Source organism: Scyliorhinus torazame, chromosome 13, assembly GCF_047496885.1.
Source record: "Scyliorhinus torazame isolate Kashiwa2021f chromosome 13, sScyTor2.1, whole genome shotgun sequence".
Classification (NCBI taxonomy): domain Eukaryota; kingdom Metazoa; phylum Chordata; class Chondrichthyes; order Carcharhiniformes; family Scyliorhinidae; genus Scyliorhinus; species Scyliorhinus torazame.
The window spans coordinates 54,828,848-55,117,205 of record NC_092719.1 but is presented as its reverse complement, the minus strand read 5'-3'; the positions used below and the strand labels follow the sequence as shown (position 1 = coordinate 55,117,205).

Sequence of the window (288,358 nt, the reverse complement as noted above, 5' to 3'; positions counted from 1 at the left end):
AAGTTCATGCATTATAAAACCAAAACATGCACACTGCGTGGTCTTTTAAAAAACAAATTACCTGGAACAAGTAAGACTTTTGCAGTTTTAATTGTTTTCATAATATATGGAGCACTAGTCGTTTAGTTGAGGACTTTACTAGCTATCAAGTTTCCTCTCTGAATAATACTTAATGCATCTTGATTCAAACTGGTGTTAGGAATTTATCATTTAGTACTTGATGGTCACCAGCTTTTGATCAAGGTCAGATGGAATTACAATAACGTCTGCTATTGCTTTGTATTTTCCAAACCATTATCAAAGTGCATATTAATGCTCGAACTTCACAAATAAACTAAATCATATTCCAAGAATTACAAAGTATTGCAGTGATAAAACTTACACTTGCTTCACACCACCTCAGTTTTCTTTACAATACTTTGGTCTTCTAGCTTGTATCTGATTTAGAGATCATTGTTGGTCTCTATTGTTTCCGAAATGTCTTCTACCAAAAAGCATAATTTGCATGTTTTTTTTATAAACTTCTGTAAGATGAAAATATCTCTGCTGTCATTTCAGGTCAATTGTTGTAGTTTTACTTACAGTTCAGTAAGTCTGAAGTCTTGGTAGTCATGTGTAGGTGAACAAAGTTTTTTTTACTGAATCTTAAAACTATTTACAATTATTTCCAGTAATGGGGTACAAGCCAGAAACTATCTTCATGTTTTCTGGTACACACTGCTCAATCTAACACTAAAATGATCCTGAGTGCAGATCATGTGTTCTCTTACATCAATGTGTGGGCAGTATTGTACTGCATCCCACATTAACCCTATACTACATCATCCTCCACCACCACCCCACCCCCCCCCCCCCCCACCCCAGTCTTTATCCAATATATTTTAAGTTATTATAGTCTACTTTATACTCAGTTGGCTGGTTTAGCTCAGTTGGCTAGACAGCTAGTTTGTGATGCAGAGTAGGGCCAAAAGCGTGGGTTCAATTCCCGTACCGGCTAAGGTTATTCATGAAGGCTCCCACCTTCTCAACCTTGCTCCTCGCTTGAATTGTGGTGATCCTCAGCTTAAATCACCACGAGTCAGCTCTCCCCCCTCAACAGGGGAAAGCAGCCCATTGTCATCTGGAACTATGGCGACTTTACTTTATGTCTTACATTTACATCATTACTACATTATCACTACCCCCATCTCCCCCTTCAAGTCCTTGAATTGAAAGGTTCAGACAGTCTGGTTGCCTCACAGCCCTTCCATTTCTTGTTTGCACTACTGACGGAGGACTGGTAGACTCTATCACTGCTGGCTCTTCTGGCATCTGAATATGTTCTCATTCTTTTCTTCCACTCTTTTGAGTTGAGTCGCACTTGGTCAGCTCCGCTGTTGTGCTGGTTGGTGGTTGCTACCCAAACCCATTTCTTGCAGAGTGGACAAACGCTATGCTAATCTCCTGGTGATTCCTTTTGCTTCTTCTGTTGTCAGGTGGGTCGTGGCAATGTCCTCTACATGTTTCTACATGAGGATAAGCATTCCTGTGACGAGAATGGTGTTTACAGAAATGCTCACCTTTGCCTTTCACTGTCAGCAATGGAAGGCTGCTGTCATGTTCCGGATAGCTGGCATGCTGGCTGGGTGTTGCAGTGTATGTTTGGTGGTTGCAGTGTTGACCTGATGTACCATCGTCAGAGCTGGAGCTCAAGACTAATCAGACGGCAGTTCGCTCACTTTTACATCCTCCAGTAGAGGCCTCTTGGGTGGGTGGCTGATCTGTCTATGGAAAGTGTTCCAGCACCTGCAACGAGAATGACAAACCTGCTCCACAAAGAGAGAAGACAGTTCAGAGCTGAAGTCCCAGACAAGATACTCTTTTTTTGTTGTTGTTGGAGTACTCAGGAACTTGTAGTTCTGTGTGAATAACAACACCATTGACACCATGTCATAGGATGTCGGTTATACTCCAATAGGTCTGAAGAAGTCTTTGTAGGTCAACTGTAGGTTTTTTGAACTACAAATATACAGTACAGGGTGCAAGCTGGTGCTCTCTCCATGCTTGCTGCTACACACAGCTCTGCGCAAAACTTGACTGAGTCTGCAAGTCATGTGCTCCCCTACATCACTGTGTGCCCGTTACTGTTCTCAGTCCCACATTCGCCCTCTACTCCTTATACTACAGCAATGTTGAAATTCTTGCATTGCAGCTGAAAGCAAAGGTCAGGTTTATCAAACCAGCAGATGAAGAAATGTTAATAGTTTCATCTTCAAAAAAAAAAAGATGTAAGCACTCAAACATGGACTTCAAATAAAGTAAGAAAGAGGGATCAGTGCAAAACAAAAGAAAAGTAGGTATTTGGTCATAATGGTCAAAGATATTTACACATAGCAGCAGCAACAGATTTTCAAACCAAGTGCACATACAAAGGAGTTTCTGTCCTGCTTGATAGTTCTTCAGTTAGTCCCCTCATCGCTGGAGAGTCACTTTATCTAATCAGGATGACGAATAACTGGTGCTGATGTCAAGGCTGTGCTGTCATTCTGGGACAAGGCACTTGCTATGAAGTTCTGAAGTATTGTTTGTCATGCCATCTCCATGGTCCTGGATAAGGTTACTGATTTACTACTACTTCTGGGTAAATATTATCCTCCCATGTAATTATTGCAAGGAGCAAGGATGATGTGCACACAAGTTGATTTTATTCCCCAGGTGATCAAGACAACGGTTTACTGAAAACTATTAGTATTAGCAACCCAGTATTTATAATCGAAACCTTCACATGAGTTCATGCGCCCAATCCAAAATAGTTCAGCACGTCAGTAATGGAATCATTTCTCCTTTTAGAAGCACTAAACATTTATAGATGTCAACCCATAGATCTATATATTTCTCCAATAGTTACCCTGCAGTTTGAGGACTGCTTTGTCGCTATATCTATGTAAAATCATAGCATAAACATCTTAATTTGTAGATATATAAAAGATACACACATATATAAATACACAAATATACGATGTATATATATATGTATATACACACGGATGTGTGTGTACATTTATATATCATTAGCTTCTCTGAATTTAGAGGTGTAACAATTATCCATGAAATTAAAGGTTATCAGTCAGCAGCAGCCAGGTGCTGTGGGAAATGACCCCTGTTGCACTGGGATGATGTAGCCTACATGTTATGTGTCTAATGTTCATCCATAAACCACCCACCCACCATCCCGGCTGAACTATCCCAGCTATTCCAAACATCCAGCAGTAATGTCGCTGAACCAACGCCATGTTATGCAAATAAGAGGACTTTCTCTACCTAAAGAAAGGAATCTGTCGCTTTGGATTTCAAAAATAAAAGTTATCGCATGGCTTGAGATGAGGGGGTTTCAACGAGACCGGCGCTGTCCAGCTGAAAGGTTGAGTTAAACTTCAGCCGTGACACACACTCACACATACTCCATTCGGTCCCCGTTCATGTGGCTCCATCGCCCTCTCCATCCATCAAGAGCCATTTACCACATCGGAAAAAGGATGAACAAGGTTGTTGGGGGGGGGGGGGGGGGGGGGTGACCGGGATTCAGAATAAACAGTTGAGGGGAGATCTCCGGTGAACCTGCACAGCCCGGGAAGGGGTGTGAACGCTGCTTTCCATCTGGGGAATCCCATCCCATCCCTCCCGATTGTCGAACACAAATGAAGGGCTGGGCACGGCGGCGAGGAGGAGGAATTACCTCCTCGTGTCGGCTTTGTCCTCTTCCCTCTCATCCCAAACACAAAAGTCGCCTTTCAAAATACCCCCCACCCCCACACACAACAGAGACTGATAGCAGGAGCGAATGTGAACACGACGGGGTCGGTCGTTCATTGCTGTGTTATTTTCTTTTTGATACATGTATCAAAATGGGAAACATTGTATTTTTCGATGATGTTGGGAGTGTGTAACCGCCAGCCTTCCGCAGCTTTAACATTTCCCTCATGATGTTCCCATTCCAGAGCCTGGTCCTAGTGCCCATCCGCCCCACACACACACACTCCCTCTCTAGTATTTCAAATTCCTTCCTCCTCGAGTGTGTTTACCTATTTGGGATACGATTGTAGATCAATATTCAGTTCCAGGAACATCAGGCGTCCGAATAGTTATTTTTGTGGGGGTGGGGAAGAGATCGTATTTAACCAAATAGTCTGTAAAGTAACTATCACTTAAACGTACTGACAAAATAAACTCTGCACATGATTCTGCCAACTTTTCTGCAAACACGTTATGTCGCGGTTCACATCACGGCACGTTAACCTTTAATCACTTGTGTACCTGTACAAACTCTTAGCCCGGCCAATAGGGCCACACCGTCCCAAGAGTCACGTCAAATGTCCCAAGCTTGCTGAGGAATTGTTTTTTTTTTGTGGGGAGGGTGGAGCAGATTGGGATTAAAGGAAATTGCCTTTCAAACAACCAACCCATAATAATCCACACAGTTACAACCCCAACACCAATAAGGCACACACTCCAGCATTTGAAAGACTAGTGGTGCCTCGCCACTGCACATTCCTCTGAAATGTGCATATTCCTTCAAATCAACCCCGAGTAGGAAATTCACAGAAGGTTCACACACAATCCTCTCACTTCCCCAATTCTGAAGTCTGGGGCAAGTGTTCCCGCTGGTTCTGGTTTGTCACGCCAGCCTGCACTAAAATACACATTTTCCACGCTGTTCAATGAAACGGAAGAGAAGAAAGAGGCTGGGAATCTCCCTCACTCACTCACCTCAGCAGGCTGGAGAGTGGGATGGAGCTCGGACCACTGCCCAATAATCCCCTTTTGCCAGTTAGCAGCTTTTCCACCACGGCTACATTCCCAATCCGAGCGGCTTCCAGAAGTTCCTGCTCTTTCCCCATAATACAGAAAGGGGGGGGGAGGAGGGAGAGGGGCTGTAGAGAAATATAGTACAAATTTCCAGTCGGCAAACGCGTGCTCAGAGGCGTAAAGAGCCGAGTCTCATCTTCAGAGCGGGGCTGTGTGAAATCCAGAAGCGAAACTCCAGGAGGGCGAGAGCAGCCGCCAAGGCAGATTCTAGGCAGCACACATAGGGGGAGAGAGGTGTGAGCGCTGGGCTAACGGAGCCCCGGCTTATAGAGGGACAGCTCCCTCCCGCTATCCGCGCTCGACTCTCTCTCTGCTTGTGAAAGCCGGATTGCTGCTCTCCCCCCGCTATCTGTCACACATTGGGGGGGGGCAGAGCCAGCGAGCGAGCAGTCCCACCCCCTCCTCACAGAGAGCCAGCCCCGCCGCCCTGTCAATCACATCAGGGCGTGAACTGCGGTTTCGCCAACCCCGAGCCTAATGTGCAGCAGCAGTGACTGACTGACAACTGAGCAATGCCTGAGACCCTCTCTCCCTCACACATACAAAAGGCCAAGTTGTGTGGGTCACTAGGCTAATGGTCTCAGCCAGGTACCCGACAGTTGTGCCTTGCTTCACGCTACCGTGGCTGCAAGACAATTTAACCACCACTTAATATGCATTGTGCGTGTGTACCAGCAGTTTAAAAATAATTGCACGACGTTAAGTTGGGGTGATTATTTTTAATGTACAGTGAATCCGGCGTAAGTAGGAGGGTTGTACAGAAGAGACAAACGCGCCGGCACACCAACGATCACGAAACACTCCCTGTGTCGGGGGGGGGGGGGGGGTGCAGCAGAGTTCTGCTCTTCCCAACTCCTTCCAATTCCTTTGTGTTCAAATAGTTTGATGCCTTCAAGTTATTGTTTGCTCTTAGAAAAGAACAGCGGACACTCTCTCCACCTTGTACCTTTATTGCCAAGTGATATTTGTGTTAGCTATTGTACATATTCTGGTGACAACAATGTTGGAGTCATTTATGGGTGATATTTCTGTGTTGTCTATACAGGTTGTCTTCACTTTATTGCATGTGTTTATGGCTGTATTGAACTATCGGTATCTGGATAAATGAACGTGTGAACCATTAGATTTGTTTTAAACTGATCATCAGCGTTCCGCCCTCTGTCAACGTTTTGCAATAAAATAAAGCAAGCTTTGTTTCTTGGTTGACATCCTTCAACCCCAATCGGATCAGTTGGAGGGCAGCACTCTAACACAGCCAATCAGATCAGTTGAGGGGCAGCACCAATACGAACACAGCCAGTCAGATCAGCCATTTATTTTAATTGCATTATTGGCGCCATTAAAAGGTGGGGTGAAATACCTCACATGAACACTAAACGTTCCCAGCAGTAAGTCGCAGCCACATGTGTGTTCTTTAAACTAAAAAAATGTTGGGATCCCACAGCAGGTAGATCAGCATCTAAAAGAGCACAACGCGGAATAATGTTTTGAATGTGATCTTTCATTGGACCTCATTCCTGTAGTTCTGTTTTGACGATGTAAATTCACTTCCTATACTCTCAAAATTATAACCGGCTTTGGGTTTTTTTTTCCGGTAGATCCTCAATTCAGACAAATCTCCCACCCGCCCGCCTCTGCTCAGCTCAGCAGTCTATTATAAAAGGGGGATAGACACGCGTGAGCCAGTTTTGTGCTGTGAATGCAGGAAACGCAGCCATTCAACCATTGTAGATGTGAGTGATGATAGCGACGGAGCACTGGACTGAACTCAGCTAGCTAGTTTTGTTTTACGGGTATTATAACAGGGACTCCGCCTGCAGGAAAATGCAGCAAATAAAAACATCTCCAAAGCCAATTTTTTTTTTCCTGAGAGAAATATGTTAAATATCCACTGGAAAAATCTATCCGTCCTTCCGCACTCTCATACCTTTCATTAGTGTTTAAAGTGGTGTACGTCTTGTTTTGTATACTTAACATTTTTCTCTTATTTAAAGGATGCTGCAATGACGGAATAAATAATTTCCCTTGTCAGTCTCGCCCTAATTACCTGATCTGTTATAGATCCTAATTTTAATCCTACCTGCTTGTTTTTGAGACTTCTGTCTCACATTGTGAGTAACTTCCCCTGAGGCGTATTTTGAGTCTTAATCTGATCACGAGTGGTACAAGGGCATATTGGGACAATCACCATCTCATCACCTCCTGACCATTACTGAAATTGAGAACTAATCACGTGGAAAATTACAAATCCAATCCCCTACATTGATATTCTAAACTACTGTACCTGTGCATCACCTCAGCAGGGGGCTTCTGCTTTGTCTCCCTGTCGCTACATTATGGTTTTAGAAGCCCTGAACCAACATTAGTATGTCTAATATCACAAGATATCATATGGAATTGATTTTTTAAATCTCATCAGCTGGTTTCACGTTAAACTTTAAGGGACATTTCATTGAAATACAGATGCTTCATGGCTGCCAATTTGCATCTGTGCAGCCGCATTCCATTTCATGGGGAAGTAGGGTCTATGGAGGCCCCATCCTATCTCATCAAAATGGTAAAGTGAACCATTCAGGAGTTGATTGCTGGAACATCAAAAAATAATCAGCTTGGCTATCACAATGGCCAACAGGAACTATTTAGGGAGGCTTTGATTGTCCTTGTAGCATTTCCTCTGCCCTCCTAGTGATTGCTTGCCATTGTGGAGCTTGGAGTAAAGCACTTGTTTTGGGAGTCATGTGGGCAATGTGGCCTGCCCATCGCAGCTGGTCATAGAATCCCTACAGTGCAGAAGGAGGCCATTCGGCTCATCAAGTCTACACCACCCTCTCGACGAGCACCCTACCGAGGTCCACTTGCCCACCCAATATCCCCATCAGCTTTTATGGACACTACGGCCAATTTAGCATAACCAATCCACCTAACTTGCACATCTTTGGACAGTGGGAGGAAACCGGAGCACCCGAAGGAAGTCCATGCAGACACGGGGAGAATGTGCAAATTCCCCACATCACCCAAGACTGGAATCGAACCCGGGTCCCTGGTGCTGTGATGCAGCAGTGTTAACCACTGTACCGTCCTGGTCGAGCATAACCGATGCCTCAATACTGGGGATAGGGGCCTGGGAGAGGACTTTCACATTGGTACCCCTATCCTGCCAGTGGATTTTGCGGAACCAACGTTGGTGATAGCTCCAGAAATTTGAGGTGTTTGCTGTACGTTGTCCCTGTTTCTGATGCATTCAGGAGGGCGGGGAACACGACTGCTCTGTAGACCATGAGCTTGATAGCTGGATTTGAGGTCTTGGTCTTCGAACATTCTGTTCCTCAGGCATCCGAAGACTGCACTGGTTTAAGTGCACTAAAATTAACTCCTATTGTGTGTAAATCATCCTTGCAAATTGCACACAGTCAAATACATACTGAATTGACCATGCAGTATCCTTTTTAATTCAAAACCTCTGCCGTAACTAAGCAAGGAATGGGAAAAGAAGAAACCATATTATATCTATCCCTCCTCACCTGGTCATAGCAGAAAGTTGAGATTATTTTTCTCTCAAACAAATGTTGCTTTAATAATCATTTTAAGGTCATTCGAGGTTTACAGTGCAGAAAAGGCCCTGCGGCCCATCACATCTACACTGGTCAAAAACAACCACAAGTATTCTAACCCTATTTTCCAGCTCTTAGCCCATAGCTTTGTATGCCTCGGCATCGCAAATGCACATCGAAATACTTTGTAAATGTTATATGAGGGTCTGTGCCACCACCACCACCCTTTCAGACAGTGAGCTCCAGAATCCCACCACTCTCTGGGTGAAAAAGCTTTTCCTCACATCCCCCGTAAACCCCCTGCCTCTTACCTTAAATCTATGCCCCCTGGTCAATTGGTCCCTCACTGCAGGGAAAAGTTTCTCCCTGTCTACTCTTATCTATACCCCTCATAATTTTTTACATCTCAATCATGTCCCCTCCCCTGCTCCAAGGGAAAGAACCCCAATCTACCCAATCTCTCTTCATAGCTAAACCTCAAATGCTACTAAGATTTTCAGTGACGAGTAATGGGCACAGTGACAACCTTGGCTTGATGTCCTTCCTGATTGTAAGGCAGGAACACAATGCCAGTCAAAGTAAGAGGAATCAATTATATGGCCTTTTATGAAAGTTAGGACTAAAACCTGTTAATTTTATGGGATAGGTATTTGCGCCAGCATTATCCCTTATCTAAGTCTGAATCCAAAATACACTGACGCTGAGTTGTCTCATAGCTATATAAGCATCTGGGAGTTGGGCAGCGGCAGTCCACAATCCACAGCAGGATAGTTTTTACATTGGTATGGTCTATGCTGTAATTGATTCAGATAACCAACTTCATCTTGCTTCTGAAAAGAAAGCCACCTTAACGACAGTAAAAATGAATAGCATTGTTGTGGCACGATCCTGCTCACAAGTGTAATTGGATGAAAATGGACAGAAGTGGGCAGCATGGTGGCATAGTGGGTTAGCCCTGCTGCCTCACGGCGCCGAGGTCTCAGGTTCGATTCCGGCTCTGGGTCACTGTCCGTGTGGAGTTTGCACATTCTCCCCGTGTTTGCGTGAGTTTCGCCCCCACAACCCAAAGATGTGCAGGCTAGGTGGATTGGGTACACTAAATTGCCCCTTAATTGGAAAAAAATGAATTGGGTACTCTAAATTTATAAGAGAAAAAACAAATGGACAGAATACTGTCACTTCTGGTAGGTTTTATATAAAGGATATGCCTAGCATGCTGAGATACCGCTAATGATATAATTTTCAAACTTAAATTCAGCTCATGAAGGACTGGTTACAAAAACAGTACCCTAATTCTAGAATTCTTTCCTGGGAAAAATGGGATCAGTTCATCACAATCAGAAGTTTGGAAAGTGGCATAATGTTATTGCAGGTCAACCAGTGTACTGGGAGCAGGAATACTGACCACTGCAAAGCCATTAACTAAGAAAACAGATTGGTTTGTTGAGCAGTGTGTGAGAGAGCACCATCTGCCATTACTAACCTGTCCAGAGCAAATATACATTCCTTTTTGTTATTTTCCCATTTTGTTTAGTCTAACGAGGCAGTTACTTTACCACCTACTTCCAACTTTCTGCCAGTGTCACTCTCTTGAGATGGGATGAACTGGTCGTCATATACTTTTCCCTCCTCTTCTCTTTCTGGTACTCTCGACTTAGCATCAGAATTTTTTTTTAAAATTTGGCTCTAGAACATTAGACTCAGTGTCCCTGGTGTAATGAAACCCAAAATAAATATGTTCTTGGTAAATGTACTTATTCTTTTACCTGCTGAGGAACTTGTCCCTTTATTGTAAGCAGATCACCAGAGCCAAACATTCTCAATCTTAAAAGTTTGCATCCTTGTTTGTTCATGACTTAATTAATATCACTCTGTTGAAATGTTCATTAGAAATACTAATTTGAGAGTGAAAGCGGATCTGACAAGGTGAGATGGTCTCCCTCTGTCACTGGCGGGTCAGGTACAGGCGGTTAAAATGAACGTGTTGCCACGATTTCTGTTTATTTTTCAATGCCTGCCGATTTTCCTGCCAAAGGCTATTTTCAGAGAGATTGAGGGAAGGATTACGTCGTTCATATGGGGAGGGAAGGTAGCCAGAGTTAGAAAGGTGCTACTACAGAGGGGAAGGCAGGCAGGGGGTTTGGGTCTTCGGAACCTGATGTATTACTACTGGGCGGCGAATGTGGAGATGGTGCGGAGCTGGGTAAGAGGGGTTGATTCCCAGTGGGTCAGAATGGAGGAAAGTTTGTGCAGGGGGTCGGGATTGAAAGCACTAGCAACTCCCGATAGCCCCGGGGAAGTACTCAGGGAGTCCGGTAATAATAGCTTCATTGAAAATTTGGAGGCAGTTCCGCCAACACTTCGCGTTGGGGGCAGGGTCAGGGGAAATGCCGATTCGGGGGAACCACAGATTTGAGCCAGGGAGGTGGGATGGAAATTTTCGGAAATGGGAGAAGAAGGGGATTAAGACACCAAAAGATTTGTTTCTTAGGGGCCGTTTGCAGGATTGAAGGAGCTGGAAGCGAAGTATGGGCTGGAGCAGGGGGAAATGTTTAGATATATGCAGGTTCGAGATTTTGCTAGAAAGGAGATACAGAACTTCCCGGAGGAGCCGGCCTCCACATTGCTGGGGGAGGTGCTGACAACAGGGGGACTAGAGAAAGGGGTTGTGTCAGCGGTCTACGGAGCTATTTTGGAGGAGGAGAAGGCACCGCTGGAAGGGATCAAAGCAAAGTGGGAGGAAGAGTTGGGAGAGGATATGGAGGAGGGGTTCTGGTGTGAGGTGCTCCGGAGAGTGAATGCCTCCACCTCGTGCGCGAGGTTGGGCTGATACAGCTGAAGGTGGTATACAGAGCACACCTCACGAGGGCGAAGATGAGCCGATTCTTTGAAGGAGTAGAAGATGTGTGTGAACGTTGCATATGAACCATGTTCATATGTTTTGGTCCTGTCCCAAGCTAGAGGATTACTGGAAGGAGGTTTTTAGGATAATTTCTAAAGTGGTGCATGTGAAACTGGACCAGGGCCCCCGGGAGGCCATATCCGGGGTGTCGGACCAGCCAGGGTTGGAAACGGGTGCGGAGGCAGATGTTGTAGCCTTCGCCCGAAGGCGGATCCTGATAGGTTGTCGGGCAGCCTCTCCACCCTGTGCCCTGGTGTGGCGTGGTGATTGTTGGAATTCTTGACTCTTGAGAAGGTTAAGTTTGAACTGAGGGGAAGGACAGAGGGGTTCTACAATTCATGGGCATTATTCATTATGCACTTTCAAGAACTGGATAACATCGAACATTAGTTGGGGCATGTGGGTGGGAGGGTTGGGGGGGGACTGGGGTCTGTGCGTGTTAATGGCGACTATGGGTGATCCCTGATTCCTTTTTGTCATTTGTTTATGTGAACATGTGGGTGAATGTTTGGGGTTTGGTGGGAGGATGGGATCGTTGTTATTGATATGGGGATTGACATATTTGTTACTGATTATTGTTTATTGTTGGTGGGTGTAAATTGGGGAGAAAATGCAAAAGAGGAGAAGAATAAATAAATATATTTTTTTAAAAAATACTAATTTGAGCTTTGGAAAAGATTTTTAGCATTGATTTCAAAGATTTTATGGGTAGAGGTAATGAGTGTCGTAGACTACAGGATTACAGGTGGAGAGAGAGGCCAACATTTTGGCCTTTGCCTCCCTGATAGTCCGGAGACAAATTTTGTTGGTTGGCAGGACTCCGCGCCATAGCGGGCAGGGATATGGGTGAGTGATTTGGCAGAGTTCCTGCATTTGGAAAATATCAATTTTGCCATTCGAGGGGCGGAGGAGGGGCTTACCTTGAGGTGGATGCTGTTTATCAACTTCTTTAAGGAGTATTGAGTCATCTTGGGTTTGTTTTTTTTGTTGGGGGGGGGTGTACAGGGAGTTGAAAAAGGGTGGCGGGTGCCGGGGGTGGCAGTGGGCTGAGTGGAGGGTGCGGGTTGGCGCTGTTGGAGGTGGGGTTTGTTACCTGTTGCCTTTTGGCTTTTGTATTTTTTTTGTGATTATGTATACATTTAAAATGCCTTCAATAAAATTTTGGTTTTTTTTAAAGCACTAATTGCACTTGACAGTTCAAATGGTGATAAAGTGTTACTCTGAGGGTAATGGATTGATTTCAGTAAACTCAGATTCTGCTCAAGACCTGGAGTCATGTTTCTGCATGCTGATGAACAAATGAATATACTTTAAATCCCAATAACATTGCTGCTGCTGCTGCTGGATACAGCAGGGGTATGTGGCAAACACTTGCAGGTGGCTTTGTGACCTCCAGCCTTGCTTTGGTTCAATTTTGTTTAAAATAGTTAGGCATCATTGAGATACCTAAGTTTGTTGCTGAAAAAATAGTATTTCATTGACTTTAATTTCATGACTATATTTATGTTTTTGGTACGTACAGATTTAAATGTGTCTGTTTAATAAATGCATTGATAATATTATTTTCTATTGTAATCACACATAGATGAAGTGCTTTGGGTTTTTTTACATTACTGATCCTGTATAATTGCAAGTTGGTTTTGAATGTTACAGTTGATTTTGAATATTAGTGGACAATAAGGTGAACTCTGATGTACAACAGAGAGAAAACTACAGACCATTTTCATTGCAAGAATGTGCTAATTATGATTATTGAAATTAATACATGGATTTTTAACAAAATTCAAAAATGATTTTGATGCATTTAAAATTGAAATAATCATGCTACACAAGCCTGTTTCCAAGGGTAAACAATCTTTAATGTTTTCAACTATCATTTTGAGTTGGTTCTCAATATTTTACTCGGAGTCCCTCCCTGACCCCAATAGGTGGAATTGGAAAATCAAAGCTACAAACAATTGTTTTAACTCCTGGTACTATCTGCTGGAGAACCAATGCACTGCACCACATTCCCAGTAAAGACATGGATGTAGTCTGTTTTGATCAGGTCCTAGTTGGATTCTGCTCCACTCCAAAAGTCATGTTCAAGCCTCATCCACGATTTGAGGTGTAAGTGACAGCATTTGACATCAAGGCAACATTTGACCTATTCTGGCATCTTGGAAGCCGATGAAAAACTGTGGTCAAAGAAAACCCGGTTACAACCGTATCTACTACAAAGGAAGTCTGTTTTGGTTATTGGAGACCAATCATCTCAGCCCCAGGACATCACAGCAGGAATTCCTCAGGGTGATGTCCTAGGTCCAGCCATCGTCAGCTGCTTCATCATTGACCTTCCCTCCAGCATCAAGTCAGAAATGGGAATGTCTTGGGTTCATAAGTGGCAAATAACATTCATGCTACACAAGTCCCAGGCAATGACCATCTCCAAGAGAATCTAACCATCTCTCCTTCATATTCAATGGTATTACCATCACTGAACCCAGCACCATCAACATCCTAGAATTGCAATTGACCAGAACCCTAACTGGGCAAGCCTTTAGATACTTAATCCAAGAGAGGTCAGAAGTTGGGAATTCCGTTGTGAGTAACTTGCCTGATTCCTCAAAGTCAGTCCTTGATCTACGAGGTTTACACTCGCCTGGATGACTGCAGTGCCAATGACACTCCGGAAGCTCAATACCATGCACCACATAGCAACCTTCTTGAACGGTATCCTTTTCACTCCCTCTACCACTGGTCACGGGGCAACAGTACATGATGTACTGCAGGGACTCGTGTCCCTGTACAAGGGAGAAAAAAAACATTTTGTACATCACTTGCAGTGGGGGCCTTACACAGTAACCAAATCCAAGAAATAAATTTGTGGCCAAAACCAAACCACACAAGAATCTCAAATAGATAGAACATAGAACATAGAAAAATACAGCACAGAACAGGCCCTTCGGCCCACGATGTTGTGCCGAACCTTTGTCCTAGATTAATCATAGATTAACATTGAATCTACAGTGCAGAAGGAGGCCACTCGGCCCCCCGAGTCCGCACCGGCCCCCGGAAAGAGCACCCCACCCAAACTCAACACTTCCACCCAACACCAAGGGCAATTTGGACATTAAGGGCAATTTATCATTGGCCAATTCACCTAACCCGCACATCTTTGGACTGTGGGAGGAAACCGGAGCACCCGGAGGAAACCCACGCAGACACGGGGAGGACGTGCAGACTCCGCACAGACAGTGACCCAAGCCGGAATCGAACCTGGGACCCTGGAGCTGTGAAGCAATTGTGCTATCCACAATGCTACCGTGCTGCCCTTGAGAACAAATAAATCTACACTATCATTTTACTGTAATCCATATACCTATCCAATAGCTGCTTGAAGGTCCCTAATGTTTCCGACTCAACTACTTCCACAGGCAGTGCATTCCATGCCCCCACTACTCTCTGGGTAAAGAACCTACCTCTGATATCCCTCCTATATCTTCCACCTTTCACCTTAAATTTATGTCCCCTTGTAATGGTTTGTTCCACCCGGGGAAAAAGTCTCTGACTGTCTACTCTATCTATTCCCCTGATCATCTTATAAACCTCTATCAAGTCGCCCCTCATCCTTCTCCGTTCTAATGAGAAAAGGCCTAGCACCCTCAACCTTTCCTCGTAAGACCTACTCTCCATTCCAGGCAACATCCTGGTAAATCTTCTTTGCACCTTTTCCAAAGCTTCCGCATCCTTCCTAAAATGAGGCGACCAGAACTGTACACAGTACTCCAAATGTGGCCTTACCAAAGTTTTGTACAGCTGCATCATCACCTCACGGCTCTTAAATTCAATCCCTCTGTTAATGAACGCGAGCACACCATAGGCCTTCTTCACAGCTCTATCCACTTGAGTGGCAACTTTCAAAGATGTATGAACATTGACCCCAAGATCTCTCTGCTCCTCCACATTGCCAAGAACTCTACCGTTAACCCTGTATTCCGCATTCATATTTGTCCTTCCAAAATGGACAACCTCACACTTTTCAGGGTTAAACTCCATCTGCCACTTCTCAGCCCAGCTCTGCATCCTATCTATGTCTCTTTGCAGCCGACAACAGCCCTCCTTACTATCCACAACTCCACCAATCTTCGTATCATCTGCAAATTTACTGACCCACCCTTCAACTCCCTCATCCAAGTCATTAATGAAAATCACAAACAGCAGAGGACCCAGAACTGATCCCTGCGGTACGCCACTGGTAACTGGGATCCAGGCTGAATATTTGCCATCCACCACCACTCTCTGACTTCTATCGGTTAGCCAGTTCGTTATCCAACTGGCCAAATTTCCCACTTTACTCTAACAAACTTTTCCCATACTCCCACTTTACTCTAACAAATGCCTTTTCGTCATCCAGAAACAACTTCCAGTTCGGGCACAGAGAGGGGAATAGAACAACACTTAACCAGGTGACGTATATTAGCCAACATTGCTGACCCATTCATAAAGTCTGTATGGCTCTCTTAAGATTACATTTGGGAGGCAGGGCTCCAGCTGAAGTGCCAATGCCTTGACAAGTAACTTAACGTCCGTGTTCAACAGTGAAGTAGGTCGATACGGGCCTTTGTCCTTTTTAAGAATCAGGGGTCGAGGGCAATGAACACAGGGATAGGGAGTCATTGAACATGTCCAAAATTAAAGGCCCAACTTGCTCTGAGTGAGCCACCTGGACCAAGGGTTTTGCAAGATTGCATCAATCCAATGCACGTTAAAATTTCATTAGGGTTTAACAAGGATTCCAACTCTCTGCTCCTTTCCACCTCAATGGTCGTCCAAAAGTCCGACATGATCACTCCATCTGCTGGAGGCTCAATCTATAAAGATCCTGGTGGAATGATTCAAAAGCCAGAATAACTTGAGGAGGGGAGGAAACGCGATTGCCGCTCGAATTGCACACCTGTGCGATTTCCAGGAGACCGGCTGCTGTTTCAGCTGCTGAGTGAAAAGACAACTGGCCTTCTCCCCGTATTCGTAAAACATGCTTAAGCGTCACAACTGGCTTACCGACCTGCCAGCCGACAAAAGTTGAAACAGTACAGCTTGTGCAGCTTTTTCCCACGTGCCAGCAACTCCGGGGTAGGGTCCAGTGAGTACTATTGTTCACCTCAGAATGGAGTCCACCGGTTTCTGCTCCTTTCCACCTCACCTCTACCACTGGTCACGGGGCAACAGTGTCTTCACTGTCTTCACCAAAAGCACCTTGTAGGAAATAATTTACCCAAAGACCACCTTAAGGGGCCTCCTACAGCGTGGAAAGAGAGATTGATTGGGTTTTTATTAAATTTTACATAGTCCTCTATGGAGGTGAACATGTGCTTACAAAATTTCTTATCTGCTAATAGTACTTTATCTAACCTCCATGGCAGACATTGTGTGGAGCCAGATTCTAATGCCAAATCAACAAAGTGTAGGCATGGTCCGAAATAACAATCGCTGAGTACACGGCCGTCACCGCTGAAAGGTCACTGAGTACACGGCCGTCACCGCTGAAAGGTCACTGAGTACACGGCCGTCACCGCTGAAAGGTCGCTGAGTACACGGCCGTCACCACTGAAAGGTCACTGAGTACACGGCCGTCACCACTGAAAGGTCGCTGAGTACACGGCCGTCACCGCTGAAAGGTCGCTGAGTACACGGCCATCACCACTGAAAGGTCACTGAGTACACGGCCGTCACCACTGAAAGGTCGCTGAGTACACGGCCGTCACCACTGAAAGGTCACTGAGTACACGGCCGTCACCACTGAAAGGTCGATGAGTACACGGCCGTCACCACTGAAAGGTCGCTGAGTACACGGCCGTCACCACTGAAAGGTCGCTGAGTACACGGCCGCCACCACTGAAAGGTCACTGAGTTCACGGCCGTCACCACTGAAAGGTCACTGAGTACACGGCCGACACCACTGAAAGGTCACTGAGTACACGGCCGTCACCACTGAAAGGTCGCTGAGTACACGGCCGTCATCACTGAAAGGTCGCTGAGTACACGGCCATCACCACTGAAAGGTCGCTGAGTACACGGCCGTCACCACTGAAAGATCACTGAGTACACGGCCGTCACCATTGAAAGGTCTCTGAGTACACGGCCATCACCACTGAAAGGTCGCTGAGTACACGGCCATCACCACTGAAAGGTCGCTGAGTACACGGCCGCCACCACTGAAAGGTCACTGAGTACACGGCCATCACCATTGAAAGGTCGCTGAGTACACGGCCGTCACCACTGAAAGATCACTGAGTACACGGCCGTCACCACTGAAAGGTCGCTGAGTACACGGCCGTCACCACTGAAAGGTCGCTGAGTACACGGCCGTCACCACTGAAAGGTCACTGAGTACACGGCCGTCACCACTGAAAGGTCGCTGAGTACACGGCCGTCACCACTGAAAGGTCGCTGAGTACACGGCCGTCACCACTGAAAGGTCACTGAGTACACGGCCGCCACCACTGAAAGGTCGCTGAGTACACGGCCGTCACCACTGAAAGATCACTGAGTACACGGCCGTCACCACTGAAAGGTCACTGAGTACACGGCCATCACCATTGAAAGGTCGCTGAGTACACGGCCACCACCACTGAAAGGTCACTGAGTACACGGCCGTCACCACTGAAAGGTCGCTGAGTACACGGCCGCCACCACTGAAAGGTCACTGAGTACACGGCCGTCACCACTGAAAGGTCGCTGAGTACACGGCCATCACCATTGAAAGGTCGCTGAGTACACGGCCATCACCATTGAAAGGTCGCTGAGTACACGGCCACCACCACTGAAAGGTCGCTGAGTACACGGCCGTCACCATTGAAAGATCACTGAGTACACGGCCGTCACCACTGAAAGGTCACTGAGTACACGGCCATCACCACTGAAAGGTCGCTGAGTACACGGCCGTCACCACTGAAAGGTCGCTGAGTACACGGCCGTCACCACTGAAAGGTCACTGAGTACACGGCCGTCACCACTGAAAGGTCTCTGAGTACACGGCCGTCACCACTGAAAGGTCACTGAGTACACGGCCATCACCACTGAAAGGTCACTGAGTACACGGCCATCACCATTGAAAGGTCGCTGAGTACACGGCCGTCACCACTGAAAGGTCACTGAGTACACGGCCGCCACCACTGAAAGGTCGCTGAGTACACGGCCGTCACCACTGAAAGGTCACTGAGTACACGGCCGTCACCACTGACAGGTCACTGAGTACATGGCCATCACCACTGAAAGGTCGCTGAGTACACGGCCGCCACCACTGAAAGGTCACTGAGTACACAGCCGCCACCACTGAAAGGTCGCTGAGTACACGGCCGTCACCACTGAAAGGTCACTGAGTACACGGCCGTCACCACTGTAAGGTCACTGAGTACACTGCCATCACCATTGAAAGGTCGCTGAGTACACGGCCGTCACCACTGAAAGGTCACTGAGTACACGGCCGTCACCACTGAAAGGTCTCTGAGTACACGGCCGTCACCACTGAAAGGTCACTGAGTACACGGCCACCACCACTGAAAGATCACTGAGTACACGGCCGTCACCACTGAAAGGTCGCTGAGTACACGGCCGTCACCACTGAAAGGTCGCTGAGTACACGGCCGTCACCACTGAAAGGTCGCTGAGTACACGGCCACCACCACTGAAAGGTCTCTGAGTACACGGCCGTCACCGCTGAAAGGTCGCTGAGTACACGGCCATCAGCACTGAAAGGTCGCTGAGTACACGGCCGTCACCACTGAAAGGTCGCTGAGTACACGGCCGTCACCACTGAAAGGTCGCTGAGTACACGGCCGTCACCACTGAAAGGTCGCTGAGTACACGGCCATCACCACTGAAAGGTCACTGAGTACACGGCCATCACCATTGAAAGGTCACTGAGTACACGGCCGCCACCACTGAAAGGTCACTGAGTACACGGCCGTCACCACTGAAAGGTCGCTGAGTACACGGCCGTCACCACTGAAAGGTCACTGAGTACACAGCCATCACCACTGAAAGGTCACTGAGTACACGGCCGCCACCACTGAAAGGTCGCTGAGTACACGGCCATCACCATTGAAAGGTCGCTGAGTACACTGCCGTCACCACTGAAAGGTCGCTGAGTACACGGCCATCACCATTGAAAGGTCACTGAGTACACGGCCATCACCATTGAAAGGTCGCTGAATACACGGCCATCACCATTGAAAGGTCACTGAGTACACGGCCATCACCATTGAAAGGTCGCTGAATACACGGCCGTCACCACTGAAAGGTCGCTGAGTACACGGCCGTCACCATTGAAAGGTCGCTGAATACACGGCCGTCACCACTGAAAGGTCGCTGAGTACACGGCCGCCACCACTGAAAGGTCACTGAGTACATGGCCATCACCACTGAAAGGTCACTGAGTACACGGCCATCACCATTGAAAGGTCGCTGAATACACGGCCGTCACCACTGAAAGGTCGCTGAGTACACGGCCGCCACCACTGAAAGGTCACTGAGTACATGGCCATCACCACTGAAAGGTCACTGAGTACACGGCCGCCACCACTGTAAGGTCACTCTGTACACGGCCATCACCACTGAAAGGTCGCTGAGTACACGGCCATCACCACTGAAAGGTCGCTGAGTGCACGGCCGCCACCACTGAAAGGTCACTGAGTACACGGCCGTCACCACTGAAAGGTCACTGAGTACACGGCCATCACCATTGAAAGGTCGCTGAGTACACGGCCGCCACCACTGAAAGGTCGCTGAGTACACGGCCGTCACCACTGAAAGGTCGCTGAGTACACGGCCGTCACCACTGAAAGGTCACTGAGTACACGGCCACCACCACTGAAAGGTCACTGAGTACACGGCCGTCACCACTGAAAGGTCACTGAGTACACGGCCATCACCATTGAAAGGTCACTGAGTACACGGCCATCACCATTGAAAGGTCGCTGAGTACACGGCCGTCACCACTGAAAGGTCGCTGAGTACACGGCCATCACCACTGAAAGGTCACTGAGTACACGGCCGTCACCACAGAAAGGTCACTGAGTACACGGCCACCACCACTGAAAGGTCGCTGAGTACACGGCCGTCACCACTGAAAGGTCACTGAGTACACGGCCATCACCATTGAAAGGTCACTGAGTACACGGCCGTCACCACTGAAAGGTCGCTGAGTACACGGCCGTCACCACTGAAAGGTCACTGAGTACACGGCCATCACCACTGAAAGGTCACGGAGTACACGGCCATCACCACTGAAAGGTCACTGAGTACACGGCCATCACCACTGAAAGGTCACGGAGTACACGGCCACCACCACTGAAAGGTCGCTGAGTACACGGCCGCCACCACTGAAAGGTCACTCTGTACACGGCCGTCACCACTGAAAGGTCACGGAGTACACGGCCGTCACCACTGAAAGATCACTGAGTACACGGCCGTCACCACTGAAAGATCACTGAGTACACGGCCGTCACCACTGAAAGGTCACGGAGTACACGGCCACCACCACTGAAAGGTCGCTGAGTACACGGCCGCCACCACTGAAAGGTCACTGAGTACACGGCCGTCACCACTGAAAGGTCACGGAGTACACGGCCGTCACCACTGAAAGGTCACTGAGTACACGGCCGCCACCATTGAAAGGTCACTGAGTACACGGCCGTCACCATTGAAAGGTCGCTGAGTACACGGCCGTCACCATTGAAAGGTCACTGAGTACACGGCCGTCACCACTGAAAGGTCACGGAGTACACGGCCATCACCACTGAAAGGTCACGGAGTACACGTCCATCACCATTGAAAGGTCACTGAGTACACGGCCGTCCCCACTGAAAGGTCGCTGAGTACACGGCCGTCACCACTGAAAGGTCGCTGAGTACACGGCCGTCACCACTGAAAGGTCGCTGAGTACACGGCCGTCACCACTGAAAGGTCGCTGAGTACACGGCCGTCACCACTGAAAGGTCGCTGAGTACACGGCCATCACCACTGAAAGGTCACTGAGTACACGGCCATCACCATTGAAAGGTCGCTGAGTACACGGCCATCACCACTGAAAGGTCGCTGAGTACACGGCCGTCACCACTGAAAGGTCGCTGAGTACACGGCCATCACCACTGAAAGGTCGCTGAGTACACGGCCGTCACCACTGAAAGGTCGCTGAGTACACGGCCGTCACCACTGAAAGGTCGCTGAGTACACGGCCATCACCACTGAAAGGTCACTGAGTACACGGCCGTCACCGCTGAAAGGTCGCTGAGTACACGGCCGTCACCACTGAAAGGTCGCTGAGTACACGGCCATCACCACTGAAAGGTCGCTGAGTACACGGCCGTCACCACTGAAAGGTCGCTGAGTACACGGCCGTCACCACTGAAAGGTCGCTGAGTACACGGCCGTCACCACTGAAAGGTCGCTGAGTACACGGCCGTCACCACTGAAAGGTCGCTGAGTACACGGCCGTCACCACTGAAAGGTCGCTGAGTACACGGCCGTCACCACTGAAAGGTCACTGAGTACACGGCCGTCACCACTGAAAGGTCACTGAGTACACGGCCGTCACCACTGAAAGGTCACTGAGTACACGGCCGTCACCACTGAAAGGTCGCTGAGTACACGGCCGTCACCACTGAAAGGTCACTGAGTACACAGCCATCACCACTGAAAGGTCACTGAGTACACGGCCGTCACCACTCAAAGGTCACGGATTACACGGCCATCACCACTGAACGGTCACTGAGTACACGGCCACTACCATTGAAAGGTCACTGAGTACACGGCCGTCACCACTGAAAGGTCACGGAGTACACGGCCATCACCATTGAAAGGTCGCTGAGTACACGGCCGTCACCACTGAAAGGTCACGGAGTACACGGCCATCACCATTGAAAGGTCGCTGAGTACACGGCCATCACCATTGAAAGGTCACTGAGTACACGGCCGTCACCACTGAAAGGTCGCTGAGTACACGGCCGTCACCACTGAAAGGTCGCTGAGTACACGGCCGCCACCACTGAAAGGTCGCTGAGTACACGGCCGTCACCACTGAAAGGTCGCTGAGTACACGGCCGTCACCACTGAAAGGTCGCTGAGTACACGGCCGTCACCACTGAAAGGTCGCTGAGTACACGGCCATCACCACTGAAAGGTCACTGAGTACACGGCCATCACCATTGAAAGGTCGCTGAGTACACGGCCATCACCACTGAAAGGTCGCTGAGTACACGGCCGTCCCCACTGAAAGGTCGCTGAGTACACGGCCGTCACCACTGAAAGGTCGCTGAGTACACGGCCGACACCACTGAAAGGTCACTGAGTACACGGCCGTCACCACTGAAAGGTCGCTGAGTACACGGCCGTCATCACTGAAAGGTCGCTGAGTACACGGCCATCACCACTGAAAGGTCGCTGAGTACACGGCCGTCACCACTGAAAGATCACTGAGTACACGGCCGTCACCATTGAAAGGTCTCTGAGTACACGGCCATCACCACTGAAAGGTCGCTGAGTACACGGCCATCACCACTGAAAGGTCGCTGAGTACACGGCCGCCACCACTGAAAGGTCACTGAGTACACGGCCATCACCATTGAAAGGTCGCTGAGTACACGGCCGTCACCACTGAAAGATCACTGAGTACACGGCCGTCACCACTGAAAGGTCGCTGAGTACACGGCCGTCACCACTGAAAGGTCGCTGAGTACACGGCCGTCACCACTGAAAGGTCACTGAGTACACGGCCGTCACCACTGAAAGGTCGCTGAGTACACGGCCGTCACCACTGAAAGGTCGCTGAGTACACGGCCGTCACCACTGAAAGGTCACTGAGTACACGGCCGCCACCACTGAAAGGTCGCTGAGTACACGGCCGTCACCACTGAAAGATCACTGAGTACACGGCCGTCACCACTGAAAGGTCACTGAGTACACGGCCATCACCATTGAAAGGTCGCTGAGTACACGGCCACCACCACTGAAAGGTCACTGAGTACACGGCCGTCACCACTGAAAGGTCGCTGAGTACACGGCCGCCACCACTGAAAGGTCACTGAGTACACGGCCGTCACCACTGAAAGGTCGCTGAGTACACGGCCATCACCATTGAAAGGTCGCTGAGTACACGGCCATCACCATTGAAAGGTCGCTGAGTACACGGCCACCACCACTGAAAGGTCGCTGAGTACACGGCCGTCACCATTGAAAGATCACTGAGTACACGGCCGTCACCACTGAAAGGTCACTGAGTACACGGCCATCACCACTGAAAGGTCGCTGAGTACACGGCCGTCACCACTGAAAGGTCGCTGAGTACACGGCCGTCACCACTGAAAGGTCACTGAGTACACGGCCGTCACCACTGAAAGGTCTCTGAGTACACGGCCGTCACCACTGAAAGGTCACTGAGTACACGGCCATCACCACTGAAAGGTCACTGAGTACACGGCCATCACCATTGAAAGGTCGCTGAGTACACGGCCGTCACCACTGAAAGGTCACTGAGTACACGGCCGCCACCACTGAAAGGTCGCTGAGTACACGGCCGTCACCACTGAAAGGTCACTGAGTACACGGCCGTCACCACTGACAGGTCACTGAGTACATGGCCATCACCACTGAAAGGTCGCTGAGTACACGGCCGCCACCACTGAAAGGTCACTGAGTACACAGCCGCCACCACTGAAAGGTCGCTGAGTACACGGCCGTCACCACTGAAAGGTCACTGAGTACACGGCCGTCACCACTGAAAGGTCTCTGAGTACACGGCCATCACCACTGAAAGGTCGCTGAGTACACGGCCATCACCACTGAAAGGTCACGGAGTACACGGCCGTCACCACTGAAAGGTCACTGAGTACACGGCCGTCACCACTGTAAGGTCACTGAGTACACTGCCATCACCATTGAAAGGTCGCTGAGTACACGGCCGTCACCACTGAAAGGTCACTGAGTACACGGCCGTCACCACTGAAAGGTCTCTGAGTACACGGCCGTCACCACTGAAAGGTCACTGAGTACACGGCCACCACCACTGAAAGATCACTGAGTACACGGCCGTCACCACTGAAAGGTCGCTGAGTACACGGCCGTCACCACTGAAAGGTCGCTGAGTACACGGCCGTCACCACTGAAAGGTCGCTGAGTACACGGCCACCACCACTGAAAGGTCTCTGAGTACACGGCCGTCACCGCTGAAAGGTCGCTGAGTACACGGCCATCAGCACTGAAAGGTCGCTGAGTACACGGCCGTCACCACTGAAAGGTCGCTGAGTACACGGCCGTCACCACTGAAAGGTCGCTGAGTACACGGCCGTCACCACTGAAAGGTCGCTGAGTACACGGCCATCACCACTGAAAGGTCACTGAGTACACGGCCATCACCATTGAAAGGTCACTGAGTACACGGCCGCCACCACTGAAAGGTCACTGAGTACACGGCCGTCACCACTGAAAGGTCGCTGAGTACACGGCCGTCACCACTGAAAGGTCACTGAGTACACGGCCATCACCACTGAAAGGTCACTGAGTACACGGCCGCCACCACTGAAAGGTCGCTGAGTACACGGCCATCACCATTGAAAGGTCGCTGAGTACACTGCCGTCACCACTGAAAGGTCGCTGAGTACACGGCCATCACCATTGAAAGGTCACTGAGTACACGGCCATCACCATTGAAAGGTCGCTGAATACACGGCCATCACCATTGAAAGGTCACTGAGTACACGGCCATCACCATTGAAAGGTCGCTGAATACACGGCCGTCACCACTGAAAGGTCGCTGAGTACACGGCCGTCACCATTGAAAGGTCGCTGAATACACGGCCGTCACCACTGAAAGGTCGCTGAGTACACGGCCGCCACCACTGAAAGGTCACTGAGTACATGGCCATCACCACTGAAAGGTCACTGAGTACACGGCCATCACCATTGAAAGGTCGCTGAATACACGGCCGTCACCACTGAAAGGTCGCTGAGTACACGGCCGCCACCACTGAAAGGTCACTGAGTACATGGCCATCACCACTGAAAGGTCACTGAGTACACGGCCGCCACCACTGTAAGGTCACTCTGTACACGGCCATCACCACTGAAAGGTCGCTGAGTACACGGCCATCACCACTGAAAGGTCGCTGAGTGCACGGCCGCCACCACTGAAAGGTCACTGAGTACACGGCCGTCACCACTGAAAGGTCACTGAGTACACGGCCATCACCATTGAAAGGTCGCTGAGTACACGGCCGCCACCACTGAAAGGTCGCTGAGTACACGGCCGTCACCACTGAAAGGTCGCTGAGTACACGGCCGTCACCACTGAAAGGTCACTGAGTACACGGCCACCACCACTGAAAGGTCACTGAGTACACGGCCGTCACCACTGAAAGGTCACTGAGTACACGGCCATCACCATTGAAAGGTCACTGAGTACACGGCCATCACCATTGAAAGGTCGCTGAGTACACGGCCGTCACCACTGAAAGGTCGCTGAGTACACGGCCATCACCACTGAAAGGTCACTGAGTACACGGCCGTCACCACAGAAAGGTCACTGAGTACACGGCCACCACCACTGAAAGGTCGCTGAGTACACGGCCGTCACCACTGAAAGGTCACTGAGTACACGGCCATCACCATTGAAAGGTCACTGAGTACACGGCCGTCACCACTGAAAGGTCGCTGAGTACACGGCCGTCACCACTGAAAGGTCACTGAGTACACGGCCATCACCACTGAAAGGTCACGGAGTACACGGCCATCACCACTGAAAGGTCACTGAGTACACGGCCATCACCACTGAAAGGTCACGGAGTACACGGCCACCACCACTGAAAGGTCGCTGAGTACACGGCCGCCACCACTGAAAGGTCACTCTGTACACGGCCGTCACCACTGAAAGGTCACGGAGTACACGGCCGTCACCACTGAAAGATCACTGAGTACACGGCCGTCACCACTGAAAGATCACTGAGTACACGGCCGTCACCACTGAAAGGTCACGGAGTACACGGCCACCACCACTGAAAGGTCGCTGAGTACACGGCCGCCACCACTGAAAGGTCACTGAGTACACGGCCGTCACCACTGAAAGGTCACGGAGTACACGGCCGTCACCACTGAAAGGTCACTGAGTACACGGCCGCCACCATTGAAAGGTCACTGAGTACACGGCCGTCACCATTGAAAGGTCGCTGAGTACACGGCCGTCACCATTGAAAGGTCACTGAGTACACGGCCGTCACCACTGAAAGGTCACGGAGTACACGGCCATCACCACTGAAAGGTCACGGAGTACACGTCCATCACCATTGAAAGGTCACTGAGTACACGGCCGTCCCCACTGAAAGGTCGCTGAGTACACGGCCGTCACCACTGAAAGGTCGCTGAGTACACGGCCGTCACCACTGAAAGGTCGCTGAGTACACGGCCGTCACCACTGAAAGGTCGCTGAGTACACGGCCGTCACCACTGAAAGGTCGCTGAGTACACGGCCATCACCACTGAAAGGTCACTGAGTACACGGCCATCACCATTGAAAGGTCGCTGAGTACACGGCCATCACCACTGAAAGGTCGCTGAGTACACGGCCGTCACCACTGAAAGGTCGCTGAGTACACGGCCATCACCACTGAAAGGTCGCTGAGTACACGGCCGTCACCACTGAAAGGTCGCTGAGTACACGGCCGTCACCACTGAAAGGTCGCTGAGTACACGGCCATCACCACTGAAAGGTCACTGAGTACACGGCCGTCACCGCTGAAAGGTCGCTGAGTACACGGCCGTCACCACTGAAAGGTCGCTGAGTACACGGCCATCACCACTGAAAGGTCGCTGAGTACACGGCCGTCACCACTGAAAGGTCGCTGAGTACACGGCCGTCACCACTGAAAGGTCGCTGAGTACACGGCCGTCACCACTGAAAGGTCGCTGAGTACACGGCCGTCACCACTGAAAGGTCGCTGAGTACACGGCCGTCACCACTGAAAGGTCGCTGAGTACACGGCCGTCACCACTGAAAGGTCACTGAGTACACGGCCGTCACCACTGAAAGGTCACTGAGTACACGGCCGTCACCACTGAAAGGTCACTGAGTACACGGCCGTCACCACTGAAAGGTCGCTGAGTACACGGCCGTCACCACTGAAAGGTCACTGAGTACACAGCCATCACCACTGAAAGGTCACTGAGTACACGGCCGTCACCACTCAAAGGTCACGGATTACACGGCCATCACCACTGAACGGTCACTGAGTACACGGCCACCACCATTGAAAGGTCACTGAGTACACGGCCGTCACCACTGAAAGGTCACGGAGTACACGGCCATCACCATTGAAAGGTCGCTGAGTACACGGCCGTCACCACTGAAAGGTCACGGAGTACACGGCCATCACCATTGAAAGGTCGCTGAGTACACGGCCATCACCATTGAAAGGTCACTGAGTACACGGCCTCACCACTGAAAGGTCACGGAGTACACGGCCATCACCACTGAAAGGTCACTGAGTACACGGCCACCACCATTGAAAGGTCACTGAGTACACGGTCGTCACCACTGAAAGGTCACGGAGTACACGGCCATCACCATTGAAAGGTCACTGAGTACACGGCCGTCACCACTGAAAGATCACTGAGTACACGGCCGTCACCACTGAAAGGTCGCTGAGTACACGGCCATCACCACTGAAAGGTCACGGAGTACACGGCCGTCACCACTGAAAGGTCGCTGAGTACACGGCCATCACCACTGGAAGGTCACGGAGTACACGGCCATCACCACTGAAAGGTCGCTGAGTACACGGCCATCACCACTGAAAGGTCGCTGAGTACACGGCCGTCACCACTGAAAGGTCACTGAGTACACGGCCATCACCACTGAAAGATCGCTGAGTACACGGCCGTCACCATTGAAAGGTCACTGAGTACACGGCCGTCACCACTGAAAGGTCACTGAGTACACGGCCGTCACCACTGCAAGGTCGCTGAGTACACGGCCGCCACCACTGAAAGGTCGCTGAGTACACGGCCGTCACCACTGAAAGGTCACTGAGTACACGGCCGTCACCACTGAATGGTCGCTGAGTACACGGCCGCCACCACTGAAAGGTCGCTGAGTACACAGCCGCCACCACTGAAAGGTCACTAAGTACACGGCCGTCACCATTGAAAGGTCGCTGAGTACACGGCCGTCACCACTGAAAGGTCGCTGAGTACACGGCCATCACCACTGAAAGGTCACTGAGTACACGGCCATCACCACTGAAAGGTCGCTGAGTACACGGCCGTCACCACTGAAAGGTCACTGAGTACACGGCCGTCACCACTGAAAGGTCGCTGAGTACACGGCCATCACCACTGAAAGGTCACTGAGTACACGGCCGTCACCACTGAAAGGTCGCTGAGTACACGGCCGTCACCACTGAAAGGTCACTGAGTACACGGCCGTCACCAGTGAAAGGTCGCTGAGTACACGGCCGTCACCGCTGAAAGGTCGCTGAGTACACGGCCGTCACCACTGAAAGGTCGCTGAGTACACGGCCATCACCACTGAAAGGTCGCTGAGTACACGGCCATCACCACTGAAAGGTCGCTGAGTACACGGCCATCACCACTGAAAGGTCGCTGAGTACACGGCCATCACCACTGGCTGGTCGCTGAGTACACGGCCATCACCACTGAAAGGTCGCTGAGTACACGGCCATCACCACTGAAAGGTCACGGAGTACACGGCCGTCACCACTGAAAGGTCGCTGAGTACACGGCCGTCACCACTGAAAGGTCACGGAGTACACGGCCATCACCACTGAAAGGTCACTGAGTACACGGCCGTCACCACTGAAAGGTCACTGAGTACTCGGCCGTCACCACTGAAAGGTCTCTGAGTACACGGCCGTCACCACTGAAAGGTCACTGAGTACACGGCCGTCACCACTGAAAGGTCGCTGAGTACACGGCCGTCACCACTGAAAGATCACTGAGTACACGGCCATCACCACTGAAAGGTCACTGAGTACACGGCCATCACCACTGAAAGGTCACGGAGTACACGGCCGTCACCACTGAAAGGTCACTGAGTACACGGCCATCACCACTGAAAGGTCGCTGAGTACACGGCCGTCACCACTGAAAGGTCGCTGAGTACACGGCCGCCACCACTGAAAGGTCGCTGAGTACACGGCCATCACCACTGAAAGTTCGCTGAGTACACGGCCGTCACCACTGAAAGGTCACTGAGTACACGGCCGTCACCACTGAAAGGTCACTGAGTACACGGCCGTCACCACTGAAAGGTCGCTGAGTACACGGCCGTCACCACTGAAAGGTCGCTGAGTACACGGCCGTCACCATTGAAAGGTCACTGAGTACACGGCCGTCACCACTGAAAGGTCGCTGAGTACACGGCCACCACCACTGAAAGGTCACTGAGTACACGGCCACCACCATTGAAAGGTCACTGAGTACACGGCCGTCACCACTGAAAGGTCGCTGAGTACACGGCCACCACCACTGAAAGGTCGCTGAGTACACGGCCATCACCACTGAAAGGTCACTGAGTACACGGCCGTCACCACTGAAAGGTCGCTGAGTACACGGCCATCACCGCTGAAAGGTCGCTGAGTACACGGCCATCACCCCTGAAAGGTCGCTGAGTACACGGCCGTCACCACTGAAAGGTCACTGAGTACACGGCCGCCACCACTGAAAGGTCGCTGAGTACACGGCCGTCACCACTGAAAGGTCGCTGAGTACACGGCCATCACCACTGAAAGGTCGCTGAGTACACGGCCGTCACCACTGAAAGGTCACTGAGTACACGGCCGTCACCACTGAAAGGTCGCTGAGTACACGGCCATCACCGCTGAAAGGTCGCTGAGTACACGGCCATCACCGCTGAAAGGTCGCTGAGTACACGGCCGTCACCACTGAAAGGTCGCTGAGTACACGGCCATCACCACTGAAAGGTCGCTGAGTACACGGCCATCACCACTGAAAGGTCACTGAGTACACGGCCGTCACCACTGAAAGGTCGCTGAGTACACGGCCGCCACCACTGAAAGTTCGCTGAGTACACGGCCGTCACCACTGAAAGGTCACTGAGTACACGGCCGTCACCACTGAAAGGTCACTGAGTACACGGCCGTCACCACTGAAAGGTCGCTGAGTACACGGCCGCCACCACTGAAAGGTCGCTGAGTACACGGCCGTCACCACTGAAAGGTCGCTGAGTACACGGCCATCACCGCTGAAAGGTCGCTGAGTACACGGCCATCACCCCTGAAAGGTCGCTGAGTACACGGCCGTCACCACTGAAAGGTCACTGAGTACACGGCCGCCACCACTGAAAGGTCGCTGAGTACACGGCCGTCACCACTGAAAGGTCGCTGAGTACACGGCCATCACCACTGAAAGGTCGCTGAGTACACGGCCGTCACCACTGAAAGGTCACTGAGTACACGGCCGTCACCACTGAAAGGTCGCTGAGTACACGGCCATCACCGCTGAAAGGTCGCTGAGTACACGGCCATCACCGCTGAAAGGTCGCTGAGTACACGGCCGTCACCACTGAAAGGTCGCTGAGTACACGGCCATCACCACTGAAAGGTCGCTGAGTACACGGCCATCACCACTGAAAGGTCACTGAGTACACGGCCGTCACCACTGAAAGGTCGCTGAGTACACGGCCGCCACCACTGAAAGTTCGCTGAGTACACGGCCGTCACCACTGAAAGGTCACTGAGTACACGGCCGTCACCACTGAAAGGTCACTGAGTACACGGCCGTCACCACTGAAAGGTCGCTGAGTACACGGCCGCCACCACTGAAAGGTCGCTGAGTACACGGCCGTCACCACTGAAAGGTCGCTGAGTACACGGCCGTCACCATTGAAAGGTCACTGAGTACACGGCCGTCACCACTGAAAGGTCGCTGAGTACACGGCCGTCACCACTGAAAGGTCACTGAGTACACGGCCATCACCACTGAAAGGTCGCTGAGTACACGGCCGTCACCACTGAAAGGTCACTGAGTACACGGCCGTCACCACTGAAAGGTCGCTGAGTACACGGCCATCACCACTGAAAGGTCGCTGAGTACACGGCCGTCACCACTGAAAGGTCACTGAGTACACGGCCGTCACCACTGAAAGGTCGCTGAGTACACGGCCATCACCGCTGAAAGGTCGCTGAGTACACGGCCATCACCGCTGAAAGGTCGCTGAGTACACGGCCGTCACCACTGAAAGGTCGCTGAGTACACGGCCATCACCACTGAAAGGTCGCTGAGTACACGGCCATCACCACTGAAAGGTCACTGAGTACACGGCCGTCACCACTGAAAGGTCGCTGAGTACACGGCCGTCACCACTGAAAGGTCACGGAGTACACGGCCATCACCGCTGAAAGGTCACGGAGTACACGGCCATCACCACTGAAAGGTCACTGAGTACACGGCCATCACCACTGAAAGGTCACGGAGTACACGGCCATCTCCATTGAAAGGTCACTGAGTACACGGCCATCACCACTGAAAGGTCACGGAGTACACGGCCATCACCACTGAAAGGTCACGGAGTACACGGCCGTCACCACTGAAAGGTCACTGAGTACACGGCCGTCACCACTGAAAGGTCACTGAGTACACGGCCGTCACCACTGAAAGGTCACTGAGTACACGGCCGTCACCACTGAAAGGTAACTGAGTACACGGCCGTCACCGCTGAAAGGTCGCTGAGTACACGGCCATCACCACTGAAAGGTCACTGAGTACACGGCCGTCACCACTGAAAGGTCACTGAGTACACGGCCGTCACCACTGAAAGGTCACTGAGTACACGGCCGTCACCACTGAAAGGTCACTGAGTACACGGCCGTCACCACTGAAAGGTCACTGAGTACACGGCCGTCACCACTGAAAGGTCGCTGAGTACACGGCCATCACCACTGAAAGGTCACTGAGTACACGGCCACCACCACTGAAAGGTCACTGAGTACACGGCCATCACCACTGAAAGGTCACTGAGTACACGGCCGCCACCACTGAAAGGTCGCTGAGTACACGGCCGTCACCACTGAAAGGTCGCTGAGTACACGGCCATCACCACTGACTGGTCGCTGAGTACACGGCCGCCACCACTGAAAGGTCGCTGAGTACACGGCCATCACCACTGAAAGGTCGCTGAGTACACGGCCGTCACCACTGAAAGGTCGCTGAGTACACGGCCGTCACCACTGAAAGGTCACTGAGTACACGGCCGTCACCACTGAAAGGTCGCTGAGTACACGGCCGCCACCACTGAAAGGTCGCTGAGTACACGGCCGCCACCACTGAAAGGTCGCTGAGTACACGGCCGTCACCACTGAAAGGTCGCTGAGTACACGGCCGTCACCATTGAAAGGTCACTGAGTACACGGCCGTCACCACTGAAAGGTCGCTGAGTACATGGCCGTCACCACTGAAAGGTCACTGAGTACATGGCCGTCACCACTGAAAGGTCACTGAGTACACGGCCGTCACCACTGAAAGGTCGCTGAGTACACGGCCATCACCGCTGAAAGGTCGCTGAGTACACGGCCGTCACCACTGAAAGGTCGCTGAGTACACGGCCATCACCACTGAAAGGTCGCTGAGTACACGGCCGTCACCACTGAAAGGTCACTGAGTACACGGCCGTCACCACTGAAAGGTCGCTGAGTACACGGCCATCACCGCTGAAAGGTCGCTGAGTACACGGCCATCACCGCTGAAAGGTCGCTGAGTACACGGCCGTCACCACTGAAAGGTCGCTGAGTACACGGCCATCACCACTGAAAGGTCGCTGAGTACACGGCCGTCACCACTGAAAGGTCACTGAGTACACGGCCGTCACCACTGAAAGGTCGCTGAGTACACGGCCATCACCGCTGAAAGGTCGCTGAGTACACGGCCGTCACCACTGAAAGGTCGCTGAGTACACGGCCATCACCACTGAAAGGTCGCTGAGTACACGGCCATCACCACTGAAAGGTCGCTGAGTACACGGCCGTCACCACTGAAAGGTCACAGAGTACACGGCCATCACCACTGAAAGGTCGCTGAGTACACGGCCGTCACCACTGAAAGGTCACTGAGTACACGGCCGTCACCACTGAAAGGTCACTGAGTACACGGCCGTCACCACTGCAAGGTCGCTGAGTACACGGCCGCCACCACTGAAAGGTCGCTGAGTACACGGCCGTCACCACTGAAAGGTCACTGAGTACACGGCCGTCACCACTGAAAGGTCGCTGAGTACACGGCCGCCACCACTGAAAGGTCGCTGAGTACACAGCCGCCACCACTGAAAGGTCACTGAGTACACGGCCGTCACCATTGAAAGGTCGCTGAGTACACGGCCGTCACCACTGAAAGGTCGCTGAGTACACGGCCATCACCACTGAAAGGTCACTGAGTACACGGCCATCACCACTGAAAGGTCGCTGAGTACACGGCCGTCACCACTGAAAGGTCACTGAGTACACGGCCGTCACCACTGAAAGGTCGCTGAGTACACGGCCATCACCACTGAAAGGTCACTGAGTACACGGCCGTCACCACTGAAAGGTCGCTGAGTACACGGCCGTCACCACTGAAAGGTCACTGAGTACACGGGCGTCACCAGTGAAAGGTCGCTGAGTACACGGCCGTCACCGCTGAAAGGTCGCTGAGTACACGGCCGTCACCACTGAAAGGTCGCTGAGTACACGGCCATCACCACTGAAAGGTCGCTGAGTACACGGCCATCACCACTGAAAGGTCGCTGAGTACACGGCCATCACCACTGAAAGGTCGCTGAGTACACGGCCATCACCACTGACTGGTCGCTGAGTACACGGCCATCACCACTGAAAGGTCGCTGAGTACACGGCCATCACCACTGAAAGGTCACGGAGTACACGGCCGTCACCACTGAAAGGTCGCTGAGTACACGGCCGTCACCACTGAAAGGTCACGGAGTACACGGCCATCACCACTGAAAGGTCACTGAGTACACGGCCGTCACCACTGAAAGGTCACTGAGTACTCGGCCGTCACCACTGAAAGGTCTCTGAGTACACGGCCGTCACCACTGAAAGGTCACTGAGTACACGGCCGTCACCACTGAAAGGTCGCTGAGTACACGGCCGTCACCACTGAAAGATCACTGAGTACACGGCCATCACCACTGAAAGGTCACTGAGTACACGGCCATCACCACTGAAAGGTCACGGAGTACACGGCCGTCACCACTGAAAGGTCACTGAGTACACGGCCATCACCACTGAAAGGTCGCTGAGTACACGGCCGTCACCACTGAAAGGTCGCTGAGTACACGGCCGCCACCACTGAAAGGTCGCTGAGTACACGGCCATCACCACTGAAAGTTCGCTGAGTACACGGCCGTCACCACTGAAAGGTCACTGAGTACACGGCCGTCACCACTGAAAGGTCACTGAGTACACGGCCGTCACCACTGAAAGGTCGCTGAGTACACGGCCGTCACCACTGAAAGGTCGCTGAGTACACGGCCGTCACCATTGAAAGGTCACTGAGTACACGGCCGTCACCACTGAAAGGTCGCTGAGTACACGGCCACCACCACTGAAAGGTCACTGAGTACACGGCCACCACCATTGAAAGGTCACTGAGTACACGGCCGTCACCACTGAAAGGTCGCTGAGTACACGGCCACCACCACTGAAAGGTCGCTGAGTACACGGCCATCACCACTGAAAGGTCACTGAGTACACGGCCGTCACCACTGAAAGGTCGCTGAGTACACGGCCATCACCGCTGAAAGGTCGCTGAGTACACGGCCATCACCCCTGAAAGGTCGCTGAGTACACGGCCGTCACCACTGAAAGGTCACTGAGTACACGGCCGCCACCACTGAAAGGTCGCTGAGTACACGGCCGTCACCACTGAAAGGTCGCTGAGTACACGGCCATCACCACTGAAAGGTCGCTGAGTACACGGCCGTCACCACTGAAAGGTCACTGAGTACACGGCCGTCACCACTGAAAGGTCGCTGAGTACACGGCCATCACCGCTGAAAGGTCGCTGAGTACACGGCCATCACCGCTGAAAGGTCGCTGAGTACACGGCCGTCACCACTGAAAGGTCGCTGAGTACACGGCCATCACCACTGAAAGGTCGCTGAGTACACGGCCATCACCACTGAAAGGTCACTGAGTACACGGCCGTCACCACTGAAAGGTCGCTGAGTACACGGCCGTCACCACTGAAAGGTCACGGAGTACACGGCCATCACCACTGAAAGGTCACGGAGTACACGGCCATCACCACTGAAAGGTCACTGAGTACACGGCCATCACCACTGAAAGGTCACGGAGTACACGGCCATCACCACTGAAAGGTCACTGAGTACACGGCCATCACCACTGAAAGGTCACGGAGTACACGGCCATCACCACTGAAAGGTAACTGAGTACACGGCCGTCACCGCTGAAAGTTCGCTGAGTACACGGCCATCACCACTGAAAGGTCACTGAGTACACGGCCATCACCACTGAAAGGTCACTGAGTACACGGCCGTCACCACTGAAAGGTCACTGAGTACACGGCCGTCACCACTGAAAGGTCACTGAGTACACGGCCGTCACCACTGAAAGGTCACTGAGTACACGGCCATCACCACTGAAAGGTCACTGAGTACACGGCCGTCACCACTGAAAGGTCACTGAGTACACGGCCGTCACCACTGAAAGGTCGCTGAGTACACGGCCACCACCACTGAAAGGTCACTGAGTACACGGCCATCACCACTGAAAGGTCACTGAGTACACGGCCGCCACCACTGAAAGGTCGCTGAGTACACGGCCGCCACCACTGAAAGGTCGCTGAGTACACGGCCGTCACCACTGAAAGGTCGCTGAGTACACGGCCGTCACCATTGAAAGGTCGCTGAGTACACGGCCACCACCACTGAAAGGTCGCTGAGTACACGGCCGTCACCACTGAAAGGTCGCTGAGTACACGGCCGTCACCACTGAAAGATCACTGAGTACACGGCCGTCACCACTGAAAGGTCACTGAGTACACGGCCATCACCACTGAAAGGTCGCTGAGTACACGGCCGTCACCATTGAAAGGTCGCTGAGTACACAGCCATCACCATTGAAAGATCACTGAGAACACGGCCATCACCATTGAAAGGTCACTGAGTACACGGCCGTCACCACTGAAAGGTCACTGAGTACACGGCCGTCACCAGTGAAAGGTCGCTGAGTACACGGCCGCCACCACTGAAAGGTCACTGAGTACACGGCCGTCACCACTGAAAGGTCGCTGAGTACACGGCCGTCACCACTGAAAGGTCACTGAGTACACGGCCGTCACCACTGAAAGGTCACTGAGTACACGGCCATCACCATTGAAAGGTCTCTGAGTACACGGCCATCACCACTGAAAGGTCACTGAGTACACGGCCATCACCACTGAAAGGTCGCTGAGTACACGGCCATCACCATTGAAAGGTCGCTGAGTACACGGCCGTCACCACTGAAAGGTCGCTGAGTACACGGCCGTCACCACTGAAAGGTCGCTGAGTACACGGCCATCACCACTGAAAGGTCACTGAGTACACGGCCATCACCACTGAAAGGTCGCTGAGTACACGGCCGTCACCACTGAAAGGTCGCTGAGTACACGGCCATCACCACTGAAAGGTCGCTGAGTACACGGCCGTCACCACTGAAAGGTCGCTGAGTACACGGCCATCACCATTGAAAGGTCGCTGAGTACACGGCCGTCACCACTGAAAGGTCGCTGAGTACACGGCCGCCACCACTGAAAGGTCACTGAGTACACGGCCGTCACCACTGAAAGGAGAAGATACCTATCTACAACAAAAAACGATCAATCCTTGAATATACCTGATGAGTATGTGAAAAAAACAAAAATCTTTCTCACTTGGGTGCAAGAATCGCCAAGAATCTACCCTTATCACCCCCCGGTGGAGTAAGAGATCTGGACTTAGAATTATCCAATCTAGGGTCCAGGATACATTTCAGGACCCCACCCAAAATGAGCTAATGTGAGTTCAAATCAGGGGAGGGAGCCCAGCAGGGTATTAATAAAATTTGTATCGTCCCAGTTCGCGGTGTAAATATTAACCATAATCACCGGGGTTCCCACAAGGAGCCACAGACCACAACGTGTCTGCCGTTGGGGTTGGCCAAAATCCAGAGGCAGAAAACTGAACCCTTTCAATTGCCCTTTACCTGCCAGTAGGGAAGTAGCCGCAGCACCAGAGATTGACTCCGCCATTTCACCTGATGGGCTTTGAGAGGCCTCACTCCATCGATGAACCTCGACTTTCCACCTTCTTTCCCGCTGACTTTATTGCGCATTTCAGTCTTACAAGATCTTTATTACAACAACTTTGTGGGTTTTCAAGATACTAACAAAAGGAGCAAAAAGTAGAGTATGCTTGGGGGAGTCACCTTGTCACTTTACACCACTGGATGCCCTCCAATGATCTAGGCTTACATTTCAGTGTGGTGATGTGTTCTGTGAAAGTGCTATCATTTGATGGCTATGTCTAGCTAACTGGGGAGATGTTAAAGACTCTGGGTGGGATTCTCTGACCCCCGCTGGGTCGGAGAATCCCCGGCGGGGGGGGAGAGGGGGGGGCCGTGAATCCCGCTCCGACGCCGGCTGCCGTATTCTCCGGCCGGTTTCCGGGCGGGGGCGGGTATCACGCCAAGCCGGTCGGGGGCCGAGCCGCCGTCGGTTTCTGGCCAGTCCCGTCGGCGTGCATTGGACATGGTCCCACACGGCAGAACCTGGCAGGTGCGGTCCTCCGGGGGGGGGCCCCGACCTCGGGGGAGGGGGCCCACGGTGACCTGGCCCACGGTCAGGGCCCACCGATCTGCGGGCGGGCCTGTGTCGTGGGGGCACTTCTTCCTTCCGTGCCGGCTCCTGTACGGCTCCGCCATGTCCGGCACGGAGAAGACCCCCCCCCGCGCATGCGGCAGAATACGTCGGCCGGTCTGCACATGCGCTGAACCACGCCGGCGCTTCTGCACATGCACTAACTCGCGCAGTCCCTTCGCCGTCGGCTGGCGCGGCGCCAAACCCCTCCGGCTCTAGCCTAGCCCCCAAAAGTGCGGAGAATTCCACAACTTCCGGTCAGCCCGATGCCGGAGTGGTTCGTGCCGTTTTTACGCCAGCGTCGGGCCATCGTGCCGATTCAGGAGAATCCCGCTGCCTATTTCACTTGAAATTATGCTGACCTAACCCACACCATTAAAACTGTTTAAACTAGATTCCTTTCATTTTGATTTATGGAATCTTACTTTGTACGAAATTGACTGCTCCATTTACCTACGTAACAGTAGCTTCACTTCAAAAGTAATTAATTGAGTGTGAAACACATTGGGACATCTTTGAAGATGCTGTATAATAAAGGCATTGGACGCGATTCTCCCTAAACATTTTTATGTTGATTTGCGGTGGGTTTTTCAGGGAGTTTCCGATGAGTTCCCCACCACAATTCAATGACACTTTAAAAAAAATAATCTTTATTGTAAGTAGGTTTACATTAACACTGCAATGACGTTACTATGAAAAGCCCCGAGTCGCCACACTCTGGTGCCTGTTCGGGTAAACTGAGGGAGAATTCAGAATGTCCAAATTACCTAGCAGCACGTCTTTCAGGAATAGTGAGGAAACCGGAGCAGCTGGAGGAAACCCACGCAGACACGGGGAGAACGTACAGCCTCCATGCAGACAGTGACCCAAGCTGGGAATTGAACCTGGGACCCTGGCTCTGTGAAGCCACAGTGCTAACCACTGTGCTACCCTGTCACTTTTCTGGCCCCGGGGGACTTCCTCACCGGTTTAGCCCTCACATAGAATTGGGGAGCTGTACTCTAGATCGGGCGTCATTTTGAAAGGGTGCCCCAATCTCAGTGAGTTTGTGGGTCCCCCACACTCCCACCCATAGGCAATGACACCCCTCACACACATGGACACTACCCCATACCTGCAAAGTGAAGACACCCTGCTATGGGGTCCCTGGGGGACCCCCCCACTTCAGGCTTACCCAAGCCCCTTGCAGCACTTCCCCCTCCATTCCATGACCTCCACCCATCACCCTCAACCTCCCAGAGACCCGTACTTACCTGCCCTGCCCACCCATCCTTCAAAAATGCCCCCACCCTAATTTCATGGGCATGCCCCCCCCCCCCCCCCCGACGCTTGGCAGTGTCAACCTCGCACTCAGGCACTCTTCCACTGCCACCCTCAAACCCAGGCAGTGTTCCTGCCAGTTTGGCAGTGCCACCTGGGCACCTTGGCAGTGCCAGGGTAGCAATGCAAAGGTGCCAAATGGGCAGTACCAAGGTACCCACGTTCCAGGGGGAAGACCAGAGTGCCACCCTGCACTGATCATGACCGCCCTGGGGTCTCGGGTGGCCCAAAGGGACCAGTTTCTTCTGGTCCACATTCATGTGGACCAGCACTGATCGGCTCCCGGCTGCGGCCTCCCTGGGGAGGCCAGTTGATCCAGGGCAGGTAGGTCGTAAGTAGGTTTACGTAGGCTGTAGGCACGGAGGCTGTCGGAAAACTCGCTGGAGGCCTCTCCCGAGATTCCCCAGCTGTGTTGTGCTCTCACCTGAGTGCAACGCGGCTGGAAAATCGCGTCCACTGTCTTTTTTTCCTTTCCAATGATCGACTTGTGTACAAAACACATTCTTCATGACCCCAAGTACAGCTACTAAACTCTTTCAATTGAATCTTATAAACAAGATGGCAGGTGAAAAATTGACATGGGTGCATTTTAAAATATTTTCCTCAACTGGAAATGTAGTCCCAGGTGTAACAAGATTGCCAACCCATGCTTCATAAACCTGGAGAGTGGATGTGTGTTTACCAGAAATTCCAATACTGTCTGCCAATGGGTGAGGCTCCTAATCAGTTGGCTGAATTTGGAACGTCAGCCTTTATGCAAAAATCAAACATGAACAAAGCCTTTCACCTGCACCTCCATCTCCAAATATTCACCATAATAGACCTGCAAGTGAGAAGGTGTAGGATTTGAAGACCATCAATAGAGAGCACAGGTTCCTCAGCGCGCATGTTGGATGACGAAAGGAAATCTTTGAAAGGTATATAGCCACAATAAGACGATACCAGCCACAGTAGGAGAACACCGGCTCCCAAGATAATGGAGACATGCTGCTCCTCCCTTATGTCCCTCACAGAAATAATTGCTTCATCATATCATAAGTCAACACCCAGGAGTTCAGGAAGAGGGAGAAAAGTTGAGAGGTAGAAAACTTAGAGGTTTGCTTGTTGTTAAAAAGTGGGGAAAACGAAGATTTTGTAACACCCTAAGAAAAACAGCGAGTTAGTAGAGGCAGACGTCTGGAGAACTGATGAGATGCGTTATCAGTTCAAAACAAGTATTTTACATATGTGACTAGAGAAACAATGGGGGTATAGTGGTGGTAACTTCAAAATGGAGAGATAAGGAACTGGACACGTACCTACCAAAAGCCACAGGGTGAATAATGTCAAAGAAAAGTAAATTGTATAACTGCAGAACATTAACTAGAGAAAGAGAGAGAGGGACAGAGACAGCTAACCGCAGAACGGCAGTAGTTTGCAGATATAGTTTCCTGAAGGAAGCGGCCATTTTCTGCATTCATTGAACCTGATGACTATTTTCCAGATGTGGCCACCTTAACCTGGTTGTGGTAATTATATGCTGGATTTAGCTCATACAGTTACTTTTTTTAGATGTTGTTTGGGAAAAGGATGTGTCAGGCGTTCGGTAACTTGGGTATTTGGGGACCAAGGGATACTTTCATGTAAAAGTATGTGTGTATAGTCATCAGTATACTTAAGTGTCATAGTGTTATAGTCCTCCTTGTGTATGTTTTTGTCTTTTTAAGTTAATAAATATTCTTTGTTCACATAAAGACTGGATGATTCCTTACTGAGTTGCAAATCGGTCCTCACATAATTCAAAAAAACACAAGCACCACTATGAACTGATGTTCCAAGTTCCCCTTCTGGGATTTGAGGGTACCCTCTCATTTAACATCAGCGTGATATGTAACATTGTTTTTGAAACAGATTAAATCCATGGAAAAGTAAATGTAAAAAGTATTTTGCTACTTAGACATCTGCAGATATAGCCCATGTGGAGCCAAACATTGCCTTAAGCACTGTCCATATGTCCTGGTCTCTTTGTAATGAAGTGATGCATTCTTGCAGCCAACACTGTCAAAACCCTAATTTCTTCAGCAGATGCACAGCTTGGGTGAACCATGATAACATTTGCTGCACTAAACTCCCTCTGTATCTTGATATCACTACTGGGCAGGCCAGTCGATTTCGGCGGGAGAACAGCTGGTGAGTCAGTTTCAGCGGGAGCAGTGCGGAAGTGGCTGCTGGGAGGTAAGTCTGTCCTTTAAAAGCACTTGTCTTTGCAGGGGCAGGCCAGTCGATTTCGGCGGGAGAACAGCTGGTGAGTCAGTTTCAGCGGGAGCAGTGCGGAAGTGGCTGCTGGGAGGTAAGTCTGTCCTTTAAAAGCACTTGTCTTTGCAGGGGCAGGCCAGTCGATTTCGGCGGGAGAACAGCTGGTGAGTCAGTTTCAGCGGGAGCAGTGCGGAAGTGGCTGCTGGGAGGTACGTCTGTCCTTTAAAAGCACTTGTCTTTGCAGGGGCAGGCCAGTCGATTTCAGCGGGAGAACAGCTGGTGAGTCAGTTTCAGCGGGAGCAGTGTGGAAGTGGCTGCTGGGAGGTAAGTCTGTCCTTTAAAAGCACTTGTCTTTGCAGGGGCAGGCCAGTCGATTTCGGCGGGAGAACAACTGGTGAGTCAGTTTCAGCGGGAGCAGTGCAGAAGAGGCTGCTGGGAGGTAAGTCTGTCCTTTAAAAGTACTTGTCTTTGCAGGGGCAGGCCAGTCGAGTTCGGCGGGAGTAGAGCTGGCTGGTTAGTCAATTTCAGCAGGAGCTGAGAATTTTTCTTTTTTTAAATTAGTGTTTTAGGCGGGAACAGGAAGTCGACCCGCGGACGTCTGGGAAGACCCTCACCAATAAATTCTGGTGGAGAGGAACCCCGAGACACTACACGTGTAGTGTCTCCCACCCGCCCTCCTCCTCTAACCTAATAATAAAACCCATTGGTCTGAGGTAAGTACCATATTTTATTATATTATTATTATTTTTTTATAAAAAGTTTAATTTAGCTGTTAGCCAGATCTTGGTAGAAAGTTAGAGGAATGGCAGGGAAGGGAGTGCAATGTTCCTCCTGCAGGATGTTTGAGGTGAGGGATGCAGTTAGTGTCCCTGCTGATTTTACCTGCAGGAAGTGCTGCCATCTCCAGCTCCTCCAAGACCGAGTTAGGGAACTGGAGCTGGAGTTGGAAGAACTTCGGATCATTCGGGAGGCAGAAGGGGTCATAGATAGCAGCTTCAGGGAATTAGTTACACCAAAGATTGGAGATAGGTGGGTAACTGTAAGAGGGACTGGGAAAAAGCAGTCAGTGCAGGGATCCCCTGCGGTCGTTCCCCTGAGAAACAAGTATACCGCTTTGGATACTTGTGGGGGGGGGGGGGACTTACCAGGGGTAAGCCATGGGGTATGGGCCTCTGGCACGGAGTCTGTCCCTGTTGCTCAGAAGGGAAGGGGGGAGAGGAGCAGAGCATTAGTAATTGGGGACTCTATAGTCAGGGGCACAGATAGGAGATTTTGTGGGAGCGTGAGAGACTCACGTTTGGTATGTTGCCTCCCAGGTGCAAGGGTACGTGATGTCTCGGATCGTGTTTTCCGGGTCCTTAGGGGGGAGGGGGAGCAGCCCCAAGTCGTGGTCCACATTGGCACTAACGACATAGGTAGGAAAGGGGACAAGGATGTCAGGCAGGCTTTCAGGGAGCTAGGATGGAAGCTCAGAACTAGAACAAACAGAGTTGTTATCTCTGGGTTGTTGCCCGTGCCACGTGATAGTGAGATGAGGAATAGGGAGAGAGAGCATTTAAACACGTGGCTACAGGGATGGTGCAGGCGGGAGGGATTCAGATTTCTGGATAACTGGGGCTCTTTCTGGGGAAGGTGGGACCTCTACAGACAGGATGGTCTACATCTGAACCTGAGGGGCACAAATATCCTGGGGGGGAGATTTGTTAGTGCTCTTTGGGGGGGTTTAAACTAATGCAGCAGGGGCATGGGAACCTGGATTGTAGTTTTAGGGTAAGGGAGAATGAGAGTAGAGAGGTCAGGAGCACAGATTTGACGTCGCAGGAGGGGGCCAGTGTTCAGGTAGGTGGTTTGAAGTGTGTCTACTTCAATGCCAGGAGTATACGAAACAAGGTAGGGGAACTGGCAGCATGGGTTGGTACCTGGGACTTCGATGTTGTGGCCATTTCGGAGACATGGATAGAGCAGGGACAGGAATGGATGTTGCAGGTTCCGGGGTTTAGGTGTTTTAGTAAGCTCAGAGAAGGAGGCAAAAGAGGGGGAGGTGTGGCGCTGCTAGTCAAGAGCAGTATTACGGTGGCGGAGAGGATGCTAGATGGGGACTCTTCTTCCGAGGTAGTATGGGCTGAAGTTAGAAACAGGAAAGGAGAGGTCACCCTGTTGGGAGTTTTTTATAGGCCTCCTAATAGTTCTAGGGATGTAGAGGAAAGGATGGCGAAGATGATTCTGGATAAGAGCGAAAGTAACAGGGTAGTTATTATGGGAGACTTTAACTTTCCAAATATTGACTGGAAAAGATATAGTTCGAGTACAATAGATGGGTCGTTTTTTTTACAGTGTGTGCAGGAGGGTTTCCTGAAACAATATGTTGACAGGCCAACAAGAGGCGAGGCCACGTTGGATTTGGTTTTGGGTAATGAACCAGGCCAGGTGTTGGATTTGGAGGTAGGAGAGCACTTTGGGGACAGTGACCACAATTCGGTGACGTTTACGTTAATGATGGAAAGGGATAAGTATACACTGCAGGGCAAGAGTTATAGCTGGGGGAAGGGCAATTATGATGCCATTAGACGTGATTTGGGGGGGGATAAGGTGGAGAAGTAGGCTGCAAGTGTTGGGCACACTGGACAAGTGGGGCTTGTTCAAGGATCAGCTACTGCGTGTTCTTGATAAGTATGTACCGGTCAGGCAGGGAGGAAGGCGTCGAGCGAGGGAACCGTGGTTTACCAAGGAAGTGCAATCTCTTGTTAAGAGGAAGAAGGAGGCCTATGTGAAGATGAGGTGTGAAGTTTCGGTTGGGGCGATGGAGAGTTACAAGGTAGCGAGGAAGGATCTAAAGAGAGAGCTAAGACGAGCAAGGAGGGGACATGAGAAGTATTTGGCAGGAAGGATCAAGGAAAACCCAAAAGCTTTCTACAGGTATGTCAGGAATAAGCGAATGACTAGGGAAAGAGTAGGACCAGTCAAGGACAGGGATGGGAAATTGTGTGTGGAGTCTGAAGAGATAGGCGAGATACTAAATGAATATTTTTCGTCAGTATTCACTCAGGAAAAAGATAATGTTGTGGAGGAGAATGCTGAGCCCCAGGCTAATAGAATAGATGGCATTGAGGTACGTAGGGAAGAGGTGTTGGCAATTCTGGACAGGCTGAAAATAGATAAGTCCCCGGGACCTGATGGGATTTATCCTAGGATTCTCTGGGAGGCCAGGGAAGAGATTGCTGGACCTTTGGCTTTGATTTTTATGTCATCATTGGCTACAGGAATAGTGCCAGAGGACTGGAGGACAGCAAATGTGGTCCCTTTGTTCAAAAAGGGGAGCAGAGACAACCCCGGCAACTATAGACCGGTGAGCCTCACGTCTGTAGTGGGTAAAGTCTTGGAGGGGATTATAAGAGACAAGATTTATAATCATCTAGATAGGAATAATATGATCAGGGATAGTCAGCATGGCTTTGTGAAGGGTAGGTCATGCCTCACAAACCTTATTGAGTTCTTTGAGAAGGTGACTGAACAGGTAGATGAGGGTAGAGCAGTTGATGTGTATATGGATTTCAGCAAAGCGTTTGATAAGGTTCCCCACGGTAGGCTATTGCAGAAAATACGGAGGCTGGGGATTGAGGGTGATTTAGAGATGTGGATCAGAAATTGGCTAGCTGAAAGAAGACAGAGGGTGGTGGTTGATGGGAAATGTTCAGAATGGAGTACAGTCACAAGTGGAGTACCACAAGGATCTGTTCTGGGGCCGTTGCTGTTTGTCATTTTTATCAATGACCTAGAGGAAGGCGCAGAAGGGTGGGTGAGTAAATTTGCAGACGATACTAAAGTCGGTGGTGTTGTCGATAGTGTGGAAGGATGTAGCAGGTTACAGAGGGATATAGATAAGCTGCAGAGCTGGGCTGAGAGGTGGCAAATGGAGTTTAATGTAGAGAAGTGTGAGGTGATTCACTTTGGAAGGAATAACAGGAATGCGGAATATTTGGCTAATGGTAAAGTTCTTGAAAGTGTGGATGAGCAGAGGGATCTAGGTGTCCATGTACATAGATCCCTGAAAGTTGCCACCCAGATTGATAGGGTTGTGAAGAAGGCCTATGGAGTGTTGGCCTTTATTGGTAGAGGGATTGAGTTCCGGAGTCGGGAGGTCATGTTGCAGCTGTACAGAACTCTGGTACGGCCGCATTTGGAGTATTGCGTACAGTTCTGGTCACCGCATTACAGGAAGGATGTGGAGGCTTTGGAGCGGGTGCAGAGGAGATTTACCAGGATGTTGCCTGGTATGGAGGGAAAATCTTATGAGGAAAGGCTGATGGACTTGAGGTTGTTTTCGTTGGAGAGAAGAAGGTTAAGAGGAGACTTAATAGAGGCATACAAAATGATCAGGGGCTTGGATAGGGTGGACAGTGAGAGCCTTCTCCCGCGGATGGAAATGGCTGGCACGAGGGGACATAACTTTAAACTGAGGGGTAATAGATATAGGACAGAGGTCAGAGGTAGGTTCTTTACGCAAAGAGTAGTGAGGCCGTGGAATGCCCTACCTGCTACAGTAGTGAACTCGCCAACATTGAGGGCATTTAAAAGTTTATTGGATAAACATATGGATGATAATGGCATAGTGTAGGTTAGATGGCTTTTGTTTCGGTGCAACATCGTGGGCCGAAGGGCCTGTACTGCGCTGTACTGTTCTATGTTCTATGTTCTATGAATGCTAGCTAACCTACTAATGAGTTTTACAACTAATTTCACAGGAACAGAGACAAAATATTTAGGAAGCCATTTTCAGTAATTAATGAAGGATAATATATTTGATGTCCAACATTATCATGGGCGTTTTGGTAGTTGGGGGGGAAAAAAAGCTATAAGATTCCCTTAATGCAATTATCATGTCATCTTCATTTTTATCTCAGAAAGTGTGTATGGATCTATTTCTACTGCTGACTGTAATTGGCAAGAATTGGCTACATTTTCCCATCTACATTTGCCAGAAAAAGTTTCCTATAGAAATTCATTGATGCAATTTAAAGTAAGATTAGATGAGCAAATACATTATATATCTGACCTTTTGAGACATTGACAGGACTGAAGAGAGAAAGAAAATCTTAACAATGGAAATGTAGCCTGAGTGTTTCTGTGCGGCAGGGGTATGTGCCTCATTATATCTGCGCTGTGTGAGAATGTCTACTTGGCATCATCAACCATGGCTGCAAAACGATAACTTTGGTCTCCCAGTGGCCATGTCTCCATTCTCACAGGACCATCATACATAGATGTGGACTACTGCAGCATGAAAGTATCATGGCTGCTTTCCAGGAAATGCATATTAACATGTGCAAGATCTTTCTGTAATCTGACATGACTTACACTCTCATGGATTTAAAACATTAATGAGTTCTGACCATCACTGGCTAGGCCCGCGTCTATTGCCCATACCTAATTGCCTGTGAGAAGATGGCGGCGAGCCACTGCAGTCCATTGAGTGCAGGTACATCCACTGTGCTGTTAAGATGGAAATCCCAGTGTTTTGGCCCAGTGACCGGGAAGGAACAGTACTATCGTTCCAAGTCAGCACGGTGTGTGGCTTGGAGGGAAATTTGTATTTGGTGATTTTCCCATGTGTCTGCTGCTCTTATCTTACAAGGTGGTAGGGGGTCACTGTGTTGGAAAGTGCTGTCAATGCAGGCATGGTCCGTTGCTTCAGTGCATCTTGTAGGTGGTACACACTGCTACCACTGTGTCGGTGGTGGAGTGAGGGAACGTTTAAGGCCGTAGATGAGGTTTTGATCAAGTGGGCTGCTACATCCTGATTGGTGTCAAGCTTCTTGTGTGTTGTTGGAGCTGCACTCATCCAAGCAAAGGGAGAGTGTTCCATCACACTCCTGACTTAGAGTCACAGAGTTTTACAGCATGGAAAAAGGCCCTTCGGCCTATCATGTCTATGCTGACCATCAAGCATCTACCTATTCTAATTCCATTTTCCAGCACTTAGTCCATAGCCTTGTATGCAATGGCATTTCAAGTGTTCATCAAAAGTTGAGGATTCCTGCTTCTGATTCAAACCACCCTCTGGGTGAAAAAGTTTTCCTCACGTCTCCTCTAAACCTTGTGCCAATTTTTGAAAATCCCCCTAGTTATTGACCCCTCCCTACTAAGGGGAAAAGTAGCTTCCTATCTATGACCCTCAATTTTATACCCCCCCCGCCCCCCCCAGCCTTTACTGCTCCAGGGAAAATAATCCCAATCTATCCAGTCTCTCTTGATAGCTGAAACAATCCAGTCCAGGCAACATTCTTGTGAATCTCCTCTGCACTCTCTCCAGTGCATTCACTTCCTTTCATTAGTGTGGTTACCAGTACTGCACACAGTACTCCAGCTGGGGCCTAACTAGCGTTTTATACAGCTCCAGCGTAACCTCCCTGCTTTTATGTTCAATGCCTCGGTTAATAAAGGCAGGAATCCCAGAGGCTGCCTTACTACCTTGACAATCTGTCCTGCTGTCTTCAGAGATCTGTGAACCTGCACACCAAGGTCCCTTTGATACTCTGTACTTCCTAGGGTCCGGCCATTCATTGTATATTCCCTTGTCTTGTTAATCCTCCCAAAATGCATTACCTCACCCTTGGTTAAATTCCATTTGCCACTCTTCTGCCCATCTAACCAGCCCGTCCATATCGCCCTGTAATCTCAGGCCTTGCTCCTCACTATTTGCCATACCACCAATTTTTGTGTCATCTGCGAACTTACTTATCACACCTCCTACATTCACAGCCAGATCATTCATGTAAACTACAAACAACAAGGGCCACAGCACCGAACCCTGTGGAACATCACTGGACACAGGCTCCCAGTCAGAGAAACAGAAACAGCCTGCAGCCATTACCCTCTGCCTCCTACCACTAAGCTGGTTTTGGATCCAGTTTGCCAAATTGTCCTGAATCCCATGGGCTCTTGCCTTCTTCATCATCCTCCCATGTGGGACCTTGCCAAAAGCCTTACTAAAGTCCATGTAGAATATATCAACTGCCCTACCCTCATCTACACACCTAGTTACCATCCACAAAATGTTTTTGGGGTGGCATTGGTCAGCATCATTGTCATCCACCATTGAAGCGTTTTTTAGGAAAAGCTGCTTGTAGGTTTAAAATACCCTTTTATAAAAGTCACTTGAGACTTTGGAATTTTAAACGCTTCCAACATTATTATTTTTTTAAAAATAAATTTAGAGTACCCAATTAATTTTTTCCAATTAAAGGGCAATTTTGCGTGGCCAATCTACCTAGCCTGCACATCTTTGGGTTGTGGGGGCGAAACCCACGCAAACACGGGGAGAATGTGCAAACTCCACACGGACAGTGACCCAGAGCCGGGATCGAACCTGGGACCTCGGCGCCGTGAGGCATCAGGGCTAACCCACTGCGCCACCGTGCTGCCCTACGCTTCCAACATTTTACGTATAATAAAAAGAGAAAATGCTGGAAATACTCAGCAGCTCTGGCAACCTGTGAGAGGAGAGTGAAACATAGTTAAAGTTTGAGGCCCGTGCCATCTTCAGAATCCACATTTAATGTATTTGCTGTTAGCTAGGCAACTTTGAAAGAAAATAAAAGAAATGCGTGCATTTATGTAATGTCTTTTACGACTCAAGACATCTCATAATGCCTTACAGCCAAGGAGATAGAGGGCTGTTGAAATGCAGCCACTGCTGCAGCCAATTTGTACACAGCAATCTCCGACAGGCCGCAATGAAATAATTTCCCATATAATCTGACATAGTGATGTTGATTAATGGACAAATATTGACCAGTATACTGGGACAACTCCCCTGCTCCTCTTTGAATTGTGCCACAGAATAATTTATTTGCACTGAAGAGGAAATTTAACTTGTCATCTCATCTGAAAGATGGCATCTCCAACAATGCAGCACTCCCTCAGGATCGGTCTGAAGTGTCAGCAGAGATGATGTGCTCCTGTTGAAATGGGGTTTAAAGTCACGAGTCCAACACTAAGGTGGGTGCTACCACTGAACCAAGGCTGACAAAAATGTGGTCTTTCCTTCAGTTCCAAGCTGCTTCTTCCCTTTTAAGATGCAGTTGCAGGCCCTCTGGTTTGATCATCCCTGCCTAATTTCCTGCTTCCAAATTACTTACTGGGAATGTGTGTCAATCTACATCCCACATGAAAGAAAGCCCTGTGCGTCTTTGAGTCTTCATGAAATCATCTTCCCTTTCATGAAGCGCCTGGAACATTAGACAAATGTACAGCATGTGATGAGTTAATGTTATGTTAAGCCTAACCACTAGAGGGAGCTAAGGGACAATACTATATATTGCACCGGCTCTTGGACTTCTGGGGGAGAGTGGATTGGAGCTGAAGAAGACAAGATTCGAAGTGTATTACAGAGCTAGTTAAGATATAGTCATAGTTAGTAGATAAATAGTGTTAATGAGTGTAGTTTAATTCTTATATATATAATGTGTTTGCTATTTGGAATAAGTGTCAAACACTAATTTAGTAGTGTAAATGGTTAGTTCTTAAAAGGAACTTCTTTGTGATCACTACTCCTTCCGTCCTGGAAACCCCTCGCAAGGATCACCACAGCGCTTAGTGGGGCTTTTCTCATCCTCACAGCAAGTATAGAATTAACATGTGCTGCTGCAGCAATTGTCAAGACTCCATCAATTGAAAGTTTGGTCAAAATGGCAACAACGTAGTGTCAAAAATGCAAGATTTGTTTTCGAAGTGTCCAAGCAGAGAAATGCTGTGTGGGAAAAAAAAACACACTTCCATATTCAATGAAGCAACAACAAACTATCCTTAAGATACACTCCAAAGGAAGCCATGTTCAAGGGCCTTTCATGTGTTAATTTAAATGATGAGCAGTGGATAAGGGTTAGAACCTTTCTTGAATTCATTGAGTTCACTCTGCAAACCAATTTGCACGGTTAACGTATGGTAATAGAGGCTCTGCTTGTTGGTTCCATTGCCTCCTTGTTAATATCAAAAACACCTTTTGGAAAATTGGGTGTGTGAGCAACGCGCTGGCGCAGTGGTTAGCACTGCTGCCTCGCAGTTCAATCCCGGCTCTGAATCACTGTCCGTGTGGAGCTTGCACATTCTTCCCGTGTTTGCATGGGTTTCGCCCCCACAACTCAAAGATGTGAAGGCTAGGTGGATTGGCTACGCTAAATTGCCCCTTAATTGGAAAAAATTGAATTGGGTACTCGTGAGGTAAAGGGCCAAATTTCCAAGTTCATCCTGATGATTCAAAAGCCACACATCATTGGCTGGGCCTTGCAAAATCACGCACTATAAAGCAAGCATGTGCGATTTATATTTGATTAATTGAACCTTATTTCAAAAGGTAGACAAATTCTGGGCTTCTGAAAAATGGATTTTTCCAAGTTAATACAGTGTATTATTTCTATGCATCTTGTGATTGCATTTTTTTGGTTATGAAACAAGTGCCAAATCCACAATCTTTGCACATCCAGGAGGGAGCCACACTTGCAGTTGCCCAGTCCACGATTTTCTGTGCATTCATTTTGAATGGGCAGTGTCATAACTACCCACGAGGACAAGGGGGAAGCCTTCATTGATCTCCCCATGGGACTCGTGGCGTAAAAGTTCACCAGGTAAGAGCAAAGGTTAAAAGCAGACCTAGATCAGGGCCTGGTGTGATAAGTCCTCCCAGCTAGGATTGCACTGGGAGTGAGATGCTGGGTTATATACTTGTAAATAAATCTATATTACGATTATCGTCAGCCTCCTCTGCGTCATTCTAGACCGAAAACCAACCACACGTGTTTCTTGTGAACACCACATGTGTCTGGGAGCACAGGATAATTTCTTAAATGTCAAGTGTTTACTAAGTAAAATCTGCAGATTGCTATCAGGCAATCCTCTCCTATAGATTAACAACTTCAGATTTTTGCTTAATTAGATAGTCCTGATCAAAATAGATTTTGTCTGGAGAAATGTTAAACATTTCAGAAAATGGTCATAAATGTTGAGAAATTTCAAGTGCCTTTACTATCTATACCCTCTGATGAACTGAGGGGGAATGATTAGCTTGTTTTATATTTGAAACGCTTCATTAACTTAAATTTAGACATGCACATTTATGTGATCGTTCCCTTTTTTATTTGCCTATATTTGTCTCACTATTTGTGGACACAGCATACCCAGTTATTTACCTTTTGCTTGGCTATGGAGTTGAGGCATTGTAAGTGCATTGTGTTTCCCAAAATGATATTAAAGAGAGAAAGCTTCTGCCTTTATTCATAGAGCACTGGGAATAAAAAAAGGTATAGTACAACATTGAAATAAATTGATTTGTTTCCCATGGGAAATCTTTTTGGAATTAGTGAACTTTTTCTTATTTTTGAGTTCATAGTTTGATTTTACATCTCACTTGAAAGTTAAAATTAGTGATGGCAATCTCATATGTTGGAACTTTTGTGGCAACCTATCTTCTTCAATCAGAATTTACAAAAATAACTATGAGTTTTCATTCCTGGTGCCAATCTAGTGAACGTCCCCTATAGGAAGGATAACTGAGCCATTCCTGACTCAAATATTCTTTCTATAATAAATTGCAGGCAATAGTTTATATTATTTTTTTCATGGAATGTGAACATCGCTGGCAAGGCCAGCATTTTTTATCCATCCCTAATTGTCCTTTAGAAGGTGATGGTGAGCTGCCACCTTGAACCCCTGCAGTCCATCTGGTGTAGTTACACCCAAAGTATTATCAGGAAGCGAATTCCAGGTTTTTGACCCAGAGACAGTGAAGGAATGGTGATGGAGCTCCAAATCAGGATTGTGTGTAGCTTGGAGGGAAACTTAACAAGTGGTGGCCTTTCCACGTATCTCATAGATTATCATAGAATTTACAGTGCAGAAGGAGGCCATTCGGCCCATCGAGTCTGCACCGGCTCTTGGAAAGAGCACCCTACCAAGGTCAACACCTTCACCCTATCCCCATAACCCAGTAAACCCACCCAACACTAAGGGCAATTTTTGGACACTAAGGGCAATTTATCATGGCCAATCCACCTAACCTGCACATCTTTGGACTGTGGGAGGAAACCGGAGCACCCGGAGGAAACCCACGCACACACGGGGAGGATGTGCAGACTCCGCACAGGCAGTGACCCAAGCCGGAATTCGAACCTGGGACCCTGGAGCTGTAAAGCAATTGTGCTATCCACAATGCTACTGTGCTGCCCACGTATCTGCTGTCCTTGTTCTTCTGGGTGATAGAGGTTGTGGATTTGGTAGTCGCTGTTCAAAGAGACTTGGTGAGTTGCTGCAGTGCATCTTTTATATGATACTCACCGTAGCCAGTATGCATGAGTGACCGAGCAAATGAATGTTTCAGGTTGTTGTTTGGATGCCCATTAATTGAGCTGCTTTGTCTTTGAAGGTGTCAAGCTTCTTGAGTTTTGTTGGAGCTGCACTCATCCAGGCAAGTGGAAACTGCCCCATCACACTCCTGACTTGTGCCTCGTAAATTATGAACAGACTTTGCGGGGGTAATGAGATGAATTACTCCTCAGAAGATTCCCAGCCTCTGACCTGCTCTTGTAACCACAATATTTATATGACTGGTAGACACATAAATAGGTAGATAAATAATAGTGGACAGGCTGTAATATAAAGTAAATACAATGTGGACTCCTCATCTAGCTTTGATTGCCAAAAGTGTTGGAGAGGACTTTTATTCAGATTCTCCCCCTTATTTGACCTGCTTTACAAATTTGCTTATTTTGTTTACATCGCCCAAAAGATACATGACTTCAAGTGGGTAGCGAGTCTATCTCCGGACCAATGTGTCTTTTATTGTAGTGTCTTGGTATGACAGAACTTGAGTATTGCTGAAAAAAGAGACATGCTGTCAAAGCTTTTTATTTCAAACTCATCAAGACAAGGGCAAAGGCAAAAATGCTGGGAACAGCAATTTAACAGAATCTCTACAGTGCAAAAGGAGGGCATTTGGACCATCTAGTCTGTACCAACCCTCTGAAAAAGCACCCGTAACACTACCTAACCTGCACATCATTGGACTGTGGGAGAATGCATGAGGGAATTATTGTCCTCCATACTTTTTTTAATTTAAAAAAGGCACAATGCTGGACATATTCCCTTTGCCTGCAGAGTGCTGTCCCCTGCGTATGAATATATGGAGCTTCCAACAAGTTTAAGTGAGCCACATTGTAAGCTCAACTGATGATCTTGAATTAGTTGTTCGACCATTGCTCTTATGTATGATGCATACTCGGAAGTGGGCTTGGGCTGCCAATTTTGGACCTGAAAAGTCTACCTCCAATTTATCCTGAAAGGGTAAGGCATCTCAACTTTCAGCAACAGGTGAAGCTAGTCATTTCACATTGTTACTATACAATAGCAAGATGAGTGGTGTTTGTCACTAACGGGATGCTGTAATCAAGGCAAAAAGATGTTCTGCCTACCATACAAATGAGTAATATGGTACATTAATTTTGGTGCCAATGCAATGCCAGTTACTTGGGAGCCACATACCAACAACTGCCAGATTGTATCAAATGGTATGTCTCTTCAGCTGTTTGCAATAGGCAAATGTACTCATCAGCCTGTGCTTGCAAAACTCCGAACATGGCATCTAACGTTAAATGTGATTCTGTGATTAGACAGCACTTGCAGAGTAATCCTGAGTGTGTGAAGAACCATACCAACAATCGATATATTGTCTGTCATTTTCATATAGTCCAACAGTTAAAGTACAAATTCAACATCGCTTCTTTCTTTTCCTGCAGAATGCCTCTTAATATAAAACCCAGAATCCAATTTATTATTTTGATCACTTTCTCCTTGTATTTACACTTTAATGATCTTGTACTGAGTAGATTTCCAGTTGTGGCATTTAAGCAGCAGCAAAGGAAAGTCATGAGCAGGACATAAGCACCTAATAAGAAAGACAAATTAAAACTGATTTCCTAGAATTGCACTAATTAACAATTCAGGATAAACTTGCAGCATGAATTTGGTCTGCTCTTGAAAGGCCACTGAAATTGGGACATCTGATGTTATGGGCTGGAGGTCAGAATCAAAGGGATGCAACTGCTTCAAGGTTACCCTTCCACAACGAAGCCATGCCTTCAGTTGTCTAGACCCAAAGCTGTGGAATTTGCCCCCAACACCTCACTTTCCTCCTTTAAGACCTTAAAACCTAACTCTCTGCTTTTGATCACCTGGCCTAATGATCTCCCAATGCAGCCATGTCATTCTTTATTTTTATAATGCTTCCTGTAAAGTTTGGTTTCATTATAATGAAGGCTCAATATACAAGTTATTATTCTTATTGCTGAATAGGCACTTGGAATTTACATGGGAATAGTCAATGCAGCAACTTCAATGGCAGCAACCCGAGGCAAATGGTTTAATCAGCTGTAAATAGCCATTTACAGGGTGGGATTTGGAGATCCCCTTAGAAATTCTTCTCAGAACAAATTCTACCTACTTCACTCAATCTATTTCCCTCCTCAAAAGATGAGGAAAGACAACAAGCCCACACATCATTCTCTGAGTGCGTCGATCACAAAACTGAAGAAACTACTGAAGCTGTTTGGCCCAATGAACAAACAAGCACCATTGCTCTGTTTGGTACATCTCAGTTTGAACTCAGTTCAGATGCTGTCTGTGGTAGCCTGGAACGAGCCAGATTCATAAAGGTGGAGGGTAATGATCTTACTCTATGATAGAGATTCAGCTTTTTAAAAAAAAAGTATTTTTATTCAACTTTTTAACATTAATATTTTACAAAACAAAATAAAAGCATGACACCCAGAAATAAAATAAATCTCCCCCCCCACCCCCCAGAAGTTAACGGTAACTAGCTCTCTGGAATGCAAAATAAACAAACCCCATCTCTTGTGGAAGCCCTCATTTGCCCCCCTTAGGGCAAATTTGACCTTCTCAAGGTTTAAGAACTCCATTAGATCTTCCCGCCATGCCGAGGCACAGGGTGGAGAAGTTGGCCTCCACCCCAACAGAACCCGCCTGCGAGCGATCAATAGGATGAAGGCTAAAACATCTGCCCCCGGCTCCCATCTGCATCTCTGGCAGGTCTGACATCTGGAATATGGCCCCCCTGGGCACCCGGCTCAAATTCCACATGCGGGACCACTGACATGGTGCTGAAAATTGACCCTCAAAATTTCGCCAAATTCGAGTGGCATGGTGGCACAGTGGTTAGCACTGCTGTCTCACAACTCCAGGGTCCGGAGTTCAATTCCGACCTCGGGTGACTGTCTGTCTGGATTTTGCACGTTATCCTGTCTGTGTGGGTTTCCTCCGGGTGCTCTGGTTTCTTCCAAAGATGTGCAGGTTAGGTGGATTGGCCATGACAAATTGCCATTGATAAAGTGTCCAAAAAGGTTGGGAGGGGTTACTGCGATAGGGGTGGAGGTGTAGGCTTAAATAGGGTGCTCTTTCCAAGGGCTAGTGCAGGCTCTTTTAAAAAAATTTTATTAACGCGTTTATGGTTTTATAACAAGATAGAAATACAAATGTAAACATAATTCAATGCGTAACCCCCCCCCCCCCAACCAACAACCATACCCCACCAACATAGCTTATACACACAATCCCCAAGACCCTCCATCTCCTCTCGCTGATCATGCCTAAATTGAACTAAACTACCTCCCTCTGCCCCTCCTTATTCCCTAAGCCCCCCCTTATCGTATCTGCTAACAGTTTAGTTTTCCCTGAAGAAATCAATAAACGGCTGTCCCCTCCGGACGAACCCTAACACTGATCCTCTCGGGGCGAACTTCATTTTCTCCAGCCTGAGAAACCTAGCCATGTCGCTAACCCATACCCCCGATTTCGGGGGCTTCGAGTCCTTCCACACTACTGGGATCCGTCTCCTGGCTACCAAGGAGGCAAAGGGCAAAACGCCAGCCTCTCTCGCCCCCTGGACTCCTGGGTCTTCCGACACTCCAAAGATAGCCACCTCGGGACTTGGCGCCACCCTCTTTTTTTATAGCACCGTGGACATGTCATTGGCAAATCCCTGTGAGAATCCCCGAAGCTTCGGACATGCCCAAAACATATGGACTTGATTTGCGGGCCCTCCTGCACACCTCACACACCTGTCCTCCACCCCAAACAACCTGCTCATTCGGGCCACCGTCATGTGTGCCCAGTGAATTGTATCAGGCTGAGCCTGGCACATGAGGAGGACGTGTTGACTCTACTCAGTGCATCCTCCCACCTTAAGGAGCCTTTAGACCATCTTCCCACTTTAACTCCCCTATCTGGGGTCCCTCCCACTCCATGAGCTCTTTATGAATTTCCGAGACCTTCCCTTCCCCCGCTCTCGTTTCTGAAACTATCTTGTCCTGTATCCCCTGTGGCGGTAGAAGCGGAAAGGTTGAAACCTGGCTTTGCACAAAGTCCTTCACCTGCAGATAACGAAACCCATCCCCACCCGGCAATTCAAACTCCTCCTCCAGATCTTCCAAACAAGGAAAGCTCCCATCAATAAACAAATCACCAAGTCTCTCAATACCTGCTCTCTGCCACCTCCGAAAACCCCCCATCCAACCTCTCTGGGACAAACCGGTGATTGCCACAAATTGGAGCCCACATTGATGCTCCCTCCACTCCCATATGCTTCTGCCACTGTCCCCAAACTCTCAGAGCCACCACTACCACCAGGCTTGAGGAGTACTGGGCCGGCGAAAACGGCAGTGGTGCAGTTACCAGTGCTGGGCCGTGCAGACTCAATGGGCCGAATGGCCTCCTTCTGCATTGTAAATTATATGGTGACAGTACATGTGCTCATGATTAGCTGGGCCCCGCCCACACCGTTCGCAAGTAACCTCTACATCCTCAGACAGCTGGTTCATCCTTGACTTCTGGTAACAATGATCCCGTTGTGCATTCCTTCATCCTTTTATATGCCTTCAAAAATCTCAAGCCCAGCAAATGTGCAGAAGGATGTACACAAGGATATCTTCAGTGCGATAAATTGTGTGGCGGCCCTAAATTGTAGCAATTCACCTTTGCTTCATCAAAAAAAAACAGACCAGGAGACATAGTAGGGCAATGGAAAATTGCAGGAAACTTTGATCTCCTTTTCTTGTTCTTCTACTCATTCTTCCTCCATCTTGCTCTTCCCTTTCCTTCTATTCCTTCAGTAGCTGAGGAACTAAATAATTACTTTGCGTCAGTCTTCACAGTGGAAGACATGAGTAATATCCCAACAATTCAGGAGAGTCAGGGGGCAGAGTTGAATATGGTAGCCATCACAAAGGAGAAAGTGCTAGAGAAACTAAGAGGTCTAAAAATTGATAAATCTCCAGGCCCAGATGGGCTACATCCTAGAGTTCTAAAGGAAATAGCTGAAGAAATAGTGAAGGCGTTAGTTATGATCTTTCAAAAGTCACTGGAGTCAGGGAAAGTCCCAGAGGATTGGAAAATCGCTGTTGTAACCCCCCCGTTCAAGAAGGGAATAAGGAAAAAGATGGAAAATTATAGGCCAATTAGCCTAACCTCGGTTGTTGGCAAGATTCTAGAATCCATTGTTAAGGATGAGATTTCTAAATTCTTGGAAGTGCAGGGTCGGATTAGGACAAGTCAGCATGGATTTAGTAAGGGGAGGTCGTGCCTGACAAACCTGTTAGAGTTCTTTGAAGAGATAACAAATAGGTTAGACCAAGGAGAGCCAACGGATGTTATCTATCTTGACTTCCAAAAGGCCTTTGATAAGGTGCCTCACAGGAGACTGCTGAGTAAAATAAGGGCCCATGGTATACGAGGCAAGGTACTAACATGGATTGACGATTGGCTGTCAGGCAGAAGGCAGAGAGTGGGGATAAAAGGTTATTTTTCGGAATGGCAACCGGTGACGAGTGGTGTCCCGCAGGGTTCAGTGTTGGGGCCACAGCTGTTCTCTTTATATATTAACGATCTAGATGACAGGACTGGGGGCATTCTGGCTAAGTTTGCCGATGATACAAAGATAGGTGGAGGGGCAGGTAGTATTGAGGAGGTGGGGAGGCTGCAGAAAGAATTAGACAGTTTAGGAGAGTGGTCCAAGAAATGGCTGATGAAATTCAACGTGGGCAAGTGCGAGGTCTTGCACTTTGGAAAAAAGAATAGAGGCGTGGACTATTTTCTAAACGGTGACAAAATTCATAATGCTGAAGTGCAAAGGGACTTGGGAGTCCTAGTCCAGGATTCTCTAAAGGTAAACTTGCAGGTTGAGTCTGTAATTAAGAAAGCAAATGCAATGTTGTCATTCATCTCAAGAGGCTTGGAATATAAAAGCAGGGATGTACTTCTGAAGCTTTATAAAGCATTAGTTAGGCCCCATTTAGAATACTGTGAGCAATTTTGGGCCCCACACCTCAGGAAGGACATACTGGCACTGGAGCGGGTCCAGCGGAGATTCACACGGATGATCCCAGGAATGGTAGGCCTAACATACGATGAACGTCTGAGGATCCTGGGATTATATTCATTGGAGTTTAGGAGGTTGAGGGGAGATCTAATAGAAACTTACAAGATAATGAATGGCTTAGATAGGGTGGACGTGGGGAAGTTGTTTCCATTAGCAGGGGAGACTAAGACCCGGGGGCACAGCCTTAGAATAAAAGGGAGTCACTTTAGAACAGAGATGAGGAGAAATTTCTTCAGCCAGAGAGTGGTGGGTCTGTGGAATTCATTGCCACAGAGGGCGGTGGAGGCCGGGACATTGAGTGTCTTTAAGACAGAAGTTGCTAAATTCTTGATTTCTTGAGGAATTAAGTGCTATGGAGAGAGAGCGGGTAAATGGAGTTGAAATCAGCCATGATTGAATGGTGGAGTGGACTCGATGGGCCGAATGGCCTTACTTCCGCTCCTCTGTCTTATGGTCCTATCTCTCATCTCTTCTTCCCTCACAAGCCAATCACTTATTCCTTTCTCCCTTGCTCTGCTTTTTCAACCACGTCTTCTGGCCTCTATTTCTGACCATTCCCCTTTGCTCTCTTCCCCTCTTGGCTTCTTAATCCAGAACTGTCAACCTTTCCCAACAGAAATCAGCATTACAGACACCAAAAATCTGTATTTTGGCAGTAAAATCCGGATTTTCATTTCAAAGGAAAAATGCTCACCAATCTGAAGTATAGCTTTACACCTTTATTGCAGAAATATAAAACACAAATGGAAAATGCAAATCCAATGCTTCATACATGTACATCATCATGAGTGGGTGTTTTCAAATTAAATTTCAAACATTCAGTAAATCTAAGAATGAGAAATGTGAACAAAACATTCGCCTTTTTACAATGAAGTTCACAATTGTCACTGAGGATCCTGGGATTATAGTCATTGGAGTTTATGAGGTTGAGGGGAGATCTAATAGAAACTTACAAGAAAATGAATGGCTTAGATAGGGTGGACGGAGGGAAGTTGTTTCCATTAGCAGGGGAGACTAGGACCCGGGGGCACAGCCTTAGAATAAAAGGGAGTCACTTTAGAACAGAGATGAGGAGAAATTTCTTCAGCCAGAGAGTGGTGGGTCTGTGGAATTCATTGCCACAGAGGGCGGTGGAGGCCGGGACGTTGAATGTCTTTAAAAAATGGTGTTAAACCTAATCAGGGCACTTTGCAAGAATACCGATACTAAGGCAAAACAATTTATACTGTATGGGAAGAAGGTGTTGAATGGTTGCCAAGTAGATTCTGATTGGTAGGGCATTTCCATGGAGAATGCATTAGGTGATGGACAGTTTTTAAAAAAATACATTTTATTAAGGTATTTATGGTTTTATAATAACAAAAGACACAAGTACAGACATAAACATAGTTCACCGCGTAACACACTCCTCCATCTCCCACAGTCCCACCTCCCCCCCCCCCCCCCCCACTAACAAAACAACAATCTCAACCCCCCATAACAAACAAATCACCTGCTCGCCCCCCCCCCCCACTGCGCTTCCATGAGCTAGCCTGCCCATCTAGCCTGGTAGGCACCGCCCATGGCGCCAAGCATTCTACCCCCCACTGATCTCCCTCCCCCAGCTCGAACATACATATGCAAATTACAATCCCCGGCAATCACAAAGATGAAAATTCCACTCACCATCTCCCAATTAGAACAAAGTTAACCCACATGCAACACTGAGCCACGGCCCAAAACTTGGTACGAAGCCAATATATACAAAACCCAAAAAGAAAAGAAATTAAGCAGCACAAGTACAGAATTACCCATCCCCAAGTTCAATGTCCTCCATCGCCTGCCAGTCCCCTGTCTTTCACAAAGTTCATCACCTCCTCCGACGATGCGAAATAGAGTTCACGACCGCCATATGTGACCCACAAATAAGCTGGTACAGCATGCCGAACTTCGAACTTTTAAACGAATGCGGCCCTTCCTAAAGAGGGCCGATTTTACTTTGTTGAAGCTCGCCCTTCTCTTAGCCAGTTCCGCACCCAAGTCCTGGTAAATGCGCAGCTCATTGCCTTCCCATTTGTAGTTCGTCTGCCTGACCCACCTCAAGATCTGCTCCGTGGCCAGGAACCGGTGCAATCACACCACCATCGCCCTCGATGACTCATTCATCCGCGGCTTCCTCACAAGCGCTCTGTGCACCCTGTCCACCTCCAAGGGCCGAGTAAACACACCTTCTCCCATCAGCTTCTCGAGCATATGTGCCACGTATGCCCCTGTGTCCGATCCCTCAATACCCTCCGGGAGACCAACGATCCTCAGGTTCTGCCTGCACGACCTGTTCTCCAAATCCTCCACCTTCTCTTGCATCCTTTTCTGGTGCCCCATCTCTGCCTCCATCGCGGCTAGCTGGACCTCGTGCTCAGTCACCACCTCTTCCACCTTCTTGATCGCCTGTCCCTGGGATTCAAATCTTTGCTCCATCCAGTTAATCCCTGTCATAATCGCGTCAAGGCATTCTTGTCTTTGCTTGGCAAAGCTCTCCTGGAGGAAGTTCACCAGCTGCTCCGTTGACCACTGGCAATCCCAGTCCCTGAGCCTCTGCTATGCTTTCTGTGCCGTTGACTCCACTCCCTTGTTTGTTGAACAATCTTTGCAGACCACTTCTGGTCCACGACTCCATAAACTGGTGGGAAATTCTTCTCTTCTTCGGCAGCCTCCAATTTTACCACTCAAATCCCCCATACATTGGGGAAAAAGGTTCCAAAAGTCCACCACGAGCGGGAGCTACCAAATAAGCGACCTCTCACTCCATGGCCGCCACCGGAAGTCCAGGTGACTGACAGTTAACTGTCAAGCATTGTTCAAAATTTAAATTTAAACCAGTTTGACCCTGATTGATCAAGGTTTTGACCTGAGGAATGAGTCAGCGAATGACAGTCTTTAATTTTGTTTAGTTGAAACAGTTACAATGTGTGTCCACATTCTCCCATCTGTAAAAAGCAGGCCCCTGCGTATTAATCTATGGAGCTTCCAGTACATAATGTGCCACACATTGGTTGTCAGCTTAAGTTTTAGCCCAGAATTATTCAGCAAATATTGCTCAATCACAGAATAATTTCTAATGTTGGACATGGTGTTTCGAGTTTTGCAAGCGTGGGCTGGTTGGGTACGGTCTGACCTTGTTCATCACATATAGTAGCTGGGACATCTGCCAGTCTTTGCAATACACAGCCTACATAGAATTTACAATGCAGGTCATTCGGCCCATCTGCACTGGCCCTTTGGAAAGAGCACCCTACCCAATTTGTGTAATAGGCAGCATTCTGTTAGTGAATACCACTTGTGTTGCTGCTGCATGGTAGCAGCGTGAAAGAGCTAGCTTTACCTATTACTCAAATGTCTGCTGTACCTTGCCCTTCCAGGGTAGTCCAATGTAGACTGGGAACATTTCGGGGCTGATAGTGACAACCGTCAGCCCATCCAAGGATTTGAGAGATACACGTGAAATAACTTGATCAAGGTATCCATTATCCTGCAGGATATCTTTGATGTGGACTATTTCAACAAGCTTGTATGATGAGCAACGTTGCCTATACGAGCAATTTTCTTGCAAGTGGAACGAAGAATCCCAACATGTATATTGACCATTGAAGGTAGGCTTGCAAGATTGTGCTAGTGAACTCCCTGGCAGATTTCTCAACTAGTTTGTTAAGATTGCTCCATTGCAAAGGTGAATGAGTGCAGGACATACTATTTAAGATTTACAAGGAAATTATTACATGCAGCTGTGAATTTAAGTATAGAAAGAACAATGTTGTATTTACATAATCCATATTACCTTAAGCCATCTCAAATTGCTTCACAACCCAATTAAGAGCTTTGAAGTGTTTTGACTGTTGTAATGCAGTGAAGACAATTAACATGCAATCAAGTCCCACAAACAAAGGACCAGATAATGTTTAGGGAAGTGACAAATCTTGGTTAGCACACTGGGAGATCTTGTATGCCCTTCTTCAAATAGGATCTTATAAGTCCACTTGAGAGAGCAGATGAGTCCACAGTTTAACATCTCATCGAAAAGGCAGCACATTCTCAGTACTGTACTTAAAACATCAAATGGATTGTGCGCTAAAATCACGAGAACAAGAATTGGAAACCACAACTTTCTTCCATCATTTAATGAATCTGGATTTCAAGTCCCTTGAACATTAGATGGTGCATGAAAAAATGTTTAATATTCCAACATTTAATCAGTTAATTTAAAAAGCATAAATTTTATATTCTCAAAATTTCAGACTGAACCCACTTGCTACCCTTCATTTCGTAAGACACCATCTCGGCAAAACAATAAAATTCAACACCATCTATGGCTGACTGATAAACGTAAAGCCAAAATAATTAAATAAAGTTTGGATGGTGCCATGGGGTAGTGACAGATCAGTCTGGAGTGGCACTAAGCAGTGTGATACTGGTTCATTCCCTACTGATGCTGTGAAGCTGCAGATATGTACCAACTTGATATTAGGAGTAATTTTGCTGCAAGGAAACATAGTTTAAGAAAAGCCTATTAGGTGGCTCGCACATCTCCAAATACCTAGCCAAATCCAGATGATGGCCTGACATCAATTTAATAACTTATCTAGCCTGCAATGAATGGAAGTTAGATAATCTCATTGAAAACAAAATCAAAAGCACAGCAACAAAAAGAGTGCATGCTAATGATGCTATATCAACTTAATGTTATCTCAAATGGGTGAGACAAAATATAGACTATAATTCAAATGGTGGCTACAATTAGGATCTCATTTTGACATTTTTCTGCAGACTATTACGGTTAGCTTTACACAGCAATACATTATATAGTCAATCTGTTAATCATCAAATCGTCATTAGCAGTTAAAGTTTCTTGCATTTATTTGGGTTATGGACCTTATTTGAAACTGCAATCAGTAACTAGTTATATTTGTCAGAGAGGAACTAAATAAGTTACTTCGCTCGGAAAACTAATTAGATTAATATGTTCATAATTCCAAACTCAGCTGGTTTTATTTTTTAAATTTAAAGTACCCAATGAATTTTTTTCCAATTAAGGGGCAATTTAGCATGTTCAATCCACCTGCCCTACACATCTTTGGGTTGTGGGGGCGAAACCCACGCAAACACGGGGAGAATGTGCAAACTCCACACGGACAGTGACCCAGAGCCGGGATCGAACCTGGGACCTTGGCGCCGTGAGACTGCAGTGCTACCACTGCACCACCGTGCTGCCCTCTCAGCTGATTTTATAATCTATGTATCATAAATGACCAATCCTCGATGTTATATACATAGTTGGTCAGAGCTCATTGCTGTGTGCAGTAATAACATACCACACAAACAATATTTTTTTACTTTAGCACCTTGCTCTCAAGCCCACAAGTCCATCCTTGGTCTGCTGTAATGCACCAGTGAAGCCCGGCACAAGCTGGAGGAGCAGCATCTCATCTTCTGGTTGGGCATGTTGCAGCCCTCGGGATTCAAAGTTGAGTTTGGCAACTTTAAATATTGACCTTTCTCCTCCATCTTAAACTTCCCCCAGCTTAAAAAAAAAAATCCCATGTATTGTCCCAATGCAACCCCCCCCCCCCCCACCCCAGGCAATGTTTTTGATCTTAAAGTTGCTACTTTTACAGCTCTAACACATTTTCCCTCCATTTAGTTCTGACGAAGAGTCAATGGACTCAAAACATGAATTCTGTTTCTCCCCTAATAGTTGCTGGCAGACCTGCTGAATTTTCCAGCCTTCACTGAACTTGTATCATAGTTTATTTTAATTTGGCCGCGAGATGAATTCCCGGTACCATTTGATCAACTGGAAAAGATACCATGCAAGGTTCTAAAGATCGATGTGAGGTTAAAATGTACTGCCTGGTGTGACACCTAGCTATGTAAACTAGGAAGGTGACCAGTTCCATTTCCACTAAACTGAGTTAGCATTAATAACAATACTTGGCCTCAACATCCACAGGCAAAGGTTACAATTTCTCATGTTCTATACAGACCCCTGCTGGCATCACAAATTTTGATATTGGGGAGCACAGGATTGAGCTTGATTGTGATTAATGTCTCTCCCTCTTTGTATAGTCTTCCAACACTTCTCAACTAGGTTCATACTTAAAGACAACATGGGATATGAGTGTTGTTGGCTAAGCTGGCATTTGTTGCTCATCTCCATTTGTCCTCGAGATGATGATAAGCTACTCTTGAATCACTGCAGATATAGTGGTGTGGGTAAACCAAAAGTGCTGTTTGGAACGTAGTTCCAGGATTTAACCCAGTAAAAGTGAAGGAATGGCAATAGTTCCAATTCAGGATGGTGTGTGGTGTGGAAGGGAACTTGTAAATGGTGGTGTTCTGAAGCTTATGGTGCCCTGATCCTTCTAGGTTGTAGAGATTGTGGGTTTGGAAGGTGTTGTTGAAAGAATCTTGGAGTTGTTGCAGCGCATCTTGTCTGTGGCACCTACTGCGGCTACAATGCACCTGTAGTAAATGTTTGGGTGGAAGATGAAGTGCCCATAAAGCAGGCTGCTTTGTCCTCGATGGTGTTGAGCTTCGAGTGCTTTTGGAGCTGAACTCATACAGGCAAGTGGAGAGTATTCCATCACACACTCCTGACTTGTACTCTGCAGATCATGGATAGGCTTTGAAGAGTCCGGAGGTGAGTTTCTGCAGAATTCACAGCCTATGACCTGCTCTTGAAGTCACAATATTTGTGTGGCTGGTCCAGTTCAGTTTCTGGTCAATGGTAATCCTCAGGATGTTGATTGTAGACTTCAGAGAGGTATAATCAAAGTGGAATCATACATTTTTTTCTAAAGTGTCCAAATAACAGACAGGATGTTCGAAAAATGATGCAAAAACAGACAGGATGCTTTCCCAAAAAGGAAAAGCCAGTAAATTAATTAATTATGCTCTTCCATATTTCTTAGTCAGCATTTCAAGAGGAGTGAAAAAGAATGGTCTGACATGGATGAATGAGGGTAAAGTAAACAAGAAATAGTGTTCATTTATTCTCTCAATGAAAGCAACATTATACTGAAGAAATTACAAGAAACCAGCTTCACTTAAATGACAAATATATTTGCTGAAACCTTTTTCTGTGTTCTGATGTTTATTTAGAATACAATCTTTAATACAATTATTTCTGGAAGAATGTTACAATGCTGTGCAATGGTTGATTGCATTAGATATGCATCATTTTAACTTCAGTCCATCCTTATTGGTATTCAACTATACAGATGGATCTTGCACTCAACATGAAGTCAAGCAACAATGGTGTCTGCCATAATTACACAAAGCACATACGCACTTTAAATGTTACGCTGTACATATTCTATATCACAGATTTTACACAGAAAAACTGTTAGATTCATGATTAAGTTAATTACAGTGCAAATTCAGACTCCTTAAAAAAAGACTTGTTCTGGAATATTTTAAAAAACAATTCTTGATGGCATACCAAAACACAGCTCGGTTGTATGAAATAAATTGCTTTCCTAGTTTTTTAAATTTCAAACCATATTTCAAGTCCCTTTTTTGACAATTCATTCTAGATTGAAGTGAAAATCAGCACCATCAATATATGGAGCAAAGTCTAATGAGCTCAACAATCATTTTTAGTTGCATTTACTGCTTTAAGTAGATCAAACAGAGATCTGATGTTCATTCTTCACATTCAAAAATATCGTTTGCAACAGACAAATAAAGTTTCTCTACATATTGTTTGTTCAATGCTCAGCAAATTATCAAGATAATTAGCATTTTTTAAACCAATAGCAGCTGGTGATATCTATGTCCCGGTCAGGAAACTCCTCCTATTTCACTGCAGTCTTCAAAGCGAGGTACATTTAGCTATGACTGGAGTTCAAAGTTAACACTCTTGATTTGATGTACCAAGCGATCTTTTTCCATCTGAGCCTCAGCAAGAGCCAGTTTAACTTTGGCCAACTCCTGCTTTAGACATTCATTTTCTTCCAAAAGTAACTACAAAAAATGAGAGAAAATTTATACACCACATTTTTGTTTAATGGCAGGCTACTCTATAATTATTCTCCTTTTTCTAATGCCAGGTAAATGCACTTTCAGTGGTCAAAGTGAGCAAATGACCAGCTAATATTGCCCTGTAGTTGGCAATAGAAAGCATGTGACTATTTGCCTGCTGACTACTTTCATTGAGCATACCGTCAAAGATGCAGCTAAGATTGGAGTGAAACTGCACCCTAAATAGTTCATCACCATTCACTGGTATTCCAAAACAGCATGTCACTATGTCCAATTTGAGCAAATATCTAAACATCAGGAAGTACAGCTGATGTATATAACCACCCGAGTTAACTACCTAATGGGTGAAGAGAACATGGTTGGCTTGTCTGTACTTTTGGGACAATATGGGTCATTCAAGATGCTTATTTCATGTTGACTGACCAAAAAACAATTTATCGCCATTCAGAAAATAGCTGGTTTAATTCAACATGATTGTTGTTCAGGTTACTTTCTTGTCAGACTTATATAAAAAGTGATCAATCTCTAATTTGTAGTACAAGTATATCAACTACATGCTACAAAATGCAAACCATTTGTGCCTCGTAAAAAAATCTAATATAGTGAATTATCAATGAATATGGCAGGACCTTAGCTGGAAAAGCTATATATCTGAAAGAGAGAGAAAATATTGCAAATGCAGTGTTTAAAAATGAGAAAGTTAAAATTTGGATATAGATACTTTGTCAGAATTTAAACTAAAAGGTAAGTGAGTCACTTCATAGCACAATTGAAATCCAGAGAACAAAAGATTGAGTTAGGTATGTCAGCAATAAGGAAGTAGTTAATATGTCGTATGTCCTATGATATGTCCTATGAACGGATATATCTAAAGACTGGAAGATATGGACAAAGTATTGGATGTTATCCAGTCCCTCTATACATCTGCCTCTTCTCGAGCAGCAATCCCCACACCCCCCTCCTCCACCGCATCAATAGCATCCTACTGCATTTAATTGAAGTTGTTCTCACTCTCAAATTTCCTCCAATCATTTCACCAGACATGGAAACCTGCAAGGGTCCCCCAGGAATACCTAAAGTAAAGTCAATGACTGTGAACTATACACAATATTCAAAAGAGCTGGTTTCATCGTTTGAAAAACTTAGATTTCTTTTGTTCATTTCCTATTGTGTGCTTAAAAAAAGTCATGTTTTGGTGTTCATTGAAGAAATGCAGATTGAATTTTTGAAGACAGGAAATTGTAAGCTTCGGTAAATACGAAGGATACTTTGGCACAATTAATATTGTACTCTAGATATGCATGGATTGAAACAATAGTGACAACTGCTTTATTAAGGTAAATAACAGCTTTTTCAACAGTATTTATTCCTTATTGTTAAGTCACCTTGTCGATCACAGAGAAGCTTGAAATATTTTTTAAAGTTTGATTTTTTTTTCAGGTTTTGCAACAGCAAAATAGTAAAAAAATTGGACTGATCATTTGAAAGGTATTTTGCTCATCTGGGTGCAGGGGTATTTAGATCCACTAATGTCTGCATGTCTGATCAACTCTCATCCATTTGGTTTAATGAATTAAATCAAATTTCAAAGAACTTTTGTCCTTTTAATTTTATCCACCTTTCACGTCTTTTACTGGTCTCCAATAATTCTCTATACTTAGCCATTAAAAGTATGTAATAATAGCCCAGGTCGCTGTTCATAAGGCCTAACAATAGAAGCACGCAGCTTCTATCTATTTACTCAACAGATTAAAACTTTTTATATGAAGAATTGAAGCTGCTAACCTCCATCCTATCTATTTTATGATATAGTATACTAATGATTTTTTTCCTCTGTATTTAAACTGTTTTCCCCAATGGATTAACTTCTAGTTCTTTAATAAAGAAAATGCCCTTAATTATATATACCTTCTGAAATGGTGTCTGCCAGGCATATTAAAGGGATACCATTTTCTGATTAAATTATTAGGGAGCCATTTACTTCGTATAGATGAGTTAAAAGTTCAAAGTATTCTGATTTAGTAAAGGAGATTAGAATCCCATTCACATGTCTATGTGGGTGACTGTTGAAATTATCGCCGTTGAACAGAATATCAAAAATAATTCTCAGTGACAGGTTGTTCTCAGAAGTGTCATTTTGGTTACTGAGTTTATAATTGATTTTCACTGACATTTTTTGGCATCATTTTATTTTGTGTCATTTCATTTAATTCCCTTTCTTAAACTCCAATCCACATGGGAGAAATTTAAAAGCTATATAAGCATCTCATTCATTATTACCTAACTATTAACAAGATTTGTCTACAAAGAATGAATCCGAGTTGCTGAAGGGAGCAAAGGTGGAGATTGCAGAGCCCAGATCACAATTTTTCAATCTTCCTTGGATACCCAAGGGATATCTGAGGACTGGAGGATTGCAAATGTCATACCCAATTCAAAAGAGGGGAGAGAGATAAATCTGGTAACTATGGATCAGTCTAAAATCAGTGTGAGAACTAGAAAACATGGAGGACAAAATTAATTTTCACTAGAAACAGCATGGATTTGTTAAAGGTCAATGAAGTCTGACGAATTGGGGTTTTTGATGAAGTAACAGAGGGTTGAAAAAGATAATGGAGTTTCAAAGACATTTGATAAAGTATCACAAAACAGACCAATATTAGGACTTGTATTTCTTGATCTATATAAATCTGGACTTTTGAATCCCAAAGACTGAACATTAAAAGTGTAACACAATGGCATTGTCTTTCATGCGCAACTCTCTCTGATATCCCCTTCATCAATTTAGATGATGCTGTTGAGATTGCACAACAAGAGTGTATTAAACTATTAGGGATCAACATTCAAAGTGATCGGAAATGGGATTACAAAGCCCGTGAAATGATTGAGAGCAAATGGAAGCCATGCTGTGGCTTCTCAAGAACCACGAGGTATCCCAAAGACTGACCTATTGGCTGTGTTTAAGAATTATGCAAGGCCCATGGCTCAAGCACTTGTTTGGAATGCTGGACTTACTAAACAGCATGTGAACAAGCTTGAAAGCATTCAGAAACAAGCATTCAAACTGCTGCCGGGTTATTAGTAGCAAAGTGACTCTGACACAAACAACTATGTTCCTTTGCTGAAAGGCGGAAAATCTTTGAATCCCAGCTCCCATTGCTACTATCGCTTGCCACAATCACACATAAGTAAATGCGCAATGGAATTATAATCTTTATTATAATCCTTATTATTGTCACAAGTAGGCTCACATTAACACTGCAATGAAGTTACTGTGAAAATCCGTTAGTTGTAACACTCTGGCACCTGTTTGGCTAAACATAGGGAGAATTCAGAATGTCCAATTCACCTAACAAGCGTGTCTTTCGGGACTTGTGGGAGGAAACCAGAGCATCCAGAGAAAACCCACGCAGACACGGGGAGAATGTACAGACTCCACACAAACAGAGAGCCAAGCCGCGAATCGAACCTGGGACCCTGGCTCTGTGAAGCAACAGTGCTAACCACTGTGCTACCATGCCGCCCATTAAGGAGAAGACTCCATTCTGCGAACAAGATATAGAAGAATTAGACTACGAGAGAATCCTCCAAAATTTATAAATAGTATGCAAATGATAGATAATTTAAAGAATTCAATCTGACAACGTGATCTATGGCCTTTAATACAAAATGCAGAGTGCGGTAGCAATTTAATTTTTATTCTGTAAATTAAAGAGACTTGCATTTCGCCAAGTATTGCAATTCTTTTATGCTGAAATTAGTGTAATTGTACAATCCTCATTCTTTTGTACATTATTTTTGTTTGAATGATTGTCTATAGAGATATCTTGAATTAGGATAATTTGTTTCAATTGTATTGTCATTATAATGCAGTACCTGCTGCCATGATGATTTTTCAGTAAACCATATCTATCCATAGGAGTACAACTTTAAAGTTTGTGGATGATTCAAAATCTGACAATACAGTAAATGGTGAAGTCAAAGACTTCAGGAGAACATCATAGACAGGTGAAATGGGCAGACACAAAGCAGATGTAATTTAATGCCTCAAAGTATGAATTTATGCACTTTTGGAGGAATAACCTGAAAGATCAGTGGGATCATATTCACTATCTTTTAGTAGTCGAGAAAGGTGGTTAAACAAACATGTGATACTTGGCTTTGTAAACAGTTGCTTTTGTACTCCATGCTCCTAGTCATGGTAAACCTTTACAAATCACAGGTGAGACCTCAGCTGGACTACCACGTACAATTCGGGCATGAAACTTTTACAAAAAATATCGCTGCATTGGTGAGTACAGAGGAGGTTTATCAGAATGATTCCAAAGATAAGAAGTTATGAAGACGGATTAGCGAAACTGGGATTGTTCAGCTTCAAACAAAGAAAGCTAAGGGGGAAACCTAAAGCGAGGTATTTCAAATTCTATCAGGTTTTGAGAAAACAAGCAGCGAGAAACTCTGGCAAGTGGGTCAGTAACCAGAGGTTAAAGATTTAAATAATTGGCTAAAGTACTGGAGGGGAAAATAAAATCCTTTTCACAAAAAGGGCTATTAGGGTCGTGAGTGATGACCCTAAAGTGTGGTGGAAGCTGATACTACAAACTTTCAAAACTTAATTGGACATGTGCTTGAAGATAACTTATTTTCAGGGTTTCGAAGAGCCAGCGGAGACAGGACAGGTTGAATGACCTATAAGATTTTATGATTCTCAGGTTCTAATATCTTTACTTTGTTAGGTTGTTGCCCTTATGTTATATAAAATATAAATGGGTGCAATGCAGCATGTTGAAAATGAGTATTTTGCACACAAAATCTTGCATTCCCAAACTCAGTATACAACCCTCCAGGCAACTTGCCTCAACGACTATCGCCCGATGGCCTTGACATTTATCATTATGAAGTACTTTGAAGTTGGTCATGAGACACATCAACTCCATACTCCCAGAATGCCTTGATCCACTGCAATTCGCATCCCGCCACAACCGGTCTACAGCAGACGCCATATTCCTGGCCCTACACTCATCCCTGGAGCATCTCGACAACAACGACTCCTACATCAGACTACTATTCGTTGACTACAGCCCCGCCTTCAACACCATAATCGCAGCCAAGCTCATATCCAAACTCCAAAACCTAGGACTTGGCTTTTCCCTCTGCAACTGGATCCTCGACTTCCTGACCCATAGGCCACAATCAGTAAGGATAAACAACACCTCCTCCATTTTAAAATAAATAAATTAGAGTACCCAATTCATTTTTCCAATTAAGGGGCAATTTAGCGTGGCCAATTCACCTACCGTGCATTTTTTGGGTTGTGGGGCCGAAACCCACGCAAACACGGGAAGAATGTGCAACCTCCACATGGACAGTGACCCAGAGCTGGGATCGAACCTGGGATCTTGCTTCCGTGAGGCAGCAGCACTAACCACTGCGCCACCGTGCTGCACTTCAACACCTCCTCCGTGATAGTCCTCAATACCGGGGCCCCGGAAGGCAGCGTACTTAGCCCCCTACTATACGCCCTATACACACACGACTGTGGAGAAAGATTTGGCACCAACTCAATCTACAAGTTTGCTGATGAAACGACCATAGTGGGTCGGATCGCGAACAACGATGAGTCAGAATACAGGCGGGAGATAGAGAATCTAGTGGCATGGTGCAACAACAACAATTTCTCCCGCAACATCAGCAAAACTAAAGAGCTGGTATTGACTTCAGTATCGTACACATCCCTGTCTGCATCAATGGTACAGAGTTAGAGATGGTTGACATCAAATTCCTGGGTGTGCACATAACCAACAATCTGTCATGGTCCACCCACTGCGATGCTACAACCAAGAAAGCACAACAGTGTCTATACTTCCTCAGGAAACTAAGGAAATTTGGCATTTCCTTACCAGTTTTTCAGAGGCACCATAGAAAGCATCCTACCTGGTTGCATAACAGCCTGGTATGGCAACTGCTTCGCCCAAGACCGGAAGAAACTGCAGGAAGTCCTGAACACAGCCCAGTCGATCATGCGTAACCTCCTACCATCCATCGACTCTGTCTACATCACCTGTTGCCTTGGGAAAGCGGGCAGCATAATCAAAGACCCCTCCCACCTGGTTATTCTCTCTTTTATCTCCTGCCCGATGGAAGAGGTTGGATAAGTCTGAGAATACGCACCAACAGATTCAAAAACAGCTTCTTCCCCGCTGTTACCAGATTCCTGAATGACCCTCTTATAGACTGAACTGATCGTTCCACACATCTTCTCGACTGAGTAGTACTACACACCGATGTCTGTTTCTATGTATTTACATTGGGGTATCAATCATAGGGCCTATGTTTTTCATGTATGGAACGATCTGCCTGAACTGTACACAGAATAATACATTTTCACTGTACCTTAGTACACATGACAATAAATCCAATCCAATCCAATTCAGTTCTCTTGCACTTGCCAGATTTCCATTGGTGCAGGATTGGAAGCTGTGCAGTCAGTTGCCTAAGCTCTTAGCTTTGGAATTCCCTCTAAAACCTCTCTGCCTTTGTCTCTCTCTTTCTTTAACTGCTCCTTAACACCTCCTTGGCCAAACTTTTGTCACATGTCCTAATATCCCCTTATGTGGCTCAATGTCAAGTTTTATCTGATAGTCCTCCAATGGAGGGTCTTGGAGAGTGGGGCTTACTACATTAAGGGCACTATATTAATGCAAGTTACTGTTGTAGTTTTAATGTCTTATCCTCTTCCAGCAGGATTGACAAATTAATTAAGTCGAAACATTGTTCTGGAGCAGAGGGGAATGTATATTTGTGTTGTTTTGTATTTCTCTTTACTCCTTACCTTTCCCCTATCCACTGAATATCCAGCAATTGACTCGACTCCAAGATCTGACTGCCCAGGTACCTGAGGCTCCTCTGGAACTGTTTGTGTGGACTGTGACACACATCTGACCTCCTTCGATTCATCACATTTTAAGCAGGAACATTCTGTTTGTTTTGTGGAATTACTGTTTGTTGAATCCTGACTAGATAACTGTGCACCTAGATGACAGAGACACAGGTAAGCAAGTTATCATGAGACTTAATATGAACAGGTGCTAGTAATCTATTAGAAAGCAATAAAGGTACTAAATTACTATTCCTATAATCCATTTTATAATGTACAGGTTGCAGATAAGAACAATGATACAAAATATACTTTTAGTGAATAAAATATGGACCAATCATTATCAACAGATCATCTTTAACTCACAAGCAATGTCAACTGAGCCTGATTTAAAGATTCAGACTGTGCTACATCGAGAATACTGGTCCAGTCATAAAGAGAACTTGGACAAAATACCCAAGACAAACTGGGAATTAAAGGCTTCAACTCAAAAATCTCATGAGAAGTTGAAAGAGATTCCAAAATGAGTTTTGTCATTTGGAATTTGCTGCAAATGGCAAATTATTTTTTGGTCATCATTTTGTGCCAGATGCTTGTAATGTTTATTTTGCAGATGAGATCTATTTGTTTAAAGTAAATAAACTAAAATCTTAGTTATTCATAGATTAATAGTAAAACAAAATGTTATCAACCTTGAAAGCTGTATGCACCAGAATACAATAAAAAGCAGCATTACAAATGTTTAATTCCTGATTTGAAAACAAGGTAAGAATGTATCTCTGAATATGAACGTGGGCAGTGGGTTGACAAACAATGTTTATCTACAGCATTGATGAGACATACGAACATTCGAAGTAGGAGCTGAAGTAGGCCATTGAGACTGCTCTGCCATTCAATAAGATCACGGCTGCTGTTTGTTTTGAGTTCCACATTCCCCATCTACCCCCAATAATCTGTGATTCCCTTGCCTAATAAGAATCTATCTACCTCTGCCTTAAAAATATTCAGTGATCCCGTTTCCACTGTCATCAGAGACAAGTTCCAAAGTAGCACAACCCTCAGAAAAGATTTCTCCTCATTTCGGTCCAAGAAAGGCAACCCCCAATTTAAAAACAGTACCCCCTAGTTTTGGACTCACCCACAAGAGGAAACATCCTTTCAACATCAGCCTTGTCTCTACCATTAGGATCTTATATACTTCAATCAAGTCATCCCTCACTCTTCTAAACTTTAGTGGAAACAAGCCCAGCCTTTCCAACCTATCCTCATAAGCAACCCGCTCATTCCAGGTATCAATCCAGTAAACCACCTCTGAACTGCCTCCAACACATTTACATCTTTCTTTAAATAAGGCGATCAAAACTGTACACAGGATTTGAGATGTGGTCCCAGCAATGCCCTGTATAACTGAAGCATAAAATACTTCCTTTATTTTTATTTTCAATTCCTCTCGTAATAAAGGATAGCATTCCATTGGCCTTCCAGATTACATGCGTACTAACTTTGTGACTCAAGCGCAAGAACACCTAAGTCCCTCTGCACCTCGCCATTCTGCAGTCATTCTCCATTTAAGGCATCGAGCGAGGGAACCGTGGTTTACCAAGGAAGTGGAATCTCTTGTTAAGAGGAAGAAGGAGGCCTATGTGAAGATGAGGTGTGAAGTTTCAGTTGGGGCGATGGATAGTTACAAGGTAGCGAGGAAGGATCTAAAGAGAGAGCTAAGACGAGCAAGGAGGGGACATGAGAAGTATTTGGCAGGAAGGATCAAGGAACACCCAAAAGCTTTCTATAGGTATGTCAGGAATAAGCGAATGACTAGGGAAAGAGTAGGACCAGTCAAGGACAGGGATGGGAAATTGTGTGTGGAGTCTGAAGAGATAGACGAGATACTAAATGAATATTTTTCGTCAGTATTCACTCAGGAAAAAGATAATGTTGTGGAGGAGAATGCTGAGCCCCAGGCTAATAGAATAGATGGCATTGAGGTACGTAGGGAAGAGGTGTTAGCAATTCTGGACAGGCTTAAAATAGATAAGTCCCCGGGACCTGATGGGATTTATCCTAGGATTCTCTGGGAGGCCAGGGAAGAGATTGCTGGACCTTTGGCTTTGATTTTTATGTCATCATTGGCTACAGGAATAGTGCCAGAGGACAGCAAATGTGGTCCCTTTGTTCAAAAAGGGGAGCAGAGACAACCCCGGCAACTATAGACCGGTGAGCCTCACGTCTGTAGTGGGTAGTCTTGGAGGGGATTATAAGAGACAAGATTTATAATCATCTAGATAGGAATAATATGATCAGGGACAGTCAGCATGGCTTTGTGAAGGGTAGGTCATGCCTCACAAACCTTATTGAGTTCTTTGAGAAGGTGACTGAACAGGTAGATGAGGGTAGAGCAGTTGATGTGGTGTATATGGATTTCAGCAAAGCGTTTGATAAGGTTCCCCACAGTAGGCTATTGCAGAAAATACGGAGGCTGGGGATTGAGGGTAATTTAGAGATGTGGATCAGAAATTGGCTAGCTGAAAGAAGACAGAGGGTGGTGGTTGATGGGAAATGTTCAGAATGGAGTACAGTCACAAGTGGAGTACCACAAGGATCTGTTCTGGGGCCGTTGCTGTTTGTCATTTTTATCAATGACCTAGAGGAAGGCGCAGAAGGGTGGGTGAGTAAATTTGCAGACGATACTAAAGTCGGTGGTGTTGTCGATAGTGTGGAAGGATGTAGCAGGTTACAGAGGGATATAGATAAGCTGCAGAGCTGGGCTGGGAGGTGGCAAATGGAGTTTAATGTAGAGAAGTGTGAGGTGATTCACTTTGGAAGGAATAACAGGAATGTGGAATATTTGGCTAATGGTAAAGTTCTTGAAAGTGTGGATGAGCAGAGGGATCTAGGTGTCCATGTACATAGATCCCTGAAAGTTGCCACCCAGGTTGATAGGGTTGTGAAGAAGGCCTATGGAGTGTTGGCCTTTATTGGTAGAGGGATTGAGTTCCGGAGTCGGGAGGTCATGTTGCAGCTGTACAGAACTCTGGTACGGCCGCATTTGGAGTATTGCGTACAGTTCTGGTCACCGCATTATAGGAAGGACGTGGAGGCTTTGGAGCGGGTGCAGAGGAGATTTACCAGGATGTTGCCTGGTATGGAGGGAAAATCTTATGAGGAAAGGCTGATGGACTTGAGGTTGTTTTCGTTGGAGAGAAGAAGGTTAAGAGGAGACTTAATAGAGGCATACAAAATGATCAGGGGGTTGGATAGGGTGGACAGTGAGAGCCTTCTCCCACGGATGGAAATGGCTGGCACGAGGGGACATAACTTTAAACTGAGGGGTAATAGATATAGGACAGAGGTCAGAGGTAGGTTCTTTACGCAAAGAGTAGTGAGGCCGTGGAATGCCCTACCTGCTACAGTAGTGAACTCGCCAACATTGAGGGCATTTTAAGGTTTATTGGATAAACATATGGATGATAATGGCATAGTGTAGGTTAGATGGCTTTTGTTTCGGTGCAACATCGTGGGTCGAAGGGCCTGTACTGCGCTGTATTGTTCTATGTTCTATGTTCTAAGTGATACTCTGTTTTTTTATTCTTCCTGTCAAAGTGAACAACTACATACTTTCCCACATTATACTCTGAGTCCTTCCTGTTTATTTCCTTCGTGCCCATTTGTTTTATTTTTGCCTGTGGATCCATATAATCAGGATCTGTCTTTGAGCAGAAGATTCAACGTTGAAAGTCTGCTTGCCAGGACACTGTGTTCTCAGGTTTTGTATTTTGGAAAGGAGAAGCCCATCTTTGCATGCACTTATTCAAATTACTTACTTTTTCCAATCAAAGACATGGGACCATAAGATATAGGAACAGAGGCAGGTCACTTGGCCCATCGAGTCTGCTCCGCCATTCAATGAGATAATGGTTGATCTGCTATAATCCTCAACTCCACTTTCCCACCATATCCCCATAACCCTTGATTCCTTTACTGAATAAAAATCTATCTCAGCCTTGAGCATACTTAATGATGCAACCTCTACAGCTCTCTGTGTCAAAGAATTTCACAGATTCACCACCCTCAAAAAAGAAATTCCTCCTTATCCCCGTCTTAAATAGGTGATCCCGTACCCTGAGATTATTCTCTCTGGTAAACTCTCCAACAAGAGGAAACATCCTGTCAGCAGCAACCTGTCAAGTTCCCTTGGAATCATATCTGTCTCAATAAGGTCGCGACTCGGTCTCCTAAATTCCTTTGAGTACAGATCCAACCTATTTAACCTGTCCTCATAAGAAAATCCCTCCGTACCCTGGATAAACCAAGTGAACCTTCTTTGGACTGCCTTCAATGTCAATGGCTCTTTCCTTAGATAAGGGGGCCAAAACTGTTCAGTGTTCCAGGTGTGGTCCAACTAGTGCAATGTATAGTTTTAGCAGGACTTCCCTATTTTTATACTGTTCCCTTTGAAATAAAGGCTGAGATTCCATTTTCCTTCACAATTACCTGAACTTCAATGCTAGCTTTTTGCGATTTATGCACAAGGACCCCCAAATCCTTCTGTGTTGCAGTTTTCTGCAGTCTTTCTCCATTTAAATAATATTCAGCTCCTTTATTCTACTAAAGTGCATAACTTCACATTTTCCTTCATTATATTCCATCTGCCAAGTTCCCTCTGTAAACGTTATTCTTACCAATTGCCTCGCACCGACGTTTGTGTCATCGGTAAATGTTTTTTTTTTTTTTTTAATTTTTAATTAAGGTTTTCATAAAATATCAATAACAACATGAAAAATGAACCCAACAGGGTAAAATACAAAACACAGTCTAGAAAAGCAACCCTCCATACCCCCCTCCCCCCTGTACATAAATAATAAATTAACATCCCGACATAACACAAGAGGTAAATACACCCCCTCAGACCCTTCAGTGTAAATAACAAAAACTAAAATAAAGTAAACCCCCCCGCCCCCCCCCGAGTTGCTCCTGCCATTGACCAATGTCTATCGTTCTACCAGGAAGTCTAAGAACGGTTGCCACCACCTAAAGAACCCTTGTACCGACCCTCTCAAGGCGAATTTCACCCTCTCCAATTTAATGAACCCTGCCATATCGCTGATCCAGGATTCCACGCTTGGGGGCCTCGCATCCTTCCACTGAAGAAGAATCCTTCGCCGGGCTACCAGGGACGCAAAGGCCAGAATACCGGCCTCTTTCGCCTCCTGCACTCCCGGCTCCTCTGCCACACCAAATATTGCGAGCCCCCAGCCCGGTTTGACCCTGGATCCTACCACCCTCGACACCGTCCTCGCTACGCCCTTCCAAACTTCCTCCAGCGCTGGGCATGCCTAGAACATATGGGTGCGATTTGCTGGGCTCCCTGAGCACCTAACACACCTGTCCTCACCCCCCAAAAACCGGCTCATCCTTGTCCCGGTCATGTGTGCCCTGTGCAGCACCTTAAACTGTACGAGGCTGAGCCTCGCGCGCGATGAGGAAGAGTTCACCCTCCCTAGGGCATCTGCCCATGTCCCTTCCTCAATCTCCTCTCCCAACTCCTCCTCCCACTTACCTTTCACCTCCACCACCTAGGCCTCCTCCTGCATCACCTGGTAAGTTTCCGAGTTCTTCCCCAGTCCAACCGCCACCCCCCACCTCCACCCCCACCCCCCGAGAGCACCCTGTCCTGTACTGTGTGTGGCAGAAGCCGCGGGAATTCCACCACCTGCCGTCTGGCAAACGCCCTTATCTATAAGTACCTGAAGGTGTTCCCCGGGGGGGAGCCCGTACTTCTCCTCCAGCTCACCCAGGCTCGCGAACTTCCCGTCCACAAACAGGTCCCCCAACTTTCGTATCCCTGCCCTGTGCCACCCCAAAAACCCTCCACCTGTTCTCCCTGGGGCGAACCAGTGGTTCCCCCGTATTGGGGTCATAGATTATCATAGAATTTACAGTGCAGAAGGAGGCCATTCGGCCCATCGAGTCTGCACCGGCTCTTGGGAAGAGCACCCCACCCAAGGTCAACACTTCCACCCCATCCCCACAACCCAGCAACCCCACCCAACACCAAGGGCAATTTTGGACACTAAGGGCAATTTATCATGGCCAATCCACCTAACCTGCACATCTTTGGACTGTGGGAGGAAACCGGAGCACCCGGAGGAAACCCACGCACACACGGGATGTGCAGACTCCGCACAGACAGTGACCAAAGCCGGAATCGAACCTGGGACCCTGGAGCTGTGAAGCAATTGTGCTAACCACAATGCTACCGTTCACGCAGAGGCCCCAACTTCCCCACCAATGCAGCCTCCACTGCCCCCACATTTTGAGGGCAGCCGCCACCACCGGGCTCGTGGTATACCTTCTTGGAGGGAGCGGCAGCGGCGCCGTTGCCAGCGCCCCCAGACTTGTACCCACACAAGACGCCGTCTCCAGCCTCTTCCATGCAGCCCCCTCCCCCTCCATCACCCACTTGCGCACCATCGTCGCATTGGCGGCCCAGTATTACCCAGAGGTTGGGCAGCGCCAGTACCCCCCTATCTCTACTCCGCTCCAGGAACACCCTTCTCACCCTCGGAGTCCCTCGCGCCCACAAACCCCATTATACTCCTGTTAACACGCCTAAAAAAAGCCTTCGGGATAAACACGGGAAGGCACTGGATCAGGAACAAAAACCTTGGGAGCACCGTCATTTTGATTGACTGCACCCTACCCGCCAAGGACAGCGGCACCGCGTCCCACCTCTTGAACTCCTCCTCCATTTGCTCCACCAGCCTTGTAAAGTTAAGCCTATGCAGGGCCCCACAGCCCCTGGCCACCTGGACCCCCAAGTACCTGAAGCTCCTCTCCGCCCTTTTTAGTGGGAGCTCACCAATCCCCCTCTCCTGGTCCCCCTCTCCTGGTCCCCTGGATAAATCACGAACAGCTTGCTCTTCCCCATGTTGAGCTTGTACCCCGAAAAGCCCCCGAATTCCCTAAGAATCCTCATTACCTCCGGCATTCCCCCCACCGGGTCCGCCACATACAGCAGCAGGTCGTCCGCATAGAGCGACACCCTATGCTCCTCCCCACCCCGCACCAACCCCCTCCAGTTCCTTGACTCCCTCAGTGCCATAGCCAGGGGTTCAATCGCCAGTGCGAAGGGCAGGGGGGACATGGGACACCCGTCTTGTCCCTCAGTGCAACCGAAAGTATTCGGACCCCCTCCTGTTTGTGGCCACACTCGCCATCGGGATCTCATACAACAGCCTAACCCACCTGACAAACCCCTCCCCAAACCCGAACCTCTTCAGCACCTCCCACAGGTACCCCCACTCTACCCTATCGAAGGCTTTCTCTGCGTCCATCGCCACCATTATCTCTGCCTCCCTCGCCGGCATCATGATAACGTTCAAAAGCCTCCGCACATTCGCGTTCAACTGCCTCCCCTTCACAAACCCCGTCTGGTCTTCATGGATGATCTGCGGCACACAATCCTCAATCCTCGTGGCTAAGACCTTCGCCAGCACCTTGGCATCAACATTTAGCAAGGAAATCGGTTTTTAAGACCCACACTGCAGGGGATCCTTGTCCCACTTCATGATCAAGGTCAGTGCCCGGGACATCGTCGGGGGAAATTACCCCCCCCCCCCCTTCCCATGCCTCATTGAAGGTCCTGACCAGCAACGGGCCCAACAGGTCCATATATTTTTTATAGAATTCGACCGGGAAACCGTCCGGCCCCAGATCCTTCCCCGCCTGCATGCTTCCTATCCCTTTGATCAGCTCCTCCAGCCCAATCGGGGCCCCCAATCCCACCACCAGTCCCTCATCCACCTTTGGAAACCTCAATTGGTCCAGGAAGCGGCCCATCCCTCCCTCCCTCCCGTGGGGCACGGATCGGTACAATTCCTCGTAAAAGTCCCTGAAGACCCCATTGATGCCAACCCTACTCCGCACCACACTCCCTCCCCCGTCCTTAACTCCCCCGATCTCCCTGCTGCGTCCCGCTTCCGAAGCTGATGCGCCAGCATCCGGCTTGCCTTTTCCCCATACTCGGAAATCGCCCCCTGGGCCTTCCTCCACTGCACCTCCGCCTTCCTGGTGGTCACCAGGTTGAATTCGGCCTGGAGGCTGTGCCTCTTCCTCAACAATCCTTCCTCGGGCACCTCCGCATACCTCCCGTCTACCCTCACCATCTCCCCCACCAGCCTCTCTCTCTCTCCCCGCTCCCTGTGGGCCCTAATGGAGGTCAGCTCTCCCCTCACTACCGCCTTCAGCGCCTCCCATACCATCCCCACTCGGACCTCCCCGTTGTCGTTGGTCTCCAAGTACCTCCCTATACTTCCTCGGACCCGCTCGCTCACCAACAGCCCCACCTCCAAGCGCCACAGCGGGTGCTGGCCCCTCGCCTCCCCCATCTCCAAGTCCGCCGCCCAATGCGGGGCGTGGTCCGAAATGGCTATTGCCGAATACTCAGTATCCTCTACTCTCGCTATCAGCGCCCTACTCAAAATGAAAAAGTCGATTCGGGAATAAGCCTTATGGACATGTGAGAAGAATGAAAATTCCCTAGCCCCCGGCCTTGCAAATCTCCAAGGGTCCACCCCTCCCATTTGGTCCATAAATCCCCTCAACACTCTAGCCGCCGCCGGCTTCCTACCCGTCCTAGACCTGGAGCGATCCAGTGCAGGATCCAACACCGTGTTAAAGTCTCCCCCCATTATCAGGCCCCCCACTTCCAAGTCTGGGATCCGACCCAACATACGCCGCATAAAACCCGCATCGTCCCAATTCGGGGCATACACATTGACCAGTACCACCCTCTCTCCCTGCAAATTACCACTTACCATTACGTACCTACCACCATTACCTGCCACAATGCTCGACGCCTCGAATGACACCTTCTTTCCTACCAAGATCGCCACCCCTTGATTTTTGGCATCCAGCCCCGCGTGAAACACCTGACCTACCCACCCTTTCCTCAATCTTACCTGGTCTGCCACCTTCAGGTGTGTCTCCTGGAGTATACCCACATCCGCCTTGAGCTCCTTCAGGTGCGCAAACACGCAAGCCCGCTTAACCGGCCCATTCAGTCCCCTTACATTCCAGGTTATCAGCCGGATCAGGGGGCTACCCGCCCCCCTCCCCCGCCGACTAGCCATGACACATCCTCCGCCAGTCACGCGCCCGCACCCCATACCCGGCCCGTTCCCCACAGCAGCATACCCTCGTCTCGACCCCCCCCCCCCCCCACTTGCTCCAGCTCCCCCTTGACCATAGCAGCAGCAACTCGATCCCCCCACCCCCAACTAGGACCCATCCTGGCTGATTTACTCCCCCCATTGCACGTCCGCAAGTCAGCTGACTCCTGCTGACCCCGGCCACTCCCACCTCTCCTTCGACTCTTCCCATTGTGTGACACACCCTCCTCTCCCGTTCCCCATCCATAGGCTCTCCCCCTCCCCCTTCCATTCTAAGCGCGGGAAACAACCCTCGCTTCCCCGCCCCCTCCAGTCTTCAGCACGGGAAAAAGCCAGCGCTTTCCACCTACCCGGCCCCGCCACCTCTGACGCAGCTCCTTTTACAGGCCGAGTCCCCTCACCCCGACTCGGGCCTCACCCTCCCCCGCGGGGCCCCATCTCACCGCCATCCACCACCCCTGTTCCATTTACCTACCAGCCCTCCAAGAGCCCCCCAACCCAACCAAAATAGTGCCCAACCCGCCCCAACCACCCTCACCGACCCGAAAGAGAAAAACACAGAGAAAAAGAAACCAGCAGCAATACAAAGGCCCCCCCCCCCTCGAAAAAAGTAAAATAAAAACATATCAACCGCAGTCCCCAATTGCCCATCCCGACCCTCAATCTGTGTCCAACATCTCGGCCTGAACAAAGGCCCATGCCTCCTCCGGAGACTCAAAATAATGGTGCCGGTCCTTGTAGGTGTCCCACAGTCGCGCCGGCTGCAACATGCCAAACTTCACCCCCTTCCTGTGCAGCACCGCCTTCGCTCGATTATACCCGGCCCTCCTCTTCGCCACCTCCACACTCCAGTCCTGGTATATTCGAACCTCCGCGTTCTCCCATCTGCTGCTCCTCTCCTTCTTGGCCCACCTGAGCACACACTCCCGATCGGCGAACCGATGGAACCTCAGCAGCACCGCCCGCGGAGGCTCGTTAGCCTTGGGCCTCCTTGCCAGCACTCTATGGGCCCCTTCCAGCTCCAGGGGCCCCTGGAAGGACCCCGCTCCCATCAGCGAGTTCAACATGGTGACCACATAGGCCCCCAAGTCCGGCCCCTCCGGGAGGCCCAGAATCCGCAGATTCTTCCGCCTCGACCGATTCTCCATCTCCTCGAACCGCTTCTGCCATTTCTTGTGGAGCGCCTCGTGCGCCTCCACCTTTACCGCCAGGCCTAAGATTTCATCCTCGTTGTCGGAGATCTTTTGTCGAGCCTCGTGGATCGCCACCCCCTGGGCCGTCTGTGTCTCCAGCAGCTTATCAATAGAAGCCTTCATCGGCTCTAGCAGGTCCGCTTTAATCTCTGTGAAGCAGCGCTGGATACCCTCCTGCTGCTCCTCCACCCACTGCATCCACGCTGCCTGGTCTCTGCCCGCCGCCATTTTGTTCTTCTTCCCTCGCACTTTCTTCGGGTCCACCACCACCTTTTTAGTCGCCCCGCTCCTTGTAGGAGCCATATACTATCGGGGAGCTGTTATAATCTCCTTCCCACACAGGGAAACGTCGAAAAAATGCTGTTGGGAGCCCTGAAGAGCCCAAAAGTCCGTTTTTGCGGGAGCCGCCGAATGTGCAACTTAGCTCCACATAGCCGCAACCGGACGTCCTCATCCGTAAACTTGTCAACAGTTCATTCACTTCCCTCGTCCAAGTCATATGTGCGTATATAAATATATATCTATTACAGTGAATAATTGTGGCCCCAACACGGATCCCTGTGGCACTCCATTAGTTACAGGTTGCCATCCTGAAAATGCGTTGTTTCTCCCAACTCTGACTAACTTCTACCAGTTAGCCAATCGTCTATCCATGCTAATATACTACCCCAACACCATAGGCACTTATCTTATTAAGTAGCCTTTTGTGTGGTATCGCGCCGGACCTGTTTTGAGAGCGTAGATACAATCCCACTTTAATCTTTACAACCCAGCACAAATGCCACCTTTGTTGTGGCTTCAAGATTGGACATATCAACAGCTGCTGTAGGTTAACACTCCATTTAGTCTGACCCAGTGTCGTGCCTTAAGGTAATGTTAGAAGTGCACTCTGAACTACACAGTATGAATTATTTTATTTCTCACACCAATCACTCATTTGCAGAGCTTTCTTTGGTATGAATGAGAGACTTTACTGATTTATGAGCAATTTTTCATCTGCATTTGTTAGAAACGGAATTGCGGCACATAAGGACCTTACAGCTTTAGAAAGAAGACTCTCATGTCTTTATGGTAGATTCAACCCAAAACTCCAATGAGAAAGGACAACACTCACAACAATTTATTTTGTTAATCCTACTCGTGAGCCAGATGTGACATACCATTATGATCTAAATCATATTCGACTCTTCTGTTGCCACAGAAAACCTGGTTGAGAATACATTTACTAAAATTTAGAATATGCTTAGACTGCAATAAACCAGTGGCCAGACCATTACATTTGTGGACTGACTCCTGATATCCGGTCTATCACGAAAGTCACTGCAGTGTTTTGAGACCACGATGTACAACGTCTTCACACCAAATATTTGAACATTTGTGACAATAGAATTCTTCTGACTTGAGATACTTGATAAACTGCAAGAGCTCTGATGCGTGAGAGAATGGAATTTGCACTCTGATTTAATCCAATAAAAAAATGAAAAGCAAAGCAATCTTTTTCAACAACTGTTTCAGATTCATGGTAGCAAAAACCTGGGAAGTTCAGAGACTTGAGATGAGTTTGATGCACAGGGAGCAAGTATAATTCCATTTATAAGCTGAGGAAATGCTTCCTCTTGGGAATGCCATAAACAGGAAAATAGAAAGTAAAATTAGGAGCCAAATGTACACCTTTGGGCTTAAGAGGTGTTTCATCGGTTACAAGTTTTTCCTGGAGATTAAGGCGTGCTGTTAGGTAATTTGGACATTCTGAATTCTCCCTCCATGTACCCGTACTGGTGCGGAATGTGGTGACTAAGGGCTTTTCACAGTAACTTCATTGCAGTGTTAATGTAAGCCTACTTGTGGCAATAAAAATTATTTTTTTTAAAAGTGATTCTTTCTTACATGTAGGGGAGAATGAAAAGAATTCCTCCATGCATGGAGATTTTACAAATAATCAAAACTAAATATTACAAGGCTCTGCTGATTTCTTACAAATGAGAAGGGATGCTTTATTGGTTATTGTAGTCCTAACACAGTTATAACTTTAACAAACAGTATTGGGCATGCCCTTAGATATTTGCATATTACACTCAGGCTTGCGAATCCTAGAATGTGTTGCAAGGATAAGGGTGGGTGGTTATGTACATTAGTTAAAAGGTTACCAAATATAATTATAGTGCACCAGAAATTAATCATATAAAATAACATTCAAACATAATTACATCCTTTCACAAGTAAAATACATATGTTTTATGAGATTTATCCAAGCTGAGGATGTATACCCTCAGTAGGTTTCATCAATAAGAATTAAAGTATATTTATACAAATCAAACCACAAAACTATCTTTCCAGTCTTCTTTTTGATCTCACCATGTCTGCAGCAGTAAACTAAGCCATTTCTCACCTCCAATGCAAAATGTCCCATCATCATTTCTGCGCACGATTAGATCATCAATAAACAGTTCCACTGGAGGTGGTTCATAAGCTGACTGATCGCGGCGTGGATTGTCATCCTTTGAATAAAATTATAATAAGTTATTTTTATATGCATTAACCAAAGAGATGCAACATTTAGTGCAAACATTGCTTTTGTAATGACCACGGGAGTGATTACACAAAATATCTCTGCAAATAGCGGCGGGCTATTGGTTCTAATGCCAGTTATTTTTGTTGATCATGAGAAAGGGTAGGCAATTACCTCCACTGTAATGATCTACTGTAGTTAGACTCATCAAACCAAATTTTAGTTACTATTTGAAATTACAATAAAAATGTTGTTTTACATGGAAGGGTGATCATCCCCAAAGCAGTGTAGTAACTAGACCACAAAGTAGGTAGTCAAATGCATTGTCTAAATGAAGGAACTTCTTTATATAAATAAATAACGCAGTCTTGCTTACAGATCACTTCTTGCAGACTGCCAAAGCTCGCACATGCTCAGACCCTCAACAGATGCCAGTGAAACAAATACATAGGAGAAGGAACACTGTACTCAACCCGCACATCTGGAAACACAGGAACCAGTTGCTGATGAACAGACAGCAGCATTACCTTCTGGCATGTTATCTGTTACAGTTGCTGACTGAGCCATAACATAAACAAATATGTATCTGTGAACAACTCTTTGTGTTACAGTCTCACGACCCAAGAAACAGGACCACTCTGGTACAAAATTATTCCCATAACCACCTCTGGTTACTACCAAAGTTATGAATGTAAACCTGATCATCCAGGTTGAACTGCCTCTCTTTTGTGTGGTAGTCGTGCCCCTCCTTTTGCTTCCCTTGTCACCTGCTCACTTTTGGTCTCAAATCTGGATAAAGCATATCCAGGTGAGATTCTGGCCTTCTATCTAATAACAATTCCTCTGGAGAGATCCCATTTGTGGATTGAGGTGTGATGTGGTGCTGGAATGAAAATCTTGCCATTCTCTTCAATCCTTCCTTCAGAGTTTGAACAGTTCACTCTGCCAAACCATTCAAAGCCGGATGAAACTGTGCAGTACTTATAGGGCATTCTTTTGCAGGATTTCTTGAAATAATTCACTTGTAAACGTAGTGCCATCATCCGACACAAGCGAATCTGTTGACCACGAGTTGAAAAAATTTGACGTAGCTTCTTAATTGTCACAGGAGCTGCAATATTACTCATGATTCGTGCTTCCAACCACTTCAAATGCGCATCTACGACAACCAAAAACATGTGGTTCATGAAAGATACTGCTGTTTGGATCACAGCCTACCAGGCCACTCCCAAGGATGAAGTGATGTTGGTAGCACCATTTTCTGGTTCACCTGTCATACTGTACAGGATTTCTCCAAGTTTTCCAAGTCCAGATCCATATTAGGCCACCAAATATACGACCTGGCTGGACTTAACATTCTAGAAGCACCAGTATGAGCCTCATGAATTTCCTCCATGACTTGTGAACGACTAGGGAGCGGAACAGCCACTCGATTCCCACAGTATGCATCCATCCTACACACATAACTCTATGCTTAAGGTTTCAACTCATCACCTTCTATGATAGTTGGCCATCCATGCATCAGAAATCTTTTAATTTGTGACAGAATAGGATCTCTGCCTGTCAACTGCTTAATTTGCTTCACACTGCCTGGAGAATGTCTCAGTCTCTCACAAAAATTGTCTCAGGAGGCCACAATACCTTGGATGGCAAATCTGGTAACTGGAGGAGCCGCTTTGCATTTGCTCGTCTTTCCCTGCTCTGTACACAATATTGTCCTGAAAAGTTGACCATTTAAGCACCCAGCGCCGAATTCTTGCTGAAGCCATGGGAGGAATATATTTTGACTCATTGAAAAGTCTCATCAACGGCTTGTAGTCGGGTACATATAGTGAATGAATGTCCATTGAGGTATTGATGGAATCTTTTCACTACAAAAACAATAGATAGACCCTCATTGACCAACTGTGAATATCCCTTTTCAGCTTCTTTCAGTGACCTAGATGCAAATCTGATGGATTTTTCTGATCCATCTTCACCGCCCCCACACCGTATGGCAAGGCATTGCACGCCAGTATAAGTTCCCTGTCTGGATCAAAATGGACGAGCAGAAGCATTTTCAAATCTTTGAAAGCCTTCTTCTGTGTGGACTCTCACTTCCATTTGGTTTTGTTGTGCAGTGGAGCCAATACTGTTATCACGTCCGGCAAGGACTTTTCACAATAGCTTATTAAGCCCAAAAATGATCTGATCTCTGACACATTCTGGGCTCCGGAGTTTCCTTAATCGTTCAAACGTTCCCTTCCACAGAAGATATGCCTTTTGCAGTGATTCTCTGGCCTAGAGACTTCATGCGGTGTGCTCTGTTTCAGACACAGTTCCACCTCTAAAAACCTTTTTAAAAGTTGATCCAGATTGCTGAGGTGCTCCTCCTCAGTCTTCACCGTAATGAAGATGTCATCCAAATAGGCTGCCACTTGAGGAATGCCTTGTAGCAGGCTGTCCATCGTCCTCTGAAAGATTGCCGGAGAATATGCCAAAAAACAAACAATTGTCCTTGAACAACCCTTTGTGTATGGATGGTCACGTAATGCTTTGAATCTTCTCCTCGCAAGAGTTGTTGATATGCCTGGCTCATGTCCATGTTTGAAAATGTCTTGCCTCCCACATGAATTCAAAACAAGGAAGTATCTAACTAGGAAAAATGGTTAATGGTGAGCTTGCAATCACCACATACGTGCACTGTACCATCATTCTTAAGGACAGGAATGATTGGAGCTGCCCAATTGGAAAGTTGAACAGGCTTAACGATTCTCAGCCTTTGTAGCTGTTCTAACTCCTCCTCCACTTTCCTCCGCATGGCATAGGGCACTGTCCTGTGTTTGAAAAAGTGAGGTGCAGCCAGAGGATCTATGTCCAATTTCACGGTAGTACCACGCATTGTACCCAGTTCATCCTTGAACATGATCGGATACTTCTCAACATCCTCGGTCGGTGCTTCCGGTGGCACGATGTGAGGGGAAGACGGGCACAAGGCGGCTCCTGCTGGAAATCTGACCTTTTGGTACCCTTTTTCCTGGCGGCACGGGTCTTTAACTTCTCGGGAAAATCCTAGAATTTGGCTGGGTAGATTTCTCTCATCTCTGTGATGCCCAAAGGAGGAAGAGCCAAGATGAACGACCTGGAAAACAGATCCAGAAGACAGAATGCTCGTATTGAGGGGTTACCAGAGAGGGATCAAAGGCCGCAACCTTACTCAATACTACTCGGACGTCTTCCACAAGATAGTGGGTGAAGGTGTACTTCAATCCCCCAGAATTAGACTGGGCACATCGTTTGCTTCAACCTGAGCCTTGCCCTGGAGATCCTCCTTGTGCAGTGATTGCAAGATTTCACAATTTTAAAGAGGAGCTGGGGCTTTGATGGGCAAGACAGCACCGTGATTTTAAGTGGGAAGGCCACTCTATTAGGCTGTACCGGGTGATGAGTATAGACCTAGCGAAGAAGCGAGCTGCTTTTAATAGAGTGAAATTTGCCTTCAACAAGAGTAGAGTCAAGTTCGGAATGATTTATCCAGCTTGCCTTTGAATAATATTCCAAGAAAAAAAACAATTTTTTGACTAACTGGGGGATGCTGACTCCTTTGTCAAGAAGCACAATTTGTGCTCTGTTTAATAGAAACATCAAAAAAATAGGAGCGGGGGAGGCCATTCGGCCCTTCAAGCCTGCTCCACCATTCATATTGATCATGACTGATCCTCCAATTCAATAGCCCAATCCCGCTTTCCCCCATATCCTTTAATCCCCTTCACCCTAAGTGCTATATCTAACTGCTTCTTGAAACCATACAATGTTTTGGACTCAACTACTTCCTGTGGTAATGAATTCCACAGGCTCCCCATTCTCTGCGTGAAGAGATTTCTCCTCATCTCGGTCCTAAATGGTCTGCCCCGTATCCTCAGACGGTGACCCCTGGTTCAGAACACACTCACCATCGAGAACATCCTTGCTGCATCAACCTGGTCCAGTCCTGTCAGAATTTTATCGATTTCTATGAGATCCCCCTTCATTCTTCTGAACTAATCTGCTTTATGGCTTGGTGTACGGGCACTTTGCATTTTGTTTCTTTTCATGTCTGTTGTTTGGGTATATTCTTGATGTCCTTAATTATATATGAGAGATTTCTGCAGTTTGTTCCTTACATTAACCTCTTTTTTCCTTTCTCTTTTCTTTTCATTTGGCGGAACCGTTAGTCACCAGTGTGGTGTAAGTTAAATAAGTTATTACTCTTCAGTTGGGAGTCTACTCTGCTAACAAGGTGCGTTAGTTAACAGGGTGGTATTAGAGGGTCTTCAATACAGTAGTTTTTAAAATAAGTTTAGAGTTTGTGTTTAGTTATATATTGTTATTTCTAAGTTTTAGGTTGTTATTGTTTGCCATCATTCCATTTGCCTTTGGGTGCAGTTATGCTCCACTGTGATGGAGATTTGGGTTGGGCAGAGTGGTGTTGGATGAGCTTTAGTTCTTTGGTTTGCTGACTGTGTCTGCTGGGCTCTCTTTGTCAAGTCATCTGGCTTGGCTCGGTGGCCATTTTGGGTCTCTCCAGGTATTTTGCCCCGTCCTCACTTCAATCATTAAACTTTCCAACTGCTCCGAACATAGACGTGGTACTGCTAATTTGAAAGTCTGCAGAATAAACCCAAGATGAAAACTAGCCTCTCACTGAATGCAATCTTGTGTTGCCCCACTGAACATTGAAAAAGTAGTTTATTTTCTTGCCGTTTTATCTTCCCTGCCACAAATGTGGTAACTTGAGACCACAAAATAGGTAGTCGAATGTGTTATTTAAAAGAAGGAACTTCTTTATACAAGTTGAAAATCCGAAATGCTTGGGGCTGAGTATGTATCGGATTTCAGAATGTTTTTGATTTTGGAATATACTGCGCAGGTGCGGCGCACGTTGGGAATTGCGCATGTGCGTTTGGAACTGTGAATGTGCAGCGCACGTTGGGAAGTGTGCATGTGCAGAACGCGTTGGGAAGTATGCATGAGCGGAACACTGAACTGCTCATCGGCTAGGAGCCGTGTGGGATTTCCCATTCATGATGTCATGTAGGCGCTCGAAAAAAAGTGCGGATTTCGTAATTTTGGATAAGAGATGCCCAAACTGTATAAATAAATAACGCAGTTTAACAATAACAGTAATAACTATGAAAACGAGAGCTCTAGTAAAACAGGTTTTGCTTGCAGGTCACTTCTTGCAGACTATCAAACCCCACCCAAAGCACGCACATGCTCAGACCCTCAACAGATGCCAGTAAAACAATAACACAGACGAGCACACTGTAACACAGTGGCATAGTACATAGAAAGCAATAATGTACACAAATTCAATTTTTATATTCTTTAAATTGCTTGTCAATTTGAATATTTCACGCAAAATTGCATATTAAAGAACAATATACAAATCACTTTGCCATAGTTTTGGTCATGGTATAGCATAGGGCATGATTTTTCTGATGGCGGGGTTTCCCGCCTTATCATCCAAAGGATCAGCAGGGAATACATCCGTGCCAATAATGCTTTATGAAGCCTTAATTGGCTGGTGACAAGACTTGCATCCCTCACTTCGAAAGAAGTCCCACTTTAGAGAGCTACTGGCCCATCTAAATAGCTGGAAGCTCTGAAGTATAGCAGGAGGGCAGGATAAGGCACCCAGGTGACTGTGAATTGGGCATTTAGAAGCCTTAGTAGGCTCAAGCCGAGGCTCTATCCAGTCTCTGTCATGAATAAAAGCCATTGAATATTTAATACAATGCTAAACACAGGTACAGATAATGCTATAAGGAGAAGAAAGATGGGGTTGCTAGAGATACAATGGAAAAGTTTTTAAAAATTTAAATATTCTCCATTCTCCAATGATAATTAAAATCTGAAGGAATGAGACACCACATTTTAAAATATTATTTTTCAGTGTCAGAGAGGTTACTGGTAGTAACTAAAGACTTAATCACCCTGATGAAAGGGTACTAGCACTGGAATGGACAGCCCCAACATTTCCTGGTGTGTTTAGATCCTGTGAACGAAATACAGCAAATTCATTAAATGTTTTTTTAAATGATAAACAGATGGTGAGATATGGTACGAATGAGAAAATGCTGGAAAACCTCAGCAGGTCTGGCAGCATGTAGGGAGAGAAAAGAGCTAACCTTTCAAGTCCGATGATTCTTTGTCAAAGCTAACAGACAGAGAAAGTGGGAAATATTTATGCTGTGGAGTGAGAATGAAAGATGAGTCATAGCCACAGAAACCCAGGGAAACCGGGTGCTAATGGCCACAGAAACCAAGGGGAAAGAGTGCTAATGGCAGTCCCCAGAGTGAACAAAAGATGTGAAAAGCCAAACAGCAGAGAAACTGACATCAGAGGGTGAACTGTAGATGTGGGGAGAGGGGAACGGGGAAGCAAAGAGGAGAAAGGGTAAGGAAAGGTGGATAAGATTGGGGGGGGGAGGAGCGGTTTAAATGTATATTAAGAAAGATAAGAAATGGTAAAAGACAGTTAAAATGAAATGGGATGAAAACAAATGGGTTGAGGTGGGGTAGAGCTAATCATCTGAAGTTGTTGAATTTGATGTTGAGACCGGAAGGCTGTAGCGTGCCTAACCGGAAGATGAGATGTTGTTCCTTCAGTTTGCGTTGAGCTTCACTGGAGCATTGCAGGAGGCCAAGGACAGACATGTGGGCATGGGAGCAGGGTCTTTTGTTAAAATGGCAAGCAACGGGAAGGTCAGGGTCCTGAATGCGCACAGACCGAAGATGCTCAGCAAAGCGATCACCCAGTCTATGTTTGGTCTCTCCGATATTGAGGAGACCACATTGGGAGTTGCAAATGCAATAGACCAAATTGGAAGAGATGCAAGTGAAACGCTGCTTAACTGGAATGAGTGTTTTGGGCCTGGGATGTTAAGCATGGAAGAGGTAACGGGGCAGGTGTTACACCTTCTGCGATTGCATGGGAAGGTGCTGGGAGAGGTATTCGGTATGGTGGAGGAGTGGACTCGACTATCTCGGTGGGAACGGTCTCTGCGGAATGCTGACAGAGGGAGTAAAGGGAAGATGTGTTTGGTGGTGGCATCACGCTGGAGTTGGCGAAAATGGCGGATGATTATGCTTTGCATACGGAGGCTGGTGGGATGAAATGTGAGAATGAGGGGGACTCTATTATTGTTCTGGGAGGGAGGGGAGGGGGTAAGGGCAGTGGTGCGGAGATGGACCGCACACTGTTGAGGGCCCTGTCAACAACTGTAGGTGGGAAATCAGAGTTGAGGAAGATGGAACACATTTTCGAAGCACCATTTTGGAAAGTGGCATCATCGGAACAAATGAGACGGAGGCGAAGGAGTTGAGAGAAAGGGATGGAGTCCTTACAGGGTGTAAGGTGCAAAGAGCTATCGTCCAGATAGCTGTGGGAGTCACTGGGCTTGTAATGGATATAAGTAGATAGTCTATTGCCGGAAATGGAGACAGAAAGATCAAGGAAGGGAAGTGTCCGAGATGGACCAGGTGAAAGTGATGGAGGGCTGGAAACTGGAAGCGAAGTTGATGAATTTTTCCAGGTCCGGACGAGAACATGAAGCGGCACCAAAATATTCATCAGCGTATCGGTAAAGGAGTTGTGGAAGGGGATCCGGGTTGGCTTGGAACAAGGAATGTTCCACATACCCCAGTGAGATATGGTACCTTCCATTGCATAGCTTCTGGGGGAGCATGGGATCTCAAAAAGCAACTTCTGGATTTCCACATTTAGCTGCTCGCAGAGCCATCAGAAGTTGCTGTTCCATGTAAATAATAGTGTTAGCCACACTGTTATTTCTCCAACAAAATTCAACAACTCACGAGGACATTCCCATTCCACGTGCTAGCTTCTCAGAACAGAATCACCCTTCGCTGGTCTTAGAGAGACTATCCCAGTGCCGAGTTTCTATTTTTCATGAATTTGCCAAAGTGCTGGTCTGTAATTGACTGATTGCCAACAGCGATGAGGGTGGACACTAAACTGTCACTGGTAGTAAAGCAAAAGAGGAGGACTCTTGGTGACAATCACACGTTCCACTGTTATGGGGAAAATTGTTTCACAGAAAAAGTAGCCATCATACCTTCAGGTTAATTCTTGTATCAGTTACTTCAATTTTCATAGGGATTATGTCAGCAGGTACTTCACCTTCTAGAAATGTTCCTAGATTTGTGAGGGAAGACATCAGAAACTCTGAAGTGAAATTCTTAATCATGAATTGCAAGAAACCATTCTTGGCTGCAAGTGATGAATGGACAGCCGCACTAGGCCCACTTTCCAGCCGTAGACTCACTTCAGGCAATTCCTTCCGTTTTTCCTGTGTCAGCGAGGAACGGTGTCGATCTGACCATAACAAAAGAAAAATTGGTGATTTTTAAAAAGGGTAAACATTATCGCTTTGCTGCTAAATAAAGCATTTCAACAGGGACAGTTGTTCCTTGAATTTCATCTTTGAGGTTATATGCCTATCACTGACCAATTACTAACCAATTGGTTATATTACTTGGGGCTGCATTTTGCACTAGTTTAATTTAAGGTCTATGTTTCCCTTGCTTAAGTGTAAAGAATGAAGGGAATATAGAACAGTATATAGAGTCATAGAATTTTACAGCACAGAAAGAGGCCCTTCAGCCCATTTTGTCTGTGCCGGCCAAACGCCAATTTATTTGAATCCCATTTTTCAGCACTTGGTCCGTAGCCTTGCATGTTATGGCATTTCAAGAGCTCATCTGTATAGTTTGTCTGGAATTAGACTTTAACCAACCTGAAAATAATTTGCTTTGAGCAACTATGGCCATCGACTGCACTTTCTCTCCTTCGAGGGGATGCCAAGATTCACTCAGTAGACAGTACAATAGGACTGGTGGCCACCAGGAAACTGGCAGTATCTCATTACAATTGCTAGTCCCTGAACAAATCCAGTGGTGGAGAACCGAGTAATCATTGAAATTTTGAATGATTTGTACCTCCCTATTAAAAAATTTTCATATCAACATAACTCACCAGTAACAAACCCTGTAAATAAAATCGGAGCTCAAGCTAAGTAATTTGCAGTTTCCGCCAAAAGTATTCCACTGTATTCACTGTTGACAAGAAACCAATTTTTTCTTTTAAATCTTTGTTTTCTGCTTCAAAATGGCAAAATGTTTGAAACATATACATGCTCCCTCACCAGTTATCCAAAGCATTTCACATGCCATGGAAAGACAGGTTCACTATATCATTCTGTACATATTCAGAACTTTAATTTCAATGTGTAGTTAGTGCCCCCTAGTGCATGTATAAGGAAAGCAAGTTCAGTAATTCATTATTTTTTTTTAAATGATCATTATGAAGGCATGTGCAGATACTTCCCCAAAGAGCTCAATTGCTGATCTCAGCTGCTTTGCAAGTGGGACACAGAGGGTAAGTGCTCAATCCTATTCTACAAGGATAACAAGCCACCCTGTTTACTGACAGGGAACTTCTGGCAGACAGCTTAAAAGCTGCAGAGGCAGAGTTTTAGGAAGATGTCACATATTAACTCTTAGCCAATGAAAGGCAAATGGTATGCATCAAGGCTGAAAGAAAGCCAAGTAAAACTAAATAACACAAATGAAAAAAAAAAAATCCTCCTCATAAGGTTTCGCGAAAAATTATTGGGTATCTGCAAATTGAACTTTTCTTGCCCCGTACTGATTGACCATGTTGCTCTGCAGATTCAAAGATGTCACAGCCCAGCTTCACCAGAACACTGCCTTCCTTCCGCCTGTGTTCAGCACAAGGTATTTATGTACAAAGATTAACTACCACCGCCATTATTCTCTTGACAGCATATTCCCCTACACATCAGGATATTAATCTGTACTTATAAAATTTAGCACAAAGTAAAACACAAACTGAAGAAAAGCAATTAATTTGCACCATACTCTGTTACGCAAGGTGTTTCCAAATCGGAATTAGAACCATAGAATCTCCACAGTGCAGAAGGAGGCCATTTGGCCCATCGAGACTGCACCGACCCTCTGAAAGTGCGTCCTATCCCGTAAACCTACTCTCCTGCCTTATTCTCACCTAAACTGTACATCCCTGGAGGCAAAGGGGAAATTTTATCATGGTCAATCCACCTAACCTGCACATCTTTGAACTGTGGGAGGAAACCGGAGCACCTGGAGGAAACCCACGCAGATACGGGGAGAAAGTACAAACTCCACACAGGCAGTCGCCCAAGGACAGAATTGAACTCCGGTCCCTGGTGCTGTGCAGCAGCAGTACTAACCAGTGCCACTGTACAGCCCTCAAAGAATCATATAATTCCTCCAGTGCAGAAGGAGGCCATTCGCCCAATGAGCCTGCACCGCTCTCCAAACGACCACTCCACCCAGGCTCCATTCCCTGCCCCATCCCAGTAACCCCACCCAACCTGCACACCGTTGGACATCAAGGGGCACTTTAAAAAAAAACATTTTATGGAGGTATTTTCTTGGCGTTGCATCAGCAGCAATATAAACAATGTACATGAAAATATAAACATAGTGCAAATACCACCTCCTGGCGAACCCTAACAGTGAACCTCTCAGGGCGAACTTAATTTTCTCCAGACAGAGAAAGCTAGCCATGTCCGATAGCCTGGTCTCTGGCTTTGGGGGCTTGGAGTTCCTCCATGCTAGTAATATCCGCCTCCGGGCTACCAGGGAAGCAAAGGCTCTGTCTGCCTCTTTCTCCTCCTGGATTCCCGGATCCTGCGACACCCCTCAAATCGCCACCTCTGGACTCAATGCCACCCTTGTTTTTAATACCTTGGACATGACGTCAGCAAACCCCTGCCAAAATCCCCTCAGCTTTGGACCAAGGGGCAATTTAGCATGGCCAAGTCACCTAACCTCCACATCTTTGGATTGTGGGAGGAAACCCTGTGCAAGCATATTGTCTTAAAAGGGACTGACTTGCAAGTAGCCTCACTGGTAGCCGACATGTGCAGCCATGCAACTTAGAGGAATCAAGGACCCAGAGGCTCTCCAGTCTTTTAAAAAAATTCATGGTTTTTCAATGACCTCCACTTCATTAAAGCAGGGCATCTCACTGCATGAACTATTAATTAGATTTGTTTGAGCGCGTTTTGTTCTTAAAATGTCCGTGAGCTGATAACCACATAGCAAAGAGAACAGGGTATCTGGGACTTTGGTGAACAACAGAATTTTAAAATGCATTTCCGTAACCAATAATATTTAAGGATTGGAAAATTAATGAAGGACTGAGAAGGAGGATGAATACTGGGTAATTAAAATGACAAATCAGGTACATCAAGGGAAAGAAAAATAAGACTGAGGGGGATGAAAGACAAAGAAGGCCAAGGGGAAGCAAAACCATCGGAACAGGCTTTAATGCTTGTGGTGGATTGAAGAAACTCTGAAATTTTTGGAAAATACCTGGTCACTTGAATAAAATAGTGATACAGAAACCTATTGGAAACGGGGAGCAACTGTGGAGTGTTTGCTAAAAGGCCTGTAATTCCATTGAGAGTGTGATGGGTGAGAAGTATTCAAGGGGAATGTCACTTTCTGTAGTTTAATTGCCAGCAAATATAAATTGTCAGCAAAAAGAAAATAGTGTTAAGTTAATCATGCTTTTTAGTTATGGTAAAAGTTTCAAAATGTGAAATCTTGCTGTGATATTTTTTCCAGCTAGTAACTGGAAGTTAGAATTTCTTTTGAAAAGTCATTGGTTTCTATGGAAATTGTAACATAATTCACAACCTGAAGGATGAGACAGTTTATTGTGTGGGCGAGAGGTTCATTGACAGTCACTAAACATTATCGCCTTGTGAAGGGTACTTTAATTCTTTGCAGTGAGTTTTATCAGCAATTAAGGTGCAAATGCAGCAACCTCATGAAAATCATTGGCTGGTCAATGGTGAGAAGCTATTATCGCTGAGCTAACAACAGAGCTCAACCACAACTGGTGGTAATTTGCAATCCAAGGGGTCTATTCCTCAATACAAGTTGTGGTCCAATTTGTGCATTGATTGTGTGTGTCAGTCACATCTCGTTTCTTTTCAACACAATTTGGGTCAATACGTTTTGAGTTTTGACCTGCACCTTTGACCGCCTGAGGCCCACTGAAATCTGGCCCGGCCAGATCAGACCCGGTCCACTGTGGCTACTCCGTGGTGTAATTACCAGCCTCCCATCCATGCTGAAACAGAGAATTAAAACTTACCTGGCAACTAACTGCATGTTGTCCGTCCAATCAGAGGCTGGTTCTTCCCTGCATTGGCTGCTGACGGGCTTACCAGTTAAGGCTGCATGGTAGCACAGTGGTTAGCACAGTTGCTTCACAGCTCCAGGGTCCCAGGTTCGATTCCCGGCTTGGGTCATTGCCTGTGAGGAGTCTGCACATTCACCCCGTGTCTGCGTGGGTTTCCTTCGGGTGCTCCGGTTTCCTCCCACAGTCCAAAGATGTGCGGATTAGGTAGATTGGCCATGATAAATTACCCTTAGTGTCCAAAAAAGTTGAGGTGAGGTTACTGGGTTACGGGGATAGGAGGAGGCGTGGGCATAAGTGGGGTGCTCTTTCCATGAGCCGGTGCAGTCTCGATGGGCCGAATGGCCTCCTTCTGCACTGTAAATTGTATGAAATTCTATGATAAGGCATGGGGAAACCAGTCTGTCATTGAAGGATCATGCTTGTAGCATTTTTCAAAATTCAGTCCGTGCAGATTTCAATGGCTCAGTCCACCAATGTGGCGGGCCAGATCCAACGTGTGGCGGGCCAGATCCAGCTGCTATGGGGACCGCATCTGGCCCACAGGTCTGAGGTTCGACTAGCCTGATTTCATTCCATTGGGTTTCTCATTGGCGCCACCTATCTAATTGATAGAGCCACCTAACTTAAGAAGAAAAAAAAGAAATCACAGGACGGATTTTGCTCTGAGCGCCGTTCAATATATTTCAATAGGAGTAGGTTCTTTGGGGTAGAGGATAGATGTGAAAGATGTTCAGGGAGCCCGGCGAACCATGTCCATATGTTTTGGTCATGCCCGGCATTGGAGGGGTTCTGGAGAGGTGTGGCGGGAGTAATATCCCAGGTGGTGAAAGTCCGGGTCAAGCCAAGCTGGGGACTAGCAATATTTGGAGTAGTGGACGAGCCGGGAGTGCAGGAGGCGAAAGAGGCCGGAATTCTGGCCTTTGCGTCCTAGTAGCCCGGCGAAGGGTCTTGCTATTGTGGAAGGAGGCGAAGTCCCCTAGCCTGGAGGCCTGGATTAACGATATGGCGGGGTTCATAAAATTGGAGAGAATTAAGTTTGCTTTGAGAGGGTCTGCGCAGGGGTTTTACAGGCGGTGGCAACCGTTCCTAGAATATCTCGCGGAGTGTTAGAAGAAGGTTGATCAGTAGCAGCAGCAACCCGGATGGGGGGGGGGTAACGCGAGATTGTTCGAGGGGATGGACGAGCGGGAGATAGCATGGAGGGTGGGGGGAAACGGTACGTGCGGCCAAGAGCCAGTGTATAAAGCTATGTAAATATACCATCTTGCCATGTATATATCTTGCTCAGGGAGATTTTGCGTTATTTTGTTACCCGCGGGGGGGGGGGGGTACTGTTTGTAAGGGGAAAAATTGTGTTGTTAAAAAACCTTAATAAAAAAAATAGTAATAATATATTTCAATAGGGAGCCAGTCGATGATTTGGCAATTTTGGAAAGCTTACACAGAATTGTCACATCCCAACAGGAGCTGCGCCATCGGGGGCGGGGCAGGCTCTGGAAAGCGCGGGGGGGGGGGGGGGGGGGGGGGGGGTCCCGCGTGCGGCAAAAAAGGCGGGAAGGGGAACGAAGGAATGTACATTGATTGGGAGACTCCCACACGGGGGGGTCAAAGGGTTGGCGGGGGAAGCCGGGGTCAGCAGGTGTCAGCTGACTTACGGGAGGGATATGGGGGGGGAGCAAAAAAGCTAGACGGGGATCTAGCGGGGGGAGGGGAGGGGGGGGAAAGAGGAGGGAGGGGGAGGGGGAAGAAAAAGGGTTGCTGCTGCACTGGCCGAAAGAGAATGGAACACAGAAGAGGTGGTTGGGACGAGGGTCCCCCGGTTGGGGGACAGGAGAGTGAGGGAGACGCGGACAAGGGACTGGCCCAGAAAAGGAGATGGCTAGTCGGCGGGGGGGGGGGGGGCTGATAACGTGGAACGTGAGGGGCCTGAACGGGCCGGTGAAGAGGGCTCGAGTGTTCGCACACTTGAAGGGACTGAAGGCAGACGTGGCAATGCTCCAAGAGACACACCTGAAGGTGGCAGACCAGGTCAGGTTAAGAAAGGGATGGGTAGGACAGGTATTTCACTCGGGATTGGACACGAAAAATAGAGGGGTGGCAATTTTGGTGGGAAAGCATGTGTCATTTGAGGCCAAGACTATCGTAGCGGATAATGGAGGGAGATATGTGATGGTGAGTGGGAGGTTGCAAGGGACATGGGTGGTGTTGGTAAATGTATATGCCCCGAACTGGGATGATGCTGGATTTATGAAGCACATGTTGGGGCGCATTCCGGACCTGGAGGTAGGAGGACTGATAATGGGAGGGGACTTCAATACAGTGATGGACCCAGCACTGGACCGCTCCAGATCAAGGACGGGAAAGAGGCCGGCGGCGGCCAAGGTGCTCAGGGGTTTTATGGACCAGATGGGGGGAGTGGACCCATGGAGGTTTGCAAGGCCGCAGGCCAGGGAATTTTCTTTCTTCTCCCATGTACACAAAGCCTACTCCCGGATAGATTTCTTTGTTCTGGGTAGGGCGCTCATCCCGAGGGTGGAGGGGACGGAGTATTCGGCTATAGCCGTTTCGGACCATGCCCGGACTGGGTGGAACTGGAGCTGGGAGAGGAGAGGGACCAACACCCACTGTGGCGGCTGGATGTGGGACTGCTGGCTGATGAGGGGGTGTGTGGGAAGGTGAGGGGGTGTATTGAAAGGTACTTGGAGGCCAACGACAACGGGGAGGTGCAAGTGGGGGTGGTATGGGAGGCGTTGAAGGCGGTGATCAGTGGAGAGCTGATCTCCATCAGGGCTCATAGGGAGAAAACAGAGGGCATGGAAAGGGAGAGATTAGTGGGGGAGATCTTGCGAGTGGACAGGAGATACGCAGAGGCCCCGGAGGAAAGATTACTTGGGGAAAGGCGACGGCTCCAGACGGAGTTTGACCTGCTGACCACGGGCAAGGCAGAGGCACAGTGGAAGGCGCAGGGGGCGACCTACGAGTACGGGGAAAAGGCTAGTCGGATGCTGGCGCACCAGCTCCGTAAGAGGGCGGCAGCAAGGGAAATAGGGGGAAATCAAAGATGGAAGGGGAGCCACGGTTCGAAGTGCAACAAAAATAAATAAAGTATTCAAGGCCTTCTATGAAGAGCCGTATAGATCCCAGCCCCGGGGGGGGGGGGGGGGGGGGGGGGGGGGGGGGGGGAAGAGAGAGAGAGGAGAAGGCGGGATGAGACGATTCCTGGACCAACTGAGGTTCCCGAGGGTGGAGGAGCAAGAGGCGGTTGGTTTGGGGGCACCAATTGGGTTGGAGGAGTTGAGTAAGGGTTTGGGGAGCATGCAGGCGGGGAAGGCCCCGGGGCCGGACGGGTTCCCGGTGGAGTTCTATAGAAAATATGTGGACCTGCTGGCCCCGCTACTAGTGAGGACCTTTAACGAGGAAAGAGAGGAGGGGTCCCTGCCCCCGACAATGTCGGAGGCGACAATTTCCTTGATCCTGAAGCGAGACAAGGACCCACTGCAATGTGGATCGTACAGGCCGATCTCGCTCCTCAATGTGGACGCTAAGCTATTGGCAAAAGTGCTGACCACGAGGATTGAGGACTGTGTCCCGGGGGTGATACATGAGGACCAGACGGGATTTGTAAAGGGCAGGCAATTAAATACGAATGTGCGGCGGCTCTTAAACGTGATAATGATGCCATCGGAGGAGGGAGAGGCGGAGATAGTGGCAGCCATGGACACGGACAAGGCCTTTGACCGAGTTGAGTGTGAGTACCTCTGGGAGCTGTTGCGTAGGTTTGGGTTCAGGGGAGGGTTTGTTAGCTGGGTTAAGCTCCTCTACAGCGCCCTGGTGGCGGGTGTGGTGACGAACCGGCGGAGGTCGGAGTACTTTCGGCTGTACCGAGGAACGAGGCAGGGGTGCCCCCTGTCCCCCCTGTTGTTTGCATTGGCGATCGAACCGTTGGCCATATCACTTAGGGAGTCTAATAAATGGAGGGGGATAGTCCGCGGGGGAGAAGAGCATCGGGTATCGCTCTACGCGGATGTCCTGCTGCTATACGTGGCGGACCCAATGGAGGGGATGGTGGAGGTCATGCAGACTCTGAAGGAGTTTGGGGAGTTCTCGGGCTACAAGCTTAATGTAGGGAAGAGTGAGCTTTTTGTATTACAGGCAGGGGACCAAGAAAGAGAGATAGGGGACCTATCGCTGAGGAGGGCGGAGAAGAGTTTTCGGTATCTGGGGATCCAGATAGCCAGGAGTTGGGGGGCCCTACATAAACAGAATTTGACGAGGTTGGTGGAGCAAATGGAGGAGGATTTTAAAAGATGGGACATGCTCCCGCTCTCGCTGGCGGGTAGGGTGCAGTCGGTCAAAATGGTGGTCTTTCCGAGGTTTTTGTTTGTGTTTCAGTGCCTCCCCATCGTGATCACCAAGGGCTTTTTCAAGAGAGTAGGTAGGAGTATTATGGGGTTTGTGTGGGCAAATAAGACCTCGAGGGTTAGGAGAGGGTTCCTGGAACGCAATAGGGACCGAGGAGGGTTGGCTTTGCCAAACCTAGGGAGCTACTACTGGGCAGCAAACGTGGCGATGATCCGCAAGTGGGTCATGGAGGGAGAGGGGGCGGCATGGAAGAGGATGGAGATGGCGTCCTGTAAAGGAACGAGCCTGGGGGCGTTGGTAACGGCACCGCTGCCGCTCTCGCCGACAAAATACACCACAAGCCCGGTGGTGGCGGCAACACTAAGGATCTGGGGCCAGTGGAGAAGGCACAGGGGTGCAACGGGAGCATCGGTGTGGTCCCCGATCAGGGGTAACCACCGGTTTGTCCCAGGAAAGATGGACGGGGGGGTTCCAAGGCTGGCATCGGGCGGGGATTAGAAGAATGGGGGACCTGTTCATTGACGGGACATTTGCGAGCCTAGGGGCACTGGAGGAGAAGTTTGAGTTACCCCTGGGAAATGCCTTTAGATATATGCAGGTGAGGGCTTTTGTGAGGCGACAGGTGAGGGAATTTCCATTGCTCCCGGCACAAGAAGTTCAAGATAGGGTGATCTCGGTGGTATGGGTCGGGAAGGGCAAGATGTCGGAAATACACCAAGAGATGAAAGAAGAGGGGGAAGCGCTAGTAGAAGAGTTGAAAGGTAAATGGGAGGAGGAGATTAAGGAAGGGCTATGGGCTGACGCCCTGGGTAGGGTTAATACCTCCTCCTCGTGTGCCAGGCTCAGTCTGATACAATTTAAGGTGGTTCACAGAGCGCATTTGACGAGGGCGAGGCTGAGTAGGTTCTTTGGGGTAGAGGACAGATGTGAAAGATGTTCAGGGAGCCTGGCGAACCATGTCCATATGTTTTGGTCATGCTCGGCATTGGAGGGGTACTGGAGAGGAGTGGCGGGAGTAATATCCCAGGTGGTGAAAGTCCGGGTCAAGTCAAGCTGGGGGCTAGCAATATGTGGAGTAGTGGATGAGCCGGGAGTACAGGAGGTGAAAGAGGCCGGCATTCTGGCCTTTGCGTCCCTAGTAGCCCGGCGAAGGGTCTTGCTATTGTGGAAGGAGGCGAAGCCCCCTAGCCTGGAGGCCTGGATAAACGACATGGCGGGGTTCATAAAATTGGAGGATTAAGTTTGCTTTGAGAGGGTCTGCGCAGGGGTTCTACAGGAGGTGGCAACCGTTCCTAGAATATCTCGCGGAGCGTTAGAGGAAGGTCGGTCAGCAGCAGCAGCAACCCTTGGGGGGGGGGAAACGAGAGATTGTTTGAGGGGATGGACGAGCGGGAGATGGCATGGAGGGTGGGGAGAAATGGCACGTGCGGCCAAGAGCCAGTGTATACAGCTATGTAAATATACCATCTTGCCATGTATATATCTTGCTCAGGGTGATTTTGCATTATTTTGTTACGGGCGGGGGGGGGGGGGGAGGAAAGAAGAGTTATTGGTTGTAAGGGGGAAAAATTGTGTTGTTAAAAACCTTTAATAAAAATATTTTTTTAAAAAAGAATTGTCACATCCCAGATAGCAACTTCCAGATTTTCACAGCAATCCGCCCATCTGCCCTTGTCTGAATTTGCTATCCGATTTTCACAAGGAATTATTGTTCCGTTGCTGTTTTTAATAATCACCACCATAATAAACGTGGAACTGTTGTGGACTACAGATAAATCCCTCAGATTCCTTTTGCCTTTGATGCATCATACAAATTCTGAGCTTCCAGAACCATGTTCTGAAATTGTTTTTTGTAGAAACGTGTGAACTGTTTTAATAATCAGAGTAGCCCCCCCCCCCCCCCCCCCCCCCGCCCCCCCCTCCCCCCGTACATTGGTACCGAGAGGGGGTTATCCTGTTTCTCCAACACAAAATTAGTGCTTGTACCGTTTGGCCTTGTATATATTTTTTCCTGTTTTAATAAAAAGATATGGCCAATCCACCTACCCTGCACATCATCGGGTTGTGGGGGTGAGACCCATGCAGTCACGGGAGAATGTGCAAACTCCACACGGACAGTGTCTCGGGGCCAGGATTGAACCCTATCTAACCTTTGTAACCACAACTAGGAACATGGAACTCTGGAGCTGGAGTGGGCTATTCGGCCCATCAAACCTGCTCCAGCATTCCATAAGATCACGGCAAATCTGGTTGTAGTCTCAACTCCAATTTCCTGTCTGCCCCTCATAACCCTCAGCTCCCTTCTTGGTCGATTAAACTCAGCTTTGAATGAATTGAATGACCCAGCGGCCACTGCTTTCTGGGGGAAGAGGATTCTACAGACTAATGCCTCTCATCTCAATTTCTGCTCATCTCCATCTTAAAAGGGAGACCTTTCATCTTAAGCTGTATCTCCTAATTCTAGTCTCCCCAACAAGAAACATTCTCCAGTTTGCACTCTATCAAGTCCCCACAGGATTATTTTTTTCTAAGCTCAAATGGGGATAGGCCCAAATGCTTTAATATTCTCTTTGGAGGGGCGGCGCGGCAGTGCAGTGGTTAGTGCTGCTGCCTCACGGAGCCGAGACCAGGGTTCAATCCTGGCCCCGGGACACTGTCCGTGTGGAGTTTGCACATTCTCCCGTGACTGCGTGAGTCTCACCCCCACAACCCGATGATGTGCAGGGTAGGCGGATTGGCCATATCTTTTTATTAAAACAGTAAAAAATATATACAAGGCCAAACGGTACAAGCACTAATTTTGTGTTGGAGAAACAGGATCCCCCCCCCCCCCTCAGTACCAATGTACGGGGGGGGCTACTCTGATTATTAAAACAGTTCACACGTTTCTACAAAAAACAAATGGTACAAGCACTAAACTTTGCGCTGGAGAGACATGGTGGATTGGCCCTGCTAAATTGCCCCTTAATTGGGAAAAAACTACATTTTGTGGAATGCTGGCGTGTACAGCATTTATTGCTCATTTCTAACTGCTCTTGAGAAGGCGATAGTGGCCTTCTTGATGCAATCCAGGTGGTGGAAATACATCCAGTGCCTTGAGAAAAGAAATCACAGAAGTTTGACTCATCAAGTGAAGGAAGGAACAATGAAATAGTTCCAAGCCAGGATGGTGTGTGATTTGGAGGGGTGGTGTTCCCATGTATCTGCTGCCCTAGTTTATCCAAGTGGTACTGGTCACTGGTTTGGAAAATGCTGTTGAAGCTGCGTTGGTGAGTTGCTGCAGTGTAAAGGGAAGATGGTTGGATTCTCTCTTGTTGGAGATGGACATCACCTGGCACTTGTGTGGCCCAAATGTTACTTGCCACGTAATAGGCAAAGACTGATGTTGCTCAGGACATGCTGCATATGGGCACTGACTACTGCAATATTTGAGGGGCAATGAATGGTGAACATCCCCAATTCTGACCTTATGATGGAGGGAAAGTCATTGATGAAGCAGCTACAGATGGTAGGGTCTAGAGCACAGCCCTGAGGAACTCCTGCAGTGATGTGCTGGTATGAGCTTTTTGGCCTTCAACAACTGCATCCATCTTCCCTTGTGCTCGGTATGACTTTAACCAGTGGAGAGTTTCCCCCTCCCCTCGGACTAAATAAGGTTCATATTATTTGGAGCACAGTACACTTAATCTTTACCACCCAAATAGAAGACACAGAAAATGCTTGTTTTGAAAAGATTAGAGAAAATGTTAATCATTTGTTCCCAGAGTATTTTGTAAATAACAAAGTACTTTATTGTACTATTCAGAAATGCAGAGATACCAAGGTAACAGCCAACTTGGCACTTGTCAAAGTCAACTCCCTCTGTCCACAATAATCTGATCTTTTTATTCGTCTAGATATAAATATCACAAAATAATACAACACTTTCAAAAGATCAAGGCTAATCAGACAGAGAGCAGTGTACTATTTCTAGTGGAAGACATGTGTTATGTCTCTCGAGTCCAACACTGTTGGTAATACATTCCAAAAGAAAATTGGCATGTCAAAATGTTTTAGAATCTTTCCATCAGGCTATTGAGTTCATCTTGCTTCAACATTTATATTCATGCTGGTTGTTTCTTTCCTCAAACTTGTGTTCTAGTTGCTCCTGCCACCTTTATCCTAGTGTTCTGCACTTATAGTTCAAACACTACTGTTCCATGACTTCATTCTTTATTTTTTAAGATGTGATTTTGTCTCCTCCTTAACTAATGATTTTGCTCTCCCACCGCCCCTTTCTTTATTTAATCCGATCTACCATTTTGAGAGATTTCATTGCTATAAAAGGAAAAGAGTGAGAGAGGAACTTTTTAACATCAATGGCAGCTGAGGAAGTATCTAAAAGGATAAAAAGGTACTACAATCAGAAAATGTAAATTTGAAATAAATCTGGAACAGATATAAAAACTGAAGAGATCAGAAAATATGTAAATTCTGGAATAAGATTTTTTTAAAAACCTAGTAATAAAACAGCTGTGTGGCATAGCATAATGATGTAATACTTTGTTTTACCTCTCAATCATCATAAACGCAAGTTCATCTAAAACTCTGTGCCTATACCCTAATTCACACCAAGTCCCATTCACCCATCAGTCCAGTGCACACTGACCTACACTGGCTTCTGATTGAGCAATGTTTTGATTTTAAAATTCTTGTTTTCAAATACCTCAATGGCCCTCACCCCTCTGTATCTCGGCAATCTCCTCCTGCTCAAGCCATCCGCTATCTGCAGACCTCCAATTCTGCCCTCTTAACCACCATCATCGCTTCATAATTGACAGCTGTGCCTTCACCTCTGAGGCCCAAGAATTTCTTCCTTCAACCTCCATCTCTCCACTACACTTTCCTCCAATAAGACACTCATTAAATGCTACCCCTTTGACAAGCTTTTGGTCAGCTACCTTTCTCTGTGGCTTCATTCCAGCCCACAATTTAACATGAATTAAATGCCTCACCATTAATGTCTGTTTCCTGTGTGACCCGATTGGTGCTATGTTGGTGTGGCCTCTCCCACCGTTGTGGCCATTCCTTACTCCGGTTTTTACCAAGATATTTGGTCTCAGGGAATTATGGGATATGGGAAAATGGACTTGAAGCCCAAGATCAGCCATGCTCCTATTGAATGGTGGAGAACTGGCTCAATGGGCCACGTGGCTCTCTCCAGCTCCAATTTATTTTGTTCTAGTGTTCTCAGACCTCCCAATTGTGACCTCGCCGAGTTGCCCGACCTCAGAGTTCTGGCCTCTCCCCCTCCAACCCACCCTCTTGCTAAACTTCCCACTCGCTGACACCTTTATTCCTCTTCCTTCTCCTGGACCTGCTGAAGGTCTGATCCAAAGTTGGTGCTCTAATGTCGATGGTGCATCCCAATAGTCCAGTTAATAAAAAAATGCTCATGCCTTGCTGCTATTCTCCCGAGCCGTCACTCATAACAAGGGCTCGACAGAAGAAAGCGGTGAGCAGGAGCATTTAAACATGGTTCGTAGCAGCCCCAGTTCAGCACTTTCCCACCATCAGAACTCACCCTTGCACAACATCAGAGCTCTGGCTTCAGGTCAGATTTTCAGCTGGAATGCAGATCCAGGAGAGGGAAGCAGATATAGGGCGAGTCAGGGACTGGGAGCTGAGTGAGGGTCTCGGAAGTCAGGGAAAGGAGGCCACAACTTGGAGGTTGGGATGGGAAGGATCTGCAGTGACCAGGAGGATCATCGAGCAGGAGGTATTGCCAGTAGAAAGTTACATTCTCCTTTTATATTTTTAAACTTATTTTAAAGAACCGATGTAGGAGTTTAAGCGATGTAAAATATTTCAACTTAAGAGGGTATGTTTAAAAAAAAAATTCTGATAAAGGAGGTCATACCCAACCCAACTATAATTTTAACATTGATTCCTATGAGAACCAATGTTTCATTTAAACTTGTAATTTGCAGGAAGGCAACCACAACTCTTTCACTGTATTCTAGACTGCTCCATCCACCTATTATTTACTTGACTGGGAGAGTTGATGCCTGTAATCAGATTGCTTACTCACTTTTATGATTTAGAAAATCATTAATGGCAGAGACAAAAAGAAAGCATAGTTTAAAAATAGAAACATTTAAATTTTAAAGGAGAAGAAGTGTACAAAATAGAATAGAATTATCGGGGGAAAAAAAAAAATCACAATGCATCACCATAACAATGAAAAACTATAATATTCTGCTTTTGGATTTTCATGTTCAACTGACAGAACTGAAAGCATAGAGTCAATTTTAAAAAAACTCCGATGTGGCAGTATTTATTCATTGGGTAGATTGAACAATGTCAAAAGAGATTTGTTTTGTTACTTTAACTTTGGTGGTGCATGTGGTGATGTGCATCAATGTAAATGCATGTAGGCTAGCTAGACACTAGAGGGAGCACAAGAGACATCACACACACTCAACCAATAGAGCAGTTAGATAGGACATGACCAATGGACATTCATGATACACACGGAGGTGACATGACCACAGGGGGGCATTAGACCAACCCATATATAAAAGACACCACACACATGATCTGCCTCTTTCCAGTGGAGACAGTCAGTGATAGAGACACAGGGTTGATTCAATATTACACCCACCACGTGGATTGCAGCAACTGGTTAGTCAGTCTGGGTAGCTATAGTAGGGCTAGCAGGAGTGTCGAACCCGAGTAATAGAGGTGTAAATAGTTTAATAAACGTGTTAAGTTATCTCCACGTCTGAACCTTCCTTTGTCAAGTGCACCACAAGGAAGCCGCTTATATGTTACACCTAGAACATAACAAATCAGTGCATACTTGACAAGTAGCAGGACATGACAAATATTTTAAGTTCATTTTATTTACTGTAGCCATGTGCTGCAGACAGGTTTGCATATTCAGCTCTGGGAACGTAGCCCAGATCGATACTCAGGGCTATCAACAGCCCATCAACCCAGGTATCCACAGTTGCATTCAGGACTGTTTACACCTAATCTACTCAGACATCCACAGCTAAATCGGCTATCCCCGGGAACAATTGCAACATATTAGCAATTGAATACCGGGCCAGACCTGTCGGCGCCTGCAGTGGCCGAAACAAAGACAGGTGAGCGACCACCCCCCGATCGAGGAATCGCCTCACCATTGGACACATCGACCCAAGAGACTGGGGACAGAATCCAATCACTTGGGACTCAGGGTCAAGGGCCGCCCCGGGAGGCGGGAAGCCCCATGGCCCTATAAAAGTAAAGGTCCAAGTTCAGATTGCGCTCTCTCATCTTCACCTGCTCGAGACCTTCGCAAGACCAGCCACCGGCCACCGTAAGTTTGAATCCAACGATCGCTATCCGGTAGAGACACCTAGCCACCGACCTGTAGCAGCCTTTTGAATCCCGCGGGCCAGATTTGATTGGACAAGCCATTCGTTTCCCTGACCTGGTGGGCTCTTCCTAAGTTAAGTATTGGCCAGTAGTGATAGGTTTATTATATAAATAGTAGTATTAGGGTATTAATATTGCTTGTTGTATATAATAAATGACCGTTGTTTTAATCCTTACTAAGCGGTGTGCTGTGTTATTAATCATAACCTGAACTTGAACCACGTGGCGGTATCATAAAGATACCTGGCGACTCATGAGCAAAGGTGACCTAAACAGAGCAAATAGACTAAAGCTAGAAAGAGCAACATTACTATTTAGTTCAGACATCATCTGTCACAAAACGGTGGCTTAAAAGGAGACCTTGGGTCAAAAAATGTTTTAATATCCCACGTCCACTGACTTAAATTGCTAAAGTGCTCCTCTGCTCTGACTGTGCTTAAGCTAGCTTGTTTTTGAAATTAGGGCAACAGAAAGAATATACCTAAAATTTCATTACCAAAGTAAGAATAAGAGGAAATAAAATAAAATTTAGGTTAAGCTTGAGGGGTCCCAACTACAATCCTTGAAAACCCTCATATGGGTAGTTGTCAAATTATAAAAGATACAGAGGCTTTATTCTTCCGGTATTGTGACATAAAAAATGTAACTTTTCCTCCTCACTGTCGTCCTAATTCCTGTATCCGATTTTAATTTCAAACAGGTAAGCCCAGTCACATACAAATGGAAGTGTTGCTCTGCAGCTGGACGATTAATGGAGACTTATGTACACCTGGAGTTTTGCGTTCAGTTTTGGTGTCCTTACCTGAGAAAGGATGTACTGGTGCTGGAGGGTGTACAGAGGAGATTAACTAGGTTTATCGCAGAGTTGAGGGGGTTGGATTACGAGGAGAGGTTGAGTAGACTGGGACTATACTCGCTGGAATTTAGAAGGATGCGGGGGGTTCTTACAGAAACATATTAAAATTATGAAAGGAATAGATAGGATAGATGCGGGTAGGTTGTTTCCACTGGCGGGTAAAAGCAGAACTAGGGGGCATAGCCTCAAAATAAGGGGAAGTAGATTTAGGACTGAGTTTAGGAGGAACGTCTTCATCCAAAGGGTTGTGAATCTATGGAATTCCCTGCCCAGCGAAGCAGTTGAGGCTCCTTCATTAATATTTTCAAGATTAAGATAGATAGGTTTTTTGAAGAATAAAGGAATAAAGGGTCATGGTATTCGGACAGGAAAGTGGAGCTGAGTCCACAAAAGATCAGCCATGATCTCATTGAAAGACGGAGCAGGCTCGAAGAGCCAGATGGCCTACTCCTATTCCTAGTTCTTATGTACCACCTTGGACCTGATTTTTAGTCTGCCTCAGTCCAGAGACTCCATATCCAAGACCAGAATCTCAAATCTTTGTCTAACTTGCCCTCAACTCTTCTGTAAGTGGTGTCACAAGTTTCCATGTATTTATTCTGCTTACCCAAAAGTAGAAATTGCCAAAATGTAGGGCTTATATTACAATTAGCACACCCTCCACTTCTTGAGCCAATACCAGTAGGGGTTGCTAGAATATCTAGTTTACAGGAGGAGAAAACTATGTAGAATATTTCAAACTTCAATTCTAGTTAAACCTCCAATGTATACCAGTTTTCAGTAACAAAAGAAAATGAAACCCGTGAAACTATTTCAATTTACAATTATGAATCAATTTTGTCCTCAAGGTAAAATACAGCAGGATTCAAGAAAACACTTTACTCTGAGTGGCTAGAATATGAAACTTGCCTTCACATGAGGTGGTTAAAGCAAATAGTATAAAGGCATTTAAGGGATAACTGGCGAATATATGAGTGAGAAAAGATAGGGCGATTGGGCAAAATGGGTGAAGGCTCACGAGGGGCGTAAACAGCAACATAGTCTTGTTGGGCTGAATGGCCTGTTTCTTTGTTGCATGTTCTCCGTAATTCCATAAATACTTTCCATTTTTGGTACCAAATGTCAAAGCCTTAAAATTTCCAGATCAAATATAGTACAGGATAAGTTAAGTTCCCCTTATTATCTCAATGTGTCTAACTCAATTGTGATAAGGCATTTTGTGCACCAGCTATTTCTGTGGTTTCTCCGAATTAAGCTGTCAATTCACAACCTGCAAGAAATTTGGGTTGAGTTAAAACATATTTCATATTTTCCCTACATTACAACTGTGATCAAACTTCAAAAACACTTCAGTAGGAGAAAAGCACTTTAAAACGCAAGGTAGCAATGCAAACCACTATATAAATTCAAAGTCTTTCTTTTTCTTCATGTAATAGCTTTAAGATTAGCAGAACTAATTTTATATCTTTTAGTCAGTACCATGTTGAAGAGGTCAACTTCGTATCTTATCCTTATTTCTAATGCTCTTGCAAATAATTTCTTAAATAAACTTAGTTAGGAAAATCTGTACAATATAAATTCTTCAGATTTTATATACTTGAGCAGTTATACAATTTTACGCCAATATACCAGAAAACAAACAGGGTGAACAAATTGAAGCAAAATTCTCTGGATGCTGGAAATCTTAAATAGAAATAAGAACATAAGTGCTGGAAATGCTCAACAGGTCTGGTAGCATCTTTGGAGAGAGAAACAAATGTTAACGCTTTAAGTCGAGTGTGACTCTTCTTCAGTTTTGAAGAGGAATCATATTCAATTGAAAATGTTTACTCTTTTTCTCTCTCCACAAATTCTGCCAGTATTTTCAGCGCTTACTGTTTTTATTGACTAAATTAAATGCCAGAATTACAGAGGAAAACTCTATTTCAACAAATATTAGATGAATCTCTAGCACAACCACCACACTCCTCCAACTGGTTGAACTTATTCTCTCATTGAGCAACTTCTTCATTGACTCTACTCACTTCCTCTAAATAAAAGGTGCCGCTCTGGAACCTGTATGGATTCTAGTTTTGCCTGTCTGACTCTGAGACACATGGATCATTCTTTGTTTCAATCTTACTCCAATCCTCACTCATCTCCTTTTTGATACATTCATGACTTCTGTGCTGCTTCCTGCTCTTGTTCCAACTGGAAAATGTCATTTGTTTTACTTCTAGTTTCCATCCTTGCATTCACATGGGCCATTTTGCAATCTTCTTCAGCTGAGGTGCCGAGCAGCTGATCTACCCTGATATGGAAATATATTACCGTTTACACATAGCCACTGGATCAAAACTCTGGAACTCCCTACCTAACTGCACTGTGGGGGTACCTTCGACATATGGATTGCAAGGGTTCAAGGCGGTGCCACATTGCCACCATCATTTCAAGGGCAATTAGAAATTGGAAATAAATTTTAGCCTTGCTCACAACACCTATATCCTTGGAATTATTACTAATTTTTTTAAAGGTGGAAAAGCTGGGAGAATGCAATAGACCCCTTAGGAGAAGCAAGGTAGGAGGAAACATAATCAAGATAACTATGTGAGTAAGTCGATAGGGATAATCACAAAGCCTCCTTCTCCTATTTGTTGCTCATTATTAACATTTACGGTTGGATGTGTCGGATCTGCAGAGCTGTGAGTTTGTTAGTTGTGAGCTTGGTTCGGTGCAGAACATGCTTCTTCCAATCCTGTATTGTGGCTTCAGCAGATTGGTACCTTACTTTCAGGTATGACTGGCACTGTTTTTGGCATGCTCTTCTTGACTCCTCATTGCACCAGGGCTGATTCCGGCACTTGTAGGCAATGGGAGAGTGAAGCATAAGCCAGTTCAATGAGGGGATAGAATACACTGATGGCTCACAGCACCTCATTGATAGTTTTGGCCTGCTAAATCTGTTCGGAATCTATCCCCCTTAGAATGGTAGTAGTACAATAAAATGAAGAATGTTTACAGTGTAAAGCCAGGGGGCGCGATCGAAAGGCCACACCGCGCCTGACTCGGGACGTGATGCAGCCGATAAATCTCACGAGAGGATCTCCCCAGCTCGGTACGCCTTGCAAGACCTAACAGGATCTCACGAGATGTTGCGATCTGGATCCCGACCACAATAGACTAGGCTTAAATTTGCATATTAAGTTAAGGCACACTTGGGAGTTACCCAAGGCGCAGGATCTAACCCCCACACCTTGGAGACCACGAGCAAGCGCCGGTTAGCACTGGTCTCCACAAATGGCATTTTGGAGAGGGGGGGGGGGGGGGTCTCCCAGGCAATCGGGGTCCCCTGGGTTTTCGGGCTCTGGATTGCATGGTACCCTGGCACCCCCAATGACACCCAGCCATTTCCGGCCTGGCAGTGCCACAAAGCTAAGTGCTTTTCGACTTGGTCAGCTCAGTGAGTAGTGGTGCCACCAAGCCACTCTTGGTGATGGATACTGAAATTCCCCGACTTCGAATACATGCTGCGCTCTTTGAGGTTTGTGCTTCCTCAAGGGATGTTCAACATGGAAGCGCATTGACTCATCAGCTGAGTGAGGGTGTTGCTAACTTTTGGTTGGTTAATTTGGCTCAGACACAGCAGTAAATGTTGCTCATTGTGTCTTTACTTAATTTGCTCTGTTTCTATAACCTTTGCTCTAGAGTCGCCAGGTATCTTTATGATACCTCCACGAGGTTCAAGTTCAAGTACTGATCAAGAACTCAATACACCAGTTAGTAAGTTTCAAATCAAAACACATTTATTATACACAGTCAATCACTACTCATGCATAAACTCTACTTACTAGACTATCTCTAACACTAAAAGGCCTATACTTACCTATGGAACTAGCCCACCAGATCAGGGGAACAAATGGCCTTTTGTTCAGGTTCTGAGTCTGCTGGCTTCAAAGTTGGTATGGACTGGTAGCCATGAGCGCCTATCTCGTAGCGTGTGTTGACTGGAGACTTACTTGGTTGATGCAGCTACTAGGCAGGTCACGTTCGAGCTGCTGAGAGACCCTGCCAAGAAGGGCGAATTTAACTTGGGGACTCTATTTTATAGTCCCCAGGGGCTCCGCGCCCTTTTGGGCGGACCCCGTACCTGGTTCCAAGCGATTGGACTACGTTCTGATCACTTGGATCGATTTCTCCACTACTGGAGCTGTTCCCTGATCACTGGGCGGTCCCCAAGTGTCCGTTGGCCTTCCTTTGTCTTGGCTCCTAATGGTGCCGAGGAGTCTGGCTTGGCCTTGTTTTACTAAATGTTTCCAATTGTTCCCGGGGATCGCTCATTAATATGTAGATGGTTGTCAGTTTCAGTGCTGTCTGGGTTCCTGCAAGTTCTGATACACAGGAAACTTTGCACCTGCCTGTTTTTCCTGCGTTGACTGAATTTCCCTGCATTCTTTGCAGATCTCCATTTTAAAGTCGGGAAGTGGCCAACCCAGATGGCTACAAGGGCAGCTGGTGGTAACCAACAGGATGTTTGCTTTTCCATGTTTGATCTGATACCATGAGAATTCAAGGGGTCTGGAGTAAATGCTGAGCACTCGTAGAGCTACTCCCATCCAACTGTAAACCATTGAACCACAACCTCTCGTTGGTGGGGACAGGACAATTTTATTTTTCCAATTTATTTATTCACTGGGTTTGGACATTGTTGATACAGCAAGCTTTTATTGCCCTTGGGAAGCTGATGGTGAGTTGCCTTCCTGAATACAATTGAGTACCTTGTTAAGTCATTGCAGAGCACAGTAAAGAGCCAACCACATACAAAAGGAAGGTAGAGGAGCTGTATGGGATGGTGAAAAAGAATTATGGAATATTGACAATGCCACGTTACACATCAATGCTTCCAAAATGTCTTCCTTTTTCCTCAGTTGAAGATTGATTAACAGGGCCTCTGACGGTGCCTGTGCCATTTCTTCCAATTTTGTATACTCTACATTGGGCAGACCAAATTCAGATTGGTCGATTGCTTTGTTGAACACCTCCAGCTGATATCAAAATTTGAGTAATTTGTCACTTGAATCTTTGCCCAACTCTCATTCTGACTCCTGCCTGTTGCACTGTTCCAACGATTTTGAACACAAGAAGAAGCACCTCAACTTTTTATTAGATGTTTTACAACCTGCCGGCCTCATCAAGTTTAATAACTTTAACTCTTAACCACCATTGCCATTTTCTCAGACAGCAGATGCTGATAATGGAGGATGGCTGCATCAAAGCAACAGGGAGGGGAGGAGGATTATGATGGTACTTTGAGTGGGGATTCCCTATTGGTATACGTCGGGCAGTGTGGCCTACACCATTGTGGTCTACACAATCATGTATAATAAGACAAAATAAATCTGTGGGTCATCTTGCCTGACCTAAAAAATAATTTCAGCTACCCATCTTCAGTCTGACCATCAGAACCGTAGCAACTTCTATTTAAATGGCTGTGAGAGAGTGTTCCTGTTCCTCTTTTTTCTCACTCCTTTAACAGGCAGAGGAGAGATAATGCCAGACATCCAACACGAGTGTGAGATGTTTATCAATTACCCTCACAGGCCATCCCACTCTGACCCCTGTGTCCTTGGCATGGTGTTTCCAAGGAATATGCTAACAGTGGAATAGGGTATGAAGCTCCAACTGATGATGCAGACTGAGAATTGACAAATCTTAGCAGAAGTAATTCGAGCAGACTTGAACATAAGGCAAGAATAGGACAGAAATCTGATTGCAATGCATGCTCTCATTGTTCCAGTACCCAAATAAAAAAGGCATGCCCACGTAAATCTCAATATTGAATTATTACAGCATTCAGGATGTAAGAATGCTGAAAAGAAATGTTCAAACACTTCTTCCAAATTCACCGTTGATTGTATACTTTGTGCAAGTTATTTTTAATCATTTTGAGCATTTTAAAATATTACATATTTCAATTCAATGTTTCCTGAAATAGGAGATCAATTTAAGTTTAAGATTTGAATCAGAAAGAAATCTGGGTACATACCCATGCTATGGTTGCTAATGTACTGCCGAAAACTGACATTTCCAAGCTGCTTTGGTATGACTTGATTTACTTGGAGACATACTGCTGTATCCTCACCCTTCACATCAATTGCACAATTAATACGGAACACGTTGAAAATCATCACTGACACCTGTCAAAAGAAAAATGTTATAAAGCTTAGAATAATGCACAGAACCCCTCTCACTGGCATCCAAACACCAATTAAGTTTTTGACAGAATGTCCAATGATTTTGCAGCGATTGGATATGTAGCTGGATGGGTGTTAATAATGTTATTGCAGTTTAGGAAGTATTATGGAAGGAAATTGATGCACTTTGTGGGAGAATCATTTTGCTAAACTGTTCCCGTTTAAAAAGTGCACAATCCAATTGGTTTAAAATATCTTGATTTTCCCCAGCGCTGTACTTGTATGTGATTCTAGTTTGGTTTGCTTTATTGCAAAATATAATAAAAAGCATTTAATCAGAAGTCGTCAGTTGAAGTTAATCATAGAGAAGTTCAGCTACAATCATCAAGTTCGGATTGCAAATAAATATCTGAATATATTCAAATTGTTATTTGGAACTTGCTGATTTTATACTGCAACAACTGTGGTGTCTCCATGATATTTTAATTAAGCTACATGGCTTGAATTCCAGATCTTCAGAATTGAAAATAGCAATAAAATATAAAACAAAGACATGATCATCCAGAGCGTTCTTATAAATACACTAGGGGTCAGTTGAAGTGCTGCATATGTAGATGACCAGGATTAGACTGCCTGCAAAAATTCCTGGCTGGGAAATATGTGTTTGGGCAGGGGGTGGGGAGATTTTTACTGTTCATAGAGAAGAGAGAAGAGAGAGAGTGTGAGTACATGATAAACTTGCTTGAGCAGAGCGAGACATGACTACAGAAGAGGTATGTGTAAAGTGATTTTATGAAGAGGCTAGTTCAGGGTTACACTCAATTAATTTGGCATATGTTTGGGCACAGATGGATTGATGAGGCAAGCTGAAAAAGGCAAACATAGGAAAGGAAGAGGAGAGGCAAGTTATAAAATAGAAAGTCACAGTGAAATGGAGGCCATGGTTCAGAAAGTACAAGATGACATGACAGGCCAGTTAAAAATACTTCCAGCTGTGTTGCATCTCAGAGAAAAATAAACCACTTAAATACCCACAAGAATGATAGAAAGTTTATTTTGACTCGCTTGTATTTGTTCCTGACATCTTAACATTTAACTGCTAACAAAACTATCTACAATAAAAATGTGGCAAAATCAGAAGGTTGCCCATGTTTACCAAATCTCCAGGGGACTCTTCCACACTTTGAGATCCAGCGCTGTAGACATCTGGTGACACTCTCCCACAATCCTCAGTCCCAAATGCCCGATTAGCACTTTCTGCTGGACTCTGATCAATAGAAGCTTCTTTAAGACTAATGACTGAGGCATCATCAATGTAAGCATCTGAGAAGATGTAAACATAGTCTTTGTTTCAATTAAACTGAAATACCTTCAAACAAGTAGGCACATATTCACTGAAAGTTTTGATATGCAAAAAGAAAGTTTTAACTTGACAAGATTTACGGCTACTCTAAGTGTATGTAAACATTTATTTAAACATTCACTTTTTAACGTTAAGATCCATTTACAAAATTACATCAAATTACATCACAGCCATGATTTGTTTTTTTTAATAATGCCTGTTATGTATCGTTGTATAACTAAGCACATTGCATAAGTTAATTGACCTTAATTCTTCAAAATTGTGCTGTTGTCTAATGAAGGCAGCTAAAGTGAACAGTAAAAATCAAGCAGCATACAGAAACATGAGAACGAAGCCCCTGAACATTACAGTTTATTTAAACATCAGAATCAGGTTGATTTTTCTCATTGGCAGATATATGTTTGCAAATCTCCCCTGGCATTGCTCATAGTGAATCTGAGGTTTAAAAGTAACAGGGTATTATGCCAAGAGTTACCAGAAATTCAGACTACAGTTGAGAGGCCCAGGTATTATGGGGAAAGGGTGTGGCGCCTGAAAGTAGTAGAACAGGAGTTTGGGGTTCAGCAGATCAGGAATCATTGCGAGTTCTAGAAACACAGGCCCTGGGATTCAGTATCACTATATTGCAATAATTGAAGAAGAAAGTCATAGGATCTAGGTATAATGCTGGGACAGTAAACCCTGGAGTGCAGTCTCAGGGTTTGTTGCAATAAGGAGGGGATTCAGCTCGACTTGCGAACAGGTTTTGTAGTTTATGTAAGGATGGGGGTTTGGGGGCAGTGGCCTTGCCACGTGAGACGTTTCTGGGATGTGGTAGGACATTGTTGTTGGGAAAGAGGGCCTCAGAGGCCCAAGTAAAGGGGACTGAAACTAGCCTCTTTATCTGCTCCCCACAACCATCTTGGCCAATCTGCAATCCTTTTGCATTTCCAGTTACCAACCCTGTTCATCAGCCAATACCTACATGTTCCTTTATGTAAAATTGTTTTAAAGCATCAGAGAAAATGTTTTGTTTCTTAAAATCAATGGATGGAAAATCACATATTGGGAGTTTTCTGAAATTCTCTTGTCAGGAAGTGCAGTTGCAGGTAAATTGCACTTTTTTCAGTCAGCAGAGATCTCCATAAAGAAACAAGAGAAACCACAAAAATTAAGAGGAGGTTTCTAAGGAGGATGAAAACGAAGCAGAAGTAAAGTGATTTAGAGAGGAATCTCCTATTTAGGGCCTAAGTGACTGAATGCGTATTTGCCAATGGTGAGCTAAAAGGCAGGAAGATGCCCAACAGACCAAAGTCAGAGGGACAGATTGGGAGGAAATTACAGGGATTGGGTGGGACAAGGCCAAAACGAGATTTAAAATAAGAATGACAATTTTAAAATCTGAGATCATGAGAACTGGAAGCCAGTCTATGAGCACAGGGCGATAGATGAAGCAGGCATGATATGGGCAACAAAGTTCAAGTTTTCATCCCAGCCACAGTCCCAAATATCCCTTAGCAAAGTCACAGATTATAGCCTATGTAACTGACTAAACGATCCTTCCTCAACCTTCTGGCTTTGGCATTGCTGACTATCTCATTCTCCAACCATCTCCACCGTCATCCAGCTGGGTGGAACTGTACTCGCATTATTTACCTATCTAATCATAGCCAGATAATCAGCTTCTATCACCATCCCAACACGGTTACCATGCTGTCCCGCAAGGATTTATCCTTATCCTGTCCTATTTCTCATCCATCTTCTGCTACATCATCTAAAAATACAGTGTCAATCTTCACATGTATGCTGACGACACCCAGTTCTCCTTCACCAACAGCTGTCCGAACTTGTCCATGGTCACAGAGTGATAAAACTGCTTGCCCAACACCTAATAATAGATGGGGATAAAATTCTTCCAACTAAATATTAGAAATACAAGCCATTGCCTTTGGTCCCCTCTATAAACTCTGTTCACTAGTCACCACCTCCATCCTTCTCAAACCAGACTGTTTACAAACTTGTTGGCATGTTTAGCCCTGAGATAAGTTTCCAACCAAATATTGTTTCACCATTGAGATCAATGTTCCATCTGTGTTTTGTGTCAAGTTCATAGGCCATTGAAATTATTTTGTGCAGTAACCCAAGGGGCTAACTTATGCTAGCCCTTATGCTATAACTTATGCTAGCACGATATTTCCTCGGTTGATGCACAACCATGTCACTGAAATCAGTGCTTTCCAAACTTTTTCCTGATGTTATCCCATCTGAATTTTGCAAGTATGAATGTTGGGACACACACACACACACACACACACACAATGCACAAATGAAATGTAACAGCAGATGGGGGCGGCACGGTGGTGCAGTGGTTGCCGCTGCTGCCTCACAGCACCGGGGACCTGGGTTCGGTCCCAGCCCCGGGTCGCTATCCGTGTGGAGTTTGCGCATTCTTCCAGTGAGGAAATCGGGTATTATGAAGCCTGAGAGTTGGTTCCAGGACTTTCCCAAAAATCTCATCCTGCGCCATTGGGGGCCGTGAACCATGGCTGGACTGAACATACACGGAGACAATTTATTTTCACCTCCATATCACCCCTGCCTCAGCTTATCCGCTGATGAAACCCTCATCCAACCTTTTGTGGCTTCTCACCTGGAGTATTCCAATGCACTCCTAGTTGGCCTCTTGTTATCTACCTTCCGTAACCTTCAGACCATCCAAATCTCTGCTGTTGTGTTACGCCAAATCCCGATCACTGACATTCAGTGTGTTCACTGGCCCACACTGGCTCCCGGTTAAGCAATGCCTTGATTTTGTTCCGGTTGCGGCTATGCCTAGGTAGGTCGCACGTTCGGCAGCTCCCGCTGGGAACGGACTTTTGGGCTCTCTAGAGGGGCCCCCAACGGCAATTGTTCGACAGCTTCCAGTGTGGGAAGGTGACAGCAAGGTCCCCCCGACATTATATGGATTGGACCAGGAGTGGAGCGGTGAAAAAAGTGATCTTGGAGCAGCGTAAAGTGCGAGGGAGGAAAAACAAGATGGCGGCGGGTGGAGACCAAGCAGCATGGGCGCAGTGGTCGCAGGAGCTGCAGGGGTTTCTTAAACGCTGCTTTGAGGAGCTGAAAACCGAAATGCTGGCGCCAATGAAGGCGGCGATTGAGAAGCTAGTGGAGACCCAGAAGGCCCAAGGGGCGGCGATCCGGGAGGTGCGGCAAAAAGCCTCGGAGAATGAGGACGAGATCTTGGGCCTGGCGGTGAAGGTGGAGGCACACGAGGCGCTGTACAAGAGGTGGGCGGAGGGATTTGAGGACCTGGAGAATAGGTCGAGGAGGAAGAAGCTTTGGATTCTGGGTCTCCCTGAAGGAGTGGAGGGGCCCGATGCTGGGGCACATGTGAGCACGATGGTCAATTCGCTGATGGGCGCGGGAGCCTTCCCGAGGCCCCTGGAGTTAGATGGGGCTCACCGGGTCCTAGCGAGGAGACCCAAGGCCAACGAGCCGCCAAGGGCTGTAGTGGTGAGGTTTCACCGCTTTATGGAGAGAGTGTGTCCTGAGATGGGCCAAGAAAGAGCGGAGCAGCAGGTGGGAGAACACGGAGATTCAAATCTACCAGGATTGGAGTGCAGAGGTGGCTAAGAAGAGAGCTGGGTTCAATCGGGCCAAGGCGGTGCTCCATTGGAAGAGGGTGAAGTTCGGTATACTGCAGCCAGCGTGATTGTGGGTCACATTCCAGGATCGGCACCACTATTTCGAAACGCCTGATGAGGCATGGAGTTTTATACGGACTGAAAAGTTGGACTCAAATTGAGGGTTTGTTGTGGGGGGGATGTTCACTGTGTATATGGTGTTTATTACGTTTAGGGATGGTTCCTCTGGTTTGGGCGCTGGATGGGGATGGGTGAAGGGATTTGATGGGGAGACTGTGGGAGAGTGTGGGCGTCGGTGTTGGAGGGCAGACCCCCACGAAGGAAGAGGGCGAGTGGAAGCCCGGGGTTGGGGAATTGGAGTAAGGCCGCAAAAAGAGCTGCGCCAGAGGGGGCGGGGCCGGCTCAGGAAAGCGCGGGCTTTTTCCCGCGCTAGGGAAGGACGGGGATGGGCGGTGCTGGAGAGGAGTGCACACTGAATGCCGGGGGGGGGGGATTCTCACACTGGGGGAGGGGGGGTCGATGGAATTGCAGGAGGCGCCGGGGTCAGCAGGAGTCAGCTGACTTACGGGAGTGTTATGGGGTGAGCAAAAGGGCTAGATGTGGATCTGGCGGGGGAAGAGTGGGGGGGGGTATAGGGTTGCTGCTGCATTGACCAAAGGGGAGCTGGAAGTAGGAGAGGTGGTCGGGGCGGGGGTCCACCGTCTGGGGGACTGGAGGGTGCGGGAGGCGCGGGCACATGGCTGGCCTAGAAAAGGAGATGGCTAGTCGGCAGGGAGTGGGGGGGGGGGGCAGCCCCCAATCTGGCTGATAACTTGGAATGTGAGGGGCCTGAACAGGCCGGTCAAGAGGGCCCGGGTGTTCGCGCACTTAAAGGGACTGAAGGCAGACGTGGTTATGCTCCAGGAGACACATTTGAAGGTCGCAGATCAGATCAGGCTGAGAAAGGGATGGGTAGGACAGGTATTCCATTCAGGGCTGGATGCGATGAACAGAGGGGTTGCAATACTGGTGGGGAAGCACGTGTCGTTTGAGGCAATGAATATTGTAGTGGATAATGGAGGTTGATTATGTGATGGTGAGCGGTAGGTTGCAGGGGGCGCGGGTGGTACTGGTAAATGTATATGCCCCGAACTGGGATGATGCCGGATTTATGAAACGCATGTTGGGTCGGATTCCGGACCTGGAGATCGGAAGCTTGATGATGGGGGGGGATTTCAACACGGTGCTGGACCCAGCACTGGATCGCTCTAGGTCCAAGACGGGTAAGAGGCCGGCTGCGGCCAAGGTGCTTAGGGGGTTTATGGACCAGATGGGGGAGTGGATCCATGAAGGTTTGTCAGGCTTTTGGCCAGAGAATTTTCATCCTTTTCCCACGTACATAGAGCCCACTCCCGGATAGATTTTTTTATTTTGAGTAGGGCGCTAGTCCCGAAAGTGGAGGGAACGGAGTATTCGGCCATAGCCATCTCAGACCACGCCCCGCACTGGGTGGAGCTGGAGTGAGGAGAGGAGAGGGAGCAGCGCCCGCTGTGGCGTCTTGTTGTGGGATTATTGGCGGATGAGGTGGTGTGCGGGTGGGTGCGGGGGTGCATTGAAAGATATTTGGAGGCCAACGATAACGGGGTGGTGCAGGTAGGGGTGGTCTGGGAGGCCCTGAAGGCGGTGGTCAGGGGAGAGTTAATCTCCATCAGGGCCCACAGGGAGAAGAGAGAGGGCCGGGAGAGGGAGAGGTTGGTGGGGGAGATCTTAAGGGTGGACAGGAGATATGCAGAGGCCCCCAAGGAGGGACTACTCAGGGAGCGGCGGAACCTCCAGACGGAGTTTGACCTGTTGACCACAGGGAAAGCAGAGGCACAGTGGAGGAGAGCGCAGGGGGCGACGTATGAGTATGGGGAGAAGGCAAGCCGGATGCTGGCACACCAGCTTAAGAGGGAGGCAGTGAGGGAGATAGGTGGAGTTAAGGACAGCGGGGGGAACACAGTGCGGAGAGAATAAACAAGATATTTAGGGACTTCTATGGGGATCTGTACAGATCTCAGCCCCCAACGGGGGAAGAGGGAATGCAACGATTTTTGGATCAGCTGAGCTTCCCGAGGGTGGAGGAGCAGGAGGTGGCTGGTTTAGGGGCGCCAATTGGGCTGGAGGAGCTGGTTAAAGGATTGGGGAGCATGCAGGCGGGGAAGGCCCCGGGGCCAGATGGGTTCCCGGTCGAGTTTTACAGGAAATACTTGGACCTGCTAGGCCCCTTGCTAGTGAGGACTTTCAATCAGGCAAGGGAGGGGGGGGACCTTGCTCCCGACAATGTCCGGGGCGCTGATCTCTCTGATCCTGAAGCGGGACAAGGACCCACTGCAATGTGGGTCGCATAGACCGATCTCGCTCCTCAATGTGGATGCTAAGTTGCTGGCAAAAGTGCTGGCTACGAGAATTGAGGACTGTGTCCCGGGGGTGATTCATGAGGACCAGACGGGATTTGTAAAGGGCAGGCAGCTAAACACTAATGTGCGGAGGCTCCTCAATGTGATTATGATGCCCTCGGTGGACGGAGAAGCGGAGGTAGTGGCAGCTATGGACGCGGAGAAGGCCTTCGACCGGGTGGAGTGGGTGTATCTTTGGGAAGTGCTGCAGAGGTTTGGGTTCGGAGAGGAGTTCATCAGCTGGGTCAGGTTGCTATATAGAACCCCGGTGGCGAGTGTGGCTACGAATCGGCGGAGGTTGGAGTACTTTCGGCTGTACCGAGGGACGAGGCAGGGATGCCCCCTGTCCCCCTTGTTGTTTGCATTTGCAATTGAGCCTCTGGCCATGGCACTAAAGGAGTCCAGGAAATGGAGGGGACTGGTCCGAGGGGGAGAGGAACATCGGGTGTCGCTGTATGCGGACGACCTGTTGCTGTATGTGGCAGATCCAGTGGAGGGGATGGTGGAGGTCATGCGGATCCTACGGGAGTTTGGGGACTTCTCGGGGTATAAGCTCAATGTAGGGAAAAGTCAGCTCTTTGTGGTGCATCCAGGGGACCAGGGAAAGGGGATAGACGACCTACCGTTGAAGAGGGCGGAAAGGAGCTTTCGGTACATAGGGATCGAAGTGGCTGGGAGTTGGGGGGCCCTGCACAAGCTCAATTTGACACGGTTGGTGGAGCAGATGGAGGAGGATTTCAAAAGATGGGATGTGCTGCCACTCTCGCTAGCGGGCAGGGAACAGTCGGTTAAAATGACGGTCCTCCCGAGGTTTCTCTTTGTGTTCCAGTGCCTTCCCATTATGATTCCCAAGGCCTTTTTCAAATGGGTAGGTAGGAGCATCATAGGTTTCGTGTGGGCAAGTAAGACCCAGAGGGTAAAGAGGGTGTTTCTGGAGCATAGTAGGGACAGGGAGGGCTGGCGCTGCCAAATTTGTGCGGCTATTATTGGGCTGCCAACGTGGCGATGATCCGTAAGTGGGTAATGGAGGGACAGGGGGCGGCGTGGAAGGGGTTAGAGATGGCGTCCTGTGTGGGCACGAGCCTGAGGGCGCTGGCGACGGCACCGCTGCCGCTCTCGCCGACAAGGTACACCACGAGTCCGGTGGTGGCGGCGACGTTGAAGATCTGGGGGCGGTGAAGACGACACATGGGCGAGGTGGGAGCCTCGGTTTGGTCCCCGATTAGGGAGAACCATCGGTTCGGCCTGGGAAGGATGGATGGGGGGTTTCAGAGCTGGCATCGGGCAGGGATTAGAAGAATGGGGGACCTGTTTATAGATGGGACGTTTGCGAGCCTAGGGGCGCTGGAGGGGAAGTTTGGGTTACCCCCGGGAAATGCTTTCAGGTATATGCAAGTGTGAGGGCGTTTGTGAGACGGCAGGTGAGGGAATTCCCTCTGCTCCTGGCACAGGGGATTCAGGACAGGGTGATTTCGGGTGTATGGGTTGGGGAAGGCAGGGTCTCGGCGATCTACCAGGAGCTGAAAGACGAGGAGGCCTCGGTAGAGGAGTTAAAGGGCAAGTGGGAGGAGGAGCTTGGGGAGGAGATAGATGAGGGTCTGTGGACTGATGCCCTGAGTCGGGTTAATTCTTCCTCCTCTTGCGCCAGGCTCAGCCTAATACAATTCAAGGTTACTCACAGAGCGCATATGACAGGGGCGAGGTTGAGTAGGTTCTTTGGGGTGGAGGACAGATGTGGGAGGTGCTCAGGAAGCCCGGCGAATCACGTCCACATGTTCTGGTCGTGCCCGGCACTGGATGGGTTCTGGAGGGGTTTCGCGAGGACTATGTCCAAGGTGGTGAAAGTCCAGGTCAAGCCGAGTTGGGGGTTGGCACTATTTGGGGTAACGGACGAGCCGGGAGTGCAGGAGGCGAAAGAGGCCGGTATCCTGCCCTTTGCGTCCCTGGTAGCCCGGCGGAGGATCTTGCTATTATGGAAGGACGCGAAGCCCCCCAATGTGGAAGCCTGGATAAATGACATGGCAGGGTTCATTAAGCTGGAGAGGATAAAGTCTGCCTTACGAGGGTCTGTGCAGGGGTTCCTCAGGCAGTGGCAACCATTCCTAGACTATCTCGCGGAGCGTTAGGAGGAGGTCAGCAGCAGCAACCCAAGGGTGGGGGAGGGTCTCTCATTCGGGGGGGGGGGGGGCTTCCCTATGAGTACCTTTAAATGTCATATGGGGGGGGGGGGTTACTGTATATGGGGAAACCCAATGTATAAGTTTTGTATAATTTTTGACTGTTGGGTTTGTGTTTCTTTCTTTTTGTTATTGGGGGGGGGGGTTTTGCTAAAAATTCTGTTGGAAAATTTGAATAAACATTTTTTTAAAAAAGCAATGCCTTGATTTTAAAATTCTTGTCTTTGCTTTGAACTCCCTCTCTGGCCTCAGCTCTCCCTATCTTTAATCTAATTCAACCCCACAACCCTCCAAGATATCTGCGCAGCTCAAATTCTGATCTCTTGAGCATCACAGAGTTCAATTGTTCCACCAATGGTGACTGTGCCACGATCCAAGCTCTGGAATCCAAATCTCTCTGCTGCTCTACCTCGCTTTCTTCCTTTAAGATGCTCCTTAAAACTTACCCTTTCAACCAAGCTTTTGGTCATCTACCCTAATATCTTATGTGTAACCTTGTCAAATTTTGATTTAGATTGCTGCTGAGAAGTGCCTTGTGAAATTGTTAAAGGCACCATATTAATACAAGTGGCTGCTGTTGAATTTATATTCATGGAGCATATGGGAGGGTGTCCAGGACAACATTTGAACAGTTAAGTCTAGAAATGATGAAGACATGAATGAGTGTTTCACCAACAGATGGGCTGACACAGGGTGGAAAGAGGCAATGTTAAGATTAAGGAGTCTCTGGAATGGATGGGATACAGAGTTGGAGGTTGAATCAAGGTTGAAAAGGATGGAGAGTTTGCAAACCAGTATGGAGAGCAATAGCTTTGGTATTATCCATGCTAAGTTCGAAGATTTTATGGTGCATCCAAACCTACATGCACTCTGACAACTCAAAAGGCAGTAGAGGAATTGAAAGAGGTGGAAGAGAGTTCCAAATTTCTACTGCTGTGAAACATAATTCCTGTTATAGCTTCTGTCTGGCTTGGCTCTTATGTTCCCTTGTTGTCAATTCCCCCACCAAAGGAACAATTTCTCTGTACTTATACAAATTAAAACCTTTTCACATTTAAAAATCCTTGAACCAACCACCCAATCCCATGTACTTAAAGAAATAAAAGTAAAGGTCCTCATAACTTGACACGAAAAGCTCCTTGTCATTGTTATGAATCTGTACTACACCCCCTCAACAAGGTCAAGATATCTTTTTTGAGATGTAATATTAATAAAATGTATGCAGTGCCCAGATGGGTCTGACCAAGGCACAGCTTACTCCCCTCTGTATTCCAGCCACCAGATAAAGGCCAAAAGTTCCATGTGCTTTTCAAATGACTTTCTGCATCTGTTTACTGGCTTTTCATGGTGTGCACTTGAACTCCCAAATCTCTTTACTGCTCTACAGTCCTTAGTTTCTTACTGTTTGGAAAATAATCTGATTTGTGTCTGAAAGCTTGCCCACAGTGAACTCCACTTGCCATAACATTTTCCCACCAACTTAATCTGTCATATGCCCAAAATTCAGTAGCCCATATCTTAGCTCACACAAAATCCTATTCCTCTATCAGCCATGTGCTGGCTGCCTTACCATTAGCTCCCAATCAAAAAAAGTCTCAATTTAAAAATTATCATCCTCGTTTTCAAATCGCTTTTTGGCCTTACACCTCCCTATTGCAGTAATCTTTTCCATTGCCAGAACCCTCCGATATATGCCCTCCTCTAATTTTGGGCTTGAGCACCCACAATTTTAAATCACTCCATCATTGATGGTCATGCCTTCAGTCACCTGGGCCCCCCAAGCTCTGGTCTATCCTCCCAACACCTATCTGCTTATCTACATTGTTTCAGAGAATTATTATAACCTACCTCTTTGGCCAAACCTTTAGTCATCTGAGCAAATACCTTATGTGGCTCGGTTTAATATTTTTTTAATAAAGTCCCTGTGAAACATCATGGGACCTTTTTAGTTAAAGGCGTTATATAAATACAAATTGATATTGTCCCTTTGCAACTTCCTGATGCTGCACTACTTACTGTCCCTCCTAACTTAGCATCATCTGCAAACTTAGGAAAGAACTCTCCATTCCTTCATCCAAGTCGTTAATATATATATATATATATATATATATATATATATAGTGAAAAGCAGAGGTTCCATTAGATTCTTGGGCAAAATCATTTGTCTCATTTCACCATTCAGAGTACCTAACCTTTATCCCCACTCTCTGCCTCCAAAACAATTTGTAACCATGTCATAAGCCTCCTCCTAACTTAGTCCATTACTGTCCTATAATATAGGTTGACTGCATTCATGAATAATCTAAGAGTGAAGTTTTTTAAAAAAGGAACTTAAAATATACTTGTTCAACAAGATTGGGATAATGGTTACAATAGCTTGAAAAACCACATTAACGTCCCAATTGGGAACTAGTGACAGCCTAACTGGGCATAATTTGCCCAGCTTGCATAAAATAGAACACCAAGTGAGAAGTTGCTAACAAGCTAAATGCAAATAGGTCATCAAAGCCTAAAATAGCAATGTGACCTGAATTTGTCAGTGTTACAGCCTCCTGTTCCAACAATTGCTAGTGATATGCAGATTTGACAAGATAGTACTAAGCCAATTAGTAGAACACTGCTGTATAAACATTTCTCTTTTTGTGTTCACAGCACTATTAATGGATACTTTGGGAATGAAACGTTATTTCAACCACCTGAAAACTGCCTTTACCTTTGAACAAACAAATCATCAGCCAGAACATCAGGATTTGGATGCCACATGTACCCCCTTCTTCTATGCAAGTTGATCCCCCTTGCAATGCGATGGATCCAATGCAATGCTTCTTACCAAAATTTCAGAGAATCAGAGTATGGGGAGGGCAGTGTAGTATTTGCTCTATAAACTCATGCCTCGTCAGCGAAGTATGGGCTGGAGCAGGGAGAAATGTTTAAATACATGCAGGTTTGAAATTTTGCCAGAAAGGAGATATAGAGCTTCCCGGTGGAGCCGGCCTCCACATTGCTGGAGGAGGTGCTGACGACAGCGGGACTGGAGAAGGGGGGGTAGTGTCAGCGGTATACGGAGCTATTTTGGAAGAGGAGAAGGCACAACTGGAAGGGATCAAAGCAAAGTGGGAGGAAGAGTTGGGAGAGGATATGGAGGAGGGGTTCTGGTGTGAGGTGTCCGGAGAGTGAATGCCTCTACCTCGCGCGCGAGGTTGGGGCTGATACAGCTGAAGGTGGTATACAGAGCACACCTCACGAGGGCGAGGATGAGCCGATTCTTGAAGGAGTAGAAGATGTGTGTGAACGTTGCCGGGGAGGGGGGGGGCGCAAATCACGTTCATATGTTTTGGTCCTGTCCAAAGCTAGAGGATTACTGGAAGGAGGTTTTTAAGGGTAATTTCTAAAGTGGCGCACGTGAAACTGGACCCAGGCCCCCGGGAGGCCATATTCGGGGTGTCGGACCAGCCAGGGTTGGAAACGGGTGCGGAGGCAGATGTTGTAGCCTTCGCCTCGTTGATCGCCAGAAGTCGGATCCTGATAGGTTGGAGAGCAACCTCTCCACCCTGTGCCCTGGCGTGGCAATTCTTGACTTTTGAGAAGGTTAAGTTTGAATTGAGGGGGAAGGATGGAGGGGTTCTACAATTCATGGGCATTATTCATTATGCACTTTCAAGAACTAGATAACATGGAACATTAGTTGGGGCGTGTGGGTGGGAGGGTTGGGGGGTGGGGGACTGTGTGTGTTAATGACGACTATGGGTGATCCCGAATTTCTTTTTGTCATTTGTTTGTGTGAACATGCAAGCTAATGTTTGGGGTTTGGTGGGAGGATGGGATCGTTGTTATTGATATGGGGATTGACATATTTGTTACTGATTATTGTTTCTTGTTGGTGGGTGTAAATTTGGGAGAAAATGTGAAAAAGGAGAATAAAAAATATATTTTTTAAAACTCATGCCTCTTCATCTATCCATGGGATCATGCAGAGGAATTACATGCAGGAAAAGGAAACAACATCCAAAACGCACCCTCTGCCTTAGAGCAGAAACATGGAAGCTGATGGCTGTCCAGTTGAAGCAAATTGGTCTATCTGCCTTCAAGTCCAGTAAACGTCCTAACCTTCCACTTGAACTATGAAATAATCTGTCCTTTGTTTACCATAGCTACATGTTGCATTGCAAGTGAACTAATCCATATACTGATATGGGTGGAGATGTGCATGCGGAAATATCCTCTAACAATGACCAGGCACTGAATAAAACTGCTGGAGTCAGAGTGCTTGCTGCAACTTTGTCTCTTTAACCCAAGAAATTTCTGATGGTATTCCAATACTGCAATTTGGAAGTGTGCATCGCCTGAAAACATGATATTGATTAGCTGTAGTGGTGTGATCAACTTGAATATTTTCTTGTTTAGGTATCAGTTGGCAATTAAGGGCCATTTGATGAAGCCCCTGCCTTTTGCAAGTCTAAACATGCAAGGAAAAGATAGTGATACCACTGTGTCAAATAAACTCTCATCACTCGTGTACTATTGTTCTTTCTATTTTAGTTGAAAATGTTGTCTGTGATATAAAGATTAAATCATAGACCTCAAGAATCAGTCGTGTTATTTTCTTCTTCACTGAAATGATTTGGAAATTAGTTGTGATTTTGCAGCACAGGCTTGAAGTCTTAGACAATGGACATTAAAGATGATGATTAAAGTCAAAACAAGTCTGCAGCTCAGGGCCCACTGTAAATTGGAACAATGAGAGACTCACCCAGCTCATTTGCCATCAAGACAAAGTGGCCCTACTTTTCATAAACAGCAGATGGTTTCTTGAGATCAACAATCCAAGGGGTAAGTGCACTGTAAGATATTCTCAAAGGCAGCATGGTGGCATTGTGGTTAGCACTGTTGTCTCACAGCGCTGAGGATTCGGGTTGGATCCCGATCCCAGGTCACTGTCCGTGTGGAGTTTGCACATTCTCCCCGTGTCTGTGTGGGTATCACCTGCACAACCCAAAGATGTGCAGGGTAGTGGAGTGGCCACATTAAATTGCCCCTTAATTGGAAAAAATATGTTCTCATTTGCATATATACTTTGGTTTAGATTTGATTTAATATCACATGATTAAATTTTTCATTTTAAGCAGGTGGAGGCGGCCTCGTGTAAGGGCACAAGTTTGAGGGCATTGGTAACGGTTCTGCTGTTCTCGCCAGCCCGGTACTCCACAAGCCCAGTGGTAGTGGTGGCTCTGAGAGTTTGGGGGCAGTGGCGGAAGCATAGGGAGGGAGTGTCGGTGTGGGCTACAATTTGTGGCAACCACCAGTTTGTCCCGGGGAGGCTGGATGGGGGGTTTCAGAGGTGGCAGAGAGCAGGGATTGAGAGGCTGGGGGATCTAGTTATTGATGGGATCTTTCCATGTTTAGAGGATTTGGAGGTAGAGTTTGAATTGCTGGGAGGGAATAGGTTTTCGATATCTGCAGATGAGGGATTTTGTTCGACGGCAGGTTTCGACCTTTTGCTTCTACCGCCACGGGGGATACAGGACAAGGTAGTTTCTAGAACGGGGGTAGGAGAGGGGAAGGTTTCGGAAATCCATAAAGAACTTATGGAGTGGGAGGAAACCCAGATAGGTGAGCTTAAGTGTAAATGGGAAGATGAGCTCGGAGGGGAGGTAGAGGCGGGGCTGTGGGAGGATGCATTGAGCAGAGCCAACACATACTCATATTGTGCCAGGCTCAGCCTGGTACAATTCAAGGTGGTTCACCAGGCACACATGACAGTGGCCCGGATAAGCAAGTTCTTTGATGTGGAGGACAGGTGCGTGAGATGCATGGGAGGACTTGCAAACCATGTTTTGGGCATGCCCGAAGCTTAGGAGATACTGGCAGAGATTTGCGGATGTCATGTTCATGGTGCTAAAAACGAGGGTGTCCAGAGGGAGAGAGAAGCTGACGTTTTGGCCTTTGCCTCCTTGGTAACCCGGAGATGGATATTGCTAGCGTGGAGGGACTCAAAGCCCCCAAAATCAGGGGTTTGGATTAGCGACATGGCTGGGTTTCTTAGACTTGAGTTCACCCGGAGAGGATCAAAATTTGGGTTCGTTCGGAGGTGACAACTGTCAGCAGATTCAATAGAGGGGGGGAGGGGGATGGTCGGGAAGAGTTAGGTTATTTTTTTGGGAGATGGAGGGATGGGTTACGCACTGAACTTTGTTTACATTTGTATTGTTTATTGTTATAAAACCATAAATGCCTTAATAAAATGTTTTTTTTAAAAATGTTTTAATTTTACTTTTATGAACAGATAGCTTATGGATTTGTACAGCTAGAAATAGTGCAATGACTAGAGTTATTCATTTCCAGCATACTTTAGGCTTTAATGTGCCAGGCTCCAATTTAGCTGACAGTGTTATTTAGGTTCTGCTAAAGTGCAGGATGTGAATTGCACAACGTGAGATTTGCCTGTTGGCTTTTTTTCATCCCCATGTTGTGAAATGAGATGGCCAAGAAAGTCTTGAGATAAGGAGATGGAACAACAAGTTCAGGTTTATTAGTTACGTCCTAGATGGGTCATCTGGATGTTGGTAGGAACACTATTGTCGTTTCCAGGAGCTATGCTCATCATGCCATAACAAATCATCCAGTATGCATGACTGGTGACATGAAGAATGCGTTTTCCTTAACAATTAATAAAATCAGGGTCAAAAGAATTGAGTAAGGTTATGCCTCTACACTGGGATAAACAGAGTAATATTGTTTAATTCTCTTTGTATCCACTGCTGAGATGTAATGTATGTGTCAATAGCTGCCTAAATAATGAAGGGATTAAATTGTAAACCATATTTGTTTGGCATATTTGAACTGTGTTACAACAGGTTTAAGTGACAAGACAACTGGCAAATTACTGAATAGGCAGGAATTTAAAGGGTCAGTCCTTCCATTTTCTGTGATTACACAGAGAAAGGACAAAAAGGCACTCAAGTAGTTGGTTTGTTGCCCCATTCTGGTTCAAAGCCCGGACTAGCGAGAGGAAACTCACATACAAGCCCAGAGCAAGGCAGAATCAGATAGCTAGGCAAATTATGAAAGCTCATTAACAGATTTGGTATGGAATTGTTTTATGATTTGTCTTGTTCTTGAGGATTCTGTATCTGGGGGATTCAAGACAACATCTATTACTTAGTACAGTCATTGCTGTACACAAAATTAAACACACTAATGATTTGAGTCTTCCCCCCTCTCACTAGATTATTCAGTCCTTCTTGAGAAGGATTGGAGAACTACAATTAAAGACAGATAATTATTCTGATCACATGCTTTACATTACACTTTAAAAAAATAATTTACAGGATGTGGGCGTCGCTGGCTGGGCCAGCATTTATTGCCCATCCCCAGTTGCCCCCGAGAAGGTGGCGGTGAGCTAGTTTCTTGAACTGCTGCAATCCCCGAGATGTAGGTACACCCAGTGCTGTTAGTTAGGGAATTCCAGGATTTTGACCCAGCAACAGTGAAGGAATGGCAATATATTTCCACGTCAGGATGGTAAGTGACTTGGAGGGGAAGCTCCAGGTGGTGGAGTTCCCAGGTATCTGCTGTCCTTGTCCTTCTAGGTGGTAGTGGTCATTGGTTTGGAAGGTGCTGCCTAAGGAATCTTGGCGAGTTCCTGCATTGCATCTTGTAGATGGGACACACTACTGTCGCTGTTCATCAATGGTTGAGGGATTCAATGCTTGTGGAAAAGGTAGCAACCAAGTGGGCTTTGTCCTGGATGGTGTGGAGTTCCTGGAGTGTTGCTGGAGCACTCACATACATGTACTGGCTGTCCCTTAGTGGCCATATTTGTGTGTCAGACTCGCCGGAGCTACAGACAAGCGTGAGGGCTGATGTCTGGCCTTTGCATCGTTGGTTGCCAGGAGGAGAGTGCTGATGGGGTGGAGGTCAGCTTCTCCGCACAGTGCCTCAGTGTGGTTGGGGATCCGATAGAGTTCCTATACCTCGAGAAAGTCAAATACACCGTTGATCACTGTTAGGTGTTTGGAAATGGTGTGGTTAGGTTATAGGGGATGGTAGTTGGGAATGGGGGGTTCTTAACTGTTTGGTTTTGTGTTTTGTATTATGTATAAAATGGAAAAAGTTGAATTTATTTTTTTTTAAACTGTAGAAGTGAGTTCAAAGTAGAGAGTATAAGAATATAATTTACACCTATATGCTCAAAGCCTGGTCCGAGGTTTATAGCATATCAAAAGGCAAAAGGAAGAAACAGTATAACCACAGCAGGATAGCTGAGTACAGGAGAGAAGCAGCTACCATCATAGCCAAATCCCGCTGGAGAAAGGAGGGTCTCCTAAAAGTTGCTGTTTTAAAAATCTCTTAACAGAAGAATTGCTACGGTGAACTGAAGAAGGTCTTCCCCAACCTGGGAAATAAGCAGCGGGTGGTAACCCTGTACTGGATTTAGCTCAGTCATATAATATTAGATGTTGCTTGAGAAAAGAGGCATTTCTCAAAGTTCAGGAACATAAGGGAGTTGGCAACAAGAATGTGTGTGTATAGGTATTATTGCAGTTAGGTGTACTGTTATAGTGGATTTATCGTTTTTCTTGTTGTGGGTTTTTTGTGCGTTTTGATTTAAGTTAAAAAAAATATTCTTTACTAATTGTTTACAAGACTAGGCTGTTTCCCACTGGTTTGCATATCTTTTCTCACATTATACCAAATTAAAATATATGGCACTATAAGCTGGTGTTCAAAGTTACCCTTCTGGGTTTTTGGATGCCCTTGCATTAGATTTAGAGTACCCAATTCTATTTTTTTTCCAATTAAGGGGCAATTTAGTGTGGCCAATTCACCTACCCTGCACATCTTTGGTTTGTGGTGGTGAGACACACGCAAACACAGGGAGAATGTGCAAACTCCATGGATACAGTTGCATTTAACTTCAGCAGAGTTCTTAAAACCTGGTAGCCACAGTATTTATGCGGCTAGTCCAGTTCAGTTTCTGGTCAATAATGATCCCCAGGATGTTGATAGTGGGAGATTCAGCAATGGCAATGCCATTGGATGCCAAGGGGCAATGATTAGACCCTCTCTTGTAGGAGATTGTCATTGCCCGGCAGTTGTGGGGCATGAATGTTATTTGCTATTCGTCAGCCCAAGCCTCGATAGTCCGGGTCTTGCTTCATTTTCTGAGGAGTTGTGAATGGTTCTGAACACTATGTACAATCATCAATAAACATTCCTACTCCAGACCTTATGATGGCAGAAGGTCATTGATGAAGCAGCTCAAGGTGGTCGGGTCTAGGACTGAGGAACTACTGCTCCCGTCCTGAGGCTGAGATGATTTTCCTCCAACCACAACAACCATTTCCTTGGTGCCAGGTATGATTCCAACCAGCGGAGGGTTACCCCTCAGATTACCATTTACTCCAGTTTTGCAAGTGCCCCTTGATACAACACTTGGTCAAATGCTGCCTTGACGTCAAGGAGGATCACTCTCAACACTAGAGTTCAGTTCTTTTGTCCAGGTTCGAACCATGGCTGAAATAAGATCAGAGGCTGTTTAGCACAGGGCTAAATCGCTGGCTTTGAAAGCAGACCAAGGCAGGCCAGCAGCACGGTTCAATTCCCGTACCAGCCTCCCCGAACAGGTGCCGGAATGTGGCGACTAGGGGCTTTTCACAGTAACTTCATTTGAAGCCTCGTGACAATAAGCGATTTTCATTTCATTTCTTTTTCATTCATTTCAGGAGCTTAGTGATCCTGCCGCAACCCAGACGAAGCATCAGTGAGCAGGTTTTTGCCAAGTGCTGCTTGATAGTGCTGTTAATGACCCCTTGAATCAATTTACTGATGATCAAGAGTATTAGGGCTCATAGCTTTTGCAGTACCCTGTGCATTCTGCTGTTTCGTGATATCAGGTGGATTGAATCAAAATGGTTGAAGACTGAGATCCGGGATGCTGGGGACCTCTGGAGGGGCAGAGATGGATCATCCACTGGGCATTTCTGGCTGAAAATTGTTGCAAATGCAACTATTGTACAAATTAAATATTGAATCTTATGGGAACATTCCAGAATATATTGGACCACTTATGCGAGTAATTAACAGTGCATTACTTCAGAAAATATCCAAGACATAACTGAAAATTATAACATTAATCTTCCAAGTATGCTTATGGAATTAAAGGAAATAACCCTTTCTAACAGTTCAAAGAATCAGAGTTGTACGTAATGATGTTTTGCCATAAAGCTGTAAATTTGTATGAACACAGGTAGCAGAGGAATGCACGGAAAGCCTGTATCTTTCTGCTGAGTCCATGGTGTAGACTGTTGCCAGTGATAGCGGCTAACATGGGAAAAGTAATTGAGAGAGACTCTTTGGTCAAGAAATCTTGTCTCATCTACTTTGCAGAATTGCATCATAAATTGATTAGGTATTGATAATAACTATTATAAATATCTAATTTAAAGTTCATACTAATATTTTAAGAGGTAAATGTAGTTCTGGGAAGACTAAAGTTAACTGTTGAAAATGGGACAAATGCAACAAAAGCAGCTGGAAGACTAGTACACTTAAAAGGGTACATGTTGACTTTAGGGGTTAACAGCTACAAAGGCATGATGATAAAACAGCAAGTGGGTTTACGTAACTGAAGACGAGATGTCCAGACTGCTTGCAAAGATATACAGCTCAAAGAATTTTCTCTGTATTGTATATTGTGGTGCATTCAACCACAGATTGCTTGTGAATTCACATGTATTATGCCATATTGACCCTGAATGTTAAAGAGTATAAGATAGCTCTACATTGTTTTATCTTTTAGACCTTACTAAAGTAAAGTTTATTTTTGTTTGTCCAAATCCTGTTGGATCTTGTGGCTCCATTCTCTTGGTAAGACTCTTAAATCGCAAACTTTGTCTGCTTTAAACAAAATGTTATTGGTCCCTAACTGTATCTGGTCAAAAACAGAGTCTGGTTTATGAAGATATTATTGAGTATCCCTATCCTCTGAAACATTGAACACAGAAGGCATGGTTTTCATTTTAAAAAAATGTTTCTTGAATGGGCAGCACAGTGGTGCAGTGGTTAGCACTGCTGTCTCATGGCACTGAGGTCCCAGGTTCGATCCCCGCTCTGGGTCACTGTCCGTGTGGAGTTTGCACATTCTCCCCGTGTTTGAGTGGGTTTTGCCCCCCACAACCCAAAAGAAGTGCAGACTAGGGGGATTGGCCACGCTAAATTGTCCCTTAATTGGTAAAAATGAATTGGGTACTCTAAATTTATATAATTCTAATGTCTGCCTAGTATGGCGTACTCTTGTAGTGAGGTTGGAGACTTGGTTTTCGCGAATTTGCAATGGAGAAGTATGATGTGAAAAACATCACAGTTGAAAAAGGAAATGAACTGGCACATGGTGCATAATCAATGCTCTGCATGATTCAGGAGTAAGAGGCTATTTGCAAATATCAAGATGTTTTAATTTCTAAGACTGGGTTGAGTCCATTAAGTTGGGCTATGTTACTGTAGTACATCAAATAATTAACTGCTGAAAGTCCTTTAAGTGTCAACATGCTACTCTACTTGTGTTAACAATTTCAGATGGTTTGAATAAATATTGATCAATGAATCTGCAAGCTTTATCACAACTCACTTTCACAAATGAAATACAGGTCATATTTTGCAAATTTAATCTTATGTATATCACTTTGAAAGTTATATATAAATCTTAATATCAAACTGTTTCTCTCAGCCTTCCATTCTGGTATCATTATGAAATGAGAAAAATATTACATATGATGCAAACCTGTTTCATGACTCACTATTTGTAAATTAACTTTCATATTTTCCTAATACTATAAACACACAAGTGTTTAGTCATAAGTATAAAACTTGAACACATCACAATGAGTTTGGGTCAGGATTATTCAAACAGAACAGGGTTCAGATAGCGTACTTTACAAATTGCACTTGAGCAACAGGAAAGCATTAACTTACTTTCTCACTTTTTTACTTGAGTCAGTTAAAGTTTTCAGTACATTTTCATTGGTCTTTTATGCCAGCATGAAAATAATCCACTATGAATTCCACACAGAAACTAGCAACATAAAATTATTCTTATTTGTGGTGGATCAGAAACAGGTTTCTATTTTGTTGTAGTATTAATGAAGTATTCCTAATGTATAGTGCTTCTTCTGATAGAAGTATTATAAACCATTAACAGGTACCTGTTCAATTAATCTACAAATACAAATTTACAAGAGAAAGTTGCTGTGACAAAATATAAAAATACAATTTAAATGGATAATAGATAAATTAATTTACATTGTTGACAAAATTACTGTGCACATTATATTTACATATAGGAACAAAGGAATTAGGAGCAGAAGTTGGCATTCAGCCCTTTGAGCCTGCTCTACCATTTAATCAGGTCATGGCTGATCTCTTCCTGGTCTCAGATCCACCTCCCTGGCTGTTCCCCATATCCTTTTAACCCGTTTTAAATCAGAAATATATCTATTTCTCATCTTGAAATCATTTAATGATTCAGACTCCACTGCACTATGGGGCAGAAAGTTCCACAAATTCACCACCCTCTGCAAGTAGTTCCTCCTCATCTCAGCTTTAAATCTATCGCCTCTCAACCTATATCGGCAACTTCTTGTTCTAATCTCACCAACACCGTATACAATTGCAACAACATTTTTATACTACAGTCCTTTTACAATAAATGTTAAAATTCCATTTGCCTATTTTATTACATGCTGCGCCTGCATATCAACTTCCTGCGATTCATGAACAAAGATACCCAGATCCCTCTGCCCAGGCTCATTTTGAACCTGTTTTCCAGTTAGTTAATAATTTGTCTTTCTATTTTTTCAGCCAAAATGGATAACCACATTTATCCACATTAAGATCCATCTGCCAAATCTTGGCCCACTCTCCCAGCCTATCTGTTTTCTGTCTGTAAAATCTTTATCATAGAATTTACAGTGCAGGTGGAGGTCATTCAGCCCATCAAGTCTGCACCAGCCCTTGGAAAGAGCACCCTACTTAAGCCCACACCTCCACCCTATCCCCATAACCCCACCTAACCTTTTTGGACAAAAAGGGCAATTTAGCATGGCCAATCCACCTAACTTGCATATCTTTGGACCGTGGGAGGAAACCGGAGAAAACCCACGCAGACACGGGGAGAACATGCAGACTACGCAAAGACAGTGACCCAAGCCGGTATTCAAACCTGGGACCCTGGAGCTGAGACGCAACAGTGCTAACCACTGTGCCGCCTTCTTAATCTCCTCTTCAGTGCCTTCTTTCCCACCTATTTTAGTATCATCCACAAATCTTGCTGTGTTACACTCTGTCCCTGCGTGCAGGTCATTTATATAGATTGTAAACTGTTATGGTCCGCGAACTGATGCCTGTGACACCAGCTAGCTACAGTTCGCCAGTCGGAGAAGGACCCATTTATCCTGACCCTCTACTTTCTGTCAGTCAGCCAATCCTCAATCCAATCTAGTACTCTTCCCCAATCCCCTGCAATCTCACCTTCTGGATCAGATTTTTTATGCGGCACCTTATCAAATGCCTTCTAGAAGTACAGATATACAACATCCACAGGTTCCCCATTATCCATCTTGCTGGTTACATCCTCAAAGAGTTTGTCAAGCATGACTAATTCTTCAAAAAGCATGCTGACAATGGTGGACTGAGCTTTGGGTTTACAAAATGATTGATTCCAGCAACTTTCCCACTATGCATTATTGTGCAATACATTAATTTCAAAAGTTTTATGACAATTAACTAAGTTTTCAATGTTAATCATGTAGTGTAAATGCAGGTTATATTTTAATATCTGCAAAACATTTGTCTACAATTTTAAAAATCGAAACAAGGTCGGAATTATAAAATACGGCTTACCCTTTTCCAGCAAAAGGAGGCTTTCATTCCCATCATTCTCTAAGAACTGTTCTTCCAGCAGACTGCTGTCAACTGATATAGTATCCAGTGAAATCTGAGATGGGCTTCTCCTCACATTTTTACACACTACAGGATAGTTAGTCAAGGATGGTTGTGTACGATCCTTCAGTTTCCCACTAATTTGTGTGTGAAAATCAAAGTGAAGAATTTAGATGCTGGTTTACAGATGTCCCTTTTGTAAAAGCGCAAGAACATTATATTCTTTTCGCAATAAAAAATCTTAACAGATTATTTTTAAAATGCTGCAATAGAAGTAAAAACATATGAAAGTTTAGGAAAGAAAAAAAGTGTTTATCTTTTCGCCGCCTTTTGATGTTCCCATGCCAACTTTACCCCTGCTAAAAGGCAGGCAGAGCCCCTGCCAGAACTCTTGGCAATGCCATTTCTGAAGCAATTACCAAGACATGTACAAAAGTAACAAAATTAGAAAATGCTGGAAAACCTCAGCAGGTCTGGCAGCATGTGGAGGGATGCAAATATTTACTCTATTTATAGATGCCTGAGATTTTCCAGAATTTTCTTGGTGTTTCTTTTCCAAGGTTCCAGCATCTATAAATAGAGTAAATAAATGGTTTAAGTCTGGATGGCTCTCCTGCACAGGAAATATTTGCATCCCTCCACATGCTACCAGACCTGAGATTTTCCAGCATTTTCTTGTGGTTTTTTTCAAGATTCCAGCATCCACAATATTTTGCTTTATTCAAGGCTAGAGAGGCTGGAAGATGAAAGGCCAACCAAGGGAGTACATTGAACTAGTTCTGGGTAGCAGTAATAACAGGAACACATGAGCTGAAGCATGAAGCATGAGCTGGGCAATGTGAAGGTGGAAGTAGGTGGTTATTGCTGATGGGAGAGAATGGGATTTGGAACTTCGGGGTCAATTAAGACGCCAAACGTAGGAAGTTCAACCTGGACAGTGGCCATAAAGAGGGACGGAGTTGGTGTTGCTAATGAACCAGGAGCCAGTGTTCGCCAGTGAGCAGAAGGGTAATGGGCGTTAGGAAGCAAGCATTAATTCTGAATTATTTATGGAAGGTGGAAGGTCTGGGCACCGCAACTTGGGAAGGATATTTTGGCTTGGAGGGAGTGCAATGTAGGTTTGCAAAAATGATTACAGGGGTTGAGTTCAGAGGAGAGATTACTCAAATTAGATCTGTTTTCACTAGAATTTACAAGGTTAAGGGGTGATCTGATCAAGTATTCAAGATATTAACAGTGAAAGACAGGGTAGATAAAAGATTTCACTGGTTGGAGATTCTAAAACTCGGGAGCATATTCTAAACATTCGGGCTGGACCATTCAGGAGATATGTTAGGAAGAATATCTTCACTCAAAAGAGAGGTAAAGGTTTGGAACTCTCTCCCACAAACAGCAGTTGAAGCTAGATCAGTTGTTAATTTTAAATCTGAGATAGATCATTTTTGTTAAGCCAAAATATTAAGGGATATGGACCAAAGGCAGATTATATGGAGTTGTGTCACCCATCAGCCATGATCTCACTGAATGGCGGGACAGGCTCAAGGGGCTGACTGGCTTATTCCCGTTCCTATTTGCATCTATAGTTGGATTGTCGTTGGATAGGGATGTGGAAAGTGTCTGGCCTCCACTATTCACCTCCCAGCCAGGAGGGTTAATTTTTGTCAGGTCAAAAACAGGGCAAAGGTTCATAAGGGCAAGGCTTGGATTGGATTGGAATCCTGACTCATGTAGTAATGCCCATTTCCCAGTCATAAAACATTACAGGACGCTTCTGACATATTATATTCAACTTTTATACCTGTCAAGCCCAAACTGGATGCATGACAAACTGCTCAAATCAAAAATGTATGTGGAAATCTATATAGCATACCATATTCTTATTCCAATGCAATGTTTGATGGTGTATAGCATTTCAAAATATACACTGCTTACGAAGACCTCATTACATAAACATTTCTGATGCTCAGGTTGTCAGCAGGAGCAATTAAGTGTTGGCAATCGCAAGAGCTGTCCCCGAAATGTTGGTGCATCACTGTCTACAAGACTTTGGGCTAGATTCTTCCGCCCCACCCGCCACAAGAACGCCACGGGTGAGATGCCGACAATGGAAAACTCCATCGACCTCGGGCAGGATTCTCCGGTTGCCGGGTGAATGCGGCCAGAGAATCACGCCCTTTACCTTGTCACCAAGCTGTTCTACTCGAGAAAAAAAAAGTGAAAACATATCACAACGTGCCTGGCCAAAATAACAAGTATAGTCAAAGTAATTTGCTCATGAAGGACAAGTCAGTCCAGGATACTCTTGATATCTCCAGCTACTTGATTAAAAGGAGACAAGAATAAAGATTGGGAACAGGTCCACTGATCACACTTTGCACTGAAAAAAGTGCAGCTTTGGAAAAAGGAGGATAAAGAGATTTTTAAAACCTATGCCGTGTTGGGTATTCAAATCAGCATAAAATGCTCATGAACTTCTTTTCAAAGTGACAGATGTACAAAAATAAAATCAAAAGCAAGTGAATTATATGTTAGTTTCATACCCTTTGCAATCATAATCTAATATCTACCCATCCAGAGTTCATCTAAAATAATTAAGATATAGGGCTACAAATTTCTGGTCTCAGCAATGTAAAGATGTCATCACCAAGGTATGTGAACAACAAATTGAGCAGTCACGCATCAGAAATGCTGCCAGTTCCTTCTCTTATACCCCAGAGGGACATACCACCCCTGAATGATATCTGTATACTTTCCTTTCCAATGTTGAATACCGGTAAAAGTGAGGGCCTATAATTACTATTCACATCTGGAACTCCTTGCAAAACCCAGAGAACAGCCAAGTTGCTACTCTCAAATTCTTCCTCCAGCCCAGTGGGGTAGATGGTACTTTCCTGTTTACAGCAATGCTGCTGTCTGTTGGATTTGGATATGTACATGTGGAAGACCCACCCTGCTACAATTGCAATGGTTTAGTCAGTGGCTTACCCACCATGAGCTTGCTAATTGTTTCAGAAAACACCTCATCTTTTCTGTAACAATTGCATCACATCATATTCTAGAATGCCTACATTCTCACTTCTACAATCATCTATAAAAAGACAAAATATTTATTTCATACAGGTATAGAAGTCAATCTCCGGCAATGGGATAAAGGGAGTATCAAGACCAAGGTGAAGTTATAATAAAAAAAGACATCAGGAAGAGTACACTGATATATGATCAATAAATTGCCAATTCATCTGCCATCCTCCACACTGCTTGGTTTTTGGTAGTCCAATCCTTGCAAACTAATCATCTACTTAAAAATGTTAAAATAAAATCCTCCATTTTCTTTTACATTATCTGTCAGCCTTTTTTAATATTCCTTTTGGATCACTTTAGTCATCTCTTATTATCTTGCTACATCTTCTATATTTTTCACCGTTGAATTTCTAGTCCTAGTTTTACTGAAAACCTAAAGTAGGGCAAATAAATAGGTACTGGCAGATGAAGATTATTTGGATTTCCAGAAGGCGTTCATTCAATAAGGTGCGCATGAAAAGTTAATGTATGAGATAAAAGCTCTTGGTGGGGAGTGTGATATATTAACATGGATAAAGGATTGACTAACTAACAGGAAACAGAGTTGGGATACATGGATCATTTTTAAGTTAGCAAACTGTAACTAGTAGATTGCCATAGGTATCAATACTGGGATCTCAACCATTTATGATCTACATTGATGACTTGGATGAATGTACAGACTCAACTGTAGCCAAATCCACTGATGGTACAAAGATAGGTAGGAAAGCAAGCTGCAAGTAGGATACAAAGAGTCTGCAAAGGGATAAATGAGTGGGCAAAAGTTTGGCAAAGGGATCTGGGTGCCCTTATCCATGACTCACAAAATGTTAGCATACAGGTATAGCAGGTTTGAAGACATATTTTGGCCTTGATTGATTGGCAGATGGAATAAGAAAGGAAGTCTTGCTATGGCTGGACAGGCGAGTCTCCATTGAGAGCACGGAGTATGGTTTGGTTTCCTTACTTAAAGGGGTTCTCTAGGCTGATTCCTGTGGAATGTCTTGCGAGGAAAGGTTGAACAGGCTGAGCCTATACTCATTGGAGTTTAGAAGATTGAAAGGTGCTCTTATTGAAACATTCAAGATCCTGAGGGGATTTGGCAGGCTAGATGCTGAGAGGATGCTTCACTTCGTGGGGAATATAGAACTAAGGGGCAGTTAAAAATAAGGGGTCTCCCATTGAAGACAGAGACGAGGAAGGATTTGTTTTCTCTCAGAAGGGTGTTTACTCATCCACACAGACCAGTGGAGGCTGGATCATTGATTATATTCAAGACCGAGGTACGTAGATTTTTGATAGCCGAGGGTTATGAGGGGCAGGCAGGAAAGTGGGATACAGGGAACAATCAGATCAGCCATGATTTTAATCAGCAGTAGAGCAGGCTCCTTGGGCCAAATGACTTACTCCTGCTCTTATTTTTTATGATCTTATAAGTTTAATGTTAGCCTACTTATCCACAGAAGTGTACCCGCTTCTCGCCCTATACAATTGTTCTGTAGTCATCACTTTCATATTTAAAAATTTCCCATTGTTGATCCATTATCACATTTGCTAACTTTTCTGTATTACTTATCTCACCGATTCTGCCTATTTCAAGTCCGACACTTAGCATTTATAGGTTTACTTCACCTGGTGGTCCATGAGCAAATATGTCATTTATTAATACAGTAAAGTTAAGTGCTATGCACAAAGTGGCCACTAGATAGAGCTCCACTGTTAATGTATAAACTTTGAAACTATACTCTTCAAACAAGTTAAACTGTATACAAGCATGAAAGACAGACATCTAACTAGCATAAAGATATAGACCAGAATAGAATTGCAGTTATTAATTGTAAGGGAGTGAACATTCAACATTGCAGAAATGGTGATTTAGGTTGCATTTGAGTGGTTTAGATTTTGTGAACATTATCATCAATAAGATTCCAGTTGAGAACTTGAAAAGCTTATTTTTTTTCCCCAAATAGAACATTAATGCACTTCTGTCAGAAGAATTTAGCTGGTCTCTTGCTTTCCAGATACTTACAAAATTCTAATGTCTAACATTCGCAATATTTTGACTCCATAAATGGGAATATAACAAAGAGCAGTTAAAAGTACTAGGCGACTGTGCCAAAAATGAAATTAATACTAACCCACAATAGAACTGCAGTATGGTCATGCATTATCCTAAATTGCCTTCAAATAATGATAAATGTTTACTTCAAATAGCTGCATACCTTGATACCGACTGAAGTAACACCAACTTTGTCGAAGGTGTTTCTTTACTGTAATCAAAGTTTTGCAAGGGATTGTCTTGGTCACATTTTAAATCATTTAATGAATCTATGGTTCCATTTCTTTTGTTTTGCAAAGTACTTGATATTTCCTCTTGATAATTTTCCTTACACAAAGGAGGAATACTGCATTCATTTTTGCTTATTGTGTAAAGATTCAGTGGTTCCATACTTTGAGAAACATCGAGAGCCTTAACATTTGAAATCTTTGTGACTTCATTGGACTGTTTCTTTTCTTCCAAATTAATTCCATCCAAGTTTCCAGGGACATCTGATGATACGGGAAATTGACTAACAATACCATCAAAAGAGGACTTTGGTGTCATTCCTTTTATCAAAGCCGAGTCACTGTATGATTTAGAAAGCAAAGAGTCCATAGGCTTGTCAATACTTTTATTTATACTTTCAGTTTCAGTATTCTGTGATTCATTAAGTGTTTTTTCGCTGAGATGATCAGTCCGTGAATCATCACACGATACTTCATTCTCAGCTGCCAGCGTTTCTCTGCTTTCAGAAGGTGAAAGGTCAGATTCTGTCGGACTCCTGTTTTCGGCTGGAGCCTTACTACTTGCCCCATATTGAGGCACCGGATGAAGCATTAAAGCTATTTCAGCACTTTTAATTACCAGCCCAATACAAACTTTTGTCTGTTCCACTGGCTTTCCAGTCACCTTCTCTATGTTCTTCTGAAATTGTTCCTGAAGCCTTTTTATAGACTGCTGAAGGCGTAGCATAAAGCAGTATTGATGATGATTAACCTGCATGCTCACATGCTTTTCAGTATGTACAAGAACGTGTATATCTGCATCTGAAGGTTGCAAGGATTTCAAAGGTTCAGCAGCACCATCTAAAGAATTTGATCGTCCCAGTCCATTAGTAAGTGGTTCGGATTCTGAACTATAGTATTCCCTCAAGAGCCTTTTCCGTTGCAAACGGAGGCTCAAGTCACTGGTTTCACTTTTGGATATTTGAGGGGCAGGCTGTCTGGGTGTCAAGAAAGATTTTTGTGATTTTGCATATCTATTGGGTTGACAAACCCAGATAGAAAGAGGGAAAGAATCTACACATCCCACAGGTCTTCCTTTCCCACTCCTCATTCCTTCATAGTCAATCCAAAACTGAGAAAAGTGTATGGCCCACACATCCGTAGCAGCAAAGGTTTTCAACGCATTTGTACTCAACTTTGGAGTAACTAATCCCTTATAAACATCATGCAATTTAGTGTCCTGCTCATGAGCATGCCTTTGAAATACAGGATGCAATACATTGAAACTTTTTGTTGTTTTAGGAAAGGTTGAGAATGTTTTGTTAAAAAAGTTTTCATCTTTGAACTCCTGTAGCATGGCTTCCAAGTCACTCCGTGTACACTTTGGTGAGTGCCTTGTATTTGTGGCTATTACCTCTGCTGTCTGAATAGAAATAGATTGTGGGCGGTCTTGATGATCATCGGGTCCTTTATCAGTTGGAACAATAAACTGATACAAAACAAAGATATTTTCAAAATTTTAACTTAGAAAAGCAGCTAATAACAATTTCATTTTTTCAATACATTGCATTCACCATTTTATGAAGTCAAGCTTCCATAACTTTGTAGGTCTAGTGTCACAAGGTGCATAAATTGGATTCGGACTTTCTGAATACACATGGATATGGGATGGTGATACAGACTGGTTGGGCTGAATAGCCAGCCTGCAATTTATAACTTGCATAATTATTAACATTTTGATTGCCTGGCTAATGCATAGAAATTGTTTGTGACTATCAAAAAATAATCTAGGAATTTTCTTATCCTTTTAACTTTTCGATTTGCCATACATTATTAAGTGGGCAATAGGAGCACCATAACAATCATGTTGAATTGATGGCAACAGTGGTCAGTTCATTTCTTGACGAGAAGAGTGCATCGACACGAATATAATAACTTTTTAAATAGTCAATGGTCAATCCAGTTATCACTGAAGTGTCAGTATATTATACTTAGTATTATCTGGTTGATCTTTCTACTTTTGGATATTATTCCTACACCAGTTATGAACAGTGGTTTTAGCACACCTGCAAACAACCACGACATCCACAGAACTTGGTGGACACCTGTTTGCCAGTCAAACGTGAGGTTAGCCTCCAGTTTCAGTTCATACTGGACTCAATTTCTTTGGATTATTTTCAAATTTTATAAGTATACGGTGAAAACCATAAACACATTTACAGAAACTGGGTGACACTGGTCTTGAAATCAAGCCATGGGGAAGTTAGCGTTAAAAGTCTCCACTGAGAGAAATACATTTCAGGCCTATGCATTAAATAAATAATGTCCCACAGATTAATTTTAAGGGTACTGGGTTTCAGCTGCAACGTTATACCTTGAGCATCAGTCCATCAATTCGTACGTCAACATGTTCATCTTCTTTCCCACTGTCAAGTTTGTAGATAGCTGTGAACTGCTCCAGACTCTGCTGCAGATCTAATATGAACTGGTTCAACCACAACAGGCTCCTGGTATCAAGAGTGAACTGTAGTGCATTCATCTGTGCATAAAGATTAGGGCAAGGAACTGCAGACAGGAATGTATACATACTTCATTAGAAAATTGAAGAGTCAAGTGACAATTTTATCAAAAGGCAATACTCATTGTACTAGAGAAGGGTGGACCCAGACTTCCTACTCAATAATAGATAATTTTGGGGTCATACATATATTATCAAGAGACTATTGATGATTACAAAATTTGGTGAGTATTTCTGATGGAATAATCTATGAAGGCCGCTGACTCGACAGGACAAAGAAGAAATTTTCATTTAAATGAGTTCTGCCATTACAAAATTGAGACAATGTATTTATTCAATTTCTGTGCTAGATTGAATAGATAAGTAATTTATCGAGCTGTGAAATCCAACAAATTAAAAAAGTCAGGGTTTTCACCAGTGATTTGCTATGGTGATCTAATATTGCGATCAAATGTACTGTCTTTTGCAATTTGTTTATACCTACCTTTCCAAACGTACTAAAAAGGATAACATCTTTATGGCAATTTTAGTTAATTAAAAGCACACATTCGAATGTTACTAAAGCTTGTGAGCTTTACAACGTTTTAACCAGTTTGCCAATTTTAGAGCTAAAGGCAAGGAAATAAAGTGGTGAAAAGATTGAGATCATGCTGGTATTTATTTTTACGTGTAATGTGTGTTTTCTTAAAATAAATTTAGTGTGCTAAATTCATTTTTTCCAATTAAGGGGCAATTTAGCGTGATCAATCCACCTACCTTGCACATAGATTTCATAGATTTCATAGAATTTACAGTGCAGAAGGAGGCCATTCGGCCCATCGAGTCTGCACCGGCTCTTGGAGAGAGCACCCTACCCAAGGTCCACACCTCCACCCTATCCCCATAACCCAATAACCCCACCCAACACTAAGGGCAATTTTGGACACTATGGGCAATTTAGCATGGCCAATCCACCTAACCTGCACATCTTTGGACTGTGGGAGGAAACCGGAGCACCCGGAGGAAACCCACGCACACACGGGGAGGATGTGCAGACTCCGCACAGACAGTGACCCAAGCCGGAATCGAACCTGGGACCCTGGAGCTGTGAAGCATTTGTGCTATCCACAATGCTACCGTGCTGCCCACATCTTTGGACTGTGGGGGCAAAACCCACGCAAACATGGGGAGAATGTGCAAACTCCACACGGACAGTGACCCAGAGCCGGGATCGAACCTGGGACCCTGGCGCCTTGAGGCAGCACTGCGCCACCGTGCTGCCCCGTAATATGTGTTCTTAAAGATTTAATATTCTTTGCATTATTTCAGCAGAAGCTAGAATTTAAGATTTTTAAATTTGCCATATCTCCATTTAGTTTTATAGAGAAAGCTGCATTTTATCTCAATTAAATGAAACTGAAAATAGAATGTTAAATCTTTCTGCAGTTTACTCTGACTGAAACCTGGAGTTGAAAATTGTGTACGATTGGAACATTTGGATTGAAGGATCCAGTTAGTAATCAGTAACGCCCGAGGTTTCATTTTTATTTAAATCTTTTCAATTTTCTTCACTTTTAAGTGATCTTTCAATTACACAAATATATCAATTTGGGCTTGATTCAGCCTTTGCTCAAGCATATGGGGCTGGTTTCTCCATCAGCGGGATCCTCCATTTCACCGGCAACGCACTCACGCTCGCGGATTTCCCGACGACATGGGGGGGCCCCACAATCGGAAATCCCATTGGCCGCTGCCGGGATGGAGAATCCCGCTACTGGCGGGGGTGCACCACATCAGAAGACGAGTGCGGTGGGACAGAGAATCGCACCCAGGATCTGAATAGAATGTCAAAATGTGACGGAGAATCCCGCCCAGGATCGGAATAGAATTTCAAAATGTTTAACATTTACCAAGAACTTTTCTTATATAAATCTAAACTAAGTCATTATGACAAATTAGTTCATGATGCATCGATTAAAATATAAAACTTGTTATACATCTTCATAGTCCACATGTGTAAAATTTAGTTCTAAAAACAGGCATTCAATGTTACCTAGCACAATAAAATGTGCATTCTCTATCTTAACACAATGCCTTGGTGTAAGGCTGTGATACTCGAACTTTAAGCCTTTGATGATTGTAAACATCCAGCAAAAATACAACCTGGTGAAAACCCACACAAAGCTTCAATGAAACACATTATTTATTCTTCCAGATATGATTCAAGGAGTGTCATGCAAAATCACTGAATGATCAGGTTATGTAATTTTGACAATTGCCCCCACCAAAAGTCAGCCAGTTTAGAATTAATGATAATACTGTAACCTGTACAGGAAAGGAGATCAAGAACAGAACTCTGATGCTGGTTCTTGTCCAACCTGCCCAGCACATTCCATAAGGCTAAAATGCAAGACCACAAGAATGAATTTTAATTAAAGCAAATAATTAGTCCATATTTATGAATACTTTCCAAAGTTAGTGAGGAATTTTAATAAGAAAATACATACAGCTGTTCAACTGTTACGCAGCTCAGAAATGCCAGACAACAATGGGCAGTATGATGGCACAATGGTTAGCAGTGCCCTCACAGTGCCAGGGACCAAGTTCAATTCTGACCTTGTGTAGAGTTTGCACATTCTAACTGTGCCTGGGTGGGTTTTCTCAGAGGGCTCCAGTTTCCTCCCACAGTCCAAAGGTGTGCAGGTTATGTGGATTGGCCATGATAATATTGCCCCTTGGTACCCCTTGATGTGCAAGTTGGGTGGGGTTGCAGGGATTGGGCAAGGTAGTGGGCCTAGGTTGAGCGCACTTTCAGAGGATCGGTGCAGAATAGATGGGCTGAAAGGCCTCCTTCTGCACTGTAGGGATTCTATTTCAAAAATGACAACGGTAATTTACTTTTCTCAATAAATGTTAACTATTGTTACGCAATTTATCTATGTTACAGGATATTTATGAAATTTGACAGGTATAAGTCTTTTAAGGTCTTTTCTTTTCAGTTCACTGGTGAAATAAAAAGCTTTGATAACATGACCACATTTATCACACATTAATTCCATTTTCACTGCCCAGAAAAGACATCTCCCCAGAATATTTTCACTCAATAGCCCAATTTCTGGTACAAAATCTGCTGAACACAATGATGGTACAATGCGGACATTCATTCACTTTGAAGTGGAAGATATTTGGAGTGCAAAAACATTTTTTCAGGTTACTACGTTGTAAATATTTTCACAGTTTATAATACTTAAAATGCAGTGAACCATTCACATCTCACGTGTTGTTAGCATATAAAATAATGCAACACTGTAGAATACAACCATTGGCAGTATGATGAAATTGTTATAATATTTCTGGGTACCAACAGTTGAAGTCATTAGCAACAGTGTTAATTTAATTGGCAGGATTCAGTGGCAACGTAACAGAACAGCTACAGTATCCAATATCTCCCAGTTATGTGGGGCAAACACCTTATGACAATTAAACATAGATTGTATTATGTAACATGTGACAACTCAAGTCTCTTTACTAAAACAGGAGTTGTTTGAAGAATACATGCATGTAAACTTCATGCCTCTTTGGGGCAACTGAGAGGTACTGTAAGATAAATTTTAGTGCACTGTATGGGACAGTCACAAATGGAACGTGGGATAAGTGAGTTACATTGATGTTCAAGGATTCAAACTTGCACAAATCTTTTTCTTAGCCATTTTTCCATTGGCTACGTTTGTTATGAAATAATGATCAAGAGTATGGGTAGTGACTGTGGCCGATGGGTTCTCTGAAATAAACCCAGAAAGGCATCCTAATTGTCAGCAAAGCATTATAATGCAGCTGGCAACCAAACTAGCAGACCATAGCAAGAATTCCTCCACGTGGCGTTTTGAAAAAAAGCATTGCACATGTGCGGCACAGGTTCACAACCATAATGACCCATCTTTCTAAGAGAATAATGGGCTCCACTGTTTGGATTTTAAAATGGAACCAGTCTGATTAGCACCAGAGCTTCCATAGGCATATGACTATACGATGAGGCAGACGGCCAAAGATCAGTTCAATAAAAGCCTCTCACAGAAACACACTAAAAAAGTACATGCGACATGGGTCAGAGGTTTTTTGTATATTTTTGAATTCTAAAAGGAGCCGAGAAGACACCGAGAACCCAGGAACACAAAGATTCAAAATCTGCAACAACACAAAAAGAAAGCTGCTGAAAGAACAAATGAAAATAGACAAAAGGCTGCAAGTGAAGTTACTGGCTGCAGTGAAAAGGACAAAAGAAAAGCACACACCAGCTGTAAGTGAACTTACTAGCTGCAGAAGAAAAGAAAACACTGACAAAGATTGTAAGTAAATTACTGAGTGAGTAAAAATGACCGCAGTAAACTTTCCAATCCCATAGCACAGGGGGCACAGTAACACAGTGAGGGGGCATGATAGCACAGTGGGAGGGGGGTGGGGGAATACGGTAGCACAGTGGTTAGCACAGTTGCTTCACAGCTCCAGGGTCCCAGGTTCGATTCCCAGCTTGGGTCACTGTCTGTACGGAGTTTGCACTTGTCTGCGTGGGTTAACTCTGGGTGCTCCGGTTTCCTCCCACAGTCCAAAGAGGTGCAGGTTAGGTGGATTGGCCATGCTAAATTGCCCTTATGTGTTCAAAAAGGTTGGGAGGGGTTACTGGGATAGGGTGGAAGCGTGGGCTTAGGTAGGGTGCTCTTTCCAAGGGCCGGTGCAGACTCGATGGGCCGAAAGGCAAACAATGAGATTGCAACAGACTTAATTAACAAGTCTAAATTAATAAGAGTAGCCACACTGTTAATACTGCTCGGGGAGGAGCTGCTACAAAATATACATCATCTTAAATCTAACAATGGAGATTTTAAAAGCCTTGAACGCACATTTTGTACCCAGAGTGAAAGTTACATATGAACAATATGTATTGAGTACTATATTTAAGAGTACAAACAAGCCCTTTGAACAGTATGCCATAGTAGTAACGCAGCTGGCAGATGGTGTGAATTTGGACAGCTAATAGATGATATGATTAAAGATAGGTTGGTCCTAGGTGTGAGAGACCCCTCAGTAAGAGCAAGTCTGCTGAAAGATGAGAAACGGACGCGAAAGAACGCATGAGCATGTGTGCAGCAGAACTGATCAAGGGAGACGGTATGCTGAGAGACAGTGCAAGCCAAAAGAGCTGAGCAATTGTTGTCAAAGGGCAGGATGCAAATACAAAGGAGGACAGCATGCACAGCAAAAGGAGGATTGTCCAGCAGGGGTAAAGAAGTGTTTTAACCGCAAGAACCAAAATTACTTCACTGGAAAGATTTCAGCAGATGAGTCTGACCAAGAACTATAAACAATAGGACGTGTAGGCTTTGGAGAGAGTACAGAAAAGGTTTACCAAGATGTTGACTGGTAAGGAGGGTATTAGCTATGAGGAGAGATTGAATAAACTGGGATTGTTCTCCCTAGAGAGACGGAGGCTGAGGGGCAACCTGATAGAAGTTTATAAAATAATTAGGGGTATAGAGAGGGTAAACAGTTGGAGGCTTTTTCCCAGGGCGGAATTTAAAATTACAAGGGGGCACAAGTTCAAGGTGAGGGGGGACAGGTTCAGTGGAGATGTGCGGGGAAAGCTTTTTTTTTTTACAGAGGGTGGTGGTGGCCTGGAATGCACTGCCAAGTGATCTGCTCAGGCTTGGAGGGCCGAAGGGCCTGTTCCTGTGCTGTATTGTTCTTTGATACAACAGGTTGGTTCAGTCAAGTCCATAAGCAACAAATGTTTGTGACTGTTACAATGAGGATCACAGAGGAAAAGCGAACAAGTGTCAGATAGACGCAAGTGCATTGTGCAACATAATGACCTTCACAGACCCGTGTGAAGTTGCTCAACATGGCGATCTGAAAATGAAGCCCTCTAAAGTAACATTGAAGTTGTATGATGACACAAAATTCAGAGTGAGGACTAAACAATCTGACAGTCCAATGCAATGGAAAGGAAGATCTTGAATTACAGATCATAGATGGAACACAACAACCTTTTACCTCAACTGGAGAAAGTGGGGCCTGTAACACTGAACATGCCAATAGAGGGGGGTGGGTGTGGAGAGGGTGACACACACATACACACGAGACCCTAGAGGGAGGAGGGGTAAGAGTCAGGAGACCCAAGGAGAGGGGTGAAACATGCAAGATCCGGGGGGGGGGGGGGGGGGGGGGGGGGGGGAGAAAGAGAGAGAGAGAGAGAGAGAGAGAGAGAGAGGGGAGAAACTAGACCCTAAAGGGAGGGAGCGGAGAACACAGGAGACCCCGGAAAGGGGGGAGGAGGGCACAAGACCCCCAGGGGAGGGGGTGGAAGATGCATGACTCCAGAGGGGGGTGGGGGAAGACTGGGGACCCCAGAAGTGGGGGTAAAGAAGGGGGGGGCGGGGAGGGGAGAGAAAACACAAGAACCAGAGGAAAGTGGGAGGGCGAGGAAGACACAAGATCTCAGGGGGAGGGGAATGGGAGAAAATAGACCCCATTCAGAGATTCAGTGCTTCCCTGCATATAACACCCATGGGTGCGCATCCTGGTTTGCATTGGCACAATTAATAAAGCCATACCTTAAAAAAATCATCTTTAATCTGTTTTGTTCCTGATTTCAGCTACTTCTTAATGGGTTGTTCACCAGAGGCCCTGGTGCTCATACTAGCACTGCAATAGAACAGCTTGCCATGGCGCTGAGATCTTCTACTAAGAATAAGTCGGAAAGGAATGGAGAATAGGGTGTCCTTGTATGTGGATGAGCTGCTTCTTTATATTATGTACCCATTATCCACTATGGACGAGATAATGAAGCTGCTTGGGAGTTTTGGCTCCTTCTCTGTATACAAGTTGAATTTGGATAAAAGTGAATACTCCCTGGGGAGGAGAGTCTATCAGGAAAATTGCCGTTTCGCCTGACAATCTTGGTTGATATCTGCAGGAATAACCTGTCATTTGGCATCACCTTACAGTCATTTCAACTTAAATGATGCTTCACATCCATTTCCCTCCCCATTCTAAAACTAAAAAGCACAAACACTTGAGTGCAAATTATTTTCATCCAACATACAACAGCAGGACTTGGGCTGATAAACACCTCAGTAATTCTTCCACCACTTTGCCACTAAAATCAATGTGTGTGAGAAGAGAAGCTAAAATAAATATAAGCTTATATAATATATGCTAGTTTAATACAAACTCTTACTCGGGAAATCTTTTCCATCCGGAAAATAATATTCAGTGAATTCAATATGAATAGCTGCCATCTCTGTTGGAAGATATAAAGACTTCTTGTTGCAGCAGATCATAGCTTTTGGGGAATCTCGACGCTGATCTGCTGTAGAAACCTGCAGGAGGAATAAAGTTAGGAATTTTATGAAGTTATCTAAATATTGATATCAACAGTACTATAAAGCATTAGATCACCAAAAATCTGAATTCAAATCCCATGGCAGCAAGTTGTGAATTTGAACAAAATAAAAGTAATAATTTCTGGATTAGCACAAGAAAATCATTGTGACAGTTTCCTGTCGTAAGAAATAAACCCAAATGGTTCATGAATGTCATTCAGGGAATGCCATTCAGGACTCTCTTACCTAGTCTGGCCTATATGCGATTCCTGTTCATACCATGTGGTTGATTAATGCTCTTGGGAACCTAGTGGTGGGCAATAAATACTGCTTTGCCAATGTCACCCACACATTTGAAGACAACAAAAATACTTATTTTAAGTTCTAATACTGAGGCCAATCAGTGCTTACAGAGAGCAAGACAGCACATTCTATGAATGGTCAGTCTTCTTACAAATCACAAAAAAATGAATCTAAGATGCAAGTTTATTTTGGAAGTTTGGTCTGCAATGTGTGATGGCTATATGTTACAGAATTCCGACTGCCTGGAAACATTGTTTAGAGCCTCTCAAATACAGAAAATATTATTGTAGTGTTAAGTTTATCACTTTATTCAAGTTTTGCAAATTATGGAGAGAGGAGAATGTTGGCAGGGCTAGAAAAGTGCAGCTAGGAGGAGAGATTGGATAGATTGGGGTTATTTTCCTTGGAACAAAAAAGACTGAGGGGTGACTTGATTGAGGATTACAAAATTCAGAGGAACGAGATAGAATGGACAGGATAAAATTGTTTCCTATTGGCAGAGAATTCTAGAACCAGGGGACATAGATTCGAGGTAAGTGGCAGAAGGTGTAGAGGGGACATGAGGAAGAACTTTTTTTTTCATAGAGGGTAGTGGGTGTCTGGAATTTGCTGCCTAAGTCGGTTGTGGAAGCAGAGACCCTAAACTCTTTTTAAGAGTACCTGGATCTGCACCTCTGAATCTCTCCCTCAATGCCAGCAAAACTAAAGAGCTGGTAATTGACTTCAGGAAGCAAAGTACTGTACACACCCCTGTCAGCATCAACGGGTCCGAAGTGGAGATGGTTAGCAGTTTCAAATTCCTAGGGGTGCACATCCCCAAAAATCTGTCCTGGTCCACCCATGTCGACGCTACCACCAAGAAAGCACAACAGCGCCTATACTTCCTCAGGAAACTAAGGAAATTCGGCATGTCCACATTGACTCTTACCAACTTTTACAGATGCACCATAGAAAGAATCCTATCGGGCTGCATCACAGCCTGATAAAAAGATAACAACAAACAAAAGTCCAAACCCAATCCAGCCCTTCAACCTTCATGAATGCCTCCTCCACCATCTTAAAGTAGTAACCCTGGAGTTGTATGACCCTTTGCTTTGCCGGGTTGACCACCCCAAACCTCAAGTTGATTTTATACAACACAGCCTTCGCCGCCAACTTCCCCGTGAGATCCTGGAATATACGAATACCACTGCCTTCCCACCTGGCCTCTCCATTCAGCTTTGCCTATCTTAAGACCTTTTCCTTCACCTGATAACTGTGAAAGCAGACTATCAGAACTCGTGGTGGTTCTTTCGCTTTTAGTTCCGGCTGGAGTGACTGGTGGGCCTTGCCTAGCTCATAGAAGGAGGGGTCCTCCTCCTCTCCCAACAACTTGGCGAATATCTCTGCAAAATACTCCATTGGCCTCTGGCCCTCCATCCCTTCAGGCAATCCAACAATCCTTAGATTTTGCCCTTGAGACCGGTTCTCCCCCCTCCACCACCCTCTGCAGCTCCTCACCCAATGAGGTGAACTGGTCTCTGTGCTCTGACTGTCTCCTCCACCAGCTCTTACAATGATGGCACATAGCAATCATACCAGTGGCATCTATGCATTTTCGTATGCCGCTATTTTGACTCAGAGTTTGTAATCATAGAAGAATCTCTAGTGCAAAATGAGGCCATTTGGCCACCCTCTGAAAGAGCATCCTGCCTATTCCCAATATCCCACCCTATCCCCGGAACCCCACCTAACCTTTAGGACACCCGGGGACAATTTAGCCTGGCCAATAATCTGCACATTTTTGGATTACGAGGGGAAACCGGAGCACCTGAAGGAATCCCACGCAGACACTGAGAACGTGCAAACTCCAGACAGACAGTCACCCAAGAATGAATGTAAAGACATTATTGTACTTTCAAATGCAGATGCTGCAAAGTTCAAATGTAGTTTTCATTTTCATTGTTTCACATTTTATTGTGGCAAATAGAACTTAAATTCACCTTTTTCCAATTGATTGCAACCTATTTGCTTGTAGAAATGAAGTATAGGTATGGTGATTATGTTCCAAAACCCAGAGTTCAAATTTCTAACCCATACTATTTGCAATTTGCAGTAAAGAAAACTGGTAAAATTCAAAGTAATGTCCTAACTTGGAGCAGCATTTGAATCTGAGATGACCAAAATATTACATAGAATATAATGCACAGAAACCTAGCATTGACTAGCTAGTTCCTGGTAGTCTTTTTATGCTCACCAAGAGCCTGATGCCATCAAAGTACAAAGAAGAATACAGCACAGGAACATGCCCTTCGGAACCTCCAAGCCTGTACCGGTCATGATACCACCCTTGGCCAAAACCCTCAGCACTTCCTAGTGCTGTATCCCTCTATACCCATCCATGAGATGCCTTTTGAACGTTGTTAATGTATCTGCTTCCACACCCTCCTGGCAGTGCGTTCCAGGCACTCACCACCCTCTGTGTATATAAAAAAATTTCAAAACCTGCCTTGCACCTCTCCTCTAAATTTTGCCCCACGGACCTTATATATTATATTATGTCCCCTAGTGACTGACCCCTCCATCCGGGGAAGGAATGCCTGCCCATCCACTCTATCCATGCCCCTCATAATATTGTAGACCTCTATCAGGTCGCCCCTCAACCTACGTTCTCATGAAAACAGCAGAGTCTATTCTCGGTCATAACGTGTCTTATCTACTTTAGCCAGTTCTTCAAATTTGCCCTTCTCTTTGCTAGACGTGGTCTTCCATCTTTCAGAGCACTCTCGAGAATTCGGAGGAATTAACAGGCCCTTTCACATCTATCAGCATAACATCCCTTCACCCTTTGTATACTTATCTATCTCCCTCCTTAAATGGATAAAATATGTTGGTGGATAAATTAACTGCGGATGAAACTTGGGGCGGCACGGTGGCACAGTGGTTAGCACTGCTGCCTCACGGCACAGAGGACCCGGGTTTGATCCCATCCCCGGGTCATTGGCCATGTGGAGTTTGCAGGGTATGTGGATTGGCCATGCTAAATTACTCTTAACTGGAAAAATAAAGAATTGGGTACTCCAAATCCATTTTTTTTTTTTTTTTTAAAAAGGATAAAAAACTGTAGATGGAACTTAAGGCAAATATTATATTATAGTACATGAAAAAGGATAACCATGAATTAAGATAAAAAGCTAAATATGAAGTGATTTTAGTAAATTAAGGGTTTAATAAATTTATGTTGACCAATTAGGCCAGTGGGCCGATGCATGGCAGATGGAGTTTAATTTGGATAAATGTGAGGTGATGCATTTTGGTAGATCAAATCAGGACAGGACCTACTCGGTTAATGGTAGGGAGTTGAGAGAGCTACAGAAAAAGAGATCATGGGGTACATGTCCATGGCTCCTTGAAGGTGGAGTTGCAGGTGGTCAGGGTGGTGAAGAAGGCATTCGTCATGCTCGGTTCTATTGGTCAGAATATTGAATACAGGAGTTGGGACGTCTTGTTGAAGTTGTACAAGACATTGGTAAGACCACACATGGAATACTGTGTTCAGTTCTGGTCACCCTATTGTAGGAAGGATATTGTTATAGAAAGAGTGCAGAAAAGATTTACGAGGATACTACCAGGACTTGATGATCTGAGTAATAAGGAGCGGCTGGATAGGCTGGGACTTTTTTCCCTGTAGCTTAGAAGGCTTAGGGGTGAACTTTTCGAGGTCTACAAAATAATGAGGAGCATAGATAAGGTAGATAGTCAACATATTTTCCCAAAGATAGAGAAGTCTAGAACTAGAGGGCGTAGGTTTAAGGTGAGAGGGGAGCGATACAAAAGAAAACCGAGGGGAAGTTTTATCACAGAGGTTGGTGAGCATCTGGAACGAGCTGCCGGAGGCAGTGGTAGAGGCGGGTACAATTTTTTCCTTTAAAAAACAGTTACAGTTACATGGGCATGTTGGGTATAGGGGGATATGGGCCAAATGCGGGCAAGTGGGACCATCTTAGTGATAGAAACTGGGCGGCATGGACAAGCTGGGCCGAAGGGCCTGTTTCCATGCTGTAAACATCTATGACTCTAATAAGCAGTCCATCACACAAACCTGCCTCCCATCCATTGACTCCATCTACACCTCCCGCTGCCTGGGGAAAGCGGGCAGTATAATCAAAGATCCCTCCCACCCGGCTTACTCACTCTTCCAACTTCTTCCATCGGGCAGGAGATACAGAAGTCTGAGAACACGCACGAACAGACTCAAAAACAGCTTCTTCCCCACTGTTACCAGACTCCTAAATGACCCTCTTATGGACTGACTTCATTAACACTACACCCTGTATGCTTCATCCGATGCCAGTGCTTATAGTAGTTACAGTGTATATGTTGTGTTGCCCTATTATGTATTTTCTTTTATTCCCTTTTCTTCCCATGTACTTAATGATCTGTTGAGCTGCTCGCAGAAAAATACTTTTCACTGTACCTTGGTACACGTGACAATAAACAAATCCAATCCAATCCTTAAGTGCTGTAAGCTACATGGCTATGGACCAGATGCAGGAAGGTGGGATTAGAAAGGGCACCTAAACAGAGCCTATGGCTTGTTGAATGAATTGTGTACGGAGTTCTGATGAAACATCACCTTGAAACATGCTTCTCTTGACACTGATGCTGCCTCATCCGACTTGCTTTTTCCAGCATTTTCAGTTTTATTTCATTTGCTCACCAGCCACAGTATTTTGCTTTTGTCTGGTATTCCTACTATGGAATCACCTTCTATATCACCCTTGAGAGGACAAAATTAACTCCTCTACCATTTCTAAAAAACAAAGCAATGCTACTGCTGTCCCTGAAACCTTTAATTTGCCTAGCCAACAGAAAATGGTCATGCTTCTAATATTTTAATTTCTAATTGTGTTTACTAACCCCAAATCAATATATTTATCTTAAAATCTGTTCAAATGTCAATTAACCTGTGTGAGGGAAAAATGCTTCTGACTCTTGTTCAAGACATATGAATTTCATACTCGAGATTCAGGTGGGGGTATAAAGCACAAGAGGACGTAATCTTAAAATTACAGCTAGCCCCATTTAGGAGTGACATCATGAAGCACTTTTTCCACATTTTTGCTTGTGGAAATCTCTCCACCATAATTTTCAATACTGGAATCAATAGATTTTTCTGAGGTAAGGGAATTCAGGGACATGGAGCAACGACTAGTAAAATGGAGTTGAGGCATGGATAAACCATAAACTAAATGAATGGCAGAACAGGTCAAAGGGAGCAAATGGCCTCCATTCCTATTTCTATGCCCTCTTGAACTAAAACATACCAGTCTCTTTTTTTCTAGGAAAGGCCTTTCTCCATATCTGGATCACTCTGAATCTTTTATAATACATCTAAAATCTTTCAGATAATCAAAATTGCATGCCACATTCCAGTACAGGCCTCATCATTTTTAATATGTCACTATAATTCATAATCCAGTGCAATTATATGCCTATTTTGAAACCCTATCATGTTTACGGTTACTTGTAGCCACATGTATTAATTCATATTAAAATTCATCAGCTATGTTTCGCCTCGCCCATATTTTCTCACGTTACTTAAAACACAGTAAATTGCCATTTGAGTCATTACCCAGCCATGACGTGTGGGTAGATTTAATACTACCATTATAGGTACCTGTTCCAAATCATCATTCTGAAAGATTATAAATTGCAGTGGCTCCAGACAGAACTGTGCAGAAACCACACTGATTACAAAAGCAAAGTACTTCCCTTTATCAACATCCTGTCTTTTGCTCAAGTTCATTGTCAAACCAATAAGATAATTTGTAACTATTACATAATAAGCTTCCTTCCTAGCCTCAGAATGATCTTGCCAGCTGTATTTTGAAAATCTCCCTTAAGCGCTTCGTTACCTCAAAGAATCCCAGGTTTTTACAGCATGACACAATACTTAAAACCACGCTGATTGCTCCTTCTGGTTAAAACTGAACAGAATTGAAGCAGCAGGACCGTGAACAAAAAAAAGCTTAGCAGTTACCCACCAGGAGCGTTTAATGTTTTAATGAATAAAATGCATAAAATATGGATTTTTGAGATTTATTCCAAGGGGAATCCAAGGAATTTACTATTAATATTAAACAGTTTCTTCCTTAATCAGAATTACATTAGAATTTAATGTAAGATCAGTAAAACATATCAGATGTTATAAAGGCTAAATAAATTCCAGCTTCAAAATATCTTGTTCTCACCTGATAAATATTTAAATCCTCCACTCGGAATACAAAACAACTGGATAATAATTTTGTCTTTGATTGCTGACTAGCTGCAGGTGAAATATTAGCAGGTGTGGTTCCTTTTGACAGCTGTTCCTTTCCTGTAGTTACGGGTTTATGTCTGAGTGTGGTTTCTGGATAAATGCAAAACAAGCGCATAAAGGAAGATCTGGACCAAAAATTCAATCCTTGAAATGACAGTGACTATGACATTTGTTTCAAATATTTTGGAAACAGTGCAAACACAGCTCATTCACAATCTTGATTCTTGAACAGTGCCAAGCAAATAAATCCGTCAGGCAATAAAGAGAGATGTGCAGGTGAAGTTTCAAATAGGTAACAATTAGAAAGCCTATTGAAGTCCTGTCTGACCATTTTGAAAGTGGAACCTAAACAAATTTGGAACATCTTACAACCCCAAATCAGCTTTGGTTCGAATTGATTCTTCTGTGGCAAATTCCTAGCACTCTTTGGTGCGTGATGAGTCAAATCAGGGCAATGACTCTGTCATACTGGTTTGATAAAGCAGAAGCTAACAGCTTTACAACATTTTAGTCTATTTTGTTAAATCAAAGCCAAAAATGTTCAGGATAGGTGGATTGGCCATGCTAAATTGTCCCTTAATTGGAAAAAATAATTGGGTACTCTAAATTTATTTTAAAAATAGATCATACGTTTAAGAGAATGTCCCTTAATTAGTCACTGTTTAAAACTGCGGCTTTATCAAAAGGTATGTCAGCACCCTAACTTTAAACAAATAGAAGTAAAAATTTGCATATGCCTATGTTATCCTAAATCTACTAGTATTGCAAGTTACAACTTTAGTGAACATTTTCATAGATAACTGGAACATCTGTATCACAATCGAGGGTTTAAGACCCCTTCCCTTCACAATATTTGAAAAATGTGTTACTTATTTTAAATAACAAAAGACACACTTACCTATTAATACATGGGGAGGTGATCCTTGTGGAGGTGGTGATGTCGGTTTTGATTTACTATAATCCTTCACTGCTTGTTTTAGCATATCAACATTGGACTTGAATTCCTTCAGTAACTCTTTAGCCCACGTTGCTCGAGTTTTTGTGGATTCATTATAGTACATCCAGTGCTGGCAGCTGTCTCCTACATGGTATTTCACAAAACAAAGCTAGTCAAATCAGGAATTTCACTTCTATAGTCCATCCTTCAGATGTACTTTTTAAAAAGCACAAAACGTCAGATTTCTTTGGTGGGGTCAGGGGAGAAATTAATTCCAGTTATTCTGAGATTCCTGTTGGCATCCATTGCAGTTTTTCCCTTCAAGCAATGTTCCCAGTCTGTTAAAAGTATCACCTGGGTCATCACATCACACTATACCAGGTTGTCTGTAACCATAGCATCCTATGTGACATAAAGTTGATCTTCTGACCCTGTATACTTTACATCATGAAGACTGTCTATTTCCACTTAAAGCTATGATGCCTGAATCCAATCCCATGCCTACCTTGCTTACCCATCACCTTTTGTGTACACTAACCTACAATGGCACCAAGTCTCCCCAATGCATCAAATTTAAAATTTGCATCCTCAGGTTAAAATCACAAAGTGGTTTTCCCTGCCCAATCTCTGTAAACTTCTCCAGGCCTACAGTCCACTGAAAACCATGCATTCTTTTAACTCCAGCTTGTCGTATATCCCACAAGTCTTTCACTCGATCCACTGTTAACCAGTGTGGGTTTTTTAAAATAAATATATTTATTAAAGTTTTTTAACACAATTTTTCTCCCTTACAAACAATAACCCCCCCCCTGTAACAAAAAAAACCCGAGAAATCGCGCAGAGCAAGATATATACACATGGCAAAATGATATATTTACACAGCATTGTACACAGCCCTCACCCGTACGTGCCAGTTTCCCCAACCCTTCATGTTATCTCTTGCTCATCCCCCCTCCCAGGCAGCCCCCCCTTTCCACCCCCCCCCCCCCCCCCCCAGGACGTCCCCTCCACCCCCCCAAAGGTTGCTGCTGCTGCTGACCGACCTTCCTCTAGCGCTCCGCGAGATAGTCTAGGAACGGTCGCCACCGCCTGTAGAACCCCTGCGCAGACCCTCTCAAGGCGAACTTAATCCTCTCCAACTTTATGAACCCAGCCATATCATTTATCCAGGCCTCCAGGCTGGGGGGCTTCGCCTCCTTCCACATTAGCAAGATCCTTCGCCGGGCTACTAGGGATGCAAAGGCCAGAATGCCGGCCTCTTTCGCCTCCTGCACTCCCGGTTCGTCCACTACTCCAAATATTGCTAGCCCCCAGCTTGGCTTGACCCGGACTTTCACCACCTGAGATATTGCTCCCGCCACTCCTCTCCAGAACCTCCTATCTCCAGGTCCGGAATGCGCCCCAACATGCGCTTCATGAATCCTGCATCATCCCAGTTCAGGGCGTATACGTTTACCAACACCACCCACGTCCCTTGCAGCCTACTGCTCACCATTACATATCGCCCTCCATTGTCCGCTACAATAGACTTGGCCTCAAATGACACCCGCTTTCCCACCAATATTGCCACCCCTCTATTCTTTGCGTCCAGTCCCGAGTGGAATACCTGTCCTACCCATCCCTTTCTTAACCTGATCTGGTCCGCCACCTTCAGATGTGTCTCTTGGAGCATGGCCATGTCCGCCTTCAGTCACTTTAAGTGCGCGAACACTCGAGCCCTCTTCACCGGCCCATTCAGGCCCCTCACATTCCACGTCATCAGCCGGATTGGAGGGGCTCTCACCCCCCCCCCCCCCCCCGACTAGCCATCTCCTTTTCTGGGCCAGTCCCGTGTCCACGCCTCCCTCACCCTCCAGTCCCCCAGAGGGGGGCCCCCGTCCTGACCACCACTTCTGTGTCCCATTCCCTTTCTGCCAGTGCAGCAGCAACCCTTTCCCCCCCTCCCCTCCCCCCGCTAAACCCGTCTAGCTTTTTTGCTCCCCCCATGTCACTCCCGTATGTCAGCTGACGCCGGCTTCCCCCGCCGTCCCATTGACCTCCCCGCGTGGGAGTCTCCCAATCCATATGCATTCCTTCGTTCCCCTTCCCGCCTTTCTTCCTGCGCGCGGGAAAAAACCCCGCGCTTTCCAAAGCCCGCTTCGCCCCCTCTGGCGCAGCTCCTGTCGCGGCCTTGTCTCTCTCCCCCAGCCCATGTAACATTTCCTGCGCGTGATTGACCCCCTATATACAACAACCATCACACATCAAACCCCAAAACATTCCCCCCCACCCTCAGTTAGAGTCCAACTTTTTGGCTTGTACAAAGGTCCACCCCTCTTCAGGCGTTTCGAAGTAATAGTGTTGGCCCTTGTATGTGACCCACAGTCGCACTGGCTGCAGCATTCCGAATTTCACTTCTTTCCGGTACAACGCCGCTTAGGCCCGGTTGAAACCCGCTCTCCGCTTTGCAACCTCCGTGCTCCAGTCCGGGTATATTCGGATCTCTGCATTGTCCCACTTACTGCTCCGCTCCTTCTTGGCCCATCTCAGGACCCACTCTCTCTCCGTGAACCAGTGGAACCTCACCACCATTGCCCTTGGCGGCTCATTTGCCTGGGGCTTCGCCAGCACCCGATGTGCCCCGTCCAACTCCAGCGGCCTCGAAGGGGCCTTCGTGCCCATCATCGCCTCGAGCATCGTGCTCGCGTATGCCCCGGCATCAGCCCCCTCCACTCCCTCAGGGAGACCCAGGATTCGCAGATTCTTTCTCCTCGACCTGTTCTCCAGGTCTTCGAGTCTTCCCGCCCACCTCATGTGTAGCGCCTCGTTCTGCTCCACTCTCACCGCCAGGCCCACAAGCTCGTCCTCGTTCTGACTGACTCTTTTCTGTACCTCCTGGATCTTAGCTTTGTGGGCCTTCTGCGTGATCCCGAGTCCTTCAATTGCCGAAAGCATAGGCGCCAACATCTCTTTGCGCATCTCCTCGCGCTGCTCCTCGAAGCAGCGCTTGATGAACTCCTGCAGCTCCCCTTTGTCCCTGGCCGCCGCCATTTTGTTTTCTTTCCCTCGCTTCTCCTGTTGCTCCAGTGCCGCTCCTTTGGCCGTTACACTTCTGGTCCGTTTCATAGAAGTTGGCAGTGTTTGCTTCACCAGTCTGCCCCAAAAAGTCTATGGAAACTCCTGAAAAAGGTCAGAGAGTCGGCTCCAGACGGGAGCTGCCGAATGCGCGACCTACTCCTCCATGGCCGCCACCAGAAGCCTCGTCCCTGCTTCTTCAATGGCCCTGGTAGATCTTTTCACAGTTGTTCCCTCTGCTGCCAGAATTCACCTTTGATAGAGTCAAGCCAGATTGCAGCTTTAAGCTTGCCCTTCCCCCGCCTGCATGCTGGAAGAGGCCCTCGTCTACTGCTGCAGCTCAAGCCAAATCTTTCACTGTTTCTGCCGGGTCTGGTAGCCAAAAGACACAACACTCCTGGGGGACACTGTCAGGGGAATGCTGCAGCCTTCTTCGCACACCGGGAAATGTCAAACAAATGCCGTGGGGGCCCTGTAAAAGAGCCCAAAAGTCCGTTCCAAGCGGGAGCTGCCGAATATGCGACCTAGCTCTGCATAGCCGCACCCGGAAGTCTAACCAGTGTGGTTAAACACCTGTTAACCGTAACAAGCTCTGGAATTCCCTCCCTAAACGTCTCCAGCTCCCTTTTCTCTTCTAAACTTTAAAGCAATATTTAAAATCCACTTTGACTAAGTCTTAGTGATATTGCCAAATAGCCCGTTGTTGATGATTGTGTTTCTGTGTTTTAACATTTCGCAACATACTTTACACAAGACAAAACCAAAACGTATATCTACAAGAATTTACAACCACAATCATTCAGGAAATAATTTAAAAACAAACAGGGGAAAAAATTAAAGATAAAAAGATGCGACTGTGAGTGCTTGCTGGGTCAGGCGGTGGCCCGAAGTTTCCCCACTTAGCTGTGTGGAGGCCAGTAGTTGGCTGTGCTTCCCCCAGGATAGGGCTTTTTAGTAGCTGCGGGGAATGGCCCCTGTTTGGGGAAATGTCGTTGTTCTGATATCTGGAGGAGTGTCGCTGTTTCCTTGCGGAGGAAGTTTCTGATCTGTACGTACCTTAGTTCATTTCCTTTTGAGAGTTGAAACTCGTACACGAGTTCCCCAGGATCACTGCTCTGCCGTCCGTGAACATGTCCCTAACCGTCAGTATGCCCCACTTTTTGAAGATGGTGTCCATTGTTGCGAGGGGAACCTGTGGTTTTTGATGATGGGGTCATCTGTGTCAGTCCGAAATGCTGTCGTATTTGGTTCCACGTTCGAAGTATGGCCACTACCACTGGGCTTTTTTGAGAATTGGGGGAATTAAAGTGCGGTTATGGCCAGCGCTCAGAGGGATGTCCCCTGTGCAGGAACTCTCCTCCATTCTGACCAACTGTGCTCTTGGTTCCTTGACGCATCCATGTACCCTTTCTGCATTAGCCACCCAGTGGTAGAGCTGGGGAATTGGGAGGGCCTGGCCTCCCACATTCCTCATTCTCAGCAGGATCTTCTTATAACTTATGCCTCGCACCCCCCCCCCCCCCCCCCCCCCCCCACCCCGGAATGAAGATCAGGAGGAATCTGAACAGGAAAAGGAACCTGGACAGCATGTTCATCTTGATTGTCTGCACTCTCCCCGCTAGGGAGAGTGGGAATGAGACCCACCTCTGCAGGTCCCTTTTAACCTCTTCCACCAAACTAGTCAGGTTCCACTTGTGGATGTGTGTCCAGTCATGGGCAATTTGGATCCCCAAATATCGGAATCAGGTTGGGCCAGTTTGAACGGCAGCCTCCCCAGCTCTGCCCTTTCCCACTGTGGGTTCACAGGGAAGATCTTGCTCTTCCTCGGATTAAGTTTGTAACCTGAGAAAGCTCCAAACTCATTCAGGAATTTTGTTATCTCTTCCACGCTAGTCAGCGGGTTTGAGATGTAGAGGAGCAGATCATCCGTACAGAGCGAGACTGTTCCCTGTCTTCCCTTTGCCGCTCTGAGGGCGATCGCCAGTGGCTTGATTGCCAGAGCGAACATAGAACATAGAAAATACAGCACAGAACAGGCCGTTCGGCCCACGATGTTGTGCTGAACCTTTGTCCTAGATTAATCATAGATTATCATTGAATTTACAGTGCAGAAGGAGGCCAGTAGCAGGGATAACCCTGCCTCGTGCCACCAGTATCTGGAGCTGGTTCGGTTTGTCCGTACGTATGTGCGCCAAAGGAGCACATTACAATAGTTTTACCCATGTGATAATTCCTGGACCAAACCCAAATTGTTTCAGTACCACTATGAGGTACTCCATTCGAGCCTGTTGAAGACCTTTTCTGCATCCAGGGAGATGATTACCTCCGGTGTTCTCTCACCAGATGGGGTCATGATCATGTTCAGCAGGCACCTGGGGCGGGATTCTCCGTTTTGCCAGTGCCCGGGGGTTACCTGACAGCGTGGGGCTGCCCCACAATGGGAAACCCCATTGACGGCCGGCGTAATGGAGAATCCCGCCGGTGGGTCGGGGCAGAAATGTGACGCGGCGGGGAGAAGAATCCTGCTCCCGATGTTCATGCATTTTTCGATGTTAAAAGCAAAATATAATTCTAAGTATTTGTTGTTTAAGAATCAGATAACAGGAGCAATTACGAGGAAAAATGACAAAGCATGGTTGAAAAGATGAGCTTTTTGAACAGTGACAGTAAGGGGGGTGCTGAAAGAGAGAGTTCTTTAGCTGAGACAGCTAAAGCTTTGCAAACAATGGTGGAGTGGATGGAAAAACAAAGAAAGATAGAAATTGAGAATTGAAGAGCAAACACCAAGATGTCGGGTTGGAGGAGGTTGAATGTATACTTTGGGCGTTTCATTATATTTTAATATTATACCTGCTCTGTGATAGGGATAGTAATCCACTGAAATCTGTGTAAAAGACAATTGCATGGCTCCACCCGTGATCTGTTTTGGAAATCCTGTCAAAAAATGTTTGAAGGTAAAGATATTAGAACTAGATCAGCAAATTCAAAATAACAATTCAAATTATATATATTTTTCCTTAAACATCATCCTTACCATCAATTCATAAACAAGCTAACAATTCACCCACTTTCACCAAACTTGATACACTTGAATTCAAACCTTGGCAGACACAGGTCAGCTTTACATGTGGCCAACCAAGTATCAGTAATTGAAAATAACAGATTGTGTTCTGCCCAACAAACTTCGAAACAAGTTTAACAGTGAGAATTTGAGGTAAAGTCAGGAAATAGATAAGGAATTGACTAAGCAAGTGATGTCACTCTGATTTGGATTCAGAAACTTAATGAGTAGACTGGCCTTTATACTTTAGAATTTTAAACACGAGGGGTGATCTCATTGAAACATATAATTTTCTTGGAAGGCTTGACAGGGTAAGATGCTGAAAAGCTGTTTTGGCTAGCTGGAAAGTCTTACGGTAATAATTTCAGGATAACGGACCAGTCATTTAGGACTGTGATAAAAACAAAAATTCACAGTGTTATAAATCTTTGGAATTCTCTACTTTAGAAGACTGTAGATACTCGGTCGAGGAGTACATTCTTTGGGCATTCAAGGAAATCAAAAAATATGGTGAGGGAACAGGATAATTGAGCTAATGTAGAGAAGTTCAGCATGACCTTCCTGCAGAAACTATTTGTGTTGTTACATTCCTAAATGCATTGAGTTTTCAGTCCTGCTAATATGGTGCGACAGTTAAGTTTTGATGAGACAATAAAGAGAGTGTATAAAATGAACTGGATAAAATATACAATTAACCTGAACAGGAGATGACATTCAGTACGGTTAAATTTAAGGTACTGCACATGTTAGAAGAAATAAAATAGGACAAGCAATCCATGAATCAAATTAATTCAGGTAAAATTTCACATGAGTTCTTGGGTGTCAGTAGATTTAGCATTTTGTTGATTCAGTCACAATGGAGCAGCCAATAAGTAGAACCATGAAACTTATCAAATATGATGCCCATTTTCAAACATTGAACCATCTGGCTAATTTCTGCTGTCAGTTTTGAATCATAACTAAAAACCAGAGAATCTTAAATTCTTGAAAGGAAATTATCGAGGGCAGGGATTTCAAAAAATATTTAATGGTATTGAGCCGGCTTCGCGAGTTATATCCAGAATACTATTTCAAATTAAATCTTGATAGTGGAACTGATCAAAGACAAATTCAGCATTTTAATGTCAGGTGATAGCTCTTCACATGATTTAACGTGGGTCAATCACTGGGCCCAAAACTTTGCAATTACATTTTTGTATCTTGGAATCATTTCAGGGGCAGTTGGATGCCGAGGGCAGCGAAGGTTTCCTCCAGGTGCTCCGGTTTCCTCCCACAGCCCAAAGATGAGCATGTTAGGTGGATTTGGCCATGCTAAATTGCCCTTAGTGTCCAAAAAGGTTAGGTGGGGTTACTGGGTTACGGGGATAGGGTGGACGTGTGGGCTTAGGTAGGGTTCTCTTTCCAAGGGTCGGTGCAAACCCAATGGGCCGAATGGCCTCCTTCTGCACTGTAAATTACATGACTCTATGAAAAACATGGTCTTATGTAGGTGAACGAACATCCCTACCTCAAGGCCAGATGTTCCAGGTTCAAGTCTCACTTAGGGAAGTTATGTTGCAATTGTATTATAAATTATTATTATTACAGGACGTTGGTGAGGCCGCACTTGGAGTATTGTGTTCAGTTTTGGTCGCCTTGCTATAGATAAGAGCTTATTAAACTGGATAGAGTGCAGAAGGGTTTTACAAGGATGTTGCCAGGACTCAAGGGACTGAGTTACAGGGAGAGATTGGACAGGCTAGGACTTTTGTCTTTGGAGCGTAGGGGACTGAGGGGTGATCTTATAGAGGTGTACAAGATCATGAGAGGCATGGACAGGGGGAATGCTCTCAGTCTTTTTCCCAGGGTTGGGGGAAGTGAGAACTAGAGGGCATAGGTTTAAGTCAAGAAGGGAAAGAATTAATGGGAACCTGAGGAGCAACCTTTTACACAGAGGGTGGTACATATGTGGAATGAGCTGCCGGAGGAAGTGGTTGAGGCAGGGACGTTGACAACATTTAAAAGGCATTTGGACAGATACATGGATAGGAAAGGTTTAGAGGGATATGGGCCAAATGCAGGCAAATGAGATTAGCTTAGATGGGGTTTTTGGTTGGCATGGACCAATTTGGGCCGAAGGGCCTGTCTCCGTGCCGTAGATTCTAGATTCAAGACTTGATGGCCATGGAAGTTGCATGCATAATATGGACAAACAAATTTATTATTAACCAGTCAATCCTTCCAATATCCTTGATATCCAAGAGTGGGATAGTTTCTTGGTCAGCTATACTGCAGGAGGCAACGGCAAACTACTGCAGTATTTTGCCAGGCATAATCATGGACCAATCCATTGGTCATCCATGGTCACCAATGCCTTCTTAGGGCATGGTACCTGAAGGAGGAGGAGGAGGAATATGTAGGTGGGATGAGCTACAATTACTCAAATCGCATATCAATGTTCATTTATCATAGATTATCATAGAATTTACAGTGCAGAAGGAGGCCATTTATGTAAATAACAAGATGCCATCCTCATTAGAACATGCAAAATAGCTTTCGTGATCAACACTGTAAATTGTAGATTAGTGAGCAAGATGCATCCTGCAACACAAATTCGCCTATGAATCCCCAGCAAGTACTCATTAAGTAATTAGACTGGTTGTGAAATTCAGCATTTCTGCTCAGCAATCATTAAATGCCGAATTAAGGGAGTTGATATAAATTTTATTCCCATTTATTTACACTGAAGATGTGCAATCCAATCGATAAGCCAAGGCTACAGACCTATCATTGTCCACAAAATGTGTTCTCTGACTACAAGGTTTGAGTACATCATTCAATATTCTTCATATGCTTTCATTATATATGTGTATATTTTATAATTAATGTTTCATTGATTTACTTGTCACTTAGTAGCTGAATCTGTCCTCTTTAAACTGTTTGGTGAATTCAGCAACAAGGCAAGCAATACACAAAATAAACAAATTGTGAACACGGCTTTTACCGAACCGCACATGGGCAAAATTTGTATTAACTTTACCAGACTAGTTCCATTTTCGAGTTTCATAACACATTATTTGAACTCTGTGAAATCTTTCATTAATAAATCCATGCAAAATGTGCACCAAAAAGTCAGAGAATTGTAAAAGAAAACATTATACAGAATTCCACGTTTCAATCTAATCATTAGTTCTTGGGGCCATAAAAGACAATGCACTCTGTACCTCTTTCCCTCACATGAATGTCGTCACAGATGTGCAGATCCAAATGAGAAATTATTAAATGGTGAGATGTTTCCTTTACATCAAAAGCATTGAAGAGTTTGACAAGGGCATCGTTCTGATCAGCTGCTGCTGTAGTTTGAGGTGTTCTCACCTGTTGGGAAATGGGAACTGGAGTTGCACTCTGCAAAGGAGAATATAGAAATGCTAAGTCAATTCTATCAATATAAATTTAGGTGAATAACAAACATTTAAATTACTTTGCCATGAGAGAATAATTTAAAACAAATCAAAAGAGGGTCGAAGTTAATTACATAGATGGTTCCGAGATGGCAATTAATTATATTGCCTGATGCAATTGTTCTCTCTTTTCCAAAGATACTGTTTTCAAGCTCCAGAATAAATTCTGCTCCCTTGCCACCAGCTTTATCCTCTTGCCCAAGCACTTGCACAGGCTAAACCAGACCCATGTAAAATCTCAAAGCTGCTTCGATCTATCTTCAGATGCCTTCACTCTGCTTTCTCCAACTGCTGTCGAACTTTCCTTTCATCCCATCTCTGCTTACAAGCCATTATGCCACCCTTCCCAACCTCTCTGGTTATTCTTTCTCACTCTCTGAAACACCAGAGAGACTTTCCATATTAAAGACATCAATATAACTAATTGTAAATTAAGCATGCAGTGAGTGACGGAACTAACATAATGAATGCTAGAAATTATGCTGCTCCCACCATAAATAATTTCTGTAATTTACCATTATCTCAGCAGGTATCCTATTTATTTATTATTTTTGTTTAGTTGGTTTAGATTTTCCTACAGCACCCTATTTCAATATCATGGGATTTCATAAATGATCCAGGTAAGCATAACACAAAATGTAATCTTAGAAGTCAACTTAATTGCACAATCTGTTAGTTAATGTGTTTTTAAGTAGAAATATATTGCAGAAGGATTAATTCCCTTCGCCTTCGCCCCCCCCCCCCACCACCATCACACACACACATGAAATAGCAGGCAATTCAAAATATTTTGAGAAAAAGTTGAATAACGGCTCCCACAACCACTTTATTGCTTGAGGCACTGAGTGCATAAATCAGACAGATGGGGTAGATCCTAAGGTTGATCCCATGCTGCATTACATCGCAGCCAGGGCTGCAGTTGAGGTGTTACAATTGGCCTCGGCATCCCTTGGTTAGGGAGAGCAAAAAGTAAATTTCTGCACCCAGTTGCTATCTTGCAACCATTGCTCAAGTGTGAATGCTGAGTGAGGATTGAGATAAGGCTGGGTTGTGACAATCCCCTAAAGAGTCAAATAAATGGCATGTTGTCCATGAAACCATAACCAAGTAAACATGAACACGAAAGGAAGAAGGTGAGTTGGAAAAGAAGAATAAAAATAATTGATTGGAAGTCATTGTAAATGCACAATTATGCATCGAGTATGTCTCATCAGTAGAGGGCAATATTTTATAACTTTGCCCAACAGAAAACATTTGAAATACATTACTTTCGGGGCACAACCTAGCAGGTTAACCTCTTAACAAGCTTAAATTACAAACCATAGAAAAAGAACACCAGACTCTGGATTAAAACTGTATTAAGCACTTGCTATCCATATCTAATTATTAACTATTAAATAGTACTATTAAACACCATACTCAAGCAGTTTCATTCTAATCTCCTTCAGACAACTGTCAGTTGCACTGTGCGGAGAAAGAAATTGAAGGAAAATTTAATTTAGATTAATTTACATATACTATCATTTGGCTGATAAATTATTTTGGGGATTGAGTTATAGATACTGATTTTCTCACAGGGCTCAGACTAAATACAAACCACTTGGGTTTTATTCTCATTTGAGATAATTGGCAATTCTCAAAGGATTCATTGCTTTGTTACATTCCTGGGTATGTGCAATTCTAGGAGTGATGAACACAAGTAGGATGAGTAGGCCATATGGCCTGTCGAGCCTGATCTGCCATTCAATATGATCAACGCTGATCTTGGGCTTCAACATCACCTTCCTGCCCATTCCTCATATCCCTTGATACCCTGAGACAGCAAAACCTGCCTATCCCAGCCTTAAATTAATTTAACAATGAGATTAGGCCTCAGTATCGCTCAGCCTTTAATATTTACATACAAATGATTCACCTTGAGCATATGTCATGGTGCTGTGAAGTTTTCGTTCTATAAAGATTCAAATCTGTGAAATTAAAAAAATAAATGCAAACAATTGCCACAACTGCCCCAAGATATAATAAAGCACACATACTTGTGATTTCACAGCTACTTTTGCAGCCAATCGCAAGCCTTGGCAATGGTACCAATTTATGTTTAGCACAGGCTGGTTTAACACAATGGGCTAAACAGCTGGCTTGTAATGCAGAACAAGGCCAGCAGCGCGGGTTCAATTCCCGTACCGGCCTCCCCGAACAGTCGCCAGAATGTGGCGACGAGGGGCTTTTCACAGTAACTTCATTGAAGTCTACTTGTGACAATAAGCGATTATTATTATATTATTGTGTATTGTTATGATCCTAGTTGCCATCAATACTTGATACGCCAGATCCCAGAGGGAAACCTGGCTTCATATACCTAAAATTTTTAAAACTAAATCGTGGAGGAATATAACTGAACAAATTCATAGCAGTTTGCCGATGACCTTTTGATAAAGGGAATAAAATTTTTATTATAAGAAAAGTGAACTGCATTACATCAGACAAAAAGATTGGAAAGGTCTCAATACAAACATAAAAAGACAATTCAAATTCCCACTTTTTTTTTAACTCAGTAATATCTTTACAAACACACAAACTAATGAAGAGTTACCACTAGCTTGATACAAAGGCTTCTTGATTGGGACTAGCACATGCAAACTGTTTTCTTCTGGTGAATTCCTCAGCATTCACTTGATGCTTCTCACTCACTTGTACCTCTCCCACAGTCACCCTATACTCAAATGTTTCTTCAACTGCAGAGCAAACAAGTGAGTTCCCTAAATGCAGTCCTCCAGTAGCACCTCCATTAAACTGATCACTTTACTGAATCCTATAACTGACTATTCAGTTAACTACTGTTCCACTAGCCTCATATTTTCTTCTCAGAAAGCTAAAAATCCCTGCCTTCTCTCTGACACACACTGAACATCCCCTCTCTCAATACCTGTCTTTTCTGTATGTGTCCCAAGAACACTGTCACTCGGCAACAGTAAAGTTTTTCTACTTTTTCCCCCAGAATCACTGAAATTTCTACTCCTTTTAACCCATCTCTTTAACTGAAATTTGTTTTATCCTTTTTAACACACAAATGCATTGAAATTCAATTTAAAATGATACATTATACGTTACACACATTGTACGTTATACATCACTTATTCCAATTTGCATTTGCGATTCACAAAAAAACTCAAAAATAGAAGAATACAGACCTGGGTGGGTTCAGAAGCCATACTCTTTCTTTGGTGTGCAGATTTTTCTATGGCTTCACTCAAAGATTTAGAATACTGTGCCATTGCCTTCAACTGGGAGTCAGTCAAAACCCACAACAAATCATCCAATATAAGCACCAGCTTTGATGCCACCACATTACAATCCTTTAGCTGTTTAAGAAGATAAAATAAGAAAAAAATTATTTAATCTAATCGGAGACCCAATACATTCAGTTACGCCAAACTCATTCTGCTAAAAATGTTTTCCAAGCACTGACACAATACTACTGCATTAAAAACACAATTATGACAAGCATGACAATGAATACATCTTTATCATTGGTTTACATACTTGGGATACCAAAGGGAGAAGAATATCACAGTAAAGGACCAGTCATGCTGGTGGAGCATTGAGAATGTCATTTAAAAGTTAATTGGTCTAATTAACTGCTTTTTGGAATTTCTCAGTCAAATCGTAGTAATGTGGGTAGTAAGGTCGGAGTTGCAGTGGCATAGTGATATTGTCACTGGACTAGTAATCCAGAGGCCCAGGGCAATGCTCCAGGAACCGGGTTTGAATCCTTCTATGTCAGATGGTGAAATCTGAATTCAATAAAAATCTGGAATTAAAAGTCTACTGTTAATTAATATTGCAAGTCTTCTGGCTGCAACTCAAATATTTCATAATTTTGGCAAGCCAAACAACTTTTTTGTAGTTTTTTTCATGTTATGAGCTTCTTTAAAGGCATTTTTCAAAAACTGCTCACAAACATATTTTAAAAAACTGAGCCAGTTTTACTTGTGTGTTCTCTTTACCTGTCAATCTTAATCAATAACTTTGCACTTCAGCCACTCCAGTTTGTCATCCATTTTGGCGTGCATGCCGAGAACATTGCATCATCATGACATCGCTTTATTGCCCCCCTCCCCCTCTCAAAACAGAAAATTCTACTTTGTACCCTTCGCTTCAAGCTGACTTTCATTTTGGACTGGTTTGTGATGAGCCTCACTGGTGCACTCAAGATGTCATGTTCCTCGCTCTGGATAGCATCTGCCTCTATTCGGATCATCTGCCAGGTAATCTCCTTAAATGTCAGGACCTAAGCATTCAAGAAGTAAATGAATTGTCAATCAGCAGCAGCAAACAAGAGGATTCTCCTGAAGTAAATCAAACCAAGGACGACAACTGTGAATTACTGCATAAAACTAAAATACTACAGGCATGTTTTTAAATTACAGCACCATCAAATCGAGTATCTAGTTTAAGAAACTCAGAGTGGCACACAGCTTAAGAGGCACTTTGCTACAAGTGGTTTTCTGACAACTCTAAAAATGCCATAGAGGTCGAGAATAAAGGTTAGTTGTCTCTGGGGAAAAAGCAGAAAAGAAAACAGAAAACAAGTTAGCTCAGGCCTGTCTGCCAGATCTATTTGCAGTACTCCACCATTCAATAAAATCATAGGATCCTTACAGTGCAGGAGGCCATTCAGCCCATCGAGTCTACGACCCTCCGAAAGAGCACCCCACCTAGACCCACTCCTCTGCAAACCCGTAATCCCACCTAACTTTTGGACACAAAGGTACAATTTACATGACCAATCCACCTAACCTGCACATCTTTGAAAAAGATTCACAGGAATGGTTCCAAGGAAGAGGATTGGAAAAGCTGGTACTGTTCTCCATGGCGAAGAGAAGGCTGAGAGGAGATTTGACAGCGATATTAAAAATCACAAGGGGATTGGACAGTGTAAAGAGAAAGAGTTCCCATTGGTGGAAGGATTGAGAACTACATGGCGCCGATTTACGGTAGTTGGCAAAAGAAGCCATGGTGACAAGGTAAAACGTTTTTACAGTGAGTGGTTAAGATCAGAAATGCACTGTCTGAGTGTGATGGGGGCAGGTTCAGTCGAGTCATTCAAAAGGGAATTGGGTGGTTATTTGAAAAGGAAAAATGTGCAGGGCTGTGGGTAAAGGGCACAGGTGAATTGCTCCTGCAGAGGACCAGCACAGACAAGATGAGTCAAATGGCTTCCTTCTGTTCTGTAACCATCCTATGATATGAACATTTATCATAGAGGAGACAAAGCATCCCTGCAATAGGTGTTTCAGCTTTCCTATGCCTCAGTACCAGCTAATGTAGACTCATGGTATCATTGTGAACATATCTGTACAAGTCCCCAACTCAGAGGAGAACAACAAAGTCCAAGGGCAATGTGTGGTCAGACTGTTGGATTTCTTCAACAAACTGCTGTCTCTGAGGCACAGGCACCTCCAATTGGCAGGCTAACTCAATAACCACTTCCTGTGTTTAGAAAGTGCTTCAGAATAGAACATACAGTGCAGAAGGAGGCCATTCAGCCCATCGAGTCTGCACCGACCCGTTTAAGCCCTCACTACCACCCTATCCCCATAACTCAATAACCCCTCTTAACCTTTTTTGGACACTAAGGGCAATTTGGCATGGCCAATCCACCTAACTTGCACATCTTTGGACTGTGGGAGGAATCCGGAGCACCTGGAGGAAACCCGGACACGGGGAGAACGTGCAGACTCCGCACAGTGACCCAGCATGGAATCGAACCTGGGACCCTGGCGCTGTGAAGCCACAGTGCTAGCCACATGTGCTACCGTGCTGCCCAATAGGTTCTGGAAATTCTCTACAGAACATACCGCCAATTACACTGGTTTGTCGGGCCCATAGAGTTAAACAATTCTAGTATTTTTGCACACAAACAGAATTTTAAACTGTCAATTAAAAAAACTTTTTTTGATAATTAGCAAAGTAAAAGCAAATTTCAGATACACTATGAAATATGGAATGCAGCAGCAAAGGGCAATAATCCAAAAATAAAGTATTTACCTCCCCACGTTGAGGATCTTGTATTCGGGTAAATCGCAAGTCACTTTGTTTCCAGCTTGTATTTACACTATGTATTTGTAGCTGGGACAATTCAAAAGATGCATTGAAAGCTTTTGCTTTGATTTTGATATTGATGGAATTCACACTAAGGGAGATTCCTTCTACAACTTTTTCAGCAAAGCCATACTCACTATGTAAAGAATAAGATTAACACGTCATTAACTGACCAAATATACTCACAGCGTACTTAACACTTCAATTGTAAGTAAATAGCCATGGCTGTAATTTTTGAAAGCATTAAAACACATCATATTCATCAATTTAACACAAATAAAATTATTAAACTTTTTTAAACCAAAGTTTAACTTGAAATATAAACTTCAGATATAACACAACACAACAAAATCGTCCAAATAAAATAAAAATAAATATACTGCATCCTTGGTACATTTCTACAGCAATATTCTTGAACAATTTAGAGTTTTGACCTCATGGCTCACCTTTGACCTGAAGCTGTCGCAATAGGGGATGGTCCATTAGGAGGCCGAGGTTCCTCACAAGTCCGCATCTCCATTTCTACTTTATCCAGGTACTAGATGGGGGACAAAAAAAAATCAGTCTCCAGACCAAAGTCATTGGGTAAGTAGATCAGTTGTCCTGACATCTCATGATATCAAAAGAAATGTTTCTCCTTAGGTGGGATTACGGGTTTGAGAAATGTTTCTCCTCTTACACCTCTGCTTCATAATGGATTACAGCAATCCAGAACCATTCTTCCATTTTTATTCCTGGGTGACTCTTGATGCAAGCATCAGTAAACGCTTCAAACAAGAGGCATCGGGGTTATTATGCCTTCACCAGCATTTACATATACATAACTTGAGCAGTGGTCAGCGGAGCAATTGCAAGCAGGAACTCAAATTATTTTTTCCTCTTTCCCAAAGCTCAGGGATGTGGAGACCAAATATATCTGGTCTGGTCTCTGGTCTGGTATCTGATTTCTGCAGAACCAATTGAAATGGAGTAACATTGTAGAGCCCAGATTACAGACTTCCAGTCCATATGATTCAGTGTGCTCTTGGGCAGGGGAAAAGATATTTAATACACTTATAATGTTGATATATCATAACACTTCATAACATGGCACAAGCACACATTCGTAGAAATGGATATTACTGAACAACAAAATTATGAAATGAAAAAAATGAAATGAAATGAAAATTGCTTGTCACAAGTAGGCTTCAAATGAAGTTACTGTGAAAAGCCCCTAGTCGCCACATTCCGGCGCCTGTTCGGGGAGGCTGTTATGGGAATTGAACCGTGCTGCTGGCCTGCCTTGGTCTGCTTTCAAAGCCAGCGATTTAGCCCTGTGCTAAACAGCCCCTAATCATTGAACGGAGGGCAACGAAGAAAGAGAATAATCCAAACTATAACATTGGAGTTGGAGTGCACATAATCCAAGGAACGGAAAGGTTAAATAATCATAGAATCCTACGACACAGGCCCATCATGCCCACGTTGGCTACTTGAAAGCTATCTCAATTTGAAAATGAAAATGAAATGAAAATCGCTTGTCACAAGTTTCAAAGTTTGTCACTGCTTTCAAAGCCAGCGATTTAGCCCTGTGCTAAACAGCCTCTGATTTGTTCCACTCCACCAGCTCTTTCCCCATAAACACAGCAATTTCTTTCCTTTTCAAGCATGCATCCAATTTCAAGGGTTATGGCTTCACAACTCAATTTCTACATCCTCATTGTTCTCCATCCATCATTTACTCAGGTTGATCTCTAATCATGTCAGCGTGAGGCTGCAATACCTCAGATGCAGGACAATTGGTTCCGGACCTTGTTTGTGCCCTTCTCTATAAAAACCTTTAACAGGAGTTTGATGTATGGACAAGAATATGCACTCATGGTGAGAGTCACTGATTTTAATCTGTTGAGCTAGTTCTAATACATATTTTAATTATAGTTAGATCTATGATAGGTTTATTTTCTTTATTTTACTGTTATTATTGATTGACTTGCTGTTTTTTTTAGATATGAGCAATATACCCAAAATTCATTTCAATTTGGACAATAAAATGAAATTGATTGACAATGTTCAATGTTAATTCGGTATATTCTATTTCACTTAAGGTGGCTGAATCCTCCATTGACACCTTATATATTTTAAAAGTTTTTTCTTATGGGAAGAGCACGTTCAAAGTCAACTTGCAAAGAAGGCATAGCAATACCCATGTCATTGGAGGAATCTCACAAGAAAGCTTTGCTGGTCACTTCGGAGAGTAGTTTAGAGTCTACCATTGTGGGACTCCAGTCACGTACAGATCAGAATGGATAAGGACAGAACATTTTCTTCCCTAAAATACATTGGGTTTTTAATGACAATCTGACTATTTCATAGTCACTTACTGAAACCACATTTTTTTTTTGAGAATTTGCTATAATAAACCAAATTCCAATTCTCAAGCTGTCACAGTAGGTTGTGCATTCACGTTCACGGAGGTATTAGTCCAGGACTCACAGGAAGTTCATAGAAATATAAGAAGTTTAATAGGATAGAGATGTTAAGTTTGAAACAATATTTGTATATGTCAAGGCTATAGTAAGGGACAAATTGACATTGGATATATATTTTTTAAAGAGTCATTGGGTTTTACAGGTTAGAAAGAGGTCTTCAGCCCATTGTGCCTGTGTCAGCCATCAATCATGTATTGATTCTAATCCCATTTTCCAGCACTTGGTCCATAGCTTTGAAATGCTGTGGTATTTCAAATGCTCATCTAAATGCTGATCAATAGCTCCAATAAGTCACCAAAGAACGGCCTTTGAGGCCAGAAAACTGGGTTAGTTTAAGAAAGGTTCAAATGGGAGAATGGAAAGGTGGGAGGGTGAATATTCTGGAAGCAAGATGACAGAAACATTCTTTGCCAACCGGCATCAGATTACTCAAAGATAACAGGTTGCATTGCTGCGAGTGCATTCAGAATGGTTCCAAAGTCAGCAGCAAAGAAATGATTCTGCGAGAGGCAAATATATTAAGAGAGGACATAATGGCAATCATCAGCAACAATTTATTTGCAGATACGCAGCATTATATCGGAGAACACTTTTCCAATTTGCTAAAAATATAACTCACACAAAGCACTGCTCTAAGAATTTTAACAGCCTACTACGTAAATAAATAATCAAATTTGATTTTTCTAAAGGTGTCATGAAGAACTTACAGATATTATGTAAATATACAGACTGAAAAATTCACATAACGAAACATAAATTGTGAATAAGGGAGAAGAACAAATGGCAGGAGAATTGAAAGGTGTTTCCACCTGCCATGATTTTAAAATTTTGTTTCACCTCAAAAGAACAATTAATGGCATTTTCTTTTATCCCTTCATTTATTCACGGGTCTTGGCTATTACTGCAAGACCGGCTTTTATTACCAGTTCCTAATCACCCTTAAGATGGCAAATCGCTGTAGTCAGCAAGGTGAAAGTGTTCCCACAGTGCTGTTGCTACCACGTTCCACAATTTTGAAGCAGCGCTGATGAAGGAACAGCGAATATTTTTCCAAGTCCGGATTGGTGTGCGATTTGGATGGGAACTTGGAGAGGGTGATGTTCCCACATGTCTGCTGCCGTTGTCCTTCTAGGAGGTCAAGAGTTTGTGAGGTGCTGTTGCAGAAGCCTCGTCGACTTGCTGCAGTGCTGCCACTTGTGCGGTGCAAAGATTTCTTGCCATTGAACCCCTGGCTATGGCACTGAGGGAGTCGAGGAACTGGAGGGGATTGGTGCGGGGTGGGGAGTATTAAGTAATGGGTTAAGAGACATTGCAATTAGTTGTCTCATTTATGTTAAGTATCCATTAATTGGCACTGATATGTAAAGGGGCTTCAGGTGGCCTCTGTCAGGTGATGTATAGTTAGAGTATTGTGCAAAGGCTGTTGGAATGAAATAAATGTGTGTTTGTGAAAAAGGAACAGAACTTTAGACTCTTCACATCACAGCAACTAAAACGTCTAACAATTGGTAGCAGAGGATGGTTGCTGTGTAAATGTGAAGGGTTGAAAGATACAACTTTTCCAGATTAAACCAAGGAGTGAGTGAGAAAGGAAAACCCAAAAAAGGGATATATGGCTGAACCGAGGATAAAGATGGCTGGATATGACTCCCCTCCCTTATTTTCTGAAAGGGAATCGTACGACCAATGGAGAAGTGCAGTAGTTATGTGGACTAAGGTAACTACTTTGGGAAAGAGAAAACAAGGTATGGCATTGGCTCTTTCTCTACCATATGGCAGTAAAATCCGAAACAAAGTGCTTTCTGAGCTGGAATTGGAAGAGTTAGACTCAGAAGTAGGCTGGAGACTTTATTACATTATATGGATAAGATTTATGAGAAAGATGACTTGTTAAGTGCATATGAAGCATGGTCGGATTTTGATAAGTTCCGGAAAATGGAGGATATCTCCATGGAAAACTATATAATTGAATTTGGCAGACTATATAAAAGGCTGCAGAGACACAACCTGGAATTTCCACAGTGTGTGTTGGCCTTTAAATTACGTGACTATGCTAGAGTGAGCAACATGGATAGGCTCCTGGTTTTGACAGGAGTTCAGTTTACTGATAAGGATACCTTATTCGAACAGATGACAAAAGCTTTACAAAAATTTCTGGGGAAACATTCAATTCCAATGGCTCTGATGACCTATATAGGTCAGCCTGCAATAAGGCAGAATATGGAAGATACACTACTACAGGATGGCGAAATCGTATGGCTACGAACAGGGCTCAAGACGATAGAAGGAGACCGAGACAAGAAAATTATGAAGACAGAAACCCAGTTAGGACCTACAATAGGAAGATGAACCTCAGAAATGCACGGGGCATGATAAATCGATGTTTTTGATGTGACTCTCAATACCATTATGCTTTCAACTGTCCAACTCGTTATGATAGAGTGTTTGAAGCGACACATGAACACGGAAGAGTCAGAAGAGGAAAAAGATAGTGACCAGAAAGGCACCACTTTCCTATTGACAAGTAGTTTTACACCGGTAAGGAGGGTGTTGGTTGCAGAATCCTTCAACTGTGTTGTATTGGACAGTGGCTGCACATCTACTGTGTGTGGAATTGACTGGTTAAAATGTTATCTGGACTCCTTGAATGCTGAAAATCGTAACAAGGTTAAGGAATTTGAAAGTTCCACAAGTTTCAGGTTTGGGGATGATAATACTGTGAAGTTGCTGAAAAGAGTGGTGATCCCTTGCAATATTGCCGGAGCGAATCATTTCATTAGCACGGATGTTGTATCAAGTGAGATACCTTTGCTTCTGAGCAGACCGTCGAAGAAAGCACACATGAAACTGGATACGGAACAGGATAAGGCAACAGTTTGTGGAAAGACGGTGGACTTACAATTTACACAGTTGGGACACTATTGTATTCCATTACTGACAAATAATATTTCAAGTAGAGTGGTTAAGGATGTGTTAATGGCAGTTGAAAATGGGACTTTAGCTGATAAAAAGCTTGTGGTATTAAAACTGCATAGGCAATTTGCACATCCGTCTCCTCGGAGGCTGAAAAATTTATTAAAGGATGCAGGGGTAAGGGATGACGACTATACTAAACTGATAGAACAGGTTAGTGACCGCTGTGACCTTTGCAGGAAGTACAGAAGGACACCAGCACGACCGATAGTAACCCTACCTTTGGCCAGGGATTTAAACAACATTGTGGCCATGGACCTTAGGATCTGGGATAAAGCAAATAATATATTTATTTTGCATTTTGTAGATTTAGCAACCAGATTGTAAGAAGTAAAGAAAAGAGAGTAATTCTGGATCAAATCGTGGAAAAATGGATAGGGACAAGAATGGGTCCACCGGCAAAATTCCTTACGGACAATGGGGGAGAATTTGCTAATGATGAGTTTAGGGATATGCGTGAAAACGTGAATATCAGAGTTATGAATACAGCTGCAGAAAGCCCATTTTGTAATGGTGTCTGTGAAAGAAATCATGCAGTCATCGATGACATGCTTCGGAAAATTTTGGCAGATCGACCAAATTGCAGGCGAAATTCAGCTTTAGCATGGGCAGTACATGCAAAGAATTCATTGCAGATGGTTGGGGCTATAGTCCTTATCAATTAGTGTTTGGTAGAAATCCTAAAATTCCGTCCATTTTAGATGACCAGCCTCCAGCTTGGGAGGGGACTACAATTAGCTCTGGTTTTGCTGAACATTTAAATGCATTACATAGCAGTAGAAAAGCTTTTTTGGAAACAGAAGTCTCTGAAAAAATTCGCAGAGCTTTAAGACATAACGTACGGCAATCAGGTGCCGTTTTTCAGCAAGGAGGCATGGTATACTATAAGAGAGACAATTCTAATGAATGGAAAGGCCCAAGGAAGATCATAGGCATAGATGGCAAAACAATTATTTTGCAACATGGTAATCAAACTGTTCGGGTACATTCATCAAGGATAATGGATACAGATTACAAATTTTCAAATTTAGACAGAGCAGACAGACATGACGAGGAACCAGAGTCATCTGGTACGCATGTGTTACAGAACTATGAGGACCAATTAACTGATATAGTAAGGGTTTCTGTGGAGGAACACAGCACTTCTGATGAATTAGAACAGGCCATTTTTCCGAAAGGGCAACTGCCAAAAGTAGGTACAAAAGTGACATACTTGCCTGAAGGGTCTAGTCAATGGAAGGATGCAACTATTATTAGTAGAGCAGGGAAGGCCACTGGAAAGTATAAACATTGGTTGAGTGTACAGCATTCAGGGGAAGGAGTCAAGACAATGGATTGGGAAAACAAAGTCCAAAAATGGAGGGCACAGAAACGCAGTGCCAGTTCAGATAGTACATCGGATAGTGAACAGGTCTGCAGGAAAAGGTAGAGAACTATTGAAAGGACATCCCACAGCAGAAGGGAAAGATCAAGCAGTAGCAGTACAGAACGAGATACCAGGCGGGAGAGGGGACGTAGTTTATCAAGATCTCGGAACATGAGTAAGACTATGAATACTAATAGGAGTAGAAGCCCACATGCACGTGAGATTTTGGTGGCTTCAAATAAATTAGATGAAAAAGTTGGCAAAGAAGCTAAACAGCAAGAATTGCATAGTTGGAGTGAATTTGGGGAATACACGGAAGTACCGGATAGGGGACAAAGAGCTCTATCCCACAGATGGATTTGCACGGAAAAGGTTCTTCTGGATAGAACTTATAAGGCAAAGGCCAGGCTTGTGGCAAGGGGATTTGAAGAAAACTTGGAAGATCAGGATTTAAGGGTAGATTCACCTACAGCAGGAAAGGTTATTTTAAAGATCTTCTTTGCTCTATTAGCCACAAAGGCATGGGAATGCAAATCTATAGATATAAAAGCTGCCTTTTTGCAGGGGCATCAGCTCCAGAGAGAGACATTTTTCTCCGTCCTCCTAAAGAAGCAGCTAACACAGAAGGGGTACTCTGGAAGTTGAACAAATGTGTATATGGATTAAATGATGCATCTGGAGTCTGGTATTTTTCGGTAAGGTCAGTTTTGTTAAAGTTAGGCTGTTGCCAATTGAAAGCAGATTATGCAATGTTTTACTGGCACTATAAAGGAAACCTTTCTGGCATTTTTATGATGCAAGTCGATGATTTTTTGTGGAGTGGGACTAGTGATTTTGAAGCTATTGTAATCTCTGGTTTGAGGAAAGAATTCAGGGTTGGAAGTCAGGCTTCCGGTGCATTTAAATATATTGGACTGGAAATTGGACAGACTAAGTTAGGGGCAACTTTACGTCAGCAACCTTATTTGGAAAGCATCAGCCCAATAGCAATTAGTCGTGGCCGAGTTTCACAAAAAGACGCAATGGTTTCAATGATGGAAAAAGAGCAACTGCGAAGTTTAATTGGGCAACTGAACTGGTTAGGTGGACAGACTAGACCCGATGTGAGTTTTGATGTCTTAGAGATGAGTACAAAAATGAATGACCCCAAAGTGGAAGACATAATAAGAGCAAATAAAGCGTTGACTAAACTAAAAATGCAGGAGTGTGTTTTGAAGTTCCCGGTTTTAGGTGACCGTCGGCACTTGAAACTCATAGTTTATAGTGAAGCGTACTATGCAAATTTATGTGATGGGGTTTCAAGCACAGGAGGTTTTATAATTTTTCTTTTGGGGAACAATGGTAAATGTTGCCCGCTTGTGTGGGAAACAAAGAAAATAAGGAGAGTGGTAAAAAGCACTTTGGCTGCTGAGACGTTAAGCCTTGTGGATATGGCCTTTTATATAAGTCAGATATTGACAGAAATTTTGGGATTAGGGGATTTGGGTAATATACCTATTGACTGTCACATTGACAATAAATCCCTGTGGGGAAATGTGCACTTTACAAAAAGTGTCAATGAAAAGAGGTTACGGTTAGACATCGCAAGTTTGAAGCAGATGTTGGACAGAGGGGAAATAACAAAAATTAAATGGGTCGACAGGAGCTATCAACTGTCAGACTGTTTTACGAAAAGAGGGGAGAGTTCAAAGAAACTTTTGGATATTGTCAATGAAGGGCGCTTGTTTCTGACTGTTTTTTTTTTCTTTCTCGTCCAAACAAAAAAAAAGGGGGGGGGGAAATCATGTGTGCGTTTTTGAGTTTCTTGAAATTTTGTTTCCATCTAATTATTATTTTTTCTCCAAGGGAAGACTGTTAAGTAATGGTTAAGAGACATTGCAATTAGTTGTCTCATTTATGTTAAGTATCCATTAATTGACACTGATGTGTAAAGGGGCTTCAGGTGGCCTCTGTCAGGTGATGTGTAGTTAGAGTTTTGTGCAAAGTCTGTTGGAATGAAATAAATGTGTTGGTGAAAAAGGAACAGAACTTTAGACTCTTCATATCACAGCAACTAAAATGTCTAACACCCACTGCTCTGTGGGGAACAGAATTCCACAGTCAAACCACCACTCAAATTTGTTTGGTATTCAATTTGCAGGTTGTGGAAACAGACGTTTAATGCAACTATTTTTTTTCTTCCGTCATCTTCATAAAAGCACTTGCGAATATTGTGCAGCTGAGTGTTCTTCGGCTCTCTGCTCAGTACTATGTAAGTGATGTTAATTCCAACAGCAATTGTGGAACCAGGCTTTTATAGTAAAGGTTAATTTTTGAAGGTGTTGCCCTTCTGCAGGCTAATTAAAAGAGAGGCCTTTGAGAATGAGCACTTAACTGTGCCTTTACAGTCTTTGAATAAATGGATATCTGATCGTGCCTGGAGGTGTGCATTTCCAAAATGACACTCGTACTGCACATGCAATGCATTAACAAGAAATGTATTTCCATATCCTAATTATAGTAGCGTAATTTAAGTGATAAGAAACCCTTCATTTAAACTAAATGCTCCGGTTCCTTGCAAAGTACATGAAGACATTTTCAGTAACAGTAAGTGTGCCTCATTTGCAGAGTTGTACCAGTTGTAGTTCCATTGGCGTTGTGTTTGTCGTGCTTGTTGTCGACGTTGTTGCCTTTGGTACGTTTGTTTGATGTTGTTGTTGTGGTTGGTTTTGTTGCCGTGTTTGCTGTGCTCAAGGACCACACTCTGTGGATAATTCGAGTCCTTCACACAGTTACTCGTGTCAGCGTGCTTTGTGGCATCTGCTGTTTTCTTAAGCGTGCCGTCACAGAGTTCGTGGCGCTCCCCGTCTTGAGTCATGTCCGGCTTACTTGAATCAGCTTTGGCTTGTCGATGCTCCCCGTCTGGAGTCTGGTCTGTTTCACCTGAGTCAGTTTTGGTTTGTCGATGCTCCCCGTCTGGAGCCCTTTCTGGTTCACCTGAATCAGCTTTGGTTTCTTGATGCTTCCCGTCCGGAGTCACTGCAGGTTCACTTGAGTCAGCCGAGATTTCTTGATGCTCCACGTCCGGAGTCATTTCAGGTTCACTTGAATCGTCTTAAGTTTTGTGATGCTCCCCGTCCGGGGTCAAAACAGTCAGGAATGCATTTGCTTGCGGAGAGGCTCGAGCGAATGAGGTTTGAAGTAACGTGGTGTCACCGAAGTCACCAGTAGTCTCACTGTGATTGTCGAGTGCCTCTGTACACACTAGCTGAGGTCTGTCACGTTGCACATCTGGTATGGGAAGTGGGATGCCGTCGTCACTTGTCTCACATACAGTGGGTAGAGCCTCAGTGTCTTCTTGTCGTTCACATGAGCTGGGTAGACCATCAGTCTTCTTCTGGTGGCTCAAATAATCTGGGTGGACTGTCATAGTCTGCTTGAGCGTGGCAGACTGTCATAGTCTTTCTGTTGTTCATTTGAGCGTGGCAGACTTGCATGTCCTGCTGCTGGTTGCTCAGAGGAGGTTGCTAGACCCTCATGGTCTTGTTCATGCAAGAACTGCGCTTTGGAGCCTTGCATTGCTTCTATCATGGAGGCTGTCCACGAGCTTGCTGTAGAGGCTTGTGTCACTCCCTCTGTGAAGACTTGCAGCATTCCTTGTGTGGAATCGTGCATTGGTCTCTCAGTGGAAACTATCATCACTTCTTGTTCATGCAAGGACTGCGCTCTGGAGTCTTGCGTTGCTTCTATCGTGGAATCTGTCCACGAGCTCGCTGTGGAGGATTGCGTCACTCGAGTCACTTCTTGTTCATATAAGGACTGCGCTGTGGTGTCTTGCGTTGCTTCTATCGTGGAGTCTGTCCACGAGCTCGCTGTGGAGTCTTTCATCGCCTTGTGTGGGGAGTCGGGGACCTTTCGCGGTGCGTGGACCACTCTGTGTGGCAGCAGGCCGCTCTGTGTGGGCTTGTACCGCTCTCTGTCTCTTGGTGTCAGGCCGCAGCATAATCCTGCACTCACGAGTCGGGATGTCATATTTGCTGGGCTGAAGATCCTCAAATCCGAAGAACCCGTCGTCGGGGTCGTCAATGTGCAACACGTCTAGTTGCGGTTCGGATTTGGTACTGGGGTAGCCTCCCAAGGTGAAAGCTTCGTCTGAGTCATTGTCTTCCAAGACCATATCATCACGTTTTGTGTCAGAGCTGGCATTGGGCTCGCGATGTCCAAAGAAGAATTCAAGGTCTGAGTCATAGTCTTTAAAGACTGTATCATCTCTTTGGGCGATGCTTACTGCTTGTTGCAGGGTTCTGCGGAGGTTACTTTCAGCTACTGGTCGAATTCCAGGCATTGTGCTGTCATTCCAGGTGAAAGAATCTTGTTTTACGGCTTAGAGTTTTTTTCCGTGTTTTGGGACATTTCCCCTTTAAGTGGGCGTGGTCCGGGGCCTCTGACATCATGACGCTTGTGACGTAGAGCGTAGGAAGCGATTGCGCATATTGCTGTTCCTTTACTTGGGGCTTTCTTTTCAATTGCGCATGCGCGGCTTCTCGCACAAGCGCAAACGGACCTTCCCGTTCTGTGCGCTCTTCGCGTAACTGCGCATGTGCAGCACCTTTCCCAAGATGGCTGCAATTCAAAACTGCCGTTCGTTGCTGCCAGCCTACCTCTCGGAGAGTTTTGGCGCCTCTTTTACCTTTTCTTCTTGTATGTTCCTCGCAGAATTCTTGGAATTTGTCCAGGACTGCCTGGAAATCGCTCTTGTTTTGCCCCTTTGAGTATTTGAAGGTCTGGAAGATTTCAGCTGCTTCTGGACCCGTGATGGTAAGTAGAAGCTTTATTTTCTCTGCATCCGCCATGCCATCTAGGTCGCACGCTACCAGGTAGATCTCGAATCTCTGCCGGAACCAACGCCAGTTTTCACTGAGATTGCCTTGGTACTGGAGCTGCTGTGGAATCGGAATCCCGAACATCATCTTGCCTGGCATTTGTTGCTGGTTGTCACTGTTCGCTCAGTTGAAACTATATGGATTTAACAGTCCACTTCTGGTATCATCTTTTGTTATGCTCTTGTCATGGCATAAGCTGCTTCCTTGATGTGCACTCTCTGACAAAGGAAGGTTCAGACTTGGAGATAGCTTCAACACGTTTATTGAACAATTAACAATTCTCCTACTTGGATTCGACGCTACTGTTAATCCTGCTATAGCTACTCAGACTGACTAACCAGTTTGCTACAATCCACGTGGGGGGCGTGATGTGTTTCAATCAACCCTGTGTCTGTGCTCACTGAGAGTCTCCACTGGAAAGAGACTGAGCATGTGTGATGTGCCCTTTTATTGGTATATTGCCCTCCTGTGGTAGTGTCACCTCTGTGTGTATCGTGACTGCCCATTGGTCGTGTCCTATCTTACTGACCTATTGGTTGACTGTCTGTGTGTCATGTCTCTGGTGTTCCCTCTAGTGTCTAGCTAGGTGTAGTGTATGTATAGCACCACAGGTCTCAACCCCACAACCCAAAAGACGTGCAGGGTAGGTGGATTGACTACGCTAAATTGCCCCTTAATTGAGAGAAAAAATATATAATGGCACCCACAATAATTATTCCCAGCCATAAGGATGTTATTGCTGCACTAAATAATGAACATATTAACCTTCCCCTCTCATAGACCGGTTTTTGTATCAACTCCTGTAGTGCTACGTCCTAAGGAGAATGACAGGCACCAAAACAGTGTAAGTATTTAAACAGAAGTGTCGCAGATCACCATAACAGAGATTTGAATGACAGAGGAGGAGAAATTACATGGCCACATGACACCATAGCACAAGGAGGAGCAATGGGGTTAAGTTTGCAAGTTAGCATAAATAAATAAATTAAGTGATTAAATACATAAACTTGAATTAATTAAATAAATAAAACACGTTTAGATAGGGGTGGCAGTGCAGTGGGTGTACAATGCAGCATATGGGAGCTTGTGCACAGCCTAGCAATTCTACACAACCACATATACTGTAAATGTTTGTACCTTGAGGAAACTGAGTTCATTCAGAATTGTCATATTACAAGGGATCAGTGAGGGGGTACTGACGTATCTGAGTACTTTGATTCAAGAGGCAGTTCCAAACCTTTGGTTATATAGTGGTGGAGGCCTGGTTAATGGTTAGGAACACGAGGCTTTGAGTCAGATAGGTAAGGGGACCCCACGTACAGTGCTGGAGGAGCCTGGGCCATTCTCCTCATCAACAGATATGAAGTTGTTACTGCTGGTGTGGGGATGCACAGATAGTGGATTGGGCAAGGTCTGCAGGGTGGATGCACAAATGGTCCATGGCCAATGGTTTAAGTGCCATTCAAGTAGGGGGAAAGTGAAACAGAATGTGGAGGTGATATGGTCAGTATAGTTAGAGGAACACACACAGTCGCATATGGAGTTCCATTAGTTTTGTTGGCTGACAGATGTCAGGATTAAAGTTAAAGAAGAACTTGAGAGTGGAAAGGGGAGAGTGCAGTTTCCATGGTCCATGTAGAAACCACCAATATAGATAAAACCAACAATGTAGCTCGACTAAGAAAGCTTGAGGAGCAATGGTTGAAGTTGGGAATTGGATATAATTTTAGTTTTAGTAGCGATAGAAAAATGGCAAAGGCATAGGGGGTCTCCTTATGATAAAGGAAGGGATAATGAATTAAACAGAAAAGACCTTAACTTGGAAAAATCTAAATGCAGAATCAATTCAGATAGAGCTAAGAAATAACAAGAGGCAGTAAACAATAATGGGAGTAGTTTAAATTCTCCCCACCAGTAGTTGTGTTGGACAGAGTATAAACCAGAAAACTAGAGGTGGATGCAACAAAGGAGATATGATAATCATAGGGGATTTTAATCATCATATAGACCGAGCCAACCAAATTTACAGAAACTGTGGAGAACGAGTTCATGGAAAACATTCAAGATAGTTCTCTGGATCAATATTTAACGGGGCCAACTCAGGGGCAGGCTATTTTAATCTGGTATTGTGTAGTGAGACAGGAATAATTTGTCATAAAGGAGCTCCTACAGAAAAGTGATCATATGATGAATTTTATATTGCATTTGAGAGTGATTTAGTCAAGTTCAAAGCCTGAACAAAGCAAATTATGTAGATATGAGGGGGAGAATCAGCTGAGGTAGATTGGGAAACAAGCTTACACAATATGACAGTAGATAAGCAATGATAAACATGGTAGAAGAGAAAAACATTCTAAAGGTTATGGGGAAGCAAGGGTCTCATGAAATGAAAAACTGAAAGATGTAAGTTTTGTAAAGAAATAGTATTGGAAGTAAAAGCCAATAAATCCCCAGAAACTCATTACCGAGACATGTCAAGGAGTTGGGTGCAGAGATGTCCATGTATTGGATTTGAACATCCAGAATTCCCTAGGTCCTGGATTGGCAGATAGAAAACATAACCTTGCTGTTCAAGAAAGGAGAGAGAAAACATTGAATGACAGTCAGTAGTAACTAATGGGGGAACCACTGTGAGGAAACTGATATATTAACAGCCTGACATCAGTATTCGGGAAAATGCCAGAACCTATTGTTCGGGACCTTATAACAGAGTACTCAGAAAACCATAATATGAATGGGCAGAATCAATACAGATTAAAAGAAAGGAAAATCTTGTTTGACGGTACTGTTACAACTTTTGCAACTAATGGTAGGATAAGGTTGAACCAGTAGATATGGTCTATTTAGATTTTCAAACAGCATTCAATAAGCACATGTAGTTGTTGCACTAAATTAGGGTTTGAGAGATTAGGTATAATATATTAGCATGGACTGAGGATTGGTTAATGGTTAGAAAACACAATAGAGACTTCCGGTGACGGCAGGCGGGAGGCAGCCGCGCGTTGGAGGGCTCCCGTTCGGGAGTGGCATTGTCGGGGGTTAACGCCTGGTCCTCGGGCCAGCAAAGGCAGTAAAAGTCGGGAGACAGCAGAGGAGGGGAATGTCGAAGACCAGCAAAAAAACGGCCGTGAAAAAAGCAGCTGAAAGTCCGTCGGGGAGTGGAAAGGTCACCGCGGGGTCAGAAAAGAAAATGGAGGCTGGAGCACCAGGGGAGGCCGCATTGCTTACGGCTGAAGAAATAACTAAGGTGATGGCTGCGGAATTCAAAAGGCAGTTTACAAAATACATGGAGAAACGAGGAAGGAGATGAGGGAGGTTTTGAGTGCGCTGGTGGAGGAGGCGATTTCCCCGGTGATGACGGCGGTGGCAAGCGCAGTGGCGGGGGTGCGAGAGCAAGGGGAGGCACTGAAGGAAGTGGAGGAGACGTTATTGCAGCACGGTGATCAACTTGCCTCGATGGGGAAGGAGATGCGGAAGGTGATGGACATTAACAAGGATATGCGAGGAAAAATGGCAGACCTGGAAAACCGATCCAGGCAACAGAATTTGAGGATTGTGGGGCTGCCCGAAGGAGTTGAAGGCCCGAAGCCGACTGAGTATTTTGCCACGATGCTGGCAAAACTATTGGGGGAGGATCCCTCCCGATATGAACTGGATCGGGCTCATCGGTCGTGGAGGCCTGTACCAAAGGCGAGTGAGCCGCCAAGGGCAGTGATTCTGTGCTTCAGTAGGTACAGTGTGAAGGGGAAGGTCCTGCGCTGGGCCAAGCAGAAGCGGGTGGTGCAGTGGGCTGGAGCTGGTATATGTGTATACCAGGACTTTACAGTGGAGCTGGCAAGGAGGCGGGCTGCCTTCAACCGGGTGAAGAGGGCACTGTACATTAGCAAGGTGCAGTGCGGCATTGTATATCCAGCGAAGCTGCGGGTGACTTATAAGCTCAGGGATTTTTATTTTGGAACGGCGGAAGCAGCGGAAGAATTTGCGAAGGCAGAAGGGCTGTGGCAGAACTGACAAATTGAGAAATGGCCATGTGCCGATGTAACCTCATGACTGTATTTTCTTCTTTTTTGTTTCACTGTGTGCGGGTGTTTGGGCTAAATGAGCCAATGTTGTATATATTTGGACAAGGGAAGTGATGGGACTTTCACTCGAAATGAGGGCTCTTTGGGGTGTAGGTGGATATGCGGGGTGTGCGTGCTAAAAGGGGATCTCTAGGCTTTCCTAGGGCCGGGCAAGGGGGAAAGGGACCCGGGCGGGGGCCTCCACGCTGGCCGGTTTAAGCTGGCCAGTGAACGGGAGTGAGGTGGGGGGGAGGGGCTGCGGCCATTGGAGCCTGGCAGAACAGGGTCCAAGTGGTCTAGCCGGGGTGGAAAGTTGGGGGGGGGGGGGGGGGGGGGACGGAATCGAGGTTGGGAGGAGGAGTTTTACAAGAGGCAGCGGATGGGAGGAGCTGTAGACTTTGGGCGGGCGGGGGGGGGGGGGGGGGGGGGGGGGTGTATAACTCTTGGGTATCATGTACGGTACTCTTTCAGAGGTTGGATGGTGTTGAGTGTTGGGATGGGGTGGGGTGGGGGGGGGTGGGGGGAAGAGGGAGAGAGTGGACTCTATAGGTCAACGGTCCCGGACTCCTTTTTATTTTTCTCCTTTGTTTTTTGTTTCCACCGTGGGAGGGTTTGGTTTATTGGATGCATATATTGACAGATGGGCCATTGTTTGGGGTGGTGGGAGGATGGGATCATTGGTATTGTTAAGGGGATTGATTTTGTATTTGTTACCATTTACTGTTTGTGGGTGGGGTGTACATTCTGAAGGAAAATGTGAAAATGTAGAATAAAAAAATATTATTAAAAAAAAAAGAAAACACAATAGAATAGGTCCATTTTTGATTTACAGCCAGTAACGAGTGAAATATTGCAAAAGATTAGTGCTTGGAACATAGCTATTTACAATCTATATCAATGATTTAGATAAGCGATGGCCTGTGTCAAAGCTAGGTTAGGGGGTAAAGTAAGCTGCAAAATGATTTAGATGGGTTATGCGAGTGGACAAGAACATGGCAGATGGACTACAATGTGGATGAAAGTGAAGTTAGACAATTTTCTAAATGGAGAGACTGGAAAATATTGGCAGAGAGGCATGGGTATTATGGTTAAAAAAAAAAAATCAAAGTTAACACACAGGGCAGCAAACAATTAGGAAAACAAAATGGGATGTTGACTTTTATTAACAAAGGGAGTGAAGTATAAGAGTGAAGAAGTCCCACTGCAATGACATAAGGCTTTGGTTGGGCCACACCACTGTACACAGCATTGGTCTTCTTAACTCAGGAAGTGAGTGCAATAAAGGTTCACCACACTGACCTCTGGGATGAGGAAACTGTCATAGGAGGAGAGATTGCAATGAGTAGGGCGTTTACAAGAATTAGAGTGATCTCATTGAAACATGTAAAATTGTTAATGGGTTCGGCAGTTGTTGCTGAGAGCATGCTTCCCTTGGCTGGAAATTCTAGGGCAAGGGATCAGAGTCTCAAATTAGGGAGCTCGTCATAGAATGATAGACTTTTGGACACCAAGGGAATCAAGAGGCCAGGAGATCGTACAAGAACACGAGTAAGATCAGGAGGCTCAAAAGGTCAAATTCCCACGCCTGTTCCAATTTCTTAAATTCTTCTCTCCTGACAGAATTTAGACCACCTGACACAATAAGCTTTGTTCACATTTAATAATGATCATAAAATGAAAATTTACCAGACAGATTGGGTGCGTCTTTAATTTGGTCCAATGTATCTGCAAGAGAGACAGAATATGTTGATCAGTTAAGCTTTCAGTTTCTGCAATTGTACTGCCCTTCCAAACTTCAAATGAAATATTCTGGCAATGTTCTATAATGGGTCTTGTTCTCAAACGTTCTTACAAACATTACGCTCCACAAATTTAACCGTCTTAAAATCAGCTTCAGACCATTTATCCTAGAACTGACACTGATAGGAAAGAGCAGAGCATTGTGGATGCTAAAAATCTGAAATAAAAACAGAAAATGTTTAACCACAGATCTGAAACCCACAGACCTCAAATGTTAACTTGGGTTTCTCTCTTCACTGATGCTGCCCAACCTGCTGATTTTTTTCCAGTATTTTCTAATTTTATTTAAGGTACTGGTGTTCAGCAATTGAGGTTACAGTGTTAGGAGCACTAAAGTCATTGAAATGATAGGATTCAGGTGCACTTTAATAAACAAAGGACTACTGATCATGCAGGATAGCCCATGTGTCTTGCGATCAGGTCCTTCCTCTTGATACAATTATAGTGTCAATCATCACTGCTCTGCTGGTCAGTTTTGTTTTACAAAATGGCTTTTAAGCTTATGACCCCCATGAGACCAGGCCAATTAATCTCCCCATGAGCCTCATAGAATACGTGCACCCCCGCTGAGGGGCAGAGATCCTTTAGCGGGCTTGTTGATTCATTGCCACAAAAGCCAGCCCAGGTAGGAGCCGAGCTGAAGAGTTGGCCGGGCTGGGACTAGGACCGTTGCATGTACTTTCCTTACGGAAATAAACCATTTTTCGACTCTCCTTTCCAAACACCTCTTTGACCACTAAAGCTTGTTAGCCAATCAAAACCTTGTTTTGTCATTTATACTTTTAAAATATTTTGAGAGTTAACTTTTTAGTTGAATACAATGTTAAATCAAATTGATTAGAAAATAGTAAAATCGAAGTAAAAAGTTTTTTTTATTTTTAAAAAGGACATAAAATGGAACAGGTATGTTTCATGGTTTAATATGTTGCTTCATCTGAAGCATGTAGTTTTATTTGTGTTTATTTCAACAATGGAAAAGCTGGAAGCCATTGGGTAGGAATTTCAGTGTAAACTTCTTGCATTCAGCATATTCAGGTCCTCAAGGACTTTCAGCCATAGTACACCCAGGGAATTGAAATTGTACACAGCCCCCCGGGCTGTATGTCTGACATGGAATGGACATTGTGAATATCAAAAGTATTGAAATTGCATTGGAACACCTCAAAGAGGAACACGTTGTATGAAGAAAAGTTGAATTAGAATCATAGAATCCCTAAAGTGCAGAAGGGGGCCATTCAGTCCATTGAGTTTGCACCGATCCTCCAAAAGACCACCCTCTCTAGGCCCACTCCCCTGCCCTATCCCCATGATCCCGCACATTGCTCATAGCCAATCCACCTAACCTACACATCTTTGAACTATAAGGGGCAAGTTAGCACAGCCAATCCACCTAAACTGCACATCTTTGGGCTGTGGAAGGAAACTGGAGCATCCAGAGGAAATCCACAGAGACACAGGGAGGACATGCAAATTCCACATAGATAGTCACCCAAGACCAGAATTGAACACAGGTCCCTGGCGCTGCGAGGCAGCAGTGCTAACCAATTCTATTACACTTTGTGTAACATTTTGAATTCAAAATTACCTAATGTATTTCAACAGATTTTATGAAAAGTATATTTTAGAAAAATAAATTGAGGACGTGAGTCTTAGTGCTGCAAAAGAAATCAGCACAAGAGTCTGTGTGTTTTATTCTTATAAAGGCCAAATTTATTACTTGATTAAGAAATACATGTTTCTGCCAATGATCTCAGCCTTGACTGTATGGCAACATTCTTCTAAGTCATTAGATCGTGAATTTCAGAGACATGCAGAATCTAGGCTCGTAAATCAGTTTAAGACTGAGATGGTGGTGCACTGTCGGGACATGCCATCTTTCAAATGGGATGTTAAATCAGCTTCTCAGGTAAACATCGCTATTTGAAAAAAAAACAAGGGAGTTCACCTCGTGTGCTGGGCAACATTTAGTCCTCAACAAACAAAAGCAGATGTTGTCATCATTAATCTCATTGATGTTTGTGGGACCTTGTACATAAATTGGATCCTGATTTTCTTGTATTACACCAGTATCTGCACTCCCAAAGTACTTCAACGATTGGTAAGTGCTTTGTGACATTGAAGTCGTGAATAGGGATATATAAATGCAAGGAATTTCTTTAGAAAACTTTTAGTGAAAATAATATTTGCTCTAAAAATTGCAGGATTTTCATTATCTTTATGTTAGGAATCACAATTGTTTTCATAATAACCAACCTTCAAACAGCACATTTGAGAATTATAACTCACTGGAATGGAGTTCTTGAAAAATATTTCCTTCATTTACTAATTTGGGTATGTAATGAACATTATGCATTTTGCTATGTAAAGTTTTTGGGAATAATTTTTTCAAGAGTTATACAGACTCAAAATGCTAACTCTGTTTCGTTGTCCAAAACAATTGATGATGTGGAAGGCATTTGTAATATCCCTTGTCACGCACACAGACTAGGATATGACACTGAGGCAGTGGCTCACCACCAGACACAGTGGGCGGAATTCTCCATAGCCTGAAGCCGAAATCGGGATCAGCGATCAGGCAGAGAATGGCTTCCGTGCCGGAAAGAGGACAGGCCCCGGTTTGCGATGCTCTACCCCCTCCAAATCGACAAGATCGGGATGCATGGTGGGCGCAGTCGCAACACCATTGCGAGTCATCAGCCGGCCCTCTCGCGGTGCTCCACCCCTGATAGGCCGAGTTCCCGATGGCGTGGGCCACATGTAGTTCCAGCTGTCGGGATCCTGGCGTGCCAGCTACGGACAGTGTCCAGCGCCGCCACACTCGGCGGTGGGCTTCTGCGAGGACTGGGGGGAGCGGTGAGGGGGGTGGCCAGTGGATGGGTTGTGAGGTCAGGGTGGTCGGGTACATGGTCCAGAACGGCCGGCGCAATGTTTCCAGGCGCGACCGGTAGGGGTGTAGGCTTGTGCGGCTGCAGCTTGTTGGCCCTGCACATGCGTGGCCTGGAACCCGTCGATTCTCCGTGCGTATGCGTGATTCACCTCTCCGTATGCGTGAATGGCTTTCTTCTTGCCTCATCAAGATTCAGATATTACATCCATTGCTAGTATACACCTGGAGACTCCCTGCTGAGAGCAGGCAATGACCACAAGCAGATAGTCTTGAATAGCTATGATGGGTCTGATAAGGCACTGAAACCCAATCAGATGACCCAATTCAAGAAATTACCTTGCATATCAAGAGACCAGGGTCAGAAACGGGTATAAAGCCACAGCTCACAAGGACATTGTTGCCGAAGCCAATAAACGTGACTTTGGTCGGTTGGAGAAAGTCATACGGAATGGCTGGGCTGCCCCCCTCTCCCTTGTCCTGCTTGTGTTGCACAGAACCCTTTGCTGAGTCTACCAGAAAGCGTTCAGGCATAAAGGAAGTGATGATCCAAGGTAGTTGAGACATACCGGTCAAAGCCTCCCTGAATATGGACGATGGCACTGCCTCAGCTCGGAACCACTGTCGGGTGCACAATCTGATAAGCATCTGTGACCATTTCAAACTGACCTCGGAAATCATGGTAAATCATGGCAAGAGTGAGGCCATGTTCTTTAGGAACTGGGCTAACTGACCATTTGTCCCTTCACAGTCACGTCAGACTACCTGAAGGTACTGAAGATAAGCTTCATAGGGCCCGGAGGCTAGAAACTGGAAGGCGTGAGAAGCTATGGTCAAACAAAACAACTGGGCATGTGGGAGCAATGCACCCTTTCCATTGCAGGTTAAGAACCTAGTCCAAGATGTGAGGCACTCTTGGTATTGCTGTACGTGGCACAGGTTTGGCCCATTCCTCACTCCTTTGCTGTGACAATCACCCGAGCCATCTTCCACCTATTTGCAGATTGAAAATGGATCGTGGTTTCAGTGACACGGTGTACAAACTTTTAGATAAAAGAGGGAATAAACATGTCCAACATCACCTCACCTTTGTGTGTGGCTGCATCAAGCTTTGTGTAAAGCCTCATCAAACACAGGTGTCACTGGGTGCTGAGGTTTTACTTGTTCCCAGTGTTGTGAAGGATGTTCCCGGTGTTGTGAAGGATGTTCTGGCTATGCTGCTGTGGAAAGCTCCAAGTAGTTGAATCGTGCTATACCACCAGAGGTTTATACAGAGAAGCACCTTTGACCTCAAGTCCATCAGGTCATGGTCTGCACGTAATGTTCCCTGCAGGAAGAGATGATGGATCGTGTTGGATTGGTCCCTGTGGAGACTGTCAGTCATTGGGCAGGATGCTTCATCATCTCAAAAGGGCACCAAGGCGTAGTTTGGTGGTAAAAAAGGTCCTCCCCGTCAGATCCTTCCTACACGCCCAGAGTCTCAGCCCCTCTACACATTGCCTTCGAGGTGACTCTGATGGGGAAGAGGCTGTTAGTCACCTCATTCTGGAATGTGCCTGGACAAAAAAGGTCTGGAGAGAAATGGCTTTTGTCAAGGTTCACCCTGAGCAGTTGTGTGATGCAGGGCTCTGTGCTCTACAGGCTATTCCCAGGGGCCCACACCAATACAAATATCAACTTCAGCTGAAGGATCATCATGCTTGTAGATCGGTGAAAGTCACTCTTGGGTCTGGCTAAAACTTGGTCTTCCAGTGCAAAGAGTTGCCCATGACGGAGTAGCAGCAGACTGGCACATTCCAAGGTTCAGGATTACATGCTGAGGGATGCACTAAAGCTTGGGGCAGCCAGCGGCAGAGGCGCAATCGGGAAAGATCGCTCTGTAAGACCTTTCAGCCAGGGTACACCTGTGGAGTGGAAACTGCATGGAAACCCTCTGGCTGTATGTCTACAATAAGTGTTTTATTTCCCCTTTATTTGATTTTTTTTTTCTGTTACATTTTTGATCCATGGATGATTAATGGGCATGTGTCTTGAAAGAAAGTGGCCTGTGCCTTTAATTCAAAACAGAAGAATCCAGAAAGGGCTGTGCTGATTTACCCTGGTGATTGCAGATTGGCTGACAACAGCGATGACTTGGTTTGACTGATTTGGCTGGTGGCCAATGAATAGACCTAAAAGACGGTGCTCTGCCCAGTAATAGGTGGTGATTGGATCTGTTCCCCTTGAAATGGCTCAGAGATCTAAAGAGCTTTCAGTTTCGCTTTGGCAGCTAAGAGAGAAGACCTCTCTTTTTCCCACTTTTTTCTCCAGAAATAACCAGTGACTTCTCACCAAAATGCCACTGTGGGATCCAGCTCTCTTTGCAGAAAAGGCTTATGCAAGGAGAATCAAGAATCTGATAACACTCCCTGCAGAACAGACTGATGTGAAGCCAGGGGCCTCTCCTGGAAAAGCTGCGAGTAGGATATACTGCTAAACTGCAAAGAAGGGCGATTACAGGATGTAAACCGGAGACTTTAGTCCAAACTCATACTCCAAACAAAGTGCACTAAAGAGATCATATCAAGCAAGGACTCTTATCTTTTGACCTTAATCCTTATTATTATTCTTATTATCCCTTTCCACTCCTGTTTGTCTATCTTGTGTGTGGGTAAAATTTTGGAAATACACTTTTGACATTGGCCTGGTCAAAAATCGTTCGCCACGATAAACAAGGTCTCCGGGTATTTTGTTTCAAAGTTATTTATAACCTGTGTCCCGGGGGTGGTGCACGAAGACCAGACAGGGTTCGTAAAAGGGAGACAACTGAATGTTAACATGCAACGACTATTAGGGGTGATAATGATGCCCCCAGTGGAGGGGGAGGCAGAGATAGTGGCGGCAATGGACGCAGAGAAGGCATTTGATAGGGTGGAGTGGGAGTATTTATGGGAAGTGTTAAGGAGGTTTGGGTTTGGGTACGGGTTTATTAGCTGGGTTAGACTTCTTTATGGGGCTCCAACGGCAAGCGTAGTTACAGGTCGACATAGATCGGGGTATTTCCGACTATATAGGGGAACAAGACAGGGATGCCCGCTGTCTCCATTGTTGTTCGCGTTGGCAATTGAACCTCTGGCCATGGCGTTGAGACTCCAGGAAATGGAGAGGGGTGATTAGAGGGGGAGAAGAACACCGAGTCTCGTTATACGTGGATGACCTATTGTTATACGTGTCGGACCCAACGGGGGGGATGATAGAGGTTATGCGAATTTTGAGGGGGTTCGGGGATTTCTCGGGGTATAGGCTAAACATGGGGAAGAGTGAATTATTTGTGATACATCCAGGGGACCAGAGTAGAGAGATAGAAGGCTTGCCTCTAAGGAAAGTGGAAAGAAACTTCCGATACCTGGGGATTCAGATCGCTAGGAGCTGGGGAATCTTGCACAGACTTAATCTGACACGGTTGGTAGAACAAATGGAGGAGGACTTCAAGAGGTGGGACATGCAGCCTCTATCGCTGGCGGGCAGGGTGCAAGCAATTAAGATGATGGTCCTCCCGAGGTTCTTATTTGTATTTCAATGTCTCCCTATACTAATTACCAAGACCTTTTTTAATAAAATAGACAGGAGCATCGCGAGCTTCGTGTGGGCAGGGAGGGTTCCGAGAGTAAGGAGGGGGTTCCTTCAGCGTAGTAGGGACAGAGGAGGATTGGCACTACCGAACTTGGGCGATTACTATTGGGCTGCCAATGTGGCAATGATACGTAAATGGATGATGGAGGGTGAGGGAGCGGCGTGGGAAAGACTGGAGAGAAAGTCCTGTAAAGGGACGAGTTTAGAGGCGCTGGTGACGGCGCCGCTACCGATCTCACCTAAAAAGTTTACCACGAACCCGGTGGTGGCGGCAACATTGAATATCTGGGGACAGTGGAGGCGACAGAGAGGGGTGCGGGGAGCCCTGGTGGGGTCCCCAATCAGGAACAACCATAGGTTCGCCCCAGGAAGAATAGATGGAGGATTTCAGAGCTGGTACCAGTTGGGAATTAGGAGGGTGGGAGATTTATTTATAGATGGGACTTTTGCGAGCTTGGGAGCATTGGAGGAAAAGTATAAGTTGCCCCGGGGAAATTTCTTGAGATATATGCAGGTGAGGGCGTTTACTAGACAACAGGTGAGGGAATTTCCATTGCTCCCGACACAGGGGATACAGGACAGGGTGCTTTCAGGGGTGTGGGTCGGAGAGGGCAAGGTGTCAGAGATTTACCGAGAGGTGAGGGAAGAGGGGGAGGAGTCGGTGGGCGAACTAAAAGGAAAGTGGGAAGAAGAACTAGGGGAGGAGATAGAGGAGGGTATGTGGGCTGATGCCCTAAGCAGGGTAAATTCCTCTTCCTCATGCGCCAGGCTTAGCCTGATTCAATTTAAGGTGCTACATAGAGCACACATAACGGGAGCAAGATTGAGCAGGTTCTTTGGAGTGGAGGACAAATGTGGGAGGTGCGGCGGGAGCCCGGCAAACCACGCACATGTTTTGGGCGTGCCCGGCACTGGAAGGGAGTGACGGGAGTGATTTCGCGGGTGGTGAAGGCCCGGGTCAAACCAGGCTGGGGGTTAGCTCTATTTGGAGTTGCGGAAGAGCCGGGAGTGCAGGAGGCGAAAGAGGCCGACGTTGTGGCCTTTGCGTCCCTAGTAGCCCGGCGCAGGATCCTACTCATGTGGAAGGAGGCGAAACCCCCCGGACTGGAGGCCTGGGTAAATGATATGGCGGGGTTCATTAAACTGGAGCAGATAAAGTTTGCCCTGAGGGGATCGACTCAAGGGTTCACCAGGCGGTGGCAGCCATTTCTCGACTACCTAGGGGAACGTTAGAGGGAAGACAGATGACCAGCAGCAGCAACCCAGGGGGAAGGGGGAGGGGGGGGGGGGTTTAGTTTAGTTTAGGTCAAAGATAAAGGGGTTTTGTTACTTGTGTATTGTTAAAAATTTCTGTATTGCTATTGTTGCGTTTGCTTTGTAAGAGGGGAAAAATTGTTGTTTGGGAAAAAAAATTTCAATAAAACATTTTTTTTTAAAATTTATTTATAACCGTGAACAGTCCATCAAGTACCTTCTTCACCTCCGCCTGGGTAGAATACAGACCACTGTAACAATGGCAGAAGTGAACTCCCGTGGAAGATAATAGGGTCTGCACTTCACAGTCAAGTATTCGAGATCCAGGGAACAATAATTCATCAGGGTTGCCACATCTGAGCACCAAGAGGTGTTGATGAGGAAACAAACCCAATGCCCTTTGTGGAAATTGTACCCAAGTTATTTTGCGTCATTGATACTACAGGGTCTGGATCGAAGAGGGAAGTGAGACCCCGCTGTTTAAGAATCTGCAGCTGGCAGACTTGCTAAGTTTTTCAGCATTTTCTGCTTTTATAACTGTGATCTGCTGCTTGGGGCCGCTACCACTCATGGTGAAAAATAACTACATCAAAGGGATTTACAACATGAATTATGTTAACAGGCTGAGATGGCAATTGATGACATCAACTTTGTAAATAAATGTTTCAGTTCTCAAAGGATAAGGCAAAATGAGATGTTGCTAAAGTGCCAAGATACTGGGCGAGATTCTCCGACCCCCTGCCGGGTCGGAGAATCGCCGGGGGCTGGCGTGAATCCCGCCGCCGCCGGTTGCCGAATTCTCCACCACCAGATATTCGGCGGGGGCGGGAATCGCAGCGCGCCGGTAGGCGCCCCCCCCCCCCCCCCGCGATTCTCCAGCCCGGATGGGTCGAAGTCCCGCCGCTAAAATGCCTGTCCCGCCGGCGTAAATTAAAATTAAACCACCTACCTTACCGGCGGGACAAGGCGACGCGGGCGTGTTCCGGGGTCCTGGGGGGTGGGGGGCGCGCAGGGCGATCTGGCCCCAGGTGGTGCCCCCACGGTGGCCTGGCCCGCGATCCGGGCCCACCGATCCGCGGGCGGGCCTGTGCCGTGGGGGCACTCTTTCCCTTCCGCCTTCGCCACTGTCTCCAGCATGGCGGAGGCGGAAGAGACTCCCTCCACGGCGCATGCGCGGGAATGCAGTCAGCGGCCGCTGACGCTCCCGCACATGCGCCGCCCGGAGATGTCATTTCCACGCAACCTGGCGGGGCACCAATGGCCTTTTCCGCCAGCTGGCGGGGCGGAAATTTGTCCGGCGACGGCCTAGCCCCTTAAGGTTGGGGCTCGGCCCCCAAAGATGCGGAGCATTCCGCACCTTTGGGGCGCGCGATGCCCGACTGATTTGCGCTGTTTTGGGCGCCAGTCGGCGGACATCGCGCCGTTTCCGGAGAATTTCGCCCATTGAATCTGAATCTGGAAAAAAAAACAATCACCAATGCATGCAAAGTTAGTCGATCTTAGTAGGGGTTCTACAGCTGGTCCCAACATCCAAATTTGCAAAGGAAATCTGTCCAAGATTTCTTCTCCCGATTCCTATCCAGCAACCCCTCCTACTAGTAGACGCTGGGGAGATCAGGATAGAGCTCTATTCTGTTGCCTTCCCCTGCAACTAAACTGCCTGCCGAAGATCACCTTCTAGGCTCATGATGTATCTAATAAAAGTCAATGCAAGTGGGTGGTGGGTTACTGTATTTCAGTAAAGTGAAAGTAACAGGATGGCAAATGCAAAACAGAAAATAATAACGAAAACTGAGAATATGATCTCCCTATTGTGCTTGTTGCCTCCACCCAAATTATGACCTTTCTAATCAAAATACATCAACTCATTTAAATGTAATATTAGACAGCTATCTTAGCTTCTATATTTAGTGTACAAAAGTTAGACCACACCTTTCACTGACAAGAACCAAACTCTCTTGTTTGTCCTGTATGTTAATAAAATCTCAAGATATATTTGACATTGCCTAATAAATCTATAGGTAAAGCTGATGTGGCAAGGTGGGATGGTCTCCCTCTGTCACTGGCGGGTCGGGTACAGGCAGTTAAAATGGACGTGTTGCCGCGATTTCTGGTTATTTTCAATGCCTGCCGATTTTCCTGCCAAAGGCTTTTTTCAGAGAGGTTGAGGGAAGGATTATCTCGTTCATATAGGGAGAGAAGGTGGCCAGAGTTAGAAAGGTGCCGCTACAGAGGGGAAGGCAGGTAGGGGGTTTGGGTCTTCCGAATCTGATGTATTATTACTGGGCGGCGAATGTGGAGACGGTGCGGAGCTGGGTCAGAGGGGTTGATTCCCAGTGGGTCAGAATGGAGGAGAGTTTGTGCAGGGGGTCAGGATTGAAAGCACTAGCAACAGCGCCGCTCCAGATAGCCCCGGGGAAGTACTCAAGGAGTCCGGTAATAATAGCTTCATTGAGAATTTGGAGGCAGTTTCGCCAACACTTCGGGTTGGGGGCAGGGTCAAGGGAAATGCCGATTCGGTGGAACCACAGATTTGAGCCAGGGAGGTGGGATGGAAATTTTCGGAAATGGGAGGAGAAGGGGCAGCACGGTAGCATTGTGGATAGCACAATTGCTTCACAGCTCCAGGGTCCCAGGTTCGATTCCGGCTTGGGTCACTGTCTGTGCGGAGTCTGCACATCCTCCCCGTGTGTGCGTGGGTTTCCTCCGGGTGCTCCAGTTCCCTCCCACAGTCCAAAGATGTGCGGGTTAGGTGGATTGGCCATGATAAATTGCCCTTAGTGCCCAAATTTGCCCTTAGTGTTGGGTGGGGTGACTGGGTTATGGGGATAGGGTGGAGGTGTTGACCTTGGGTGGGGTGCTGGCCTTGGGTGGGGTGCTCTTTCCAAGAGCCGGTGCAGACTCGATGGACCGAATGGCCTCCTTCTGCACTGTAAATTCTATGAAGACACTAAAAGATTTGTTTCTTAGGGGTCGGTTCGCAGGACTGAAGGAGCTGGAAGCGAAGTATGGGCTGGAGCAGGGGGAAATGTTTAGATACATGCAGGTTCGAGATTTTGCCAGAAAGGAGATACAGAGCTTCCCGGTGGAGCCGGCCTCCACATTGCTGGAGAAGGTGCTGACGACAGGGGGACTGGAGAACGGGGTAGTGTCAGCAGTTTACGGAGCTATTTTGGAAGAGGAGAAGGCACCACTGGAAGGGATCAAAGCAAAGTGGGAGGAAGAGTTGGGAGAGGATTATGGAGGAGGGGTTCTGGTATGAGGTGCTCCGGAGAGTGAATCCCTCCACCTCGTGCGCGAGGTTGGGGCTGGTACAGCTGAAGATGGTATACAGAGCACACCTCACGAGGGCATGGATTCTTTGAAGGAGTAGAAGATGTTTGCGAACGTTGCAGGGGGGGGGGCCCGCTAATCACGTCCATATGTTTTGGTCCTGTCCAAAGCTAGAGGATTACTGGAAGGAGCTTTTTAGGGTAATTTCTAAAGTGGTGCACGTGAAACTGGACCCAGGCCCCCGGGTGGCCATATTCGGGGTGTCGGACCAGCCATGGTTGGAAACGGGTGCGGAGGCAGATGTTGTAGCCTTCGCCTCGTTGATCGCCCGAAGGCGGATCCTGATGGGATGGAGCAACCTCTCCACCCTGTGCCCTGGCGTGGCGGGGGGGGCTTGTTGGAATTCTTGACTCTTGAGAAGGTTAAGTTTGAACTGAGGGGAAGGATGGAGGGGTTCTACAATTCATGGGCATTATTCATCATGCACTTTCAAGACGTGGATAACATTGAACATTAGTTGGGGGGGGGGGGGGGGGGTGGGTGGGAGGGTTGGGGGGAGGGGGACGTTGTGTTAATGGTGACTATGGGTGATTCCGGATTCCTTTTTGTCATTTGTTTATGTGAACATGCGGGCTAATGTTTGGGGTTTGGTGGGAGGATGGGATCGTTGTTATTGATATGGGGATTGACATATTTGTTACTGATTATTGTTTGTTGTTGGTGGATGTAAATTTGGGAGAAAATGTGAAAAAGGAGAATAAACATTTTTTAAAAACAAAAACAAATGCACGTTTAAAGGCAGTTATAGGAATATTAGAAATATCACTAATGCTTTTCTTGAATTATTTTATTGCGATATATATCATAAAATTTGTACCTTTAAATATTAAGTATTGTACTTTCTAAATGTTTTGTTAGTACTTCGGTATCATCCATGGGAATAAATTGGCTTTTGACAACAACAAAAAAAAATCTATAGGAATTTTGCAACAAATAAAACTGCCAGTTCCTAAGGCAGTGGCTGCAATGGAGTTAAAAATGTTGATATCCATTCAAAATATTAACATTATTTTATAAATTCAGAGTGGAACGTAGTTCGACATAGATTTTCCAATAAATTCTCTAATTCTGCAGTTTATGTTCCTGCAAATGTTTTTAGTTCAGTGGTTAGCACTGCTGCCTCAGGACCTGGGTTCGATGCCGACTCTAGGTCACCATCCGTGTGGAGTTTGCACATTCTCCCAGTGTCTGTGTGGGTCACACCCCTACAACCCAAAGATGTGCAGGGTAGGAGAATTGGCCACGCTAAATTGTCCCTTAATTGAGAAAAAAAATTATTTTTAAAAACTTTTTTTTAGTTGATATCATGCCGTAATGTTACAAGTTATTAAGAACAGAAGTGACATCAGCATGGCAAATGAAAAGTGATGACATCTTCATTTGATGCTGGGAAGAAAGTAAATGACGACTGCACAGGAAAATCCAGACGTTTTCTTCCCCCTCACTGTTCCAGTATCGGGGAAAAAGATCAGCAGCATTCAAGTATCTTCTTGTGTGGAGAAAGCTAGATACCATAATGCAATCAAAAAAAGTGCAAAAGCGTGTGTGTGTGTGTGTGTGTGTACATAGACATATATTTACACCCCAACTTTAACATAATATGTAAGAATAAAGGTACTTCACAACAGCACTGTGCAAAAACTAACACCAAACTACATCAGCAACATTATTGCAGCAAGCCATAAGATTTGTCATGAAGATTTAAGGAACGTCCTAAAGAAAAGGGAGGCAAAGAAGCATAGGGGTTTAGGGAAGGATTCCAGAGCTTAGAGCCTCAGCGGCTGAAGACCAATGATAGGATGCTCTAAAGGCCAGAATTTAGATGAGCACTTACTCCTGAGGATTGTGGGACTGGAGGATGCTTTAATACTGAAAGACGGGTATTTTAACTATAAGCAGAATATCCAAATTCAAATGCATGTCTTCTGCTAAACTTCAGTATAACATTTTCACCAAATATAAAATAACAATACAGATACTGGAAATTAGAGCAGAAAATATGGAACTCACCCCAGCCAGCATCTGTGGAGATAACAGCAGATAATATTTTGGGCACAGATCCTTCTTCGAAACACGATTTCAGATGACCAGCATTTTCTATTTTAATTTCCTTTTTAACTTCGTAACTCATACTTTCGTTCGATCACCCATGTCAAATACCATTCTCCAAACAAACAAGTATTCTCCCAGTCCTCTGCTAATCTCATTGACGTTGACTGCAGGGTGCTTTGCAAAACAGAGCTTTGAGGATAATTCTCCTTGTGGTGAAGTAGCTGGCAAAACTGGGGGGGGGGGGAAAGAGAGAGAGAGAGAGAGAGAGAGAGAGAGAGAGAGAGAGAGAGAGATGATGGAGAACTGAGTCTCTTAGGGAAACATTATGGGAACATGGGGGAGTTTACTGTTTTCGGTGTACAAGCTCAACATGGGAAGAGCGAGGTGTTCCCGGTCAACGTGCAGAGGCAGAGGAGAAGTCGGGGCATGCTGCGGTTTCGGCTGGTAGGGGTGATCTTTTGGTATCTGGGGATACAAGTAGCGCAGAGCTGGGTGCACAAGTTGAACTTGGGGAATTTGGTTGAGGGAAGAAAGGAGGACTTTAAAAGGTGGATGAATTATCATTAGCTGGGAGAGTCCAGACGTTAAGGATGACAGTGTTGCCAAAGTTTTTGCTCATCTTCCAGAACCTTCTGTTTTTTGTGCCCATGCCCAAGTCCATTTTTAGGAGGGTCAATAAATGATCTCGGAGTTTATATGGGGAGACAAAGTTCCCTAGACTAGGAGGGTGTTCTTAAAGTGGGACAGGCAGAGGGGGGGGGGGGCTAGCGTTTCCAAGTCTACACAATTATTACTGGGCAGCCAACATCTCAACGGTGAGGAAGTGCACGGTGGAGGAGAGGTCAGTGTGGGGGCAGATGGAGGAGAGAGAGAGCACGCGAGAGGGAGGGAGAGAGGGAGAGGCGAATCATGTCCATATGTTCGGGGCATGTCCGACACTGGAGGAGTTTTGGAAATTGTTTGCAGACACATGTCAAAGATTCTTTGGGTAAAGGTGGCTCCAAGCTGTGGGTGGTAATATTTGGAGAGTCAGAGGATCTGGGAATAAGGTGGGGAGAGAGGTCGACGTGTTGGCCGTTGCCCCCCTGATACCCAGATGAAGGTATTGTTCGGGTATCAGGACTCCGAGCTGCCTAGGGGAGGGTATGGATGAGCGATTTGGAGAAGTTTCGGCATTTTGAGAAAATAAAGTTCGTTATCAGGGATTTGGAGGAGAGGTTCTTCTCGATGTGGAGGCTGTTTGTCGACTTCTTTAAGGAGTAGTAAAACGTCGGCTGGGGACTCCTTTCTTTTGTTTGGAGTTTGTTCTGATAAAAGAAAAGGGTGTGTGTACGCTGGAGGGTTGAGAGGGGGACAATTTGGTTATGGTTATTGCATGTTGATGTTGTTGCCGTTTTTCTTTGGTTTAAATATATGTGAAAATGCTTTAATAAAAATCTTTTTTAAAGACGAGCAACTCTGCCACACACGGGATTCCCAGTTCCACCTTCAAAGATCCCTCCTTAGAATTCTCTCCAAATGGCCTTCCAACTCAGACAGCTTTAACAATGGACCACCTCGAAGGGTTTTTCACTTTCAATACTGCCTTTTGAGATTCCTTCTCCTTAGATTCCAGAGTACACTCAACAGTAGCCTACAAGTACACTTTCAGCTCTACGGCTGTGCCAAGCAGACACCACTGTTCCAAAGAGGTACCGTTGCCCCAATAGCCCTCCGTACTTAAAGTCTGCTCCACACAGCTCTTCCGTTTTAAAAAAAATTTGGAGCACCCAATTATTTCTTTTCCAATTAAGGGGCAATTTAGCGTGGCCAATCCACCTAACCTGCACTTCTTTGGATGTGGGGATGAAACCCACGTAGACATGGAGAAAATGTGCAAACTCCACACTGACTGTGACCCAGGGCAGGGATTCGAACCCGGGTCCTCAGCGCCGCAGTCCCAGTGCTAACCACTGCGCCACATGCCACCCTGCAGGTCTTCCTTTCAATTTAACTGGAATCTATTTCTGCCCCTTTTTATGTTTGTGGCACTTGCGACCTGGCAGACTACCCCAAATTGACTGCCTCACGAAGAGCGATTCACTGACCCTTGAACTGATCTGATGATCTATTAATTTACTCCAAGACGCTCCCATCCTTGTTATCAGGCAGAAACCAATATAACAGATATTAGAACATACTAAATGTTACAATCTTTACAGATTTCCAATTTAACACTCAGGGACACACAGATCAATGGATTTCATGACAATGTTCAATGCACTACCTACCAGGAAGGATTATAAAATAAATAAATTGAAAAAACTATAACAAAGTTGTGAGCATATCTGCATTACTCAAACATTAGAACCTCAAATTGTCTTTTCCATTCTGGTATACAATTTAGTAGTTTTTCAGCCTTCTGCACTCAAGTGATAAATAGTAAATTTATGCAAACATTTGTAATTTCTTACTTGCACCACATAATTCATCCTTTTATTCATTATGTACTGAGTTACATTTCTCATAAAGCTACAAGGTAATACCTAACCTAACTTGTGTTGGTTTTGCTGTGCATATCTAAGTTTTGCTCAAATCTCCTATGTCCGGCAACTAAGCCCGAGGAAATGATTTTGCATGCATTTTAGAAAGTATGCACATTATAGCAGAGCTATGGGTGGCAGTGGTTAGCACTGTTCCTTCACAGCGCCATGGTCTGTAGCCACCTAAGTTGGCCAACTCCCGATTTAAAATGAAGAACAGCAAAGGCTGAAGAGAAATTCAGCCAACACAGGCAGAAACCAGCAGGTGCCGGTTTGCTGTGTATTTAACTCTGCAAAAGCCCAGACAGCATCGATACCAGCGACCATCAGCATAATAATGTAGCAGCCATCTACATACTAATAAGCAATCCCCGGGAACAATCGCAACATTTAGGACAAACAAAGCTAAGCCAGACTCCCCGGCGCCAGCAGGAGCCAACACAAAAGAGGTTAACGAACACCTCAAGACCGTCCATCGATCAGGGAACCGCTCCAGTATTGGAGAAATCGAACCAAGCGATTGGAACAAAGTCCAATCACCTAGACCCAGGTACAGGGCCCGCCCCGAAAGGCGGGAAGCCCCTGGGGACTATAAAAGTTAAGCCCCAAGTTCAAATCGTTCTTCTTGACCGGGTCACACAGCAACACAAACCAACCTTGACCGTGACCGGTGCAGCTGCCGCCGAGAGATCCAGTAAGTCTTAAGTCAACGCTCGCTACGAGATGGGCATTCCTAGCTACCAATCCGTACCAACTTCGAATCCCGCAGACTCAGAACCTGAACGAAAGGCCATTTGTTCTCCTGACCTGGTGGGCCAGTCCGAAGTTAAGTATAGACCTGTTAGTTGTAGAAGTAGCTTAGATGTAGAATTTGCGCACGAGTAGCGATTACTGTGTATAATAAATGTGCTTTGATTTGAATCTTACTAATCGGTGTATTGAGTTATTGACCATTACTTGGACTTGAACCTCGTGGCGGTATCATAAAGATACCTGGCGACTCGAGAGCAAAGGTTATAAAACAGAGCCAATTGAACCAACCAAAAGTTAGCAACAGGTCCCAGGTTCGATTCCCACTTGGGTCACTGTCTGTGCGGAGTCAGCACGTTCTCCCAGTGTCTGCGTGGGTCTTCCCCCAGGTGCTCTGGTTTCCTCCCACAAGTCCCAAAAGACATGCTTGTTAGATGAATTCTCCCTCAGTGTACCCAAACAGGTGCCGGAGTGTGGCGACTAGGGGATTTTCACAGTAACTATTATTAGTAGTTCTGCATATTCATCTTTCCTCAGTATTCCTATATAGACTATCTGTCCCTCTGTGTGCTGTAGACTATAATGTTTTTTGACTGGGCCGTTGTGGAATCTCGATATTGCTGTGCGAACTAAGAACATTAGACTTTGTTTTATAAACAAAGTTATTTATGACTAACACTTCACTAACAATGAATACAGTTGGAACTAAATGTCCAACACTAACTTATACCAAGATACTACAGAGCGACTCTCATATGAGATTGCTACACACTCCACACCAACACTTTCTGCCTAACCACATGGTGCGTCTGGGTCACGTGCTTGCATACTCTCACCATCTGCTGGTCGGATGCTAAAACTACAACAGTAAAACATATAACTTATAATACACGTACTGTTGATGAAGATCTATTTATATTATATACAGATGAATCATATAATATAGCAGATGGTAGTCTACCTATCATCATATCTTCCTTTTCCCCCCAAAATGATTTTAAATCACAATCATGCACATTCAACTATGCACATCTATATTGATTGTCATGTAAACTGCACACGTGACTGTTCATAAAAAGAGCCCATCAGGTTGTTTCTGCACCCTGGTGGACCGTCGCAGTGGTTGAGGCAACAACGAGGTAGTCTGGTCATTTTCTGGTGAGCCAACCTGCTCATTGGTTTGTTCAATCGTTTCGACAGCCGTGAGCATAAGGCGCGCAAGGAGGAGCTACCCCATCACCCAGTCGTGATTGGAGAGTGAACGGTTGGTTCATCTTGAGCTTTAACAACACTCTGCGATTGTGTCTCAATATGGAGCCTTGATCCGTGAGAACGACAAAGGAGTTGGGACCTGCCCATCTGATGACCTTGGCAGTCATGGACACTCCTGGTGGTATCGCAACCTGTACGGTATCATCTGATCCCAAACCATCCAACATACTGTGGAACGGTTGTAGTAGTGTAGTTGTTTCTGCTTTTGAGCAGCGATTTGTTGCATTATGGGCCGATTGTGGATTTTTTTCAAGGAAGCGTTGTCCGCAGCTTCCTGCCTATCAACAGCTGCGCCGGACCCCTTTTTCTTCTTGCGCATTGGATTGAGGGTAGTGCGAGACTGCGGGTGACGTGCTTAAAATCATACCTCCTGGCGAAATCCTGCCAGTTCCAACTGTCAAAGCAGGGACCATTGTCACTCATAACAATTTGCAGAATGCCATGATGTGCAAAAACCTCCTTTGCACAAGGGATCACGCTGGCACTGCTGGAATTCGGTAGTTTCATTGCTTCTGGGTAGTTTGAGTAGTAGTCAATTAGCAATAAATATTCAGTGCCATCCAGAAAAAAAGATCAACCCTGACCTTCATACATGGTTTATCGACTAATTCACTTTCAATCATGGGTTGCTTGTGTTGATGATTCTGGTATCTTTGGTATGTTTCAGTGTTTCACTGTTTGTTGAATATCCGGATTGATCTCTGGCCAATAAACTGATTCCCTGTCCCGCCTCTTGCACTTTTCAATCCCCAAGTGCCCTTTGTGAACCTTTCAAAAAAAAAAAAATGTTTTTGTTCTCCATTTTCACATTTTTCTTCAAAATTTGCACCCCACCCACAAACAGTAAACGGTAACAAATATAAAATCAATCCCCTTAACAATACCAACGATCCCATCCTACCACCACCCCAAACAACGGCCCACCTGTCAATATATGCATCCAGTAAAACAAACCCTCCCACGGTGGCAACAAAAAAACAAAGGAGAAAAAGAAAAAGGAGTCCGGGACCGCCCATGGTCACCATTGACCTATAGAGTCCACTCCCCCTCCCCCCCCCCCACACTCAACGTCCTCCAACCTCTAAAAGAGTACCGTACATGATACTCAAGAGTTGTACCCCCCTCCCCCAGCTCCTCCCGTCCACTGCCTCTTGTAAAACTCCTCCCCCCAACCTCAGTTCTTTCCCCCCAACTTTCCACACCGGCGAGCAGACCCTGTTCTGCCAGGCTCTGATGGCCGCAGCCCCTCCCCCCCACCTCACTCCCGTTCACTGGCCGGCTTAAACCGGCCAGCGTGGAGGCCCCCACCCGGGTTCCTTTCCCCCTTGCCCGGCCCTAGGAAAGCCCAGAAATCCCCTTTTAGCACACAAACCCCGCATATCCACCTACACCCCAAAGAGCCCTCATTTCGAGTGAAAGTACCATCACTTCCCTTGTCTAAATATGTACAACTTTGGCTCCTTTAGCCCATACACCCGCACGCAGTGAAACAAAATAGAAAATAGTCATGAGGTTACATCGGCACATGGCCATTTATCAATTTCTCAGTTCTGCCACAGGCCTTCTGCCTTCGCAAACTCCTCCGCTGCTTCTGCCGTTCCAAAATAAAAGTCCCTGAGCTTGCAAGTCACCCTCAGCTTCGCTGGACATACAATGCCGCACTGCACCCTGCTAATGTACAGTGCCCTCTTCACCCGGTTGAAGGCAGCCCGTCTCCTCGCCAGCTCCACCGTAAAGTCCTGGTACACACATATACCAGCTCCAGCCCACTGCACCACCCGCTTCTGCTTGGCCCAGCGCAGGACCTTCTCCTTCACACTGTACCTACTGAAGCACAGAGTCACTGCCCTTGGCGGCTCACTCGCCATTGGTACAGGCCTCCACGACTGATGACCCCGATCGAGTTCATATCGGGAGGGATCCTCCCCCTCCCCCAATAGTTTTGCCAGCATCGCGGCAAAACACTCAGTCGGCCTCGGTCCTTCAACTCCTTCGGGCAGCCCCACAATCCTCAAATTCTGTCGCCTGGATCCGTTTTTCAGGTCTTCCATTTTTCCTCGCAGAATCTTGTTAATGTCCATCACCTTCCGCATCTCCTTCCCCACCGAGGCAAGTTGATCACCGTGCTGCAATAACGTCTCCTCCACTTCCTTCAGCGCCTCCCCTTGCTCTCGCACCTCCGCCACTGCGCTCGCCACCACCTTCGTCACCGGGGAAATCGCCTCCTCCACCAGCACACTCAAAACCTCTCTCATCTCCCTCCTCATTGTCTCCATGCATTTTGTAAACTGCCTTTCGAATTCCGCAGCCATCACCGCAGTTATTTCTTCAGCCGTAAGCAATGCGGCCTCCCTTGGTGCTCCAGGATCCATTTTCCTTGGTGACCCCGCGGTGACCTTTCCACTCCCCGACGGACCTTCAGCTGTTTTCCTTACGGACGTTCTTTTGCTCACCCATGACATTTTCTTCACTGTGCCTTCACTCTGCCGCCTCTGTGCCTTCTCCCTGCTTTTGCTGCCTCCGTGGACCCTGGGACCGGGCTTAAAGCCCCGAAAATGCCTTTCCTGAACGGGAGCCTTCCATTGTGCGGCCGCCTCCCGCCCGCCGTCCGCCCTTTGTGAATCTGTGCGAGGATCATGGCCAGTAGTGATTGTGAAATCACTGTCCTGTTTTTTCTGAACATGAAGCCATTGATCTAGCTCAGTTCGTGCCTGATGTTCCATAACATGGGGCATGAGTCTGTAGGCCATCCCTGTCTCATGTGCTGGACTACCTTACGCAAATCCGGTCTTGAGGCGTTCTCAAAGTGGAGCAGATGCTCTTCTAGGCAGGTGAATTATTGGATGTGCATCATTCTTGAGCTGGATTTTGTACTAGAATACCAACACTCCAATCCCCTGGAATATCTGGGAAAATGTATCTAGTTTTGGTCACTGGAGGCACAGTGTGGTTGCTGCACCACACTATAGACACGCTTCACCAGTTTTAATTGCTCGCAGGTATCTGTACCCAATAATGATGTTTTTGATGATTGAACGATTACAAATCTGATCAAATATTTCTTCCTCTTAACTTCCATCTGTAGGTTGCAAGCACCTAGAGTCCTAATACTTTTTCCATTATATAGTCACTCAGGATGCAGTCTGCGTTTTGGATGTTCCGTTTTATTTTCAACCTCAACATGTTGGCTATTAATTAAGTTTGTTCGAGCTCCGGTGTCTAATTTAACTTTTAAAATAGTGGCGTTTATTTTGAGAAGTGTAGTCCACTCATCTGCTGTTTTCACCATCTGAATGTTTAGTGCCCTTTGACGCCCATCATTTTTATAAATCACTTTCACCATGACAGAGCGTTCAAGGCCAATTGGGTCATCATTAATTTAGTGTTGCTTATTCAAGGCTTACTTTGTATGATTGATGAATTGCTAGTTTTTGTAGCCTTGGCTATTACATTCACACTCTTTGGTTGCTGCCTTCTTTTATCGATGGGCACTGCTGCGCAAAGTGATCTTTCTTTGGCACATCTGACACAAGTTTTGCCAAATGCAGGGTATTTTCTCCGACCGTGTGCTCTGAAAATCTTTTAATATGGCTGCCACTCGGACCACGTTTCCGATTTTATTGTGCCACAGCAAAGATGGCATCAGTCCGGCCTCGTTTTCCCTACTCTTTTTCGGGTTTTGCATATTTCTTTTTTTTTTAAATTTAAATTTAGAGTACCCAATTATTATTTTTTCCAAATTCAAAGACAATTTGGTGTGGTCAATCCACCTAACCTGCACATCTTTGGGTTGTGGGGGTGAAACCCACGCAGACATGGGGAGAATGTGCAAACTCCACACGGACAGTGGCTCAAGGCCGGGATTCGAACCCGGGTCCTCAGCGCTGCAGTCCCAGTGCTATCCACTGCGCCACATGCCGCCCTGGTCTTGCATATTTCTATGGCTTCTGCTAGCTTTAAATCATTTTCATAATCGCTTGCGTAATCTGACACATTGCAGACCGTATACAATTTGGTCTTTTATCCATGAGTCATGGAGGTCTGCAAAATTGCAGGATTGCGCTTTGAGACATAGATTCGTGACAAAACAGTCAAGGATTTGCCTGATTTATGCAGTCTCATTCTGAAAATATTATGTTCAACGGTTTCGTTCTTCTTTGGATGGCAACAATTATCAAATTGCTCAATTATTTTTGAGTAGCTCTTCTTGTCTTCCTCCGAAGCAAACTAAAAGTAGTATACATATCAATTGCTTGGGGACCGGCTACTCCCAAGTAGGAGTGCTATTTCTCTCTTGTCTGAAGGTTCTTGGAGACCAAGAGCCTGCACATAAAACGTGAACTGTTGCTTATCACATTACCAGTCGTGAGCAGTTGGCTTGGAGTCTTCATTGCTTCCATCTCGCTTCAAAGATCTTGGTAGTAAGTTATTTTGCAGCCGATTTTCTCCGAGTCTCTACTTGTTGTCTTGCATCTTCTCGCCGTATCTAATTGGTGTGGCATGGTAGCACAATTGTTAGCACTGTTGCTTCACAGTGCCAGGGTCTCAAGTTTGATTCCCATTTGGGTCTGTGCGGCACATTCTCCCAGTGGCTGAGTGGGTTTCTCGGGTACTCCGGTTTCCTCCCACAAGTCACAAAAACCACTTGTTTGGTGAATTGGACATTCTGAATTCTCCCTCAGTGTACCTGAACAGGCGTTCACTTTAACATCATTGCAATGTTAATGTAAGATTAAATAAAGATTATAAATAAAGATTATTATAACTGTCCCTAACTGTTCTCGCTCGACAACCACTCCTAGGTACCATATAATGTTCCTTTTTTTAAAAATTTAGAGTACCCAATTCATTTTTCCAATTAAGGGGCAATTTAGTGTGGCCAATCCATCTAGCCTGCACATCTTTGGGTTGTGGGGGCGAAACCCATGCAAACACGGGGAGAATGTGCAAACTCCACACATACAGTGACCCAGAGCCGGGACTGAACCTGGGACCTCGGCACCGTGAAGCTGCAGGGCTAACCCACTGCGCCACCGTGCTGCCCTCCATGTAATGATCTTTGATTGGGCCGATGTGGAATCTCAATATTGCCATGTGAACAAAGAACATTAGACTTTGTTTTATAAGCAAAGTTATGTATTACTAACACTACAGTAATGAATAACTAAAATGTTAAAATGAATGCAGTTGGAAATAAATGTCGAACACAAACTCACACTAAGATACTACAGAGCTACTTTCATATGCGACTGCTACACACTCCACACCAACACTTTATGCCTGACCACATGGTGCATGTAAGTCACGTGCCTGCATACTTGCACCACCTGCTGGTCAGATACTAAAACAATAAAACATATAACTTATAACACACATACAGATGATGAAGATCTATTCATATTATATACAGATGAATTATATTATATACAGATGATAGTATACCTATCACAGAGAGCACTGTGTTTCCCTCTGGGTGGTGGTGATAGGGTGCTTCCCTACCCAATTACTTGCATGTGATATTTCATAATTGCAACGCAACAATACCATAGGAATGGTACTGCTCAGCAAGAAAAAAAAACATCTCAACATACATGGATACAGAGGGGAACAGGAGAAGAGAAATGTAACTGGTTCAGTACAATCATTAGACGCAACTCAGTGCCTTTATGCTCACCACCAGAGAACAAGGGAGAAAAGAAAACATCGTAAAATGGTGCACAGCTTCCCACACAACAACTGCTTTCAGCAAACATGAGGATTCAGGATTTAAAAAATTATGCCATGTTTGAGTGTGCACCAGCATATATCTCCCTTAACTCCAGGAGCACCAGAGGCACGATTAATACACTCGGGTACCAGTGCAGTCTGTAACCTTGCAGAAGCCAATCACTGATTCTCTCTGCCCACCATAACAAAAATGGAAAAATATATCATCCCCTATATTTCAGAATGTTTAGGTGGAAAAAAATTGAGGTTGGACACTTGTAAAATTGCAAACATTCAAAGACTTTTATCAAGAAATAATCTGCAGGATTTTTGAGAAGATCTGGGAGGCAAGGGCGGCATGCCATAATGATAAATGAATCAAAACCGAGCAACGGCAGAAAAGCTGGGAAAACAATATTTCCTAACAGATTTTCTGCTTCATGCTTTGTCAATAATGAACGTTTTTCTACTTGACTAATTGTGCAAAATGGAAGTCTAGAGCATTACAAGCCACTGAAGGTCATGTCTGACCAATAGTAACGATAAGGGTCAATAATAGTAATATGTTTGATGTGATGCACATGTATTTCACAAGGCTTTCTATCCTTCAAGTCATTGTGAGCAGAAATAATAATTTTACCTCTAGACTTGATGTTTTGAAAACTAGAAATTCTTTTGGATTCTGGAAAATTGAAGGGAAGAACCCTCTTGTCTCAAAACATTTCAGTTGCAAGTTGGTGTTTATAGTTACTTTCCTTTTTAAACAGAACCTGCAATGGATATGTACGTTTATTTTGCAGGCCTGCTTAGTTGTCTTTTAGACTGACAATGTTCCTTTCATCTGTATTGCCCTTATGTTTTTTCTTCTCACAGCAGGATTAGTGTCTGTGGAACAAATTTTACTCCAGGTTCTTACCCGAATTGCAGCCTTGTTGCAGAACACTCTGGTGATTGCCAACCAAGTGGGCAAATCCAGCATGTTTTGCAGTACTTCTTCATCGAGCTCCAAGTTGGTCAGCTGACCTTCACCTTTGAGAGTACTCAAATTAATTTTATCTGGTGACAGATTCTTGGTGAACCTAAAAATAAATAACAATGATACTTTGGTTATCATGATTTTATGCTGTCAAAAAAAGTTTTAAATTAAATGCTTTTATTAAAGCCAAACAGAAGGCAATGTTGGCAGAAAATCTTTGCCTGCTTGTAGTTGCACTTCATCTTACTGGAAGTCTGATGACCTCAACTATTTTCCAGTAAATTATGTCTTCTATTTAAATTTTGAGTCAGGTATTGAAACAGGTTCTAGCAACAAGATACACACAAAGTTATAGAAAAATACATGTAAAAGCCAATGAAGAGCGCACAGTAGAGTGCATACCTCCGCCATGCTGTGGTTACGCAACATTACAATTTTGCAGCTCTTCCTAGAGTTAAGCTTTTCAAAGTTGAAAAAATAAAAAAATTTATTAAGAATTCCCATCTCACTGAGATTCAAGCTAATCCATTTCCAACAAGTGCTCTTAAAACGCTGCTCATATTGTGATAGTTGTGACAAATTGCACCACCAAAGCTGAAACAACTTACAGCATTTTGAAACAGTCAACAACATTTTAAATAAAACAATCCATAACATTCTAAAGTCAATTTTCTCCATCTCTAAATATTAACAGATCCTTAAAAAAGATTCCAGGATCTGGATCCGTACTTTTACAAAAACTAATCAGTTTTCTCTTGGTACCCTATGTACCAAGTATCAATGAAATCTGTTTGTTTTTTGAGATATCTGGTTTACAGCCAAACAGATGAGCGGGTGAAAAAATTATACAAATTCAGGAACTCAATGGGCGGCAAAAGATGCCAACAACAACAATATGAGCAAAGCACAACAGGAACCGAATGAAAACAATCCATACCATTCACCTTCCTACCATTGCGAGTGTCACATAATTTAAAATTAAAGTATATCTATGCAATATATGTTCACATATCTGTGTGTGAAACCATATCAAAAAAACTCTGGCTAGTTTGTACTGCAACATGTGGGCAGCACAATAGCATAGTGGTTAGCACTATGGCCTCACAGCGCCAGAGTCCCAGGTTCGATTCCCGCTTGGGTCACTGTCTGTGCGGAATCTGCACGTTCTCCGTGTCTGCATGGGTTTTCTCCGGGTGCTCCGGTTTCCTCTCAACTCCCAAAAGACGTGCTGTCGGGTAATTTTTGGGCATTCTGAATTCTCCCTCTGTGTACCCGAACAGGCGGCTGAATGTGGCGTCTAGGGGCTTTTCACAGTAACTTGTGTTAATGTAAGCCTACTTATGACAATGAAGATTATTTTTTTTAAAACATGTGCACAGAAGGGATTGTGCAACATGCTTCATAAGAGAGAATCAAATTCACTAGTCAGGTGTGATTTCTACATGAGCCTGCCCTCAAATGTTTTATTCCACTAAGCCAGGCAGTGAAGGATAGAATTAGAACTTAATCTTTATACAATTTACAAACATGATCCTCAAAGCCCAACTACCACAATACTACTCACACAATTATAGAATGCCCAGTTTTGTTTAGAAAATATCAACAATCTTAATGCTATTAAAACTCATTTGCTACATCGCTGTTGTAGTGTTAGCCTGTCAGCTGAGTCAGGTTGAGGGTTTTATTATTTGAGAATCTACCGTATAAAGCCAAAGTTCATAATATAGCATTAAAAATTATAAAGAGCAAAATTTGGTAAATCAAGAATTAATGTTCAAGTAAATTTTTAAACACATCAAAAATCTTCGATTTCAAGTCATTTATTTTTCCTAGCCTTTGAAGTTCCAAAAAAGAATGAATTACAATGGGGATCCGCAATTGGATTTTCTTTTACACAGTAGGGTTTGCAGATCGGAAACCGACTGTACAACAGTTTAGTTGGTACAGAGAAAATACAAGTGAGGAAAGGAGCACTGATCATTGTGTTACTAATAAAATAGAAGGAAGCAAGAAAGATTACAATGCATAAAAGCTGGGAGTGCAAGAGGTATTTTGAATGTATCCTTACCAGGAGATGCATTAGGAAAACCTCCTCAAGTATGGCAACAAAATCTACTCACACATTTTAATCCTATTTAGCTCATGGGGCAACTTGACCAACTACCTTCTCTGCAGAACAGGACAAGCAATTAAAATGCTACCCTGTGTGGGTTTCTTTTTCTCTCTCTCCAACCAACTTGGAGGTTTTTGAACCCTGTCTGCTAAATTTGACTATCCAGATGCTGCAGGCAGATACTTTAAAAAGAACTTTAAAAAGGGGGCAGTACGGTAGCATTGTGGATAGCACAATTCCTTCACAGCTCCAGGGTCCCAGGTTCGATTCCGGCTTGGGTCACTGTCTGTGCGGAGTCTGCACATCCTCCCCGTGTGTGCGTGGGTTTCCTCCGGGTGCTCCGGTTTCCTCCCGCAGTCCAAAGATGTGCAGGTTAGGTGGATTGGCCATGATAAATTGCCCTTAGTGTCCAAAATTGCCCTTCGTGTTGGGTGGGGTTGCTGGGTTATGGGGATAGAGTGGAGATGTTGACCTTGGGTAGGGTGCTCTTTCCAAGAGCCGGTGCAGACTCGATGGGCCGAATGGCCTCCTTCTGCACTGTAAATTCTGTGACTATGACAAAACTCAACCCAGCACTGTTGTCGTCAAAAGGACATAGAAACCATCCATCAATAACGTTAAACTGCTTCCCACCAAAAGCAGCATGCACACCTAGTGAAAACAGCAGGACCGACAAATTCTGCCAAGTCGCCAACCTTCAAGGGCTTCACCCTTTCAATTTAACTGTACTCTAAATCACTCAATTCATCCTCCCCAATCTAATTTATTTGTGTGCATGTAAACCCTTGAGTTTGTTTAAGCCAGAGAGTAGTTCAATATTTTGACTTGATACCAGATTTTACAATCCTCTTTTTCTTTTAAAAATTCAAGGAACCCCGTGCGATTGTGTCTATGTTAAACAATTGCATCAGTTTTGTAAAAAGAAAACCCTGCTGCAGTCAAACATAGAGAGGGGGAAAAGAGGGTAGCCATTCAACCCTTTCTCACCTGATCCTAACAACTGAAATAAGATTTTCACTGGTCCAGAGGAAATCAGATATAATCAAGACGATGCACTGTGACAGGACAGGACGCTGTGTGTCACCAAGTTATTGTGATTCAAATGAATCCGAAATAACTGGATTATGGTAGGTTGAGTATTTCAATCTAATTCAGTGCGCAGTGTTGCAACGGGTTAAACAGATTAAGAAAAAGCATAAATTTCCACTCCCAAACATTAAATTTCAAGAAAATACAGCTGCAGATGCTTGAAGAAAAAAGGATCTGGTACAGGCTGGTACACCACAACTGAAAAGCACCATCACAGCAAAACAATAACTTACATATAGCCTTAATAATGTCGATGATTGTTACAATACGAATCACAGAACAACGAGGAAAACATAGATTTAGATGAAGATGATAAATTATAAGTACTAACCCAAAGTATAGCACAGTCTTAGAAGAGGAGATAACCGACAATTGAACAATCTTAAGAGGGGCTCACAGAACAGCATGAGGTCTTGAAAGATACTAGTATCAATTGCATATTAATTTTTAATTGCATACAGGCGGTGGGTATTAATTGGTAACTCAATTGAACACATATAAATAGGCACACACTGAAACGGTGGTGGCAGGATTTGGAAGTGTATGCTTGTAATGTATAACTCTAAATAATGTGTGTGTGTAGCATCAGTCAGCAATTACGAGGTTGCAGGGTAGATGGAAAATAAGCAGACTAGAGCCTGGATTTTGCAGGTACTGCTGAATGATAGCACCAGCTGTTCATTACACACAGACTTGATCACTTTCTATAGACTTTGGACTGAAACTTGCTATGATTAGGAAGCCAAAACAGCATGTTGTTCTGGAAACTGTGTACAAGGCAAGCAACTGTGCATCGATTTAGTCAATCAGATTGAAGAAATCGTACTGAGGCATATACAGAGTTGTGAAAGTTAGAATCTGTCAGAATAGTTAATACAATACCATATCATGTACAAGAGAGGGAGAGGATGATGACATTGAGGGATGGCATTGAAATCTATACTGTTATTTCTATTGCAAACCGTGGGCCTGTATTAAAATGATGATGCACAAGAAGCCAGAATTAGAGGAGCACCACAAATCTCAGGCGGAATCCCACCCCGGCAACGGAGACGGCTCACCATTGGCCACAGCAGGAAGGATCTTCCGATCCCACTGATATTTTCGGTGTTTTGCGTGGGTTGCCCTCCCACCCTCTGGGAAGCCACTGCTGGGAGAGAGAAGTGTGTGTGTGTGGGGGGGGGGGGATCACCTTCGGAGAATATGGAAGATCCTGCCTACGGGAAATGCCGGAAGATTGCATCCCCACAATAACCCTTTCTCTTCAAGCATCACAAATTACCCATTTCACTAAAGCAACACTTTCTATCCCAAACACTCAGAATCTAATCTCATATCAATATACATGCCATGAATAGCACTTGTGAAGAGATTGGAATTAGAAAGCTTTTTATACAAGTTTCTTAAACATTAAATAGTTCGAATTTAATGTGCAAACTGAATATGTTTCAATTAAAATTTTGATAAGGAGGGCATTTTGTATTTAAAACTGGTCCACTTTGGATTTGTTTCATTAATAGTCCAGTTTTGATGTGATCTCATTTCTATTTTAGAGAACATGCTTTTCCCATGGGTGGCATTTTGGAGCAACTTGAATATACTGCATTTCTTCCTTCTCCAATTTCAATTTTAATCCTATTTTCAGTTCCAATGTGCATTAGTCAATTGCTGAGGCAATTTAGAAATTCAGGTTTTTAATAGAATCATTTTTCTCAGCGGGTCCCACAAGTAGATCTGGTCCACTGAGATCAAGATGCATATTTTTCCATCTTTAAGACCTGTTTGTGACCAGCAGCTTGGTAGAGGGCGGCAAACAGCTTTAACACTACTAAAACCAAAACACAACAAACTGTTTCAACTACATCTGTTGTACTGATGCACATGATCAGTATGGTTGTTGTGTTGTTCTGCAACTTTTTGAATAAAAATATTTTTTTTAAACAAAGATGCATATTTTTGTTCCCAACCCGTCACATTTTCTCCTAGGTTGCTTTTACATCTATTCTTGGGCAAGGTTGAAATCTTATTTTCTACTCTGGGAATGGAATTGAATTTGGCTGCTTCTTGTTACTAGCATCATTAGTACATCCTAGCAGCAAGGCATATTCAACTCCAGAGTCTCTGGTTTGCCAGGAAGATTGCTGCGATTTTTAAAAAAGTGAAAGCCTTAAAGGTGAAATTTAGGGTTTTTTTCTGTGAAGGGGAAGAAATCACTTGCAACAGGAACCTCTCAAATATATTTTTGCTCCCCTTCAGCCTGGACATGTTCTTGTCTGACTGAGACAGAACAAAGAAAGCTGTGGTCTCAAGCTCCTGACACTCTTGTGCATTCGAGTATGCTGCAGCTTTTGAAACGTTTTTCTTCAGATACGATGTAATATCAGAAGTGGAATGTTTGCTAATCATTGCAAATTGTGAAGCACCATTTGCGGCTCCTCAAATTTTGAAGCTGCCTAAGCATGCACACAGACGACCTGGACAATGATCAGATCAGGCTTGGGCTGATGAGTGGCAACTAACATTGGTACCATGCAATGATATCTCCAATAAAAGAGAATCTAACTATATCCCCTTGAAATTCAATGACATGACTATCACTGAACAATCCATTACCAATGACCAGAAACTGAACTGGACCAGCCATGTAAATATTGTGGGACTACAATAGCAATCAATGGCCTGGAATTCAGAAGCAAGTAACTCACCTCCTGACTCCCCAAAAAAGCCTGTCCACCATCCCCAATGCACAAGTCAGGAGCATGATGGGATATTCTCCACTTACCTAGATGAGTGCAGTTCCAATAACACTCAAGAAGCTGAACACCATCTGGGACAAAGCAGCCCACTTGATTGGTAGGGCATCCAGCACCTTAAACATTCACTCTCTCCATCACCATGAGTGGCAGCAGTGTGTACCATCTTCAAGATGTCCTACAACAACTTGCTACAGCTCATTCAACTGCATCTTCCAAACCCACGACCTTTACCACGTAAAAGGACAAGGGCAGCAGATGCATCAAAATACCATCTTCAAGTTTCCCTCCAAGCCACACCCACCATCCAAAATTGGAACTATATCGCAGTTCCTTCAATGTCACTGGATCAAACTCCTGAACTCCCTTCCTAACTGCACTGTGAACTTATCCACAACACATGGACTGCAACAATTCAAGAAGACTGCTCACCACCACCTTCCCATAGGCAATTATGACTGGCCAACAAAAGTTGGCCTTTTCAGCGATATTCATATCCCATGAAAGAATGGGCAGAAACCAAGAAGCTATCAAGTTACTCTGGTTTAAACAGACATTCACATTCCACGAATAGTGCCCCAACAGAAACAAAACACACATTTGTCACTGGTTAATTTTTAATCCATATTTACAAATGCCACACTAAGGTCTTTAAAAATGTTAGGATTTCAACCCAGCCAGAGAATAAATTTAACGCCAACAATTTGAAAACAATGCATGCTTCAAAGTACTTCTGAAAGACTAAAGATGTGTCTTTGAAATGCAAGACCTTAAAACAAAAAGATGAGAAAAACCTGTTACGCTGAATACATGAAATGGCAATAATTAGTTTGAGGGGCATTTCTGTGATGCCATAAGTTCAATGTACCCTTAGAGCTGCCAAACGTCCTCAAAACTTTTCTATTAATCATAGAGAGCAATGTTATGAGCACGTTTGATATTGTACACAGACTTTCAAATTGCTGTCCATCCACATTACAGACAAGTGTGCACATCCATATGTGGTTGTTTGGACACCTACCCTTCAGACAAAGTTGAACTTAATCTCCATACCCTTTATGGAACCATGTAGAGCACCAATTGGTTGCCATTTTTGTCTACAAAACAACAGTCACTAAAGATGCTATGTAATTGCACATTTGTTCCTGTATTAAAAACTGTACATTAACTTTTAGAAAACAAATTAATCAATTTGTGCAAGATTAGACAGAGTTTCAGGCTCAAAAGAAAATCTCATGTTAATCAATAAATAAGCGGAGTGGGTAGAGATGCAACACACTTTAGGCACAATTAATATTAAATTGAAGACAGTTTGCCCGAATAAGGTTTTGTAAGCATGGTGGAACCTTCTCTTGAAATCACATGCAAAATCTTTTTTTTTTTTCATTTTCTGCTTTATTCTGTAAAGAAATAAGATTCACTTTTCCTATTTAGTCTCTAAAGGGATTTCCACTGAAGAGAATTGCTTCATGTACTTTATCCTAAATTACATCATAAATTCTAACAGATTGCTTGCTCAGTTCAGTAATGTTGACCCAGAAATCTGGTATCAGAGTATAAACAACATTTGGTTTTTAACTCATCCCAATTCCTCAATCATGTAATTGATATGCACACAGATTTGCTTTCAGTATCACTTTAAAAAAAAAGATTGACCCAATGAGAATCAACAGTTGTTAAACCAAACAGCACTGATAAGATTTCAACCTAACCTTTACTTTTTTATTTGCAAGCATTTTACCCACTGGAAGCTAAGTTTATCTAAATTTGCTGTTTACAATGCAAATAAAGATAAAGATACGAACGCACATACTAAGAAACAGTCGCAATCATAATAAAGGTATATCTAGCTTTTTCACTGACTTGCCAGTGTTCACATGTGGCATAAATTTCATACAAATCCAACCAATAGTTCAAAATGCTCAAAGCTACATTTTATAATGCAACACCACACAGTATTTTCTCTCCCCACCCCAAAGCACCACCATCCAATTTGATCAGCAAGTGACAAGACACTCAACTGAAGTCATAAATTACAATGACAAAAAACATTCTGGTGGACAAGTGAATATTGAATCATAGAATCCCTACAGTGCATGTGGCTGCTATTTGGCCCATTGTGTCTGCATCGACTCTTCGAAAGACCACCCTACCTAGGTCCAAACCCCCCACCCTATTCTTGCAACTCCAACCAAAGGTGCAATTTAGCATGGCCAGTCCACTCAACCTGCACATCTTTAGACTGTGGGAGCAAACACACACAGGCACGGGGTGAAAGTGCAAACTCCACACAGGCAGTTAACAGAGGCCAGAATTGAATCCTGAAGGTGTGAGGCAGCAGTGCTACCCATGCTGGCTGTACTAATCTACAGTTTTAGCCATGTAATTCAATCCTATTGGCTTTTCATTATTTATTGTCTTTTTTTCAGCTTCATCCTTTGCTCCATCAACACAGCTCATGAAGTGCCTCGTCTATTTTTCTTTCCTGTGCGCAATACTTTGCACTTGTCCACATTAAATTTCATCTCTCTTAGTTCTGCCAAGTTGCATATTTTTTCCAATTGTGTAATTCTGAGCTGGTCGCATCAATTCCACTGTCCCTCTATTTTAACATCCTGTGTTAATGCGAGTATCTGATCCCAGGTCACATTTCTAAATTAGGAACCATGGTAATACGTGTCTCCAATCCTTCAACCAGTCTCTTATTTGCTCCCAGAGTGTTTTTTTTAAATTTTTTCCAATTATTATTTTTTCCCAATTAAGGGAAAATTTAGTGCGGTCAATCCACCTAACCTGCACATCTTTGGGCTGTGGGGGTGAAACCGAGGCAGTCACGGGGAGAATGTGCAAACTCCTCACGGACAGTGACCTAGGGCCGGGATTCAAACCCAGGTCCTCAGCACCGCAGTCCCAGTGCTAACCACTGCGCCACCTGCCACCCCCTGCTCCCAGTGTTAACTTGACGGGCCACAGCTTTGAATTAATTAATGTGGTCTTTCTTGTGGTTCAGTATGGAAAGTCTTTGGAAGTCTGGTATGTCACACACAGGGTTACCACGTCCCACTTGGATTGTCACTTCTTGATTAAGTCGGATTGCCAAACTCCAACCCTGCCTCAGCTCATCGGTTGCGAGCAGTCTCATCAATGCCTTTGTTATCTCTAGACTGCTCTCTTCCAACGTACTCCTGACCAGTTTCTCACCTCCATAACTTTAAGCTCATTCAAAACTGATGCAATTATTCCAACTCGTACCAAGTTCATTTCAATATTATCTCTGTGCTAGCGAAGCTACAGTATCTCACAGTTAAACACCCCGCTTTTAACATTCTCATCCTGATTGCCTCGGCCCTGCCCTTCCACCATCACTGAAATATCCTCCAACCCAACAGTCTGCCAAGATAGGATTCCTCAGACTAGTGACACTAGGAGAACTGACAAAAAACTGGTACTACCGACAGGACAGGAACGTAGGCACCTACAAGTAAAGCACTTTCTCCGCAAGGAGACAGTAGGGTACCCAGGGCTCCTGAGACCACACTACTAGAGGACCTGATAAACACAGACAGTAAGGAAGAAGGATACTGTGGGAAAATGTACGGACAGCTACTGGACAGGGCTCGAATGCCACTGGACGAGGCCAAACGGAAATAGGGAGACGAACTGGGGACAGAAGTGGGTTGGGGACTCCGGAGTGAAGCCACCTCCTCCTGCGCAAGGCTCAGCCTCATGCAGTTCAAAGTGGTGCACAGAACTCGCCTAACCAGAACCCGAATGAACAGGTTCTTCCTGGAGGTCGAGGATAAGTGTGAGCGGTGCCAGAGGGACCCAGCCAACCAAACCCACATGTTTTGGGCTTGCCCCAAACTTGTACGGCTCTGGACAGCCTTATCCGAGACAATGTCCAAGGTTTTAGGGGTGAGGGTGTAGCCGTGCCCAAGAATGCAATCTTCAGGGCATCCGAACAGCCAGAGCTACACATGGGGAAGAGGGCCGACTCCCCCAACTTTCACTTCCCTAATTGCAAGCCGGAGAACCCTGCTCAGCTGGCGATCAGCAGCACCACCCACAGCTGCAGACTGGCTGGCAGACCTGGCGGAATTTCTCCACTTGGAGAAGATCAAACACACCATCCGAGGATTGGGGGAAGGCTTGCTCAAAAACAATTTGTCGGCCTGTTCCAAGACCTGTGCGAAGCCAACAGTGACAAGAGGAAAACGTGAGAGACGGAAGACAGAGAGGAATACACAACTCTGCGGGGAGGAAGAGGGTGGGAACTCGGGGGAACTGAGGGGAGCAGCACAGAGGGAGAGGGTGGGGGCGCAAGGCCCCCTCCCACCCCGCAAGGCAGACACAGCAGAAAGCACAAAGGGAAGGGGGGGGGAAAAGGGGAGATCAGGAGCTGGGGGACAGTACACCCTGAACGAAAAGGAGAATACCAAGAGGGGGTCGGAGGGGGGGGGGGGGGGGGGGGGGGGGGGGGAGAACGAGGAAGGCACACCAAGACAGAAGATGCCAAGATGTATTTAAGATCCACACATGCTGCAAATATTAAACATAGTGATACAGAGTAACTGTGTAAAAATTGAAAATACCAATAAAAATATATTTTTTAAATATCTTGGGCTGGATTCTCGATTTGAGAGATTAAGTCCCCATGCCGGCATGAAAGCGGTGGTCTTTTGTGCCCGGAAAATTGACGTCAAAAGGCCACCAATTCCCCGTTTTGCTGGGGCTATCGGGGAGGCAGCGTGGTGCTCACAGCTCTAGCTGCCGATACGGCCCCCAGCACTTCTGGTTCAGAGGCCGCTCACGCGCACAGCGGCGGCCTGCAGCGGCCGCGACGTGCTCCATGAATTACAACACAACCATGATATTACTACAAGTGTCATTTGCGGCTCAGAAGACAGCTATTCGGTCCATTGAGTCCGCGCTGGCTCTCTGCAGAGCAATGCGCTCAGTCTCACTCCTCTGATCCACCCTCTGGTCCTGCAGGTTTATTTCCTTTGTAAATCATAGATTGTTTCCACTCCCACCACCATCCTGAACAGCAAGGGTCATTGCCACTCATTGCGTAAAAACATTTATTTTCACATACCCCCTGGATCTCTTGCCCATAATCTGAAATCCGAGTCCCCCAGTACCACCAGCTATTGGGAATAGCTTTTTCTTAGGCTGTTATAATCTGGATTGATCCCTTCTCATTCCATGGATCATAGTCCTCTTCCAATCTAGACCTTCTACTTTACACCATTATTAATCTAAACCTTATGGTAGGATGCTCACGCTCCCAAGTGGTCCTCCACTTATTTCCCAGCACCAGATCCAGCAATTCCTCCTTTCTGGTTGGGCTGAGAACATGATGATCAAGAAAGCACTCCTGAACATATTTCAGAAATTCCTTCCCCTCCTCAAACATTAATTACTCACATATCGATTGGGATAAATTCCCTCAATATCACTCTATAGTTCACAGAATGGTTACAGCAGAGATGGTGTTCATTTAGCCTGTAGGTGTCTGTACTGGCTCTCCAAAAGGGAAAGTTACCTAGTGCCACACCCTACAGTGCAATAATTCCCTTGACACCAGTGGGGAAACAATAAATTTGTTCCTAGTTTCTGTCATTTTCAGTCATAATAATAATATTTTTTTAAATATAAATTTAGAGTACCCAATTCATTTTTTCCACTTAAGGGGCAATTTAGCGTGGCCAATGCACCTACCCTACACATCTTTGGGGTTGTGGGGGCGACACCCACACAAACACAGGGAGAATGTGCAAACTCCACATGGACAGTGACCCAGAGCCGGATAGAGCCTGGGAGCTCGACGCCGTGAGACAGCTGTGCTAACCACTGTGCCACCCCTGCCATAATAATAATCTTTATTAGTGTCACAAGTAACATAGCAATGAAGTTACTGTGAAAGTCCCCTAGTCTCCACACTCTGTTCAGGTACAACGAGAGAGAATTCAGAATGTTCAATTCGCCTAACAAGCAAGTCTTTCGGGATTTGTGGGAGGAAACCGGAGCACCCGGAGGAACCCATGCAGAAATCATCAAGATAATGCTCAGAACAAGCCTCACATAATTAACCCATGATTCCATTTTCCCATCCTCACTCACTTGAATAAGTGCTGTTTGCTGAAGATCAGGAATTCCAGAGATATCAGGGATTTTAGCAGCAAGAAGAATAACACAAGGGTAAAGAAGCAATGACGTGATCACTTAAGATTGACATGTCATATGATTTCCTTCAAGATTAAACTTATTGCGTCATGCATTCACATATACCCAACATCAAAAAGTGAAATGCCAAAAGAAGTGAGCAGCTCCATATCACATGCAACTAGAATGTGAATTTTGAAAACTTGGATTTACGGTCAAATAGAAAATGTCTTCATGTACTTTACAAGGAACCGGAGCATTTAGTTTAAATGAAGGGCTTCTTATCACTTAAATTACGACACTATAATTAGGATATGGAAACTCACTTCTTGTTAATGCATTGCATGTGCAGTACGAGTGTCATTTTGGAAATGCACACCTCCAGGCACGATCAGATATCCATTTATTCAAAGACTGTAAAGGCACAGTTAAGTGCTCATTCTCAAAGGCCTCTCTTTTAATTAGCCTGCAGAAGGGCAACACCTTCAAAAATTAACCTTTACTATAAAAGCCTGGTTCCACAATTGCTGTTGGAATTAACATCACTTACATAGTACTGAGCAGAAAGCCTAAGAACACTCAGCTGCACAATATTCACAAGTGCTTTTATGAAGATGACAGAAGAAAAAAATAGCTGCATTAAACGTCTGTTTCCACAACCTGCAAATTGAATACCAAACAAATTTGAGTGGTTGTTTGACTGTGGAATTCTGTTCCCCACAGAGCAGTGGGTGTTAGACATTTTAGTTGCTGTGATGTGAAGAGTCTAAAGTTCTGTTCCTTTTTCACCAACACACATTTATTTCATTCCAACAGCCTTTGCACAAAACTCTAACTACACATCACCTGACAGAGGCCACCTGAAGCCCCTTTACATATCAGTGTCAATTAATGGATACTGAACATAAATGAGACAACTAATTGCAATGTCTCTTAACCCATTACTTAAGTCTCCCATTCCTTGCAGAAAAAAAATTAGGTGAAAACAAAATTTCAAGAAACTCAAAAACACACACATGATTTCCCTCCGCCCTTTTTTTTTGTTTGGGCGAGAAAGAAAAAAAAAAGTCACAGAAACAAGCGCCCTTCATTGACAATATCCAAAAGTTTCTGTGAACTCGCCCCTCTTTTCGGAAAAAGTTGATAGCTCCTGTCGACCCATTTAATTTTTGTTATTTCCCCTCTGTCCAACATCTGCTTCAAACTTGCGATGTCTAACCGTAACCTCTTTTCATTGACACTTTTTGTAGAGTGCACATTTTCCTGCAGGGATTTATTGTCAATGTGACAGTCAATTGGTATATTACCCAAATCCCCTAATCCCAAAATTTCTGTCAATATCTGACTTATATAAAAGGCCATATCCACAAGGCTTAACGTCTCAGCAGCCAAAGTGCTTTTTACCACTCTCCTGATTTTCTTTGTTTCCCACACAAGCGGGCAACATTTACCATTGTTCCCCAAAAGGAAAATTATAAAACCTCCTGCGCTTGAAATCCCATCACATAAACTTGCATAGGACGCATCACTATAAACTATGAGTTTCATGTGCCTACGGTCACCTAAAACCGGGAACTTCAAAACACACTCCTGCATTTTTAGTTTGGCCAACGCTTTATTTGCTCTTATTATGTCTTCCACTTTCAGGTCATTCATTTTTGTACTCATCTCTAAGACATCAAAGCTCACATCCGGTCTAGTCTGTCTACCTAACCAGTTCAGTTGCCCAATTAAACTTCGCAGTTGCTCTTTTTCTATCTTTGAAACCATTGCGTCTTTTTGTGAAACACGGCCACGACTAATTGCTATTTGGCTGATGCTTTCCAAATAAGATTGCTGACGTAAAGTTGCCCCTAACTTAGTCTGTCCAATTTCCAGTCCAATATATTTAAATGCACCGGAAGCCTGACTTCCAACCCTGAATTCTTTCCTCAAACCAAAAATTACAATAGCTTCAAAATCACTAGTCCCACCCCACAAAAAATCATCGACATGCATCATAAAAATGCCAGAAAGGTTTCCTTTATAGTGCCAGTAAAACATTGCAGGATCTGCTTTCAACTGGCAACAGCCTAACTTGAACAAAACTGACCTTACCGAAAAATACCAGACTCCAGATGCATCATTTAATCCATATACACATTTGTTCAACTTCCAGAGTACCGCTTCTGTGTCAGCTGCTTCTTTAGGAGGACGGAGAAAAATGTCTCTCTGGAGCTGATGCCCCTGCAAAAAGGCAGCTTTTATATCTATATATTTGCATTCCCATGCCTTTGTGGCTAATAGAGCAAAGAAGATCTTTAAAATAACCCTTCCTGCTGTAGGTGAATCTACCCTTAAATCCTGATCTTCTAAGTTTTCTTCAAATCCCCTTGCCACAAGCCTGGCCTTTGCCTTATAAGTTCCATCCGGAAGAACCTTTTCCGTGCAAATCCATCTGTGGGATAGAGCTCTTTGTCCCCTATCCGGTACTTTCGTGTATACCCCAAATTCACGCCAACTATGCAATTCTTGCTGTTTAGCTTCTTTGCTAACTTTTTCATCTAATTTATTTGAAGCCACCAAAATCTCACGTGCACGTGGGCTTCTACTCCTATTAGTATTCGTAGTCTTACTCATGTTCCGAGATCTTGATAAACTACGTCCTCTCTCCCGCCTGGTATCTCGTTCTGTACTGCTACTGCTTGATCTTTCCCTTCTGCTGTGGGATGTCCTTTCAATAGTTCTCTACCTTTTCCTGCAGACCTGTTCACTATCCGATGTACTATCTGAACTGGCACTGCGTTTCTGTGCCCTCCATTTTTGGACTTTGTTTTCCCAATCCATTGTCTTGACTCCTTCCCCTGAATGTTGTACATTCAACCAATGTTTATACTTTCCAGTGGCCTTCTCTGCTCTACTAATAACAGTTGCATCCTTCCATTGACTAGACCCTTCTAGCAAGTATGTCACTTTTGTACCAACTTTTGGCAGTTGCCCTTTCGGAAAAATGGCCTGTTCTAATTCATCAGAAGTGCTGTGTTCCTCCACAGAAACCCTTACTATATCAGTTAATTGGTCCTCATAGTTCTGTAACACATGCGTACCAGATGACTCTGGTTCCTCATCGTGTCTGTCTGCTCTGTCTAAATTTGAAAATTTGTAATCTGTATCCATTATCCTTGATGAATGTACCCGAACAGTTTGATTACCACGTTGCAAAATAATTGTTTTGCCATCTATGCCTATGATCTTCCCTGGGCCTTTCCATTCATTAGAATTGTCTCTCTTATAGTATACCATGCCTCCTTGCTGAAAAACGGCACCTGATGGCCGTACGTTATGTCTTAAAGCTCTGCGAATTTTTTCAGAGACTTCTGCTTCCAAAAAAGCTTTTCTACTGCTATGTAATGCATTTAAATGTTCAGCAAAACCAGAGCTAATTGTAGTCCCCTCCCAAGCTGGAGGCTGGTCATCCAAAATGGACGGAATTTTAGGATTTCTACCAAACACTAATTGATAAGGACTATAGCCGCCAACCATCTGCAATGAATTCTTTGTATGTACTGCCCATGCTAAAGCTGAATTTCGCCTGCAATTTGGTCAATCCATGTCATCGATGACAGCATGGTTTCTTTCACAGACACCATTACTAAATGGGCTTTCTGCAGCCGTATTCATAACTCTGATATTCACGTTTTCATGCATATCCCTAAACTCATCATTAGCAAATCCTCCCCCATTGTCCGTAAGGAATTTTGCCGGTGGACCCATTCCTGTCCCTATCCATTTTTCCACGATTTGATCCAGAATTACTCTTTTCTTTACTTCTTACAATCTTTGATTGATTAAATCTGGTTGCTAAATCTACAGAATGCAAAATAAATATATTACTTGCTTTATCCCAGATCCTAAGGTCCATGGCCACAATGTCGTTAAATTCCCTGGCCAAAGGTAGGGTTACTATCGGTCGTGCTGGTGTCCTTCTGTACTTCCTACAAACTTCACAGCGGTCACTAACCTGTTCTATCAGTTTAGTATAGTCGTCATCCCTTACCCCTGCATCCTTTAATAAATTTTTCAGCCTCCGAGGAGACGGATGTGCAAATTGCCTATGCAGTTTTAATACCACAAGCTTTTTATCAGCTAAAGTCCCATTTTCAACTGCCATTAACACACCCTTAACCACTCTACTTGAAATATTATTTGTCAGTAATGGAATACAATAGTGTCCCGACTGTGTAAATTGTAAGTCCACCGTCTTTCCACAAACTGTTGCCTTATCCTGTTCCGTATCCAGTTTCATGTGTGCTTTCTTCATCGACGGTCTGCTCAGAAGCAAAGGTATCTCACTTGATACAACATCCGTGCTAATGAAATGATTCACTCCGGCAATATTGCAAGGGATCACCACTCTTTTCAGCAACTTCAGAGTATTATCATCCCCAAACCTGAAACTTGTGGAACTTTCAAATTCCTTAACCTTGTTACGATTTTCAGCATTCAAGGAGTCCAGATAACATTTTAACCAGTCAATTCCACACACAGTAGATGTGCAGCCACTGTCCAATACAGCACAGTTGAAGGATTCTGCAACCAACACCCTCATTACCGGCGTAAAACTGCTTGTCAATAGGACAATGCCTTCTTTCTGGTCACTATCTTTTTCCTCTTCTGACTCTTCCGTGTTCATGTGTCGCTTCAAACACTCTATCATAACGAGTTGGACAGTTGAAAGCATAATGGTATTGAGAGTCACATCAAAAACATCGATTTATCATGCCCCGTGCATTTCTGGGGTTCATCTTCCTATTTTAGGTTCTAACTGGGTTTCTGTCTTCATAATTCCCTTGTCTCGGTCTCCTTCTATAGTCTTGAGCCCTGTTCGTAGCCATACGATTTCGCCATCCTGTAGTAGTGTATCTTCCATATTCTGCCTTATTGCAGGCTGACCTATATAGGTCATCAGAGCCATTGGAATCGAATGTTTCCCCAGAAATCTTTGTAAAGCTTTTGTCATCTGTTCGAATAAGGTATCCTCATCAGTAAACTGAACTCCTGTCAAAACCAGGAGCCTATCCATGTTGCTCACTCTAGCACAGTCACGTAATTTAAAGGCCAACACACACGGTGGAAATTCCAGGTTGTGTTTCTGCAGACTTTTATATAGTCTGCCAAATTCCATTATATAGTTTTCCATGGAGATATCCTCCATTTTCCAGAACTTATCAAAATCCAACCATGCTTCATATGCACTTAACAAGTCATCTTTCTCATAAATCTTATCCATATAATGTACTAAAGTCTCCAGCCTACTTCTGAGTCTAACTCTTCCAATTCCAGCTCAGAAAGCACTTTGTTTCGGATTTTACTGCCATATGGTAGAGAAAGAGCCAATGCCATACCTTGTTTTCTCTTTCCCAAAGTAGTTTTAGTCCACATAACTACTGCACTTCTCCATTGGTCGTACGATTCCCTTTCAGAAAATAAGGGAGGATAGTCATCTCCAGCCATCTTTATCCTCGGTTCAGCCATATATCCCTTTTTTTCTTTTCTCACCCACTCCTTGGTTTGATCTGGAAAAGTTGTATCTTTCAACACTTCACATTTACACAGCAACCATCCTCTGCATTAAACAGCTGCATTAAACGGCTGTTTCCACAACTTGCAAATTGAATACCAAACAAATTTGAGTGGTGGTTTGACTGTGGAATTCTGTTTAGTTGCTGTGATATGAAGAGTCTAAAGTTTTGGAATTCTGTTTAGTTGCTGTGATATGAAGAGTCTAAAGTTTTGTTCCTTTTTCACAAACACACATTTAGTTCATTCCAACAGACTTTGCACAAAACTCTAACTTGAAGCCCCTTTACATATCAGTGTCAATTAATGGATACTGAACATAAATGAGACAATTAATTGCAATGTCTCTTAACCCATTCCATAACAGTGGGGCAGAGAAATTGAATAATTTTGTGCCTGAGCTAGATAAGATTCTTGATTGACATGGGAGTCAAAAGGTTATAGAGGATAGACAGAAAAGTACAGCAGAGGCCAGAATCAGATCATCCATAATCTTATCAAATTGTGGAGCAGGCTCATGGGGCTGAATGGTATACCTCAGTCCTAATCCATATGTTATGTCTATAGGTTATGTCTGATTGAAGTCAATGTCTGTAAAAGTAATAATTGCCCCATTTTCTTATCCAATGTACAATAAAGAAACAAAGTTGTATTTAATTTTAATGTACATATACTGTACCACTTACACAATAGTCTAGTAACAGAACAGCTGATGCATAATGCGGCAAGAAATAGGAGGATTTGTAAGCCATTCAGCCCATCGCGCGTGCTTCATCATTCAATAAGATCATGGTGATTTTTTACATCAGCTACACTTTCCAATCCAATCTCCATATCCTTTGATTACGACAACATTTATTTGCCTCAGCCTTGAACATCCTCAATGACTGGGTAGCCACAGATCTTTATGCAAATAATTTCAAAGACTCAAGCCTTTGAGTGAAGAAATTTCTCATCTCAATCCAAAATGGACTGAGATTCTGGTCCCTTAGTTCTGGACTCTGCAGCCACTAGAAACAATCTCTCAGCATCTACCTTTTCATGCCCTCTAAGAAATTTATGTTTCTATGAAATCACCTTTCATTTTTCTGTACTCCAGAGAACACAGGCCAATTCTAGTTAGTCTCATCTCATAGAACAACTCTCATCCCAGGAACAAACTTGTGAACATTTGTTGCACCTCTCTTGGACATGTATATCCTTCCTTGGGTAATGAGGTTCAAATTATCCACACTAGTTTAGATATTGCCCACAGTAATACACTTCTTTATGCTTGAATTCCAACTCCCTTAAATGAAGGCTAAACAACCATTTGCCTTCCTAAATGCTCACTGTACTTAACTTCTGTGGTTAATGCACAATGACCTCCAGGTGGCTCCAAATTTGTGTTGCATGATCTCAACAACTACAGGACTCGAAGTCCAACACTTGGATTCTTTTTTCCTAGCTTTCAGGGTGAACAAAAATAACTAATTAACCAGAGTTCCCAATGCTGGTAGTTTTAGACAGAACTCTGTTGGTTTGCCTAGTTTTCTAGATTTAATTTGCTCTCGAAAAAAACCGCAAAGAACAAGAACAAAGAAAAGTACAGCACAGGAACAGGCCCTTCGGCCCTCCAAGCCTGTGCCGACCATGCCGCCCGTCGAAACTAAAATCTTCTACACTTCCGTGATCCGTATCCCTCTATTCCCATCCTATTCATGCATTTGTCAAGATGCCCCTTAAATGTCACTATTGTCCCTGCTTCCACCACCTGCTCCGGCAGCGAGTTCCAGGCACCAACTACCCTCTGTGTAAAAAAAACTTGCCTCATACATCTCCTCTAAAAACCTTGCCCCTTGCACCTTAAACCTATGCCCCCGAGTAATTGACCCCTCTACCCTGGGAAAAAACTTCTGACTATCCACTCTTGTCTATGCCCCTCATAATTTTGTAGACTTCTATCAGGTCGCTCCTCAACCTACGTTGTTCCAGTGAGAACAAACTGAGTTTATTCAACCTCTCCTCATTGCTAATGCCCTCCATACCAGGCAACATCCTGGTAAATATCTTCTGCACCCTCTCCGAAGCCTCCACATCCTTCTGGTAGTGTGATGACCAGAATTGAACACTATACTCCAAGTGTGGCCTAAATAAGGTTCTATACAGCTGCAACATGACTTTCCAATTTTTATACTCAATGCCCTGGCCAATGAAGGCAAACATGCCGTACGCCTTCTTGACTACCTTCTCCACCTGTGTTGCCCCTTTCAGTGACCTGTGGACCTGTACACCTAGATCTCTCGGACTGTCAATACTCGAGGGTTCTACCATTCACTGTACATTCCCTACCTGCATTAGACCTTCCAAAATGCATTACCTCACATTTGTCCGGATTAAATTCCATCTGCCTTCTCTCCACCCAAGTTTTCAAACTATCTAAATCCTGCTGTATCCTCGGACAGTCCTCATCGCTATCCGCAATTCCACCACCTTTGTGTCGTCTGCAAACTTACTAATCAGACCAGTTACATTTTCCTCCAAATCATTTATATATACTACGAACAGCAAAGGTCCCCTGCGGAAAACCACTAGTCACAGCCCTCCAATCAGAAAAGCACCCAAAGTTGGGGTTGGTCTTGGACGGGGGTGGTGTGGAGCAAAGCTCTTCATAGGGCCAATTCCACCTCTTCTTGTATGAGGTTAAGTTTGATACAGTTCAAGGTGCTGCAAAGGTTGCACTCGACTAGAGAGTGTATGAGTGGGTTCTTCCCCGGGGTGGAGGATAAATGTGAGAGATGTTTTAGGGGGCCGGCGAACCATACGCATATGTTTTAGTGGGGATTGGGGGAGCGGTTTTACTCAAGGTGGCGGCCGCTCATTACCTTTTTTAAGGAGCTGGTTACTGTCAGCTGTTAAGCGGGGTGGTGAAGGGTATATTTTGTTTTGTAATAATGCACAAATTTGTTGGAATGGTTTGAATATACAAATATTTTTGAAATTTAAAAAAAAAATGTCAGAACAATTCTGGTGGTGAGAAAATAACATGCTGCATCATAAACAATTGCAATAGTGATAAATTCAAGTGATACGCAACTTGCTTTTGTGGTTTAAAAAAAAGCAATGGCTATTACTCTCGTGTTTTACTTTGTTACAACGTAACATTGTAGTTGACAAAATTCCTGCATTCACTAGCATGAAGTCTCATGAACCCTGCAATTCTTACACTAGGTTAAACAACATAGTGGCACAACACAGCAGGTTTGTAGCCAACACGGTAAAGCAAAATGACAAAGTTCACATCTGTAATTTGCTATGTAAGTTCTCAATTTTATTAATAGGGCAAAAAGAACCAAAACTGAAGGAGAATTCTTTAATATGCTAACTGGCTCCACGCAAGTCCCTCTTAGCTACTAAATTATTCCGTTCATGGAAGCTGGCAGACGCCACTGCTGTTTATACTGCAATATGAAAACTGCATTGCATGAAAATAAACATGGCAGCTGTTTGATGATTCTTACAAATGCTCTGCCAGGGAATGTAATTACATTTTAAAAATCTTTGGTGAGCTTCTTTGCTCCAGTTGAAGGTTATTGATTCTAAGGGTTAAAACACGTTTTCACTCCTATACTTAGAATTATCCAGCATTCCTAGATCAGGTACTGGATGAAGACAAAGAGAACTGCTCCTTCTAATCATGCAATGTAAAATGTAATCAACTGGGTTACTATCAAGCTAAGTTCAGTTTGTGGCTTGGAGATTCTGCCAAGCGGAAATGTGCCTATTGGCTCGATGCAAGTGACAGGAAAGCAAGAATGATTGCACCATTGACTGAGCTAGATTTCATTCAGCTCCCAGAGGGAGAAATACAGCATTTGAATTATTAAATGCCTTTCATTTAATATGCACCTATGTTCAGTCAGCCAGCAAAGTAATTCTTGACATGACTGTCAAATAATGCAATGTGATAGTGGGAGATCATTTAAAATTCATTTTTAAGGGATGTGTGCTTGGCTGGCTAGGCCAGCATTTGTTGTCCACCCCTAAATGCTCTCAAGAAAGTGGTGGTGAGTTCCCTTCTTGAACCACTGGAGACCATGTGGTATAGATACATCCACTACACTATTAGGGAGGAAGTTCCAGGATTTTGACCCAGCGACAGTGAAGGAACGCTGATGTATTTCCAAGTCAGGACGGTGAGTGATTTGGAGGGGACCTTCCAGGTGATAGGTGTTCCCATGTATCGGCTGCCCATGTCCTTCTAAGATGGTAGTAGTCGTGGTTTGGAAGGTGCTGCCTAAGGAGCCTTGGTGAGTTCCTGCAATGAATCTTGTAGATGGTACACACTGCGGCTACTGTGCATCAGTGGTAAAGGGAGTGAATGCTTATTTAAGGGGTGCCAATCAAGTGGACTGCTGCAGACTTCCTACCCTCTGACCTGCTCTTGAGCCACAGTATTTATATGGCTAGTCCACTTCAGTTTTGGTTAAAGGTAACCCCCAGTGTGTTAGTGGGGGATTAAGTGAATGTAATGCCATTGAATGTCAAGGGGCGATGGTTTCATTCTCACTTACTGGGGATGGTCATTGCTTGGCACTTCTGTGGTCAAACTATTACTTGCCACTTGTCAGCCCAAACCTGGATATTTTCCAGGTCTTGTTGCATTTATATGTGGAGTGCTTCAGTGTCTGCGGCATGAGGATGGCGCTGAACATTGTGCAAACAGTGAACACACCCCCCCACCCCCCGCTGATTCACATCGACTCCTTTTGCTAGTGCTTCCTGATGCCATACTTGGTCAAATACTGCCTCGATGTCAAGGCCAGGCGCTCTCACCTCACCTCTGATGTTCAGCTCTTTTGTCTATGTTTGAAACAAGGCTGTAATAAGTTCAAGAGCTGAATGACCCTGGCGGAACTCAAACTGAGCACCAGTGAGAAGGTTGTTGCTAAGTAAGTGCTGCTTGATAACACTGTTGATGACTCCTTCCATCACTTTATTGATGATTGAGAGTAGACTAATGGAGTGGTAATTAGAAGGGTTGGATTTGTCCTGCTTTGTGTACAGGACATCCATGGGCAATTTTCCATATTGCTGGGTAGATGCCAGCGTTGTAATGGTACTGAAATTGCTTGGTTAGAGGTGCAAAAAGTTCTGGAGCACAAGTCTTCAGTACTCCTACTGGAATATTGTCAGGGCCCATAGACTTTGCAGTATATAGCACCTTCAGCCATTTTTTCATATCATGGACGGTTAATCAAATTGGCTGAGACTGGGACGGGAGATGCTGGGGATCTCTGAGGAGACAGAGGTGGTTCATCCACTCGGCATTTCTGGCTGAAGATGCTGCAGCCTCATCTTTTGCACTGATGTGCTGGGCTCCCCCATCATGGGATATTTGTGGAGCCTCCTCCTCCAGTGAGTTGTTTAATTGTCCACCACCATTCACGACTGGATGTGGCAGGACTGCAGATCTTGTATCTTTTCCATTGGTTGTGGGATCGCTTAGCTCTATTACTCACTGCATATGCTGTTTGGCGCACAAGTAGTCCTGTGTTATAGCTTCATCAGGTTGACACCTCATTTTTCAGTATCCCTGGTGCTGCTCTTGGCATGCCCGTCTGCATTTTTCATTGAACCAGGAGTGTTCCCCTGGCTTGGTCATAATGGTAGGAGTGGGGGATATGCTGGACCATGAGGCTACAAATTGTGGCTGAGTATAATTCTGCTACTGCAGATGGCCCACACATCTCATGGGTGCCCAGTCTGGAGTTGCTAGAGCTGTTCTGAATCTATCCCATTTAGCACAATGGTAGTGCCACACAATACGATGGGGGATATCACCAATGTGAAGATGGGACTTCATCTCCACAAATACTGTACGGTGAGGGAGGCACCAAGCATAGTGGTTAGCACTGGGACTACGGCGCTGAGGACCCGGGTTCTAACCCCAGCCCTGGGTCACTGTCCAAATGTAGTTTGAACATTCTCCCCATGTCTGCGTGGGTTTCACCCCCACAACCCAAAGATGTGCTGGTTAAGTGGATTGGCCATGCTAAATTGCCCCTTAATTGAAAAGAAAATAATTGGGTACTCTAAATTTATATTTAAAATAAAGACTGTAAGGTGGCCACTTCTACCAGCGGTCATGCACAGATGCATCTGCAGCAGGCAGGTCGGTGAGGTTGCGGTCTAGTACATTTTTCCCTCTTGTTGGTTCCTTCACCAATTGTCGCAGGCCCAGTCTAGCAGTTATGTCCTTTAGGACTTGGCCAGCTCGGTCAGTAGTGGTGGTACTGAGCTAGTCATGGTGATGGGACATTGAAGTCCCCAGCACAGAGTACTTACTGCACCCTTGCTACATGTGGTGCCTCCTACAAGTGTGTTCAACATAGAGGAGTGCTGATTCATCAGCTGACGGTGGATGGTACATGGTCATCAGGAGGTTTCTTTGCCTATGTTTAACCTGAAGCCATGAGACTTCATGATGTCTGGAGCCGATATTGAGAATTTGCAGGGCAACTCCTTTTTGAGTGTGCTGCCACCTCTGCTGGGTCTGTCCTGCCAGTGGAATAGGACATACCCAGGGATGGTGGTAGTGGTGTCTGGGACGTTACCCGTAAGGTATGGTTCTGTGAGTATGACTATGTCAGGCTGTTGCTCGGCTGGTCTGCAAGCTTTCCCAGTGTTGTCACAAGCCCCCAGGAGGACTTTGCAGGTTTGACAGGGCCTGAGAACCGTTGTTGTTTCCAGTGCCTAGGTCGATGCTGGGTGGTCCTCAGGTTTTTTTTTTTTTTTAATTGATTTTGTAGCAGTTTGATAAAACTGAGGGTCTTGCTAGGCCACTTCAGAAGGCATTTAACGGTCAACCACATTGCTGTGGATCTGGAGTCACACATAGGCCAATCAGGTGAGGACTGCAGATTTCCTTCCCTAAAGGACATTAGTGAACTAGCTGGGGGGTTTTATGACAATTGACAATGGTTTCATGGTCATCGTTCGACTTTTAATTCCAGATATTTGCCAATATTTAAAATCTATGACCTCTAGTTGCTGGCCCATTTGACAGAGGAAACAGGGTTTCCCTTCTTGCTCTATCAGTGCCCCATAGAATTTTGAATACCTCTCTTGGATATCCCCTTAAACTTCGTTGCTCGAAGAAGAATCCCAGCTTCTGCAATCTATCTACATAACTGAAGACAGTCATCGCGGGCATCATCCTGGGAAAGGTCATTACCCTTTTTCTTTTTCCAGAATCTTGGACATATTTCCTAAAGCATTGTGCACTGAATTGTGCATGATTTGTAGAGGTTCAGCGTGACCCCGTCTTGTATTTATCACCCCCATTTTACAAAGTCAAGTGTCCCATTCACTTCCTGATCCACTTCTCAACTTGGCCTTCCATCTTCAAAAATTTGTCATGCTCATTCCAGGTCTTTCTGTTCTGGTAACCCAGACCCCCCCCCCCCCCCCACCCCCAAAAAAAAAAACACCATGTTGTGTCTCCTCAAAGAGCATCACTTCAAACATATCCACATTTAATTGAATCTAGCCGTTTGTTTATCTGTTTCACCAGCCTGCTTATGCTCTCATGAGGTTTGCTAATATCTGCTCACTATTTACCACATGGCCAAGTTTTTTGTCATCCCTTCTTATACCCAAGTCCAGGTCATTTATCTACAAGAAAAGAAAAGCAATGGCTCTCAATCACAACATGAGCATAAATCTTAAGAGTTTCAATGAAATAACAATGGGATAAGAATCTGCATCTTTTGTTTGATTAAATGCTTTGATGTATGTTCTGAAGCTAGATTTTTCACCCTGCATCTAGAGCTCTACATCTATTGCAACAGCATGTTAATTCCTATCTACATTACTTTTGTTGTTTGGAAGGTTAAAGGAAATGGGCTTTACTATTTGCTGGCATCTCAATCACACATAGCCAAAAGTGATAATTTCTACTCAGCAAACATCATCTAATAACAACGATCTTCAAGCAATATACACACATACAATACACACTGTAAAACTTTGAATCTGTTGCTCTGTATTTAGGTACTGTAACATTCAACGGCATTACCCATTTCAAGCTCAAACACTGCAGATAAGCCCCAACTTGGATAGTTAGCAGCCGAGGCAAAACAAAACAATTACTGAAAACTGCTAAAGTTGCATTTTGACTGCCCTCGCATCCTTTTATGCAAAACGGCTTTTGGCAGGAAATCATACCTGCAGTACAGAAATTCATTGCAGAACATCACTGTTCTAATTCATTGCCATAGCTGCAAAGTAGCTTTCCGATGGGCAGAATCATCTCAAATTGACAACGTCCGATTTTGGGCGGGGGAAAGTGGTGTTTAGCCCGCCGACGGCAATGGTGGATTTTTCCACCATGCTGTGCAGCATCTGGTGAAAAGAAATTTTCAGGCACAGGTTCCATGCCGTATCGCTGGCGGGCTGCCTCTGATTCGCCCACCCCGCCATTACCACAGGATTTCAATGGTCCAGGCACCATATTTAAAGGCCGTCCTTGCACACAGCTAGCAGGCTTCAGAGTTTGCTGGGAAGTGATGGCTGCCAGACCCAGGAAATATACTGCACCCAAGTTAACCAATGCTGCCCTCGAGCGCCTGCTGGACACAGTGGAGGCCCACCACAATTTACTGTGCCCACGATTTGGGCAAAGGCCTGCAACCAAGCTGACAAATCCAGCATGGGACGTGATACCAGTGGTGGTCAATGCCAACACCCTGCAGAAGAGGACAACTGTACAGTGCCACATGAGTATGAATCATTTTCTCCATTCTGCCACTTACAACTCTCAAAAGTCACAGACCCATCATACATCTAACTCAATGGCAGCTCAAAAGACACCATTAACTCTCCCACGCACACCTTCATCTCCCTTGTAGGTTATGTCCTCATTATCTCCCTGGTCCCACTCACCATATACACCTGCCAGACATCCTTACCATCTGCCCTGGCAGGTGCCCTGTTTATACTCTCTCCATCTCTCTTCATGCAGGACATGCTGGTGCACAAGAGGGAGAGTGGAGGGATGTCAGAACTGAAGGTCCTCGCTGACTTTGAGGAGAGAGCTATTCAGCGAGCCGGTAAATATGTGAACCATTCCTGTGCTGGCGATGAGGTCGATGGCGCTGAACCATGTGAGGATCCAGCACAGGAGCATCCATCAGACTACCATGCTGTGACTCATGTCACCTGCTTCTCAGACACCTGCCATGCACTAATGGCCCCTTCGCTATTTCACAGGCACTTCGGGAAGCAGCCAAGGAGGTCCACAAGTCAGGACCTCGAACCCAGCTCTGACTGCAGCACGGATCATGAACTCACAGACCCCAAAATAGAAGAATCCTCACAGCTCACAACACACACCTTGGTGAGGCTGAGTTTTAGAGTAGCCTCGGCGTCACAATCCAGTGATACATTGCACTGTCTGATCGACAGCAGGTGGAGGCAAGAGCATCCAAGTGTGCCGGCACTCTGAGGATTGCTGGAGACCAGGGATTTGGTGAGTCAGAGTCAGACGATGAGTCTCTGGACTCATGCCTCAGTTGCTGGAGCTCCAAAGGCAAGGTAGGGAAAATCAGGAAGGCGTGTCTGCTGCACTCCTCAGGTGCAAGGCTCCATAAAGGATTGAGGTGATCGGGCCGACAGGCCAATGCACAAGAGGTCAATATTGGAAGAGTAGCTGCCGCCACAGAGACCTTGTTTTGTGTCTTCTGTCCTGCACTGCTGCAGTTCATGGCAAAGGTACTTGCTGGCATCCACCAGTGTCAATGTCAGAATGGTGTGGGGCTTCGAGCTCACTCCAGTTGCCCCTTCCTCTTGAGGAAGCAGCCAGAGGACCTCAGGCACCCACAAGGAGGGTCGGCTGGTTCATATCCTGGAGTCATCTACCCAGGTGTCTCCAGAAGTATGCCGCGGGTCCAAATCCCCTCTTCCTGTGACTGCTCCAGCTCCATAGACTGAGGAAGGTGGCACTGCCACACAGCAGGGCTCTGAAAGCAGGCCGGGACTCCCAGGTCTCTGATCCCCAGAGGACACCCGCTAAGGTCATCACAGGCAACAGGGTGTAGGAAGTCAACAGGCTGCCTTCCCCTCCACTATGGATGTTGGGGTTGCATCAAAATGTAGCAGCAGGGTAAGGAAGTTTAAGTGGTTGTAGTTGCACAGCGTGGGCACAGGTTTTTGACACTTGTGAATGATATTCACTTCTGTAAATAATCTCCCACTAATTTCACCCTTTCTATGGCTACTTATTATGATGAGCAATGATCCTGTAATTCACAGGTGAAAACCGGATTCCTGCACAATTTAAGTCCAGGGCTTCATCCTTCTGCTTTGTGCAATCCTCCCATCACATCTGCTCCTGAGGCTAAGTGTTGACGCCGTCGGGAACACCGTCACATTTCTCGACAGTGTCAACACGGCCCCAGGATCAGCAATTCTGGCCCCTACAGCAGGGCGCTGGAGCGGTTCACGCCGCTCCAGACGGTGATCCGGCCGTGGAATGGGCGCCGGGGATGCGAACCCGCACATGCGCAGTCCCACCGGCGAAATTTCCACACACGGGTGGTGTCTCCCTCGTCCGCGCCAGCCCAACATGGCGGAGTACAGGCGCCGGCGCGGAAGAAAGGAGGCCAGGAGACAGAGGGGCCGGCCTGCCGATGGGTGGGTCCCAATCGCGGGCCAGGCCACATCGGAGCCCCCCCCCCCCCCCCCGGCCCCCCACACAGGCCACCCCCGGTCCCTTCAACGCCGAGGTCCCACCGACTCAGAGCATGTTAGAACGGTGCCGGCGGGACTTTTTTTTTTTTTTATGGCCGCTCGGCCCATTCGGGCCGGAGAATCGCGCGGCCCCCTGGCGATTCTCCGACCCAGCGCGGGGTCAGAGAATACCGCCCATGGTATTCCTTTACAGCAACCGAATACATCAGTCATGCCTGTATCTCAATGGGAATGTCTGCCAAAATGTCCTGGGCTGGCATCACACAGTTCTGTCATTCTCCCTGTGTGTTCTCTGCATTTAGGAAGTGCAGCTGGCACTCCTCATCCCATCAGCTTCTGCCTCTGGTGATACAGCGGTCCTCACAGCATGCCATAAGGATCAGGAGGCGCTAAACTTTCCCCGCTGCATCGTTATATGACAGGACCTTGGTCATTGAGAGCAAGTAAGCTGCTATCAGTCAAACAGGAGTCTGACATAAGCTCCGTGAGGACCTATGGACTGTCCTCACTGCAAGTTGTCACCATCCTCCTGGAATGCAGGAACTGTGGGCAACCACAGGAGCCTCATCACAGAGGGTATGGTACTGCCAGTCAGACACGAGTGCAATGCTGACAGATGCCACGTAAAGAAAATAGGGTGACCTCATTGATGTCCTCATCGCCCTCCATGAATCTAGCAGCAATAAACATGTCCTGAGGTCGTCTGGACATCGCCATGGCCTCATGGCTGACATCCACACTGTAGAGAACCTCCTCGGCCTCATCCCTTTCGACACTCTCCTCATCGGAGATGTGCTGCTCCTCCACAGGCAGTTTCGCACCCCAGATTCAGAACTAGGTTGTGTATGGCGGAAAAAGCGACAACAATATGAACGACCCTCTATGAATTGTATTGCAGAGCTCCACCAGACCTGTCCAGGCACCAGAACCTCATCTTCAGCATCCCTGGTTTGCTCGACCAATGTGCAGGTTGCAGCATGAGCCTCATTGTATTTAGTCTCTGCACAAGCATCTTCATTGGGTAGCCCTTGACCCTGAGGAGCCAATCCCGCAGCCTCTAGACCCTGAAAGATGTCAGGAATCTGAGAGCAGCTGAGAATGTCGGAGCCTTGCACACTCCGTGGAAATTGAGCACACACCTGCAAGATGCATTTGGTGGGTTGCAGACCAGCTGAACACTCACTCGAGTGGAATCCCGTGTGGTTACATAGTTGACAGCTTAGTGCAACGGTGCTCCGAGTGCCACGAGTGCAGTCAATGGCACCCTGTACCGTGGAAAACCAGAGATCTGCACAAATCCCATTGCTCTTGCTCCCTGGCTTGCCTGATTCCAGCTGAAATGCACAAAGCTATGTGTCCTCACGAAGATAGTGTCCCTGACAATCTGGATGCATGTGCGCGGAGGTTTGCTTAATCCTGCAGAGGTCATCTGTGGAGCCCTGGAAGGTGTACAAATTGAGCACCACAGTCACTTTCAGCCACACTGCCAGTGGATGCCCTCCATGATGCCAAATCTTGAAGGAGGTAACAGAAGTGGCCAACCAGTTCCATGGACATACCTAGTCTTTGGTGACACTGATTTTCGGACATCTACAGGTATGTTAAGCACCGTCTGTAGACCCTAGGTCTAGCAAGGTGCCTACAAGTGGAGTGGTTCATCTATGTGGAGTAGGCCTGGCCACCTCTTGACGGTTCTTCTCCTGCCTTTGGCAAGTCAAGTGCCGCCGTTGACGTATTCTTTCCTGCCTATGAGCAAGAATGACCGCAAAATCACTAGGTTCCAAGTTCACGATGGTCTCCTCACTGCAATATCAAAGCAAGAGACTTGATGGTTGGCATTTGTCTGCTAAAGACCACACTTTGTCCATTCATCATCTGCAGCTGCCTCTCAAAGCCCATTGACTAATGTCTTGGCTTGCACAACATTGATGCCCAGTCCTTAGCTCGCATGCTGACTGGGTAAGACCCCACACCACATCCGCCCCACACCACATGACCAAGTGGCAATAGCTTTGGCCACTCTACTGCATCCTGAGCTCCCATCTCAGGCGCAAGCATTGTCCTAAAGCCACTCCTAAAGCCCTGGGCTCAGCTTGGCCCATGGGGAGCACTTATTAGAGGTACTTCAGCACAAGAGGCAAAGATTAGGAGCGTTTTACTCAGGCATGTCATTGCCACCTTTCTAAGGGGATAAAGTTATTTTTTCCCTTTTCTTTTTTTCTAAATTTAGAGGACCCAATTCATTTTTTCCAATTAAAGGTGGGAGTGATGTCTACAGTGGTTGATAAGCCAGTGGAAAATCAGACAACTGAAGTGTTGAAGGACGAGTATCGTGGGATTTTTCCGGATTGTGTAGTAACAAGGTCGCAAAGTCACAGGTTAAAACAAGAAGATAAATCAAAGAGTGAAGATAAAGTTGAATGGCAATTATCAGAAATGATTTTTGATCAGATGGTTGGACAGGTAGAGGATGAGGCAGATATTTTTAGTTCAGGAAAATTGGTGGAGTTACAACAGAAAGATATAGAAATAAAATGGATGTATCAGAAAGCATACATGGAAGAGGAATCTGAGTGTATACCAGAATGTTATTACCGTAAAAATGTATTTTTTAAAAATAAATTAAAAGTATCCAATTCATTTTTTCCAATTAATGAGCAATTCAGCATGTTCAATCCACCTACCCTGCACATCTCTGGGTTGTGGGGGCAAAACCCACGCAAACACGGGGAGAATGTGCAAACTCCACGCGGACAGTGACCCAGAACCGGGATCAAACCTGGGACCTCGGCGCCGTGAGGCAGCTGTGCTAACCACTGTGTCATCTAAGGGGATATAGTTGCTTGCCCAACCGGGCAATGGTACAGCCATGTCATAGCAATCAATAAATTTAAACTTCCGTACACCAACGGTTAAATGCTGAACAGCGATCAATGGCACTATCACATAAGTGCTGCTTGAGTGGGCAAAATTGCGTGATTAGTCTGACTCCAAACAGGTCAATTGACTCAAGCTGAATGATCACAGCTGCAATGAAGGACAGATCATTGACATGTTTTTCCATTAGCCTTGCCCTGATCTATATCACACCTCCATAAGCCTCCTCCCACCAAGCCCTGTGATTGTATGGTAACATCAACCTGCACTGACTCCCCAACCATACTTGCCCCACCACACTGAAGCCCGTGCCCCAGGCTTCACTTCCCTTCCCTCTCTCCAGCCCTTCAAAGAAGCCAGTGCCCCAGGCCTCCCTTCCCTCTCTCAAGCCCTTCAAAGAAGGCAGCTTAGAATACACTGCTGTTCAAACTTGTCTCTGCACTGTGAAGATGCAGAACCACTCGATAATCACTGCACCAGCATCAGTGCACTCACCTCCAAGCTCCTCTAGGATTTCGGCTTGCCTGCCGCACATCTCGGGCATTGGGACCGGTTCTGGGGGAGGTGGGACCTGTACAAATTGAACGGGTTACACCTGGGCAGGACAGGAACTGATGTTCTCTTTGCTCGAGCGGTTGGGGAGGGTTTAAACTAATATGCCAGGGGGATGGGAACCCACGCAAGGAGTCAGAGAAAGAGGGAGCAAGGACAAAAGCAAAAGGTAGAAAAGTGAAGAAGAAAAGTGATAGGTGGAGAAACCAAGGACAAAATTCAAACAGGGCAGTAGAGAAAAATATTGGGAGCAAGACAAGCATTGTGAAAACTTAAAGGCTCTGTGCCTTAATGCACGGAGCATTTGCAATAAAGTGGATGAACTAATCGCGCAGATATATATAAATGGGTATGATATAATTGGGATTACGGAGACATGGCTGCTGGGTGAACAGGGATGGGAACTGAATGTCCCAGGGTTCTCAGTATAAAATAAAAGGTGGTGTGGCACTGCTGGTTAAAGAGGAAATTAACACAATAGTGAGAAAGGATATTGGCTCTGACAATGTGGAATCTGTATGGGTAGAGTTGAGAAATACCAAGAGACATAAAACATTAGTGGGTGTCATATATAGACCCCCAAACTGTACTGGTGAGGTTGGGAATGGCATTAAACAAGAAATTAGAGATGCATGTAATAAGGGAATATCAGTGATCATGGGTGATTTTAATCTTCACATAGATTGGGCAAATCAAATTAGCCACAATGCCGTAGAGGAGGAATTCCTGGAATGCACATGGGATGGTTTTCTTGACCAGTATGTGGAGGAACCAACAAGAGAGCAGGCCATCTTAGACTGGTTACTGTGTAATGAGAAGGGAATTATTGCCAATCTGGCTGCACAAGACCCCTTGTTGATGAGCGACCATAACATGTTAGAATTTTTTATCAAGATGGAGTGAAGTAATTGATTCGGAGACTAGGGAACTATGAGGATATGAGATGTGAGTTGGCCTTGATAGATTGGGGAGAGTTACTTAAAGGGATGACAGTGGATAGACAATGGCAAACATTCAAGGAACGCATGGAGGAACTACAGCAACTGTTCATTCATGTCGGGCACAAAAGCAAAGGGGGTAAGAGGGCCAATCCATGGCTTACAAAGGAAAATAGAAATAGTATCTGATCCAAGGAAGAAGCATACAGATTGGCCAAGAAAAATAATAGGTCTGAGGATTGGGAGCAGTTTAGAATTCAGCAAAGACGGACAAAGGTATCAAGAGGGGGAAAGTACAGTACGAAAGGAAGCTTGCAGGGAACATTAAGACTGACACTAAGAGTTTCTACAGATATGTGAAGAGAAAGAGATTGGAAAAGAGAAATGCAAACCCACTGCAGAGAGAAACAGGGGAATGCATAAGGGACAAAGAAATGGCTGATCAATTAAATACATACTTTGGTTCTGTCTTCACAAATGAGGACACAAATCAGATCCCAGAAATGTTGGAGAATGAAAGGTTTAGTGAGAGGGAAGAACGGAGTGAGATCAACATTATAGAGAAATGGTGCTGGGAAAACTGATGGGATTGAAGGCGGATAAATCCCCAGGGCCTGAGAATCTGCATCCTAGAGTGCTTAAGGAGGTGGCTCTGGAAATAGTGGATGCATTGGTGGTCATCTTCTGGGATTCTATAGACTCTGGAACTGTCCCTGCAGATTGGAGGGTAGCTCACGTCTCTCCAATATTCAAAAAGGGAGGTAGAGAGAAAGCAGGGAATTATAGACCAGTAAGCCTAGCATCGGTAGTGGGGAAAATGCTTGAATCCATTATCAAGGACTTTATAGCGTAACATTTAGAAAGCAGTGGCAGGATCAGTCACAGTCAGCATGGATTTATGAAGGAAAAATCATGCTTGACAAATCTGTTGGAATTCTTTGAAGTGATAACCGGTACAGTCGACAAGGGGGAGCCAGTCAATGTGGTATATTTTGACTTTCAGATGGTGTTTGACAAAGTCCCGCATAAGAGATTATTGTGCAAAATTAAAGCGCATGGGATTGGGGGAAATGTATTGAGGTGGATAGAAAACTGGTTGGCAGAGAGGAAACAAAGAGTAGAGATTAATGGGTCCTTTTCAAATTGGCAGGCAGTAACCAGTGGGGTACCACAGGGATCGTTGCTGGGACCCCAGCTATTCACAATATATATTAGTGATTTGGATAAGGGAACAAAATGTAACATCTCAAAGTTTGCAGATGATACCAAATTAGGTGGGAGGGTGAATTGTGACGAGGATGCAAGGATCTTACAGGAAGATCTGGACAGGTTGGCGAGTGGGCAAACCAATGGCAGAAGGAGTATAATTTGGATAAGTGTAAGGTTATTCATTTTGGAAGCAAAAACAGGAAGGCAGATTACTACCTGAATGGTTGTAAATTGGGAGAGGTGAGTGTGCAGCGGGACCTGGGTGTCCTTGTGCACCATTTGCTGAAGGTAAGCATGCAGGTGCAGCAGGCAGTAAAGAAGTTTAATCCAGCAGAGGGCAGTAGAGCGGAGCTGCTGATTGGCTGTTGCGGGGAAAATTTGCATACGTCTGGTGCTGTCACTCTAACTTGAAGGTGTACCTGTGCAAGAGACCCTAGCTGTTCAAGTGAAGACAAGCATCCAGCAGAGGGCAGTAGAGCGGAGCTGCTGATTGGCTGTTGCAGGGAATATTTGCATACGTCTGGTGCGGTCACTCTAACTTGAAGGTGGTTTGTGGAGGAGCTGTTGTCAAGTGACACTTAAACCCGAAACACTTCTTCAGCGTTTCCCTCCCTACCCCCTCCTCTAACCAAAAAATAAACAACCGCTGTAAAGATCAAGAGGAAGGCTCGAGGGCAGGAAGAAGTAGAAAGAAGTTGAACCGTGACGTCATAGCCTGCAGGTAAGGGATTGGCCGGTGACTGATAAGTAGTTTTTCTTTTCTTTTCCCTCAGGTGTTATCGTGCGGGGCGCTGAGGTTGCTGAGTGAGTGCTTGCTGAGAAGGGGAGTGAATAACAGGTAAGCTCTTTCTTTCCTTTTCTTTTTTTATCTAGAGGGGATGGCAGGGAAGGCGGTGCAATGTTCCTCCTGCAGAATGTTTGACGTGAAGGACGCCATCAGTGTCCCTGCTGATTTCATCTGTGGGAAGTGCACCCATCTCCAGCTCCTCAGAAACCGCATTTGGGAACTGGAGCTGGATGAACTTCGGATCATTCAGGAGGCAGAGGTGGTCACAGATAGAAGCTTCAGGGATGTAGTTACTCCGAAGAATAAAGATAGATGGGTGACAGTGATAGGGGCTGGGAGGAAGCAGTCAGTACAGGGATCCCCTGTGGTCGTTCCCCTTAGTAACAAGTATACCGCTTTGGATACTGTTGGGGGGGGGGGGAACGGGACTTACCAGGGGTAAGCCATGGGGTACAGGTCTCTGGCACAGAGTCTGTCCCTGTTGCTCAGAAGGGCAGCGGGGAAGAGGAGCAGGGCATTAATCATTGGAGACTCCATAGTTAGGGGGATAGATAGGAGATTCTGTGGGAACGAGAGAGACTCGCGGTTGGGGTGTTGCCTCCCAGGTGCCAGGGTCCGTGATGTCTCGGATCGTGTTTTCGGGATCCTTAAGGGGGAGGGGGAGCAGCCCCAAATCGTGGTCCACATAGGTACCAACGACATAGGTAGGAAAAGGGATAGGGATGTAAGGCAGGAATTCAGGGAGCTAGGGTGGAAACTTAGATCTAGGGCAGAGTTATTATCTCTGGGTTGTTACCCGTGCCACGTGCTAGCGAGACGAGGAATAGGGAGAGAGGGGAGTTGAACACATGGCTACAGGGATGGTGCAGGAGGGAGGGTTTCAGATTTCTGGATAATTGGGGCTCATTCTGGGGTCGGTGGGACCCCTACAAACGGTCTACACCTGGACCAGAGGGGTACCAATATCCTGGGGGGGGGAAATTTGCTAATGCTCTTCGGGAGGGTTTAAACTAGTTCAGCAGGGGCTTGGGAACCTGAATTGTAGCTCCAGTATACAGGAGGTTGAGAGTAGTAAGGTCATGAGTAAGGTTTCAAAGTTGCAGGAGTGTACCGGCAGGCAGGAAGGTGGTTTAAAGTGTGTCTTCTTCAATGCCAGGAGCATCCGGAATAAGGTGGGTGAACTTGCGGCATGGGTTGGTATATGGGATTTCGATGTTGTGGCCATTTCGGAGACATGGATAGAGCAGGGACAGGAATGGTGGTTGCAGATCCCGGGGTTTAGATATTTCAGAAAGCTCAGGGAAGGTGGTAAAAGAGGGGGAGGGGTGACATTGTTAGTCAAGGACAGTATTACGGTGGCAGAAAGGACGTTTGATGAGGACTCGTCTACTGAGGTAGTATGGGCTGAGGTTAGAAACCGGAAAGGAGAGGTCACCCTGTTAGGGGTTTTCTATAGGCCTCCGAAAAGTTCCAGAGATGTCGAGGAAAGGATTGCAAAGATGCTTCTGGATAGTAGCGCAACCAACAGGGTAGTTGTTATGGGGGACTTTAACTTTCCAAATATTGACTGGAAACGCTATAGTTCGAGTACTTTAGATGGGTCCGTTTTTGTCCAATGTGTGCAGGAGGGTTTCCTGACACAGTATGTAGACAGGCCAACGAGAGGCGAGGCCATTTTGGATTTGGTATTGGGTAATGAACCAGGACAGGTGTTAGATTTGGAGGTAGGTGAGCACTTTGGTGATAAGTGGCCACAATTCGATTACGTTTAATTTAGTGATGGAAAGGGATATGTATATACCGCAGGGCAAGAGTTATATCTGGGGGAAAGGCAATTATGATGCGATGAGGCATAACTTAGGATGCACCTGATGGAGAGGAAAACTGCAGGGGATGGACACAATGGAAATGTGGAGCTTGTTCAAGGAACAGCTACTGCGTGTCCTTGATAAGTATGTACCTGTCAGGCAGGGAGGAAGTGGTCGAGCAAGGGACCGTGGTTTACTAAAGCAGTCGAAACACTTGTCAAGAGGAAGAAGGAGGCTTATGTAAAGATGAGACATGAAGGTTCAGTTAGGGCGCTCGAGAGTTACAAGTTAGCTAGGAAGGACCTAAAGAGAGAGCTAAGAAGAGCCAGGAGGGGTCATGAGAAGTCTTTGGCAGGTAGGATCAAGGGTAACCCTAAAGCTTTCTATAGATAGAATTAGAATTTACAGTGCAGGAGGCCATTCGGCCCATCGAGTCTGCACCGGCTCTTGGAAAGAGCACCCTACCCAAGGTCAACACCACCCACCCTATCCCCATTACTCAGTAACCCCACCCAACTCTAAGGGCAATATGGGCGTAGAAGATATGTCAGGAATAAACAAATGACTAGGGTAAGAGTAGGGACAGTCAAGGACAGTACCGGGAAGTTGTGCATGGAGTCCGAGGAGATAAGAGAGGTGCTAAATGAATATTTTTCGTCAGTATTCACACAGGAAAAAGATAATGTTGTCGAGGAGAATACTGAGATTCAGGCTACTAGACTAGAAGGGCTTGAGGTTCATAAGGAGGCGGTGTTAGCAATTCTGGAAAGTGTGAAAATAGATACGTCCCCTGGGCCGGATGGGATTTATCCTAGGATTCTCTGGGAAGCTAGGGAGGAGATTGCTGAGCCTTTGGCTTTGATCTTTAAGTCATCTTTGTAGAAGACTGGAGGATAGCAAATGTTGTCCCCTTGTTCAAGAAGGGAAGTAGAGACAACCCCGGTAACTATAGACCAGTGAGCCTTACTTCTGTTGTGGGCAAAATCTTGGAAAGGTTTATAAGAGATTGGATGTATAATCATCTGGAAAGGAACAATTTGATTAGAGATAGTCAACACGGTTTTGTGAAGGGTAGGTCGTGCCTCACAAACCTTATTGAGTTCTTTGAGAAGGTGACCAAACAGGTGGATGAGGGTAAAGCAGTTGATGTGGTATATATGGATTTCAGTAAAGCGTTTGATAAGGTTCCCCATGGTAGGCTACTGCAAAAAATACGGAGGCATGGGATTCAGGGTGATTTAGCAGTTTGGATCAGAAATTGGCTAGCTGGAAGAAGACAAAGGTGGTGGTTGATGGGAAATGTTCAGACTGGAGTCCAGTTACTAGTGGCGTACCACAAGAATCTGTTTTGGGGCCACTGCTGTTTGTCATTTTTATAAATGACCTGGAGGAGGGCGTAGAAGGATGGGTGAGTAAATTTGCAGATGACACTAAAGTCGGTGGAGTTGGTGGACAATGCGGAAGGATGTTACAAGTTACAGAGGGACGTAGATAAGCTGCAGCGCCGGGCTGAGAGGTGGCAAATGGAGTTTAATGCAGAAAAGTGTGAGGTGATTCATTTTGGAAGGAATAACAGGAAGACAGAGTACTGGGCTAATGGTAAGATTCTTGGCAGTGTGGATGAGCAGAGAGATCTCGGTGTCCATGTACATAGATCCCTGAAAGTTGCCACCCAGGTTGAGAGGGTTGTTAAGAAGGCATACGGTGTGTTAGCTTTTATTGGTAGAGGGATTGAGTTTCGGAGCCATGAGGTCATGTTGCAGCTATACAAAACTCTGGTGCGGCCGCATTTGGAGTATTGCGTGCAGTTCTGGTCGCCGCATTATAGGAAGGATGTGGAAGCATTGGAAAGGGTGCAGAGGAGATTTACCAGAATGTTGCCTGGTATGGAGGGAAGATCTGATGAGGAAAGGCTTAGGGACTTGAGGCTGTTTTCGTTAGAGAGAAGAAGTTTAAGAGGTGACTTAATTGAGGCAATAAAGATGATCAGAGGATTGGATAGGGTGGACAGTGAGAGCCTTTTTCCTCGGATGGTGATGTCTAGCACGAGGGGACATAGCTTTAAATTGAGGGGAGATCGATATAGGACAGATGTCAGAGGTAGGTTCTTTACTCAGGGAGTAGTAAGGGCGTGGAATGCCCTGCCTGCAACAGTAGTGGACTCGCCAACACTAAGGGTATTCAAATGGTCATTGGATAGACATATGGATGATAAGGGAATAGTGTAGATGGGCTTTAGAGTGGTTTCACAGGCCGGCGTAACATCAAGGGCCGAAGGGCCTGTACTGCGCTGTAATATTCTATGTTTCTATGTATGTTGGCCTTCATTGCAAGATGTTTCGAGTATAGAAGCAGGGATATGTTTCTGCAATTGTACAGTGCCTTGGTGAGGCCACACTTGGAGTATTGTGTGCAGTTTTGGTCTCCTTCTCTGAAGAAGGATGTTCTTGCTCTCGAGGGAGTGCAGCAAAGGTTTACCAGACTGATTCCAGGGATGGTGGAACTGTCCTACGAGGAAAAATTGACTAGGTTGGGATTGTTCTCGCTGGAGTTCAGAAGAATGAGGGGGGATCTCATAGAGACTTATAAAATTCTAACAGAACTAGACAAGGTTGATGCAGGGAAGATGTTACCAATGATGGGTGTGTCCAGAACTAGGGGTCACAGCCTGAGGATTCAGGGTAAATCATTTCGGACAGAGATAAGGAGACATTTCTTCACATAAAGAGTGGTGACCCTGTGGAATTCATTACCACAGAAAGTAGTTGATGCTTAAACCTTAAGTATATTCAAGAGGCGGCTAGGTATAGCACTTGGGGAGAACGGGATCAAAGGCTATGGGGAGAAAGCAGGATTAGGCTATTGAGTTGGATGATCAGCCATAATCGTGATGAATGGCGCTGCAGGTTCGAAGAGCCAAAAGGCCCCCTCCTGCTCCGATCCTCTATGTATCTATTGCAACCAATCACACATGACGCAATTCTGACTTCACCCCGTTGTGGACGTTTTATTTGACATGTGGGTATAACTCCAGCACACGGGCCCGATAATGATATTGTCATGTGAGAGTAACTTTAGGAACTGGGTGTTTGTTATATAGTTGTTGTGGATGTACCTTTAAGAAATGGGTATTTATCGAAAAGCTGCAGTGATGCCAGAGTGTGGGTGGAGCTGGGCTCTCGGTATTTCACTTTCGCTTTGAGCAGGCAGCTACAGGGTGTGTTTAGTTTTGTTTTGAGAGCTGTATAGTTGCAGGAAAAGCAAGCAGCTGTATAAGGAACTCTCTGCAATCTAAAGACTGTCCAGAGTATTTGGGCGATTTCAAAGTGATAACTGCTCTCAGTAGATAATTTAAACCTGATCTCGGTGTTAAAAAGGGTCTTTTGTCTTATGGATGTTGCAAGGAAAGATTACGAGTTACTTATAGAATATTGTATCTGTGGGGATGATTGGTGTTGATAGTTGTTAAGGTGTTTACTGTGGGTTTATAAAGTGTTAACTGGTTTCATAAATAAACATTGTTTTAATTTAAAAGTACCTAAACTCCCTGTTGCACCACACCTGTAAAGTAGGCCCGTGTGCTCCCCATAACCACAATCTATTAAAAGTTGTGGGTCAGGTGAACTCCATGATACACCTTGGGATTCTCCAAACCCTGGCCCATAACAATATGCTGATGTATTATAACGACAACCTCGGAATTCAACAGCGGGAAATGTGGCCCGCCACTGACAGAGGGAGGGGACAATCAAGTACTGTATTTATGTTGCCGGGGAACTTATCTAATGCCATCTTGCGATATTTTCAGCGTGTGTCACCAAATCTGCCCAATGCAAACGGAAGTAGAAAATCCCAGTCATCATCTCTCCATTTTACAATTATCAATACAGAACATTTCCATTAAGCTGCAGCACTGTTGCATAGAAAACTCTTTTTTTTTTAAAAAACTGATTGGGATAATTTAACAAATGGTCTGAGGTTGGAATTCAAAAATCAATCTTTAAAAATATTTCTATTCTTCCGCTTAGACTATGTTTCAGAATTGTCTAGTCCACAAACAGCAATTGAATCATGATAGTTTTGCAAAATGTTCAACTTGGGAGTTGCGTGGAAAAAAGGCTCAAAAGGCAATTTTTACATCATAATTATTTCGAGCTCTTCTAATCTTAAATAAATCTCACCATTGTGCCACTGAAAACATTGCATTAATCAAACATTTTATTTGGTCAATTGCACCCAGGGAAAGATTACAGTTGTATCCAAAATATTTAGGTTGCTGTTAATTGCACCCAATTGGATGGTAATATAAAACAGTCTATGATACAACAAGTTATAATACACACTCATGGAGATGTGCAAATCTTTGAATACTTTATTCAGCTGCCTTCATTTTGACTTTCAAATGTCACTTTATTTTCTATAAGCAAAGACTTATTTGTCTAAATTTCCATTCCAGAGGCAGTACAAGCATACAATATTTTAAATTGGCAGTTTTGAAAGAAAATGAAGTTAGATTGCATAACGTAACAGCACCAATAAAGAATTCCATTCTAATAACCATAGTCCTCAAATGTCAAGGAGCAATAAATCATAAAATTTACAGTGCAGAAGAAGGCCATTCAGCCCATCGAGTCTGCACCGGCCCTTACAAAGAGCATCCTACTCAAACCCACTTATCTACCCTATCCCCGTAACCCAGTAACCCCACTTAACCTTTTTGGACACCAAGGGCAATTTAGCATGGCCAATCCACCGAACCCGCACATCTTTGGACTGTGGGAGGAAAGCGGAGCACCCGGAGGAAACCCACACAGACACGGGGAGAACGTGCACACTCCGCACAGACAGTGACTCAGCTGGGAATCGAACCTGGGACCCTGGAGCTGGGAAGCAACTGTGCTAACCACTATGCTACCATGCTGCCCTAAGTGATCTCAGATCACTCCAAAGAGCTTATCACCGTTCTCTTATAAACAGTAATGGCAACCAAAAACTGCTTCAGAATAGAAGGAAGTATACATGTTGAGGATGTACATCTCAGAGCAATGCTGAAGGAGCACTGGATTACCATCTGTTACACAACAAGACTCACTCCGATTGCTCAGAAGAATGGAAACAACCAATGGGGCATTCTCCCAGTGTCAACATTGATTCTGCTACTAACATAAGCAGATTTCCTGGTCATTCATCTCATCGCTGCTTGTGGAGCCTTGTACGTAGATTGGCTTTAAAAACAATCGTGACTACACTTAAAAAAGTAATTAATTGGCTGCAAAATTATTTAGGTGATGCTGGGGGGGGGGGGGGGGGGAGGAAGGTGGTTTTAAAATACAAGTCGTTCTTTAATGCATGAAACAACACAATTAGAATCATAGAATCTGTACAGTGCAGAAGGAGGCCATTCACCCCATCGTGTCTGCAACTACCCTTGGAAAGAGCACCCTTCTTAAGTCCACGCCCCGACCCTATCCCCGTAATCCCATCTAAGATTTTAGACACCAAGGGGCAACTTATCATGGCCAATCCACCTAACCTGCGTATCATTTGGCTGTGGGTGGAAACGGAGTACCCGGAGGAAACCCACGCAGACACGGGGAGAAAGTGCAAACTCCACACAGACAAGAGACTCGAGGTCGGAATCCTGGCATCCCTGACGCTCAGGTAGCAATGCTAACCACTGTGCCACAATTATTGGGGGCTCTTGGGTGCCCTCCTGAATAATGACAGATCTTCCAAAATAATCAAATTCAGATCCTCATTCCCAGTCTTCAGCTGACATCCACATGTGCGTACCTACTAATCATCGACTAGTGATCAAGAACAGAATCCCTGAAATTCCTTCTTCCTCATATTGAGGGCATATTTCCGTCCTGGTAAAAATCGGCTATTTGAGCACGGGCTGAGAGAATCAAATTTTTAAACAAATTAAATATTTGAAAATATCCAGCCCAGAAATTAGCAAATTGCCAACTGAGAAAGGAATCACATGGAAATGTAGCAGGCTATCTCAACAGTGATAATGAAAAGACTGTCAAAATTACATGGTTTGTAATTTTAATGCCAGCAATGTATGTTGGGAAAATGTAGTGTGATTTTGCTTCAAAGTTACTTCTGTATATTATTACACATAATTTATGCTTGGAAATTGCAACACTATTTATTTCTTGTGCTTTTGTATGGAATTACCTTGAAATTAAACGCAGAAATAGTCCATTTTAGTATAAACCTCCACGAGAGCCATAATCCTAATTCCACGTGTTCACCGAGTTTCCGCAATTCCCTTTCCTTCAACCACTTGGCCTATTCTTCAATACTGCATTGACATGGTCCCTGCTTCAGTCACCAACTCATTCCACAGCTCTCTACATAAATAGGTTTCTTCTGCTCTCTGCCTGAAATCCCTCATGTCCCCTCATTTAAGGTCCCTTAATCATTTGCAATGTCTATCTACTCTCTGCCATGTTAGTTCTTAATTTAAACTTCTGTCAAGTGAAAGTGCTAGGACTTAGCAGAGCAAAATTCCAGCATGCCTGGAACCAAACAAAACCATTCATTGAATTTTGCAATCCAAATATCTAACATGAAAATAAATGCGGGGTTGCATCCAAACTCTAGAAGCATATACTCATTAGCTTAATTGTCAACCTGAATGAAAATGTTAAGATACTGTGGAGTGAATTGGTTTATTAGCTCTTTATTTCAACTTCATTTGGGAGTTGGGGGGGTGGGGGTGGGGGGGGGGGGGGAGAGAAGAGGGAGGGAGAGAGAGAGAAAGAAAGAACGCTCATGTCATATTGCCAATCTGCACTTTGCAGATTGACAATTCAGCAACAGAATAAAAATCCCCTTGTATTTTCTATCTGTAAGCAACTGATCAAGAAATGGTCTCTGTCAACATTCTTACCCCTTTTGTTCTGTTCCTCCTTATTACCTGTTCTAACACCTCCTAGTTCTGATGAAAGGGCACTGAACTGAAATATTTTTGTTTGCAGAGTTTTCTATTTTTATTTTATACTTTGATGTACATGTCCTGTAGTTCTTCTATATTGCCAAGCTATTTCAAAGGTGGATACAAATAATTTAGCCAAGCTGCTTAGTCGAAATGCCAGAACTATATTGTAATTTATGACCTCAAATTGCAGAGGCCTTTCAAAGTTATTTAACTGTTGTTGGTTTTGGTTCTTCTTTCCTTCTGTTCCAATTTCTTTTTTCTTCAACCACGTGATTTCCCCACTTTTTCCGTCTCCAGAATACGAGGGCAACCACAGAAATCTCCAAATGCCTTTGCCACAGCCTAAATGTTGAAATGAAACCTTCTCCTCCACTACATATCTTATTAGTGTGCCTGAAAACTGAATTATGAAAATATCACCACGGATAGAATCTGAAGCAAGATCCCTCAGTATGCTATTATACAAGCACACTGTCCCATCATGCTGCCTTCCCTCAAGTGCCTTGGCTTACTTTTGGGTGATCTCGTATTTGAATTCTCCCATCTCTGCTTCCTATTCCAAAAAAAGTCAATTACAATTAACTTCTGATTCAAACTTTCACCAGTAATGTAACACCTCTGAAACAAAGAAGCAGGCTTATGTGGCTTTCAGAAGCGATGACATATACCAAAGCAATGCATTGTTCAAAGAACCAAGTGGATATCAGGTCACTGGCACACTCATTATGTTAAGAGCGGACTATGATATCAACTGAAATAAAACTCCTGTTGCATCTGGTGGCTTTCAAATCGCACCATTAAGTGAAAGCCAGAGTTCAGAATAGGAACGATAGTCCTTTTACTGGTCATGTTTATCCAGTCGCACTTCTGGTGACGGCGGGCGGGCGGGAGGCAGCCACACATTGGAGGGCTCCCATTTGGGAATGGCATTTTCAGGGTTTAACACCCTGTCCTAGGGGCAAAGAAGGCGGCAAAAGCAGGGAGAAGGCACAGTGAAGGGAAATGTCAAAAATAAGTAAAAGAACAGCCGTGAAAAAAGCTGAAAGTCCGTCAAGGAGTGGAAAGGCCACCGCGGGGACGGCAAGAAAAGTGGAGGCTGGGGCACCAGGGGAGGCTGCATTGCCCACGGCTGAAGAAATGACTAAGGTGATGGCCGTGGAACTCGAAAGGCAGTTCACAAAACATATGGAGGCGATGAGGAAGGAGATGGGGGCGATATTGAAAGTGCTGGTGGAGGAGGCGATTGCCCCGGTGAGAGCGGCAGTATTGAGCACAGTGGCGGAGGTGAGGGAGCAAGGTGAGGCACTGAAGGAAGTGAAAGAGACATTATCGCAGCACAGTGATCAACTTACCTCGATGGGGAAGGAGATGCGGAAGGTGATAGAGATCAATAAGGGTCTGCGAGCCAAAATGGATGACTTGGAAAACAGATCCAAGCGACATAATCTGAGGATTGTGGGTCTGCCCGAAGGAGTGGAAGGCCCGAGGCCGACTGAGTATTTTGCCACGATATTGGCGAAGCTATTGGGGAGGGGGATGATCCCTCATGATATGAACTGGATCGGGCTCATCGGTCGTGGAGGCCTGTACCAAAGGAGAGTCAGCCGCCAAGAGTAGTGACGCTGTGTTTTCGTAGGTACAGTGTGAAAGAGAAGGTCCTGTGCTGGGCAAAGCAGAAGCGGGTGGTGCAGTGGGCTGGAGCTGGTATACGTGTATACCAGGACTTTACAGTGGAGCTGGCGAGGAGACGGGCAGCCTTCAGCCGGGTGAAGAAGGCACTGTACATCAGTACGGTGCAGTGTGGCATAGTATACCCAGCTAAGTTGAGGATGACCTACAAATCCAAGGACTTTTATTTTGGGACGGCGGAAGCAGCAGAGGAGTTTGCGAAGGCAGAAGGACTGTGGCTGAATTGAGAAATGGTCATGTTCCAATGTAGCCTCATCTAATGTTAAGTAATGGGTTAAGAGACATTGCAATTAGTTGTCTCATTTATGTTAAGGATCCATTAATTGACACTGATATGTAAAGGGGAGACGTCCGGTTGCGGCGATGCGGAGCTAAGCCGCACATTTCGGCAGCTCCCGCTAGAACGGACTTTTGGGCTCTCCGGAGGAGCCCCAACGGAACTTTTTTGATCTAATCCCGTGTGGGAAGGTGAAGTAAGGTCCCCCTTCCGTCGTGTATGGAGGGGACTAGAAGTGGAGGGACAAAAAAAGAGGCTTTGGTGCAGCGGCAGAAACGAGGGGGAGAAAACAAGATGGCGGAGATCGAGCAGCATGGGGGCCGGACCAGCAGGAGTTTCTCAGGCGCTGCGTGGAGGAGCTTAAAAAGGAGGTGCTGGCGCCAATGCTGTTGGCGATCGAGGGGCTGAAGGCGACCCAGAAGGCCCAGGCGATAGAGCTCAGAGAGGTGAAGGAAAAAACTAACGAGAACGAGGACAAGATCTTGGGCCTGGCGGTGAAGATGGAGGCGCACGAGGCGCTGCACAAGCGGTGGGCCGAGAGATTCGAAGTCCTGGAGAACAGGTCGCGGAGGAAGAATCTCCGGATTCTGGGTCTCCCCGAAGGAGTGGAGGGGGCTGATGCTGGGGCATATGTGAGCACGATGCTCCATTCGCTGATGGGTGCGGAGGCCTCTCCGAGCCCCCTGGAGCTAGAAGGGGCTCACCGGGTCCTGGCGAGGAGACCCAAAGCTGATGAGCCGCCAAGGGCGATAGTGGCGAGGTTCCATCGTTTCGCAGACAGAGAGTGTGTCCTGAGATGGGCCAAGAAGGAGCGGAGCAGTAGATGGGAGAATGCGGTGATCCGAGTCTACCAGGACTGGAGCGCGGAGGTGGCAAAGAGGAGAGCTGGTTTCAACCAGGCCAAGGCAGTGCTGCATAAAAAAAGGGTGATATTCGGAATGCTGCAGCCAGCGCGACTGTGGATCACGTACCAGGACCGACACCACTATTTCGAAACGGCAGAAGAGGCTTGGACCTTTATCCAAACGGAAAAATTGGACTCGAACTGAGGGGCTGTGGTAGTGGGGGAGATGTTGACTGTATACAGGGTTGTAAATATGGGTAAAGAATGTTTTACGGGTGGGACGATGGATGGGGATGGGGGAAGAGTTTTTGAAGGGGGGACAGTGAGGAATGTAGCCGTTGGTGCTGGAGGGAGGTGAGACTCGGGGATGGGGGAACTAGGATAAGGCCGCAACAGGAGCTGCGCCACAGGGGGTGGGGCTGGCCTAGGGAGGTGGGGGGAGATGGAGGAGCACAAGGAGGAAGAGGGATTTCCACACGGGGGGCCAACGGGAAGGCGGGGGAAGCCGGGGTCAGCAGACTTACGGAAGTATTATGGGGGAGCAAAAGAGCTAGATTTGGATCTAGCGGGAAGGAGGTTGAACAATAGGGTTGCTGCTGCAATGGCCGAGGGGGAACTGAAGATGGAAGAGGTGGTCTGGGGGACTGGAGGGTGCGGGAGACGCGGGACTGGCCTAAAATAGGAGATGGCTAGTCGGCGGGGGGGGGGGGGGGGGTTAGCCCCCCAATCCGGCTGATCACGTGGAATGTGAGGGGTCTAAATGGGCCGGTTAAGAGGGCCCGAGTGTTCGCGCACTTAAAGGGATTGAAGGCAGACGTGGTCATGCTTCAGGAGACACATCTGAAAGTGGCAGATCAGGTCAGGTTAAGAAAGGGATGGGTAGGACAGGTGTTCCATTCGGGGCTGGATGCGAAGAATAGAGGGGTGGCAATACTGGTGGGGAAGCGGGTGTCGTTTGAGGCCAAGAACATAGTAGTGGACAACGAAGGCCGATACGTGACGGTGAGTGGTAGGTGCAGGGGACGGGGGTGGTATTGGTAAATGTAAACGCCCCGAATTGGGACGATGCTGGATTAATGAAACGTATGTTGGGGCGTATTCTGGACTTGGAGGTAGGAAGTTTGATAATGGGTGGGGACTTCAACACGGTGTTGGACCCAGCACTGGATCACTCCAGATCCAGGATCGGAAAGAGGCCGGCTGCGGCCAAGGTGCTCAGGGGGTTTATGGGCCAGATGGGGGGAGTAGTTCCGTGGAGATTTGCCAGGCCTTTGGCCAGAGAATTCTCTTTTTTCTCCCATGTACACAAGGCCTACTCCCAGATAGATTTTTTTGTTCTGGGCAGGGCATTGATCTTGAAAGTGATGGGGACGGAGTATTCGGCCATAGCCATTTCAGACCACGCCCCGCCCGCACTGAGTGGAATTAGAGCTGAGGGAGGAGAGGGACCAACGCCCGCTGTGGCGGGTGGATGTGGGACTGTTGGTAGACGAGGAAGTGTGCGGGAGGCTGCGGGGGTGCATCGAAAGGTATCTGGAGGCCAACGACAACAGGCAGGTGGGGGTAGTATGGGAGGCGCTGAAGGCGGTGGTTAGGGGAGAGTTAATCTCCATCAGGGCTCATAGGGAGGAGAGGGGGCAGGGAAAGGGAGAGGTTAGTGGGGGAGATTTTAAGAGGGGACAGGAGATGTGCAGAGGCCCCTGATGAGGGACTACTCAGGGAGAGGCGAAGTCTCCAGACGGAGTTCGACCTGTTGACCACAGGGAAGGCAGAGGCACAGTGGAGGAAGACACAGGGGGTGATGTATGAATATGGGGAGAAGGCTAGCCGGATGCTGGCACATCAGCTCCGTAAGAGGATGGCAGACGGGGAAATAGGTGGAGTCAAGGATGGAAGGGGAACTACGGTGCGGTGAAAGTGAATGAGGCATTCAAGGCATTCTACGAGGAGCTGTATAGGTCCCAGCCCCCAGGGGGAAAAGAGGGGATGCGACGATTCTTGGACCAACTGAGGTTCCCGAGGGTGGAGGAGCAGGAAGTGGCTGGTTTGGGGGCGACAATTGGGGTGGAGGAGCTGGTTAAAGGACTGGGGCGCATGCAGGCAGGGAAGGCCCGGATGGGTTCCCGGTGGAGTTCTATAGAAAGTATGTAGACCTGTTAGCCCTGTTGCTGGTAAGGACTTTCAATGAGGCAAGGGAGGGGGGGACCCTGCCCCCGACAATGTCGGAGGTGACGATCTCTTTGATCCTGAAGCGGGATAAGGACCCACTGCAATGCGGGTCGTATAGGCCGATCTCGCTCCTCAACGTAGATGCTAAGTTGTTGGCAAAAGTGTTAGCTACGAGGATTGAGGACTGTGTCCCGGGGGTGATTTACGAGGACCAGACGGGATTTGTAAAGGGCAGGCAGCTAAATACCAATGTGCGGAGGCTACTGAATGTGATTATGATGCCATCGGTGGAGGGAGAGGCGGAGTTGGTGGCAGCTATGGACGCGGAGAAGGCCTTTGACCGAGGAGAGTGGGAGTACCTCTGTGAAGTGTTGAGAAGGTTTGGGTTCGGGGGAGGGTTTATTAGTTGGGTTAAACTCCTGTATAGAGCCGCGGTGACGAGTGTGGTCACGAATCGGCGGAGGTCGGAGTATTTCCGGCTGTATCGAGGGACGAGGCAGGGGTGCCCCCTGTCCCCCCTGCTGTTTGCATTAGCAATTGAACCTTTGGCCATGGCGTTAAGGGAGTCGGGGAAATGGAGGGGGGTGGTCCGAGGGGGAGAGGAGCATCGAGTGTCGCTGTACGCAGACGACCTGTTGCTGTATGTGGCGGATCTAGTGGAGGGGATAGTTGAGGTCATGCAGAAGTTTGGGGACTTCTCGGGCTAGAAGCTCAATGTGGGAAAGAGTGAGCTCTTTGTGGTGCATCCGGGGGATCAGGGAAGAGGGATAGATGACCTACCACTGAGGAGGGCGGAAAGGAGCTTTCGATACTTGGGGATCCAGGTAGCTAGGAGCTGGGGGGCACTGCACAAACTTAATTTGACACGGCTGTTGGAACAGATGGAGGAGGACTTTAAAAGGTGGGACATGTTGCCACTCTCGCTAGCGGGCAGGGCACAATCGATTAAAATGGTGGTCCTCCCGAGGTTTCTTTTTGTATTCCAATGCCTCCCAATTGTGATTACCAAGGCCTTTTTAAAGAGGGTAAGCAGGAGCATTATGGGATTTGTGTGGGCGAGCAAGACCCCGAGGGTAAGGAGGGGGTTCGTGGAGCATAGTAGAGATAGAGGAGGGCTGGCGTTGCCGAATCTGGGTGGCTACTACTGGGCAGCCAACTTGGCGATGATCCGTAAGTGGGTTATGGAGGGAGAGGGGGCGGCATGGAAGAGGTTGGAGATGGCGTCCTGCAAAGGAACGAGCCTGGGGGCGCTGGTGACGGCACCGCTGCCGCTCTCGCCGACAAGGTACACCACGGGTCCGATGGTGGCGGCAACGCTAAAGATCTGAGGGCAGTGGAGACGACATAGGGGCGCGATGGGAGCCTCGGTGTGGTCCCCGATCAGAGATAACCATCGGTTTGTCCCATGAAGGATGGACGGGGGGGTTTCAGAGCTGGTATCGGGCAGGGATTAGAAGAATGGGGGACCTGTTCATCGATGGGACGTTTGCGAGCTTAGGGGCGCTGGAGGAGAAATTTGGACTACCCCCGTGAAATGCCTTCAGGTACATGCAAGTGAGGGGGTTTGTGAGGCGGCAGGTGAGGGAATTCCCGCTGCTCCCGGCACAGGGGATTCAAGACAGGGTGATTTCGGGCGTATGGGTCGGAGAGGGCAAGGTGCCGGCGATATACCAGGAGATGAAAGAAGAGGAGGAGGCTTTGGTAGAGGAGCTGAAGGGTAAATGGGAAGAGGAGCTGGGGGAGGAGATTGAGGAGGATCTATGGGCTGATGCCCTAAGTAGGGTTAATTCCTCTTCCTCGTGTGCCAGGCTTAGCCTGATACAATTTAAGGTTGTTCACAGAGCTCATATGACGGGGGCGAGGCTGAGTAGGTTCTTTGGGGTGGAGGACAGATGTAGGAGGTGCTCAGGAAGCCCGGCGAACCATGTCCATATGTTTTGGTCATGCCCGGCACTGGATGGGTTCTGGAGGGGAGTTGCGAGAACAGTATCTAAGGTGGTGAAAGTCCAGGTCAAGCCAAGCTGGGGGCTAGCACTATTTGGAGTAGCGGGCGAGCCGGGAGTGCAGGAGGCGAAAGAGGCCGGCATTCTGGCCTTTGAATCCCTGGTAGCCCGGCAAAGGATCTTGTTAGTGTGGAAAGATGCGAAGCCCCCCAATGTGGAAGCCTGGATAAATGATATGGCAGGGTTTCTCAGGTTGGAAAGGATAAAGTTTGCCCGGAGAGGGTCTGTGCAGGGGTTCTCCAGGCGGTAGCAACCGTTCCTAGACTATCTCGCGGAGCGTTAGATGGAGTTCGGTCGACAGCAGCAGCAACCCGGTGGGGGGGGGGGGGAGAAGAAGGAGGGATAGGGAAGGGGGGTTCTTCGGGGGGGCATCTGAGCAAGAAAAACATAAACGATCCGGAAAACTGATATGCACGGGAGGAATCCAATGTACAAAGTTCTGTATCATATTGATTTGTCATGTTTATGTGGATAGCACAATTGCTTCACAGCTCCAGGGTCCCAGGTTCGATTCCTGACTTGGGTCACTGTCTGTGCGGAGTCTGCACATCCTCCCCGTGTCTGCGTGGGTTTCCTCCGGGTGCTCCGGTTTCCTCCCACAGTCCAAAGATGTGCGGGTTAGGTGGATTGGCCATACTAAATTGCCCATAGTGTCCAAAATTGCCCTTAGTGTTGGGTGGGGTTACTGGGTTATGGGGATAGGGTGGAGGTGTGGACCTTGGGTAGGGTGCTCTTTCCAAGAGCCGGTGCAGACCCGATAGGCCAAATGGCCTCCTTCTGCACTGTAAATTCTATGATCTATGATCTATGTCTTGCTATGCGAGTTTTTTCTTCTTTTTTGTTACGGGGGGGGGGGGGGGGGGGGGGGATTATATGGTTGAAAATTCTGTTAAAAATTCTTAATAAACATTTTTTTTTTAAATATGTAAAGGGGCTTCAGGTGGCCTCTGTCAGGTGATGTATAGTGAGAGTTTTGTGCAAAGGCTGTTGGAATGAAATAAATGTGTGTTTGTGAAAAAGGAACAAAACTTTAGACTCTTCATATCACAGCAACTAAACAGAATTCCACAGTCAAACAACCACTCAAATTTGTTTGGTATTCAATTTGCAGGTTGTGGAAACAGCCGTTTAATGCAGCTATTTAATGCAGAGGATGGTTGCTGTGTAAATGTGAAGTGTTGAAAGATACAACTTTTCCAGATCAAACCAAGGAGTGAGAAAACAAAAAAATGTAACTGTATTTATTCACTGCGCACTGGTGTATGTGCTAAATGAGCCGACGTTGTATATATTTGGACAAGGGAAGAGATGAGACTTTCACTTGCAATGATGGTTCTTTGGGGTTTGGGTGTGTATGCGGGGTTTGTGTGCTAAAGGGGATTTCTTGGTTTTCCTGGGACCGGGCAAGGGGGAAAGAGACGCGGGCAGGGGCCTCCATGCTGGCCGGTTTAAGCCGACCAGTGAACGGGAGTGAGGTGGGGGGGGGGGGGGGGGCTGCGGACATCGGAGCCTGGCAGAACAGGTTCCAATGAGTCTAGCCATGGTGGAAAGTTGGGGGGAAGGAATAGAGGTTGGGGGAAGGAGTTTTATGAGAGCAAGTGGAGGGGAGGAGTCGGGGAGGGTTTACAGTTCATGGGTGTCATTTACGGGTACTCTTTCAGGGATTGGGTGGAATTGAATGTTAAGTGGGGGGGGCTCTATAGGTCAATGGTGACCATAGGCGATTCCTGATTCCTTTTCTTTTCTTTTCCTTTGCTTTTCCCACCGTGGGAGGGTTTGTTTTAATTGATGCTTATATTGTCAGGTGGGCCGTTGTTTGGGGTGGTGGGAGGATGGGATCGTTGTTGTTGATAAGGGGATCGACTTTGTATTTGTCACCGTTTACTGCTTGTTGGTGGGGTGTAAATTTTGAAGAAAATGTGAAAACGGAGAATAAAAATATATTTTTTTTAAAAATGTTTATCCAGCAAGCACTGGAGACTCATGCACAATCTTTCACCTTATCTTGTATCTTCAAAAACAGATTCATAGCTTTGCTTTTCCCAGTAGTAGAACCTTAATTTCATTAATCTGTCTTCACAGCTGTTTGGAAGTAAGAAAAGGGCATATCTAAAAATATCTTGCTTCATAAAATTCGAAAAGTCAGTTAATAATATGTGAATAGTTGAAATAAAATAATCACATTGCCCAAGCACCAGGTTAAAGATTTAATATCAAATTAGGTGGATTGGCCATGCTAAATTGCCCCTTAGTGTCTAAAAGATTAGGTGAGGTTGCTGGCTTCCGGGGATAGAGTGGAGGCATGGTCTTCAATAGGATGCTCTTTCCAAGGGTCAGTGCCGACTCGATGGGCCAAATGGCCTCCTTCTGCACTGTAAACTCTATAATAAAGCATTATAGCAGCCAGCCACAATACGTAAACAGAATCAAGATTTAAATCGGGTGAAAGAGAGAAAACTCTTAGGAAATAAAAATTATTAGCTGGTTAGAGAGATCGAACATTAGGTAGATTGAAACTCAACTGACAAATGAAAATCCGCATTTGACCGAAACAAGGCTGCAACAATCAAGAATGCAAGTATTATCTGTGTAAAAAGTGACCAGAGAAAGTTATGACATAACCAAAGCAGTTTCGCAAAATGTTCTTTAAGGCACCTTTCTGTAAGAAAGAACATTTCTATTTAGATGGGGCCGAATGTCCTCATGATATATGGTTTTCCACAATCAATTTTTTGTTGTTGAAATAATTCAATTCTATTAAAATTAATTAATGCAGCAGCCAACTTCCACACCAATGTCCCGCAAAGAGTAAATTAATTCACAAATGGCCAGACAATCAGCTTCTGGTCGTGTTGGTCAAGAGAGGGAATGTTGGCCAGGACAGGCAAAACATCATAATAAGACCAGTGGAACTTTTCAATCACCCACTTAGGGAAATAAGACTCTGGTTTAACACCCCTCTGAATCATGACATCCACGACAACACAGCATTACCCAAGAACCATAATTAGCATATCAGCAGTATTAGGCAATTGATTATGTAGTATTTGAAGAACCCAAGATAATATTGTGCACCTGGGCTAATGCAACTTCTCGCTTCAAAATAAATTACCACAGGAAATATTCAAAAATTTTAAATGCAGTGATTGATGTTTGTTTCATAACATCACAAGCAAACATGGGTAATTTCCTGATCCTCAATCAAGCAGCTATCTAGCAGATGTGAAAAAATAAAGTTACCATTTCCTAGAAAAGGAAATATTCAAAAGATGCCTATGGTGCAAAATGCTCGCCCCCAACTTCAATTAAGCATCAGTGACAATCAGGTCTGGCAAAGTCATTAATGAGATTTTTTTCATTTATCAAAAATAGCTTTCCCAAGTGGGACAATCAACAGTAAATGGTTGCCAGCAACAGAAAGGTAAAGCACAAAATAACCATTGTGATGACTGATATGACAGTGAGGTTATGAAAACAAACCAAGTTGTCTTGGGGAAATTGAAGTCATCAGACTATCTTGTAATTACTTATTTTTGGATAGTAATTCAATTCTAATTGTTGAAGAATTATATTTATTGTGATCTTTACTGAAGAATCAGACAGAAATTGTGTGGTAAGGATCAGAAATTCAGTCTGAATAATTTTGGTGACTGAATAGTGAAAAAGATTCACCCTCACATGACACTATACAGCTTCTGAACAAGGAAACCATGTAATTCATGTAATGACTAATAGATAACCAAACCAATAATTGATGTGTTGTAAGCAGACCTCATTATTTGTTCGGTCTAATTACTAATCAATTAGGTTTCAGTCAGCACAATAAACATTGCCATTTCCCAGTGCTTTTCAAACTATTGCTAATAAATCTGGAACCACTGCACCACAATCGTTATTGTGATCATCACACGCCAAGAACATGGAATGTTGTGAGATGAGACCATAAATGGGGGCTAGTTTTGAGAGGTTCCAGACAGTTGAAGCTTTGCATTGTGTGCACACAGGTTATACGGCATGGCAGGAAGAAAATGAAGCTGCACTATAGGCATCCACAAACCTCATTAAAACAGTATAATTATGCAAATCAGATCCACTCCAGACATCTGCTCCAACCAGACAAGCAGTTCACCTCCAGAAAGTGGTGTGGTGGGTGATCTGTCTGCTTCAGCAGACCACATAAAAGGAAATCAGTTTGAAGTGGAATAATATTTTCTTTCAGTTTTAAAGTTATGTTTCCTAATTTTTCTCAATGCATCAGCTGATTTATGTGGGTAGTATACCATATAAAGATTCACTTCCCACCCCACCAAGTGTACTACCATTCATTATTCTTGATTGCTGCTGGAATTTAGATCACGCCAAGCAAGATGGCGAGGGTGGGTATTACTGTGTGGGTTCTAATTATTCTGCATTATTTAGATGAGGAAGAGAAGTGCATTGGGGCTAACAAATGCAAGTGCACTGAAGCCTTCTGGTCATGCCCAACAGTCCAAAGACTTATGTTTGCTGTGTCTTTCACATGTTAATTAAAAAATCAACTTGCATTTACATAGTACCGCTTTGCGTCCCCAGATTGCCCCAAAATGGCTCATAGCCAATGAAATACTTTTCAAGTGTATTCACTATTGTTCTGTAGACAAAAATATATTTTTTTTAGTCGCCATAGTCCCAGATGACCATAGGCTGCTCTCCCCTTTGAGGGGGAGAGCTGACTGGTGATGGTTTAACCTGAGGATCACCACACCTCAGGTTGAGAAGGCAGGGCCTTCATGAATAACCTCAGCCGGTGGGGGAACCCACGCTGTTGGCCTTGTTCTGCCTCACAAACCAGCTGTCCAGCCAGCTGAGCTAAACAGGCAAAAATAGTAGCTTGCACACATCAATTTCCCACAGCAATAAAGTAAATGACTAGATGGGGTGGCACAGTGGTTAGCACTGCCTCCTACGGTCTGAGGACCCGGATTCGATCCCGGCCCCGGGTCACTGTCTGTGTGGAGTTTGCACATTCTGTGTCTGCGTGGGTTTCACACCCACAACTCAAAGATGTGCAAGCTAGGTGGATTTGCCATGTTAAATTGCCCCTTAATTGGAAAAAATAATTGGGTACACTAAATGTATATTAAAAAGTAAATGACTAGTTTCAATTTCCTAGTGTTAGATGAGAGCTAAATGTTGCCCAGACCTCCAGGAGAATTCTCTTATAATAATAATCTTTATTGTTGTCACAAGTAACCACTGTGCTACCATGCCACCCATCCTTCTTCAAGTAATGTTGCGGGATCTTTTTGAGGTGTCCAACCTAAAAATGTAGTCAGCTTCTCTTTGAGGTTTCATCTGAAAGACAGCACTTTCAACCGTACACTCTCCCTTGTACTGCACTGATTTGTCAATTCAGATCATGTGCTCAAGCCTGGAATAGGATTTGGGGCTATGGCCTTCTGATTCCAAGGTAGCAATGACTAAATCAGGTCTCCTCTGATAACTGCCTGGATGTGGAAGAAGAGACCAGTCTTCTTCATTGCTCCTTCACAATACAGGTTGACATAGAATTCTACCATCTGCTGTAGGATAGACTACAGGCAAGAACAGCAGAGCCAATGGAACTAAGAGCTGCAGGAAACTTTAGCAGGATTGGATCTTTCCAAGCCACCACAGGGGAAATCTGCCATTTTGTGCAGTATGCAGGCCACCGATACCAAAAGTAACAAATCCAACGTGGTATCAACGAGACAAGCAGCACAACTTTGACAGATGACAAGGATCCTTTGAGCACAAAGTAAGGCACATGACACCCATTTGGACAACCCGAGTTCCTAATTTCAATCTCATAATGACCATCAATACATTAGTGTGCAGTGGAGATCAGATCACAAAAACATCCTTTTTTTACATCAATGGATATTGTTTTTAGATGCAGTTAGAATGTAGAGTTGATAGCACCTCCATTTTTGTAAAGAGATAAAATTGTGTTGGGGGTAGGGTGAAAGCAGGGTCTCACTTGTGACCAAGGCTAACTTCTGCATTCAGTGTTGTCCCAGTAGGAAATTCTGGTGAAGCAGGAATAGAGCTGCTGTTCCTTGGGCACCACCTCTACCAGTCAGAAAACTGTGCCAATCAATTCTACCACAAAGAACAGGTGTGTGCAAAAGGGTTGCATATAAAGCCTCAAATCACATTTCCCTAAGTGCATGAGATCCCAATTTAAACTTGAATTATGCTTGAATGGGCCTCGCAAAAGTATGTGAATAAACACAAGAAAATAGACCTTTGATTTTTCAGCTGATACCAGCAAACGCCTTCCTCATTTGCAGCCAATTAAGGGTTTGTTGACTGTAAATCGCCATAGTCCCAGATGACCATAGGCTGCTTTCACCTTTGAGGGAGAGAGCAGACTGGTGATTTAATATGAGGATCACCACACCTCAGGCGAGGGGCAAGGTTGAGAAGATGGAACCTTCACGAATAACCTCAGCCGGTACAGGAATTGAACCTACACTGTTGACCTTGCTCTACATCAAAAGCTTGCTGTCCAGCCAACTGAGCTAAACCAGCACAAATGTTGACTGTATTGCCTGAGTGAACTCCCTCCATGCAGATTACATCTGTGCTTTCACTGCAGGATGGTTTGCAGCCCTGAATAAGGGCCTCCTTATAGCAGAATCGCTCAGTGTTCTGCACTAACACAAGCAGCTTCATCCAAATGGTTCCATTGTGCCATTATTTATTATTTGCTTTCCTGCCACCTTCAAATAGTTAGATACCATCATGCCAGGTTGTGTGCTTGCCAGCCAAGTATGCTACAATTAAAGTTATTTGGGCAGAAATTTTATGCAGCAGCAGACTATTTAAATCAAGGGGAATGATTTACATCAGTAAATCCAAATACCATCTGCACCCTCAGCTCACAGGGAAAGGGAATCTTCTGCTGTGGACCAGCTCAAACTCAATAATGCCAGAAAATCAGGGCTCGGATAAAATAACAAAGTGATTTAAAAACTTGATGATAGTAACTAAATCTAATTAAACCCAATATGTTCGCAGTGTATAGGTAATCTGCATCCTTTCTTTAAAATATTTTGTACCACTGCCCGATATTTTAATGTTGTCTTCTCATCCATTCATTCATGGTATGTGAGTTTTGTTGGTGAGACTTGTATTTATTACCCATCTCTAATAGCTCTCAAGAAGGGAGGTTATCACTGACTAGAAAATGAACTGGACCAACCATACAAATATTGTGAGAGAGAAAGAGAAAATCTCAGCAGGTCTGTCAGCATCTGTAGGGAGAGAAAAGAGCTCATGTTTCGAGTCCAATGACTCTTTGTCAAGGCTGGCTAGGTTCCAGCATCCGGAGTAATTTGCTTCTATACAAATACTGCGACTACAAGAGCAGGTCAGAGGCTGGGAATTCTGTGGAGACTAACTCACCTTACAACTCCCCAAAGCCAGTCCAAAATCTACAAGGCACAAGTCAGGAATGTGACAGAATACTCTCCAGTTGCTTGGATAAAGGCAGCTCTCACAATACAATAAGCTGAACACTGTCCAGGACAAAGCACCCCATCCACCACCACAAGTAGTCACTTCCTCTGCCACTGACTCACAATAGCAGCAGTGTCCACCAAGAAGATGCACTGCAGCAACTCCCCATGGTTCTTTGACAGCACCTTCCAAATTTATGACCTCTACCACCTGGAAGGACAGCAGATGCAGCAGAACACCAGCATCTTAAAGTTTACCTCCAAGCCACTCACCATCCTGACCAATATATCGCCGTTCCCTCACCGACATTGGGTCAAAATCCTGGAACTCCCTCCCTAACAGCCCTGTGAGGGCCTGCAGCAGCTCAAGAAGGCAGCTCATCACCACCTTTTCAAAGGTAATGAGGGATGGGCAGAAAATGCTGGCCTAGCCAAGGACACCCATCCTGTGAAAGAAAATAAAGTGATGCATTCTTGAGCCTCTGCTGTTTGTGGCAAAGGTACTCCCACAGTGTTGTTCAGTAGAGAATTCCCAGGATGTTGAACAAGCAACAATTAAGGTCCAACAATACATTTCCAAGTCACATGGCTTGAAAATCAGAAGAATTTGCAAGTGTCCACATATTTCCAGGTGGCAGAGCTTGTGGATTTGGATGGTATTGTCAAAATCTTGGTGAGTTGCTGTAGCGCATCTTATAGATCGTACACATTGAAGCCATGTTGTGCCTATGATGGAGGGAATGAATGTTAAATAATAATCTGTATTAGTGTCACAGGTAGGCTTACATTAACAATGCAATTAAGGTACTGTGAAAATCCCCTAGTCGCCACACTCCAGCGCCTGTTCGGGTACACAGAGAGAATTCAGAATGTCCAATTCACCTAACAGCACGTCTTTCGGAACTTGTGGGAGGAAACCAGAGCACCAAGAGGGAACCCTGCAGACACGGAGAGAACGTGCAGACGCCGCACAGACAGTGACCCAAGCCGGGAATCAAACCCAGGTCCCTGGCACTGTGAAGCAGCAGTGCGAACCACTGTGGTACTGGTGGGTGGGGTGCCAATCAAGTAGGCTGCTTTGTCCTGGATGATGTTGAGTTTCTTGAATGTGACGGAGCTTCACTCATCCAGACAAGTTGACAGTATTCCATCACACTTCTTTTTTAAAAAATTAATTTAGAGTACCCAATTCATTTTTTTTCCAATTAAGGGGCAATTTAGCATGGCCAATCCACCTACCCTGCACATCTTTAGGTTGTGGGGGGAAAACCCACACAAATAAGGGGAGAATGTGCAAACTACACACGGACAGTGACCCAGAGCCAGGATCGAAACTGGGACCTCAGCGCCGTGAGATAGCTGTGCTAACCACTGCACCACCTATTCCATCACACTTCTAACTTGTGCCTTGTATGTGGTGGAAAAGCTTGGGCAAGTCAAGGAGGCGTGTCACACACCACAGAATGCTCAGCCTCTGATCTGCTTGTCTTCACAGTATTTATGTGGCTAATGCAATTACATGTATGTGATCCTTAGGTTTGCTGGTGTTGGGAGGAATCAGTTCGCTGATGTTAATCCCATTGAATGACAAGGAGAGGTGGTGAGAATCTAACAAGCTGGAGATGTTCACGGTCTGGCACTTGTGTAGCATGGATGTTGCTTGCCATTTAACAGCTCATGGATATCGGCCGGATTTTGTGGAATACAGGGATGTACTTTTTCATTCTCTATACAGCTGCTTAAGGTACTAAACACCGTGCAATCATCATTGAACATTCTACTTCTGACCTTCTGATGGAGGGAAGATCACTGAAACAGCAGCTGAACATGCTTGTTCCAAGAACATTGCCCTGAGAAACTCCTGTAGGGATGACCTGGGGTGGAAATGCCTGGCCTCCAACAACTACTGCCAGTTTCCTCTGTGCTAACTGAGCATCGGGGAACAGATTATTAGTGAGTGGTGCTTTAGTAATAGCCCAATGCGAGAGTATTTGACTAGGTTTGATTCTTCCTGCTTTTTGAGCACAGCACATCTAAGTAAACTTCCACTTTATCAGAAGATATATTGGAAGAGGAGTTTGGCTAAAAGCACAAGTAGTTTTCATTTATTTAAGGTCAATAGTTATTGTCTATACCTAATGGCCCTTGGGAAGGTGGTGCTGTGCTACCTTCTCAATCCGCTACACACGCGCATACCAATTTCACATTTGTTGTATTGGTTTGGGACAATTGAGTAGCTTGCTGAGCCATTTCAGAGCCTTGTTAAGAGTCAACCACATTGGACAGGAGTCACATCCATGCCAAACCAGGTAACGACAACAAATTTACTCTCCGAAGAGACAGGTGAACCAGATGCTTTTACAACAATCTGGTCGTTGCAAGATCGGCACCACTGATACCAGCTTTGGATCCCTGATTTATTTGGGGCTGCATGGTAGCACAAGTGGCTAGCACTGTGGCTTCACAGCGCCAGGGTGCCAGGTTCGATTCCCTGCTGGGTCACTATCTGTGAGGAGTCTGCGTGTTCTCCCAGTGTCTGCGTGGGTTTCCTCCGGGTGCTCCAGTTTCCTCCCACAGTCCAAAGATGTGCAGGGTAGGTGGATTGGTCATGCTAAATTGCCCTTAGTGTCCAAAAAGGTTAGATGGGCTATTGGGTTACAGGGTGGAAGTGAGGGCTTAAGTGGGTTGGTGCAGACTCAATGGGCCGAATGGCCTCCTTCTTCACTGTATGTTCTAAATGTTCTATTCAGCATCACAGATCAGTGATACAGAACGACTGATTTGTGGCTTTTAATGCAAGCGATTAAACTGAAATGAGCTTTGAATACTGAGACAAATGAAATGGGTTGGGAGATTCGCAATTTCAGTCTTTCAAGTGCTGTCCAAGTTCCAAAATCTATGGCACATAAATAAATAAGAAAGGGCACACATCCTGAACTTATCTCACTTACATACTGCAGGACAAGGTGGCATGCAATGCTGGACTTCCAGTCACATTTCCGACATGAATGTTTAAAAAGCTGACATGTCAAACGCCTGACAGCAGGTGGAAATATTTGCAGGTGTTATATTGGCTCTAAAAGGGACAACCTGGACCAAGCGTGTGGCATCTGCCAGAGGGCAAACTGACGGCAGGAGTAACTACAAAACACCGACAAGCGGGTGCGTTTTCTCGGCCGCCAGCACAAAACATCAACGGTCGCAATCAATACTTCAGTCCCCGGTTATCTCAACGGAAAGCCTGCATCCGAGTGCATGATCCCCAATCACTCTCCCTCTCTCTCTGGACGCTGCAGACAATGACAAGGCTCATTCCACCTCCCCCACCCCACACACACACAGATGGAAAATGTGAAGGCAGCGGGCAGTCTCCACCCTGTCTCGACGTGTCACGGATACAGCCCGAAAACACTGACTCCACTTGTGATCTGGACCATGAACTCATCGATTCCACCGGCAATACTCCAATCGCCCAGGCTGGCCACCAAATCCCCACCGGGGGGAGGGGAGGAGGAAAGTTTTCTCTTGCTCCATTTGGCTCATGAGAAGAAAACCTCGCCAAATTCTGCGCTCCGATATAAATTTAAATCGTCCCCCATCCCCCACCCGCGCCGTTTTTCTCCGTTTTTAAAAAAAAAATCTTTTTTTTTAAACCGTTCCTCCTTCGTCTGCCCCCATCTCAGGGTTCACTTTGTGGATGATTCGGTGTTAAAATCTGATTTGGGACTCGGGTTTGAAGCCGGTCGATAATGAGGCGAAACCCCTCCCGGTGAGGCAGGGGGGACAGCAGAAGTCCGGCCCGCGGCCCCCCCCGCCGCCCCTCCGCGGTCGCCATTCGCCTCCCCGGTCGCACAAACCGCGCCGCTCACCTGGACAAGTGTTTCAGGATCTGCTTCTTGATGAGTCCCGCCATTCCTTTAGGCACGCTGAGAAGGCGGAATTAAGGAGCCGCTTTCATGTCAGATATTGCGGCGCGGATGGTGTCACCCGGAGGGCGGTCTCTCCCTTCACCGCCTCAACCCGTAGCGTCCATTACTGTTACCGAGCAATACGGGCACCAGAGCGAGGCTAGCGGGGCATAGGTCACCGAGAGCGAGGCTAGCGGGGTAAAACTCACCCAAAGCGAGGTTCGCGGGGCATAGGTCACCGAGAGCGAGGCTAGCGGGGTAAAACTCACCCAAAGCGAGGTTCGCGGGGCACAACTCACCCAAAGCGAGGCTTGCAGGGCAAAAACCCACCCAGAGCGAGGCTTGCGGGGCAAAACTCACCTAGAGTGAGGCTTGCGGGGCAAAACTCACCTAGAGTGAGGCTGGTGGGACAAAACGGGATAAGATGAAGGGGGCATATTGTAATGCAACCCAAGGCAATTTGTGCAGGTTCTCAGCAAGAACCATCCAGCTAATCCCACTCCCTTGTACTTTCCCCAGAGCCCTGCATTTTATTTCCATTTTGAAAAGCTCAATTGAATCTGCCTCCAGCACTCAGGTGGCGCATTCCAGATCCAAGCCAAAGTTTTACAGCACAGAAAGAGGCCCTTCGGTCCATTGTGTCTGTGCTGCCCATCAAGCACCTGTCTATTCTAATCCCATTTCCCAGCACTTCGTCCACAGCCTTGTATCCTATGGTGTCTCAAATGCTCATCAAAAACAACTTAAATATTGTGAAGGTTCCCACCACTACTATTTTGAAGCAACAAGTGCCAGATTCCCACCACCCTCTAAATGAAAAAGCTTTTTCCTCACATCCCCTCTACCTGACTATTGTCTTAAATCTATGATTTCCTGGTTATTGACCCCTCAATTAAGGGGAAAGGTTTCTTCTTATCTACCCTATCTATGTACTTCATAATTTTGTACACCTCAAACAGGTCCCCCCACAGCATTTTCTGCTCTAAGGCGAACAACTCCAGCCTAGCCAGCCTCTCTTCATAGCTGAAACACTCCAGCACAGGCAACATCCTGGTGAATCTCCTCTGCACCCTTTCTAGTGCAATCACATCCCTCCTATAGTGTGGCGCCCAGAACTACATGCAATAGTCTTGCTGTGGCCTAAGGAGCATTTGATTTGATTTGATTTATTATTGTCATATGTATTAGTATACAGTAAAAAATATTGTTTCTTGCATGCTGTACAAAAATGCATACCGTACATAGGGAAGGAAGGAGAGACTGCAGAATATAATGTTACAGTTATAGCAAGGTGTAGAGAAAAGATCAACTTAATACGTGGTAGATCCATTCAAAAGTCTGGTGGCAGTAGGGAAGAAGCTGTTCTTGAGTCGGTTGGTACGTGACCTCAAACTTTGGTATCTTTTTCCTGGCGATAGAAGATGGACGAGAGTATGTCCGGGGTGCATGGGGTCCTTAATTATTCTGCCTGCCTTTCTGGGGCAGCGGGAATTGTAGACCGAGTCGATGGATGGGAGGCTTATTTACATGATGGATTGGGCTACATTCACGACCTTTTGTAATTTCCTGTGGTCTTGGGCAGAGCAGGATCCATACCAAGCTGTGATACAACCAGATAGAATGCTTTCTATGGTGCATCTGTAGAAGGTGGTGAGAGTCGTAGGTGACATGCCACATTTCCTTAGTCTTCTGAGAAAGTAGAGTCGTTGGTGGGCTTTCTTAACTATAGTGTCGGCATGGGGGGACCAGGACAGGTTGTTGGTGATCTGGACGCCCAAGAACTTGAAGCTCTCAACCCTTTCTACTTCGTTCCCATTGATGTACAGGGGCATGTTCTCCACTTCAGGCTTCCTGAAGTTGATGACACTCTCCTTCATTTTGTTGACATTGAGGGAGAGATTATTGTTGTCGCACCAGTTCACCAGATTCTCTATCTCATTCCTGTACTCTGTCTCGTCATTGTTTGAAATCCGACCCACTACTGTGGTGTCATCAGCAAATTTGAAAATCGAGTTGGAGGGGAATTTGGCCACACAGTCATAGGTGTACAAGGAGTATAGTAGAGGGCTGAGGACACAGCCTTGTGGGGCACCGGTGTTGAGGATGATCGTGAAGGAGGTGTTGTTGCCTATCCTTACTGATTGTGGCCTGTGGGTTAGAAAGTTCAGGATCCAGTCGCAGAGGGAGGAGCCAAGGCCACGGAGTTTGGAGATGAGTTTCATAGGAATGATGGTGTTGAAGGCTGAGCTGTAGTCGATAAATAGGAGTCTGACATAGGTGTCTTTGTTATCTAGGTGTTCCAGGGTAGAGTGCAGGGCCATGGAGATGGCGTCTGCTGTAGACCTGTTGCAGTGGTAGGTGAACTGTAATGGATCAAGGCAATCCGGGAGGCTGGAGTTGATTCGTGCCATGACTAACCTTTCGAAGCACTGTAGCCACCTAAAATGGCTGATTCCCGATTAATGTGGCCAAAACCCGATGTAAAATGGCTAACCGAAAAGACTGATGGGAAAAGCAGCCAACAGGGCACAAACGGACAGCTGCAGACAGAATAGCGTATTCGGCTCTGGGGAAGTCGGCCCAGATCGATACCTGCGACCATTAGCAGCACATCAACACAGACATCTGCAGTTTAATCGGCTATCCCCGGGAACAATTGCAACATATTAGCAATTGAATGCCGATCCAGACCTCTCGGCACCAGCAGTGGCCGAGACAAAGACAGGTGAACGATCACCCCCCGATCAAGGAATCGCCCCATTATTGGAGCATATCGAACCCAGTGATTGGGAACATGTCCAATCACTTGGGACCAGGGTCAAGGTCCGCCCCGAGAGGCGGGATGCCCCTGGGACCTATAAAGGTAGGGGCCAAGTTCAGATCGACCCTTCTCTCCCTTCGTCTCCTGCTCGCAACCTTCGCAAGAACCATCGACCAGCAACCGTAGGTTTGACTCCAGCGATCGCTACTCGATAGAGACTCCTAGCCATCGACCTGTATCAGCCTTTTGAATCCTGCAGGCCAGACCCAATTCGATAAACCATTCGTTTCCCTGACCTGGTGGGCCATTCCCAAAAGTTAAGTATTGGCCAGTAGTGGTAGGTAGTGATATAGAAAGTAGGATTATTGTGTAAGTATTTATTGCTGTACATAACAAATGACCATTGATTTTAATCTTACTAAGCGGTGTGCTGTCCTATTAATCATAACTAGAGCTTGAACCACGTGCCGGTATCAGAAAGATACCTGGCGACTCGTGAGCAAAGGTGACATAATTAGAGCTAATAAAACTAAGGCTAATAAGAGCAACAGCACTTCATGATGTTGGATGTCAGAGCCACTGGATGAAAGTCATTAAGGCACGCTGCTTGACTTTTTTTTGGTACATGGATCATGGTCGTCTTCTTGAAGCAGATAGGGACCTCAGATTGTTGTAAAAAAGAGGTTGAAGATGTCTGCGAATACCCCCGCCAGCTGATCCGTGCAAGACCTGAGTGCCCGTCCGGGTACCCCATCCGGGCCAGTGGTTTTCCGAGGGTTGACCTTCGAGAAGGCTGTTCTGACGTCTGCAATGGTGATCTCAGATACAAGTTCATCCAAGGCTTCTGGGATGGAGGGTTTGCTCTCGCTGACCTCTTGTTCAAAGCGTGCATAGAATGCGTGGAGCTCATCAGGGAGGGGTGCATTGGAGCCGGTGATTTTACATGCCTTGATCTTGTAGCCCGTTATGTCTTGCAGACCTTGCCATGGTCGGCGGGGGTCCGTGTGGGAAGTGAGCTTGGTCCGGTATTGTCTTTTGGCATCTTTGATGGATCTCCTTAGATCATATCTGGCTTTCTTGTATAGGTCAGGGTTGCCTGACTTGAACACCTCAGACCTAGACTTCAGCGAGCAGTGGATATCCTTGTTCATCCAGGGTTTCCGGTTGGGAAACATGCGGATTTGTTTCTTTGCCACACAGTCTTCTACACACTTACTAAAGAAGTCAGTTACTGTAGTGGCGTACTCGTTCAGGCTGGTGGCAGAGTTTTTAAATATTGAACAGTCCACTGACTCTAAGCAGTCCCGTAGGAGATCATCCGATTCCTCAGACCAACAATGCACAACTTTCTTTGACGGATTCTCCTGCTTCAGTTTTTGCTTATAAGCCAAGAGCAGACTTGCCAAATTTGCTGTTTGTTTAACCTTTGCTCTAGAGTCACCAGGTATCTTTATGATACCGCCACGAGGTTCAAGTTCAAGTAATGATCAATAACGCAACACACCAATTAGTAAGATTCAAATCAAAGCACATTTATTATGCACAGTAAATCACTACTCATGCATAAACTCTACTTTCTAGGCTATTCCTATCACTAAAAGGCCTATACTTAGCTTCGGACTGTCCCACCAGGTCGGGAACAAATCGCCTTTCGTTCAGGTCCTGAGTCTGCAGGATTCAAAAGCTGGTATGGACTGGTAGCGAGGAGCACCTATCTCGTAGCGAGCGTTGACTTGAGACTTACTTGGTTGGAGGCAGCGAGGCAGGTCACTGTCAAGGGTTGGTTCAAGTTGCTGAGTGACCCTGCCAAAGAAGGACGATTTGAACTCGGGGGCTTTACTTTATAGTCCCCAGGGGCTTCCCGTCCTTCAGGGCGGA

At 45.4% G+C, this 288,358-nt stretch overlaps 2 protein-coding genes across 17 annotated transcripts in view; both read right to left on the bottom strand.

The window, feature by feature from the left end:
- The window catches only part of anks1b (ankyrin repeat and sterile alpha motif domain containing 1B), a 1,303,035-nt gene extending 1,297,807 nt beyond the window's left edge, over positions 1–5,228 (bottom strand). For 6 of the 12 annotated variants that reach the window (XR_011934063.1, XM_072471544.1, XM_072471547.1 and 3 more), the window contains exon 1: positions 4,747–5,228. Coding sequence is in view for 11 of the 12 variants with exons in the window: in XM_072471544.1 (XP_072327645.1) it covers positions 4,747–4,877 (131 nt within the window). In the remaining variant the exon portion in view is untranslated. The remainder of the gene's footprint in view (positions 1–4,746) is intronic. The other 6 variants (XM_072471552.1, XM_072471545.1, XM_072471551.1 and 3 more) reach the window with 2 other exon arrangements.
- A 61,067-nt stretch (positions 5,229–66,295) lies between these two features.
- On the bottom strand, positions 66,296–283,884 carry bltp3b (bridge-like lipid transfer protein family member 3B). 5 transcript variants are annotated; one of them, XM_072471541.1, is made up of 23 exons: positions 283,681–283,878; positions 239,320–239,490; positions 221,756–221,918; positions 197,341–197,379; positions 180,371–180,462; positions 179,871–180,060; positions 177,970–178,110; positions 177,011–177,181; positions 173,583–173,763; positions 170,169–170,252; positions 164,226–164,408; positions 163,260–163,417; positions 156,579–156,720; positions 151,670–151,744; positions 149,222–149,412; positions 146,805–148,336; positions 141,484–141,659; positions 119,161–119,327; positions 117,857–118,007; positions 95,050–95,309; positions 86,834–86,942; positions 74,037–74,236; positions 66,296–67,186 (listed from the first exon to the last, which is right to left on the bottom strand). In XM_072471541.1, exons 3-23 carry the CDS (start codon positions 221,816–221,818, stop codon positions 67,055–67,057), a joined length of 4,437 nt encoding a protein of 1,478 aa, XP_072327642.1. In that variant the 5' UTR covers positions 221,819–221,918; positions 239,320–239,490; positions 283,681–283,878; the 3' UTR covers positions 66,296–67,054. The 5 variants fall into 5 exon arrangements, 4 of the variants coding, with proteins under 4 accessions (XP_072327642.1, XP_072327640.1, XP_072327641.1 ...); XM_072471539.1 differs by lacking the exon at positions 239,320–239,490 and having other exon boundaries at positions 283,681–283,882; XM_072471540.1 differs by lacking the exons at positions 151,670–151,744; positions 239,320–239,490 and having other exon boundaries at positions 283,681–283,881.
- Positions 283,885–288,358: the final 4,474 nt, after the last annotated feature.

Bases quoted from the DNA above. Each gene is read 5' to 3' on its own strand.
- bltp3b (XM_072471539.1), bottom strand. From the start codon at position 283,724: ATGGCGGGACTCATCAAGAAGCAGATCCTGAAACACTTGTCCAG. The intron at 170,253-173,582 runs GTACAGAGTGCA...ATTTTTTGACAG, and splicing joins CATTCATGTGAGGGAAAGAG to GATTTCCAAAACAGATCACG. The intron at 163,418-164,225 runs GTAAGTGTGTCT...GCATTTATCCAG, and splicing joins ACCTCCCCATGTATTAATAG to AAACCACACTCAGACATAAA.